General features: G+C 40.0%; 1 protein-coding gene and 1 long non-coding RNA gene across 4 annotated transcripts; one reads left to right on the top strand and one right to left on the bottom strand.

Annotated features, from left to right (window-relative positions):
* The first annotated feature begins 204 nt into the window (after positions 1 to 204).
* LOC126190888 (uncharacterized) lies at positions 205 to 58,083 on the top strand. Its single transcript, XR_007538291.1, has 3 exons — positions 205 to 290; positions 19,671 to 19,741; positions 57,978 to 58,083. It is a non-coding gene; the product is annotated as an uncharacterized LOC126190888 (long non-coding RNA).
* Positions 58,084 to 58,124: 41 nt separating this feature from the next.
* LOC126190890 (uncharacterized) lies at positions 58,125 to 194,420 on the bottom strand. Of its 3 annotated transcripts, none has more exons than XM_049931499.1 (12): positions 191,179 to 194,417; positions 143,295 to 143,479; positions 143,106 to 143,195; positions 134,969 to 135,150; positions 127,853 to 128,048; positions 117,288 to 117,468; positions 93,400 to 93,582; positions 93,179 to 93,286; positions 78,051 to 78,149; positions 71,261 to 71,322; positions 62,325 to 62,645; positions 58,125 to 58,600 (listed from the first exon to the last, which is right to left on the bottom strand). In XM_049931499.1, the coding sequence occupies exons 1-12, from the start codon at positions 192,689 to 192,691 to the stop codon at positions 58,448 to 58,450; spliced, it is 3,273 nt and encodes a 1,090-aa protein (XP_049787456.1). In that variant the 5' UTR covers positions 192,692 to 194,417; the 3' UTR covers positions 58,125 to 58,447. The 3 variants fall into 3 exon arrangements, with proteins under 3 accessions (XP_049787456.1, XP_049787455.1, XP_049787457.1); XM_049931498.1 differs by having other exon boundaries at positions 93,179 to 93,289; positions 191,179 to 194,411; XM_049931500.1 differs by lacking the exon at positions 62,325 to 62,645 and having other exon boundaries at positions 93,179 to 93,289; positions 191,179 to 194,420.
* Between the last annotated feature and the right edge of the window lie 25,120 nt (positions 194,421 to 219,540).

A 219,540-nucleotide genomic window follows, 5' to 3' on the forward strand; every position in this document is an offset into this window, starting at 1 on the left:
GTAAAGGGAAGAGTCCTGATTGACCTCATGTGTCTGATATAGCCTTTGAAGGAGTATGCAGTGATTTTCATTGAAGTCTTTGCAAGTTGCTCAGCAAAGCAAGCAGGGAATTGTTCATGCCAAAGATTACAGTGTGGGAGGTGTTGCGTAAGCGGCTATGCAGTGGGATCAATACAGGTCCTTACACCAGCAAAGTGAAAAGGTGTGACTTTTGTGAAGAGCTGCAGTTAAAAATGGAGGAAACTGGTGTTGTAGAAAGACTCGTCTTCCGCAGTTAAGCCCCTGTCCATGTAAGTGACAGGGGTGAACATGAGTTATGATGATTACATTTTGCAACAGGACTGTTCTCCTCCCCATTTTCACAGTAATGTATGAGGGCTTCTTAACCAACACGAGATTGCATGTGCTTCAACAGCAGACAACAACTTTCCCCCTGGCCATCCCGTTCACTTGATTAAATGCCCTATGATTTCTTTCTGTGGACGTTTTTAAAGACTAAGATCGTGTACTGCCAATGACTGGATAAAGCATGCATTGAGGACAATCAGGGATGACATCCTACACAAAGTATTGGAGGAATTTGAATAGAAGGAATGTGAATGCATCAAAAACTAATATAGTTTACACTGCTTATTGCTATAAGATTTGCCCATATAAAATAATAAATTGATTCATTGTTAATTTTTAAACCCATATCATTCATTCATAAACACCCTGTATTATGGACACCTATTCATAATTCTACTAGAAGCACGCCAGTTGCTGCAAAGATTGTCAATTAAACAACTTGAAATAAACTAATAAATGAGAGATTCCTTAAATATGGCTCCATTTAAGTAGTGGATATGTGATAGATTGGTATGGAATTGCAGTTAAAAATGGCTTCCTGTGAGCTCCATTTTGAGGTGTCCAGATCTGTGGTTACAGACCAGCAAGTACGCTAAACACCTGTGTACATAATAAGAATGCCCACACAATGATTAAAGGCACAGCTTTATTAAGGGGAGGGGGAAGATTGTGTATTTTTACAAAATAAGACTTTTGTCACAACAGTGGACTTTTTTAATACCTGATGTAAAGCTTTGTCTTGTTGTTTGAGCCATTTTCCTGCAGATTCTTTGTTCTCATTTTGCTGAACCTTTTTCCATGTACTGTGTCCTTGAGTGGACCAAACAGATGAAAATCCGAGGGAGCCAAATTTGGACTGTAGGTAGGATGAAGTAGTATCTCTCAACCCATTTTTTCAATGGTTTCTTGGTTCAGATGGGCAGTGTAAGGATGAACAATGTCATATAGAAGTATCACACCATTTCTGAGAGTTCCATGACTTTTTTCTCCCTATTCCTGCCTTTTCTTTATTCATCAGCATGTCTGGGTAGTAGGCACTCTTTATTGTATTCTGACCTTCCAAATAATCACAAAAGATGACACCTTGAACATCCAAAAAGACAGTCAAAATTACTTTTCCCATTAATGTTTTTGTTCTGGATTTCTTTCAGTCATGTGAGCTGGTGTGCTTCCTTTCCCTATTTTGTTGTTTTGCTCTGGTTCAAACTGGTGAACTGAAATTTCATCACATATTAAAATCTTGTTTAAAAAAGGGTCACCTTCCGTAATATGTAATGAAGCAGTTAAATGTAAAACCCAATTTTTTTTAAACGAATATGTAAGTTCACAGGTAGGCTAGTCAAATATCTATGTTAATTCTTAATCAGTTCACTTCTGCTACAAATCGCCACAGTACAGTGTGTCCCACTCAAAAGAGGCCCCACAAACATGTGTAGTAATTCTGCTGAAATTACATTGCGTAATTTGTGACATTTGACGTGGCAACACTGCATTCTGAGTTATATGTAAAAACCAATTTTTTAAAATTTTTTTTAGAATATGTAAGTGCACAGGTAGGCTAGTCAAATGATGTTGTGGTCTTCAGTCCTGAGACTGGTTTGATGCAACTCTCCATGCTACTCTATCCTGTGCAAGTTTCTTCATCTCCCAATACCTACTGCAGCCTACATCTTTCTGAATCTGCTTAGTGTATTCATCTCTTAGTCTCCCTCTACGATTTTTACCCTACACGCTGCCCTCCAGTACTAAATTGGTGATCCCTTGATGCCTCGGAACATGTCCTACCAACCGATCCCTTCTTCTAGTCAAGTTGTGCTACAAGCTCCTCTTCTCCCCAATTCTATTCAATACCTCCTCATTAGTTATGTGATCTACCCATCTAATCTTCAGCATTCTTCTATAGCACCACATTTCGAAAGCTTCTAGTCTCTTCTTGTCTAAACTATTTATCGTCTATGCTTCACTTCCATACATGGCTACACTCCATACAAATACTTTCAGAAACAACTTCCTGGCACTTAAATCAATACTCGATGTTAACAAATTTCTCTTCTTCAGAAACGCTTTCCTTGTTATTGCCAGTATACATTTTATATCCTCTCTACTTTGACCATCATCAGTTATTTTGCTCCCCAAATAGCAAAACTCCTTTACTACTTTAAGTGTCTCATTTCCTAATCTAATTCCTCAGCATCACCCGATTTAATTCGACTACATTCCATTATCCTCGTTTTGCTTTTGTTGATGTTCATCTTATACCCTCCTTTCAAGATACTGTCCATTCCGTTCAACTGCTCTTCCAAGTCCTTTGCTGTCTCTGACAGAATTACAATGTCATCGGCGAACCTCAAAGTTTTTATTTCTTCTCCATGGATTTTAATACCTACTCCGAACTTTTCTTTTGTTTCCTTTACTGCTTCCTCAATATACAGATTGAATAGCATCGGGGAGAGGCTACAACCCTGTCTCACTCCCTTCCCAACCACTGCTTCCCTTTCATACCCCTCAACTCTTATAACTGCCATCTGGTTTATGTACAAATTGTAAATAGCCTTTCGCTAGTCAAATGTCTAAGTTAATTCTTAATCAGTTCACTTCTGCTACAAATCACTGAAGTACAGTGTCCCACTTGAATGAGGCCCCACAAACGTGTAGTATTTCTGCTGAAATTGCACTGTGTAATTTGGGACATTTGACGTGGCAGCACTGAATTCTGCAACATCGTTTGACGCAACAGTGTGTTTTCGTGCATCTCTGTGTCTTGTGTTCAGTGTTTAGTGACAAAGTATCGCTATTCTGTGAAAGAGTGTGTGTTTTTGTGAAACAGTATTGGATTACTAGTTACACTAAGACATGTCAGCAAATGTTTGTTGAACGGTTTGGTGACCAACTTATACCTTCTAAATGCTGCATAAAAAAGTTAGTGGACAAGCTGGAGAGCAGTGCAGCGATATTGTATCTTTACGACAGAGGACGGCCACAATTATTGGAAGAAAAAGTGACTGGCGTGAAATGATTGTTGGCCTCTTCTGCAAAGACTGTTCCACATTTATCTCAGGAATATGGAATGTTATGGAGCACATTTCACAGAGCTGCGAAGAAAGGCGACATGTAACCATACATGTTTACAGTTGTTCGGGAAATGAATGTCAGTGACAAAGACAGCCACATTACATTTTGTCGTTGGTTTCAGGAATTTATTGCTCAGAGGCCAGGAATACTGCAGTACACATACACTCCTGGAAATTGAAATAAGAAAACTGTGAATTCATTGTCCCAGGAAGGGGAAACTTTATTGACACATTCCTGGGGTCAGATACATCACATGATCACACTGACAGAACCACAGGCACATAGACACAGGCAACAGAGCATGCACAATGTCGGCACTAGTACAGTGTATATCCACCTTTCGCAGCGATGCAGGCTGCTATTCTCCCATGGAGACGATCGTAGAGATGCTGGATGTAGTCCTGTGGAACGGCTTGCCATGCCATTTCCACCTGGCGCCTCAGTTGGACCAGCGTTCGTGCTGGACGTGCAGACCGCGTGAGACGACGCTTCATCCAGTCCCAAACATGCTCCGGAGATCTTGCTGGCCAGGGTAGTTGACTTACACCTTCTAGAGCACGTTGGGTGGCACGGGATACATGCGGACGTGCATTGTCCTGTTGGAACAGCAAGTTCCCTTGCCGGTCTAGGAATGGTAGAACGATGGGTTCGATGAAGGTTTGGATGTACCGTGCACTATTCAGTGTCCCCTCGACGATCACCAGTGGTGTACGGCCAGTGTAGGAGATCGCTCCCCACACCATGATGCCGGGTGTTGGCCCTGTGTGCCTCGGTCGTATGCAGTCCTGATTGTGGCGCTCACCTGCACGGCGCCAAACATGCATACGACCATCATTGGCACCAAGGCAGAAGCGACTCTCATCGCTGAAGACGACACGTCTCCATTCGTCCCTCCATTCACGCCTGTCGCGACACCACTGGAGGCGGGCTGCACGATGTTGGGGCGTGAGCGGAAGACGGCCTAACGGTGTGAGGGACCGTAGCCCAGCTTCATGGTGACGGTTGCGAATGGTCCTCGCCGATACCCCAGGAGCAACAGTGTCTCTAATTTGCTGGGAAGTGGCGGTGCGGTCCCCTACGGCACTGCGTAGGATCCTACGGTCTTGGCGTGCATCTGTGCGTCGCTGCGGTCCGGTCCCAGGTCGACGGGCACGTGCACCTTCCGCCGACCACTGGCGACAACATCGATGTACTGTGGAGACCTCACGCCCCACGTGTTGAGCAATTCGGCGGTACGTCCACCCGGCCTCCCGCATGCCCACTATACGCCCTCGCTCAAAGTCCGTCAACTGCACATACGGTTCACGTCCACGCTGTCGCGGCATGCTACCAGTGTTAAATACTGTGATGGAGCTCCGTATGCCACGGCAAACTGGCTGACACTGACGGCGGCGGTGCACAAATGCTGCGCAGCTAGCGCCATTTGACGGCCAACACCGCGGTTCCTGGTGTGTCCGCTGTGACGTGCGTGTGATCATTGCTTGTACAGCCCTCTCGCAGTGTCCGGAGCAAGTATGGTGGGTCTGACACACCGGTGTCAATGTGTTCTTTTTTCCATTTCCAGGAGTGTAGTTCAGTGATGAGGCATGGTTTCACCTCTCTGGCTATGTAAACTCTCAGAATACATGTTTGTGACGTAATGAAAATCCAAAACCACTGTTCAGACAACCCGTGTATTCACAAAAGATTGGTGTGTCTTCTGTGTGACAGAATGTTTTTATAAATAGAGGAGTATAGATCAACTTCGCAAGTAGTTAACGGTGCATATTTATACACAGGTATTGCACTAGGAATAATTCCCAGGTGTTCTACAATTTCACCATTAAATAAGCGAGACAGAATTAGATTTGAGTATCCAGGGATCTTTTTCAGCACAGATTTCAGTTTACTGGAAACTACATCGCCCACTTTACCTGGTGCAATAATGACCTTCCGAACTGCATCTTCCATGATTCCCACAACCTCTTTAAGAGACATACTTGAAGTCTTCAGTTTCTTGATGGTGTTGGGAAGCCAGCTGAAGTGACTCTAGTACCTCCCGCCGCGGAAGTCAAACACGCGCCAGAACAAATGAACGTGGCCAGCCCGTAGTGGACTCCACGTCCGCGGCGGCTCTTCCGCGCAGCGAGGGCGTCACCACTACACCAAGTGCAGACCGCAGGCAATAGCCACTCCCTCCGGTTTCGTCTATAGGGACCCGCTCTGCTCTAGTCCAGTCAGTCTGGTACTCGCTCTGGATTGCGTCTCTATCTTGGCGGTACTGCGTTCTGGTCGTTGCTCGTTGTTGACATTTGCCTGGCTCTGGTTCCGAGTGAATTTACTGTTGGTGTTTGGTGTTGTGGTTGCTACAAGCCTCCGTTGTTTATCTCTTCCTGGTTGTGTCGGTCATAGTCGGTCGTTGTCAGTTGTCGTTGGGCCTGTCGTCCGACTCGTCCTTGTGTTTACCCGGTGGTGCGTGGTCCACCGCTGGCGGCTTCCCCGCCTGGTGGCTCCAATCCCGCAGCCCAAGGCATTCCTGCGGTTGGTTTTGGTTATTACTGTGACTTTCTGTGTTTGAAACTGAACTGAGCACTTTAGAACTGTTGAATGCTGACAAGGATTTACTCATTGTCACTGCAGGATCAGAAGAAAAGTTCTCCCTCACACACTTCACTGCTTCAAAGTGCTTACTGTAGAAAATCACAGCTTCAGTCCATGTTGTCCACCTTGTTTTGGCTGACTCTGGTGGTAGAGGTACATCAGGTAGCTGTTGCTTGCAGCATTGTGCACACAGCATCTATCTCATCAGCAGAAATCTATATAGGTGATTTGTCAGTGTCAGCACTGATTTTTTTTTTAATTTGTCAACATAGCAAGAATTCACGTAATGCTTCCTGAGAGTGGACTCATCAAGAATGTTGTCCTGAAAGTGGACCTGTCGAAAATTTCGCGTTTTGAAATTCACTATTAGATGATGTAGGCTGTCCCTGCAGCTGCATAAGTGGAGCCTGTTTCTTTGAAGAAACATGTTGTTTATTACTAACATGTAGATTGCTTCACAATGTTGTTCAGTTTGAGATTTCACCATACATCCTATTTATTTACCACAGGTTGGGCAAAGGACTATTTTACCAACAGTGGTTAAAGCACTATTAGTAAAAACTCATGTTTTCAGCTTTGATGACAGCAAAAACGCAACACGTGCCATAATTAACTTACATGCAACTGACTGTTACACATTGTGAAACATTTGAAAACAAGAAAAGAAAGTGTTCAAAATGAGTCATTTTTGTCCTGAATGTATTGTGCAATTTAGCTTTTTAAGTGTAACAGGATTGATGACAGTATGAGAACCCCCCCCCCCATGAACCATGGACCTTGCCGTTGGTGGGGAGGCTTGCGAGCCTCAGCGATACAGATAGCCGTACCATAGGTACAACCACAGCGGAGGGGGTATCTGTTGAGAGGCCAGACAAACGTGTGGTTCCTGAAGAGGGGCAGCAGCCTTTTCAGTAGTTGCAAGGGCAAAAGTCTGGATGATTGACTGATCTGGCCTTGTAACAATTACCAAAACGGCCTTGCTGTGCTGGTACTGCGAACGGCTGAAAGCAAGGGGAAACTATGGCCATAATTTTTCCCGAGGGCATGCAGCTTTACTGTATGATTAAATGATGATGGCGTCCTCTTGGGTAAAATATTCCGGAGGTAAAATAGTCCCCCATTCGGATCTCCGGGCGGGGACTACTCAAGAGGATGTCATTATCAGGAGAAAGAAAACTGGCGTTCTACGGATCGGAGCGTGGAATGTCAGATCCCTTAATCAGGCAGGTAGGTTAGAAAATTTTAAACGGGAAATGGATAGGTTAAAGTTAGATATAGTGGGAATTAGTGAAGTTCGGTGGCAGGAGGAACAAGATTTTTGGTCAGGTGAATACAGGTTTATAAATACAAAATCAAATAGGAGTAATGCAGGAGTAGGTTTAATAATGAATAGGAAAATAGGAATGCGGGTAAGCTACTACAAACAGCATAGTGAACGCATTATTGTGGCCAAGATAGATACGAGGCCCACACCTACTACAGTAGTACAAGTTTATATGCCAACTAGCTCTGCAGATGACGAAGAAATTGAAGAAATGTATGATGAAATAAAAGAAATTATTCAGATAGTGAAGGGAGACGAAAATTTAATAGTGATGGGTGACTGGAATTCGAGTGTAGGAAAAGGGAGAGAAAGAAACGTAGCAGGTGAATATGGATTGGGGCTAAGAAATGAAAGAGGAAGCCGCCTGGTAGAATTTTGCACAGAGAACAACTTAATCATAGCTAACACTTAGTTTAAGAATCATGATAGAAGGTTGTATACATGGAAGAACCCTGGAGATACTAAAAGGTATCAGATAGATTATATAATGGTAAGACAGAGATTTAGGAACCAGGTTTTAAATTGTAAGACATTTCCAGGGGCAGATGTGGACTCTGACCACAATCTATTGGTTATGACCTGTAGATTAAAACTGAAGAAAGTGCAAAAAGGTGGGAATTTAAGGAGATGGGACCTGGATAAACTGAAAGAACCAGAGGTTGTACAGAGTTTCAGGGAGAGCATAAGGGAACAATTGACAGGAATGGGGGAAAGAAATACAGTAGAAGAAGAATGGGTAGCTTTGAGAGATGAAGTAGTGAAGGCAGCAGAGGATCAAGTAGGTAAAAAGACGAGGGCTAGTAGAAATCCTTGGGTAACAGAAGAAATATTGAATTTAATTGATGAAAGGAGAAAATATAAAAATGCAGTAAATGAAGCAGGCAAAAAGGAATACAAACGTCTCAAAAATGAGATCGACAGGAAGTGCAAAATGGCTAAGCAGGAATGGCTAGAGGACAAATGTAAGGATGTAGAGGCTTATCTCACTAGGGGTAAGATCGATACTGCTTACAGGAAAATTAAAGAGACCTTTGGAGATAAGAGAACCACTTGTATGAACATCAAGAGCTCAGATGGAAACCCAGTTCTAAGCAAAGAAGGGAAAGCAGAAAGGTGGAAGGAGTATATAGAGGGTCTATACAATGATGTACTTGAGGACAATATTATGGAAATGGAAGAGGATGTAGATGAAGATGAAATGGGAGATACAGTACTGCGTGAAGAGTTTGACAGAGCACTGAAAGACCTGAGTCGAAACAAGGCCCCCGGAGTAGACAACATTCCATTGGAACTACTGATGGCCTTGGGAGAGCCAGTCCTGACAAAACTCTACCATCTGGTGAGCAAGATGTATGAAACAGGCGAAATACCCTCAGACTTCAAGAAGAATATAATAATTCCAATCCCAAAGAAAGCAGGTGTTGACAGATGTGAAAATTTCCGAACAATCAGTTTAATAAGCCACAGCTGCAAAATACTAACACGAATTCTTTATAGACGAATGGAAAAACTAGTAGAAGCTGACCTAGGGAAAGATCAGTTTGGATTCCGTAGAAATACTGGAACACGTGAGGCAATACTGACCTTACGACTTATCTTAGAAGAAAGATTAAGGAAAGGCAAATCTACGTTTCTAGCATTTGTAGACTTAGAGAAAGCTTTTGACAATGTTGACTGGAATACTCTCTTTCAAATTCTAAAGGTGGCAGGGGTAAAATACAGGGAGCGAAAGGCTATTTACAATTTGTACAGAAACCAGACGGCAATTATAAGAGTCGAGGGACATGAAAGGGAAGCAGTGGTTGGGAAGGGAGTGAGACAGGGTTGTAGCCTCTCCCCGATGTTATTCAATCTGTATATTGAGCAAGCAGTAAAGGAAACAAAAGAAAAATTCGGAGAAGGTATTAAAATCCATGGAGAAGAAATAAAAACTTTGAGGTTCGCCGATGACATTGTAATTCTGTCAGAGACAGCAAAGGACTTGGAAGAGCAGTTGAACAGAATGGATGGTGTCTTGAAGGGAGGATATAAGATGAACATCAACAAAAGCAAAACGAGGGTAATGGAATGTAGTCGAATTAAGTCGGGTGATGTTGAGGGTATTAGATTAGGAAATGAGACACTTAAAGTAGTAAAGGAGTTTTGCTATTTGGGGAGCAAAATAACTGATGATGGTCGAAGTAGAGAGGATATAAAATGTAGACTGGCAATGGCAAGGAAAGCGTTTCTGAAGAAGAGAAATTTGTTAACATCGAGTATAGATTTACGTGTCAGGAAGTCATTTCTGAAAGTATTTGTATGGAGTGTAGCCTTGTATGGAAGTGAAACATGGACGGTAAATAGTTTGGACAAGAAGAGAATAGAAGCTTTCGAAATGTGGTGCTACAGGAGAATGCTGAAGATTAGATGGGTAGATCATATAACTAATGAGGAAGTATTGAATAGGATTGGGGAGAAGAGAAGTTTGTGGCACAACTTGACCAGAAGAAGGGATCGGTTGGTAGGACATGTTCTGAGGCATTAAGGGATCACCAATTTAGTATTGGAGGGCAGCGTGGAGGGTAAAAATCGTAGGGGGAGACCAAGAGATGAATACACTAAGCAGATTCAGAAGGATGTAGGTTGCAGTAGGTACTGGGAGATGAAGAAACTTGCACAGGATAGAGTAGCATGGAGAGCTGCATCAAACCAGTCTCAGGACTGAAGACCACAACAACAACATGAGAAACACAATAATGAAACTTAATTTTTTTCTTCATCCCCTAGAAGCTGATGACTCCTTCATTATCCTCTCTGCAAACAAAGGGTCTGCTACTGTGGTACTTAACAAAAGGAGTATGTTAGGGGAAGTCTACACCAGCTGTCTGACACCTCTGGACGCAGCATCTGCCATCAAGATCTCATCCCTGTGATTCAAACTGACCTACAGTCCCTCCTTAAAACCTCAGGCCTATCACAAGGACTAATACCTCAGTCCATAGAACTTCTTACTCCACCCAAAACACCCCCCCCCCTCCCCCCATCAACTAAGACAGATATACATTCGGAAGGGTGCTTTGAAGCCCACCACACACCCTACTTGCCACCATTGATGCCACCTCCCTCTGTATCAAATCCCCCATGTACATGGCCTTTCTGCTACTGAACATTTCCTCAGTCAGCACCCACCTGATTCCGGACCTTCGACATCCTTCCTGCTCACTTCGGTACCATGCTACTTTCCTTGATGTTGATCTCATCCTCACTGAACACCAGCTACACACTTCTGTTCACATTAAACCTGCTAACAAACAACAGCACTTACATGTTGACAGTTGCCATGCTTTCCATGTCAAATGTACCTTCCAGTATAGCCTTGGAATTCTACGTAAAAGGATTTGTTCAGATGCAGACTCATTAAAGCAGTACACCACTTTTTTAAGGCAATATACCACTGTTCTTCTGGTACCACCCACTGGGGAGTTTGAATCTGCGCCAGACGGCATGGACGTCGAAGACCCCTAGAGGTCTCTGCACCACCGTGCCATGAGCCATGGCGACGCGCGCCTCCTAGCCCACGTTTAATGTGAGGGTGCCACGGTGTAACATGTGGTCCCAGTGACCAATAGCAGCGTCCCCAATCATGTATTTAAGCACCTGCCTCTCGCTCAGGCAATCAGTCTAATCTTTGCGTGTGTCTATTGACATCTCATTTCAGACAGCGTATTTATGCTACTTTGTTCTGTGTACAAATGGACATGGTTGATTCATGAGGTTTCTTTGTGACTCTATTGTTTCTTGCTTGTTGTGGTTCGTAAGGTCTCGCTCAGTTGTCCTTCGTTGTTTGTGTCCATCCTCTCCTGTTTGTGTTGTTGTTCATGGGCTGCTCCGTGGGTCCCGCCGCACTTTCCTTCACGGCAACCCCACGACCGGGGGGTCATGGTTACAGCACTTTTGGCGACGAGGTAAACGGTGGTCATTATTAGCCTAGAGGCGAAATTGGTCTGTCTGCTGGAGCAACAGCAGCAGCTGATGCAACAGCAGCAGCTACAGTTAGACATCTTACAACAGTCGCTGTGGTTGCTAATGGACAAAGTTGATGCCCCGGACGCGTTACCACAATAGCTTCCGAGTCCTCGGGTGTCCTATGGTTTCCCACGTCCGCCGTCATTCCCACCATTTAATGTCCCTCCATTTAATGATGCTAAAGAAGACTGGGAAACATACTTACATAGGCTGAAACAACATTTCATGGCTTGTCAAGTCACAGATGACTCCTTGCAGTGGTTGTTGTTTTTGTCTTGGCCTCCCCAGACATGTTCTTTCTTCTCTGCAAGTTGGCACCGTTGTCCAATCCTGTGGCTCTCTCTTTCAAGGAGATATGACTTTTGGTGACGAACTGTTATTCCCAATGCTGCCATGTTGTCGCCTCTCGGCTGGAGTTCCACCAGTACCATAAACAGCCTGGTCAATCATATCGCTCCTGGGTCATGGACTTGCAGCGTCTCAGCCATCGGTGCAATTTTACGTGCATCAATCAGCAGTGTAAGGCTTCATATGCAGACTCCCTGATCTGGGATGTGGTGGTTCAGCTGGCTCCCGAGCCTGAGGTCTGCACTGCGGCGTTGAAACTCGATAACCCCTTCTTGGAAGAGATTCTCCGCATTGCACACTCCTTTGAAATTGCTCAAGTGGCTCTTAAGCATCTTATGGCGCAACTGCAAGTGGCGGCGATCAATGTGTCTCGGAGGGTTCCACCCTTGTGATGTCGATGTGGTCCTGCCGACAGCAGCCTGCGCCATTGGGACTCCTATTTGTCCGACGTCTCTATGGCATCGGCGCCTCCAGTTGCCCCCCATCGCTGGTTGTGCTGGCCCCATCCATCTTGCCCACAGTGCTTTACCGCACATTCTCAGAGCTGATTGTCCTCACCGCTGTGTAACAAAGAGGGCCCCATCCAATCGGTTCGTCGTAGTCGCTCAACTCGCTCCAGTCCTGCCCCTCCTGGGCCTCAAGATTCTATCCATGCTCGGCAATCGGTAGTCCCACAGGATGACCCATTAGCACGGAAGCTTTTCTTCATGCTCCGCCTTTTCACTGAGGATATCAGTTTTCAGGTCAACACTGGGGCCACCGTCTCCCTGATTGATATGGTGACGTATACCTGCTTGGGCCCTCCAGCTTTTGGTCGCCTATGGAGATAGTTCCATTCTCCTTCGTGGGCAGTTCGTCGTCCAGGCGACATACAAACGTGTTCCCCAGCTCCTTACCCTATTTGTCGCCGACTATCCGTCGGCTTCGAATATTTTTGGCCTAGATGCATTTCAACTGTTTGGCTTTTCAATTTCTGATGAAGTTAAGGTCGTTTTCACAGCTGTTCCTTTTCAGGACTTGTACAATCTGTGCTCTGCTTTTGTTTCGTTGTTTGCTACGGATCTCAGATGTGCTTCTGATTTTCAGGCGCACATCACACTTCGGCCGGGTGCGCACCCACGCTTTTTCCTGGCCCAGCCCCTTCTGGTGGCCTTACAGTTGGCAGTCAAGCAGGAACTTGATCGCCTCCAGGCCACTGGTGTTCTGGAGACTGTGACATACAGTGCATGGGCAACACCATTAGTGGTCATATGGAAACCCAATGGGTCCCTTCGGCTGTGTGGGGACTTCGGTGCTACTGTCAATGCTCAGTCCCTCATCGACACTTACCCCATTCCCCGATAGGAAGACCTTCTCACCAAGCTTGCTGGGGGCAAGTACTTTTCCCAGATCGACCTGGCTGAGGCATACCACCAGTTACCCTTGGATGCCGGCATTTGGGCCGTCCTCACGCATCGGGATGCTGATGCCTCCAAACAGCCCATCACTTATGCCTCTTAGATGTTGACCCCAGCACATTGGAACTTCTTGTAATACGAGAGTGACAAGGTAATTTGAGATTAATCCTACTTCTCACTTGTCCTTACTGTTTCAAACTGGTTCCTATTCCTTCCACATGATATGTTAATTGATTGTGTAATCCAAACCTTTTTTGATGTCTTAGTAGTGATGTACTTCAGTGTTTTCTTAGGAAAGCAGTTGTTAAAGATTATTAAAAACCTGTAAAGAGGTACATTAAATTTGATATTGACATGTGTCACATTATAAACACATTTCCAGACAGCTTCATGTAAGGTTGCCTTGAAACTGTCTGTTCATTAATTACACTATCTGTTTTCCATGCTACCACTTCATTGTTATCAGATAAGTTGTTTAGTTTTGCTAGTTGTGTATCGTGGTTGAAGGACCATTCACTCCTAAACAAACATTTAGATCATTCACAAATTGTTCACCTACAAAATTACTGTCTATGGACGTACTGCTTTCCTACGTAATTCTGGTGGGAAAATTAACTACAGAACACATGTTGTATGTGTTAAGTAATATTTCCAAATAATATCCTTTTATCTAAATCTTTCAGAAAATTAATTTTTAAGTCTCCACACACTATTATATTATTTGCTTCCTTTCGTCTGCTAGGTGATCTAATAATGACAAGAGCCTTGGTTTTTAGGCTACAACAGCATGCAAGATATGTGCATGTTTATATAATGAAAATAGGCACCGAAGTAACACACGCACACTTGATAGCCGCACACTTTATCAGTGTGCTGTCATCCATGATAGTGCACCGCGAAAGAGCAATACTGTGAACTTCTGAAAAAGCCCACCACAGGCGAGCACCTATTTAAACAATACTGCACTACGATCATGCTCAGTTATGTTATTACTGCTTACATACATTTGCCTTATCTTACTGTGTTCACTATGTGTTATGGTGATGGCATACATGCCACAATGTAATAAAGTTGTAATAACATTCTTGGTTTTGTTGTGTGTCCAAGCTGCAACCAAAATGGTGACAAGGGTGGGATTGTTTTCCATGCTGTTTTCAGTCTCTGATTGGTCCTCTGTTGTGTCTACGATGTCTGATGGTGCTACTGATGACTTTTTACACCAGCTGGTTAATCTGTGGCATTGTGGCATGTCTGTCAACAGCAGGAGGCATTCACCACAGCGCAACACAATCAAAATCAAACCCAGGTATTGCAAACGCTTGCCTCTGTTTTAGCCTGTTTGGGTCCATCTCAATTTACGTCGCCTGCCGCGTCACCCATTTGCGCTTCCTCTTTTGGTTTTGTCTGTCGCTACCCCGGTCATTTATCCCCCACAGTTTCTGGCTTACGATGAGTCTGTCAGAGATTGGGAAGCCTACGAAAAATGGCAGCAGCATTATTTTCACGCATTTGGATTGACTGATTTTACTGTGCTTTCTTTTTGTTGTGGTTATTGCCTTGCATGTATCAGTCCTTTGCCAACTGGCCACCCTGCAGGATCCGTCTTCACTCTCTTTTGATAACATTTGCGACCTTCTTTCGAAATACTGCTGTAAAAAGATGCACGTCATTGCTGCTTGAGTTGAGTTCTATTGGTGTTGCAAGAAACTCGAACATTCCTAAATGACTTGGGCAGCTGAGCTTCACAGTTTGAACCATCGTTTTCACTTTGTGACTGATGTATGTAAGGTGCCATATGCTGACCAAATGGTTTTGGCCCTCAGTCATGAGGTTCAGCCTTCAATGTGAAAACCAAACCCCTCCCTCTTCAATGTTCTGACTATTGCACAATTGTTTGAGGTTTCAAGGGCTGTGGGTACTCAAACTCAGTTGTGGTGTGAGGTTGCAGAAGTTCACTCTGCTTCCACCCACAGCTTGTCAGACAATTCACAGGGGGACGATATGGTGGCAGCAGTCTGCGCATGAGCAAAATACCACAGTGGCCGGCCACGGCCGCAGGAGCAGCACAGCAAATGCAGGACTCAATGACAACACAAGTACTCCATGCTTCCCTCTTCTCAATCAATTTTTGTCACTCATGATAGGCCAGATCATCATAAGCAATGGGCTGTTTGCTGTCAGTGCCACAAAATGGGCCTCATTGCTCCTGTGTGTGACGTGAAATTCCAACAGCCTATTGCAGACACTGACACGGATGCCAGTTGTTTTTCAGCAATATTCGTTGCACCCAGTAACCTTTTTTATTGATGTCAAGGTTTATTAGAAGGTTTTGTACGTGCAAGTCAGGACACTGGTGCTACCATATCATTACTCAACTTGCAAACATACATGGACTTGGGTTCTCCCCCTTTAGTGCCAGGGTCATGTACATTAGTCACCTACAATAAACAAAGCATTCCAATATTAGATAATTTCTTGGCCCCAGTCATATATAAATATGTGGTTCGCTGCTGACTTCTGGTGGTGATCAATGCACACACCGAAAATTTCTGTGGTGTGGATGTCTTTAACCTTCTCGGGTGTACTATTTCCGATGAAGCTAATCTTGCCTCTAATCAAGTGCCTTATACACAACTCAACTCTTTGTGCCTGAATTTTCCGCCCTGTTTTCTGCGGGATTGGATCGTATCAATTATTTCAGAGCCCACATCGCCATGAGACCTTTGGCCAGAACCCATTTCTTTCTGGCTCACGTGGTGCTGAAGGTGCTCTATGACCCAGTCAGGGTGGAGCTCAACAGTCTCACGGCTTCCGGCACCATCCAACTGATTGCATCCAGCAAATGGGCTACCCATTTAGCCATTGTCAAGAAGCTGCCAGGACGGTTACGTCTTTGCAGTGATCACTGACACATATTTCTTGCCATGCCGTGACAAACTTTTTTCTAAGCTTTCTGGCAGTCCATATTTTTCCAACATAGACCTCTACGATGCATAGTTGCAACTGCCCATTGATGCTGACTCTCAGTGGCTCGTGGTCATTAACACGCCTTTTGGCTTGTACCAATGCTTTCAGTTACCATTTGGTGTGGTCATTGTCCCAGTGATTTTTAAGCAGTTTCTCAAACAACTCTGTGCCTGGCTGTGGCAACTATCATGATGGTATTGTGGTCTCTTGCTCCCCCACTGCTGAGCATCTCAACAACTGTTCAGTGTTACAGGCTGTCAGTTATAATCAAATGGCTCTGAGCACTATGGGACTTAACATCTGAGGTCATAAGTCCCTTAGAACTTAGAACTACTTAAAACTAACTAACCTAAGGACATCACACACATCCATGCCCGAGGCAGTATTCGAACCTGCGACCGTAGCAGTCGTGCGGTTCCAGACTGAAGTGGCTAGAACTGCTCGGCCACCGAGGCCAGCCGTTTATAATCAGTTTTTACTGGTGGTGCTACATGCCTTGCTGCATAAGGGGTCATCTTTCCACTGGCCACAGGCACGCGAAATGGTGTTTTCCATTCTTGCCTCGTAATCTACTGACCAGGTCAAAATTTAGTGTCAGCATCCCAGCATGTGGTGGGGGCTGATTTAGCACATAAATATTCTGATGGCTCTGAGCAGCTTTTTGCATATGCATTGAAGATGCTTAATTTGGCTGAGACTAGATATTCATAAAAATGGAAAGAAGCCATCACCATTGTTTATGCTGTAAAGAAGTTTCATGTTTTCCTTTAAGGTGTAAAATTCCATCTCATCATCGATCACGAGCCATTAGTTTCACTGCTTAACTCCTCAGCGTTGGGCACTGTTCCTCTCTTGGTACTACTACGAGATTCAGTTTGGCCCAATGACTAAATGTGCAAATGCTGATGCTCTGTCCCATCTTCTGACTGGACGGGACCTAGTTTTTGATCAGGAGGAATTACTTTGCTTCCACGTTGATGAATGCACTCAACAAACTGTCGATAGTTTTCCAATCACTAGCACTTGGGTCGCACAAGCTTGTGCTGCTGATTCAATTTTATGGAAAGTGATACATTGTGTACAACGTGACTGGCCTGGGGCACCTTCATGAAAGGCATCTGGCCCCCTCTGTAACAACTGGGTGTTTCAGCATCATTTCTATCATTAATGGTGTTCTACTCCTTGGTACAGACTATTCAGTTCCTCGTGTAGTGGTTCCCTCAGCTCTGCTTTTGGAGATCCTGCAATTACAGCATGCTGATCGGGGAGGGAGAGGGGGTGTCACGCAGCAAAGTGTTAGCTCACCATAATGTTTTTTGGCCTGGTTTGGATGGCGACATCACTTGTTTGGTTATGGTATGTTCTCAGTGCACATCGCAACAATCTGCCCCGCAGGCAACATTGTGTCCATGGCCACAATCTTCACAGGCCTGGGACTCTCTCCATATTGATTTTAGCAGCCCTGTCCTTAATCCATACTGGCTAATAGTAATTGATGCATTGTCTTTGTTCTCATATGTCGTTTGTTGGCCATCAACTTCAGCCTGTGCCACCACGGCAACCCTGTCAAAAATTTTTCCTGTGAAGGACTTCTTCAACATCTCTGATAATGGCCCTTGATTTGTGTTTTGCCTCCTGCAATGCCACATTTTCGCCCTGCCCTTTCATCCACAGTCCCAGCTGGAAATCGAACCCGGGCCCTTCTATCGCGTTGACCACTCAGCTACCGGGGGCGGACCCTTCAAACATGACCATAATGTATCGTGCTGAGCTAGCGTAGGGACAAATGGCAGTGAGGAGAATTAATTGATACCATTAGTGATATTGAAGCATGTTATGTTGTCCAACTGTTTCACGCAAGCCTGCAGCTTCCAACTTGCAATACCCAAAACATGATAGCAGTATACACTCACTTACCAATACATGTGATCTATTAAATATGTCTCTATGTTTCGTGATGCAACCCAAAAGTCTAGCCACCATGGCCCCTTCAAAGTCCTCACACTTACGATATGCATAGTGTACCTTCTCATCTTGATCAATAGGTAAAAACCAACATTTAATGAAGAGGAAGCACAGAAATGAGATTAAGAAGAACAGATAAGACATTGTGACATACAACTTGTGCTTGATTCTGTGAAGAGACCAGTATCACACATTTCTTCATCAGCAGCATCAGAGAATTCCAAAAACTTTCCAGTAAAGACACATTTTGCACATCATACACTTACAGGGTGGGGTGGGGGTGAAACTTCATGGGTATTAATCTGTTATGTAATGAGTCTATTGAATTTCATAGGTGATAGTGAAACATAACAGTTAATGGTTTCACTTTTTTCCCCGCAGACCAAGTTCAAAGTAGGCAGAGCTGAATTTCTGGTTAACTTATCCAAATGCTGGAGTCACATCAATTTATTATCCATCACAGCTTTTCATGAGTTCTCCAATGCCCTGGATTTATTTCTGTAGTATCATTTGCTAATATGACCTTCTGTTTCCTATTGCTAAGGTGTGATTATCCGTGCAAGGGAAGTAAGTTTAATACCATACATTTTAGTTTCTGTCGAAGAGTTTTGTGTTCTATGCAATCAGAATCATAGGTAAATTCACAGAAAAGGGCAACAGGGAAACTTTTCTTGTCTGATTCTACCAGAGCTGAAATTATGAGGCCATTCTTCTGTAGGGCAGACTTTACAGAAGCCAAACTGTTCTGTTTTAAAAGGTTTCTGTCAGAGAGGTTGCCCAAGCTACATTCTCAAATTGTTTTGGAAGGAGGGAAGTGGGGCTTTAATTAGAGGCTATTGCTTACCTACATTTTTATAAAAAAAAATAACTATTTCATATTTAATTGTCCAGAAAATACGTCTTGACTTATCAAATGATTATAAAAGTAACTCAAAGGGGCTGTTACCAAGTCAGGGTAAGATTTTAGTCATCTGACTGAAATAACACCATAAACAAAAACTTGTCAGTGGCCTAATGATTTGTGTGACTTCATTAACAAGTGATATTTCTGGTGGTGGAGTATGAGAAGTCTGTTTTAAGTAAATCTAATGGATTTACTTTCAATAGTAAATTTTTTGTATATGTGTTTTCAGTTGCTGTTAGAAAGAATTCATTGAATTTAATGATGGTTGATTTGAGTTTAACACAATCTGCATTGCTGCTGCTGTCATCAGGATGTTGAATATCACTTGTATGGCAAGTTTGTTTTGTGGTACACATTCCCTTTGCTTTGTTATTGGAATTGTGAAAGGCTATGTGTAGTGTTCTTGCATCTTGATTAGAGCTAGACCTCTGCATTAAATAATTTTCTCTCAGTATCATATAATCTATTTAAAAACTAACGCTTAAATCAGATAGATCAGGGTAGAGTACAGAGCATTGTTTCTTACAAATCTTTTTAGGTTTCATCATTTTATTGTTATGCTTGCATCACTAGTGAACAAAAACCTTACAATGAACAGACTTGACTGTTTTATTATCTCCATCTTGTGTCAGTTAATGAAGACAAAAAAATGAAGCTTAAAATGTGACATCCTTTTCATGTAATACAACTGCTTAGACTGATGGCAGCTAAGACTTTCATTCATTATCGTAATAACAATTTCAATGTTTGTGTTTTGCAGGTACTAAATACACTGAAGGCAACAGGTTCACCAAAAGCTGGTCTCATTGCAAGAAATAACTTTATTAAAAAGTAAGCACCTAAATAATACAGACATGTAATGTACACTCATGGTAGCAATTCTAGAAAGTAGTCTAATTCAGTGAAAGGATGCTGTGGAGAGCACTTAATTAATTATTTTTATTCAAAGATTTAATTAAACGTGTCGATATGACATACACTTCCAGGATAATGGGTATCATGTTGTTCTTTTCTGTTATTATCAACAAAGAAAACTTTATTTTTATTTAACTTCACAGTCAGCTAATGTCCGATCACTAGCATATTATCTTGATCAGATAATGACATTCACTTTCTTGGTTTTCTGGGGTTTTGGCTAAGGTGTAAGGCAAATTTTTCTGCCAGACAGAATAGTCAAAACAATACTTGAAGACATTCCTCAAAGAAATTCGTATAGCTCAATTTCATGATTTTTCAGGATATTAAAAATAATTGATGTTTTCCCTCATACCGATGGCCTTGCCGCTATCAAACATTACCTCTTATAAAGACTTTCCGACTCTCAACACAATGTGCTATCTTCCTGCCCAGATATCACGTCCAGCTCTCTGATGATTCTGTCCATGCCTCTGTCCACATTAAACCCACAAACCATCAATAGCACTTACGTTTTGATGGCTGTCACCTCTTCCACACCAAAAAATCACACCCCTATAGTCAGGCTACCTATGGATGGCATAAGTGATCAAAAGTATCCAGACACCTGGCTGAAAATGACTTACAGGTTCGTGGTGCCCTCCATTGGTAATGCTGGAATTCAGTATGCTGTTGGCCCACCCTTAGCCTTGATGACAGCTTCCACTCTTGCAGGCATATGCTCAATCAGGTGCTGGGAGGTTTCTTTGGGAATGGCAGCCCATTCTTCATGGAGTGCTACACTAAGGAGAGGTATCGATGTTGGTCGGTGAGGCCTGGCATGAAGTCGACGTTCCAAAACATACCCAAGGTGTTTTAAAGGATTCTGTGCAGGCCAGTCCATTAAAGGGATGTTATTGTTGTGTAACCACTCCACCACAGGCCGTGCATTATGAACAAGTGCTCGATCATGTTGAAAGATGCAATCGCCATCCTCGAATTGCCCTTCAACAATGGGAATCTAGAAGATGCTTAAAACATCAATGTAGGCCTGTGCTGTGATAGTGCCACGCAAAATAACAAGGGCTGCAAGCCACCTCCATGAAAAACACGATCACACCATAACACCACTGAATCTAAATTTTACTGTTCTACACATGCTGGCCGATGACGTTCACCAGGCACTTGCCATACCCACATCCTGCCATCGGATTGCCACATTGTGTACCGTGATTCGTCACTCCACACAATGCTTTTTCCACTGTTCAATAGTCCAATGTTTAGGCTCCTTACACCAAGCGAGCCTTTGTTTGGCATTTAACAGTGTGATGTGTGGCTTACGAGCAGCCGCTTGACCGTGAAACCTCCCGCCTAACTGTCATAGTACTTGCAGTGGATCCTGATGCAGTTTGGAATTCCTGTGTGATGGTCTGGATAGAAGTCTGCCTATTACACATGGCGACCCTCTTCAACTGTTGGCGGTCTCTGTCAGTCAACAAATGGGGTTGGCATGTATGCTTTTGTGTTGTACGTGTCTCTTCATTTTTCCACTTTATTATCACATTGGAGACAGTGGACCTAGGGATGTTTAGGAGTGTGGAAATCTCGCATCCAGACATGTGACGCAAGTGACACCGAATCACATGACCATTTTCGTAGTCCATGAGTTCCACGGAGCACACCATTCTGTTCTCTCACAATGTCTAATGACTACTGAGGTTGCTGATATGGAGTACCGGGCAATAGTTGGCAGCTCAATGCACCTAATATGAAAAATGTATGTTTTTGGGGGTGTCCGGATACTTTTAATCACATAGTGTATCTGCATTGATGCAGATTCCCTTGCCCAATGTGCTGAAGGTGTCAAAATGGCCTTCACAGACAGGCACTATCCCCCAAACCTAGTCTGCAAACAATTTCCCATGCCATATCCTCACATACTCTTTATCTTCCCACATCACCCAAGAATCAGTTGAAAAGGAGAAGTTCCCTCATCTCCCAATATTGCATCAAACAGGAGCAATTGAACCACATTCTTTTGCCGGAGCTTTGATTATCTTTTATCATGCCTGGAAGTGAGGGACATCCTATTGACAATCCTTTCCACCCCCTCTAAAGTGGTATTTAATTGCCCACCCAACCTACACAACATCGTTGCCATCCCTATGCCACAGCCACTCCCTGCCCACAAATACCCTATCCCTTTGAAATACCCATGTGCAAGACCCAATTCACCCCTGACCTCCTCTTTCTCCCTCCCACACATCCTATTCCAGTCATGTCAGAGGATTATCCTATCCCTTCAAAGGCAGGGCCGTGTGCAGCCATGTAATATTCCAGCTCTGCTGCAAGTTCTCTACAGCTTTTATATGGAAATGACCACCAATGAGCTGTCCACAGAATGAATGGTGACTGCCAAACAAGAACAGAGTTGAACATCCAGTGGCACAAAATGCTGCTGAGCACAAAATGCCTGAGCTCAGTGGCTTTCTTCTGAAAGCTAGCCAAGTTTCCATTCTTTTTGTGCCCCTGTCAATGACTCGACACTTCTGATAGTCAGCAAATGGTCTCCTTTAGTCCTAAAAGTATTGACAGGGTGAGATAATTAAATTTTTATTCATTTGCAGGCACATGTCTGCAGTTCTGATACACATCAGATTTCCTGCATGACTATACCATAACACTACTCTTGAGGAGCTAAATTTAAATGGTGCAGCCCACTGATAAAGTGAAGATAGCTTCTCTAGTAGAAAGCAGAAAGTTGTATTATATTTATTAATCATTTACCTCTTTGATACAAAATATTGTGCATTTGCAGGGTGTATACGCCCTGGGACATCCAGGAAAAAACCAGAAATTTTTCCATCCAGGAGAAAACTGGGAAAAACTCAGGATTTTTTTAGAATTTGTGGAAGTTTTCATTGTTTAAGTTTTCAGTTATTTTGTACTTTTGACCAGTAAGAACTGATACAGAATTTTACTGTACCCTGCTACAGAGAATAATACTGCAGCAGTGAAAAATAAACAAGGGAAAGAAAACCAGAATAAAACTTCAGTAACAAAAGAAATGTGCTATTTACAACAACAGAATACAACACACACACACACAAAGCTTCTGCCAACAGTAAAATGTGTCAAAGGCTTAGGACAAAGACCGTGAATGCTTTATAGCAGCAAACTGCTTCTGATGAGCATGACGTCACAAAATTTTACATTAGGTTCGTTTGAGCAGTTGCCAGTGGGTTCGTGCGCATGTACAGTTGAGTCGCATATGAGCAGTACGTTCGCTCACTTCTTGCTACTAGAAGTACGGCTGTTAGCTGTATCAACAAGCAGCCAGATGCTACCCAGAAAAATTTTTCTGCCGTGCCCAAACTGCCAGATTCATGCGTGCCCAGAGCAGTCTGAGTTGTAGTGGGGGAATGGGGGTAGTCTCCATGCGACCCTTGTTTAAATTTAGTGTTTTGCTGTTTTCTCTTCGTTTACAGCTCTCACGTCTAATGAAAACAAAACAGACTTCTGTGGCTGGGAGCTATCAAGTGAATTAAAATGCATTCACATAATTATGTTATTAGTTTCAGTTTGCTGATTTTATTTTATTTCCAGGGTTTTGGCAGTCAGGCTTTAATTGCCATGCAGAACAGTGAAGTTATTTTTGTAAGTTTGCCAAAGAAATTGGCTTATATTAATCTTTTCCGCAGAGGCAGTCAATTTATTTGAAACACTATTGGCTAACGTCAGCTATTTGCTGAATTTCAAGTGCACAGTTTTATCTTCTGGCGTGCGTGGCATTACGCCATAATAAAGAACCAAACATGAGATAATATGGTAATGGTACTCCAAGAAAATTTGCATCCCGAAAACCACACTGAAAAGCTTAATATATCAGGTTGGGGCCTAATTCTGTGTGAATCTAGCCATATGAATGTCAACTGTAAGCCAACTTGTGTATTCTAGTATGGTTTTCTAAATTTTGATGCTTGTGCAGTATCCTGTGATATCGTTTCGTTTATGACATAATGTAAGATTTGTATTGTGAATGGTGGTTTCAAAAGCATTACTGCCAAAGTAAGTTCATTTTATTTAAGATGAATTATGTTACATGTGCGAACATGCTTTGAATTTCGTAAATCACAGAGAGTTTGATTCTCATTTAAAGCTTACACTTTGAGGGCCAGTCACATAGAAGAATTTTGAGCCCAGAAGACCAGACAATTAGTCATTTTTCAAAATTTTACTGGCCCATTTGTCTGACATATGTTAAAGTGGAACACACACAAAAATGATCAATATTATATGTGATAGCTTAGCTTTTCTTGTAAGGGTAGCTATATTATGTATATTAATGTAAACCATTAACTTTTCCAATTTGTGTGTTCATGCTACTTAACAATGATGTTGCTATTAGCTGCTACATCACGTGTCCTATACTCTGAGTATCTGCTATCATCGGCTGGCAAGATTTGTGTTTGTATATTTATTGATCCACTGAATCATTCAGTGTACAGAAGTGTACAACATGATATGGGTCAAGTCAAACAAATGGTATGAGACCGTATATAAACATAGCACTGTTTCCTACAGTGTACATCTCACTGAAGAGATATTACCTGTGTTTTTGTAATAATAGCAGAGTAAGAATAAGTTCAAATAATAATGCTGGTCATAATCAAACAGCTGAAGTTCATTAATGGACAATATGTTATGAAACAAGTTTGATTTTGAAACGTAATAAAAATATATAATTTAATTTATGATAGATCACATTCAAGAAAGTCTTGTATGCTGTAAAAGCAGTGCTTCGTTAGGAGTGCATTTAACCCTTTTTTTATTTTATTGATTCTTGAATACTTTTTACTTCTTTCAGGAGATGGTTGTAGAGTTTGATTCCAGTACATCTAATGTGAGTCAATGGAAGCATCTGATTCCATCCGTCTGCTTTGACCCGTGACATAACGGTGTTGGTGGTTGACACCACTACGGCATGGTATTTTTGAGTTGGTAGTGTTTGTAGAGATGTCGTGTTATTGTATTTGATGGTGCCCTCTGGTGGAGGATATGGACATGCTGAGTTTAATGTGTGTTATTGGGTTCATTTGAGTTGCTTTTTAGTTTGGTATGGAGGTGACAGTCAAGTTCATGAGTGTGCGTTTCAGGAGATTTTTTTGTTCTAAGTTCACGAGTGGGTGATTTTTGATGTCTGTCTCTGTGTGTGTGTGTGTGTGTGTGTGTGTGTGTGTGTGTGCCACGCGCATGCATGTGTGTGGTGACCAACCTTGGTGGTCTTGCCAGAGGCTTTTGTTGGGAAGCAATTTTTGTGTTGGTTTTATTCTACAGTAATTGTGATATTTTGTTTGTTGTATATTTATGGTAGGTCAGTTGTGTTTTAATTCATGTAGTGAATATGGAATATTTAGGTTTTTGAGTTCTTGAGGTTTTGGTTCTACATCTCGGAGTTGAAGGTGTTGGTTTTTTTGTATTGATAGCTGTGGTTGAACTTTATAGGTCAAGGGAAATGTCCGATTCCTGTGGTTTTGTTGGTGTAGTGGATTGTTGCAATTTAAATTTTTTTGGATATTATTTGTTCTAGGATGGTGCATATATAAACAAAGATGATGTAACTTACCAAACAAAAGCATTGGTATGTTGATAGAGACACTAACAAACACAAACACACACACAAAATTCAAGCTTTTGCAACCCACAGTTGCTTCATCAGGAAAGAGGAAAGCAGAGGGAAAGACGAAATGATGTGGGTTTTAAGGGAGAGGGTAAGGAGTCATCCCAATCCCGGGAGCGGAAAGACTTACCTTAGGGGGGGAAAAGGGACAGGTATACACACTCGCACACACACACACACACACACACACACACACACATACACATATCCATCCGTACATATACAGACACAAGCAGACATATATAAAGGCAAAGAGTTTGGGCAGAGATGTCAGTTGAGGCGGAAGTACAGAGGCAAAGATGTTGTTGAATGACAGGTGAGGTATGAGCAGCGGCAACTTGAAATTAGTGGAGGTTGAGGCCTGGTGGGTAACGGGAAGAGAGGATAGCTTCGCCTCACCATTAACCCCCAATTTTCCATGGTTATTCCATTAGTTTCATTTTATTTTTGGAGTGAGTTGTTATTGTGTAACTTTTATTTTTCTTCAAGTTTGTTGGTGTGTGTATGTAGTGACATCATTGTCGCCATATTGTATTTGCTGGAACTAGCTGTTTCTGCCATATTGATGATGTCATGGGTCAAAGTAGACAAGTGGAATCGGATGCTTCTGCATTGCTATACAGTTTAATAAAAAGGGGAGCTAGTCTTAACAATTTTTTACCTTGTGTCATGTTGGTGACTGTCTAGTTTCTTGTGCAATCTATTGAGGTTTTGTTAAATAAAACAAATAAGTCCACATATATATTGGCTAGGGAGAGGCAGTATGTTTGCACATTTTTCTTTGTTTTTAGTTCATGAATATTCTGATTGTTTTTTTGTAGTGTAAATAATTTTCTTTGTTCAGTACTATGATCCCAAAAAATAATTCCATAGTATAGTACTGAATGGAAAAGAGCGTAATATATACATGTCAATGTGCTTGTGCTGGCATGTAGCTCATACCTCACTGAGTGGAGCACAAAAAAAAACTTTGCTTAGCCTGGAACTAACCATTTCAATGTGGTTTTTCCATCTGAATGTAACAGTGATGTCAATCCCTAAGAATTTTGTTTCATGTACAAATCTACATTGGTACCACTTAGTGTTTCTGTTTGAACCTAGTTGGTTCTGTTCTGTTCTGAATGATGTGGAAGGTTAGTTATACTAACTTTTTTGCATTTAGGAGTAATTGTATGTTGCAAGCCATGAGTTTAGTTGGGCTGTATTTCTCTTAACTGCTGATTGAGGAGATTCATCTGTAATCGATGTAATCGATATAAAGATATTAGTATCACCAGCAAAGAGAAATGCCTTACTGATGGGTGGGATGGAAGGGAAGTCATTTATATGAAATAGAAATGACAAGGGACCTAGAACAGAGCCCTGTGGCATACCATGACTTGTGTAGGTGAGTGAGCCCCATTTAGCATTCCTAATTGATTGACTTTATTTATATGAATGTACTGTGCACAGTCTTTGACATAGCTGCTGATGCAGCCATGGGTAGTGCCCCTTGTCTCATAAGAATCCAATTTTTGCAACATTATGTTGTTATTTACCCTGTCAAAAGCCTTTGTGAGGTCAATAAAGACACCTATAGCTGGGTATTTCTTTTCAACAAGATGTAGAGTAGCATCAAGAAATGTGTGTATTGCATCAGTAGTGGTTTTATTTTCTTGGAAACCATAGTGAGCAGAAGAAAGAATTTTTTCCTAATAAATGATTTTAATCTGGCAACCATTGCATATTCAAATATTTTGCTGAATGCAGACACCACTGCAACTGGATGATAGTTGCTAGAATCTTCTTTGCATTTGTTTTTATGTATGGGTATGACATTTGCTGTTTTAAGTTTTCTTGGTAATACTGCATCTAAAAATGAAGCATTTATTACATGAAACAGTGGCTTATTAGTATGTTTGCAACAGTGGAGAAGGAAGCAAGGAATCATGTCTTCTCCTGCTGATGACTTTTTTCTTTATTTTACTATGAATTATCATTTCTGTCTATGAAATGAGCAATGATTGGCTTACGAAAGCACTTTGCAAACTAATGTGCTCTGTTTGGTGTAATTTGAAAATATGCAGCATATCGTTGTACAAAAATACGCAGTGCACGTGTTGCTGTACATCAAAGATCTTTCCAAAGCGCATTTGGTTCGTTTTCAAAAGTGCTGGGAAGTTGTACACCAGTGTATAAAACCTTAACTATTGAATGAACTGAGTTTTACAGTTCCAAGGGAACATATACTGACACTTAACATGGAAAATGTGTACTTTCACCTGGGAAAAAGTGGAATTTTAACCAGGAAATCTGGCAAAAATCCAGGTATTTTGTTTTTTACTTGTCCATAAATACACCCTGATTTGTCATCTTTGCTGATGACACTATGATACCTATTGATCATATTCGTTAAACAGACTTGAGGTGCCAGTTAACATGGTTAAGGGGCACTATGGACTGGTTTGACATCAGTGGTCTTTACAATAAAACAAACTTCAAGCAGTTTCGCACAACCTCTAAAGGTTGAGAAATTTGATGGAAAACTAAACTGGTCAATCCATACCCTGGATTTGTGCAACAGGCGGATATGGGAATGGCTGAAACAGTTTATTATGGTTATTTTCAAGCCACTATAGCCTTTGGAATCATATTTTGGGAAAATCAGCCACTTGTTAGAAAAATCCTGTATGACCAGGAAAGAGCCATAAGAATCGCGAGTGGAGTCCGTGCGTAGAGTCACATACAGAAATCTTTTTAAGGAACTTGAAATCCTCACATCCACTGCACAGTATATTTTTGGTTGTTTCAAAGAGAAAAAATTTCCTTCTTAATCCTAATAGTGTGTATCATAGTCATGGTACTAGAAGAAAAGACTATATACACCATAGGCATACAAATGCGAGTATGGTACAGGAGGAGGTCCATTTCAATGGCTGTAAGTTTTTTAATACCCTCTCTTCACAAATAAAGTGTTTAGTGGTTGATGAGGCACTTCCTACAGCAAGCATTAGTTTACATTACTGAAGAGCTCCTAAACCACAATTTATAGTATCCACGTACTTGTAACAATCAGATACATCCCCAGGTACTTATTTGTGTGAATGTCTTTTTATTATTGTAAATGTTTATTTTTATGTAGTAGATTAATTTCTCTAATATTGACTTTCTTGCATACAACTTAAGTTATTTAATATGAAATTGTTTAGTACCATTTACGTAACACCGTAGAACGTAATCACAACCAACTTGTTTCATGTAGTGCAGTATATTCACAGCATGGATCACAAGAACACAAAATAAATAAATAGTCAGTCAGGCAGCAGCCACCAGCAGAGCAACTGCAGCAACAGGGTAGTAATGGATTTTGTGACATTTTTCGAGTTCCTAACCAGGAGCGAATTATATAGTTTCATCTGTGTGCTTTGGTAGTTAAGTTTTTGAATTTCTTTGTGATAATTTAATATTTACTACACACAGTTCTTGCATTTTCATTTAAAGTAACCAATTTTGTGATGTTTTGCAAATTCCTAACTAGGAGCAAATTATTTAGTCTCACCTCTGTCTTTGATGGTTTAGTTTTTGAATCTCTGCTTGTTAATCTAATGTACTAGCGACATTTCTTGAAATTTCATTAGTGTCTACAGTATAGTTCCAGAGCATGCGTCGATAGTCATTTGGTTGTTTGTGTTGTGTAGTTTCCCACCATCTTTTTTTTGAGTTCATGACACTTCGCTCTCAGCTCCAGGCTGTGTCGGTTTTGGTTACACAGCTTGAGGCTGCAGTGGATGGCCATCACTAGTGGGGACCAGCTGTGGCACCAGACATCCAGCATGACCAACGAATCCACCAATTGGTCCGCATTGGTGGCCGGACCAGTTACTGCTCGCATCGAGTTTGACCCCTCACCTGTGGTCAAGTGGGAGATTACCTTGGGGCATGGCAGGCTGCAAAAGACTTCCTGTGGGGCTGAACATAAGGCTTTCCCAGTTAGTCTGACAAACAGGTTCCAGTTGCTATCTATTGCTGACAATGTCCCTCAGCCAGATATACACTACTGGCCATTAAAATTGCTACACCAAGAAGAAATGCAGATGATAAACAGGTATTCATTGGACAAAAAAAATTATACTATAACTGACATGTGATTACATTTTCACGCTATTTGGGTGCATAGATCCTGAGAAATCAGTACCCAGAACAACCACCTGTGGCCGTAATAACGGCCTTGATACGCCTGGGCATCGAGTCAAACAGACCTTGGATGGCGTGTACAGGTACAGCTGCCCATGCAGCTTCAACACGATACCACAGTTCATCAAGTGTAGTGACTGGCGTATTGTGACGAGCCAGTTGCTCGGCCACCATTGACCAGACATTTTCAATTGGTGAGAGATCTGGAGAATGTGCTGGCCAGGGCAGCAGTCGAACATTTTCCGTATCCAGAAAGCCCCGTACAGGACCTGCAACATGCGGTCGTGCATTATCCTGCTGAAATGTAGGGTTTCGCAGGGATCTAATGAAGGGTAGAGCCACGGGCCGTAACACATCTTAAATGTAACAGCCACTGTTCAAAGTGCCATAAATGTGAACAAGAGGTGATCGAGACGTGTAACCAATGGCATCCCATACCATCACGCCAGGTGATACGACAGTATGGCGATGATGAGTACACGCTTACAATGTGCATTCACTGCGATTTCGCCAAACACGAATGCGACCATCATGATGCCGTATGCAGAACCTGGATTCATCTGAAAAAATGACGTTTTGCTATTCGTGCACCCAGGTTCGTCATTGAGTACACCATCAGAGGCACTCCTGTGTGTGATGCAGCTTCAAGGGTAACCGCAGCCATGGTCTCAGAGCTGATAGTCCATGCTGGTGCAAACATCGTCGAACTGTTCGTGCAGATGGTTGTTGTCTTGCAAACATCCCCATCTGTTGACTCAGGGATCGAGATGTGGCTGCACGATCCATTACAGCCATGCAGATAAGATGCCTGTCATCTCGACTGCTAGTGATAAGAGGCCGTTGGGATCCAGCACGGCATTCCGTATTACCCTGCTGAACCCACCGATTCCATATTCTGCTAACTGTCATTGGATCTTGGCCAACGCAAGCAGCAATGTTGCAATACAATAAACCGCAATCGCGAGAGGCTACAATCCAACCCTTATCAAAGTCGGAAACGTGATGGTAAATATTTCTATTCCTTACACAAGGCATCACAACGTTTCACCAGGCAACGCTGGTTAACTACTGTTTGTGTATGAGAAATCAGTTGGAAACTTTCCTCATGTCAGCAAGTTGTAGGTGTCGCCACCGGCGCCAACCTTGTGCGAATGCTCTGAAAAGCTAATCATTTGCATATCACAGCATCTTCTTCCTGTTGGTCAAATTTCGTATCTGTAGCACGTCATCTTCATGGTGTAGCGATTTTAATGGCCAGTAGTGCAGTTGCTTACTCTTTTTTAGCTCAGTGTACAAGATCCAGGCAGTCAGAGATGGTGAGACTATTGATAGTTGGGAGCTTCAATATTAGGCATGTTATAGGGTCCCTTAGGGACATGGCTGCCAAGGAGGGGAAGGAAGACAGTGTGTACTCTGTGCATACTAAGTAGAGACAATCCAGACATGGAATGGGTCCTTCTGGATGCCATGAAGAGCACAGGGCGCAGTCAACCATAGGTGGTCGCTCACGTCAGTACCAATGAGTATGTCACTTTTAATCAGAAGAGATTCTCCCTACTTTTGAGTAGCTATTTGAAGGGGTAAAGTCTGGCAGTCATGCTTGCGAGATGAAAGCAGAGCTCACCATTTGCAGCATAGTCAACAGGACTGATAGCAGACCTCTGGCACAGAGCTCAGTGGAGGGTCTGAAACAGAGGCTCAGATGGCTCTGCAGCTGTTTAGGCAGTAGATCACTTGGCATGTGCCATAGGGTGGTGGGGTTTCGGGCTTCGCTAAATAGGTCAGGAGTTCATTACATGCAGGAAGGAGCTACGTGGGTAGCGAGGACTATGTGGCGTGGACTGGTCAGTATTTTATGTTAGAAAGTCTTGGGAAAAAAAAAGGGCTACGGTCTCAAAGGTGCAAGTCAAACATAGAAAGACTGTAGATTTAGGAATCATCTGTGAAACGGATGTAAATTGTTGTAGCTGTGTTGGGAAAGTATTAGAGCTCCAAACACTAATAGAAAGCACTGATGCTCAAATCAGTGTAGGCACTGAAGGCTGGCTAAAGCTGGAGATAAGTTCAGCAAAAATTTTTGGGAAGGACCTAACGGTGTTAAGGAAAGGTAGGCTAAATACAGTGAGCTGTGGCATGTTTGCTACTGTCAGAAATAGTTTACCTTGTAGCAAAATTGAAGTAGATAGTTCTTGTGAGTTTGTATGGGTAGAGGTCATTGTTGCCAACTGGAATAAAATAATAATTGGATCTTTTTATGAACCTCCCAACTCACATGAAAGAATTGCTGAAGGTTTCAAAGAAAACTTGAGTCTGATTTCAAATATGTACCCGACTTGTGCAGTTATAGTGGTGACTTAAATTTGCCCTCAGTATGTCAGCAAAAATACATCTACATCTACATCTACATCCATACTCCGCAAGCCACTTGACGGTGTGTGGCGGAGGGTACCTTGAGTACCTCTATCGGTTCTCCCTTCTATTCCAGTCTCGTATTGTTCGTGAAAAGAAGGATTGTCAGTATGCCTCTGTGTGGGCTCTAATCTCTCTGATTTTATCCTCATGGTCTCTTCGCAAGATATACGTAGGAGGGAGCAATATACTGCTTGACTCTTCGGTGAAGGTATGTTCTTGAAACTTTAACAAAAGCCCGTGCCGAGCTACTGAGCGTCTCTCCTGCAGAGTCTTCCACTGGGGTTTATCTGTCATCTCCATAACGCTTTCGCGATTACTAAATGATCCTGTAACGAAGCGCGCTGTTCTCCGTTGGATCTTCTCTATCTCTTCTATCATCCCTACATGTTTAAATCCAGAGGTACACATAAAACATGTTCCAAAATTGCGCTAAAACATTACCTGAAAATTATTTTGAGTAATTAGTTCATGAGCCCAGTAGAATAGTAAACAGTTGTGAAAACACACTTGACCACTTCGTAACAAATAATCCGGAGCTAGTAACGAGATACGGGGATTAGTGACCAAAGGGTGATCATAGCAAAACTGAATGCTAAATGAAAAATACATCTATTCAAAAAATCGTACAAAAATTCACTTGACATCTTCGTGAGAGACAATCTCCATGCCTGCCAAATTAACAATGTAAGTGTAAACCAGATGTGGCTTGAATTCAAAGGAATAGTATCAAGAGCATTTGACAGATTTATACCAAACAAATTAACAAAAGATGGAGCTGATCTTCCATGCTACTCTAAAAAGGTCACAACACTGTTGCAGAAACAACAAAAAAGCATGCCAAATTTAAATGAAATCCCCAAGATTGGCGCTCTTTTACAGAAGCTCAAAATTTAACATGGACTTCAGTGTGAGATGCTTATAACAGTTTCTAAAATGAAACTTTGTCTCAAAACCTGGAGGAAAATCCATGAAGATTCTGGTTGTATGTAGAGTATGCTAGGGTAGGACACAATCAGTGTCTTCTCTGAGTGATAGCAATGGAAATAAACATGTTACATTCATCTTACAATTATAAATAGTACACCAAATGAAAGAGAAACGCTTTTGAGTTGATAGGCGAGTTGTTCCAGTACCTTGATCAACGTGTCAGGAGTAACTGTTGCAATAATACTGTTTCTAGAGTTGGATAGATCAGCTGGTATCAGAGGCACATACATATGATTGTGTCAGATCGTGTGTGAATGTGGAGGTCATGCATAAAATGCCGTGTCAACCAGCCCCTTGGGCCCAATCCATCGGTCAGATACAACGTCATTTAACCAGTCGTGTTCTGAGTTATGCCATTGAGACGGCGTGCCATCTTGCTCCCAAATAAAGATGTGTTGTTCAACTTCTTCCTATTGAGGCATGGGCCATAGCTGTAGCACATCAAGATAAGAAACGTCAGTTACAGTTGATTCACCGAAAAAGAAAGGCCATAAATTTTTCATGGGGTTATTTCTTGGGGCTAAACAAGAAAGACTCACACTCATTCAACACACTTTTTAGTCATTCTTTGTGATTCCATACTCTTCCCATTGTGCACAGGTATACAAATGAAACTGTTTGAGTGCTCTTTCATTTGGTGTATTATTTACAATTGTAAGTTGAACTTATGCCACAACACTTTAAAACCGGTATTTTCATTTTGAAACACTGTACTATATCGGTGTCAATGCTGTTAAAGCGGAGTTACTAAGCACAGCCTTCCGAAATTTCTTCACCCAAGAAGACGAAGTGAATATTCCAGAATTTGAATCAGGGACAGCTGCCAACATGAGCAAGTTAGTAGATATCCTCGGAGTAGCAAAGCAACTTAAATCACTTAATAAGAGCAAGACTTCTTGTCCAGATTGTAGACCAGTTAGGTACTGCACCTCAAAAGCAGCTTCTAATCAAATTTTGTGCTTATGGAATATTGTCTCAATTATGTGACTGGATTCTTGATTTCCTGTCAAAGAGGCCACAGTTCATAGTAACTGACTGCAAGGCGTGGAATAAAACAGAAGTGATTTCTGGCATTCCCAAGATAGTATTTATAATACTATCTCTGCTGTTCCTTACCTATACAATCGAGTTACGAGACAATCTGAGTGGCCATCTTAGGATGTTTGCAGATGATGCTGTCATTTGTCATCTAGTAAAGTCGTCAGAAGATCAAAACCAATTTCAAAATGATTGAGATATGATATCTGTATGATGCAAAAATTGGCAGTTGACCCTAAATAATGAAAAGTTTGGGGTCATCCTCATGAGTGGTAAAAGAAATCTGTTAAAACTTTGATGACACAATATATCTGAAGGCCATAAATACGTATAAATAACTAGAGATTACAGTTATGGACAACTTAAATTGGAGATAATGTATAGGAAGTGTGTGAGAGGGGAACAGAAGATGTGTTTTATTGACAGAAGATGCAAAAGTTCTACTAATGAGACTGCCTGCACTACGCTTGTCTGTGTTCTTTTGAAGTATTGCTCCACAGTTTGGGATCCTTACTAAATAGGATTAATGAAGTATATCAAGAAACTTATATATATAGAGGGAAACATTCAGAAACATTCAACGTGGGAAAAATATATCTTAAAACAAAGATTCTGTAACTTACCAAACGAAAGTGTTGGTACATTGATAGAGACACTCTATCAACGTACCAACACTTTCTTTGGCAGACATGTCTGCCTGTGTCTGTATATGTGTGGATGGATATGTGTGTGTGTGTGTGTGTGTGTGTGTGTGTGTGTGTGCGAGTGTATACTTGCCCTTTTCTCCCTCTAAGGTAAGTCTTTCCGCTCCCGGGATTGGAATGACTCCTTACCCTCTCCCTTAAAACCCACATCCTTTCATCTTTCCCTCTCCTTCCATCTTTCCTGATGAAGCAACCGTGGGTTGCGAAAGTTTTTGCAAAAAGCACAAGTAATTCTGATGCTATTCACTGTAAACATGAGGAACCTAACCAGCTTGCTTACCAGTTCATTCCACATCTTAGAAATTGCTGATAATTCACTACCACTGCCAAATAAAACAGCAATGTCACTGAGTTTCAGTAATTATCTTTAATGCATCCTGCATGATAAATTCTATATCTACATCTTACAAAGACACAAACTTTATGCTGTGGCTACTACAAGTGTCAATACTACAACAGGTCATCTATATCTAAAGGCAAATCATCATTTAATGTTGTTACCAAAAATCTCAGAAAGTATGCAACCAATTTACTTCAGATTTTTACCCGAGGTATTTACAGATTTGTTTGGCGGGGAAGGGGGAGGCTATGCCATACATTTTACAATAGCTCAAATTGGAAATTAATTTTATTGATCCATACTAATTTAATGTCCAAAATTATAAAGTGTGTCATTGGTTTACATTTGTTTAATTCCAACCTTTATGACATTATGGAAACAATTTATTGAGGTTATGAATTACATCATGAAATCAGTTTTACAGAGTTATGAAGTCTGAATAATTTTATAAAACACAAATCAGTTGCTAAGAGGATTTTCACCACCAATTGTATTAATTGCTTATTTTTTTAGTGTAGGTCCATGTTAATGTATTCTGAAGTGAATAGAAACTACTTCTGTCTGATACTTTAAAACACACAAATAGAACAAATGAATAAACCATTTACTAGAATTTTAAAGTGCAAAGGAAGATGGCAGTCTTGTTTTGCCATATAACTTATCACAGTTTGGGCGTTAATCCTTTCTTCTCGATGAAATGTCGTCATTGTGAGCTCCTTCACACATTCCTTGCTAGGTGTATTCTGTAGATATTTCTTGACTCTCTTAAGGGTGGAGAAACTGTGCTCTTCCATGGCAGTTGTCACTGGTAGAGTTGCCAAGAGCAGTAGAAACTGAGCTACATAAGGACAGATCTGACGGTTGCAGACAGACAAAGCAACCATTGCATTTTGAGGCAACTGCTTCAGTCAACTCAGACATTGATGAAAGAGTTTCTACTCAGCCATTGTCATTATTAAATCAGTGCCTAATGTATCTGAAACATTAAATGAATGGAGTATCATTACTCCATTAATTACACCTATGTCTTCAGTTTTTTGCGATAGAAGAGAGTCAAAGCAGTTAAAGAATTTGCAGTGTGTCAAGAACCAATCCTGCAGTGAATCGATGAAGGCATCCAGGAAGGGTATGAACACAGATACTTTGTGGTGACCCTCAACATCATCAATATTCTCATTTGCGCAGCGTGCTTGCTTGGTAGGAATGTGTGGCGGCTTTATTTCAACACCATTGGCTGAAACTAATTCCTTGGCTTCCAAGGAAAGCTGGCTGAAAGTATCATCAACATTTTCTCTCATTGCCAGCAGTTTCCTAATGAGATCTGAGGCAGTTTTGATTAACACAGCAAATTCTATATCTAGGTACTGAAGTTGACGGCAGATGGACTCATTCAGCACAAACAGTTCAGTAAGTATAACTGAGCAAGCGACAAAATCTCCCATGGTGATGGCTGCTAACAGAACCTGCCACCGTGCAATGTGGTCTTGTTGTCAAATTCTTGAATCTTCCACAGAGCTGAAACAACACAGCCACATAGTCCCTTGAAATCTTGTGCGCTGCAAAGATGGTCAATCCATGTAATGAGTATGGTAGGTTTAAAACTCCTGACTCGAACACTGGTTCATGATCCAAGGGCATCATTTAAAATTTGCTTCACTTTGGTGACCCCAAGAAGTTATGTACAATTTCCAGTGTTACCTGTGAATTACTGATAAGTGGAAAATTGCATGTGTCGGTGACTACCAAATTGAAATTACGAGCTGCATAATTAGAACATAAAGCTAAAGGGTAGTCCTGTTGTATGAATGCATGAGCCCCAGAGGCTTTTCCCGACATCGATGTAGCACTGTCATAGCCTTGTCCTCATAAAAATGACAAATCAAGATAAAATTTTACCATGTTTTCTATTACAGATTCAGCTAATCCTTTGCCAATCATATCAAAAACTGGAACGAACTGCATGAAATCTTCACGAATCTTGAGATCTGGGGAAACATACTGGGCACAAAGAGAGAGTCGCTCTATTCAGCACTGTTAGCAGTTTCATCCGTAAGAACCAGGAAACCATTGGCATTATTAATGCGCTATACTATTCTTCCCAAGAGTTGGTTATTCATGCAACTGGTGGATTTTGAATTGGGGCACCAATGTACTTGTTGCATTTACCAGTTCCTTCCAAACTTGCTCGTAGGTTTTCATCAACTTTTGCACATTATTTTACAATAGTATGAAAATTTCCATGTCCTTGTCATCCCGTTTGTCAACTTAAATAAGCCCGAAGTCCCCATGTGTCCTTAATGCAATCTCCTGATGTCCACAGAGAATCACCACCTTGATGATAGGGACTATGCATTTTCTGTTTTTTTCTACATGCTCCATAAGCCTTGGTTCAGACAATGTTTTTTGCCTTTTGTCTTGTTCATCAGCATGTGAACAAAATTGTCACCATCAATTACAGCAGTCTTACGTTATGTGTTGCTTCCCTGGATGCTTAAATGTTCAGAAACATGCTTTCACTTTGGAAACTTCAAGGTTACCATGGCTCCTACATTTTCATAACTACCTATAACGCAACTTGCACTGTACTTACAGAAATCAAAAGGCTCTGTCCTCTTTGGGAGAATATACTAACAAAAAATATTTCTTGCTCTGACTTATGATTTCTACTAGCCCTCGTCTTTTTACCTACTTGATCCTCTGCTGCCTTCACTACTTCATCCCTCAAAGCTACCCATTCTTCTTCTACTGTATTTCTTTCCCCCTTTCCTGTCAACCATTCCCTAATGCTCTCCCTGAAGCTCTCTACAACCTCTGGTTCTTTCAGTTTATCCAGGTCCCATCTCCTTAAATTCCCACCTTTTTGCAGTTTCTTCAGTTTTAGTCTACAGTTCATAACCAATAGATTGTGGTCAGAGACCACATCTGCCCCTGGAAATGTCTTATAATTTAGAACCTGGTTCCTAAATCTCTGTCTTACCATTATATAATCTATCTGACACCTGTCAGTATCTCCAGGCTTCTTCCATGTATACAACCTTCTTTTATGATTCTTGAACTAAGTGTTAGCTATGATTAAGTTGTGCTCTGTGCAAAATTTACCAGGCGGCTTCTACTTTCATTTCTTACCCCCAATCCATATTCACCTACTATGTTTCCTTCTCTCTCTTTTTCTACTACCGAATTCCAGTGACCCATGACTATTAAATATTTGTCTCCCTTCACTATCTGGATAATTTCTTTTATTTCATCATACATTTCTTCAATTTCTTCATCATCTGCAGAGCTAGTTGGCATATAAACTTGTACTACTGTAGTAGGCGTGGGCTTCGTGTTTATTTTGGCCACAATAATGCATTCACTATGCTGTTTGTAGTAGCTTACCCCGACTCCTATTTTTTTATTCATATTAAAACTACTCCTGCATTACCCCTATTTGATTTTGTATTTATACCCTGATTCGCCTGACCAAAAGTCTTGTTCCTCCTGCCACCGAACTTCACTAATTCCGACTATATCTAACTTTAACCTATCCATTTCCCTTTTCAAATTTTCTAACCTACCTGCCCGATTAAGGGATCTGACATTCTACGCTCCGATCCGTAGAACGCCAGTTTTCTTTCTCCTGATAACGACGTCCTCTTGAGTAGTCCCCGCCCGGAGATCTGAATGGGTAACTATTTTACCTGCGGAATATTTTACCCAAGAGGACGTCATCATCATTTAATCATACAGTAAAGCTGCATGCCCTCGGGAAAAATTATGGCTGTAGTTTCCCCTTGATTTCAGCCGTTCGCAGTACCAGCACAGCAAGGCCGTTTTGGTTATTGTTACAAGGCCAGATCAGTCAATCATCCAGACTGTTGCCCTTGCAACTACTGAAAAGGCTGCTGCCCCTCTTCAGGAACCTCACGTTTGTCTGGCCTCTCAACAGATACCCCTCCGTTGTGGTTGCACCTACGGTACGGCTATTTGTATCGCTGAGGCACGCGAGCCTCCCCACCAATGGCAAGGTCCTTGGTTTATGGGGGGACTATAATGCACATTGTTTCAGTATTCATTAACACTCATTTATGGGCACTGTAGTATGCTGAGAAGGAGCCCATAAATTTTGTCTTTAATTCACCATTGATATGTGTTACTAGAAGAAAACTGAAAAAAATGCAATGCTACTATGTAATGGAGCATGTTGCTTAAGAAGATTAGCATAATGCTTTAAAAAACTCGTATTTGCTGTTAACGAATCACAACATACAGCCATCTCAGTTTTCAGCAACTCTCTTTTGTGCCACGATGTGTTCGGAAATAGTCTATTGTTTTCCTATCATAGCACTGTACAGCCTTCTTCTTGACATATTGAAGCAGTGATGTTGTTAACCCTTGTTTTCTACTCATAGTATTATGATATTGGGTGCAGGTTTGTAAGAAAAACATGTATATAATTTCGCATTTTGGGGGGAGGGGGGGGGGTCGCTTAAGCTCCACCCTCTTCCTTAAATATGCTACTGTAAATATACATGTAATGTATAAAAGAGAAACACTGTTACCAGAAATCTCAAAAAGATAACAACTGATTTACTTCAAATTTTTATGTGGTACTATAATTGAATATTTGGAGAAACAGGATATATATTTTCAATATAAGAAAGGAAGATGGTCTTAATAAAACCATCAAGAAGTTCTTTACCAATTTACCTCATATTTTTACACACTGCACTAATAAACACACAAATGGACATACACTATCTACATATTTTTAAACAATAATGTACAGGTTTTTTTGTTAAAACCAACTGCAAGATAGAAAATGTTACGTTGTGCCATGAAAACATGTGGTTTCATTTTCTTTCTTGCAATCAGTTTGAAATAGCAATGCATGTAAACCATTATATAAATTGTGTCTCAGATATATCATCTTCCCCATTATTTATAATTTCAAACAAAAATTGTATACACAAGAATGTACTGTTTTTTCTTCTTCCTTGCCTTTAGCTTTGTAATAATAATATAAAAAAAACAATAGAGATGTATATATGTCATATTGGTTTATTGTTAGAATACTACTGTAGAATCTAAATTGTCTGAAATTTTTGTTATCCTATCCATTTGGAGCTTAAAACTATGTAGGGTAGTGTCATTGAAGCTACTATGCTCACAAATCCTGCAGCTAGAGAGGTCTTTCTCATGCCCCATCTACATCTGATCCCAGATGATTTACCAATTCATTTTAAGTGACTTCAGTTCCCAATGAAGGTTTCATTTGTAATAATAATAAACAAGGTTAACGTGAGAGAGAAGAAAAAGGAGGAAGAAAATGGAGATAGAGAAAGGTGGAGGAGAAGATGTAGAGAGGAAGGAGGGAGGAGATGATGCACAGAAAGACGAAGGAGAGGGGCAAGGAGGGGGTGCGAGTTTGGGATGTATGTTAGGAGTTGTGCAGTTTTGGGTACTGAACAGTATGCTTATTTGATTTATTGTACTAAATGTCATGTTTTTGTTTTACATTGTCAGTGTTTAGGTAATTGTGAAAATAATACAAACACAGAATGTGTTTTATACGATGTTACACCATGTCAACCTACTGTTTATTAATAGATGTGTATAAACGCTAGCACCAGGTTGGTAGCCACAAAAGATATTTTTGGTGGACGCATTCACCCATTAATGGTACTCATGAAATAAATTACCAATTACTAAGCGATCCATGGTTCCATAATTTAATAATGTGCAACAGATTGTCTACTTTCACACCACTTCCAATGTTTGATAGTGTTCCAATTGGGTGATTAATTTCACATATTCATGAAACCCTGACAGATAGCTGTCTACTAGAACAATCATCATCTTTGAAAAACAGAACTCAGTTGGTAGTTCTTATTTTTTACCAACAGTTACAGAATACTGGTTTATTTCAATTTCTTGGGTGAATTTTTTCAGTTTGGTTTTCAAATTTGATGTTTCTGTCTGCAGGAAAAATTTATTTCTGTATATTGCTGCATTTAAAGTTGTGATGCAACACCCACTACTATTATCATCACTATCACTTTCTATGTTGTAATATTTTTCCTGAAACTGAAACTCCGCCTTATGCTCCATAAATACAATATTGTCATCACTGTGCAGGAAATTGTGCACTTTTCCCATTTTCACACTTACCACTGTCATTACCAGAATTGGGTGTGCAAATCCTCTTCCTTCTTCTGTTTGGAAGAATCCAGTTTTCCGGAAGCTGTATTATAAAAGCATTTTGATTTCAGTAAAATTATATTAAATTTTTTCTCAATTAATTAAGTGCAAAAATTATGATAAAGTGTAAATAGAAAATTTATTTGTGTGTTCCTTCTAAGTCTTAAGCTACTTTTGACCTGAAACAAAACTTCATATAAACACAGTACTGTTCTTATTGGCCCTAACATTGAATGACTGATGGTTCTGCATAATGGTGCAAAGTTCATTTGCTAAATCAGGTAAAGAAAAAATACCTACAGCACATGTGACCTCTCAGAACCCTGAATAACTCTTTTTAACACTAAGAAAAATAGTGGGAACTATTGGAAGGAGAACCGTATTTTCCTATACTCATTCAAGATATTAGGAATAGCAGCCAACATTTCACGTAAGAACTGAGAAACGAAGCTTTTAAGATTGTAGTAAGTGTAACAGGCTGAGTTTGAGGTCATTTGTTGAGAGGTGTGCACTTCCAACTCCCTGTTGTGGTCAGGCATCAACTTCAGGGTTACGTGAAGTGTACAACACTACAATGTGTGGGTTGGGCAAGAGCATAGTGTCTTGGGATAGATGGTTGCTGAGTTAGCTTGGCTGGCACTTGTAGGTTCCAGCTGCAGTACGTGGCAGCAGCAGGACAGCCCCTAACTCAAGAACTTTGCATACAAGTGACAGGTAGATGATAAAAGATGGCTGTCCAGCAGATGCTGCAGGGTCCAGCAGCATGGCAGCAGTCAGGTTAAAGCCCCTGTGGCTGAATGGGTGAGTGTAAGTAGTACCTCAGCAATAGTTTGTTTGGCTGTCACCAATGATAGCATCATATAGACACACTGATGCAGTGCTGATTTGACGTCACACTACATGTCATGGTGCCGCAAGGCTGCCATGGTACAGGCAACCAGCTGCTTCCGTGATATTGTGAGCTGTGAAGAAACACCTGTGGTAGGCACTGAAAGTGTGCCATATTTCAGTGTCTCAACACTCCTTCTCTGGTAGACTCCTTAACCTCCAACCGTGCTGTCACTGTATAATGCAGAGCATAAATAAATTGTACATCAAAGTACACTGGGTCCTTACATCTTCATCAATTGAATGCCTTCTGGACAATGCTTTTCTTGTCTATGTCTCAACAGCATGGATAATGCATAAATCAAAGGTACAACTTCATTGTGTATTTTGGTGACTGCAGATTTTGTAAATTTATATTTTATGGAATTGCAGAACAATGTACAGACAGGAGAATTTTCCTGTTATGGGCTCCCATTTTGACATTAGACAGTGATTTTTTTTTAATGTCATCCATTGTTTGTGATTAGTATTGTAGTTAGCAGAAAGTGTTTTAACATAAAAAAAAAAATATATGGTTCCTTTGATTTGTTAGTAACAAAGATTTTAATCTTTTCAAACCCAGTAGCATTTCTGAGTAAGAATACTTTGAGGTGAATTTAATGTGTTTCTCTTCTAGCAATTTTGTCCTTGGCAAGGGTCTTATTAGGGAGGACACTGAAAAAAAGACCAATTTCATTGATATTTAAGGTGTCTTTAGGCTCATATTGGTGCATAATTTCTTTTAATATGCATCTGTGCCATCCACAGTTTCTGTGTTTACTCTATTTTTTTTTCACCACAAACAGTTAAGTAAAACACACATTACCACTTTTCAAACCCATCAATTGTCCCACCAAATGGGAAGAAATATAGGCTATTTCATGCAATGCCACACACTTGGCCCAGTTCTTTGTAATTTCTTCCAGCTCTGTACATTCAAGTAAATAGCAGCTTTCTTCCTTTTGGCATTTGGACCACTTTTCCATTTGGTGAGCAAGATGTATCGGACAAGCAAAATAGCCTTAGATTTCAATGTAATAATTCCACCAAAGAAGGCAGGTGCTAACAGGAGTGAACATTTGTCCTCTGAAACTTCACAGTGACATGCTTCAATAAAATCTTCTTGATTTACTAACCGCATTACTTCAAATAAACTACTCAGGCTTTCGCTAGCTGTATCCGCATTGTTATCAGAAGTTACTCGCTCACTGCTCCACTTATATAAGTGTGATTGCAGCTGAATGATTTATGCATGGAAGGCAGGTGGGCAGCTCATAGCACCTCTGTCTCACTATGGGACCGAACAACATCAGGTGGTACGAGTGGCCAGCCCTGTGTTTGAAACTGTCGCTCCCACATCCCTACAAGTGTCAAGTATCGATGTTTGCTTTTGCCTGATATCCAAAGATGCCCTCATCCCCTTCTAAGTATGTAATCTAGCCTCTGTTAAAAGTTAAAATGGTTGCTGTTTATTCTAATTTTGGCTGCCTCCTTTAAGACAGAATCCCAATATGATAATGCATGAGCTAAGAGTCTCACCTTTTTAAATTCCATTTTTTGTCCATTTTCTAGTGTGGTGTGACATGTTGCCCATTCAAAACAACAAGTTACACTTTTTTCGCTCAAGCTGATGAAAGATGAGCTTGTAAAAATTTTGTTTATATAGTATTTAAGTAGAGAAATTTCCAGTGTGGACAATGTGGTTTGTTCTATGTGATGACATGGTGAGAGAAGCGTGTGCACAGAACATTGTCATGGCACAACGGCGGTGGAGCATCTCCACCTTTGGTTGTGGGATCACTTATACTTTGGCACCGTGGATTGACGGTGTCTTGGAAGGCACAGAGCAAAAGATGTTGCTGATAATGATGGTGGCTGGGAACAGTTGAAGAAAGCTTATCAAAGATGTTTCGAGATTGTTTGGAAATTATTGTATGTAACAATTTACACAAGTTCCAAATTGAAAATAGATCTGTCCATCCACAGTTTTAAATGATCTTATACACTGGATATAAAATACAGTAGAGTTATTGAAAGATATTTACATCATTTAGTAGCTTGTGTATTTTGGAGCTCTCTTACAGCCCTTGACCCTTTGTGAAAGGTGAAGAAGTAAAAAGGCAAGATTTTGTGGCACTGCACAACAGCACCACTACATAAAAAAAACTGTAAAAATACGTTACTTCAGCTACAGAACTTTGCTGTCACACTCCACTTTGTTGGCCTAAGTGCAGGACTTGAATGAGAGAATGAAGAGAGCTTTATCAAAAATAGAAGAATTTTTAAGAAATAACGGAAGAAAATATGAAGTTTCCCAGTAACCTAACAAACAGTGAAGAAGATATAGGCGAGTACACACTGTGCTGTTGCTCAGTGTAGTTAAAATGTGTGAGAAGAAGTGATTTTCATTAGTGGAAGCCAAAGAATTTTGAATTCCTACAAGGAATTCAATAGAGGAAAATAGCTGACAGCAGGAATGAGGTCAACAACAAGATGTATTTGCATGCAGGATTAAAAACTTCTGGCATGTGACTCAACAAGCATTAAGTTGACAATATAAATGAATTCCAAGTGCTGATTCCAAAGCTACAAGTGCAGCAACACCATTCAACAGAATCTTGGTCTCAGTCAACCAAGCAGCTGGTCAGCTGTCTGTGCAACAATTGCACAGTAACTCTTCGCTTTACCCATGCATGACACGTCAGCAGTCTGGAGCATTTAGCAGTGTGACCTATTAGATGAGTTGTAAATAGCCCAGAACTTAATTTTTTTAGTGGTATAGTACATAAAATGTTATTGAAAGAATTTCACTAGTTGGGGACAGTGGTGTTCAAACGAGCCATATTACTGAAATGTTATTAAGTGTAAATTATTTGTGCTATTTTTCATGCCAGTTACTACCCACAAATAGCAGTATGTCAGAAGTATTAACAGTAGTAAATCTTTTGTCAGAAGCATTAAAAGTAGTAAAGCTTAAGTGCAGAAATTAAGTTGAAATGTCTAGCAATATTCTTACACTTAAAATCCAAAGGAAGAAATTAAAAAGTAGTGTGTCAGATAGAGAGAGCAAGAAAATAAGGTTTCTACAAAATTGGATGCAATTTCTAACATAGAAGAAACCTTAGCAAACTTATCTAAGAAGTTACAAACAGAAATACTTCAGCATTGTGACTTGATCTGGAAAGAAGTTGAAGATACGTTTAGAGGTGTAAATGTTAAGATGAAACAAACAGAAGAATCTTCAACTAGTAATTGTGAAACTATTAATAATCAAATCTAGGACAGGTGAGGTCGAGTAGAAGCATTAGAACATAATAAAGATTTGGTTGATGTAAACTAGTGACCCAAATGCTTTGACTAATTTGGGGAGACATCTACAGGCATCAGCTAAACAAAAGGTACAAGAGACAGTCGAATTTACTGGCGCTATTGCTAATTCTTTGGACAATGAATTTCAAATTGGAAATAAAATGAATTTGTCAAAGAAGTTTCCTAAATTTGAATCAAATGGTGATGTATACATACGACTTTTTTTTTTAAAGTGTGCTCTCTCAGTATTTACCAAAGGGGAGGGAACATTCTACACTTACACTTAGTTAACTAGCAGCTGCTGCAGTGGAATGGGGAACTGCTTCTTTAGAAGAATTAAAATTTTGGGATAATTTCCAGGAAAAATTCAAAGGAAAATACTGATCACCTAGTACACATCAGAAATCAACTCTAGAAAGACTAAATCTGAAATACTGTAACAATACATGGGATAGTTTCAAGAAATACGTTGAGTGGCTCTCAACCAGATCGAAACATTTTCATAACCCGGTAAAGAAAACACATTTAATTAAGGTCATTGTTAGATCGCCTTACTATGTAAGAAAGGAAATATGGTAAAGGGGGTGGATTACTGTTGACAGTGTGCTAATCTCTATAGAATACCTGGATATGCTTAATAAAGAAAGAGAGGGCTGCACACAGGGAGAAAACCGCAACACAGAGAACATTGAATTCAATTGTGGACCTCAAAATTGCAGAAGAGAAAAGAAAATAACTTCTGTCGTGTGGGTAAAAGGCACAACAATAGTGGAAACAAAACCGGAAATGTTCAAAAGAATAATAACTCATTGGTATTTGTACCCATTAACATGAATGCTGTCAATGTTACAGGGTGATGTAGTATGTCTTTTACTAACCAAGTCAGGAGAAATAGTAACTATCCCATTATTACAGGAAATGGGAAACATGCTGGAACATGTATCAAGCATGTAACAATAAAAACATATGCCAAGAAATTGATTGATTTCACACAAGCTATTCCTACAAGGGAATGGTTATTGAAAGAATATGAGGTTGTAGAGGAAGAGCAAACAAAACCTTTAATAGTAGGGAAAGTGAGAAGAAAACGTGTAGATATTTACATTGACTAAGGTGGTGAGATGTCTTGTATTCCAGGATTTTTTGGAGACAATTGAAAGTAAGAGTGCTTGTCCTATGCTACCAGTGACTGTAAATTACACTGTTGGAGTAATAGGAAGTAAAGGAAAGTTAAAGAAGAAACAAGATTACCCATAGACATAAATAATTTTAAGTTCATGTGAACATTATTAGTGATATCAAATATAAATTTGCAAATACTACTAGGTATTGATTGGTTACTGGCATATAAAGTGAAATTAGACTTTGATGCTAAAGTATTGTTGTGGAACAGTGGAGATTTATGTTATGTAGAACCATTTAACGCAAATAATATAGCAAACAGATCAAGTATATTACTAGATAAAGTGCGTTTAGTTGCTACTGCTAAGACAAGAAATTAAATGAACAGATATGGACTAAAGCTCACAAATCTAACCATTTAACTGAAGAACAAAGGAATGATTTACATAATACCTTGCAAAAGTATAGTAGTGTATTCTCCAATAAACCTTGTGTGATTGGCAAGTATGTCTGTTGGTTTAAAATAAAAGATGATGTACCATTCTTTTGTAAACAGTATCCTTTTCCAATAAGTTTACAACCTGCAGTAAATGAAGAGGTAAATAAAATTGTTAGAAAGCATACTGCAAGTGTCTATATCATCCATTACTAGTAGCAAGGTAAGATACAAAGGGGGTGGGGAAGGTGCTTGGCATCAGATGCATGAATACTCAGTAAAAATATAAAAACAGAGAGAGAGAGACCGATATCTATTGACAAGTTGCTAGCGAAGTTTGAACAAGGGAGATATTTTAGTGCAATAGATTTGACTGCATGGTACTGGCAGGTGAAACTGCATGAGAATTTGCGAAAGTATACTGCATTTTTGTTCAGTGGAAAGTCATATCAGTTTAGTGTTTACCATTTTGATTGAATATCTCAGTGTTCATATGAGCACTGGTTGAAGCCATAGGTAAAGTTTTATTGCAAGAAATAATTACTTTTGTTGATGATCTTTTGCTAGTGTCATAGACATTGGAAGAACATTGCATATTGTAAACTAAAACATTACACAAGTTTTATGGAAAATTACCATGATGTTATGAAAACCACATTTTGGAAGAGAAAAACTGGTTTTTAGGCCTTCTAGTAGGAATACATGAAATAAGAGTAGATATGGAAAGAACAATGGGCAGTTAAAAACTGTCTGCAACTGAAAGAATATACGTGAGCTATACATTGTGAGAAGCATCGGAAAAGGAGCACAAAAGAAGGAGTCAGGAAACATACATTTAAAATAACTGGGTAAAGTTGATATACTAAAGAGAAAATATGTCATTGGAAGGTATAACGGTAAAATACAGATGCTGGGCACACAGTTAAATTTTGTATCAGAAAGAGGAAGGATGGGTGAAGCCAAGCAAGGGATAGTCTAATCCGTGGGTAGGTGACTCTATAGAAGGAATGACTAGAACTGTTTTTCTATAGAAGGATTTTAAAAAAAGGACACTCACACTGCAAAGGCAACAATGTATTTACACGGTCTTTGTCTGGAGGATAAGGTATAAGCATGGCTCTTACAGAGCCAGGAAGATAGAAATTGACTATGAGTCAAACTAATGAAGTATTCTCCAAAATAGTTAAAAGCAAGTAGACTTATCTGGCAATGATGCATCTTTGAATCTTCGCTTCTGTACCTCTTTGACTAAACACAGGTCAGAGATGTGGAACCATAGGAAGTATAGTAGATTAAAATGCCAACATGTAACTCCTAATGATAAATAAAGACAAAGTTTTTACATCTCAATAAATTTGATAATAACACTGTTGCAAGCTTTTCAAATGAGTTTACCTTTGAGTAAGAATACTGTAATCATCATACAGGCTGATCAAACAGGATAAATATCTCTGAAGGGTTTTTAAGGTACTGGTAGAAGAAACAACCTCAGCTTAAACCAGTATTTGGTAGCAATTTGAACAAGTAATGATGAGAAAGAAATGTGGATATTAAAAAAGAGTGATACTTTTTCTCAAGGAAGTGATAATACTTATCTAAAATGGAAATGCATACCGTTGTATTTACTATTGGTAAAGTAAATAATCATTAATTGAAAGAACTGAGATAAGAAGTATGTTTAGAAATGGTTTTTATTGTGTTAAGGGAAAGGCAAACCTACGTTTCTAGCATTTGTAGACTTAGAGAAAGCTTTTGACAATGTTGACTGGAATACTCTCTTTCAAATTCTAAAGGTGGCAGGGGTAAAATACAGGGAGCGAAAGGCTATTGACAGTTTGTACAGAAAACAGATGGCAGTTATAAGAGACAAGGGACATGAGAGGGAAGCAGCGGTTGGGAAGGGAGTGAGACAGGGTTGTAGCCTCTCACCGATGTTATTCAATCTGTATATTGAGCAAGCAGTAAAGGAAACAAAAGAAAAATTCAGAGTAGGTATTAAAATCCATGGAGAAGACATAAAAGCTTTGAGGTTCGCCGATGACATTGTAATTCTGTCAGAGATAGCAAAGGACTTGGAAGAACAGTTGAACGGAATTGACAGTGTCTTGAAAGGAGGATATAAGATGAACATCAACAAAAGCAAAACAAGGATAATGGAATGTAGTCAGATTAAGTCGGGTGATGCTGAGGGAATTAGATTAGGAAATGAGACACTTAAAGTAGTAAAGGAGTTTTGCTATTTGGGGAGCAAAATAACTGATGATGGTTGAAGTAGAGAAGATATAAAATGTCGACTGGCAATAGCAAGGAAAGCGTTTCTGAAGAAGAGACATTTGTTAACATCGATTATAGATTTAAGTGTCAGGAAGTCGTTCCTGAAAGTATTTGTATGGAGTGTAGCCATGTATGGAAGTGAAACATGGACGATAAATAGTTTGGACAAGAAGAGAATAGAAGCTTTCGAAATGTGGTGCTACGAAAGAATGCTGAAGATTAGATGGGTAGATCACATAACTAATGAGGAGGTATTGAATAGAATAGGAGAGAAGAGGAGTTTATGGCACAACTTGACAAGAAGAAGGGACCAGTTGATAGGACATGTTCTGAGGCATCAAGGGATCACAAATTTAGCATTGGAGGGCAGCGTGGAGGGTAAAAATCGTAGAGGGAGAACAAGAGACGAATACATTAAGCAGATTCAGAAGGATGTAGGTTGCAGTAAGTAGTGGGAGATGAAGAAGCTTGCACAGGATAGAGTAGCATGGAGATCTGCATCAAACCAGTCTCAGGACTGAAGACAACAACAACAACAACAACAACAACAACAACAACAAGGGAAAGGAGTTCAGACTTAGGAGACCTTAAGTATAACATTGATAACAATTTAACAAAAGTTAAAAGGTAACAAAATGATTGCAGTTAGTTAAGTAAGTTGTTTTGCGTAACATCTTTTAAAATGTTTGAAGAGACCAGTTCAACACTGGCCAAACACAAATCCAGGTGACCAAAGTGATCAAGAACAGGCAAATCCCTGGATATTGTAAATCGGTCTGTTTGTGACAATCATTCGTAACTGTACTTCTTTAAGTGCTCATAGATAATCATAGACAAGTTCTGCAAAAAGACATTAAACTGCAGTCTTACAAGACGTAGTTGGTGGAAGAAGTAATGTCTCAGGGTGCCAGACATAGGCTGCAGTTCATTATTGATGTGCCTGAATGATTTTTATTTAACATCTTGTTTTCTGACAAGGCTCATTATTTTCGCCTGAACGGTCACATCAATAAACAAATTTGCCGTAACTGGAGAGCAACAAATCCTAAACAGAACACCGTTCTTTCACGAAAAGTTTCTTTATGGGCTGCAATGCCGGCTTGAGGAGTAATTGGCCAGTTCTTTTTCGAGGATGACAGCGATCGTGCAGTTATAGTGAATTAAGAACATTATGTGATTATGTTCAATGACTTTTTGGTGCCTGGTTGTAAACAAAGAACATGATTTCAGCAAGACGTAACCATAGCACACACGTCCAATTCATTTACAAGGAGGTAAAAAAAAATCAAATAAAAAACGGAACTATTTTTGAAAGCTATATATTTTCAAATTGTTTATAAAATGACCTTATCCCCTTAAAAATACCCTCCATTACAACTAATACATTTGTCCCACTGGTGCTTCCACTGTGACTCATTTTTTGTAGTCATCTTTAGAAATGGCTGTCAGATCCTCTGTTATTTTCTTTCAGGACTTATTCAGTGTTGTTAAATCGGTGCCCTTTCATACCCCCTTGCATGCATAGAAATAAGAAAAAGTCGTACAGAGTCAGGTCAGGTGAGTAAGGAGTGTTGGACAGCAGAACCATGCCATTTTTAGCCAAAATCTGTCTAACAGAGATGGCTGTGTGTGTAGGTGCATTTTCATGGTGGAACAATCAGTCTCCTGTCTGTCACAAATCTTCTGTTAAAATTAACTCAACCGAGCTCCAAGAAAACCCACTAATCTCTGACAGTTGATAAATTGTCTGTTGACAGTCTATGAGCACAAACTCTCAGATTTTTTCAATATTTTCATCGATTCAAGCAGTTGATGGACGTCCAGAACAAGGTTTGTCATCAATTGACATGTCGCCGTCTTTAAATCAAGCAAACCACTCGTACACTTGAGTTTTTCCCATAGCATCATCTTAGTAAACTGTTTACAACCTAAAACAGTTTCAGCAGCATTTTTATGGAGTAGAAAACAAAATTCCACTGCAGCATGTTCTCGTTTCATTTTTGATGTTGACAAATTTAAATGAAGAACAAAACAACACTAGCATAAACAATCACTGCAGATGAACAGAAACCAGGTTGACATGCAGGCAGCATTGAACCGGCAATGAGTGGCACTATACACACCTAGTGTCAGAAATTTGCACTGCAAAAGCTCTACCAGTGGCAATGTTATTCCAGTTTTTTTGGGTACCCCCTTGTATACTGTGAGGCGTAAAATTCTCCCTGGCAAACTGATCTTGAGGAGAGGTGACATTTATTTCCCCACAAGCAGTACAGATTTTAGCCCCATGGATTTTATTCTTATGGGGATATGTCATATCGAAAGTATATGTCAATATCTGTAGCAAAGTGGCAGCCATCCCAGTGTCTATATACCGAGCCGTCATGCAAAATTTTGTTCATCATTTAAATAAGTGCTGTAGGCATGCTCCAATTACATTTAAATGACTTTATTGTTAATAAACAAATTCTTATACTGTATATTTCAATAATAAATAAAGATTTTGTCGCTGGAATTTAATCTCTATATTTTTGTGACACATCAGATACAAACTTTCTCTTGAGAGATTGCCTAATATGTTTTGGAACTGCATGTATGCCCTAATCTTCCCCTCCACCTCCCTCTCTCTACACCCATCAACTCTTCCCCCACCTTTTCTCTGCCCACCTCCTCCTTCCCCCTCTCTCTTTGTCCATCTCTTCTTTCACACTTGCCCTTTGTCCATTTCAGCCTTCCCTCACTCTATGTTCATTTCCTCCCTGCTGTCCGTCATTTCTTTCCCCCTCCCTCTGACCTTGAGCCTTATTTATTGTTAATGCAAACAAAATCTTGATTGTGAATTATACTCGATTAAAATGAAAGAGTAAATTGGTTGGGATCATTGGTATAGGGGTATGAGAAACACTTCTTTAGCTGCCTGGTTTGTGGGGATAGGAGAGTAAGTCACTGTATTATGCATAGATTTAACCTGTTAACAGGTAGGATACGAAGTGACGGACAGTTCAGATGCCATAGCAGTATTCCAATCGTAAGCTTATATGTATGTATGAGGGTTGACTGAAAAGTAAAGCCTCCACCTTCATTATTGGGTTATGTATGTATTAAACTGGGGACCTAAAAATGACAGAGAGGCTTGGTACCACCATAGCCCTCAGTGGTGCACAACCCCACAACAGGCCACAGCAGTCCATCCACCCCACCACTGCCCCACACTGAACCCAGGGTTATCGTGCAGTTCAGCACCCAGTGGACACCCCCCCCCCCCCCTCCTTGGGAATGTCTCATACCAGATGACTGCAACCCAAAATGTTTGCATGGTAGAGTATGTGGAGATGGTGTTTGCGCAGTGGAATAAGGGAACCAGTCTGCGTTCGCCGAGATGATGGGGAAACCACCTGAAAAACCATCCACAGGCTGGCCACCACACTGGACCTCGACACTAATCCACCAGGCGCATTCGTGCTGGGGACCGGCATGCTTCCCACTCAGGACGTAACGCATTAGACAATGTGGATAGCTGGGCGGACATAAGCTGATAAGCCACAAATACGTATGAAGAAGAAACCAAAACTGCATGCTATTAGGTATACAATTTTTGTTTGAAATTATATATAGTGAGAAAGAATATACATGGGAGAAACAATTTCTTTAATGGTTTAATTGTCCTGCTATCATAGATAAAACTGACTGTGATAAAAACAGGTAAACTGCAAATTTTCGCAACACAGCATTTTCTTTCTCACAGTCTGTTTTAACAGGAAAGTTGTACATTGTTTAGAAATTATATAGTCTCAATGGTTCTTAGAAGTCCAAATGTTTATTAGAGCATCATGTAACATTTGGAAGTAAATTGGTCAAAAACTAATGATTTTTAGTAACATTATACAATATAGTAATATATAAGGGCCATTCAAATGAAACCCCGTCATTAGTGTAAAGTAAGGGTAACTATTTTATTAACTCAAAACTATAGTTATACACAGTACACATACTAAAAAATAGTCGCCAAAACTGTTGGCACATTTATCACATTGCGACTCTAGCCAATTGGTTCCATTCTTTTAGAAGCTAGTAGGTGTTGTTGAATCCAGGTATGGACCCAGTCACACACTTCATCGTCGACTGAAAATCAATGTTTGTGAATAGCTAAGTTTTAGAGGTCCAAACACATGCAAGTCACATGGTGAGAGGTCGTAACTGTATGGTGGATGTTCCAGCATCTCTCACTGAAACTGCTGCAATGTCGTCTTCACCGCATTGGCCATTTATGGACGGGCATTATCATGCAGGAGGATAACGCCATTGGACAACACGCCTTGGCATTTTGACGTGATGGCTTGTCTAAGGTTCTGTAAAGTGGCTTGATAACACTAGGCATTGATGGTGGTTCCCCATTCCAGGAACTTGACAAGAAGTGGGCCCTTGTGGTCAAAAAGGACATCATGTTCTGATAACAGAACTGGTGTGCACGGCCTTTGATTTCTTTGGAGGTGGTGAAGTCACGTTTCCACTGCTTACTCTGACGCTTGCTTTCTGGTCAAAAATGGTGACGTGTATGTCACCTGTGACAATACGCGACAGAAAGCCATATTCGTCCTCATAATGTTGCAGGTGACTCAAGACAACGCCATTTGAGTATTGCACTGCTTGGCAGTCAGTTGGTGGGGAACCCACTGAGCGCAGATTTTTTGAAAGTTCAAGTGTTGATGCATTATGGTGTGGGCGGTTCCCATGCTAATACCCAGTAACTGATGGATCTCTTGTCCATGGTGATTCTGCGGATGCCCAAGACTAAAGCATTCACTTCCGCAACCATTTCCAGTGTGATGACACAATGAGCCTGTCCAGGATGACAACCATTTTCCAGTGACTCGTACCCCTCAAGGAACTGTTTGCGTCATTCCACAAACACTTCAACAACTCAGATTGTACTCACCATACATAGCCTTCTTCCGTTGATACATTTCACAGCCCCCAACTCCCTCCGCCGCCAAAAATCGAATCAGTCCTCGTTGTTCCTGCTTACTCGCCTGAATGTTCGGTAGTGGACGATAACTTGTGTGACTACCCAGGGTGTATATGATCCGGGAAAAACCCGGAAATTTTTTCATCCAGGAGAAAACCGGGAACTTTTTAGAATTCTGGGAATTTTTCATTGTTTTAGTTTTCAGTTAGATTTTTGTAATTTTGACAGGTAAGAATCAATACTCTAACGAAGGATATTACTGTATCCCACTACTGCAGCAATAAAATATAAACGAGTGAAAGAAACGAAAATAAAACTCAAGTTGCAAACAATATGCGCCATATAAACAACAAAATATAGTGCTCATACAATCGTCTGCCCAGTAAAATATGTCAAAGGCTTTAGGAAAGCTAGGCAATGCTTCATAACAACGAATTGCCTCCTTTGAGAGTGACGTCAGAACTGTTTACATTAGATTCGTTTGAGCAGTTGCGAGCGGGCTCGTGCGCTATTGCTACCCTCCCTGTTTACCTTTCCCTGTAGTTTCATAACCTGGGTTGTGAGTAACTGAATCCACTTTCCCTTCTTCCCCCTTTTTCCCCCCCTCTCTCCTCCCTGACGAAGAAACAAAGTAAAGTTCCGAAAGGTAGGAATGTAAATTTTCTGTTCTGTTTTGTGTATCTATCGGCTGTACTGAGCTGAGGTAAGTACTCGCCAGCCCCTCCATCGCTTTAATATGAGGCATACTTACTAAGTTTTTAAGCATTTATTTATTTGTAACTGCAGTGCTGAATAATTGTTGATGCTATGGATGAAAATCAAAGGAGGATATGTCACTTTTCATTGGAAAGTTCTACAAAGGTGTAATTAAAGTTATTGTGCAAGTAAAAGGCACTTTATATGTTGAAAATCAAGAATTAATACCATACGGGTAATTTATGTGAATGCATGGACACATATTTGCAAGACAAGCATTAGATAAATTCATTAGTGTTTACTGTGTAACCAAGAAACGATCATATGGAACGAAGATTTATGTAGAACTGTCTGAGTAATTACTTCTGTATTACATAGGTTTCCAAATCAATGTACTTATTTTAAAGTAATCAGAATTAGAATCTAAGATACTAATATGGTGTGGAGAATGATTATGTATAAATAATACTTTAGTTTAACAAATACTAACAAAGAGAGAGAGTGGCTGGCCAGTACTTACCTCAGCTCAGTACAGCCGATAGATACACATAAAACAGAACCGAAAATTACATTCCTCAACAAACCTCAACTCCTTTTCGAATCTGAATTTCACCTGGTCCTTCTCCAAAACCCAAGCCACCTTCCTGGATGTTGACCTTCGTCTTGTTGAAGCTCACATCCACACCTCTGTCCATATCAAACCCACAAACAAACAACAGTACCTTCACTTTGATAGTTGCCATCCATTCCACATCAAACGCTCCCTTCCCTACAGCCTAGCTATTCGTGGCAAACGCATCTGCTCCAGTGATGAATCCCTCAACAATTACACCAATAACCTGACCAGTGCTTTCCTCTCCCGCAACTATCCTACAGACCTTGTCAACAAACAGATCTCCCGAGCAATACATTCCTCCCCGTCCAACAACAATGTTCCTACCCCCAGACCACACAGAAGCATCCCCCTTGTCACCCAATATTATCCTGGCCTCGAAAACATCAACAAATTACTCCGCCAGGGATATGACTTTCTCAAGTCAACCCCTGAAATGAGATCATCCCTTGACAAAATTCTCCCCACACCACCCAGAGTCGCCTTTCGTCGCCCCCCTAACCTCCGTAACATCCTTGTTAAACCCTACAATATTCCCAGACCACCTTCTCTACCCAGCGGTTCCTACCCCTGTAACCAACCCCGCTGCAAAACCTGCCCCATGCATCCCCCCACAACCACCTACTCCAGCCCCGCTACTGGTAAAACATACACAATTCAAGGCAGGGCCACGTGTGAAACTACACACGTCATTTATCAACTGACATGTCTGCACTGCACAGCCTTTTACATCGGCATGACAACAACTAAACTGGCTGAGCGCATGAACGGACACAGACGAACTGTCCGCCTAGGAGATGCCCAATACCCAGTAGCGGAGCATGCCCTCCAGCATAATTCTAGGGACCTAGGAACCTGCTACACCGTATGTGCCATTTGGCTTCTCCCACCCAACACCAGTCCCTCTGAACTGCGGAGATGGGAACTTGCACTCCAACACATCCTTTCATCCCGCCATCCCCCTGGACTGAACCTACGTTAAACAACCTCACTCCCATTTACTCTTCAGTCTTCTCCTCTTTCCCTTTCCTCTTTAACCATTCACGCATCTTTTCATCCCACATAGTTGTGTTTATCTTTATACTATATACCTCTTTACTTCTGTATGCATCCTCTTTGGTTTGAAGCTGGCACAGTACTTACAGTAGAATATCTTTGGCTTCCCTCTGACAACCATGCTTCCATCCTTGCTACCCTCCCTATTTTCCTTTCCCTGTTGCTTCATAGCCTGGGTTGTGAGTAACTGAATCTCCTTTCCCTTCTTCCCTTTCTTTCCCCTCTCTCCTCCCTGATGAAGGAACATTTGTTCCGAAAACCAGGAATGTAATTTTCGGTTCTGTTTTATGTGTATCTATCGGCTGTACTGAGCTGAGGTAAGTACTGGCCAGCCACTCTATCTCTTTGTTAGTATTTGTTTCACATCTTTATATGAGATTTTCCATTAATCATTTAATACTTTAGTTTTCTTTTTTTGCATAAAATTAATTCCATAGCATAGTGGATACTCATAAATACAATGCAGTAAAGAAATATGGTCAAATGCTTTTTTTAAAGCTTGCCTGTTGTAAAGAGAAAAATATACAAAGGAAAGTCAATAAAGGACAATGGACTGATGTAAATTGTTAATACAAATTCAGTGTTTTTCAGGACATTTACTTTAGCTTCGTAGGAAGCTGTTTCATAATGCCACACTGCATAATTTATTAAGAGAGAGACTCTACAATATGAACAATTGCAGTACTAAACCTAAAGATAACAGGGGGCTCTCTCTTCTATTCCCATAAGAAAAAAATAATGACATGTGCTGTGATACTTGTTGTAAACAAGTGAAATGCCCTTGCATTTATCTCTTCAAAGCTTTAAACCAATTTCATTCCAGGTATCAAACGCTATTTGTTAAGGTGACTATCAAACATGAATGTAAAATCCATGGTGCTCTTGATCAGGATCTGTCTATATAGCAGTGTAATGACATTCAGAATTTGCTGAGTGCATTTGGGCAAACCGTTACACGATGCCAAGGTCATGGGACTTTGGAGGCAATGGGTGTTGGCAACAAATAATTTGTTCGACACATCTGAATGCTTCCTATATAGATATTGGTAACCCATGGTATGCTCAGAGTACAAATACTTTCATTCTTACTTCATTTACTGCTATTCATTATTTTTGAATCATGTCATTCTATGCAGGCTGTACTTCTTTCCTACAGGTAACACAATTCTAGTTTGTAAGAATATGACATCCATTTACAATGATGCCTCACTTTTCTTCCTATTTTTCTCTACCATGCCATAAAAGTTTATGATGCATGGGGTAACGTCATCATTTAAAAAAGGTAACTTGACTCTTTTTCTCTGTCATAATTTTCAGGTGTGAAAACTTGGCTTCATTATTCCTTGGATTGAAGTTCACTGATCGTGCTGATATGGAAGTGTTATCCAACTACATAAAGGACTTCATAGTGTCTAATAGACTTGTTGAAAACCTCTTCAATTGATATTTATTTTATAATTTTAATATTTTATAATTATATTTTAAGCCCATTTTGCAAACATTGTAGTTGTCAAAGTACATAGAACAGTTGCTTCACATGCATGTATACAAAGGTGGAAAAACAATCAATCATTTCAATATCACTAATACATAGAATAAACACATGAGTATTCAGTGGAAATTGTGTTTAATTAAAGAGAATGTCCATTATCATGTGAATATTTTAGGAAACTAGTAACACATTGTGTTTGTTTTGGTAAACACATTGGTCCCTTTTTGGTTGTATTCAGTACGAATTGATTTCTGCTTAAACTTCTTTGCAGCTGTAGTTTCTTAATTACTATTAATTATTGAAGATCTCTCAAATTAATTGTTGATTCTGAAAATTGTTTCACATTACTTTGTTGCTCAAGAATTAGTACTTGATATTCACTGTATGTATCACTTATTGTCATTAGATTATCTTCTTGAGTGTCAACTTGGATATTCAGTGTTTCATCCTGCATAAAATAGAAAACTGTAATTATATATTTGGAAATGTTTTTCTTACTGATGGACAGCAACACATAGGGCTGATTGTATAAACATCACTGACTGGAAGTCAGTTTTGACTGTAGTGCAGAAACTGAACTCTGTTTCAGGACTCTACTCTACTGTACAACTCTAAACTTGGATCCACTGAAGAAGGTTCAGTGATGTTTTGAGCTGCAGTATGGGAGTGGCGTAGTCATACATTTACATGTTAATAACGACTCTTTTATTCTTGCAATTTGTATCTGTACAAAACAAAAGTATTGTTCTGTTATGTCACTACATTTTAAACTGACAGTTACATTTGAACCCGAATTTGATCAGCGAATTTTCGCGTCAAAGTTTGTTGTACTTCACACTGATATAATCTAGGATAACATTTATACAATACAGACTTCTGAGTTAAGTTTGGTTTGAAGCCATTTTCTGTGTTAATGTACAGTCAAATGTTTATACAATCAACCCTTGTTGTTTTTATATACAGATTATTAACTGCATGAAAAATGGTAAAACAAACTTGTAAGTACAATTCAGAATGAAGAACATATCAGATATGGTAACAACATTATAATCCCTCAATTACAATACATTTAACACTAATCTCTCTATTACAAAATATGGAAAAGTTGTTTGGATCTGCATTTGCACACAATACAGTGCTTTGAAAATAGAAAATTTAAGAGGATAGAGGAAAGTTGATATGTGATGATTACACCAAACTGTAAAAGTAACTGGTACACCCGCAAAACGTGTAATCAATAACTCTACTGAGACACAACGTGTAATGGCACAGCAGAGAGTATTAGTCAGTGGTGGTTCCAATTTTATGTGCTTTATTTTTAAAACCACCCATGTAACCAAAAGTAGCAGTGAACCATAACAGATTTTCTCACAAATTATGTTGCTTGAGCCGTTACAGGTTATTTCCTTCCAGACATATTACAATGAGCACCAAGTCATATTCCTAACATTGTAGGCTTGTGATTACGTAAAGACACTAACACATCAAAGTAAGTATTTTATCCTCTTCATATGGTTTTCTAACATTGTCCATGTAGTGGTAAATATGTGTGGTGACACAACACTCTTCCACATAACAGGAACATTTGTGCCTTGAGCACTCCATGTCAGTTGCAAAGAGTCTTGTTTATAATGGAAGGAAAAAAGGTACCTTGTTTCAGCCCTCATGCAGATTATACAAGGTGTGGCAGGAAAATGGGCTGTTTTAATTAGTTACTGGCAACACTGAATATTTGCCATCTGTTTCAGGTAGGTACGCCATTTGCTGAGATGGAGCACTGGAGTGACGTAGTGATGTTGCTTTGGTTGTGTAAGCATTGTACTAAGGTTGTGTAAGCATTGTACAAAACCTTTTACAAAAATAGTGATTGTGTTGCTGTTGCTGAACAGGAATCCCATTACCATTTACCCTTAGACAAAATGGTTCTATACTATCAGCACAAGCATTCAGATTATGGGTGAAACAGCACGTGCACTTAAGCTGAAATCACCATGAAGGCCCACAATTGCTCACAGAAACAAAAAGAGGAGGTGCAGAATGTTATAACTAACCATCAGAAGCATTCTGTGAGACAAATTGCAGCTGTACTGGGACTGTCCTCTCGTAGTGTGCACAAAGTTTTATGGACTGATTTAAAGTCGCAACTGTACAAGACACAAATTGTGCAACAGTTAAATGAAGTATGTGATTATGAAAACCAAATGATTGTTGACTAAAATTAAGAACAGTGAAGGCTCTTAACATTGCTATGGATGAGTGACAAGGCACATTTTCATCACAGTGGTTATGTCAGCAAACAAAACTCCCATCAACAGGGTGAGGAAAATCCTCACGAAGTCCATCAATGTGTCTTATGCAGACAGAAAATCACAGTGTGATGCATTTTCTCTTCAGTGGGCATAATCGGTCCTTTCTTTCTTTGGGGATGAACATGGTCGAGAGACCACAGTCACATCTAAGCAATATACTGCCATGGTTGATACTTTCCTCACATCTGAATTTAACAGTTTCCTGCAAATGAGTATTGATTTATGCAAGATGGTGGTACAATCTCATTGTACTCAAATTTCAATGGCAACAGTGCACAGTGTGTTTGGAATCCACATCATTTCAAGGGATGGGGCATTTTATGGCCTCCCCAGATCTCCTGGCCTCCCCAGATCTCCAAATTTATTAGTCTGTGATTACTTCCCTTGGGGGTGTCTACAGAAATTGTGACACTGAAAGACACCATTGATTCATAAATCAGAAGCATTCCTGTACAGATGATTGAATGTGCTGTGAACGATGTAAACTGCATATTGTCTGAGTCTCAATGTAAGAATGATGGCCATCTACAGGATATTGTTTTCATAACATGAACAGTGCATGAAATGGCAATGTGTATGGGTTTTGTCATTGTAATTGAAAATATTATCCTCAGCTTGTTTTGCTGTATCAAAATTGGCCTAGTTTTCTGCCACACCCTGTAAAAGTAATGTACCCAAAGTGGTACTTGGAGCTATGTTTCTGCTGTGGGTAATTATTCAAAATGTGTCATTTGCTGTTTTAATTTTTGTGAGAATTCTCTACTTACACCCTGACTAATAAAGAAGATATTTTAGTTTTCCTTTTAGCTCTTTGGTTATAACCAAAACATCACAATGAGTTTGCTTTTGAGCCCACTAATTAAAAAACTAAAATGATATCTTTTCTGAATGATAAATGAGTGATATATGATTTTTTACAACTTAGCTGTGTGCTACAACATGAACAGCATATAGTTGGAGACGTTACCAGTTAGAGCTCTCAGGTGATGGAATTAAATACAAATAATGAAAAGAATACAAAGCCAGTTGAGAGTCACATTAACAAAACTGAAATCATTGCTCAGCTTTTAGACAATGTTCCCCTTTAAAGTTAATTAACAAAAACACATGTACATGTACACAGTTTTAGCTGACTACTTCGTCCTAGCACTGTAGCCCAACTGGAGTGATTGGGTGTGTAAGGTGTAATGAATGTGATGAAGAGGGAAGGAAGGGAGGGGTGTGTTGAGGGAAGGAAGACTGATAGTTGAGAGGGAGAGGGAGCAAAGGAATGGGATGTGACACCTAGGAACCCAGCCTGGTGAGAGCAAGGGAAGCTACATGAATCACACAATGAAGTGGTGGAGCGATTTGGGTGAGAAGGAGAAGGAGGGGAGGGGGGTGGAAGGCAGAGACTGTAGAGTGTGTACCGTAGTTGTCAATAGATTAAGTGAAGTAGGAGGCATGAGGACAGGGCTGGAGGTGGGGAGAGGTGTGCTAGCAGAGTTTCAGAGCTGATTGAGATGAGAAAGAGGAGAGCTAGCAAAGATTAAGGCCACAGAGATGCATGACCAAATGATGTACAGTAAGAAGAATTCCAGTCTATTTAATTCAAGTTACTGCTGCATGTCAGGATACAGATAGCAAAAGTGCAGCAGCCATTGGTGTCACGCACATTTTGTTCAGTTGCACGTGTTTCCACTGTATGCTCAATTGTGCTCTTGCTCACAATTTGGTGCTGGCTGTTATTCCTGGTGGACAATTCATGCAGATGGATTTTCCAGTATATTATCATTTACTCAATTTTGACTTGTAGTGAAACATATTTCTTAACCCATATTTAAATAAAATTAAGCTGACATAGATCCATTTGTTAGCAATTACCTGAAGAACAATTTGAGACAGTTCTGGATCAGAGGCACACACCTCTGGGTTTAGTGTCTGCTTCAGTGGATTGTCATTGGAGCTGGAAGCTGCATCTTCCTCTAGATTCATGCTCTGCTTCTTCCATGTACATATATCTTCATATGTAAAATCAGTTCGTGCAGATCCTTTGCAGGATTCTTCCTCATGGAATTCTGATGTTACTACTGTTTCCTCTGTCAGTGGCACAGGCATGCTGGCTGCTGTTACTATAAAGCAAGTATCTGATATGACCTCTGTTCCGGAATCATCTTGCACACCCTGAATATTGGTAGCTGTTATCTGTTGGAGCAAAAACACGTTAAAGATGATACTAAGGCTTCAGTGAGGTTTTTATATTGCACTGATTAATATAGATACATATTCTTTTCAGAGGGTGCTGCTGGCCATTAAAACTAAGCAAGGATAGCAAATAACAGAAGTGTAATTATTGTACATATGCAGCAAACTGGGAAGAATAGACGATTAAATTTTCAGGTGATTTGTGGATGTATAGGGTGTGAAATTTAGTACAGAGTGCTACCAGCTCTGGCAGCAATATTGGTTTTAACTTGGCTGGGTATCACGGTGACAGATATATTTAAATGATTCCGAGCTGCTTTCAATCTGTGGCAGCAAGTGAGGTGGCACAGCGGCCAGCACACTGGACTTGCATTCAGGAATACGACAGTTGAAATCTGCATCAAAATATCCTATATCCTGATTTATGTTTTCTGTGATCTCCCTAAATCACTCCAGGTAACTGCTGGGATGGTTCTTGTGAAAAGGCATTGCCGATTTCCTTCCCCATCCTTGAAACAATCTGAGCTTGTGCTCCATATCTATTGATCTGGTTGTTGATGTGACATTAAACAATAACCTACTTCCTTCCTTCTTTTCAAGTCTACATCACAGTTAATGAGTCTCAGTGCCAGCTAGTGGTGGTGTGCCAGTCCCTTGGCAACCCATGCCTAGATGTTATCAATGGGTGATAGATCTGAAGAATGTGCTGGCTAGGGCAAGTCAAACACCCTTTTTATCAAAGTAGGTCAGAACAGCAAAGGCAACATGTAGCCATGCATTATGTTGTTGTAAGAGAATGCCACAAGAATCTTGAATATATGGCACAGCTGCCAACCTCAACAACCAGTAAATGTAAAATCGGCTGTCCAAATTACTGGCTGTGCAAAACACAAGTGAATGTTTCTGAGTCTAGCAGACCCACACATTCCTAGATCTGCTAAGACAGGCAGCATTTTTTCTTTGCATATGACTTCTGCCACAAGCTATCGATTCTGCCACACGACTGGATACCAGGATACTGTAGTCGCTGGTTGTCGGTTCAAAGAAGGTAGCTCAGGCTACTAGCAATGCTTCCACCAACCCGGCTTTGCTCCCAGTCTGGCTCTTCTCCTTGTGGTGTCACCATATGTTCAGCTCCATGCTCGCAGCATGATCGACACACCATTTGGTGACAAGTTTGGTGTCGAAACCTCACTGTTGAATTTAAAGATATGCCTGCACCACACCAACTATGGAGACCAGTGAGTAATTAAAAGTTTGTGCCATAAACATTCCGACCAGCCGGTGTTCTGCACCCACATGCATACCATCTGAGTCTGCCCATCATGCCATGTAACCTTCACTCCTGATCTGCCCCATCAATATTTCCTGCAAGAGACAATTAATAGTCTGCCCATCATGCCGTGTAACGTTCGCTCTTGATCTGCCCCATCAATGTTTCCTGCAAGAGACAATTAATCCCCCAAGAAACTGTTGATCTTTGAGACTAACTCATGCCCCTTCTAACCATGTGTAGATACTGTTCTTTATACATCATCCATCAAGTCCCATTCCACTACCTTGTATTCTATATAGCAAATTAGGTATGGAAAACTTCCCACACTGGTGACCTGATGATAAAATTTGGAGACTTAATTTTCAAATTTGGCATGTTGTTGGCCGCCTCATCTCATTAGGCATGCCAGACCCACTCCCACCAATTTGTAAACCACACCAACAACTTCTGTTAGCATGTTCCCGCTCCATCGTCTCACAATACCATCATCAACCTGACCATGCGCCTAGCAGAGCTGGAATGCTGCAACACTAAGCTGCATGCAAATCTTGTGCCGACATGTCCACCAGCAGCCCAAATCCTGGTGCCAGCCTCAGCATCTGCTGGTGCCAGCCTCAGCATCTGCCGCCGCCACCACTGTTCCTATTGGCCCTGACATGTTGATGTCCAATCCCCTGCCTGCTGGTGCCACTCCATCTGCTAGTGCAGCAGCCTGCACACCACTCTTCAATCCTCAAGACCTGTGACTGTGGTTTTTCTCTATGGACACCATCTTTGCCGGCTGTGGAATCACCTAAGATGCCACCAACTTTGCTATGGTGATTGAGCCAACGTATGTAATGGAGATTGGCAACATCATCTTATCACACCCTGCCACCGACTGCTATGAGACACTCCAGCACCACCACCTATTACAACTCACATGGTTGTAGATGCAGCATGTCTGGGTCCTCCTTTCCACTGAGCGGTGTGGAAACTGGCAACTCTTGTAATTCCTGCATTACCTCGAAAGTCAGATGGAGCCACATGTGGTTTCTAATGGTCCCCTGTACAGCATCTTGCTGGCTCACCTCTCGGTCCCAATACAGACAGATGTGGCTTCACACCAACCTCGCCCTCACTGACGCTGCCAGCCTCACTGACAGGGTGCATGAGGTGCTGGTCTCCCTGGCTGCCACCACCATTGCCATGCTGGCTGCTGTGGACAAGCGTTCTAGGCGCTTCAGTCTGGAACTGCGCGACTGCTACGGTAACAGGTTCGAATCCTGTGGCATGGATGTGTGTGATGTCCTTAGGTTAGCTAGGTTTAAGTAGTTCTAAGTTCTTGGGGACTGATGACCTCAGATGTTAAGTCCCATAGTGCACAGAGCCATTTGAACCATCTGAACCATTGCCATGGGCTAACACCCCCTCCCCCCACCCCCCAGCATTCAGCTGACCATCACGCCACCCTCCCTGCCATGAACTCATTTGCCTCACTGCTCAGCTTGCTGCTAATGACATCACCAGCCACTACCCCATCCTCTGGCCTAGCCAACATGGCAATGCTGCAGGCAACCGTGGGCCGCCATGATTCCAATTGCCACCTTTCCCGCCGCAGCACTAACTGTCTGTGCAACGACAGCTACTGCCACCACAACTCCAGCCACCTGCCGACACCTCTTGCTCTGCTGGTACCACAACCATTTCAGCCTGGACACAGCGAACTTCAAGCAGCTACGCTCTTGTCACCCAAACACAAACAACTAGCAGGATTAGACACGCCCGGCTGCTCATCAGTCTCGCAGCACTTGTTCGTTTGACATGCTCACTCCGCCACACCTTTCCTGAGCAACATGGCTACGAGTTGTCTATCTATCCAAGGCATCTTGTAGGAGACCCTTGCATCACCTCAGCCATAATCCTGATGGCAGTGAATAAGTCTACCATCACTAGCTATGGCATACATTATCGTGTCCTTGACCTCAGCATGCAATGGACCTCTCTCGAACATTCACCATCGCTGATGTGACTGACCCCATTATCAGAGTAGACATCGTTGGCTATTACCACCTGTTTCCGGAAGTTGCCAACCAGCACCTCATTGATATCAATACTGGAAAATCAATGAAGTGCACAACTTGTTTCACTGTTTTCTTTGTTGTAAGGCAGGTGGCACATTTCAGCCCATATACCAACATTGTGGCAAAACATCTTGCTCTCACACATCCACTGAGTGCACTTCAGGTGGTCTGCTGGCCACAGCCCCTATGACTGCACAAACTCAAGATTGCCAAGGGCAAGTTTGATGAGCTGTTCGTTGTCAGCATGCTGCATCTTTCAAAGAGCCTGTTGGCATCCACCCTTCCAGTTGCCAAGAAGAAGGATGGCTTCTGGTGCCCAAGTGGCAATTACCAGAAGCTGAAAGCACATACCTTCCTTGAATGGTACTTGTTGTTGCTCACACACAGCTATTTGTTGGTTGAAGCTACAATTTTCAGCACAATAGACTGCATCAAAGCTTTCACCCAGACTCTGGTCACACCCAAGAATATCTAAAAGATTGATCATCAGCCCATATGGGCTCCGCAAGAGTTCCTTCACTGCATTTGGCCTCCGTAATGACGCCCAAATGTGGCAGTGATCCTTGGACGGCATCTTGCGGGACTTGCCCTGCTGTTTTGCCTACTTGGACAACATGCTCTTTCTTCCATGATGCCCAAGGAACACCGTGAGCACTTATGCAGTATTTTTTAATGCCTCCGTGAGCACCTATACAGTATTTTTTAATGCCTCGATGATGCCGGCATCATCGTCAATATGGCAAAGTGCATTCTTGGTGCCAGTGAGGTGGATCCTGGGTCACATCATCTCTGCTGCTCGTTCATGTATCCTGCCCAACAAGGTGGAGGCTGTCTTCGAATTCCTGTCCCCAGAGACATTCAAGGACCTCTGCAGCTCCCTCAGCATGTTAAACTTCTTCCATCACTATTTGAGGAACAACAGCTATACAGAAGCCACTCATAATGTACATTCATGGCCCTGAAAACAAAGGGCAACAAGCCGGTGCTGTGGATGCCAAAAATAAAAGACAGCTTCTCTGCCACAAAGCATGACTTGGCTGCTACCCTGCTTGCCAACCTTCATCCTACCACCCCAGCTTGCCATTGAGGTTGACACCAGTGAGACAGCCATTGGTGCTGCCCTGTAGCAGCATACCAGAGACACCTGGCAGCAACTTGCTTTCTTCACCAGCAAGCTCTCAGCACTCACTGGCACTAGAGCACATATGACAGAGAGCTCCATATCATCTACAAGGTAATCAAATACTTTCAGCCATTGGTGGAGGCCCAGCACATAATCAAATCACGGTCTTCACCAATCACATGCCTATAACATCTCTGCAAAATGAATTTGACCAGTGCTCCTCATCAATTCCGGCAGCTGTCTTTCATCACCGAATTTACTACTGACATACATCAAGTCACTGGAACTGACGTCATTGCTGATTGCCTCAGCCAAATCTGCACCGTTGCCTCTTCCATGGATTGACAGTCACTTAGGACCATGCAGAAGGATGACACAGTACTCTCCCAACTACACCTGGATGCTGCTTCCGGACTCTGCCTTCAACATACGTCAGATCTCGACTCAAAAAGCAGTATTTGATATGTGCTCATTCCTGCTTACTGCCTTCTGGAAGGCCACTCTTGGCTGGTTGCCCAACATGGCACACACCAGTATGTCTACTGCTCTGATGATGCAGCATTTCCTGTGGCTAGGTGTTCAGAGGGACTGCAGGATCTTGGTCTGCACATGTCTTGCCTGTCAGCGCACCAAGGTTGGTAAATGATCCTGTCGCTGCATTCCCAGACATCCGGCATTGCTTCAGTCACATTCACATGGACATTGTTAGCCCTCAGCCTTCCTCTGACAGCTGCTGCTACCTCCTAATCTCACTGCGCGTTCCTTTATTTAGCACTGTAAAAATTAGCAAGTGCCCCTCTACAAGAATCTTTTAGACTAATTCATGTTCCTTGTATCAGTTCAGCGTCTAGAAAAGTATTATTTTCTTCTAATCATGTTTAGACACTGTTCTTTATACATATACTATCATGGCTCGTTTCACTACTTTGTATTCAGTTTAGTAAACTACTAGAGAAATCTTCCCACAGTACCATCCCTTAACACCAAGTGAGGTGCTGGGCCACGATGATGATGAATGCAATCTGGCTATGTTCGTTCTCCTCAGAGGCTCAAGACACATGTAGTGGGTATAACAGTTCCACAAGACCAAGTGAACAGTCTGTCCTCTTCAGTGCTAGTCGTGTGAGGCCTCTGAGGTCCTGCATGGGTTTAAGTATGTTGTTCGTGAACCAATTGCTTCCATATTCAATAGGAACCCATCGATTCCACATTCACTAACAGTTGTGGAATCACAATCAATGAGCGCGGCAATATTGCATAATGATTGACCATTATCTTCATAGTCCACAATCCTGCTGCTACTGAATTCAGATATATGTTACTCAAAGCTTAACAATTTCTTCACAAACAACCAAAATACAAATGTGATTTCTGAATGTGAAACCTGCAACATAATATTTCCTTGCATACAGAATGAAGATTGCATTGCCCACAACTCATCACCAGTAATGATTTCTTTCAGAAAATCATGCTATTTTGAAGCGTAGTGCATTAAGTGATCCAAACTTGTCCTTAATCACTGATCCTTGTGGTTGTCTGTCAAGTTTTTGGGCTCCCAGCAGCGAGCATTAATTTTGTTCAATTTCAGCGTGTTATGAACAGTATCGTACACTGCATCCCAGGAAATGTTGCACTGCTGCGGTGTGTGTTACTTTCCAATCTTCCCTCATACTTTCAGTTTATCTAAAGGTACATTTATAAAAGCATGATCTATTATTATTTCTGATGATTTAGTGCTCCTTGTTGGGCTATTTACATGCAGCTTCATATTATATGCACTTACAACATCATGAAAACATTTTATACAGCTGCTCTGTTTCAATGTACTTATATTTAGGTCACCAGTTACTATTAAGTATGGGAATTCTTTAGTAGCATTGCCAAGTAGTACTTCAAGTTCTATTAGGAAATATTTTATCATAGAGCTTGGAGAACAAATTATATCTAATATTAGACATTTGTCGCCCTGAAAATTTATTCCAATTGCAGCTGCTTCAGAACACATTCCTACAGTTTGTAACTGGCCATGGAACACATTTACTTATACTGCTCTCCACATACAATGCTACTGCCAAAGGATGACACACTATTTATAACCCTGTAAATGGTACATTTTTATTTCATTTTCAGTCAGTCCATGCTCAACTGTTACGAAGATATTTGGTACCTCTGCAACAAGCAGAACTTGTACCTTCTCTGCTTTTTTTTTTTTTTTTTTTAATAGTACATTGAACATTTTGATGGAATATTCATAACGCATAATTAGTTCAAATTTCTTTTCTGTGTTCTATTTTGTTTTGTTTTACCTGTGGATATGAGAATTCCTGGTCTTTCAGTAGTGCAGCTCACTCCCTTTAAACTTAAATGCCCTTGGTGACTTTGTCGAAGAAGGGTCTGGAATAAAAAACACTTTATCACAATATTTCTGAGCCATATAGTGTTATCCATTACTTTCTCTCTGAGCTCAAAGTCAACATTAACTTTGAAACTGTTATTAAGCCCTTTTGTTTTAAAGCTTTTAAGAACAGTCTTTTGCAGGAAGCTAATGACATTTTCAGGAGTTGTGCTTCTTTTGACATGGCTCAGGTGTAGCCAATGCTCTTTTTCTCACCATACAGCATTTCTTGTTCATCTCGCGTGCCAACTGTTATCTTGATACTGGTTTAGATTCAGCATTTTTAGATGCAAAGGAATTCTGGGGTAGTAAGTCCACATTTTGTTTGGTGCTTAATAGTGCATTTTTGTATGAATGATTGTGTTCTTCAGTCACAGTCTCAACATACTTTTTCCCTTCAGTACCCACAAAGATTTTTGCTGCATTCATTGTCAAAATATACATTTCTTCTCCTTTTCCTGTGTACTTCCTGGAAATGTGCATCTTCATTTTTGCAGAATTTCTGTCTGTGGAATTTGTAAGATTGTTGGGACTATTTAGATCATAAAACTGATATGTTTCAGTTTCATTTGATTGTTTTCTGTTTACAATTGGAGTGTGTGAGACTTAACAGCGTGTTTTTGTTTATTAATTTTGTTGGATTGTTTTCTACTTACATGTGAACCACATCCTTCTGTAGTGTTGCATTGCTGGCTCTCAGCTAAATGTTTGGGGAAATCATATGCAATACATAACGAACTGCTTTCCGCAGTTTGTTGAAATCTTGAGAGCTCTGACCTGATGCACAACACTTTATATATTAAGTGTTTACACTTTGGTTGTACAAGAGTTCATGTCATTATCTTGCTCATGAATTTCTGTTCATCATTTCGTGGAATCATACCACACTAGAATCACTACCCACACACCGCATGCTGTTTTCAGGGGTTTCTTAACTTCATTTTTCAAAGTACTTAGATGACCACGATAAATATTTTCCTAATCTTGCATTTGAATTGAGAATTGTGATTAGCTTTGCATTTATTGAGTTATCATTTGATAGTACGAAATCTTGTCGAATTAACAAGTGAACGAACTCCGGTAAGTTGGCCCACTTGTTAACACCATTTCCTGATGTTTTACGTTCCTGTCTTCCTTTTTCTCCAAAACATTCAAGGACTAATCTCTTCTCACATGCTTTACAATGAAACTTAATTCTCTCTTTAATACATCACAACAAGGGCTTCACTGTTACGGACGCCTAAACAATCATCGTTAAAGGATTTTCTGTGCCACAATCCACACAGCACAACTTTCGCATTTGGCCAGTGCAAACATACTGCCAGGAGGTGAAAATCTCAGAACCACAGATAGAAATTCAAATACTGTCTATTTCTAGCTTTCAGAATTCTAGCTTCCTTTTTCAAGGTAAAATAGAGGAAATATTGGGGTGTAACAGGAAAGACAAGTCACACAGAAGCCACTCTTAACCCACATTGTCTGAGGAGGAAAAAAGTAGGTAGCAGTATAAAACAAGGAAGGGGGTCACAGATTGAACATCACTAGAATTGATTTTTATGCCCCTTCACCAGAAATGAAGGTGTTTGGGGCTTCCAACTTCATTAAAATTGTTATCAGAGTAACTTAAAGAATGATTTCAGTATTCAAATCATACGAAATGAATGGAAAGTGAATACTTCAGTTTAATATTTTATTGTAAAATTAGTTCTGCCATTGTAAAACATATTCAGCCTATTCTAAATGAAAAGTCATACTTGCCTCCGTTTCTGTTGGTGCCAGTAAAAATTGTGTCATGGTTTCCCCTGCTTTGGACCCAAAATCTAAATTGAAATAAGAAAAAAATGTCATCAGCATATTAAAGAACTGTCAATAAAAACTAAAATTAAGAAAGTAAGTTGGAAACCTGTTGTGTTGGCAGAAGAGCCAACACTGTGTTACTAGAGGAGGCCAAAATGCACGTGTTTTAGCTCATGCAGGCTGGCGTGAGGAGGGATGAGTTATACTGACGTGAGGTCTGGAATGATTATTCAGAAAGCGGACGTAATTAGTTTCATACGTAACTTTAATCCATTAATGATAAATGTTGCTCTTGACGGTACATGATTCAGAATATTATGTGTTCAGATTATAGTAACTGAATATGGCGCCTTGCTAGGTCATAGCAAATGACGTAGCTGAAGGCTATGCTAAACTGTCGTCTCGGCAAATGAGAGCGTATGTAGACAGTGAACCATCGCTAGCAAAGTCAGCTGTACAACTGGGGGCGAGTGCTAGGGAGCCTCTCTAGACTAGACCTGCCGTGTGGCGGCGCTCGGTCTGCAATCACTGATAGTGGTGACACGCGGGTCCAACGTATACTAACGGACCGCGGCCGATTTAAAGGCTACCACCAAGCAAGTGTGGTGTCTGGCGGTGACACCATAAAAAAAATTCAAATTTAACTTATTCAACATTGACCTACTGTGGGGAGGGGGGGGGGGGGGCTCTGAGTTTTAAGGGATTTTTCCCTCCTCTTTGTCTTCCTTTAAATTGAGTTTTGTTTTGTTTCCTAGAAAATAACTCCATAGTTTCACAGCTTGAGATTCAGTAACTTCCAGTTCTGATTTTGTATTACTCCTCTTCACAAATAATTGATGGTTACCATGTGTTCATAGTGTGTGTCTTCACAAGCATTGAGTCTACAGTTAATTCTTCATTCATTCTAAATTCTTGTTGAAAAATAAACTGTTAACTGGTTAAAATGTAAGTAGACTACGTACCTTATTTCTTTTGGTTTCACTTCTTATTCTCAGTAAGAAAAGGTCAGAAGGCATCAGAAAATTATCATATCTCAATCAGTAACTGTTTCTTGGGGCTAAACATATGGTACTGCCATTCCGGCTTGGACAACAATTGTCGATGTCAGATAATATGTATATCATATGAAGCATAAAAAATTGGGTACTGTTTCTGTCTTGGGCAGACATTACAGAAACGAGAATGAGCTTACTATCTCGCACTGCAGCCATTTCCTTGTGCTCTTTCAGCTTCCATTACCATTCCCCGCACTAACCCTAAAAATAGCAAAGGAGACGTGTTTGCATATATAAGGCTAGCTCTCATTTTCCCAATTGCTCTATTATGGTACTAAAATGAAATGCATTTTCAACTCAATACTTATTAATCTCTATGGCTTGGTACTATGATTTTTTGTACATACAAACGTTTCCCCTTTTCTTTTAACAGGTTCATAATATTACATTTGTTTTATATCCATCCCGCTATACTAGTTGTTTTGTCACTGATGGTCTGACAGACGTAACACACCTGCAAATATTTCAGTTGTGCTCCCACTTCTGTTTGTAAGTATTAGCGGAGGTCAGGCAATACTGGTCAGCAGTCATGTAATGTTTCCCAAAATGATGAGAGATTGCAGCACAAACATACTTTCTATCATTGTTTGCTCTCAACAATTAACCATTGAAGTAATGAAAGGTTATTTCCAGCATAACAATAAAATACATGTCACCATCTACTCTTTGGGAATAGTAATGACTACACTTGCCCAATTTATTATGAGTTTCTAAGCATACAATGAATTAGGGTTGGTAAACATTCACACCAGTGAATTAGGAGCAAGAAAGAATATACCTGGCAATTACATGTATGTATTAGGACATTTAAAGCATTGGTTTTTGGAAATAGTGTCAAAAGTTAAGTCACATCATAAACCAGAGAGTAGATTTGAAGATAATCTCTCTTGCAAATAATTTGTGTCAATTATATGAAAGCGTGATGTCTGTTCTTTCAGACATATCTGAAAGAATGGACACCACACAGAGAAAGAAAAGAAAAAGAAAGGAAAGGAAAGGGATTACTGATGTCAGCTGCATCAGGATGTTATGCGGAATCTGCGGCGATGAGTGAAAATGTGTGCTGGACTGGGATTTGAACCCAGGATCTGATGAACAGACACTGCACATTCATATAACGGATTCACATAGATTGGCAATGGAATCATTTGCTTCAGTGCAGGTGCTCAAATATATTCGCCCTTCTGCAGGAATCTCAGTGTAGCAACAGTGGAGGAAATGGACAGGGTGTGCGGATAGATGACGTTTGTTGGGAATGTAGATGGGCCATGAGGCATGCCAAGCTAGTTCACGTGGATGCGCGAATGCTGTGTCCTGGATGGCGCTGTGATTAATGCACCTGCCAGAGATTCCAGGTTCAAATCCCAACCTGGTACCCATTTTTACTTGTCGCCGCTGATTCCATGTAACCTTCCAGTGCAGCTGACATCAGTAGTCTCTTCCCTTCCTCGTCCTTCCACCTTCAATTTACATGTTATTTGTGTCAGTTTAAAAAAAGTTGTTAGAGCAGGAGCTATTTTGTAATTACTTTTATAAGCACAGTTGTGTTCCCTGTGCAGCTACACTATATTACATATTTTACTGTGTGATTCATTCATAAAAATCCTGAAGTTTTACAACATTCACATTTTAGTGGTTTGGTGGATGCCTGGCAGTTTTATGTACAAAGATTTATTCAATCTTACTTCGTTAACCTACAATTAAAATGTCAACTTTCAACATAACTTAGACCTCTGGCTATGCTAAGATTTTGTATTTACATTTGTTGGCTTTGCTGACTCTCATCCAAACTGTCGCCTTTGAGCCTAAACTATATCTCCAGATATGCTACAGATCAGTCTGTCAGCACAAAATACATTTCAGAATATAATATAGACACAACAAAATAATGTGTTCTGTTCTGTTCTGTGGTTTTTAATTCACAAATTTAAGGTAGGTACTATTTAATAATGTTGGGATTATTACTCCGAGATCACAATAAACTTATTAGTTTACTCATCGTGAGTTGTAAGGGAAGACCTGTAATAATTACTTGAGAGAAGGTGACCTCCTTAGCTAAGATTGCCTGTAAATAATCTTTATGGTCGATTATCGGTTTCAGTAAGCATGATTACCACCTTCAGATCTGTGAGTACATTCATACAACATGAAAATATGCAGTCATAAAATGCAGACATAAAAATAGGAGGTGCATTTTAATAGCAAAACCCTGCTACAATGCACCTTGTAAAAAGGTTATTGCATGTCTCCTATACCAGCTGTGGAAGTACTCTTTCTAAAACATTGCCAGGTGTGTAAGGGACAAGATGAACGATGCAGCAGCAAATCAAGGTCAAAAGCACAGTATATAGAATAATTCACCAAATGCTCATGTCTAATACCACACACTACTGTGTAATTCATTGCAGTCATGGCACCGGTAGACTGGCAGGAAAATTGACAGCTAGCACTGACAAAGTGTCACTAGTATATCATGTACTTCTTACTTAAAATTATTTATGCATTTTACTTAGAGCACCATTCCTGTTACATGTCAATAAAAGATTCCTAAATATCTTTTTAAAAGTTATTGTAAAGTACTTACCAAAAATTATTCTTATAATTTTCTGAAAGAATACAGTGGTATCTGACTGTATGTTTCTGTATGTTACCTGTGTACAAGAACATTGTACTCAATAATAGCATGTAATAATATGCCATCTTGCACAGTACAAAGCATAATACATTAATTAGCGAGTGAGGTGGCGCAGTGGTTAGCACGCTGGACTCGCATTCAGGAGGATGGCGGTTCAGTCCCATGTCTGGCCATCCTGATTTATGTTTTCCGTGATTTCCCTAAATCGCTCCAGGTAAATACCGCGATGGTGCCTTCCCCATCCTTCTCTAATCCAATGAGACCTATGACCTCGCTGTCTGGTCTTGTCCCCCAAAAACAACCCAACCCCCAACATTAATGGTCTAAGATCATTGTACTCGATAATACTGTGAAAGCTGAAATCTAAATTGCACACACGAAATATACAGAAATGCACAGTCAAATGGCAGTGTATTCCTGTTGCCTCACAAGCCAGATGGCGGGGTAGGGTCGGGAGTACACCGTCCTCCACAGCTACGTCCAACATCGTGTGCCTCCCTTCCCAATGTCCTTCGCAGCCTCACTACACAACAACAGTGAGGCATTTCAGGGTGGGAGGGGGGGGGGGGGGGGGGGGGTAGGGGAATATGCTGGTGTAAGCTGTCGCCAGCACAGCAGGTGGCAGAGACGTTGCGAGAAAATCGATAGCAGGCGCAAACAATGCACCTATCAGGACTGAGGACAAAATACAGAGTCACAGGCAACATACCACAAACATCCTCTCGACTGTCAGTCATCCAGTGAGTCACCGAGTCGAGGCATTGGTCGCAGAGTCAGTCAGTCACTAGTGACCAGAACAGTATACCGTATATACTCGAATAATCCGCGCATGTTTTTTCCCGAATTTTAGGCAGTAGCATGTTAGGAGTGAAGTATTAACTTCCTCAGACTTGTTAATTATGGCTACAAGTTCTTGTTATCGCTCGTACACTGCTAAAGAAAAAGTGAAAATTATTGAAGATGCCGAGAATATTGGAAACCGTACAGCAGGAAGAAAGTACGACGCGAGTGAGAGTTGTATTCGCAACTGGCGAAAAAATAAAACGCAGCTTCAAGAAACTAAGTAACTGCCAGGCATTTCGCGGCCAAAAAGTGAAGCACCTGGACCTCGAGAAAAGGCTCTGTGATTATGTAGATGAGAAGTGACAATACATATGCATGGTGACGAGTGAAATGTGCCAACTTAAAGCATTGTCTTCAGCCAAAGAACTAGGCATTACCAGTTTCAAAGCTAGCTGGGGCTGACTATCAAGATTTTTCAACTGAAATGGTTTAGGATTCCGGAGGACAACTACTATCGCTCAGCGGCTTCCAGGCGATTACAAGAAAAAAAATAGTGAATTTTCATTGTTATGTGATAAATCTGTGCCGTAAACAGTCCTATATATTATCGCAAATTGGTAATGTGGATCAAACGCCAGTCTATTTTGAGATGCCGCTCGACAACACAGTGAACAGGAAAGGAGAATCCAGCATCATGATAAGGACTGGTGGCAGTGAGAAACAAAGATGTACAGTGATGTTGTGTGTAGCTGGCAATGGACAAAAGCTACCACCTTACGTGATATTTAAAAGGAAAACTATTCCAAAAATATCATTACAAGGCATACCGGTATTAGTGAGAGCGAATTCAAAAGGGTGGATGGACTATGAACTTATAATTGACTGGGTAACACATGTTTGGAACGTCGTCCTGGTGCATTACTGAATTTACGCAACATGTTGGCCTTAGACAGCTTCTGCAGACATACAACTAAGGAAGTGAAAGACAAATTACAAAAAGGGAAAACTGACTTGGTCATTATCCCTGGAGGCCTAACATCCATCCTACAACCACTAGATGTGTGTATAAATCAGCCATTCAAAGCTGCACTTAAACAGCAATATATGCAATGGATGGCTGATGAAAACTATAAGTTCACACCTAGTGGAAAAATCAAACAGCCGGATATGTCCCAGATTTGTGAATGGGTGAAAAGTGCATGGGACTCCATTCCGCAACCACTGGTGGAGAAATCCTTCAAAAAAAGGGAATAACAAATTCACTGGATGGAACAGAGGATGACGCTCTATGGGAAGATGGTGAAGACGACAATGATTCTCCTGCTAGTGATGACGACGAAAGTGATGAATAGAGTGGTAAGAGAGGAAACGTACCAGTATTGACTAAAATATTTTATTGCACATACCGTATTAACAAATTCGTAAACAAGATAATTCACATTTCTTGTTTTGCTAGTGTAGGTATGCATAGAGTCCCAGCTGGCAGTGATAATGTTCCCCAGCCGCCCGCCCTTCTAATGGGCCAGCCGGCCAGCTGCATGCCGCTGGCCACCCGCCTGCAGGCTGGCCAGCTGCACGCCGCTGAATCAATTGTGTTTTAACGATGTATCAACCTGTACAGCAGCGATGCTTCAAACCAGTAGTTATTATACATACTTTTGAACACATTATAACATTGGAACAATTTTTTTGTAAATAAAACAAATTTTAAAAAATAATTTTTTTTCCTCTTCCTCAAAATTGGGGTGTGCGGATTATTTGAGTATATACAGTACTTAGCAGGACTTTTACTTCACCAGCAGTGAGGCTAACGTGGACTACTACAGATGAGCTTGTACCAGCACACTTGGACTATCTTAAGGTAAGTAACTTTTTGTTCTGGTTAATAAAGAACCCTGTTAATATAAGAATGCAGTTGTGTTATAGAAAGAGGATACTGGCGATCAACAACATCCTCTCCTTGCTTCTCATGGTGCAAGCTTACAGTGACAACGAGATGACACAAAACTTTTGCTAGAGAAAGAGCAAAAGCTCAAAAGTTAGGGGAAATAATGTATTCTGTTGAATGTTTCTAAGTGCCACATATAAGTCAGCTATAGGTGAATGACTGCCTTTCCTTTATTTTATGTTTTATTCCATCCTGGAATTTCCATTGTTGTTTAAAAAGTAAATAATTTTACGAACTTAGAAATTGTTATACTACAATCACTACAGTCCCAGACTGTTCCATCATTTTATTTACATGTAACCTAATTTTTATACAAAGTAAAATTTCTACCTTTGTTCATGAGATCATTTATGTCCGACCGTCCTTCAGCAGTTATAAGGGCTGATGGAGGTGGTAAAATGTTCATTCCTTTTGCTGATGTGTTTCCACCTGCAAGTGAAGTTCCATATGAATGCTAATTACAATAAAACCGAAATTCACTTGAAAAGAATGACAAACATGGAAACAGAAATGCTGAATAGTACTTACATTCAGGAGTTGAAATACCAAGTACTAACAGTACACACACATAGAAGTAGAAAGGTAAAAGTCTATCCTAGCATTTAAAATAGCCCCATCCTCAGGGTGGAGAGGAGAGTTTGGAAGGTTAGAAATGACTGGCACATCACTTACAACCTAGGTAATTTAGAACTGTTCATTAACTCTGTTTTTGCATAAGTTTATTTACAAATTAAACAAAGTAGGTCTATAGTTCAATTTCTGCATTCCTCAAACCAAATTCAAATAGCAAAATAATATATATATATATATATATATATATATATATATATATATATATATATATATATATATATATATATATATATATATATATATATATGGTTATAATAGAAGGAAACATTCCACGAAGGAAAAATATATCTAAAACAAAGATGATGTGACTTACCAAATGAAAGTGCTGGTAGGTCGACAGACACAAACGAACACAAACATACACACAAAATTCAAGCTTTCGCAACAAACTGTTGCCTCATCAGGAAAGAGGGAAGGAGAGGGAAAGACGAAAGGACGTGGGTTTTAAGGGAGAGGGTAAGGAGTCATTCCAGTCCCGGGAGCAGAAAGACTTACCTTAGGGGGAAAAAAGGACGGGTACACACTCGCACACACACACATATCCATCCACACATATACAGACACAAGCAGACATATTTAAAGACAAAGAGTTTGGGCAGAGATGTCAGTCAAGGCAGAAGTGCAGAGGCAAAGATGATGTTGAATGACAGGTGAGGTATGAGTGGCGGCAACTTGAAATTAGCGGAGATTGAGGCCTGGTAATCCTACTCCCAACATCACCACTGCTGAAGCCCAGGCTATCCGTGATCTGAAGGCCGACCGGTCCATCGTCATTCTTCCGGCGGACAAGGGTTCCACGACCGTGGTACTTGATAGTCGGGAGTATGTGGCTGAGGGACTGCGTCAGCTTTCAGACAACCCCACATACAAAGTTTGCCAAGGTAATCCCATTCCTGATGTCCAGGCAGAGCTTCAAGGAATCCTCAGAACCTTAGGCCCCCTACAAAACCTTTCACCTGACTCCATCAACCTCCTGACCCCACCGACACCCCGCACCCCTACCTTCTACCTTCTTCCTAAAATTCACAAACCTAATCATCCCGGCCGCCCCATTGTAGCTGGTTACCAAGCCCCCACAGAACGTATCTCTGCCTACGTGGATCAACACCTTCAACCCATTACATGCAGTCTCCCATCCTTCATCAAAGACACCAACCACTTTCTCGAACGCCTGGAATCCTTACCCAATCCGTTACCCCCAGAAACCATCCTTGTAACCATTGATGCCACTTCCTTATACACAAATATCCCGCACGTCCAGGGCCTCGCTGCGATGGAGCACTTCCTTTCACGCCGATCACCTGCCACCCTACCTAAAACCTCTTTCCTCATTACCTTAGCCAGCTTCATCCTGACCCACAACTTCTTCACTTTTGAAAACCAGACATACCAACAATTAAATGGAACAGCCATGGGTACCAGGATGGCCCCCTCGTACGCCAACCTATTCATGGCTCGCTTAGAGGAAGCCTTCTTGGTTACCCAGGCCTGCCAACCCAAAGTTTGGTACAGATTTATTCATGACATCTTCATGATCTGGACTCACAGTGAAGAAGAACTCCAGAATTTCCTCTCCAACCTCAACTCCTTTGGTTCCATCAGATTCACCTGGTCCTACTCCAAATCCCATGCCACTTTCCTTGATGTTGACCTTCACCTGTCCAATGGCCAGCTTCACACGTCCGTCCACATCAAACCCACCAACAAGCAACAGTACCTCCATTACGACAGCTGCCACCCATTCCACATCAAACGGTCCCTTCCCTACAGCCTAGGTCTTCGTGGCAAACGAATCTGCTCCAGTCCAGAATCCCTGAAGCATTACACCAACAACCTGACAACAGCTTTCGCATCCCGCAAACTACCCTCCCGACCTGGTACAGAAGCAAATAACCAGAGCCACTTCCTCATCCTCTCAAACCCAGAACCTCCCACAGAGGAACCACAAAAGTGCCCCACTTGTGACAGGATACTTTCCGGGACTGGATCAGATTCTGAATGTGGCTCTCCGGCAGGGATACGACTTCCTCAAATCCTGCCCTGAAATGAGATCCATCCTTCATGAAATCCTCCCCACTCCACCAAGAGTGTCTTTCCGCCGTCCACCTAACCTTCGTAACCTCTTAGTTCATCCCTATGAAATCCCCAAACCACCTTCCCTACCCTCTGGCTCCTATCCTTGTAACCGCCCCCGGTGTAAAACCTGTCCCATGCACCCTCCCACCACCACCTACTCCAGTCCTGTAACCCGGAAGGTGTACACAATCAAAGGCAGAGCCACGTGTGAAAGCACCCACGTGATCTACCAACTGACCTGCCTACACTGTGATGCATTCTATGTGGGAATGACCAGCAACAAACTGTCCATTCGCATGAATGGACACAGGCAGACAGTGTTTGTTGGTAATGAGGATCACCCTGTGGCTAAACATGCCTTGGTGCACGACCAGCACATCTTGGCGCAGTGTTACACCGTCCGGGTTATCTGGATACTTCCTACTAACACCAACCTATCCGAACTCCGGAGATGGGAACTTTCTCTTCAATATATCCTCTCTTCCCGTTATCCACCAGGCCTCAATCTCCGCTAATTTCAAGTTGCCGCCACTCATACCTCACCTGTCATTCAACATCATCTTTGCCTCTGCACTTCTGCCTCGACTGACATCTCTGCCCAAACTCTTTGTCTTTAAATATGTCTGCTTGTGTCTGTATATGTGTGGATGGATATGTGTGTGTGTGCGAGTGTGTACCCGTCCTTTTTCCCCCTAAGGTAAGTCTTTCTGCTCCCGGGACTGGAATGACTCCTTACCCTCTCCCTTAAAACCCACATCCTTTCGTCTTTCCCTCTCCTTCCCTCTTTCCTGATGAGGCAACAGTTTGTTGCGAAAGCTGAATTTTGTGTGTATGTTTGTGTTCGTTTGTGTCTGTCGACCTGCCAGCACTTTCATTTGGCAAGTCACATCATCTTATATATACCTAAAAACAAAGATGATGAGACTTACCAAACAAAGGCGCTGGCAGGTCGATAGACACACAAACATACACACAAAATTCTAGTTTTCGCAACCAACGGTTGCCTTGTCAGGAAAGAGGGAAGGAGAGGGAAAGACAAAAGGATTTGGGTTTTAAGGGAGAGGGTAAGGAGTCATTCCAATGCCGGGAGCGGAAAGACTTACCTTAGGGGGAAAAAAGGACAGGTATACACTCGCACACACACACACATATCCATCCGCATATACACAGACACAAGCAGACATTTGTAAAGGCATAGAGTTTCGCTGGTTTGGAAGTGGGTTACGTATTATTACATATTATTGAGTATATATCGGCAGGATAAAATTGAATACTGGATTACGGTAAAAAAGGAGAAGGTGAATAGAAAGTGAAACTGCTGACAAAAACAGAAGGACGAAATAAGACGACAGAAAAGACTACGAAATGTAACAGTGACAATAACAATAACAATAACAATAACAAACGTGATTGTTGGGTTCAAATTAATGATATGAATATAATAGAGGGAAACATTCCACGTGGGAAAAATATATCTAAAAAGAAAGATGATGAGACTTACCAAACAAAAGCACTGGCAGGTCAATAGACACACAAACATACACACAAAATTCAAAATTCAAGCTTTCGAAACCAACGGTTGCCTCATCAGGAAAGAGGGAAGGAGAGGGAATTACGAAAGGATTTGGGTTTTAAGGGAGAGGGTAAGGAGTCATTCCAATCCCGGGAGCGGAAAGACTTACCTTAGGGGGAAAAAAGGACAGGTATACACTCGCACACACACAATATGGATATATAGGGATATGTGTGTGTGTGTAAGTGTACACCTTTCTCCCCCCCCCCCCCCCAAGGCAAGTCCTACCTCTCCCAGGACTGGAACGACTGGGGGGGGGGGGGGGGGAGTCGTTCCAGTCCCGGGAGAGGAAGGACTTGCCTTGGGGGGGGGGGGGGGGGGACAGGTGTACACTTGCACACACACACATATCCCTATATATCCATATTGTGTGTGTGCGAGTGTATACCTGTCCTTTTTTCCCCCCTAAGGTAAGTCTTTCCGCTCCCGGGACTGGAATGACTCCTTACCCTCTCCCTTAAAACCCACATCCTTTCGTCTTTCCCTCTCCTTCCCTCTTTCCTGATGAGGCAACAGTTTGTTGCGAAAGCTTGAATTTTATGTGTATGTTTGTGTTCGTTTGTGTGTCTGTCGACCTGCCAGCACTTTCATTTGGTAAGTCACATCATCTTTGTTTTTAGGTATATATATATATATTTTATTTTTCTATTTGAATATATATATATTGGTGGATGGATATGTGTGTGTGTGCGAGTGTATACCCGTCCTTTTTTCCCCCCTAAGGTAAGTCTTTCTGCTCCCGGGACTGGAATGACTCCTTACCCTCTCCCTTAAAACCCACATCCTTTCGTCTTTCCCTCTCCTTCCCTCTTTCCTGATGAGGGAACAGTTTTTTGCGAAAGCTTGAATTTTGTGTGTATGTTTGTGTTCGTTTGTGTGTCTGGAAACCCACTCATACTGATTTGTACCTGCAAGCATCGAGTTGCCATCACCCATTGCAAACCTTGAGTTTGCTTAAAACGCTTGTTCATAGAGCTCTTACTGTCTCAGATCTAGATAGCTTATCTCAAGAACTCGCCCATCTAAAGACAGTATTCAGCGAAAATGGGTATTCCATCTGGCAGATTAACAGGGCACTAACAGTTAAAACTAAGAAGCAGGAAGTGAATAAAGAGGAGAACATGCCGGAACAATCTTTAGCGTTTCTTCTTTTCGTTGGGAACACTTCGTTTAAAATAGCAAGAATCCTCCGAAAATTTCAGGTAAAAGTGGTTTTCCGCCCACCATCGAAGATTGCGGACCTTGTGGGATCAGTTAAGGACAATCTGTTACTACGAAAGGCCGGAATTTACAAGATACCGTGCCAATGTGGTATGGCTTACATAGGTCAAACCACACACACCGTGAAAGAACGCTGCACTGAACATCAACGTTACACCCGCCTTTTGCAGCCAAGCAAGTCCGCTATTGCTGAACATTGTATTTCTACTCGACATTCATTAGAGTATGAGAAAACATTGATTTTGTCCACAGCAACGTCTTTCTCGGACTCCATTATTAAAGAATCCGTAGAAATACGACTGGCGGAAAATCTGTTAAACTGTGACAGCGGCTACCAGCTGGACAGTGCATGGAATCCCATCATCTCCACGATTTGCTCAAATCGAAGACGACAGAGTGTGTCGACGGCCGTGGCAAACAGCAACGCAGAGGGCGACTGAGTTCCGCTATTCTACCAGCGAGGGTGCTGCCGGTGGGCAGTGTTGGTTCAACTATCAAGTTTTCGACGCATGCGCAGAATAGTTACAGTATGCTATATACTGCAGAGCGGAGGACATTATCGCCAGTCTGCGATGGCTCACCTGAAGATGACTGGCAGGTGCCCAGTTGAAATATCGTGCGAAGTATTGAACGATGACCGGCTGCAAGCCCGAAATTTGTTTGAACAGATAGCTTGTTGTTTGTCATGCCCACATAGAATGTAGCACAGTGGTTGCAGCTTAGCTTGTAGATCACATGCCCAGTTTCACAGGCAGCCCTGGCTTTGATGGTGTAGGTGATGCTGGTGACTGGAGTGAAGAAGGTGGTGGTGGTGGGAGGACGTAATGGACAGGTCTCGCATCTAGGTCTATTACAGGTCATGAGCCTTGAAACAAGGGGTTTGCAGCGGAGGTCCTACAGGGATGGATGAGGATATTGTGAAAGTTTGGTGGGTGTCAGAATACCACTGTGTGAGGGGTGGGAAGGATAGTGGGTAGGACATTCCTCCCACTGCCCACCGAACTTACACAATATCCTCATCCATTCTTGCACAACCACTGCTCCCAACCCCTTGCCTCTTGGCTCGTATCCCTTTAATACGCCTAGACGCAAGACCCATCCCATACATCCTTCCACCATCACCTATTCCATTCTGGTTAAAAGCATCACCTATCTTGTCAAGGACAAGTCTACCTGTGAAACCAGTCAGGTGATGTACAAGCTAATCTGCAACCACTTTACTGCATTCTACATGGGCTTGATAACCAACAAGGTGGGAACTCTTCCTGCAATATATTCTACCTTTCCATAATCCTCCTGACCTCAACCCTCGTTAGTCATTGCCTACCCGTCTAGCCCCTTCCCTGTTCCCATTCCAGCACTACACAGCCCTCTGTTCCATCAATGCACCCACAGTCTTTCTACTTCTCTTTTCTTCCACTACCTCCCCTCCCCCTTTCTCTCCACCTAACCTCCCGACTGCACCTAGCTGCCCTACCCTCTCTCCACCTCATCCCTGTATGCTTCCACAAGCAGCACTTTACCATCCCCCACCCCCACCCTGCTATCCCTCCCCCTCCCCATCATACCCTCCTCCTCACCCCCCACAAGCGGAAAGCTCACTTTCTGAGAGTCTTTTTGTTGTGCCTATCTGTGACTGAGCATCTCCACTATAGGGTGCGTAGCAACTATGCTTTTCATAAAAATGTAATAGCCAAGGAAACTGAGAAATGTACATCACTAAGAAGAAAGAACACATCAAGATGATAAGGCAGCTCATATAAACTGCAGTAAAAATTGTAACAGGACATCCTCCTCTAGCATTACTTTACCTCAACAGTAGTTGATGATGTCAATATTATTTTTATTATTTTTTTTTTCAAATTTTGGACAGGTCAATATCATCTCAGTTGCTTTTTTGAAAACCTTCATATAATTTTATACACAGTATGTTATATTTCAACCAAAAATTTATGAAAAGGAATGACTTTATAAAATATTTTAGTTTTGATGTTATAATCGATAAATACTAGTTTTGAATGTACAGTTAATTTTTTTTTTACATTTGAAATTATGAATTATTTGCACGCTTAACACTCGAGCGCCACTTTTCATAACATGAGCGGGCGTGCGGCGCACTTTGTACACATTAAAAGAATAGGTTTTCTTATGTTACCAAGGTAAGTCAAGTATGATCAAAATCACAGTTTAATCTTAGTTTATTTAAACAAGGAGAAAATAAACTTCCATAATATGAGCTAAACTACTGTTTTATTAAACAATAACAAAATAAATTTTCACTATAACTCTATGTTGCCAAGGACATGTGTTAAAGAGACAGTACTGACGCATTCAAAGCATTAAATAGTGAAGTTGCATCAGATCTCTGTCATCTGCTTATTCAGTCACTAATTATCTCATAGACAACTGCCTCAATGTGAGATTACGTTACTAGTTCATAACTAGGGTAATTTTTTTTAACCGATGGTAAATTTTTTCTCGCCAAGCACGCTTTGTGTTTTATATTACTGCTGCTCACTTGGTGATATGACAACACAATTTATCACTGTGTTACCTGAAGAAATACTGAAGGAACAGGTATAGGCTTGCATTTGTGAAACAAAAATGGAACTACACAAAATCATTTTATTTTTGGTTGGCATACTTAGTACTCAGGCACGCTCGCTCAAGCGTTAAAATTTCGATTATTAATTACGCAATCCTGTACTCTTTACTATGTTTATTTCTGTATTCATTTATGAAATAATAATTGAAATTGATAATGTGCCAAAACTTGTAGGAATTCATTTGTTAAGAAAAATTGTAAACCCTTGGGAATACTGTTACTTCCACAGAATGAGGGAGTTGTAAGCTTGCCTCTGATTTGTTAATGTAAAAAATTGAAATACTGTGTGATGTACTGAAATGGGAGAAAATCAGTGGAAACTACGTTCACATAAAAAAACTTCTGCAACAACAATCTTCCAATTTATGTAATACAAACCACCCAAGAGGACCTGATGTTAGATTTTCAGCTTTAACACTCAGATCCTTAACCAAGAAGAACTGGAGACGTCTCAACATGACAAGCTAAGTAAACTAGAAAGTTTACTGTAATCTCCACTCCTCTCAAATCTTCATAAAATATTTTGCTTATTAATTACTTGGGCTGGGTGTTGTTTAATGTGGACAATAGATGGAAGAAGGGAGGAGGGGGGAGATTACAAGATACATCAGAATATGCTAGAAGCAATGACATCAACTCCAATGAACAGAAGATAAACAGAGACAGCATTGCAGAATAACAAGTCCATTGAGTAAACTAAGACCAAAAATCTAAGACGTAGCAAATTCAGAACCAAGCCATACAATAACACGGAGAAATCACAACTGACAGTGGAGCTATTTTGCTTCTGGCTTTAAAGGGCACAATCAGTGACCACACACACTTAGAAGCCTGCCCCTTACCACAGAAAGAGGTCCTTTTCATGAAGCTTTGTGGAAGTGACTGTCTTTCTTAAGATAGATCTTGCTGATGTATATTCGCTGATCTCACTAGATGAGGAATCGTAATGTATTATGGTCATCAGCTGTCGCTTTGGCTTATACAAATACAAGCACTTGCCCCATTGATCTCTTCCACGCCGGTAATCTTCCAGACATATCTGGAACAGTTAACCATGTCCATCTCTGCTTGTACTATCTCGGTGACTTAATTGTCAAGGCACTATGTGTCACAACCATGTGGGCAATCTTTGTACCCTCTTTACTACATTACATGATGCAGGCCTCAAGTGTCGCACGCACACACGGCAGTTTTTCCAGGAGCTAGTGGACATATGGTCAACAAAGAAGGGGGCCAGCACACTGACCACAACTTGCTGCCATTGACACTCTACCCTATCCCAAAAACTCCCAGGAGCTGCAAGCTTTTTTGGGAAAGGTGAATTATTTTTCTATGTTTGTTCCACATACAGCCCACATTATGCATCTGCTCAACTAGTTGTGAAGGAAGGACATTTAGCACAGGTGGACAGTTGCTTGTGAGATTGCTTTCACAACTTGTTTTACATTGTTATATATAAAAGAGCCACAGTAGATTTTTGTTTCTTACAAGTGCTCTATAGATGTTGAGCAATATTCTAGGGTGCCCTATGACACACAACATAATGCTCTAATTATTTTTACAGCTTTTTCACAGTGCTATGACTGTGTTTATGACTAGAATGTTAAGAATATTTTAATACACAATTGTGACAATTTGTACCACTTCTATGAAAAATGAAAGAGGAAGTTCTGTGTGTTAACATTATAAGAAACACATTTGTAAATTTTGTGATATAAAACCAATATTGATAATAAATCTTATGTCACACACTTTCTTTACAGCTTCCTAGTAGAAGTGAACTAAGTTCAGTACATAGTTAAATTTCATCCTCTGAAACACTAACTGTAATGAGTCAGAGGACATAATATTGCATAACAGTCGATTTAAGTGCTTACTCACTTAGTACACACAAAAGCATCATGGATATACTCAGCGACTCTAGTGGCAGATGCTGCAAGGGAGACTTCTGCATCAAGGTCTACTTTACTTTTAAAATTCTGAGAGCATTCGGTCTTAGAAGAGGCAAACAATTTATTGCTTTCTCCTAAGTACATCTTGTGAAACAACCATGAAGGCAAAATCAGAGATTAAAACCCACTTGAAGGCTTCCCATCAGTCGCTCTTCCCACTGACCATTTGTGACTGGAAGAAGGAAAATGATACATACTCTCTGCCAAACACCGTAAGTTGGCTTGCAGAGTATAGATGCAGATGTAGGTAGGTTCTACTGAGAAAAAGCCAGACGTGCTGCACTGCTGTTGAAACTGCTCGTCATATTGTATAAAGTTTTAGTCTTCAGTTTCTTGTTTTAAGGTTTATTTGTGTTAATATTTGCTGTAAAAGTAACTTATTAGTGAATTTTCATTCATCTCAGGCTTTGCTTTTGTGTTATTGACTCGAGTGGTCTGTTATTCATGGGTGTGCTTACATCATTCATCCAAGTGTCACACCTCAGTAGTGTGTTTAAATTTCGTGGCATGTGGTTGCATCTGTTGCGGTTATAAAGCTAAGTACTGTCAAAGTTGTTTGTTCACTGTATTAGAAAATTAAACTTAGTAGTTTTCAATTGTTCATCCAAATATTAGCAGTGTTTTTACATTTTGCAGAGTGCAGTTGCAGCTGTAGTGGTTCTTAAGATCTGACTAAGTTGTTTGTGCACTGTTACACAATTATTAAATTTCATAGTTTTCAACAGTGTCTATTGCTCTTTGTGGTGAAATAAAAGTTTAATAAACTTTTGGAAACACTCACTGTGTTTTTTAGAGTTTTCTGTGCGTCAAAGTCATTTAGTAAATTCCGTGCAGTAGTTTTCAGCTGACATTTCTTAATTGTTTCTAATGAAATATTTCGGTAAAATTTTCATTCACTGTTTTAAGTTAGTTGAGTGTTCCAGTGGCCACTTGAATTTTTGGTTTTAGCTAATAAATTTTGTGAAGTTTTGTTTGTTTGGTATTAGTAGTTGTTTATTAGTATTGATAAAATTTGTTGCTTTCTTATTAGACAGAAAATTTCAAGATCACTATTGTTAGTTCTGTAAATAGTTCTACTGGTGTAATTTAACTTAAGTAATGTAGATCTTTAGTTTTTTTTCAGTAACTGTAAAATTTTATCACAAGTGAGAAGTGTGGGCTTTGTCGTAGGTTTGTGAGTAGTGGGTTATGGTTTGGGATTTGTTCAAAGTATTTTCATTGGGGGAAATGCAGTGGGGAAGCCAGTTGGCATTCTAGTAAGATTCTCTCCTGGGAATGCAGAATCTGAAGTAGAATTAAACTGACAGAGGAGCAGGAGTTTAAGATATGTGCCTCTTCAGGTGCAGTTACAATACACAAAGGAGGAACTAGATAGGTTGAGGTAAGTGAAGGGTGCTGGGTAATGGGAACTGACAGTCGGCAAGAAGGCAGTTAGGAGGAGGAGGAGGAGGAGGAGGAGGAGGAGGAGGAGGAGGACGTGGTGGTGGTGGTGGTGGTGGTGGTATTCAGACAGTTGTATTTTGTGTTTATGCAATAGGTTTGGCCAACTGTCAGAGATGAGTGGAGAGGAACCTCTTGTAGCTGTAGGTGTAGATGTAGGTGTAGGAAACATGCAGCAGTCCTCAGCAGTTAGGAGGTCTAAGTCAGTTGCAAAGTCTAACAGAAAGAAGAAGGCTCTGCTGCTAGGTAGTTCGCACGGTAGAGCCAGCAGTTGCAGGAAGTGTTGGAGAGTGAGTACCAGGTCACCAGCATTGTGAAGCCTATTTCAGGTGACTGACAGAATAGGGGAGTTATGTAGGAATTTTACAAAAGAGGATCAGGTAGTGACAGTGGGTGGAGTGGGGAATAGTCTTGATAGGGACTGGGAATATGATGTTGGCAATGACGTGGTAAAGATAGCTACTCAAACTGGTGGGACTAAACTGTTTCAGCGTCGTGATCAGCCTCATCTTAATGCAGCTGTTAGGCTTGTTAACATGGGGCTGGAGAAGACACTGACGGCAGAGGCATGGGTCACATTGCAGTGGTGTCAGTTGAGACTATCAGTTGATTGGGTTTCACTAGGCATGGTCTGCACCTCAATAGGTATAGGAAGGGGAGGCTGGCAAAGGTTATAGGTGACAGTGTAGTGGGTGGTGGTGTGATCACTCATGGAAAAATTCCTGTACTAGTTGGTGTTAGAGCTGCACCTTTTTTTAGATTGAAGTCAGCTGATATGTATAACTAAGGAATCACGTTAAGTGGATGTCAGGTTCCCAAGTAGAGAAGGAATCAGCAGATTTCATCCAAATATAAGAAGTACTACAGATAAATTTAGTGAACTGCTTACAGATGTTGACTGAAATTATTGGTATATCGGAGCACCACTTAAATAATTTGACAATTCAGAGGTTTCCTTTACCAGGATACAGATTAGCAGGCTGTTTTTCAAGGAGTTCCTTGTGGGATGGGGGAGTGGCTATGTATGTAAACAACAATATTCCATTTGAGATGTATCACGGCACAGCACTGAACAGATATTTGAATGTTATGCAGGGGCAGTTGAATTTGTGGAGACTAAACTTCTAATTGTTGTTGTTTATAGATCCCCCAACTCTTTGACTTCAGAGCATTTCTGCTCAAGCTAGAGAGGGCTCTTGGTTCACATTATAGGAACTTTCAAAAATTAGTTACATGTGGTGACTTCAATATTAATTTTTTATATGATTGTGCACGAAAAAGGATGTTGGTAGATCTCCTAAACTCATGTGATCTGATGCAGACTGTTTTTTCCAACTATGGTGCAGGGGAACAGTAGCACAGCCATAAACAATATTTTTATTCATTCTTCATTACTAGATGGGCATTCTGTTAGTAAAAGGGTGAATGGCCTTTCAGACCATGATGCACAAATTTTAACACTAAAAGGCTTTTGTACTCAAACAAATGTCGCATATAATTACAAACTATGTAGGAAAGCTAATCCAACAGCAACAGAGAGATTTTTAAACTTCATTAAGGAACACGAGTGGCAGGACGTTTATAGTGCCGATAACATATATGACAAATATAATGCTTTCCTTGACATATTTCTCATGCTCTTTGAGGGCTGCTTTCCATTAGAACGTTCTAAATGGGGTACTAGCAGTAAAATGCAGCCTGGGTCGCTGAGTAGTGGGATAAGGATATCATGTAGAACAAAGCGGGAATTATATCAAACTATTAGAAGTAGTCACAACTGAGCTACAGTAGCCCATTACAAACATTACTGTAAGGTGCTTAAAAATTTTATTAGGAAAGCAAAGAGTATGTGGTATGCAAATAGAATAGCTAATTCACAGGATAAAATTAAAACCGTATGGCCAGTTGTGAAGGAAGTGTCTGGTCAGCAGCACAAGGTCGACGATATTAAGTCAGTTTTCAGTAAAAATATTTCTGTTACTGATAAGTCAGATATATGTACAGTGTTTAACAATCATTTTCTGAGCACTGCTGGTGAATTAAATAAAAAATTAGTTTCTACAAGGAATCAAATAACTCTCTTGGCAAATGCCATTCCGAGATTGATGTCTGAAATACTTGTCTGTGATTCTGACAAGGGGGACATTGAGTCAATAATTAAATCACTGAAGACTAAGGACGCTCATGGATATGATGGAGTGCCTAGCAGATTATTAAAGTACTGTGCTGCACATGTTAGCCCTGTATTTAGCTATATTTGTAATTTTTCCTTTAGAATGGTCAGTTTCCTGAATGATTAATGTACTCAGTTGTGAAGCTGCTTTTTTAAAAAAAAGGGAGAAAGGGATAATGTAGACAATTTTAGAACTATTTCTATGCCATCAGTGTTTGCTAAAGTTATTGAAAAGGCTGTGTGTGCAAGGATAACTGATCATTTTATATCACATAATTTGCTATTGAATGTACAGTTCAGCTATAGAAGTCATTTAACAACTGAAAATACTATATTCTCTTTTCTTTGTGAGGTACTGGATGGATTAAACAAAAGGTTTCAAATGCTAGGCATATATTTTTATTTAACTAATGGGTTTGATTGTGTTGATCATGAAAAAATGCTCCAGAAGTTGAAGAATTGCAAAATATGGGGAGCAGCCCAAATCACCTCCTACTTCAACAACAGACAGCAAAAGGTCATTATTCTCAGTGTTGAGAATGGCTGTGATGTGGGGTCTGAGAGGGGTACCGTCAATTGGGGGGTGCCCCAGGGATTGGTGGCGGGGCCTGGTGGGGCCACTCCTGTTTCTTATCTGTATAAATGATATGCCCTCTACTATTACATGTAATTGTAAACTATTTCTGTTTGCTGATGACACTAGCTTGGTAGTAAAGGACGTTGTGTGCAACATTGGCTCAGTTTCAAATAGTGCAGTTCATGACAAAAGTTCATGGGCTGTAGAAAATAAACTAATGCTAAATCTCAGTAAGATTCAGTTTTTACAGTTTCTAACACACAATTCAACATAACCCAATGTTAATTTCAGAGAACGATTAGTGAAACTGAACAGTTCAGTATGTCATACGGTATTATATTTTGGGGTAACTTTGCCCATTCTAAAAGGACATTTCTGGCTCAGAAATGGGCAGTTCGGGCAATAAGTTGTGTAAGTTCACGAACCTCTTGTCGACCCCTTTTCACTAGTCTGACTATTTTGACATTGGCCTCTCAATATATGTATTCTTTACTGTCGTTTCTTGATAACAAGATCAGCTTATTCCCAAGAATTAGCAGCTTTCACTCAGTTAATACACGGCAGAAATCCAATCTGCATTTGGATTGCACTTCTTTAACTTTTGTGCTGAGAGGTGTGCAGTATACTGCTGTGCAGTATACTGCTGCTTCCATTTTCAAGAAGCTACCAGAAGAATTCAAAAATCTTGGCAGTAATCCAAGCGCTTTCAAATCTAAACTGAAGAATTTGCCCATGGGTCACTCATTCTATTCTGTTGAGGAGTTCCTAGAAAAATCAACCTGATTCTTATGTTATATTGTTTATTGTGTTTAAGTAAACTTATGGTTTGACTTTTTTGGGTTCATAAATATTTTATTTTTTGTTGGTTATTACTTTTATGTTGCAATTTCATGCACTGACATGTTCTATGACCTTGGAGATTTGCTCCTCAATTTGATCCTAAGGAACCAGACATGTAAATAAAAAATAAATAAAAATAAACATAGACTTGGTTCATGTTAATGCTGAATCCTCCACATATTTCTCCATGGTTAAGGAACACAGTTTTTGAAAAAAAAAAAAAAAAAAAAAAACCCACGTTCTACCATGTATATTTTATGTATTAATCATTTCATTTATAAGATGATTTATCACTCCCACAGCTGTAACAAGTGTCCTGTGCAGTACCTTATAAATAACATAAGTATAAAGTAATTAAATTAAATTACCAGGTGACGTAAGCTGTCCATCTTCAGAGAGCATTTCGAGACCTTCTAATGAGCCACTGTCATCATTTGCTGTTAATAACGTTATGTACTCTAGCTGGGTGGTATCTTCTGCTGTCATATATATGAAAAAAAAATGATACTTTCAGTTATGTTCACTGACAAAATACCATAGATACTGAACATGCAGTTAAAATTACTTAATAATAGCCATATATACTTACCTAAAACTGGTGTATGAATTTTCAGCATATGTTGCCTTAAACTAGATTTCATTGAATAACTGCGATTACACTTTTCAATGGGACAACAAAAAGTTGCTTTTGCTTGCTGATCACCTTTTGAAGCATTATGTTTTTTAGCGTGAACATACAAACTACTCTTTGCTGAAAATTTCTGGCCACAATCTGGAAGTAGTAAATTCTGTACATGAATAAATGAACTGCATGAATCACAAAGTTTTTTTTTAAAAAATGTATATGCATCATTATGTTGTCTAATGTTGACATTAAATTGCAAAGGTCAGCGTTTACTAAAAAGCAAAGTATTAAAATGCATGATAAAAAATGCATTAAATTTGTAAATAAATTTACCAGTTAATCCACTAGGAACAAATTTCTGTTGTTTGTTAATGTTGAAATCCATCCTCATGTACCACCAAGGTTATAATTGCTCTGCTGTTTCAGTTACTGTTGAACAATGTGATCTCACTGGCTTGTATGACGACAGGACTGCATTCGGTTGGTGCATGGGACAAGATCTTTATTTCTGTCATACAATAACTTTCAATTGGTTCATTACAAGCAGTGTTAGTCTTAATTTTACGAAACTGTGTTTTAGCCTGTTCTAAACTAATAATGGAGAATCCAGAATGGAATAATGATAATATTATGAAAAGGATAGATTGCTACTCAACATATAGTGGAAACGTCAAGTCGCAAATAGGCACAACAACAGGCTATGGTCTCGGCGGCCAGAAGATGGTGGTTATATGTGTGTGAGTTGCATTTGCATGAATGTGTGTGTGTTTATGTTGCCTAATTTGGAAGAAGGATATCTGGCTAAAAGCTTAGTTGTTTGACAGTCTTACTGTTGTGCCTATCGGCAATTCGACATATCCGCTACATGGTGAGTAACAATCTATCCTTTTCATAATACTGTCAAACTAATATTAATACACAACTGGCCATTAAAATTGCTACACCAAGAAGAAATGCAGATGATAAACAGGTATTCATTGGACAAATATATTATACTAGAACTGACGTGTGATTACATTTTCACGCAATTTGGGTATCACGCAATTTGGGTACATAGATCCTGAGAGTTCAGTACCCAGAACAACCACCTCTGGCTGTAATAACGGCCTTGATACGCCAGGCTATTGAGTCAAACAGAGCTTGGATGGCGTGTACAGGTACAGCTGCCCATGGAGCTTCAACACAATATCACAGTTCATTAAGAGTAGTGACTGGCGTATTGTGACGAGCCAGTTGCTCGGCCACCATTGACCAGACGTTTTCAATTGGTGAGAGATCTGGAGAATGTGCTGGCCAGAGCAGCAGTCGAACATTTTCTGTATCCAGAAAGGCCCGTACAGGACCTGCAACATGCGGTCGTGCATTGTCCTGCTGAAATGTAGGGTTTCACAGGGATCGAATGACGGTTAGAGCCACGGGTATGGCGATGACAAATACACGCTTCCAATGTGTGTTCACCGCGATGTCACCAAACATGGATGCAACCATCATGATGCTGTAAACAAAACCTGGATTCATTCGAAAAAATGACATTTTGCCATTCATGCACCCAGGTTCGTCATTGAGTACACCATTGCAGGCACTCCTGTCTGTGACATAGCTTCAAGGGTAACTGCAGCCATGGTCTCCGAACTGATAGTCCATGCTGCTGCAAACGTCATCAGACTGTTCGTGCAGATGGTTGCTGTCTTGCAAACGTCCCCATCAGTTGACTCGGGATCGAGACGTGGCTGCACGATCTGTTACAGCCATGTGGATAAGAAGCCTGTCATCTCGACTGCTAGTGATACAAGGCATTTGGGATCCAGCACGGCGTTCCGTATTACCCTCCTGCCCCCACCAATTCCACATTCTGCTAACAGTCATTGGATCTTGACCAACGCGAGCAGCAATGTTGCGATACGATAAACCGAAATCGCGATAGGCTACAATCCGACCTTTATCAAAGTTGGAAACGTGATGGTACGCATTTCTCCTCCTTACATGAGGCATCACAACAACATTTCACCAGGCAACACCGGTCAACTGCTGTTTGTGTATGAGAAATCAGTTGGAAACTTTCCTCATGTCAGCACGTTGTAGGTGTCGCCACCAGCGCCAACCTTGTGTGAATGCTCTGAAAAGCTAATCATTTGCGTATCACAGCATCTTCTTCCTGTCAGTTAAATTTTGCGTCTGTAGCACGTCATCTTCGTGGTGTAGCAATTTTAATGGCCAGTAGTGTATTTATAATATGGATAGAGAAAATCTATCAAGGTAGAAGGAAAATTGTTTCGCATTCCTGCTTCTGACAAAAGGGAGGAAAAAACTGGAGTATAGGAGACTGCTAAGGCTTCCTGATACTGTTAATGCCCCCAAATTATAAGAGACATACCAGACGGGAAGATGGAGGTAAATGGACCATTTTATCCCATTAGTTCTTTTGACCCTTGGACAAAAGTGATAGCACATTTTCCGTACGTTGCTTCCCTTTTATGGATAATCTTCTGGTGAAATGGAAATATTGTAATGCTGTGTATGGTAAAAAAATAAACATCCACTATAAAATACATGTGATACAAATGGTTATAATAAAAGATATGCAAAAATATGGCTTGACTGCTGATGATAAATGTTTAGGAAGACAAGTTTCAGACAAGAAACAAACACAGGTGTTATTCATGGTAGTGTATTTGTTCCAATTCTGTTATCTAAGTATGCCAATGACTTTCCAGGCAGTATAAGATATGGAGAAAAAGTTTACTTTGCTGACAACAGAAACTTCAGTCACTGATAAGACAACGGAGCTCCTATTAGAGAAAGCAAATGATATCCTCAAGCGTCTTTATGAATGGACACTATACAGTAAATAATCAATGAAGAAAAAGTAACCAACTTTAGGATAAAGAGTGAAAACAATTCTGTTACATTAAGCATAGATAACACATCTTCAGACTGTGTAACAAACATGAAGTTTTAATGGGAGGTAATGATTGTCAATTAACATGGAATGATCGCACATAGACATTGGGGAAAAGCATGTTATGGGTAGTCTCGGATTTTATCATCAGTTTATAACAGTGAATGTCTTGTGTTGACATTCTATTCCTATGTACAATCAGTTCTTAGCTATGGGATTCATTTCTGGGGATCGAAGGCACAAAACATGGACAGTTTTTAAACTGGAGTAATGGGCTGTAAGAATAATAACTAGTAATAGTAATCAGGTTCACTGTGAAGAATTCTTTAAAAAACTGGCATCAGTGCTGCACCAAGTGAGTTCGTCTACCAATCTTTGGTTCCTTCATGGAAAACCTAATTAAGTTTTTTTTTGTTGTAAAAATAAGACTGCACCACTTGTGCTTTACTTTGTAGTTTAAAGACCATTATCTAGATGAAGACATACATATGTCAGGATGCCTGAAGTATGCCACTAGATAATGGTGTTGTGGGCCAAAATTGTGTCTGCGAATGGGGAACAACAAATAACAGCAGGCATTAGTTGACAACAAGTTTATTCCACAACAAGGGAAAAGCTGAAAGCTGAATAATACAGTACTACAAAGACTGAGCTAGAGCAACCCTTGGGATTGCAGTCGGCAGAGTCCGTGTATGACAAGTCGGCAGAATCCATGTATGAGACCAAGGCTGGAGTGCTGTAAAGCAGAATCCCTTAATAGTACGGTACCAGAGTGCCGAATGGTGTAGCATTGCTTTATTAGGAGTATTGCAGTCCAATGTGAGACTGCTGGAGTGAGATGCTGCATACACTTATAATGCCCCCGGTAACATAGGAGAATACGTGACGTCGAGGAGTTGACTGCAGCACAGTACAGCATGATAGGTGCAGTACAGTCTTACAGCTATTTCATGTAGGTACAATAGCCAGGAACTGCTATGTTACCGTGGAGACAGCTATGTGCATGGGCTGTGCTTGCCTGTCCAAGTGGCCAGTACTGCACCTGCACTAAGAACAGATAGACTTGGATTGTATGATGTGACCTGTGGCCGTGAGGCAGCTTGCACCATCGTGTAGGCATTGATGATACCACAGAAATCAGTCATGGCTTTAATTAAAAATGAAAGTGCAACTGATGCCAAAATTTTCTCCAAAACAGTTACCACAGTCGTGGAACTGTAACCAAGATGTTCCAAATGCCGGACAAGAAACTACTAAGTATTTCACTACTAGTTCTAAATGTAATCAAGGAACAAGAGCCAGTTTGGATTTACATTAGTTTGGATTTACATTTACCAAGGAAAAACAAAAAACAAAAATCTCAAAACTTTTTTCAATCAGGGAATATGACTGTAAAATAAATTGCCCAATGAGATAACAAAGATTACTAAAATATAGGCTGACCCTTTCAGACCTCCCACATTTTGGAGGCCCACAGGAAAAAAAAAGTAGTAGATATGATGAAATTGCACCATTTGCTAGAGCATTTCAAAGAATCTATACTTGAATGCCAGGCATGCCAACTGTTGCTCCCAAAATGCAGCACATGTGAAAATGGCAATTCCACAGCAGTGTGCACAAGCAGTGGTATGGTTGGTATAGTTAGCTGACACAAAATCGCCAACTGCTGTACAGACATTGCCATAGGTATTAAGGATGTGATTCGTCTGATGTGAAAATGATTAAGGAATGCTATTGTTAAGTTTCTGGCAAATGGAAGTGTTCTGGAACATTCTGACGGTGCATGTCTTGGTGTTTCGGAAGAGATAGTGGACGACACAAGACAAGTGTTTCTCAGAAGCCTGTGTAACTCAATTCTGCACGCATCTAGGCAACTTAATGTACCCTGAGCAACACTGCATCATGTAGTATACCAGCATCTTTATTTGTATGCTTACAAAGTGCAGTTTCTGCAACACCTGATGCTGAACAACAAACTATGCTGACAAAAATTTGCTATGGATATGCTGCAGCCAACTTCCTGGAAAGATGTTTATTTTCAGGTGAGGCAACCTTTTACGTATCAGAAATTGTTAATCAGCATAATGTTCAGATTTGGGCCTTGCAATATCCGCTAGCAATCAATGAACATGTTCATGATAAGTCTAACTGAATGTTTGGTGTGGATAATGCGTGACAGGATTCTTGGACCATTCTTTGCAGTAAACACAGTGAATGGGTCAGCGCATCTTGGACATGGAGGACATTCTGCCTGGTCACCACCTTACCCCAATATTACCTTGCTGGATTTCTGCTTGTGCGGGTTCATGAAGGATCACATGTATGCGACCAAAGTGGATGATATTCCTTTCTTAAGACATCATATCACTGATGTGATTGCAACAGTGACAGATGACATTTTACAAAGAACATGGCAAGAAACTGAATACAGACTCAATATTCTTCATGGTACAAATGGTTTACATTTAGAGGTTTGCTGACAATTGTTAAATAAATTCTTTGGGATGCTTTAGCATATGGAGCAATATCATTATCATATCTACTGTATGTTTCCTCCCCATTGCAGTCACACAAGAAACAATGAACAATTGGTTTCATATTTTACATGTCTCAACAATAGGACTGTTGATATTTTTAAAAATATCGGCAATCCGATACATTGATATTTAAAAAAAATATAATTATTGGCTCTCGATATATCAAAAAAATGTATCAATAAATTTTACTGCTGGTTTTAGAGCTGTATATTTAAATATTGATTTCTGCAAATCAACAAGCTAGCAGCCTGCCTGTCCACCTTAGAGCAAGAATTGAATGGAAAATGATGTGCGCATTCACACTTGGCAATAACCACTTTGCCAACAATGTTAACTGCAGGAAAGTAGCACAATAAAAGGCGTCTGATGGGTCCGTCATTCAGTTTCGTCACATTTTGGATTTGTCTGGAACACTACATATTGATTTCTCTGTGGTTTTATTTCTGCAAATGTCAGCGATCTAGCAGCTGTAGAGTCAAAATTGCATGGTGTAGCTAAGCGTTACAGTTTCTGTTGGTAGCACTGAGTGCCAATAACGTCAGAATTGTCCCTCACATGTCTCTGCCTACTGCAATGACCAATCTTGTTATTTACATTTTTCTTCATCACTTTCAACAAATGTTTTTGAAGAATGCCGATGTGAAGAAATGGTGCACTAGGTATGTTAATTTTTTTTCATGCAACTGGTGTGCTGTTTCTTCACATTGGAAATCTTGTTATTCCATTCGCACCGCCACCCTCAGTGCAACTGGAGTTGTTCTTTTATGCCACATATACTTGCTTCACACAGTCAAAGAGAAAGATTGGATGTGATGAAAGCTAAAAAAGTAGTAGAACTCCTCAACACAGTGAAAGTAAAATTAAATCCTATTGGCACTCAATATAGCTGTTTTGATATCAATATACCGGGATTGGGAAAAAAAAAAAAAAAAAAACCACGCTGATATTTATATATCGATATTTTATCAACAGCCCTACTCAACAACATACATCACAAACAAAACAAATTTTTTTTGGCATTTTTTTTTCCTGATACACACACATCAATTCAAATATCGTATCATATTTTCAATCTCGTTATGGAGAATTGGAAACTCTTCCTGAGAAAAACAACTTAGAACTTCTGGATGGTTTTAACATTAAAGAATTTGTCTCTTAAAGGAGAATTACACTGCAGATAGAACAGTTCCATCTGCACAGAGATGCTCTCAACTGCAATGGCAAACAGTCCCAAAAACAAATGTAAGATTGCCAGAGTTCTCAAGACATAAAGAAAACTAACCTTGACATTCTATGAAAACCACAATGAATTTCTCAAAATTTACATTTTCTCTAATTCCACTGAGCTTTGGGAAGGGGACGGCATTTTTTGGCAAAATTTGTCCTTTCCACAGTGCAATTTCCCTTTGAAATGCATCCCCATCAAATCGGAAATAAGTTCTTTCTCACCTTGCACTGTATTACTATAGGCAGTGTGCCATCTAGTCCACATAAAATTTAATGTCTGCAAGCCATTCTGGATGTTCTAATTTTCATTTCTGCTTTCCTTTTTTTTGTTCAGGAATTCAAAAATAGCAAGATTTACATTGAAAAATCATTCCTGGCATGACTCTTGGCTTAACCAATGTACTTTGCAGTAATATATAAATTCTCCACACTCTTTGCTCAATTCTATTGAAAACAATTGCAACTGACAATGTAATACTACATGTGACTTCAGCAAATTCACTATTTGTACCACCAAATTCATCACGTGCTCCAAGCCTGCGAATTTAGCACAAAATGCTTCTTGATGTATAAAACAATGAATCCCATACAAATCTTTTGTAGACAGTTGTAATTTTTTACTCTTTCATCATTAACTTAATCTTCAGATTCTTTCTCCATGGTGTTGTAATGTTGCTTCATACCAAATTTGTGGTACCCTTTGACTGTGCAAGTGTGTAATAGGTCGAGAATCAGGGTGGCTACTCAAAGTTGGAAAAAAATTCCCTGAGAATTCCAGGTGTGAGGAGGAAGATTGTGTCACAATGATGGTATAATATTGTCATGTAGAAGAAGGTGTAAGTAGATGAATGACGAACACTAACTTCACTTAACGAAGGTTTATTCAGCAATTGCACATACAAGAGCACAGAGCAAACTGCCTTCAGCCAGAACACATACAGTATATATACAGCTACAGAACATTCCAGTACAATGATTCTTGACATTTGTGGATACTTCTGGAATGTACTCAACCCGAATAAAGAAATTAAAATTGTAGAGTCCAGGTGAGTTTTGAACTCGTGATCCTCCATGCAACAGTTTAGGATCATAACCACTATACCAAGGTGCTACTCAGCTTCTTCTGCAACAATATTTATAATATAATTAACACCCTTTGAAATACTAAGTATTTTAAAATTTGTGATTTATAAAACTCAATAAAATTCAATTACAATGCTAGGTTAAAAGTGCAGACTTCACTGAGATTTTATGAAATTCCTGAAATTCCCTGACTTTTTCAGGTAAAGTTTAATTCTCTGAGAGTTCCAGGTTTTCCAGAAGAATCGCCACCCTGTAGACTTCTCACCCTTCTCGTATGTCATTCCCATTCATTTTTAAAGACTTGTGGCGATAGATTGTTAGCTGCCTCTTTTTGTGCAAATATCCACTGGATCTGCGACCTTTCTTTGTACCATTAACAAATAATGAAGGATAAACAGCACTAACACAATGATTCTGCAGAACTTAAGAAAATCGTGCCCACTGAAAAATGCTGCACTGCACTGCTAAATGAAACGTCGCGTTGCACCAAGTACTTCCAAGAAGGACCGAGCAAAGCCAAAATGTACCAAATAGTGCCAAGAAAGTCTTAGCATCAGATCACATGCTTGCAGCACATCATGCACATGTGCAGCTTTGCATGCTGTGGCCAAACCTGCTCCAAAAAATCTTTAACCAAATTAAAGGCTTACAGTCTGACTGTTGCTCCTATCAGTTACCTAAATATTTGGATTCTGGGTCTACAAATCCCTCCTATGAGAGAGCCATACATAAGCAATAATATTTTAACAGTACCATAACAGTGGAAGTGAAATGAAGAAGTAGTGTTTTGAGGGTTCTGTACCTCAATTGGTAAAATCAGAACACATATAGGATTACTCTGTTGTCCGACTGTCTGAAACCCTGTATCCCAGGAATGAGTTGATGTGTCCAGTTGAAATTTACGTCAAATATTAATGTGTACGGTTTCTTGTCAATGTAAAAAAGTGAAGCATCCAAGTCAATGCAATCAAAAGACACAGCTATTTATATCACATATTTTGATGCTTGCAAACTCATCAAAACCTACAGGGTACTTCTTGTTGACCTAGTCTCATAAAATTTGGCAATAAGTGAGGTTTCATACTGCAACCAAAGGAAAGAAACCATAAACGTGTTAATTTATAACACACAGAAAAAAAATTGTTAGCGGATATTATCTGTCAGTCCATTTGTTAATCTGTTAAGTCTCCTTTTTCTCAGGAACAGGTAGACACATCAAGTTGAAATTCATAACACATACTGAGGTCTATAGTACTTTGGTGGTGTAAAAATGTGAAGCTTCTAAGTAAGTGCAATCAAAACATACTATCATATATGTCACATATTTTGATACCTGCAAACTCACTCATTAAAACCTATGGGATATTTCCCCTTGACATATAATCACGAAATTTGGAAGAAGAAAGGTTTCGCAGCACAAGTAAAGGAAAAGTCAGAAAATAGTTAATTTATAATTTTATCACATGAAAAAAATATTTCTTTTTTCGTGTATTATTGCCCTTCAAACTTAAAATTAAAACATTCTTGAAAGTCTTGGAATCTGTGGGACTGATGACTTGACAGTATCAATGTTCATAACAGGTAAAAATCATCATGACTGATTCCCAGAATGAATGAACTATCTAAATACATAATTAAGTTTGTACGGAGCCTTCAGGGTGCAAGTCCTACTCGCACCTGGCCAATTTTCATAGTAATTCTTTCTCACTTTTTCTTTTGCATATACAAAGCCAATTATCTGGATAAAGAGAATATTACAGTGAGCTCCAATAAATATTAAGATAACATAGTGCAATCCAAAATAAAGTACTTAGTCGAAGGGAGTTTAATATGTATATAGGGGCAAAAACTATCATAAAAATAAACAAACAGAAAAAATGTGGAAAGGAGCGTGCTTACAAACTAAGTCAAACAAAATTAAATACCTGGGGTTCTGAGTGACTTTTCCAAACCCTAACACTTTTCTTAAACCTCACCAGTCCTTTTCCTTCACCCTTCTTCCTTCTTCCTTCCACTTCATCCCCTCTGCCAGAAGAAGGAGCAATTGACTCCAAAAGCTTGTAAACTGTAATACCTTTTTATATGTGTGTTCTCCTACCACCGCTTGGAGGTGGAGGTAGGAGGATCTCTCCAATTACTTGTGTGTGTGTGTGTGTGTGTGTGTGTGTGTGTGTGTGTGTGTGTGTGAGCGTGCACGCGCGTGCGTGCGTGCGCGCGTGTGTGCACGCGTGCATGCAGAATGTGAATGAGAGTGAGAGGGAGGGGGAGATCGTAGTGTCTATTTACAAGATTGCTAGAATTATTATTGAGTACCTGAGCAAGAACAGAAGCATTATCCCTCAATTCCAAGGCTGTAGGACAGAGATGCATAGACTGAGGCCCACCTCTGATCTGATGGCGGTAGTCCATCACAATTTGTTCTTTTCTTTTTTTATCTTTCATTCACTCTTGCAAAGGAGAGGCAGGTCCTTGTGGAAATCAGTTCTTCTGAGAATACATTACTGTAACTATACTCATAAAATAATGTGAATATTTGTTATACAAATATTTTAACTTTACCCTCCCCCCCTTTGGCCCCTAATTAGTTGGGGGGAGGGGGTGGGGGAGGTGGGGTATGCGACACTTGCAAGTTATATATCCACGCTGTAGGATGATAAACATTTAATGTGAAGGGATCATAACTAGACATGAAGATACAGCAAATTTTTGGTCAGTTTAGTGTGCACAGAATAGTGAAAGTGACAATTACATGCCACCATCAAGAATAGCTGGATCTGATTTAGAAAAATATCAAATTAATTTGGTGACAGAAAATTGTTCAGCTGTTCTAGAAAAATATGAAGTTCAGACTCACCATGAAACCATACAGCAAAGATGACATCACTGATTGAGAGTCGGATCAAAAGATACAGGTCATAGGACTTCAATAACATCCTCTAAGTGCTCCATGAAGAAGATCATATAGGACACAGCAAATATGGTTCCCATAACTTTTTATCCTTTATCTGTAAGTAAACTTTGCTATTAAATGTGAAATAACGGCCTGTGAAAATGAAGTTGATGACAGCTACAAGAAACAGTATCACAGGCCTGCAATTTAGGTTGACACTTGGACACGAGGTGTTCAGCAGCAATCATGTCATTTATATGTGGATTATTTGTTCACGAAGACAGAGAGTCAAAACTAAAAAATATAGTACCTGTCCCTGATGGAGGACTAAAGTTTACAAGCAATGGACCATGGGGTGTAGGTCTTGGTAAACGACAGCACAAATTAGTTCAATGGGGAATGTGGAGCCACAAATGATAGCATGAAATGAATGATTATTTTGTTTTAGGGCACAAAAACAATGAGGGTCATATGAGCCCATGTCAAAACCTTAGGAAAAAAAAAGTTAAAAGCTACTACACGTTTAGCCCAGTAAACGGCAGGAAAGACAGCTAAAAACAGGTAATTGGGGAAAGGTCCATAAGATACGCCATACAGAAACAGAGATTCTTAACTAAAGATTAAATGTCCTTCGCCATATTGCTACAATGGACAAAAAGTAAAAGTCGGTCAACAGTCCATGCATTGTTCACTGAAAAGGCCGATAACTCAGACAGTAAACATAAATTGGGATTTAAGTGGTTAAAAAAGGGTACTCCATCAGGAAATGGTCAACCATCAAAGGTTGTGGGCAATGAGTACAAAGTGGTGGGGAGCACCACTTAACAAATGGCGATGGCCAAAAAGACAGTGCCCGAAACACAACCTAGCTAAATGATCTCCTCATGGCGAGAGGGCTGAGAGGAGGTCGTTCAGGCTGCTGGGAGAGGTTTAGTTTCCTGGAGCTTGTTCCCATGAAGGGAGGACCAGTAGTGATGCCAAAGTGACATCACCTGCTGACAAACAGCAACACAAATATCATCAGAGGGAATGGTGGAACTAGTGGGCCGAGATACAGCGATTGCAGCCTTGGCAGCAGCAGCAGCAGCAGCTGCCTCATTTCCCGATCGACACAAGCAGGAACCCACATAAACATCACAGTGACTCCATTAAGAGTGAGCAAGTGACAGTTTTCCTGGACCCGTTGCACTAAAGTAGGGATGGTGTACAGTACACAGAAGCTCTGAAGGGCACTGAGAGAGTCAGAGCAGATGATGCAATGGAAAAGCATGTGTCTCTGGATGTACTGCGTGGCCTGATACAGGGCAAATACTGAGTAGTGTTCCGGAAGCCGATGATGAAGGCACACCCGATACCACGGCCAGCCCGAGAGCCATCAGTGTACACAAAGGTAGTATCACGAAGGTCATGAAACTTGCAGTGATAGAGCGAGGCTAGAGTAGCACCCTTAGGAAGCGAATGAAGACCAAAGTGAACATGGGTTGCTGCACAAATCCAACGTGGTAAAGGGTTCACACCCACCGGGAAAGTGGCAAGTAGCATGAAGTTAAGCTGCTGGAACTAGGGCTGGGGATGAAAGAAATGAGTAAGCAGAAAGTAGAGTATGACGCCTAGGTTAAATGAAGTCAGGAATGTCATCTAGTGATAACTGTAACTGGTTTAGAAGGGCTATGAATTTGATATGGATTGCTGGAATAGGATTGTGAGGGCCTGTTTTTTATTTGATACCTCAATATAGTTGTACAGGCTTTCTGTGCCATTCTCATTACAATTCAGCACTGGTGTGACTTCTGTCAGATGACAGGGTAATAATGGAGTGAACACTTTTCTGCGCACAAAAGGCCTGAGCCAACAAATTTTGTGCCCTTGCTGCTCTACAGTTTCTAAGTATTTGAAAAAGATAAACATGGCTATCAAAAAGCTGCAATATGAGGTTATTTATTTAACAACTACACCTGAGAACAAAAGTAACTTTTGTGTGATGTGTCACTGCCAAGTAGCTCACCTCCCTATACTTGGACTACACCTATGCAGATCTACTACAGTATAATACAGAAGGTAACAGAATAAAATACAGAAGGATGTACAGAAATGACACTTTTATTCAAAGACAATAATTACACTTAACTCACCATGATTCCTGATGGTTCCTTCGACATGACAAAAGGGAACATTGGTTTGTAATAGGATGTGTGATGACTTCACATTGCATGCTCTGCAATGTGCTCCCATACTGTACACAAGGTTGGCAAGGAGTTCTTGTGGCAGGACTTTTATCCAACATATCATCACATATTCACCAACGAAAATTTCTTGCCTTTGACTGTTCTAGGCCATAACAACAGTTTTAACAATGAATTCACCATTGAAGCTGTACGTCTCAAAAGCCCAATTTCACAGTCATCTAAAAACAAATGACATCTAGGAACAAGTACCCCTATTTCCACAAAACAATAAAGCCTTTGAAAAGAATAAAACAGCTCCAAAAAAACAGTAAAATTGAAGTAAAAAATAGTATCTGGGACCTCATTCAGGAAACAAATATAATCACATTTACAAGAATAATAAACAAAGGAAACAACAAAGAAACTAATTCTGGTCATTAAGAAAGCAAAGCAAAACTCAAATATGTTGACAGGAAATATAGCAATGGAAAATGTGTGCTGGACAGTATGAAATTGGTCCATTCCTCCTTATCTCATAGAGGCAGTGAAGATTGGAAGCCAGGTGTGTTGGAGAACAACTGATAGGTATTATCATCTTTCAGACTAGGTCATTCTAATGTAACTGGATAGATAAAAAGATATGCTCACTGAGTGGCGTCAGGAGAAAAAAAAAAAAAACACACACACACACACACACACACACACACACACACACACACACACACACACACACACACACAAAAGTTTTACTTTGCAAGGTTTTGGGGCTAGTGGCTCCTCCTTCCGGCAGAAGGGTTGATTGTGAAGGAGGAACCCTTCTGCCAGAAGAACGAGCCACTGACTCTGAAGGCTTGCAAAGTAAAACCTTCTTTCACGTGTATGTTCTCCTGCTGCTGCTGCTGCTTGGTCAGTAGATTTTTTTTATCTATCCAATTACATCATATTGTCAAACATTGATAATTTTTGTTGTTATAGACTAAGTCTTTCATCAGGCATAGACAAAATGCACACTCATTCTCACATGTACAGCTCCGCACCCATGGCCACTGTCACCTCTGGGTGCTAAAGCCCAACTGCGGATTCATCAGTGATGAGGGAGCAGGAAAGGGAATTGAGCTGGTACGGCTCGCTATTTAAATTATTTTTGTCTTTCAAAACCACCCGCCTTCTCAGTACTCGCCACGATGTCAATATCAAGATCGGACTGGAGTCTCTGGTCACCGCATATCTTTGGCGAGTTGGCTTTCCGTGCACCGTGAGGCAGACAGAATGAGGTAGAAGGGGCTTGTTGGGAATTAGTGCTGCACTGGGCGTGGGGAGCAATGTCGGTGTCAGAGGTCAAGCCCACTTGGTCGGTGGGCCCTGCAGAAGCAGTCGATTGGGATGGAACACCGTGGGCTCAAAGATCCTAGTGTGTAGGGCAGGTGTTGTCCCAAGGACGATCATCGTGTGGTCATTTAAGAGCTGAGAAGTGACTTCTTGGTTCTGTCCTTGGATTCCGACGAAGAATTACGGCAAGTTTGGTGCATGAGGTGAACACAAGAATTCTAAAAAGGTGCACATTGGTGATGCGTATACCAGACTTGCAAATAGTGTAAGCTTTACTTTGGTACTGCAATCTCCAGTTAGAGCACTGTTTGGGAGGAGAGCGTTGATATCAGCATTGTCATCTATCTGTTCAAGTCACACTGATCCGTTACCTTAAGTTTATGGCAACAAAGAGAGTCGCAGGAACATATTACCGGTACATGGTGTTGTGCCACAACATCAATATTGGTCCTGAACACACAAACAGAAATGGTTCAAAAGTTAATCATTTCTGCAGAACATACTAATGAATAAGAACATCCTATCTCTAGTCACAGACAGGCACAACAAAAAGATTCTCACAATTAAAGCTTTTGACCATTAAGGCCCTCGTCAACAATGGACACACACACACACACACACACACACACACACACACAAACACACACACACACACACACACACACACACACACACACACGACTGTGCAGTCTCAGGCAACTGAAACCACACTGCAAGCAGAAGCACCACTGCATGATGGGAGTGGCGACTGGTTTGGGGTAAGGAGGAGGCTGGGGCAGGGAGGACGAGGGATAGTATGGTGGGGATGGCAGACAGTGAAGTGCTGCATGTTATATGGAGGGCAAGGGGAGAGGTGGGGAGAGGGGGGGGGGGTAGAAGTAGTGGAAAAGGAGAGAAATAAAAAGACTGGGTGTGGTGGTGGATGATAGCTGTGTATTGCTAGAATGGGAACAGAGAAGGGGCTGGATGGGTGAGGACAGTGACTAATGAAGGTTGAGGACAGGAGGGTTATGGGAAGAGTAGGATGTATTGCAGTGAAAGTTCCCACCTGTGCAAATCAGAAAATCTGGTGCTGGTAGGAAGGATCTATATGGCACAGGTTGTGAAGCAGTCACTGAAATGAAGGATATCATGTTTGGCAGGGTGTTCAGCAACAGGGTGGTCCACTTGTTTCTTGGCCACAGTTTGTCGGTGGCCATGCAAGTGAATAGACAGCTTGTTGGTTATCATGTCTACGTAGAATGCAGCACAGTGGATGCAGCTTAGCTTGTAGATCACATGACTTGTTTCACAGACAGTCCTGCCTTTGATGGGATAGGTGATGTTAGTAACTGGAATGGAGTAGCTGGTGGTGGGAGGATGTATGGGGCAGGTCTTGCATCTTGGTCTATTACAGAGGTATAAGCCATCAGGCAAAGGATTGGGAGCAGGGGTTTTGTAAGGATGGACAAGTATATTGTGTGGGTTCAGTGGATGGCGGATTACCACTGTGGGAGGAGTGGTAAGAATAGTGGGCAGGACATTTTTCATTTCAGAGCGCTACGAGAGGTAATCGACACCCTGGCTGAGAATGTAATTCAGTTGCTCCAGTCCTGGGTGGTACCGGGTTATGAGGGTAATACTCATCCGTTGCCAGACGGTGGTACTTTGGAAGGTGGTGGGAGACTAGAAAGATAAGGCATGGGATATTTGTTTCTGTACAAGGTTGGGATGATAATTACAGTCAGTGAAGGCTTCAGTGAGACCCTTGGTATATTTCGAGAGGGACTGCTCATCACTGTAGATATGATGACTACGGGTGGCTAGGCTGTACAGAAGGGACTTCTTGGTATGCAACGGATGGCAGCTGTAGAAGTGGAGGTATTGCTGGTGGTTAGTAGGTTTGATATGGACAGAGGTACTGATGTAGCCATCTTTGAAGTGGAGGTTAGCACCTAGGTAGGTAGCTTGTTGGGGTGAGTAGGACCAGGTGGAGAAAATGAGAGAGAAATTGAGGGTCTGGAGGAATGTGGATAGGATGTCCTCACCTTCGTTCCAGATAGCAAAGATGTCACCAATGAATCTGAACCAGGTGAGTGGTTTAGGATTCTGGGTTTTTAGGAAGGATTCCTCTAGATGGCCCATGAATAGGTTGGCAAATAATGGTGCCATGTGGGTGCCCATGGCCATAACACAAATTTGTTTGTAGGTAATGCCTTCAAATGAGAAGTAATTGTGGGTGAGGATATAGTTGGTCATGGCGATTAGGAAGGAGGTTGTTGGTTTGGAATCCTTCGGGTGTTGGGAAATAGCAGTAAGGCCATGGGCATTAGGAATGTTAAGTGTACAGGGAGGTGGCATCAACAGTGATGAAGAGGGCATTGTGTGGTACCCTTGCAGTTCAAAACTGTGGTGGTGCCTTTGTCCAGAGGTAGGATTATAAGGTCAGGATAAGTTTATGGACGGTGGACTGCGGTTCTTTCTGCAGATGTAAAATTAGTTTACATGTTGAGGGATGTGGGAAATTATGGGGTGGCAAGGTTCAAGGTTAAGAAATTCTGGATAGTTAACAGTTGGTGTGTAGCGGTTCCTCCTGTTTTATTTATCTCTTTGTTTGTTGTCCTTGGTGTCGACGTATGCTACACTGGCTGAAAAATGGGGTTTGTAATTTGGACACTGACTTCAGCAAATAATGTAGCCGACAGATGTACAGTTGCGTTTCACAGTACTTTCATTTCATTTTTTCACAACACCCCATTAATACACAGTGATATGTGTATGGCCAGTGCACTATTGTTTAAACTTTCCATAAGCCTCATTAATAGTTTGCAGGTGAACCTTCACATACTGCTACAATAGTTTACTGTTGGACATCTATGAGCAGAAAAAGCCTAACCACAAAGTTCACAATTCTTGAAGAATAAAAAGGTACATATGGAGCAGACACTGTCAGTGTTTTAACACATGGCAGCCTATTGGTGTTACACTTATTCCACAGTTAATTTGAAGCATTGTTGTTGTTCTAACCAGCACAGGTTACTCGTCAAACTCGTGACCAAAAATTGGGCCATTATGTACCATCACAAAATAGGTGCTGAAACTAAACATTTTTCAAAGTTAAATTTACAGAAATTACAGTTAAAACTTAACTCATTAAATTCACTGAATACATCAAAAAATTGCATCTTTTTAACAGTTTCTTCTACTACGAGGGTTAAGCCGTATTATTTGTTTAAATCATGAAATTAACAAATATAAGTATGCAAACAATACTGTAGACAAAACTGTTAATTACTTTGGAATTAATTAAGGGCTGGCTTTGCTAACATGTTTTCTAATAGAGCCAAATACATCCTTTAAGATAACTATTAGTTGTTCCTCCAAATGTTTATAATTAGTACAGAATTTATATTTGTTTACATGTCAACAATAGAATTTAATTACTGATTTCACCCTATACCAAAAGATACTAACTAGTAATAGTCAAAATAAATTAGAAATTTCCTTGGACCTGTAAAACTTATCAGTCCTTTGAATTTTGAAGGTTTTACACAATAGCATAGAACTTCCTATCACTTCACTTCAGGAAACAAAACTTGGCCAAAAAAAAAGAAGGTGTTTTTAGAACAGTCTTTCATGCAATGCAACATGTAAACATGTACACTGCATATTTTATGAAAGTATAAATACAAATTCCACCATATACAGCATAGTAGCTTCCAAATTACTCAAATTGAAATTGCGATGTGCTTTTGTCAGCCAGTCATAGCTCATCTTATGTGGTCTCACCAGCCAATGACAGTAGGTATTCGGAGCACAAGATATTCATAACACAGAACATGTGATATAGTCAGCTAACAGTAACATGGGTCAAGTAGTGCAAACACATGAACAGGAAAAGTTAATGGTTTAAATTGATATACATACAGTGTAGCTACAAGAAAAGCTAAGCTTTCATGTATAATATTGGTCTATTTTAGTTTGTGTTACCGTTTAACATGTATCAAACACAAATATGAAAGTAAAATGTTAAATAATGGTAAGTATGATAGTTCTTCTGGACTCAAAGTGGGTGGTCCTAAAAGTGTTAATTTTGAATGAGAGTCAAATGCTATGTGATTTAAGAAATTTATCACACATTCTCACACTTAACATAGTTCATTTGGCATAAAAGGAAATGTTCTTTGAAAGTAACACTTCTCAAACCACCGTTCACAATATTTCCCTTTGACCTCTTAGAAATGTAGACAGTTGTAATGTCATCAAAAGCAGTTTGTTGTATTGCATAGTCTTCATCCTAACGCTATCAGTAGACACTTGTGTGTGCTATGTTTTGTTGTTGTAAAAGGCACATTTTCTTTGCAAATAAAGTTTTATTTTGGTGTTATTCTCTGTTATCTTTTTTTCTGCAATAGCGGGCTAAAGTAATATTCTTTGTTAGAGTATCAGTTCTTACCAGCCAAATTGCAAAAATTTAACTGAAAATTAAAACAATGAAAAATTCAAGGTGTTCTAAAAAAATTCCTGTTTTTTTCCAGATGAAAAAATTCCCACATTTTCTCATACCTCCCAGTTGTCCCAGGGCATATAAATCCTGTAGGAAGGATAATTTTGGTCTGTGATAGATTCAATGTGACCCTTGGTATATTTGGAGATGGGTCTGCTCTGCTCGCCGTTATCAACGTGATGACCACAGATCACTATGCTATAATGAAGGGATGTCTGGGTGTAGAATGGATGCCAGCTGTTGAAGTTAAGGTATTAACAGTGGGTGGTAGGTTTGATGGTATGAATGTATTGGCGTACCCAACCTTGAGGGGAAATCAAACAATGGAAAATCCAGGATGGAATGTAGCAGTATTATGAAAATGACAATAGTGTATCACCACATAGCGGAGATGCTGAGTAGCAGACAGGAACAACAAAAAGACTGGATTCAGCTGCCAGAGACAGTTGTCATGTGTATGTGAGCTGCATTTGTGTGTGTGTGTGTGTGTGTGTGTGTGTGTGTGTGTGTGTGTGTGTGTGTGTGTGTGTGTCAAAGGTCGTGTTCTTGTTGGCTGAAAGCTCACTTTCCGAGAGTCTTTTTGTTGTGCCTACGACTCAGCATCTCTGCTATATGGTGAGTAGCAACTATCCTCTTTTGTAATATTGTTATATTCAAACCTTGAGGAGACACTGACATCAAGGAAAGTGGCCTGCTGAGTTGAGGAGGAGGAGTAGGTGAAATTAATGTTACTGTAATAAAATGAGTCTATGAATGGATCATTTAGCTAACAGAAACTAATACAATAAGGATTGAGAAGAGGGGACGAGGAGGAGGAAAAACTGAATTACATGAGTAACAAGTAGTATACAATATATTATGTACATGTTTGATCAAGAGCTGCACTGAAACAGAAAGAATAATTCTGCAAACATTCTTCTTAGATATATATAGTACTGGAAATATATATGTATGGTAATAATATAATGTCCTGTGCCGAGGACCTCCCATGGGGTAGACCGTTCGCCGGGTGCAAGTCTTTCGATCTGACGCCACTTCGGCGACTTGCGCGTCAATGGGGATGAAATAATGATGATTAGGACAACACAACACCCAGTCCCTGAGCAGAGAAAATCTCCAACCCAGCCGGGAATCAAACCGGGGCCCTTAGAATTGACAGTGTCGCGCTGACCAGTCAGCTACCGGAGGCGGACTACATGTATGGTAAACCTGTGCTAAAACAACAATTATCTCTGAGTGCACTTCCCATCCATATAAAAAACAATATGGATATTATTAACAAAGTTATACTATTGGATGACATGTACCCAGTTAAGTATATCATCATCACTAACATACAGTCTAGCTTCCATTTCTTATATTTTTCATGATAAATTCTCCTTTTTTGAGAATAGTTTACTATGTATCTATTACAATATACTGTGCCTTCACTCTTAAAATATTTATGTAAACATAGTTTATTAAGTCACTAATGCTAGACACTGATCCGGATGGCCATGCATGTTAAAACACTGCTTCCGAGACATGGAAGTGCGCTGGCCCCAGATTGAATCCGTCCAGTGGATTGAGGTGAGAGTCGACACGCTGGCCAGCCTGAATGTGTTTTTTAGGCAGTTTCCACATCCAACTAGGTGAATACTGGGGTGGTACCAAAGTACTGCCTCAGTTACAATATTGGCAAATATTTAGAAAACCTTCACTCACTTTCACATGAATAACACGACGTGCAGACAGTTGGAGTACACACATTCTGTCTGGGTGATAACAGAGTGGCAACAGGAAGGGCATCCAGCCACCCCTTAAATTAACCATGCTGACCCTGCACCATTGTGGGATAAAGACCCAAGAAAAGAGTCACTGATGATACAACTGATATCTGGTTTTCTTGGTCACAAGTGTAGAGGACAATACATTTAACAACTGGGTAGATGTCTTTGTGTTTTTACCTCCTCTCTCCTTTCTCCAAAATCTTCATTGCTTCTTCCACATGTCCTCCAATTACTTATTGCAACAAGTCTTGTGCCCCCATTCAACACTCATTGCCATTCCTTCCTGACCCCACATCAAACTCCCCTTCTCCCTCCTCCTCCTATTTTGTTTCTCAACATGTGCCTCATTATGCACTGAGAGTATATATACAAATGCAGCATTGGATTATATCTTCATTTGCCCTTAGATTACATTTAAATCTTTTGCTGTATATGACCAATGTCGAGTGACAGTGTAGAAATATTACTACTCGGGGTAATTTATTCAGCAAATATTCCCTTTTACCTTTTGGCATTTTGTTCAGTGATAATAGAAACGATATATATACAACTTTTCGGAAATCTCACACACACACACACACACACACACACACACACACACACACAAAGCACCGTCACTGCTCCCCCCTCCCCCCTCTGTGAATGACAAAGACAGTGAGGCATACATTACAGAAGTGGAGGAGGAAACGAAATTAAATTTTTAGGGTAGGTCGAGAGGGTACATAATTTATTTCAGTTATTATAAAATTCTGTTAAATTTGCAAAAGAACTGGCATTATAAGCCCACTTACCAGTATGATTTTGCACCCCCCCCCCCCCTCCCCACACACACACCCTCTGGCATGGATGCGTGCACTGATTGGTTGGGAAGGTTGTCATAAGGTCCTTGTATCCTATTCTGAGGCAAGTTTTCCCATGTATGTTGTAACTGGTCCTTGATATACTGGATGTGAAATGGAGCTGACATCCAAGCTGATCCCACATGTTCTATCAAGGAGAGGTGTGAGGTTCTTGCTCCTCTTGGGAGTACTTCAAAGCCACATGTTCATACACACACAAGCTATGTGTGTGGATGAGCACTGTCCTGTTGAAAAATGCATGACATGATAGGTAACTCATGAGAATGCATGATAGCTGTGACATATTGTTGTGCGATTAGAGTTCTCTCAATCCCTACCAGCCGTGATCTGAAGTCATACTCATTGGTTTCCCACACCATGATGCCAGAAAAACATTGGAAAATGGTATATCTCCTCAGGTCACAGCCATACTCACCCACAATGGTCATCCAGGGTAGTGCATAACCACAATTCACAGCTGAACACACAATTATATTTTGACTAAAGTTCAGTCTTGATCACACCATTTATGTTTTAATGATATAGGTAACCGGTTTCGGTTCTTTCAGTTGACTGCGTAGCAGCGAGGAGAGCTCCGCCTACCATCCTAAGGGAGCCATGGGTCTGATGATGGTTTTGTAAAAAGAACCGAAACCGGTTACCTGTATCATTAAAACATAAATGGTGTGATCAAGACTGAACTTTAGTCAAAATATAATAATTAATTGATCACTGTTTTCCAAAAATGTTTACCAAAATTGAACACACAATGCCAGTCATCAGCACTCCATGTTTCCCAGTCTTGGCACCACTCCAAACACAGCAGTTTGTGTTGCGGTGTTAACAGCAGCCTACATGTAGTATGATAATTCCCTAGTCTAGCTGGTGCTAGTCAATGAGCAATGGTGTGGGATGATGCCGAACGCTGCAGTCTTTTACATTCTCAGACGGAAGGTGCAGACTGAAAGGGTTACGGTGTGCTTGATGCACAATATGGTGAGCCTGCCTTGTAGTGGTCAGTGTTAAATGGAAGCTTGACCATGAGTACACTTGCCCTTCCCATGCAGTCCATTGTCAGTGCAGTGCCACATAAATGCACCACAGATCTGAACACTGCACAATTTGACCATCCAGCCAAATGGATAGGCCCCTTTCAAACTGTCAGATGCTGATAATGCCACTTCAAACACATACGTAGCAGCATCACTGCGTCCTTCAAAGTGATCACTCAACATTTGATGCTATTCATGCTCCTTATATACCCTACCAGGCCTGGTAACAACACTAAACATGATCAACACTAACAAACTATGGTGGCAATTTTACTGCTTTCAGGGAATTGGAAGGCTTAATCATTTACACATCCACTGATGGTTTTTACCATGTTCTTCGGCCTCTGCCATGTTGGCAGGTTGAACAACATTCACTTTGCACCATATGGCAGTTGTATGTGTGTTTATAAAAATCTATCTTCATCTTTTAATGAAGAACTTTCTTATTGTAGATTTCATAAACTTCGTGTTATCAGTGGTCTATGTAAATTACAAAAGAAAATGTGGGGTGGTATTATTTATACATTTCATGTACTAATATAAAGATGTCTTTCATATGCTACATTATTAAGCTGCATTGTTTATGTATGTAGGAACATTTATAAACACTTCTTCAATGCTTAAAGCTTCAGGGCATTTGACAACAGCAGCTTGTCCTAGCCAGCTAATATGACTGACTGTAAATTCTACTATCTAATTTCTATATGCCTTTAAATAATGTCAAATGCATGATTTTGGTACACTTTTTTGATCAAGTAGCTGAGTTAGTGGGCTTGTCCAAAGGATGAAAATACTGTCAAATCTAGTCATTGAATACATTAAGTCACAATGCAGCTTTTTGGTGGAACTATCTTTCATTTTTGTAGGCCAGCTTTCAGCAAAACTTGAATTGAAATTAGGATCGAAGCTGAGAAAGGAAGGACTGGCACATGTGGAGCTACTGAAGTTTGTCACAGTATAGTTCCGAGGTTCACACTTCGATGGTGGATAAAATTGTTCATAACATAATTATGCACCCTATTTTGGCTCATTTTGTGTATGTGTATGAAAAAATTTATATTAAAATATAATTTCAAAACCAAATATTATTAACAAAGTCAAAACAATTGAACAGAAGAGTATTTTAGCAGGTAAAGCCTTTGGACAAGACTGGAAGCTCACTGGGGGACAGTGTCCTCAAGTAAACTTTGGCAACTGTTTTCATGTTTTACTGACTAGTACAGATTACTACAGTACTGTACAGCACGAGTATTTGTACACTTTTACTTTTAAGAATTTTGCTGCTTGTCTCCTAAATTCAGAGTTTGGAATGCCTCATCATTTTGAAAACATCTGCAGCACTCTTTCTATTTTTGCTAGGTACTTCTATGCTATGGAGGAATCTTAAAAAATTCTGAAAGGATGAGAGTACTGTATTTTAGAAATATATGTCAGCTCTACTCTAGTTATTTCTCATTTGGTGACTAGTAATTTGCTACTTCTCTGCCACTATAAATATCGTGAGTAGTTTTTTTAAAGCTATGCCCCGTGAGATGTCTCATATAATAGCACTTATTTGTCTTTGTGAAATACTTACTTTCAACAGGGCATTTGAAAGTTCTTTCTGGCATGTGTGTTAGAGTGTGTTCCTTTAAGTGTTCTGATCGTAAGAAAGACTTGCCACATCCATCCATCATACAGTGGTATTTCCTTTCATTAGTATGCTTATACTGATGGCGCTTCAGTTTGCTTGCACTTTCAAATGCCCAGGTGCAGTCCTGGTGGGAAGAGAGAACATTGGGTAAAAACAAATCTAATGTAGTTTAGTTTAGTTAATTTAATTGTGTTTTTGACTGGTTACTGCAAGAACATAGCCTATGAGTGGGTCCCGACCCCCTCTGTCACATAAATGAAGTTATGTGTGACCTAGCTGCCATATAGTGAAACTGAAAGATATTTTGATTTTCAATAATATGGCAAAAAGAGATACATACTACCGACAGCCAACAAGGCCATAGATAGATTCAAACTATTGCTACATCGACAGCATTATCAGCTGCTACACATCCTTATTTTAGCCAAGATGAAGTACTGTACATTGAGAGCCTTATTTGAGCTGAGTAGTCTTAATTTCAATACAGCAGTCTCTTACTTTTACAGCTTGTGATGTCTTAAATGTCATGGCAAGAGAAAGGAAACAAAGATTTTTACTATAGTTGTCAAGTCCAGTTCTGTGGTACTTCTAAGAGCATATAAACAAATTCAATGTAACTTAACAAAATTTGTAATAAAGTTCAATTACATTAAACATATTTTTAAATAATTAATTGTCTAAGAAGTATATCATTAATGTAAAAGAAATTTTTATTTTTTATTTGACAGACCTATCTAACCTTCAATCACGATTCTGACTTTATATAACATGGATAGTGTAAGGAAACAACACTTTCATTTTGTTGTACTACATTAAAATATTTTTAGTCAAATTCGTTAACTCAGTTTATAACTTGGCTGTTGCTATCATCTAAAAATAGTTCATACACAAAAAATTCACGTAATGATTTTTGTGACTGAACTATGGATTAAATATTGCTTTAATCTATTTATTAAAATTAATTGTTTTTACTCACATTCTTTTGTTTTGTAGTTTTTATTTTTTCAGATGTTCTGTCATTACCTTCGGAGTGTAATGTTTACAAGTCGTAGAGAAAATGATACAAAAAATAATTTTTTCATTATTTTTGTAACAATACTTATCTTGATTTGGAGAATACTAACTTATTTCTCTGGCGGACAGTATTTAATTTTAATGGTGGTTTATGTAACACTTCAACAATATGCATATTTCAGCAATATTTACATTGGGAGGCAGCTATTGATCGTCTTTTTGTACTATGTGCCTGTGCATAAAGATGGTTCACTTCTTGAATGGCGATATGGCATGTCTTCAAGTTTTACTAGAAGCATGATATTCTACTGCAAAATATCTTATTCGTAATATCCTTAGAACACAGAGTCCAACCATCACAACTCTAATGTATTTGTAAATCAACATCATACTAACAACAAAGTATGTTGTACATCACAGTAGAGCTTATTAGCATCAAAGACTTTATAACCATATTATTATGGATAAATACAAACTCATTTATGAGGTCACATATACTAAAAGTCTAGTTGAAATCAATGCGTGAATCAGTGTTAAGATCACAAAATTATTGTATTTTTGTGTTCCGTTTTGTTTTACAAATAAATCTGGCTGCTATAGTTTCAAGCTGACTGTTGAAATAGTAATTTTGAGAACGTTCTTCATCACTTCAGGAAATTGAAGCATTTTGAGTACATTAAAGTTATGAAACTAGAAGATTAAAACTGTGTGCCAGACCAAATGGCAAAGATCCCGAGTTCTAGTCTTGGTCTGGCACACAGTTATAATCTGCCAGGAAGCTTCATATCAGCACACAGTCCGCTGCAGAGTGAAAATTTCATTCTGTAAATTAAAGATTTAAAAAAAATCTGAAACTGAATTTAGGTACTTGGGATGCTCTGATATGCTGAAGGAGTCCGAACCTGGCTTCAGATAAGTTTTGTTTCAGATCTAACTACAATATTCTAGTAGGAGAAAATAGCTATTGTCAAAATAGATTTGAGTCCATTTAACTCTATAAGTTATTCAACCCAACATTAAGATTCTTTTGCTCTGCAGGAGTGAGCCTTAAATTAGAAGACAGATCTGTGTTTTGTTAGCAAACGGCCAATACATTGTATTACAATTCATTTGGCAGGAGAGTGAATTTATTGTATTGCCAAATATAGACATATTTAAATGTGCTTTTGGGTTGTTTCATAATAAACGAAAAACATGAGCCGTTTTAAGGTCCTCTTTAAGGAATCCCCCCCCTTCTGATGACAAAATCCTGGCTAAAGCCTTGGTCACTATAATGATACAGAACAAGTTTTTACATACTGTTTAATGGGTGATTTCATTTCAAATCGTACAGGTCAAGACTGAATGTGTCGCATCACTATTTCAAAGTTTTCTGAAAGAAATAAAGGTCGAAGTTCGACAAGACACCTGTCAAAAAATAAAATATTTTGATTTTCTGATGATTTGGTTAAACATTATAGACCTCTTTAAATGAGAGTATCTGTGAAAATGTCGTAACAAAAGAAAAAAGAAAAAAATTGCAAATAAAAACTACAAGTGATAGATATCTGAAATTATTTTTAATACAAATCTTGTTCACAATACTATCAGACATGATTAACACATACATACTTCTGAGCTTTTTTCAGTTTTAATTTGGAAAAATAAACTATGAAAATTTGTAACTAGTAGCAAACTTCAAAGTTATGTTTTGAAAATACTAACAGACACAAGATGTTAACTGCCTTGAGAAATGATAAAGTGGAAAGACTGCTAACTATCAGCTATGACATTAATGCCTGAAATTCTTAAACTATGAAAATATTTCAACATAAAGACAAGAGAATCTGAAATTTTTTGAATCTCTATAAATTCTTCTCTCTAAAATACCCACTCTGAATATTCTAAAAATTGCATGTATGTTAGTTGTTCATTGTACTTATGAAATGTACAATCAGGGCAGGCAATATTCTACAGTGCAAAATTTTTATTTTAGAGTTAGCTACTCTCAAGATAAAAAAAATTCTAGACACTTAAAAATTTAAATTGAGTGCTGAACTTGAGTAAATGTAATGCAAAACTAGCATACCTCACTCAAAATTATTTAAGTGAGTGGGGAAATAACCGTTCATTTTATTCAAATATTTTATAAAAAGTTACATATAAAAAATAATAACAATATTATGAAAAGGATAGCTGCTACTAACCATGTAGCGTAGATGCTGAGTCACAGATAGGCACTACGAAAAGACTGTCAGCAAGTTAGCAGAGAGAGAGAGAGAGAGAGAGAGAGAGAGAGAGAGAGAGAGAGAGAGGGAGGGGAAGCTGGGGGCAAGGATAGGGAGGGATGGCAGGGTAGAGGTGGGAGACGGTGAAGTATTGCTGTGGGAGTATACAGGGATGAGTTGGGGAAAGCATAGGGCAGCTGGGTGCAGTTGGGAGGTTAGGTCAGGGCAGAGGGGGGGGGGGGGGGGGGGGGGGGAAGGCAGGAGAAAAGGAGAGAAGAAGAAAGACTATGGGTGTGTTGATGTAATAGAGAGCTGTCTAGTCTGAAATGGGTAAGGACAAAAACTAATGAAGGTTGAGGCCATTAAGGTTATGGAAATGTAGGATATACTGCAGGGAGAGTTCCCACCTGTGCAATTGAGAAAAGCCAGTGTTAGTGGAAAGGATCCAGATGGCACAGGCTGTGAAGCACTCATTGAAATGAATAATGCGTTGTTGGGCAGCATGCTCAGCAACTAGTTGATCAGCTGTTGCTTGGCCGCAATTTGACGGTGGTCATTCATAAGGACAGACAGCTTGTTGGTTGCCACCACAAAGAATGCAGCAGAGTGGTTGCAGCTTAGTAGCTTGTAGATTACATGGTTGGTTTCACAGGTAGCCTTCCTTTGATTGGATAGGTTACGCTTGTGACTGGACTGAAGTAGGTGGTGGTGGGAGGATGTAAGGGACAGGTCTTGCATCAGGATCTACTACAGGTATATGAGTCATGAGAAAAGGGGTTGGGAGCAGGGTTGTGTAGGGATGGATGAAGAAATTGTGTTGATTTGGTGGGTGGCGGAGTACCAATGTGGAGGGGTTGATGGGTTAGTAGGTAGGACATTCTTCATTTCAGCGCATGATGGAGATTGTGATTCACTTGCTCCAGTCCTGGGAGCTACTGAGTCATGAGGGGAATGCTCCTCTGTGGCCAGACAGTGGGTCTTTGAGAAGTTGTGGGTGACTGGAGACATAAGCCACAGGAGATCTGTTTTTGTACAAGGTTGGGAGGGTAATTACAGTATGTGAAGGGTTCAGTGAGACCCTTGGTATTTTTCAAGAGGGACTGCTTGTCACTACAGATGTGACGGTGACAGGTGTGATGTTGTATGGAACGGACTTCTTGGTATTGAATGGGTAGCAGCTGTCAAAGTGGAGGTATTACTGGTGGTTAGTAGGTACTGATGTAGCCATCTGTAAGGTGGAGGTCAACACTGAGGAAGTTGGCTTGTTGGGTTGAGGAGGACCAGTGAAGCATATTGGGGAAAAGGTGCTGAGATTCTGGAGGAATGCTGATAGGGTGTATTTACCATCAATCCAAATCACAAAGATGTCATAAATGAATCTGAATTTGGGATTCTGGGTGTTTGGAAGGATTCCTCTGGATAGCCCATGAATATGTTGGCATAAGTTGGTGCCAAACATATGCCTACAGCCATATGAATCTTTAGACCCTTAGGCCCATCCCAGAACCTCTCCCCAGAGTCCATCTCTTTCCTCACCCCTACCATTCCCCACACTCCTACCCTTCACATGCTCCCTGAAGTCCATAAATCCACCCTCCTGGTACACCTCATTGTGGCTGGTTACTGTGCCCCCACTGAAATACACTCTGCTCTCATACACCAACACCTTCAGTCTATTACCCACAACCTTATCTCCTGTATAAAAGATACTAACCATTTCCTCCGCCAACTTTCCACAGTTCCTTTTCCTTTACCACATGGTGCCCTGCCACCACTATTGATGCTACCTCCCTTTCCTTACACAGACATTCCTAATTCCCATGGATTTACTGCTACTGAACACTATCTTTACAAATGCTCGATGACCTCCAAACCCACAACCTTCTTCTTGGTCACCATGACAAACTATATCCTCACTGAAAATTACTTCTCCTTTGAAGGCATCACCTACAAACCAATCCCAGTTACGGCAATGGACACCAGCATGGCACCAACCTGTGCCGACCTATTCATGGGTTATGTACAAGAATCCTTCCAAATACCCTGAAATTCCAAATTCCTCACCTGGTTCAAATTCATTGATGATATCTTCATGATCTGGATCATGGCGAGGAAACGCTGTCCACACTCCTCCATAACCACAACACCTTCTCCCCCATTTGCTTCATCTGATCCTTCTCAGCTCAACAAGGCACTTTCCTCGGTGGTGACCTCTACCTCAAAGATGGTTACATCAGTACCACCATCCATACCAAACCAACCAACCTCCAGTAATACCTCCACTTCAACAGCTGCCACCTATTGCATACAAAGAAATCCCTTCCATACAGCCTAGCCACCGATGGCCATTGCATCTGTAGTGACAAGCAGTCCCTCTTGAAATAAACCAAGGGTCTCACTGAGGCCTTCACAGACTGTAATTACCCTCCCAAGCTGGTACAAAAACAGATATCCTGTGCCTTATATCTCCAGTCACCCACCACCTCCCAAAGTCTCACCATCTGGCCACAGAGGAGCATTCCCCTTGTGATTCACTAGCACTGACTGGAGCAACTGAATCATATTCTGTGTCAGTGTTTCGACTACCTCTCATAGTCCCACCCCTCCCAAGTGGTATTCTGCTGCCCACTGAACCCACATAATATCCTTGTCCATGCCTACACAACCCCTGCTCCCATTCCTTGCCTCATGACTCCTATCCCTGTAATAGTCCTAGATGCAGGACCTGTCCCATACATTCTCCCATCACCACCTACTCCAGTCCAGTCACAAGCATCACCTAACCAATCAAAGGCAGGACAACCTGTGAAACCAGTCATGTGTTCTACAAGCTAAGCTGCAACAACTCTGCTGCATTCTTTGTGGTATCAACCAACAAGCTGTCTGTCTACATGAATGGCCACTGACAAACTGTGGTCAAGAAACAGCTGACCACTCAGTTGCTGAGCATGCTGCCCAACATGGCATTCTTCATTCCAATAACTGCTTCACTACCTATGCCACCTGGATCCTTCCCATGAACACCAGCTTTTCTCAACTGCACAGGTGGGAACTCTCCCTGCAATAAATCCTACATTCCCATAACCCTACTGGCCTCAGTCTTCATTAGTCGTTGTCCTTACCCACCTACCCCCTTTCCTGTTCCGATTTCAGACTAGACATCCCTCTATTCGACCAGTTCACCCACAGTCTTTTTACCTCTATCCTTTTCCACTACCCCCTCCCCCCTCTACCCAATGTCTAACCTCCTGACTTCACATTTCTTAAACCTCACCATCTCGTGTTGTTTCCATAGTCTTTACACACCTCACCCTTTCACAACTGTATTTCCTCACAAACATTGTATCTAACAAAAAGTTGAGATCAAACACAAAACTCTATGTAGGATGATTCATGTGCAAGTTCTCACTTGTTTCTTAAAAACAGAAGAGCTGGAAACAGAGTTGCCAACAGGAAACAGAGTTGCCAACATGCACATTTTACACTAGAAATTCAATGATGCAAAATATGCAGAATGTTGGACAATTTCTCATACTTTACACAGAAAAATATTGCACAATTTGATTGCAGTAACTATTAATACATTGATCAAACAATATATTGTCCATTTTCATAAATTTTGTGAGGGGATTTTTGAGTAAATAATTCATAAAAACTCATAAAAATGTGTTTTTTTGATTTTTCAACTTTTTAAAATATGCATTGTTCCAGTTATAAAAATGAAGATGAAATTAAAATATTTTATTTCCTAACACACATGATGTAGAGGTAAAATGTGTATTTTTTTCAGAGATCATGAATTGACATGTTCTGTACAATTTGAGATGAGACTGCCCTAATGGGATTTGTATTTAAATATGGTCACAATCTAATTGTTTACACACAAGTTTATACAACAGTACAAAAATAACTTTTCAGGAAGTGAAATTAGAGTACTGACAATGGGCAGATTAAAGGTAGAGAAAACTATTCCTTGCTTTCAGAACTGAGTTACTTCTTCAAGGATGAAAGATACCGTATATAGGTTTTAGAAGGCTGGAAATGAGGGATAGGCAGTCAAACCTGAGGCTGACAGAAGCCTACCTGATGTGAGAAAGAAAGGAGAAGAAGGCTAAGAATAGCTATTTCTACTTTTAAATGTGGGTACTGGCTGTACCATCTCAAGGTAAATATTGGCCAGGCATTTTGACTCGTATAATTTTAGAGTTTTCTCCAGTGCATTCTCCTTTTGATAAAAAAATTGTTGTATGTAAGTTGTGCTTCTTACAGTATAGAATATTCAAATAACTTGTGGGAATGTGGCCAGGCAACAACTGCATCTATTTTTGGCAATTGAACAGCCCATCATTCTCATGGCATAAATGAAATGAGGGAATCCTGAACATGGCATTTTAAACCTTTGGTCAGCAAGGGCACACTAACCAGTAAACTAAAAGGAGACCATAAACAAGTAGTGTCACCACACAAACAAAGGTGACCAATGCCAAATATTAGCGACAGTGAAATATTAATCAACAATTGATGAGTAAGTATCACAAACGCTGACCCATTATTGCTCGGCTGTTACAAGTCTGCGTGATGCTTATTCTTTATACTCTGGTCTCCATGGTTCTGATGATGAGTTTATATATCCTGTCAAACAGGATGTTTTTAAACTACCTTTTACTTTTACTTTTTGATTTTACTTTTACTATCTGATCCTGTTTATAGCAGATTTAGTACTGACCCAACAAAAAGGTTTGTGAGGAAGACTAACACATTTGCGAAGTTAATTTCCTTGATGCAAGATACCTTCAAATGACTTCATTCTAACAGTGCTGTCACCCCTACACTACACAGTCTTACAAAGAAGGAAGGGATTCATCTACGGCCTATTCTCAATAATACAGGTCCTCCAATGTAATGTATAGCTAAACACTTAGCTATTCTGTTGAGTATGTCATGTTAGGAATTTGGCACATTTCACACATCAATTAGACAGTTTGTATCTGAATGACTCTGGTATTTTAGTAAGTTTAATATTGTCTCTCTCCTAAGTTGTGTTGTTCTGTTTAATTCATTAAGGCTAGATTTCATGTTAGATAACTAACCTGTTTTGACACATGTTTGACTTCCCCTGCTACACCTACATCTATATGACCGCTCCGTAATTCACAGTTAAGTGCATGGCAGAGGGTTCACTGAACCATTTTCACACTATTGCTCTAACGTTCCACTCTCAGACAGAGCATAGGAAAAATTAACATTTAAGTCTTTCCTGGTGGGCTCTGATTTCTCTTATTTTATTACAATAATCTTTCTCTCTATGTATGTGGGCGTCAACAAAATATTTTTGCATTTGAAGAAGAAAGTTAAAGTTTTGTGAAAAGAAATGAAGAATGCCTCCAACCCGTGTCATCTGTGACAATCTCTCCCCTATTTTGCGATAATACAAAAAGAACTGTCCTCTTTTTGAACTTTTTCGATGTCCTCCATCAATCCTATTTGGTAAGGATTTCATACCATACAGCAATACTCTAGCAGAGGACAGACAAGCGTAGGCTAGACAATCTCTTTAGCAGATTTACTGCATCTTCTAACTGTGAATAGAACACCATCTCTATTTGGCTTCCCCACAGTATTATCTATGTGACTGTTACATTTAAGTTGTTCATAATTGTTATCCCAAGGTATTTAGTTGAATTGACACCCATTAGATTTGCGTGATTTACTGTGTAACCGAAATTTAACTGATTCCTTTTAGTACTCATGTGGATGACCTCACACTTTCCATTATTTAGGGTCGATTGCCATTTTTCACACCATACAGACATTTTGTTTAAATCATTTTACAGTTGATTTTGACGATAGTATCACCTGCAAACAATCTAAGAGGGCTGCTCAGATTGTTACCTAAATAATGTATATAGATTAGGAACAGCAGAGGGCATGCAACACTTCTTTGGGGAATGCCAGATATCACTTATGTTTCTTTCTGTTTTCTACTGAGTGATCAGTTCTATGGGCAGATGGATGGGATTGTCAGGGGGTACTTTATTAACTATTTTGCCAATTTTTTGATATAAGATTTCATGTATGTGCCCTGGAGTCATCAGCACTGAAACTTCCATTCTTTTTTACATACATAGATGGCACTATTGTTATTTGGCTTCATGGAAGAGATAATTTGCACAGTTTTTTTAGAAAATATAAATTCAGTCAACCTAAATATTTGTTTCACTATGGAGGTGAAAAAGGATGGCTGCCTCCCCCTTCCTTGATGTATTGGTCAGGAGGAAGTATTGTGGTTTGTTTGGATGTGCTATTTATAGGAAGAAACTTGTACTGATCTGTATCAGGCTGACAGTTGTCACCAACCAGCTCAGTGTAAAGGGGTACTTTGACCTTAGTTCACATGGCCCATGTCACTCCATATTCTGAAAGTTTGTCAGAAGATTTAGCTGCAATCTCTTGCATCATTCGTGCCGGTCAAAATATCTGTGGTTGTCTTGAGTTTTGAACAGCCGCATTCCCATGAATTACTTGGAAGAAAAAAATGTTAGGTTAATACGAGAATTGTGCAACTCTTTTGCATTACTTAAGCTATGTATATGAAAAAGATTCTACGTATGCAAGCTCTCTGAACCAGTGGCTCTGAAAGTGTGCACACATAAAAGCTTCTCTATAAGTGTGTTCTCCTGCCACCATTTGGTAAGTAGATTTTTTATCTACATTAAATAGTGTGAAAGGTGTGACAATATGACCTGTATAGCAAGAAAAGTTGTCACTGAAGAACATATTCCGTTGGACCTTGTGCAAACTTAGGCAGAGGAAACTGCTAAGAGCATGATAAAATCTATTTGGATAACATATAACATCATTATTGTTTCTTGTGGTGTGGGAGTACAATTTATTTTTGAGACACTCTGGCACGGCATGCCACAAGGGGTCACCTTGCATCAGCTAGGAAACTTTTTTTGACAGTTTACCTGAAGAGGAGTGTGACTAATCCACATTGTCCAGAAACATTATATTTGCAACTCTTACAAACCAAGATCACTACAACTATCACCCTACATACTGAAATAAATGTGATAAAACATACAGGTGACTGATGCCCCAGAATCACAGAAGGTTTTTGCTTTGCACAGACTTTTCTCTCAGTATCACTCACACTGAACTATACAGTTCATAGAAGAAATCAAAATTTAATTCACACAAGTAGGAAATTGTGACATACCAGTGATAACATTGCAGGACCAGTGGGGAGGTATGGTAAGATACAAAATATTCTGTGGAACTGGTTACCTTAAATGTGCATTTATATGGCTTGACACCAGTGTGTATCCTCATATGAGCTTTTAGTCTACAAGGTTGATCAAATAACTTTCCACAACCTTCCCAAGGGCAGCGCAGTTCTTCTTCTTTATGCAGATGAACACGAGAATGAGAGTGAAGGCAATTTGATGAATAATATAGCTTGCCACAACCTTCAAATGGGCACCTAAAATGTGAAAGTCAATCTCAGTTGAATATCAGAAATTGTAAATGGAGACACTAAGCACATAATAAGATAAACAGAACTGCATTAAAAATGTGTATCACTTTTCACAGTATACAACAAGTCATAAATACGACTAATAGAGCTCACAGTAACTTACGTTTCTGACACACAGCTTTTTGTGGGAAGCACACACATTCATTTACTACTGCACACTTATTATATAGATCTTCTCTCTTACATGAAAGCACTGTTAAATGAAACAGTAACATAATTATCAAAGTGTTAATTATTACTACATTTCACAATGAAAGGAATTGTCCAAGAAAGGATTTAAAACAAAAGAACCAATAAGATGAGAATTGCAAAAAACTAAATGCCAAGAGTGAAAAAACAAAGAAGACATGCTTAATTTAGTAGGCTACTCAGGGATTTAACAAAAGTGCGAGTAGGACTTACGTTGTTGTGATACGCACATAGCAGCTCCTCCTCCTCCTCCTCCTCCTCCTCCTCCTCCTCCTCCTCATCATCATCATCATTTTTTTCATGTGGTTCAATGGCTTGGAGCACCATCTTCACTTTGACAACTTGTATGTCCCTAACATATCCCAGTTATCCACCTGGTGAAAGGGGACTTACTGTTTAACACTGAATCTGAACCACACATTGTTTCTGGTGACTCCTTACACTGCTGAGAGGTGAAAGCCGGCAGGCAGTCTGACGCTGAGTCTGATTCCAAGTAAAACAATAAGTCTCTAATACAGCACTATAGGACCAGACAACACCAGTGCAACCACCAATTATTACCATGACCGATTCCAACTATGCAGAATAACCCAGGTGACAGATTGTGTGATTTTTTTTGCACCTTTGTAAAACTATATTCAATGAGTGACATTTCTTTAATTGATCAGGAAAATCTCTTACACTCATTTCACTGAGAATCTGTTTTTCATTTTTTTTTTTCTTTTTATAGAAATAAATTTCAACGGCTCAGTGCTACCTGAGCAGTTCGTTTTCTGTGTGCACCATCTCACAACTGGGTACTTTATCCCCCTTATAAATAAATGATCTGATGGACAGAATGAGCAGCAATTTGCGCATGTTTGCTGATGACACTGTGGTGTATGGGAAGCTGTCATCCTTGACTGACTGTACGAGGATACAGGATGACAGAGAGAATTTATTTGGTGCAATGAGTGGCAGCTTCAGCTTTCTCTAAATGTAGAAAAATGTAAGTTAATATGGATGAGTGGGAAAAACAATCCTATAATGTTTGAATACACCATTAGTAGCATGCTGCTTCACACAGTCATATGAACTAAATATCTAGGCATAACGTTATAAAGTTGACACTGAATACGAAATGGAATGAGCACATCTGGTTGGTAGAAGGGAAGGTGAGTGGTCGACTCTGTATTATTGGAATGATTCTGGAAAAGTGTAGCTCATTTATGAATGAGATGCTGCATAGAACAGTAGCGTGACCCATTCTTGAGCACTGTTCTAGTGTCTGGCATCCCCCGTAGGCCTTATTAAAGGAAGACATCAAAGAAATTTAGAGGCAGGTTGCTAGATTTATTACCGGTAGGTTCGAGTAGCACGAAGGTGTTATGGAGGCGCTTTGTGAAGTCAAATAGGAATCCCTGGAGTCAAGACAATATTCTTTTCTTGAGACACTATGGAGGAAATTTAGAGAATCGGCATTTCAGGCTACTGCAGAATGATACTACTGCCACCAAAATATATTTTATGTAAAGACGAGAAAGATAAGATGAGAGGAATCAGGGCTCTTACTGAGGCTTATAGACAATCTTTTTTCCCCTGCTCTATTTATGAGTGGAACAGGAAAGGAAATGCCTAGTCGTGGTACATGGTATCCACCGCCATATGCCATACAATGGCTTGTGGAGTATGTATGTAGATGTAAGCAAATGGATTTTCTTAGGCTACAGCTTACCAATGACATACTACAGTTTGCAGTTGATGAAATGAATGACAATGCAGGGGTACATATCTGAGTGAAAATGTGATGGACACATCTATAATTTGTGACTGGAAAATTTGTCTTCTTACGAATTTCATTACATGTGAGCAATATAAGATCTTCTAACAACGAGACAACCTTAAGAAAGACCTGTTGTTTGGAAATAAAGATACATGACCAGATACAAATATGTGATCATCTTACACTTGTTAAATTTTGCTAATAAACCACACCCAGATATGTGAAATCAGATGATCAGTTATACAAGAAATGACCTATGATAAATTATTTCAACAGCAGAATAGATTATATCCACTGTGTTATGTGCGAAGAGATGTATCATTATATGTATCAATTATCTGGGAGGGAGGAGGGGGATGGTGTTTAGACAATATACACAAAATAAAAGACATCCATTTGGCATCAAATTGTACATGCTGAGTATGTCCACAAGGTTTTATAAGGGGTAGTTGCATGAAAACGAGACGGATGGAAAAAAGTAAATAAACTACTTATTATTTTGAAAGTAATAACAGTAACTGTTAACACAGTTCTCCCACTGTGAGACAAGAAAGTCAAGTCAATGCCTTGATGGAAAAAAAGTTTGCAGTTGTCTACAGAATCATAATTGTACCCAGGCATGCACCTCTTTTATCTGAAACAAATCGTTGGCCATGAATGTCTTTCATCACAACTTCACAAATGTGGAAATTGCATAGGGAGAGACTGGGACTGTAGGGAGTACGTGTAAGGGCTTCCCAGCGAAATTTCTGCAGCATAGTGAAAACATTCTTGGTAACATGTGGGCTGGCATTATCCTCCAACAGAATGATGAAATCTGTCAACATTCCTGGGTGTTTGGATTTGATGACACACTCAAACTTTTGCAAAGTGTCCATTTTCTGCTGTACGTTAATTGTGGCACCATGTTCCAGAAAATCAATGAGCAGCGGGGAAGTGCAGTGTAAAAAAGGGGGGGGGGGGGGGGTGAGGAGGAGGAGGAGGAGGAGGAGGAGGAGGTCGTCATGACTTTCCCAGAGCTGGCACATCGTTGGCTTTGGACTTCTTTGGTTGGAGGTGAGGCCCACCGCCGACTGCAATACTTGCTCTTCAGCTCAAAATGATGACTCCTAGTTTCATCTCCCCTCTATGGGACAGGAAACAATATTCTTCATTGCAATACCGTTCCAGGTGCTGCAGTAATGTTGGCATTATGTTCAACTTCTGCTGCTCCATCAGGCTTTGGGAATCAAATGTACATAGATTTTCAAGAGCTTCAGCTGCTCTGTCATGATGGTGTGACACCCAACATGAGGTGAATGTTTCCAGCATCTATTGTCGGTAATTTCTGATGGCAGCATTCACTGCAGCAATGACAGAAGGGGTAATGACATGATGAATCTGTCCTGGCCAACTTCTGTCTTTCAATGACATCTGACATTCTAGAAATCATTTCTCGCACACAAACATACATGCCCATGACATAATGTGTTCACCATACACAGCAGACACTCCTACATGAATTTCACTTCCTGACACTCCTTCCAGAGTCAAAAAACGCATTACATCTTGCTGTTCCTCTTTTCTAGTTTCCATAGTAAAAAGTAACACACAAATACAACTCACTGTCCTTGCATCGAGCATGCCTAACAAATAGCACAGCAGGTTGTTTAGATATGCTGAAGAAGTTTCGCTGGGAAGCCCTTATACGTCCTCCACAGTCCTGATTTCTTCTCAAGCTATTTCCAAAGTTTTGGAGCCCTGAACAAAGACATTTGTGGCCGTCGATTTGCTTCAGATGAAGCAAAGATGGGTATAATCATGGTTGCACAAGCAACTGCAAACATCTTTACATGATGGCAGTGATTATCTGTTTTTTCTCTCGATGGGATAAATGTATTAATAGTTATCAATGTATTAATAGTAATGAACAGTTTACTTACTTTTCTTTTTTTTTTCCCACCTGTCTCATTTTCATTTGACTTCCCAGTATGTAACAGCACTATTAACATGAGGCATTAGGATTCTTGCAGACAGAATGGAGCCAGAAGAATGGGGGTTGTTGTTGTTGTTGGTGGTGGTGGTGGTGTTGGTGTTGGTGTTGGTGTTGGGAGTCCTGACGACATGGTCTTTTTGCTTGTTTTGGAAGAGCTGCTGGAATTAAGCTGGCCGAACCTGTCAGTCCACTGTCTCCACTCACCAATGGCCAACTCCCACAGCTGGCCCGGCCACCCCAGCCTCCAACCTAGCAACCTCCCGCCCCCGTCCTGGCCACTTCCCAAGTCACTGCCCCACTTTCCTGACTCTTGTCTTTTTCATACTTTTCTCAGCATTCCTCTGCTTTGTCCTTTATTACTGCTGAAATTCTCAACCTCTATGTCAGTCCTTTGGCCTCGCGAACACACTCATAGCACACTGTGTTTACCATTCAGTTCAAGGCTTATGCTGGCCACTCCTGTGGCTCAATTCTCAGAGCTTCCATTGGCAGATTTGTTCCAGCTGCCTAATTTGCTGGACTGGCTCCCATCAATTGCTTACACCCATCACCCCACAGGCATCATCAACCTTGTAGTTACACCATCATTCTTTGGCTTGCTAGGCACCTCACGTTGACCCACCAGCAGCCGACATTGGTTGAGCCCTGTTCTCATCAGCTGCTGATGCCCAACACCCTGCAGGCACTGTTGTGTGTAGGTCATGTTGGGCTCTCACCAAACCCTGACTGGGCCATTTCCTGGGGTCCCAGCTTTCCATCCTCACACCTCTGTCTCCTGTAGGGAGTGCAGTGTTGGCCGAGCATTTACATCTCATGTCTCATTTACAGGAAGTGTTTTCAGGGAGAGGACTTCGTATGATGCAGACCACCATCCACTTATCTCCATCCAGCAACACTTCTACATAGTTGCCCTCTCAGGGGGACCCTGCAGCTATTATTTACATGGCCCATCACACTGCAATGGGCTATCGGAAACATCGTGTCTGGACAGCCACCACTGGTTGAGCGGCATCTCTCATCAGGCACCGATGCCACTTACGGCTCATCGTCTTATCTGCATCAGAGTCATGTCGTAGATCTCGCCTTTGGGGTGCGCCCCTCCACCTCCAATGTTCAAAATCTTTAGACGGCTCCACCATCTCTTCCTAAAGAGGGGAGACGTACTGTATCTATATGCAGTATGTTCCTGGAAACTTGGCTGTATCATTATACAATTAGATTGACGGCAACATTCTTGTCACAAAGCAACTGCCACTAATAAACAATGGAGCAGTGGAAGACTCCACATAGCATCCACTGCTGATAAACACATTTAGCATCAGACAAAAATTGAACAATGGAAAATCCAGGATGGAATGTAACAATACCAGAAAAGGAAAGTTGCTACTCACCATACAGCGGAGATGCCAAGTCGTGATAGGCACAACATAAAGATTCACACAATTATAGCTTTCGGTCATTAAGGCCTTTGTCAGCAGTAGACACACACACACACACACACACACACACACACACACACACACACACACACACGTCTGCAGTCTTAGAGAGCTAAAACCACACTGCGAGCAGCAGCACCAGTGCATGATGGGAGTGGCGACTTAATGGGGGTAAGGAGGAGGCTGGGGCGGGGAGGGGGAGGAATAGTATGGTGGGAGTGGTGGACAGTGAAGTGTTGCAGTTTAGACGGAGGGCAGCAGAGAAGGTGCGGAGGGGGGAGAGAAATAAAAAGAAATTAAAAGACTGGGTGTGGCGGTGGAATGACGGCTGTGTAGTTCTGGAATGGGAACAGGGAGGGGGCTGGACGGGTGGGGACAGTGACTAACGAAGGTTGAGGCCAGGAGGGTTACGGGAATGTAGGATGTATTGCAGGGAAAGTTCCCACCTGCGCAATTCAGAAAAGCTGGTGTTGGTGGGAAGGACCCATATGGCACAGGCTGTGGAGCAGTCATTGAGATGAGGGATATCATCTCTGGCAGCGTGTTCAGCAACAGGGTATTCCACTTGTTTTTTGGCCACAGTTTGTCGGTGGCCATTCATGCAGACAGACAGCTTGTTGGTTGTCATGCCTACATAGAATGCAGCACAGTAGTTGCAGCTTAGCTTGTAAATCAAATGACTGGTTTCACAGGTAGCCCTGCCTTGGATGGGATAGGTGATGTTAGTGACTGGACTAGAGTAAGTGGTGGTAGGAGGATGTATGGGACAGGTCTTGCATCTAGGGCTATTACAGGGGTATGAGCCATGAGGTAAGGGATTGGGAGCAGAGGTTGTGTAAGGATGGATGAGTATATTGTGTAGGTTCTTTTTATTTTTATTTCTCTCCTTTCCGTTACTTACCCCCTCCCCCCTCCGCACCTTCTCTCCTGCCCTCCATCTAAACTGCAACACATTACTATCTGCCACTCCCATTATACTATCCCTCCCCCTCCCCACCCCAGCTTCCTCCTTACCCCCACCCAGTCACCACTCCCATCATGCATTGGTGCTGCAGCTCGCAGTGTGGTTTCAGCTCTCTGAGACTGCAGACATGTGTGCAAGTTGTGTTTGCATATATGTGTGTGTGTGTGTGTGTGTGTGTGTGTGTGTGTGTGTGTGTGTGTGTGTGTGTGTGTGTGTATGTCTACTGCTGACATTTAGCGTCAGGTTTACAGGAATCTCTGCAAAGCACTGAGGCACCAAATTCACCTCAGGTGGCACCACTATTTTCCTGCTCTCACTCACATGGCGACCTGTCATCAAGCAGTAGCTCTGATTTTCTTTTGTGGACATGTGTCCATTTTACCTTTTTTTCTTGCCCAATGACTTTAATAAAGGCATTCTTCATTGCTAACAGTGAAGTGTCAAAGTGCATTGTGCCCTTGAATTCACAGACATGAAGGTAATCTGTCTACATAACTCTCATCATGCAATTTCAGTGTTACTGCTATGGGAACTTACTTGTATGGAGCATGAAGACTATCATGAGTTCTCATATGAACTTCCATGCTTCTTTTTGTTTGAAATCTTGCACCACAGGATTCAACAGGACAAACCATTACTGCGGGACGCTCATGTAATTTTACATGTGTATTCAAGTTGTAAATAGTAGTAAAACATCGTCCACAACCATCCACTGGACACTGAAAAGAATTTAACACAAATCATGTTCCAATACATATTTTGCATCAGATCTTCAGTACATCAAATATATAAGTAGTTATATTGTATCAAAAACTAATGTGACATGGACAGAATGTAATTTTGCAATAGAATGTGGAATGCCATGTTTTCAGAGTGAAGTGGTGGAAATTACTAATAAATAGTATCCTCTTTAATAAATATACATGGATAGTATTTTGATGTTTAAGATATAGTTACATTGACTTTATGGTTATAACTTCGTGTTTGCTGTTTTTTTCCCTAAAAGCTATATTTATCATACAAAAGCAATTTTTTTTAATCTGTAAAATATATTCCAATAAATTTCAAGAGAAGCTTTAAACATAATAAAGGACAAAGAAACCTCCATGAACCATACATTTTTTTTCAAAGAGTGACATATTATGTAGGAGTCTACAGACTACACAAAATTATAACCAAAACATTTATCATCTTAAGCCATTTAACATTCACTTCTGGATAAAGACCTCATCTACACTTTACCTTTCATTCAGCCTTCAGACATATGCACACGTGATACTTTTCCACATTTTATAATATCATCTGTCTATTACAATACCATCAGCAAATGAGTAAGGCTACATGTCCTGCCCACTTTGTGGAAACAGTACAAAAATTTGCATATTAAAATTTTGTCACAAATGCACTAACAACTTCTGCAAGTGAGCATAATTGAGTGGAGACTCTTCCTACATGAAGGCAAATGTGTCGTTATAGGTGTGTATACAGGGCATTTGGAAATTCCAGTTACAAACTTCTAGGACTTGTCAAGGAGAGTGAGTAGATAAATGAATTGGAACTCATGTTCGGAAATGTACCATTTCTGTGCTACAACCATTTAAAACATGTTATAAACGCATAACTGATTAGGCATGACCCAGTACATAACATCTCTTACAATTTCACTCATTACTCTTGTACTCGTTAACAGGTTCTCTTCAATGTGATGCAGTAATGCCTCTTTCAATTCAGGTGTGCAGCATCTCCTTGGAGCACCACAGTCATGCCTGCTGATGGTGAAGGTACCCTTTCTCGAAGCAGTTGCGTAATTGTGGCAAAAACGTTATGCAATGGAGTCGTATGTTGTGCAGAACAATCTTGATAAAGGCAATGAGCAGCTCTTCCATTACTGTGAGCTTCACCATCCACAAGGGTCATGTTGGTGTACCCTGCAAATGTGTACTCAATCTTGGTGCTCACACACACACACACACACACACACACACACACACACACACACACACACACACACACAGAGAGAGACGAGACTCCAACCATGTCAGAGAGATGCGATAGGTGTCAAACGACATCAGCCGATCCAATGTGGCAACCCACACCACGACTACCCTGTTGCATACCTACCTAGCAAACATGTTTTCAAACAGCTGTAGCACAAAAACAGCATGTTCCCTGACATGGATTCCTATTCAAAATGTTATGTACTCACTTCCTCTACAAGTCCTAGAAGTTTGTAATGGGAATTTCCGAACAACCTGTATGTTGTTTGTGACAGTTGGTACCCAATACTACTAAGTTTTTTTCAGAGGTTTCTTGATAGTGGATGGCACTGATATGTAATTTGGAGAAGGCGCTGGTTGCAGGGTAAAAAACAATGACAAGCTATAGTTTGGTTATCACTGAACTGCATCCATAAGATTTGCTGTCAACCATCATGGAAACCTGTCAGGCCAATTAGTTCTTTGAACACTGTCTCTATATAAGTTAAGTATAAAATTTCCAATTTCCAATTGTTTGTTTGTACTGTAATAATAACAAGAAAAAAGTGAATGTAACATGCAAGTGGAAAGTTTACGAATATCAACAGAAGACAGGTTAAGAAAATTGTGAGAGAAAGTTGATTTTAGTAGCGAGAGAAGTGATTGTTTACAGAAGAAATTGCAGTAAATAGTAAATTCATGGGCACAATTATCTGATCTACAATGAAAACCTAATGTTGTTCTATAACATGAGTGCACTATGACTGACTTAACTTTTTGAAACCATCTATATACAGATGTAGGTCAAGATTCCAAATACTCACTCTGGTGAGCCCTCATTTGCAAGTAATTGATGAGTAAAAACTTGGGGTTTTATGTACACTTAATATTTATGTAGACTGTGGTGTAATGGTTACACTAAGACCTTCACATGCTGAAGGTCATGGGCTCGAATTTCATCAAATGTTTTAATTTTTTTTATATTTAAATCTTTACCAAAATGATTTTGATCATCAATTTTATCCAATTAATTGGTTTAAATGTAATTTTTTATTTGTATTCCTTTGTCACATACAAATTACACTATGAATTTTTTCACTTGTTCTCATTTTTTCCTTACATCATTCTTTTTCCACTTGGAATTTTTGTGAATGTGAATTTAATTATATTTATCTGTTATACTATTTAAATATTTGCGAATACCAATATATCAGTTAAAAAACAAAATACAAAATAATCTAGTTATTTTGACTGTGAAATAGTGTCAAAAATGTATTTTTCATTACAAGATTACTTTTTTGGATGGTAATCATTGTACAAACATTTAAAACACATAGCCTAAATTCCTATGGCATTATGAAGAAAATAATGGAGATGAAGATTTAAATGAAAATTGAGGAACAGATACAATGACTGCAATGACATGAATGAAAAATAGGATGATGAAAGAAATTAAATCAAAATTAATACATAAAATTAATTAAAATTATGTGAACAAAGATTCAAGTGGAAAAAGAATGATAGGAAAAAAATGAGAGAAATGATGCTGAAATGATTATGAAAATGATGTGATAAAGGAACAGAAACAAAGGTACCGCACATTTAAACCAATTAATTGAATAAAAATAATGATCAAAGTAATATTGGTAAAAATTTAAAAATAAAAAATTAAAGCATCTGACAAGATTTGAACCCATGATTTTGACCATGTCAGGGCTTTATCCTATCCATTACTCCAAGCAACCAGCCAATATGAAGGTACTAAATTAATGATACTGACTGTCACACAAAATTCCCAATTTTTTTTTTCATCAGTAACTCACCAATGATGACTTACCAGGATGAATGGCTGCATATTAATCTACATCACAGTATAGAAAATTTCAAAATGTCAGCCCCACCACGGGGGACCTCTCCCTGTTCACTGCTACCAATATGAAGTACTGTAAGAACAACTGAGTAAAAATGGACAAAATTAAAAGAAATAATCTCAAATTGGACTAACTACTACATTTTCCTCAATAAAAAGACAGAATACTGAACTAACTTGAAGACAGAAGTAGCATATTTCTCAAGTGAAAAATGTAGAAGAAAATTTTTAAACTTTGAGAACAATGTTACAGAAGTGCCCTTTCATGATAAAGTAGCTCATCAGAGAAACAATGCCATCTCGTGAAACTACAGGAAAGTATCACAAAAAGCATGTGAGAGAAAAATGCTTCTGAAGAGGTGGTGATGTTGATAAACAATGTACTGCAGCAGGATATTACTTGGTTACAATCAATGGCTTGAAACTATTGTAGAAGCCTCTGTTTCTTGATTGCAACTGTTCGTTTAAAAGAAGGCCATCTTTCCTTATTGTGCGTCTGAGAAATTCTAATTCTTTCAACAGATCCTACCTCCATCCTTTCTTTCGTTTATGCACAATCTCAATTTCTTCTACTCTTTTTCAGATTGTGGCCCAATGTTAAGAAGTGTTCTGTGAACATAGCACTATGGACTTGGAATCTTTTTTACCTAAATATTATTCTTTGTATCTAACATTAAAAACACGCCCAGTTTGTCCAATAGAAAATACTGGAGATGAATCACATGTAATCTTGTAGACATTTGAACTGCATAAGGGTTCATTAGCAGTTTTAATATAATGGATTAAAATTTTTCTGTAGGTTGTTATCAGTGGAGAAAGCTACTTTGCAACCTTATTTTTTAAGTCAACAAACAGATAACACTGTACGACATATTGCCTATGAAAGAAACTGAAATATACCTTTCATTTTCACTTTTCTCATTTTTACAGTCACCTAAGGTAATAATTCTATTTCTTGCTTCTTTCTCAAAAATTGTGTGTGCTATAGATGGATCATATCTACACTCCTGGAAATTGAAATAAGAACACCGTGAATTCATTGTCCCAGGAAGGGGAAACTTTATTGACACATTCCTGGGGTCAGATACATCACATGATCACACTGACAGAACCACAGGCACATAGACACAGGCAACAGAGCATGCACAATGTCGGCACTAGTACAGTGTATATCCACCTTTCGCAGCAATGCAGGCTGCTATTCTCCCATGGAGACGATCGTAGAGATGCTGGATGTAGTCCTGTGGAACGGCTTGCCATGCCATTTCCACCTGGCGCCTCAGTTGGACCACCGTTCGTGCTGGACGTGCAGACCGCGTGAGACGACGCTTCATCCAGTCCCAAACATGCTCAATGGGGGACAGATCCGGAGATCTTGCTGGCCAGGGTAGTTGACTTACACCTTCTAGAGCACGTTGGGTGGCACGGGATACATGCGGACGTGCATTGTCCTGTTGGAACAGCAAGTTCCCTTGCCGGTCTAGGAATGGTAGAACGATGGGTTCGATGACGGTTTGGATGTACCATGCACTATTCAGTGTCTCCTCGACGATCACCAGTGGTGTACGGCCAGTGTAGGAGATCGCTCCCCACACCATGATGCCGGCTGTTGGCCCTGTGTGCCTCGGTCGTATGCAGTCCTGATTGTGGCGCTCACCTGCACGGCGCCAAACACGCATACGACCATCATTGGCACCAAGGCAGAAGCGACTCTCATCGCTGAAGACGACACATCTCCATTCGTCCCTCCATTCACGCCTGTCGCGACACCACTGGAGGCGGGCTGCACGATGTTGGGGCGTGAGCGGAAGACGGCCTAACGGTGTGCGGGTCCGTAGCCCAGCTTCATGGAGACGGTTGCGAATGGTCCTCGCCGATACCCCAGGAGCAACAGTGTCCCTAATTTGCTGGGAAGTGGCGGTGCGGTCCCCTACGGCACTGCGTAGGATCCTACGGTCTTGGCGTGCATCCGTGCGTCGCTGCGGTCCGGTCCCAGGTCGACGGGCACGTGTACCTTCCGCCGACCACTGGCGACAACATCAATGTACTGTGGAGACCTCACGCCCCACATGTTGAGCAATTCGGCGGTACGTCCACCCGGCCTCCCGCATGCCCACTATACGCCCTCGCTCAAAGTCCGTCAACTGCACATACGGTTCACGTCCACGCTGTCGCGGCATGCTACCAGTGTTAAAGACTGCGATGGAGCTCCGTATGCCACGGCAAACTGGCTGACACTGACGGCGGCGGTGCACAAATGCTGCGCAGCTAGCGCCATTCGACGGCCAACACCGCAGTTCCTGGTGTGTCCGCTGTGCCGTGCGTGTGATCATTGCTTGTACAGCCCTCTCGCAGTGTCCGGAGCAAGTATGGTGGGTCTGACACACCGGTGTCAATGTGTTCTTTTTTCCATTTCCAGGAGTGTATTATTATAAGCTACAGTTTTAATTAAATTCAGCTCTCTATTTCTTCTCTGTTTACTACTGCATGGCTTATGTCTGAGTGAAAAAGGCCACCTTATGTGATTGAGGGTGTGTTGAGTCAGAAGGTATAATGTATTCTGTACTAATTGGTTTGCAGCAACTCGATGTGGCATGGACTCCATAAATTGTTGGAAATTCTCTGCAGAAACCTGCCCCCTATAGTCATCCATAATTGTGAAAGTGTTGCCAGTGTAGAGTTCTTTTGCATGAACTGACATCTCGATTACATCCCATAAATGTTCGATGGGATTCATGTCAGGCAATCTGGGCGGCAAAATCATTTACTCAAATTCTCCAGAATGTTTTTCAAACCAATTGCAAACAACTTTGGCTGGTGACATGGTACATTGTCATTCATAAAAATTCCATCATATTTTGGGAACATGAAGTCCATGACTGACTGCAAATGGTCTTCAAGTAGCCGAACAAAACCATTTCCAGTCAATGATCAGTTCAGTTGGACCAGAGGATCCACTCTATTCTGTGTAAACAAAGCCCATACTATTACGGAGCCACTACCAGCTGGCACAGTGCCTTATCGATAACTTGGGTCCATTCGTCCAAGGAGTCTGCAACACACTCAAACCCTACTGTCAGCTCTTACCAACTGGAATCAGGACTCATATGACCATGCCATGGTTTTCCAGCTATCTAGGGCCTAACCAATATGGTCACAAGGCCAGGAGAGGTGCAGGCGATGTCATACTGTTAGCAAAAGTGCTCACATTGGCTGTCTGCTGCCATAGCCCATTAACGCCAAATTTCACTGCACTATTCTGATGGATTCATCCGTCACACATCCCCCACTGATTTCTGTGGTCATTTTAAACAGTGTTGCTTGTCTGTTAGCACTGAAACTCTAAGCAAACACAGCTGTTCTCAGTCATTAAGTGAAGCCAGTCAGCTACAGCATTACCCACAGTGACAGTCTTCTTTAATGGTTTCAAGTCATTGCTATGGTATCTTGTTTATCAACATCACCTCCTCTTCACAAGCATTTTTTCCCCCACACATACATCTCATCTCATGATGCTTTCCTTTAGTTTCACGAAATGGCATTGTTTCTCTGATGAGCTAGTTTATTATAAGGGGGCACTTCCTGCAACATTGTTCTCAAAGCTTAAAAATTCTCTTCTGCATTTTTCACTATAGAAACGTGCTACTTATGTCTCCATGTTAACACAGTTTTTTTCTGCGTTTATACTGTGGAAAAATGTAGTAGTTAGCCCAATCTGAGATTATGTAGTACTTTTTTATTCCTTGTAATTTTATCTGTTTTTACTCAGTTGCTATTATACTATTTCGTATTGGTAGCAACTTAGATTACTAATTTGTATGTTACAATGGCATGTCACTGCAGGAAAAGTTAAATATTATATAACTGAGTATGTGTTTTTGGAATCAGCCCGCAATGTGTGGCGTGCCCTATGCTAGTCTACATAAGCCCTGCAGCTAGTCTGACATTTGTCTGTTCAGTAGCTATACACATTTTAATTTTACATTTTTATGGGCATTTCATTCACATTGTCTGCCTGTGACCTCAGCACCTCAGCTCTTAGGGGGTGTAATATGTATTATGCAATGTTTTACGTAATGTAACCCAAGTAAGTAACAGATTTATTTACAGATTAGGATTTTTACTTGCTTTATATTCATAAATGGTAGCCAGATACCAGTTCCTGTTGTCAAACATATTTTAGGTAAATCATTGTTCTTTAGAAGGTACTCTCAGCAGTATCAAAATCTGAGGGAAGTATAAAAATAAACAAATTCTGGCAACTAATTGGCTGAGTACTTTATTAACTGGATCTGTACAGTAACCATAGAAATAATGTTGTCTTCAGGAAATTTCAAAAGACTGTGGAACAAGTCCTGAAAACTTGCATGTAAAATAAATTATCCACAGCACTTCAGTAAACTGAACCTTTTTGCTGTTATAATGTATTCACTTTTATGATCAGACCTTCGTCCCCATAACCTAGGGGTCACATTAACACAATTATTTCTATACCACTTTGATCTTATTGTATGAAGATTAAAGCTGGCTTATTAACAAAACAACAGATTCATATCATTGTTTCCAGTTCTGTTGGAAGGAACAACTTCCAGCTCCAAAATTCAGGGTCTGACATCTTTTTAATGCTCAAACTATGAATTCTGCTACCTTAAGGTAGAATATTTTACCAGTGAGTTAAATTTTCACAAGAGTTTCTTCAGTACTCAGACAAGTAGCTAAATTTAAGAACTCCAGTAAGCAATTTATGTTATATATTACATCTAATAAATGTCAAACAGGAAAACTGGATTTTCTTTTAAATATGCAGGTTTTATTCATTGTAACTTACCATGTAGTCCTTTTTCTTTAAGTGAGTTTCTTTATGTCTCTTTAATTTGAAATAAGTGTAAAATGACCATTCACACCCCTGATAGTCACACTGGAAAATAATGTTTCATAAATAGTAGTGGCAATAACAGTGGACAAAATAATTTGATTGAATCAGCAGTGCTATCTGCCTTATTCAGATGGATTTTACCTTGTATGGCCTTATTCCATAATGGCAGAGTATGTGGATGCGGAGCATACACAGTCTGGGAAATATCTTGTTGCATGATTTGACAGGACATACCCATAACTTTTGATCGTTCTCCGTAGTGATAGGAGACAAATCCTCTGCTGAAATCCCAATTTCTGCCAAAGCTTGCTCAACTACATGGTCACCTGAAAGAGCACAAAAACTCAATGTTCTCTTACTTTTAAGTACATATTAACTGTCAATACTGTGTTACATGAATCACCAATAAAAGCATAACTAATTCAAGCAAAATTCAGAAATTTCTTTTAGATAAGTAATGTAAAGATAAATTATTTCAGTAACATGTATCAGACATACATGATCTGGGAAAAATATGGAAACAGTAAAAGCATAACGCACTACCATGGCTAATATGGTGTACAAAACATGCTGACATTCAAAGCAGCTTCCAGTCATACCGGTAAGGATAAATAAAGATCTGAAGACTAATATTGAGATCTGGTGACTGTGGTGACCAAGAAAGAGGCGACAACTCATCCTTGCGCTCACAAAACCCATTATGGATGATGTGAGCTATGTGAATAGCCCTGTCATCTTGGAACACAAAATGACCATCAGGGAGCAAACACTGTACCATGGGATGGATCTCATCAGACAATATGGTCACATAATCCTTGGCAATAATGTGACCTTGCAGACTACCATAGCGGCCTCTGGAATATCATGATATGACTGCCCATATCATCACCGAACCCACACCATGTTTCATTCTCAGGATGCAACACGGCCAGAACTTGGAAACAGTGTAACGCAATACTCATCTGACCAAATGACTTTCTTCCACTGCTCCACAGTCCAGGTTTATGCCTTCAGATGCATCTTTTCCTGTTACGGACATTTGTATCACTGATGAATGGTTTCAAAATTCCAGTTCACTCTGTAGTTCCCTGCTTATGGAGCTCCCTGTGTGTTGTATTGGTGTTCACAGGGTTTGCATGTGCAGCATTCAGATCTGCAGGTACTTTTGAAGCTACTGTCGTCTTATTTTCTGTCACAATACTATTCAATGACAGTCTGTGACAATCACTCACCCCACACTTTTGTCCCTGTTGTGACTTAGTGACAATGTTTTTCCACTTTCCGTGTATGTGCTATAAATCTTTGATATAGTGCTTCTTGAAACACCATATAGTTTGGATCCCTTGGTTATGGAAGCATCCACCGTATAAACACCAACAACTTACCCATGTTTGAATTCACTTAGCTCTGACATAATGCACTCTCAATTACAAAGAACTCTGTTCTCACCAAGACTGACACCTGCAATGTATTAAGTTCACTGCGTGGGTGGCCTTTGTGGTTAAATACAATAGCGCAACCTGCATGTTTGTTTAGCATCTGCATTTATGTTCAAACATGTGTTTCCCCACAGTGTTTCAATAGTTTTTCCAACCCCTGTAATTTAGAATTTAAAGCACTCTTTATGTCAGTTCTGTAGCCCCATCAGATATGCAAATGGAAGATACAGTCGTACCACGCAAATCCAGTGAGGCTGCCTCCAGTAGGGAAGTCACCTTTATCACAAGCTGGTTGCTGAAATTCCATAGTGGCCCAATACAAGGCCATCCAGCAGTTGGGTTGCTCCCAGTTTTCCTTCGCTAGCTGCCGTTATCCAACTCTGCCTCTAAGAAGCAAACTGCAGCCACTGTTGTTGTTAACCAGGACTAGACTTGTATTTGGATAGTGGCTGCCGTGCTTTTTGACTGATTGACTGACTAGAGAAACAGGTCTATCATGTGTATTACAAGGGCTGATGTAAAATTGCATACAGTGCTTCTATTTGATGAGTGTGTGATTTCCAATATCATAAGACTAATTTTAAACTGTGTGCAGTTGTGCTTGGACTTACATTAATTTAAATCAGGAACTATTATTGGTTTTTGTTGACTAATGGACAATTTAATGTTTCTTGACCCTAAATAAGGGTTACAATAGTCAGATAAAGCTTCTTGAAGAATATGAACAATTCTACAGGTAATTCAACATTAATTACTTAATTAATTAATTAATTCTATTTTGTCTAAAACTGACATGGTGAGACTTTGGCTATGTACAATTAATGTAGGTTAATTCTTTGTAAGAATTAACCTACATTAATTAATTAATTAATTCTCTGTGTTCTATGAATGCCATCAAGAAGGAGAACCATCAGAGATGTGAAATGAGCCAAAGTATACATTAACAAAGAACAAATATGCTGCATAATCTTAATCTATATTCTGTGTTAACAGTAACTATCATAAATGTGGCACTTGGTCAATCTAAACTGTTTTGTTCATGAAATAATGGAGTATTGCTGTACCGCTTAGGGTTGTTATGCTTGTTGTTGTCTTCAGTCCAAAAAATCGTTTCATTCAGCTCTCCATGACTATCCTGTGCAAGCCACTTCATCCACGAATAACTACTGCAACCTACATCCTTCTGAATCTGCTAACTGTATTTATCTCTTGGTCTCCCTCTATGATTTTTATCCCCCACACTTCCCTCCAATATTAAATTGGTGATCCCTTGATGTCTCAGAATATGTCCTACCAACAGAGTCCTTCTTTTGGTGAAGTTGTGCCACAAATTTCTTGTCTACCCAATTGTTTTCAGTACCTCCTCATTAGTCACATGACTGACCCTTCTAATCTTCTGTAGCACCAGATTAGATTAGATTAGATTAGATTAGATTAGATTAATACTAGTTCCATGGATCATGAATACGATATTTTGTAATGATGTGGAACGAGTCAAATTTTCCAATACATGACATAATTAAGTTAATTTAACAACATACTTAAGTTAATATAACAACTTTTTCATTTTTTGTGTTTTTTATTTTTATTTTTTTAAATATTTGTTTTATTTATATCTAAAAATTCCTCTATGGAGTAGAAGGAGTTGTCATTCAGAAATTCTTTTAATTTCTTCTTAAATACTTGTTGGTTATCTGTCAGACTTTTGATACTATTTGGTAAGTGACCAAAGACTTTAGTGCCAGTATAATTCACCCCTTTCTGTACCAAAGTTAGATTTAATCTTGAATAGTGAAGATCATCCTTTCTCCTAGTATTGTAGTTATGCACACTGCTATTACTTTTGAATTGGGTTTGGTTGTTAATAACAAATTTCATAAGAGAGTATATATACTGAGAAGCTACTGTGAATATCCCTAGATCCTTAAATAAATGTCTGCAGGATGATCTTGGGTGGACTCCAGCTATTATTCTGATTACACGCTTTTGTGCAATAAATACTTTATTCCTCTGTGATGAATTACCCCAAAATATGATGCCATATGAAAGCAACGAGTGAAAATAGGCGTAGTAAGCTAATTTACTAAGATGTTTATCACCAAAACTTGCAATGACCCTTATTGCATAAGTAGCTGAACTCAAACGTTTCAGCAGATCATCAATGTGTTTCTTCCAATTTAATCTATCATCAATGGACACACCTAAAAATTTGGAATATTCTACCTTAGCTATATGCTTCTGATTAAGGTCTATATTTATTAATGGCGTCATACCATTTACTGTACGGAACTGTATGTACTGTGTCTTATCAAAATTCAGTGAGAGTCCGTTTACAAGGAACCACTTAGTAATTTTCTGAAAGACAGTATTGACAATTTCATCAGTTAATTCTTGTTTGTCAGGTGTGATTACTATACTTGTATCATCAGCAAAGAGAACTAACTTTGCCTCTTCATGAATATAGAATGGCAAGTCATTAATATATATTAAGAACAACAAAGGACCCAAGACTGACCCTTGTGGAACCCCATTCTTGATAGTTCCCCAGTTTGAGGAATGTGTTGATCTTTGCATATTATGAGAACTACTTATTTCAACTTTCTGCACTCTTCCAGTTAGGTATGAAGTAAACCATTTGTGCACCGTCCCACTCATGCCACAATACTTGAGCTTGTCTAGCAGAATTTCATGATTTACACAATCAAAAGCCTTTGAGAGATCACAAAAAATCCCAATGGGTGGTGTTTGGTTATTCAGATCATTCAAAATTTGATTGGTGAAAGCATATATGGCATTTTCTGTTGAAAAACCTTTCTGGAAACCAAACTGACATTTTGTTAGTACTTCATTGTTACAGATATATGAAGCTACTCTTGAATACATTACTTTCTCAAAAATTTTGGCTAAAGCTGTTAGAAGGGAGACTGGATGGTAATTGTTGACATCAGATCTATCCCCCTTTTTATGCAAAGGTATAACAATAGCATATTTCAGTCTATCAGTGAAAATGCCCTGTTCCAGAGAGCTATTACACAGGTGGCTCAGAATCTTACTTATCTGTTGAGAACAAGCTTTTAGTATTTTTCTGGAAATGCCATCAATTCCATGTGAGTTTTTGCTTTTAAGCAAGTTTATTATTTTCCTAATTTCAGAGGGAGAAGTGGGTGAGATTTTAATTGTATCAAATTGCATAGGTATGGCCTCTTCCATTAACAGCCTAGCATCTTCTAATGAACACCTGGATCCTACTATATCCACAACATTTAGAAAATGATTATTAAAAATATTTTCAACTTCTGACTTTTTGTTCGTAAAGTTTTCATTCAATTTGATGGTAATACTGTCTTCCTGTGCTCTTGGTTGACCTGTTTCTCTTTTAATAATATTCCAAATTGTTTTAATTTTATTATCAGAGTTGCTGATTTCAGACATGATACACATACTTCTGGATTTTTTAATAACTTTTCTTAATATAACACAGTAGTTTTTATAATGTTTGATAGTTTCTGGGTCACTACTCTTTCTTGCTGTCAGATACATAGATACATTTCCCTTTTCCGGTTACAAGATATTTTTATACCCTTAGTAAGCCATGGTTTGTTACGAGGTTTCTTACGAGTATATTTAACTATTTTCTTGGGGAAGCAGTTTTCAAATGCATTTACAAAAATGTCATGAAATAAATTATATTTTAAATTGGCATCAGGTTCACGGTACACCTCATCCCAGTCTAACTGCTGTAGGCTTTCCCTGAAATTTGCAATTGTTAAATCGTTGACTGAACGTACTACTTTGGAGGACTGTTTAGTATTGCTGAATGGAGCTATGTCATATATTGTCATATATTTCATTTCAGAAGCTTGTATTCTCTTTTTGTGTAAACTGTTTACCATCCACATTTTATTTCCATACACTACACTACATTTCATTTCCATGCATAGTTACACTACAGACAAATACCTTCACAAAAGACTTCATAACATTTAAATCTATATTCGATATTAATAAATTTCTCCTCTTCAGAGATACTTTTTTTGCCATTACCAGTACATTTTATATCATCTCTACTTCAATCATACTCAGTCATTTTACAACCCAAATAGCAAAACTCATCTATTACTTTAAGTGTCTCGTTCCCTGGTCTAATTCCCTTAACATTATGTGATTTAATTAGACTACATTTCATTATCCTTGTTTTGCTCTTCTTGATGTTCATCTTATGTCCTCCATTCAACTGATCTTCCAAGTCCTTTGTTGTGTGACAGAGTTACAATGTGACTGGCAAACCTCAAGGTTTTTATTTCTTTTCCCTTAACTTTAATTCCTACTCCAAATTTTTCTTTGGCTTCCTTTACTGCTTGTTCAGGTACAAATTGAAAAGCCTCAGGGATAGGCTACAACCTGGTCTCACTCCATTTTCAACCACTGCCTCCCTTTATGACCCTTGACCCCTTGTCTGGTTTCTGCACAAGTTGTAAATAGCCTTTTGCTCCCTGTATTTTACCTCTGCTGCCCTCACAATTTCAAAGAGAATATTCCAGTCACCATTGACAAAATCTTTCTTTAAGTCTACAAATGCTTTAAACACAGGATTGCCTTTCTTTGACCTATCCTCTAGAGTAAGTCATAGGGTCAGTATTGCTTCACATGTTCCTACATTTCTCATAAATCCAAGCTGGTCTTCCCCGAGGTCAGCTTCTACCAGCTTTTTCCATTCTTCTGTAAAGAATTCTTGTTAGTATATTACAGCCATGACTTATTAAACTGACAGTTCAGTAATTTTCACATCTATCAACAACTACTTTCTTTGGAATTGGAATTACTACATTCAACTTGAATCTGAGGGTATTTTGCCTGACTCGTACATCTTGCACACCAGATGGAAGAGTTTTGTCATGGCTGGCTCTCCCAAGACTATTAGTAGTTCTGACAGAATGTCGTCTACTCCTGGGGCCTTGTTGTGGCTTAGATCTTTCAGGGCTCTGTCAAATTCTTTTTGCAGTATCATTCCTCCCATCTCATCTTTACCTACGTCCTCTTCCTTTTCTATAATCCTGTCTTCAAGTTTATCTCCCTTGTATACCGTATTTACTCGAATCTAAGCCGCACTCGAATCTAAGCCGCACCTGAAAAATGAGACTCGAAATAAAGGGAAAAAAAAATTCCCGAATCTAAGCCGCACCTGAAATTTGAGACTCGAAATTCAAGGGGAGAGAAAAGTTTTAGGCCGCACCTCTAAATCGAAACAAAGTTGGTCCATTGTAATATGAGACACAATTTAGGTCGAATGAATGACGATACAGCTACAGTAGTTTGGTTCGAGTCGTAAGCTTAGCAGTTAAGCTTTACCAGGTAGCCATTGCTATGCGTCAGGCGCTCCGTCAGTATTTATACGGGTACCCTTCCTTTTTCACGTGCTTCGTCTGGTTTGAATCGATTGCTTATTTTGCTTTGATCTGATAAGTGCCATTTTCTTTGTTATAGGTGTTTACGCCACTGTAAGCTAAAAATGCATTACTGTACTGTGTCATGTACTGTTTGTCGCATTCTGATAGTGCGTGTTTACGGCCTGTCGCCGCTCGCGGCATGGCTTGCTTTTGTGTGCGCTACCGCCGCTTACAATTAAAAAAAAAAAAAAAAAAAAAAGAGAGGAATCGTCTCATTAGCGAAAAAATGGCAAGAGACTGCTATTTGTTGTTACTTACACTGCTGCTTTCTTTGATAATGATCAACAAGAACCAAATAATAGACTGCGTATGATAGAACATGTTCTGAACGAGAGTTAGGCGAAAATAGTTTCTCCGTTTGAAAATCTTTGCGGCCGCTTCTTTAGTACATCAAATTCTGCACAGAAATTAGTCATCTTAGATTTAAAAATCTAGTCAGTTGCCGTGCTTCATTTCTGACTGTATCACTATTAGGCATACAAATAATATGAATATAAACATGACACGATACGTATATTCTTCCGCGTTTGCTGTTGTCTCGCTCTAGTTTCGTAGTTTATTAGGCAGACACGATTTAAATGAGATAGCAGCAAACACGAAAGAATACATGGCAAAATGTTTATATTCGTATTATTCTTATGGTGAAGAGAATAGTGCATGTGATTCACATTTCATCAGGTTCCTATTAGCAACCATCTCTTCTCACAGGTAGGAAAAAATTCAGAACGTAGAGTTGGCCGTATTGACAAACATCCCAAACAGTCTTGCCAGTCATATTTTTGTAGTACATTGAAATTCTGCTACATTCGAAGATGAACAATACGGAATTTGTATTTACTTTGTTGGATAATGTATGAAAATGGTCGAAACTCGGGACGGAGAAAAAAAGCTCGTCTTCCACCTTTTTTTAAAATTTATTTATTGACGCAGAGGTTTTGGCGCCAGTATTTATCTTTGTGTCTACAAAGCATGCTACATATATTCGATGGCAGAAGTTAGTTGTGGCGGCACCTACTAACATTTTTCAGAACTTCCGCTTGCTTTGCACTCGATTCTAAGCCGCAGGCGGTTTTTTCGATTACAAAAACAGGAAAAAAAGTGCGGCTTAGATTCGAGTAAATACGGTAGCCTCTTCACACACTCCTTCCACCTTTCAGCTTTCCCTTCTTTGCATAGGACTGCTTTCCATTTGAGCTCTTGATATATTCATACAACTTGCTTCTCTTTTCCCGAGAGGCCTCTTTAATCTTCCTGTAGGTGGTGTATCTTTCTCCAACAGAAATATGCTTCTAAATCCTTACATTTGTCCTCTAGCTATTCCTCCTTAGCCATTTTGCACTTCCTGTCAATCTCATTTTTTGACATTTGTATTCCCTTTCACCTGCTTCATTTACTGTGGTTTTAAATTTTCTGCTTTCACCAGTTAAATACAATATCTCTTGTCTTATCCAAGGATTTCTACTAGGTCTTGTCTTTTTACCTATTTGATCCTCTGCTGCATTCACTATTTCATCTCTTTAAGCTACCCAATCGTCATCTATTGTACTCATTTCCCCTGGTTTAGTCAGTCGTTGCCTTATGCTCCCTCTAAAACTCTCAACAACCTTTAGCTCTTTCAACTTATCCAGATCCCCTATCCCTAATTCCCTAGCTTTTTGCAGTTTCTTCAGTTTTAATCTACAGTTCATACCCAATAACTTGTGTTCAGAATCCACATCTACCCCTGAAGTTTAGAATCCACATCTACCCCTGAAAATGTCTTCAAAATTAAAATCTGGTTCCTAAATCTCTGTCTAACCATTATTTAATCAATCTGAAACCTTCCGGTATCTAAAGGTCTCCTCCACATATGTAGCCTTCTTTTACGATTCTTAAATCAAGTGTTAGCAAGGATTAAATTGTGCTTTGTGCAAAATTGTACCAGGTGGCTTCCTCTTTCATCCGTTTGCCCCAGTTCACATTCACTTATTATTTTCCCTTCTCTTCCTTTTCCTACTGTTGAATTCCAGTTCCCTATCACAATTAAATTTCCATCTCCTTTAACTATCTGAATGATTTCCTTCATCTCAGGCATTTCATCAATCTCTTCTCATCTGTGGAGCTAGTTGGCATATAAACTTGTACTACTGTGGTAGGCACGGGCTTTGTGTATCTTGGCTATGATAACACATTCACTAAGCATTCCTATTTTCTTATTCATTTTTAAACCCACCCCTACATTATCCCTATTCTCCTTTGCATTGATAACCCTGTAATCACGCAACCAGAAGTCCTGCTCCTCCTGCCACCAAACTTCACTAATTCCCATTATATCTAACTTCAGCCTATTCATTTTGCTTTTTAAATTTTATAACATAACTGTCTAATTAATGGATCTAGCATTCTACACTCTGATCTGGTGAAAGTCAGTTTTGTTTCTCCTGATGACAACCCCCTGAGTAGTCCTCACCCAGAGATCTGAATGGAAGGGCTATTTTACATCCGGAATATTTTACCCAATGGCACACCAACGTCATTTGGCCATACAGTAGAGCACATGCCCTCAGCGAAAAATTATGCTTGCAGTTTCCACCTAATTTCTGCTGTTCGCAGTACCAGCACAGCAAGGCCATTCTGGTTGATGTTACAAGGCCAGATCAGTCATGACTACTGCCCCTGCAACTAATAAAAAGGCTGCTGCTCCTCTTCAGGAACCACAAGTTTGTCTGGCCTCTCGACAGATAACCCTCCACGGTGGTTGCACCTACAATACGGCTACCTGTATCACTGAGGCATGCAAGCCCCCCCTCCCCCCCCCCCCCCCATGGTAAGGTCCATGGTTAATGGTAGATGGTCCAGTTATGCTTATGTTAGCTCAATTTAATAAGACAATGGGAAATCCAGGATGGAATAATGACTATGAAAAGGACAGATTGCTATTCACAACACAGTGAAGATGTTGAGCTGCAGACAGGCACAACAAAAGACTACTAAACAAGTATGCATTCGGACAAAAGGTGGTCTTCTGAATTAGACCTGCCGCCCCCGCCCCCCTTCACACCAACCACACAAAAACAAACAAACAAAAACACACTCATGCAAACACAACTCGTACACACATGACTACTGTCGCTGCCTGCCAAGACCATACTGCGAGCAGCAGCATATGATGGGAAAAGCAATTTGGGTGGTTGGGGTAAGGAGGAAGCTGGGGCAGGAACGGGAAGTGATAGCAGGATAGGAGTGGGGGATGGTAAAGTGCTGCTTTCCGGAGCATACAGGGACGATGTGAAAAGAGAGTAGGGCAGCTAGCTGCATTCGTGAGGTTAGATGATGGGGGGAGGGGCAGCAAAGGAGAGGAGTAAAAAGACCGTAGGTGTGTTGGTGAAACAGAAGGCTATGTAGTGATGGAGTAGGAACAGGGAAGGGGGCAGGTGAACGGAGGACAGTGACTAATGAAGGTTGAGGCCAAGAGGGTTACAAGAATGTAGGATATACTGCGGAGAGAGTTCTCACCCATGCAGTAAAGAAAACTGGTGTTTCAGGGAAGATCCAGATGGCACATGCTGTGAAGAACTCATTGAAGTGAAGAACGTTTTGGGCAGTGGGCTCAGCAACTAGGTGGTCCAGCTGTTTCTTGGATGCAGTTTGTCAGTGATCATTCATGTGGAGAGAGTGTTTGTTGGTTTCATGCCCATGTAGAACGCAGAACAGTCTAACTTCACAACTGCACCTAGTTGTCCAACCCTCTCCCCAGCTCATCCCTGTATGCTTCCACAAGCAGCACTTTATCATCCCTCACCCCTACCAAGCTATCCCTCCCCCTCCCTGCCACAGCCCCCACACCATCCAAACTGCTTCTCTTATAATGCCAGTCTGGCCTCAGCAGCCAGAGACTGTGTGTGTGTGTGTGTGTGTGTGTGTGTGTGTGTGTGTGTGTGTGTGTGTGTGTGTGTGTGTGTAATTCAGAAGAAAGCCTTTTGAAGCTTACTTGTTCAGCGCGGTCCTTTTGTTGTGTCCGTCTGTGACTCAACAACTCCACTACAGAGTAAGGTAAGTAGCAATCTATCCTTTTCACTATATACTTTTGTCTATATCTAATAAGGTAATTTAGAAAGAAAGCTGCTACTTTGAGAAAAGCTGTTGTCTGTTTAGTAATACTAAATAGCTGCTGTTTATCTGCTATTGAAAGTTGAATATTTACTTGATAACACTGGTAGTTTTTAAAGAAAAAATTGTTAATCATGAATCCTGTTTACAGTATATTACTACTAGTCATGCAACTTCCCAATGAATACTAGCCATGTAGCTGACAGCAGTTTTCTATTCTTAAATCTACACGATTCTTTTTGGATGGGCACCACAGCAATGAGAATTTTTAACATCATCATCATTTTAAATTACAATTTTATTTAGCATTGGTAGTTATGTGCATGCCATGTGATACCGGCTTTATACTACTTAGGGGGCTTGTGTATTCACTTCTATTGCACACTTTAGGATGAGCACACACTCGTGGCTAGCTAGTAGTGCTAATTTCAAGTAACAGCTTAATGGAAACAAAGTCATTCTAGATATTTATTTAATTTGCAGAAAGAATGAGTTTTCAATATGTATGGAGTTCCAATTTCTTGCTTTATATTAGTAAGGAGCTTGCTGAATGTCTGTTGGTGTAAATAAATCTACTCAGAACCCTAGAGGTGGAGCAAAAACTACATGAAAATTATTTTTGTATCCTGTATTGTGACTATAAATAACTGTTTGTCTGAAACTGAATTTTATTGTCAAAAATAGAAATCATTAAGGTGCTCCTGTATTGGGAAGTGATCTTTAAAAAGGCTTCTGCAAGATACATGGTTCTCTACTTTATACAGTGTGCTTATTGCATATTTTTGTTCAATAAACAGTTTATCTATTTTGGGTGCACTTCCCTGGAAGATAATAATGTAAGACAACAAGGAGCAAAACATATCCTAAAGAAGCTGACACGCTTGTCTTTAGGTCAGCACTTTATTATCCACCTGAACCCACTTGGAATTTTACAAAGGGTGTTTCATTTAGTGTAGGATCATTTAAATGTCCACTTGTCATGCTAAAAAGTCATTAATGTTTGTTTGAAATCTGAGGTGGCAAAAGTCATGGGACAGCAATATGTACATATCCGGATGGCAATAGTATGGCTTTCACAAGGTATAAAAGAACAGTGCAGTGCTGGAACTGTCATTTGCACTCAGATGGTTCATGTGAAACAGTTTCCAATGAGATTATGGCTGCTCAATGGAAATTAACAGACTCTGGATGCGGAATAGTAGTTGCTACTAGACACATGGGACACCCCATTTTGGAAATCATTAGGGAATTCAATATTCAGAGGCCTATAGTGTCAAGAGCGTGTCAAGAATACCAGATTTCAAGCATTACCTCTCACCTGGACAATGCAGTAACTGACGGCCTTCATTCAACGACCGAGAGTAGTGGCATTAGCATAGAGTTGTCAGTGCTGACAGACATGCAACACTGCATGCCGTAACTGCAGAAATGAATGTGGGAAGTATGACAAACATATACATTAAGACAGTGCAGCGAAATCTGGTGTTACTGGGATGTGGCAGCAGATAGCCAATGCAAGTGACTTTGTTAACAGCATATCACCTGCAGCACCTGTCCTGGACTCGTGGCTGTATCACTTAGACCCCTGATGACTGAAAAACGATATCCTGGTCACATGAGTCCTGATTTCAGTTGGCAAGAGTTGATGGCAGGGTTTGAATGTGGCATTTGAATGTGGCACAGATTACATGAAGCCAGGGACCCAAGTTGTGAACAAGACACTGTGCAAGTAGGTGGTGGCTCCATAATGGCGTGGGCTGTGTTTACACGGAATGGGCTGGGTTCTCTGGGCTAACTGAACCAATCACTAATTGGAAATGGTCATGTTTGGCTACTTGAAAAGACCATCTACAGCCATTCATGGACTTCATGTTCCCATACAAACAATGATGGAATTGTCACCAGGCCACAATTGTTCACAACTGGTTTGAAGAACATTCTGGATAGTTGAAGCGAATGATCTGGCCATCCAGATCGCCTGACATGAATCTCATTAAACATTTATATTCAAGCGAATGATCTGGCCATCCAGATCACCCGACATGAATCTCATCAAACATTTTTATGGGACATCATCAAGAAATCATTTCATACACAAAATCCTGCACCACTTTCACAATTATAGACGGTTATACAGTCAACATGGTTCAAAATTTTTGCGCGGGTCTTCCAGCAACTTACTGAGTACATGTTACTTCAATTGCTGCAGTACGCAGAGCAAAAGGAGGTCCGACACACTATTATGAAGTATCCCATGACTTTTGTCACCTCAGTGTAATATGGGTCTTTGTGATTCAAAACACTACTAGCTCCGAACAATGCTAGGCCTGGTTAAGAACAACAGTTGAACCCATACCAGATGTTATGGTAAACTACACCTTATGTTTCCCCACTCTGAGATTAATTTCATGCTTGTGACACACACTGTTATTTCTTTATGAAGGTAAGATTCCATCCATGCAAGAGGGATGACACTAATGCTGCAGCACATTAGTTTCCTGATTGGAATTTTATAATCCACACAAATCATAGGATTTGGCAACATCAAAAAATATACCAAAATGATACTTTTTCTTGTTGAGCCTCCCACAACTTTATATGTGAGTTCTTGTATTACTTTCTCTCAATAATCCTTTACAAAAGCCAAACTGAGAGGCAGTTAACAAATACTGTTAAGTAAGTCAGCATTCCATAACAGGCCAATTTCTCAGTATCTTTTGGAAAGACTGGATGGAAGCCTGTGCACCAAAGAAGGCTAAGTAAATACTCCAGAATTTGAATCAAGAACAGCTGCCAACATGAGTAACTTAGAAGAAGATATCTTTGTAGTAGTTAAACAGCTTAAATCACTTAATAAAGGCAAGTGTTCCAGTCCAGAGACTGTATACCAAATGGTTCCATTCAGAGTATGCTGGTGGAATAGCTCCATACTTAATAACCATATACAACCACTGGCTCAACAAGAGATCCATACCCAAAGACTGGAAGATTGCACAGGTTACACCAACATTCAAGAAAGGCAATAGGAGTAATTCAATAAATGAAAGGCCCATATCATGAATGTTGATATGCAGCAGTATTTTGGAACATGAATTTCCTCAAAGAGAATGGTCTATAGACACACAGTCAACACGGATTTGGAAAACATCATTCTTGTGAAATACAAGTAGCTCTTTACTCACACACAGAGTTGAGTGCTATCAACAAGGGATTTCAAATTGATTACGTATTTCTAGATTTACAGAAGGCTTTTGACACCATATCTCACAAGCAGCTTGAACAAATTTCATGCTTATGGAATATTCTCTACGTTATGTGACTGGATTTGTTATTTCCTGTCAGAGAGATTGCAGTTTGTAGTAACTGACAAAGTTGTGGAATAAAACAGAAGTGATTTCTGGTGTTCACAAAGGTAGAGTTATAGGCCCTCTGCTGATCCCGATCTATATTAATGGTTTAGGAGACAGTTGGAGCATTGGTCTTAGGTTGTTTGCAGATGATACTGTCATTTACTGTCCAGTAAAGTCATCAGAAGATCAAAACAAATTGCAAAAATATTTAGAAAAGCTATCCAAATGGTGTGAAAACTGGCAATTGACCCTAAATAATGAAAAGTATGAGGTCATTCACATGCGTGCTAAAGGGAAGCCATTAAACTTCGGTTACATGATAAATCAGTCAAATCTAAATGCCATAAATTCAACTAAATACCTGTGAATTACAATCAAAAACAACTTAAACTGGAAACATTGTGGGGAAGGTGAAACAACAACTGTGTTTTATTGACAGAATACTTAGAAGCTGTAACAGATCTACTAAAGAGACTGCCTACACCATGCTTGTCTGTCATATTTTGATTTACTGCAGTATGGTGTGGGATCCTTACCAGATAGGATTAACGGAGTACTTCAAGACAGTTCAAAGAAATGCAGCACATTTTGCATTATCGAGAAACAGTGGAGAGTGTGTCATGGATATGATACATGATTTGGGGTGGACATCATTAAAACAAAGGCATTTCTCATTGCAGTGGGATCTTCTCATGAAATTTCAGTCCCTTGACTTTCAATCACCAACTTTCTCCTACAAATGCAAAAATTTTTTGTTGATACTGACCTACACAGGGAGAAACGATGATCACAATAAAATAAGGGAATCAGAGCTTGCACAGAAAGACATAGGTGTTTGTTTTTTCCACACGCTGTTCGAGAATGGAATACCAGAATTATTTTGAAGGTGGTTCAATGAACACTCTGCCAGTCACTTAAGCCTGATTTGCAAAGTACCCATGTATATGTAGCTGTAGAAATGTAACCAACAAGATATAGGTCAAAATTATAAGACAGTAACTGATTCAATGAGTATGATTTGATCTCAAGAATTAAATTTGACATAAATTTCACTTCTTGTATCTCAGATGATTAATATGCATATAATAAATATTTCCTTACAGGAGAATTACTTTGGTACCTAAATGGCAAGCATGTTTATTATATACTAAGTACATATTTCTATATGATTAATATTTATAGGAATGCCATCTTTTTTAGCTGATGAACTGAGAATACATTCTGATGATAAAATCCAAGGTATTCCAACTAGTTATTTACAAAAATTATTTTTATTCTGAAACCAATAACATTGGGATTTACACTTAAAATTAAAAGCTAATACAGAAACAAACTGGAATGTAAGAAAATCCTGCAACACAGCAACAAATGTAACCAGGAAAAAAAAGTCGTACATTTATCCTCCTCAAATTGTAAAAACAGGATACAAACGTTATTCACTGATGAAATCTTCTTGGGTTATCAGTCGAGTTGAGGTGATGGTGATACAATGTTTTAACATGTTTTCTAATCATCTTCAGGTGAAGTGTCAGATTCATGTCCTGCTCATTCCTTTATAGCTGCTGGATGATGATGATGATGATGATTGGTTTGTGGGGCACTCAACTGCGTGGTCATCAGCGCCCGTACAAAGTCTAATTTTTACACAGCCCAATTTTTTTTCACATTCAAATCTAGCCACTATCACAAATGATGATGGTGATGATGATGACGATGATGATGACGACGATGAGAACATGAGGACAACACAAACACCCAGTCCTCGGGCTAAGAAAATCCCCAACTCAGATGGGAATCGAACCCGGGACCCCGTGATCCAGAGGTAGCAATGATAGCCACTAGACCACGAGCTGCGGACATAGCTGCTGGATCACAGTCTCCTCTGCTGAGGGCCCAATGGATGGTCCAATCAAAAGCCTCCACAAGAGATGATGTGCCTTGTGATGGTGCAGACCCTCCTAGGATGGAGAGGGGTCTGAGCGCCAAGTCCTGGCACTGCCTGCTGTAGTGTTTTGAGAATTCCCACGTAAATTCTAGAACCACTCAGCCTTCTACCATCTCAAACACATGATATTTTAAATATAAGAGAGCCTATTTACTGCACATCACCTGTCTGTGCAACCAACAACCGATGACGTCGGCACCAGTTGCTGTTCACTGGTGCTGATTACACGTCCGCTCATCGACACAACCAAAATTCTACGCCGGGTGAGCGTAAAACAGAACTTTATTGTATTAATACAATGTGGTATCAGCCCTTGAATGTAGTTATTATAATCAAGAGTTGAATTTTTTTAATGATTACTAGGTCTAAAGTTAATAAGAATATGGATAACTTAGGACAAATGGAAAAAACTCAATAACTAGCTAAGGCATGAGAGTCAGTAGAGAAATGCCAGACTGGTCCGAGTTAGTACACCTAATCAAAGCTCAAAATGTTAAATTAGATGCACAGAGTGCAGAGTCAACGGCTTTAAGAAAGGAACTAAATGAAGCTTCTAATGCTCAGAATGAAACTCTAAAGAAAGAACTAGGCTCAGTAAATTCTCAATTAAATCTGCTAAATGCCAAAGTAGAATCACAAAGGAGAGAATTTAGTAGTTTATGCGAAAGCATGGGGGCTTTAAAGACTGAATTTGATGATTTAAATACTAAAGTAGAGGATCTGAAATTAGAATTAAAGAATAAAGTAACTAACTATTTAAACCTCCAAGTAAATCAACTGTTCACTGACTTTAATTAGAAACAGAATGATCAAATCGAGGGTTTGACAAAAATTAGAATTTGATATTAAGGAAAAATGTAATATGGTCGAATCTGAAATTAATGTAAAGTTAGGATCATTTGAAAATGTACATAATGTTAAGTTTGATGCTGTAAAGCAGGGGTTGCATACTTTAAAAGAGTGTGTCGACAATAATCCAATCGCAAATTACAGGCACTAGTACATGAGTTGTCACTCCATGAGTAGATAATGTAGGACAGAATTTCAAAGAGAATATATCCAGCTTTGATACTATAAACGTGTGTAGTTTGGCGGAACCATGTGAACAAATTATAGATCGAAAATTACCGAGAGTATAACCTCCGGAAACGTTTCAACTATGGCTTCTTCCAAAATTAGTGCTACTAGCAATGTTACAGCAACTTGTGGAAAGGATTCAAACTTACCCAGGATAGAGGAGAACATAGAATAATTTTACCTAATGTGGTGTTACCTAGTGAAGTGGTGATTGTTTTGCAATGGGAAAAAATGTCCAAAAAAATGTAAAGAGAAGTACTGGTCTGCACTTGCTCAAGTGAAGTTAATATCAGATCCATGGGATCCGGGAGGAGTCATATATCCCCCAGGGACGTTAACATTCTTAGTTAACGGGCAGAGTGATGACCATCGGGTCCCGAATTGTTTTCGGTGTTTCTTCTGTAATAATTTTCCTGCAACGAATTCCCCCAAACGCTTACTGTAAACTATTCTATCATCCCACACTTAGAGGTACTGGAAAAAACTATACCAGTGAGAATTTGTGATTACGTCATCCAAAATTGCTCCTGGTAAGAGATTTTCTTGTTCTAGTCAGTTGAATGTCCCGACTTTGCTCGGCTGCAGAATGAGGCGGAAATTTGTACACATGTTGTCTCCGATCTCAGCCATTTGGCACAGCCTTGGGACAGGGAATTTTAGGTGCCTGGTCAGTTCTTATCTCCCTCGGTCTCGGGAATACTATTCTCAGACTGAGTGTAGTACAGTCAAGCCAGCTTTTGCCTTTTTTGCTCTTCACAAGGTTTACTTCCTCGCTGAGCTGGCCTTAGGACATCTGTGTTATTCTTTGACAGATGTACCACCATAGTCGGGCCAGAGTTCAAATTTATATTTCCTAAAGCATATTTGTCTTAATGAATGGAAGTGAATATTAAGTTAGCAGAACACATAATATTGGATGACTAATTAAATGATGATGATACTATAGCAAATAATTTTCTACTTTGTATCTTTTATGAGATGTGATGTAGATGGGAGGGTTTGTATCAGTTTTGAAAGGGGTGGGTATTTTAGATAAAAGCATGATTTACACCAACAGATAATCATGAGTAACACAAAATGGACACAACATCATACCTTTCAAACAACCCACGCGAACAAGTGTGACTGATTCTTCATCACTTGCTATTTCCATAGGGTTGCTAAGATTTCCATCAGGGACCTCAAGGGTGAAGCTGGGAATGTCCATTCTGTAGGAGATGATTTAACACCAAACCTCCTTCGGTTTCTCGCACAAGTACCTGCGAGGTAGGGATCCTGGGGAAGGGGGGTGGGAAGGGTTTCCTGTCTTTGGGGCTATCTTCTTTCTCTTCTTTGATATTAGCAACCATTTCTATTTATTTCCTTTCTCACTTCTCATTTGAGGACCTATCTACTTTTTCCCTCTTTCCATATTCATCTACTTCTATCACAGAAGTCCTTCCTAGTTCCTTAGTTTCCAATAACCTACATCTTATCTTCAGATAAGAAGGCCGAAGACTCAGACTACACGAACACACATCTGCATATACACATAGAAAGACGGATACACAAACAATGAGGCAACAGATTAGAAAGATGTGACAACCACCAAGTGTTGTAGGGGGAAAGATATGTGTACATCGTGAAATATGCACACATCGTTTTTTTTATTATGATAGTTCTACTTCACCTATTTATATAAAGACTATCACATACATATACCTAAAAACAAAGATGATGTGACTTACCAAATGAAAGTGCTGGCAGGTCGACAGACACACAAACGAACACAAACATACACACAAAATTCAAGCTTTCGCAACAAACTGTTGCCTCATCAGGAAAGAGGGAAGGAGAGGGAAAGACGAAAGGATGTGGGTTTTAAGGGAGAGGGTAAGGAGTCATTCCAGTCCCGGGAGCGGAAAGACTTACCTTATGGGGAAAAAAGGACGGGTATACACTCGCGCACACACACACATATCCATCCATATGTGTGGATGGATATGTGTGTGTGTGCGCGAGTGTATACCCGTCCTTTTTTCCCCATAAGGTAAGTCTTTCCGCTCCCGGGACTGGAATGACTCCTTACCCTCTCCCTTAAAACCCACATCCTTTCGTCTTTCCCTCTCCTTCCCTCTTTCCTGATGAGGCAACAGTTTGTTGCGAAAGCTTGAATTTTGTGTGTATGTTTGTGTTCGTTTGTGTGTCTGTCGACCTGCCAGCACTTTCATTTGGTAAGTCACATCATCTTTGTTTTTAGGTATATTTTTCCTTCATGGAATGTTTCCTTCTATTATAACCCTATCACATACATATATACATATAAGAACTATGATGATTCTACATAGAGCGTACATAAGAAAGAGGCATGAGTAATGAAAGAGAACATAAGCCAGAGAATTGTAGGATAGTGGGACTTGTGTAGCCTAAGTAAACATGTTATCTACTGAATAGTATATAGACATGGAATCTATTAAGAATACAGAAGCTGAAAAGTAGAGGAGGACTCCAGGGATTAGATGAAGTATTAAGAAATAAATACGAAGTGCAGAATAGATTTTCTATTTTTACCAGAAAATATTTAATTATAGTATACACAGGAATGTATACGGGGTGGGGGGGTAAAGAACTATGAGGCCTACTGAGAAAGAATAAGGGGGTGTACCCAGCATTTGCTAAATACATAGGGCAGGCGTATCTACATGGAGATAGGACGACCTGTGGTCTGAAAAATAGGGATGTTTTATAAAGGGGCGTACTTACCAGAATGGAAAGAGGAAGTGCACTCATATGGTCAACCCACAAGTAAGGTATAGGTACTGATCCTAGCAGGAGGGGACAATATTGTGACAGAAATCACATGTTTTATAGAATTATTCTGGTAAGTTTGAATTCTATGTAACACTAACATTTTCATGTTTTAGGTAAGTTTACAAGTGTCAAAAGGAACACTTTTATTTTGCCTAGAGTTCCTCCAAACCACAGTCTATAAATTATGAGACTATTACACACTAAAGAAGTAGTATAAAGATTTAGAATACAGAATAAAGTACTCAAGTGTCATGGACATCTGAAGTTTGCCAATGGATTTAAAGAAAGAGTCCTTGCAATTCCTAAGTAATATTAATGCGGAATTAAATCACAAATAAATGTTTATGTTATGAAAAACAAGGTAGAGTAAGGAATCAGTAGAATGACAACAAGTGGAAGCTTGCTCTATAGAGTACAAAGATTTATGGGTGAAAAAAAAGTATATAAACCTATGTAATAAATGAGTACTTTTAAAATGTGAATTGTTATTGTGTATGATATTAATGTACATAATGATTATACATAAAATATTGCATGTTCAATCTGAGGAGGGGGATATATAGTGTTTCAATAATTTCCGCATAAATTCTAGAACCACTCAGCCTTCTACCGTATTGAACACATGATACTTTAAATATAAGTGTGAGAGAGCCTTATTACTGTGCATCACCTATCTGTGTGTGCAGGTTTGAAGTTTATTGTGAGAAAACTGTAGATGTGGTGGTCGAATGGCACCGACAAGTGTTTGTCGATCGTGTCATGGAAGCCATAGTGGAAGAACAAGGAATGTTTATGTGTTCAGTGTTGTTCTGTAACTTTGACAATTGTAGTGACAAAAGAACAATGGAGTTGGAAAAAGCCTTTTAATTAATGTTTGCTTTGGACTTGGAGAGGATAAGACGTGTATTCAGATTCAGAATGGGAATGGACTTGTGTTTTAAGCCAACCTTTTCTTATGTGTAAATGAACTCCATTTCTAACCTTTGGACATGTGAAGAGACTTACTTGATAGTATTTGTTTATGTGAAAAATGATATTTTTAAAAGTTTGATGTTCAAATATACATCGTGACGTGAAGAAAAAGAAATTGCGTATGTCTGCTTAATTTTATAAGCAGAAAGAACCTTGAGAAATTCATGTTCCTAGCAAATATACTTCGGAGAAGAAGAGAAAAGGAGGTTGCAGCAGCAAGCTGACCAGCAAGAAAAGTCAGCTAACAATCTCGAGTAAGTCGTATTGTTGAAGAAGTGGGAGTTTACACACATACTTCATCACTTTAAGTTGTCCAGAGCATTAGACTGCCTATTCTGCCCTCTGCCTCCACTGAACTTCCTGACATAGTTTTGATAACGCCACATCCCACGCAGAGCTGAGCTGGAAACCACTTTCCCAGTTGACAGTATCATCATGTACCCTGTTTCCACTGCCTCTTAGATGACCTGGTACCAGAAACCATTGGCACGAGACATCATCTTCATCTCCATCTATTCAAAAAACAAATGAGTCCTTCAATGATGCTGTGGTCAGCCACTGCAGACTTGTCATTTTGACCAAGGGCAATGCTCCTCACATGTTCAGGACAGAGCTGCTAGATACATCATTGTGTCTGGCCAATGTACTGTCTGACACACTTGCAACTGATGCTGTAGGTGTCAGATGCCAGTACTTTAGTTGGTCTTTGACTGACCCAAGCATATTCTTAATTTTAACCACTGAACCAAAAATGCTTCTCCATTATGAATCTTGGTTGTTAGTGGCCGTGCATAAGGAAGGAATGCCAGACTCTTGGGTTCTTCTTATAGATTATTTTCCTCCTCCTTTTTTCACTGCAGAGCCATTTTATTTCTCTCTCTGAGTAGCAGTTCTTGCAAAAGGTTTTGCACAGATGATGTAACTCAGTAGCAGACTTTCCTTGTTGCATGTGGCTTGCTGTCTGTGTACCAGGACGGCAACCACAGATTTGCATTGCATTAAATAGTGGCAGGTATTGGTATTTAGATACATTTGTGCGTCTTTTTTCTGTACACAGAATGTTCCAGCATCACATTAGGGTTCTTCTCTACCAGAATGTCTACAAATAGTAGGCATCTGTTTTCTTTCACCTCCATGATGAACCTGCCATTGTTGGGTATGCTGTTCAGGGTTTCTTGACCATGTGGCCAAACCAAAAATATGTTGTCCACATGTCTGTACAATGTCGTTGGTTTGTGCACACAGTTTTGAGATCTCCTCCTCGAAGTGTTCCTTATACAGGTTAGTAATGCCTGGCATTAGACTGGAACCCGTGGCAATGCACTATCTGTTCACAGGACTTCCCACAAAAGTGGAAGTAGGTGGTGGGGAGCACACATCTAAACAGTTTCACCAGGTTGCTGTCGAAGTGGCTCTCTAGTAATACCTGTGTGAAGAGAGATGTGACGTTGAAGTTGACTATGAGACTACCCTCACCCAGATGTATGTCTTGACACACTTTCCCAAACTCTGTCGACTTCTTGGTATGGTGTGGACAGTGACCCACAATTTATAGTGTACACTATCAGACATAACAGAATTTCCTCTCATGTATTTTCAGGAATACATGACAGTCCTGTCAACTGGGACAGCAGTTTCCAACCGACTTCTGCATAGAATATGGAATTAGTACAGATACGCCAGGAACATTTTGATGTGAAAGTGGGACAGATAGCAGGTGGAGCGACAAGCAGCACCAGGACTCAATGTCCAGACCCCCCCTCCATGCCACTGCCCTCAACAGTGACTGTGACATTCACAAACATATGTCTGATTCACCCATTGGGCCCCACAGAGGAGTCTGTGGTCCAGGAATTATAAAGGAATGAACTGGACATGAACCTAGCACTTTGCCTGAAGATGACATGTAGGAAACTCATCAAAGAAAGAAGAAAGGAAGGAAGGAAGATTAGAATTTGACGTCCCATCAACAGTGAAACTTGTTGAAAAATTATGACAATGTGACGCCATGACTTAGTTGATAACCTGAGGGAATTTCATCAATGAAATTTGTTGAGAAAGGCTGCATTCCCATATAAACTTCATTCAACTGTGGCACCATCTATAGCAATTTTCTGACAAAACTTCATATTTGACCAAGTTAATGGACTTTTTGCATTATTTCAGTGACCTCATGTTATTAGGTTGGTGCACAAGTTTGTGGCGTTCTTGTTTTGTATGTTCATGTTGGTATTCTGATTGCTGTGGGTATATTTATCAACTGTCATTTTTTATTTGTAGCTCGCTGCTGCTATTTGAGTTTACATAATGTCACTTTGTCATTTGGAGGCAGTGAGTGGAGCTGTGGACGCTAGAAAATGGAGTGCCAAGTGGAGAAATTGGAACATTTCTGACATATTCTTCTGTTTGAATTCGACAGAGGAGTTGCAGAAGTGGAGACAGCCAGAAACATTTGTACCCTATATGGGGATAGTGCCATTGGGCAGAGCACAGCAAGAAAATGATTTTCTCATTTTAATGAGACATTAATGACTCTCCACATTCAGAACAACCTTGGGGGTTGGTGTAGATTGTTTAAATGCTTTAAGCCACAATGATCCATATCAGTGTACTGGCAGGTGTCATGAACTGTGATCATTCCATCTTCGTGCAACATCTGCATGCAATGGGTAAGGTTCATAAATCAGGTGTATGGGTACTGAGTGTTCTAAGTCAAAATCACAAAATTCAGTGGGTGGCCATATGAGCATCTCTGCTTGCTTGTCATCAATTGGCTCGTGAACAACATCAACCATTTCTATCGTGAATCATTACTGGTGATGCAAAATGGTGTCTTTATGCTAATATAAGAAAAAGAACGGAATGGTTGAGCCCAAACAAAGTAGCAACTTCCCATACAAAGACCTGCAAGCATCCACAAGAGATAATGTTATCTACCTGTTGGGACAGCAACAGTGCGGTGTACTATGAATTGGTTCCCCAAGGTGTAATTATCACTGTTGACATTTATTGTCAACGATTAAGATGTCTTGGAGACACCGTCCAAGAACAGCAAACCAGGAAGACTGCGTGAAGTAATGCTACTCCACGATAACACCCACTCACATTCTGCTAGAGTGACAAAAAATACTACATAGTAGTTTGTTTGGGAAGTCATCCTCCACCCACCTTCTTCTACTGAACTTGCACCCTCATATTTCCACCTTTGCCACCCTCTATCAAACAATCTTCAAGGAACTTCTTTCCATATGAATCTGAACATGGCTCAGTGAATTCTTTGCTTCAAAACCACTTGATTTCTACAGTCATAGAATCAAAAGGTTACCTCAGTGTTGGCAAACTGTTGTAAATAGCGAAGGAGAATATGTTATTGACGGCTAAAGTCTCTGTTACATGTAACTCTTTTGTTTATTAAACTTGTGGAAAAACATTATGAACTTGTGCACTAACCCAATATGTATTGATGACTAGTGTAATTAGATTAATAAAATCTGTCTGCAAATCTACACATTTTGAGTTGTTTAGGTAAACTGTAACCCAGGACTAGCATTCAACAGTACAAGCAAGTCAAATTTCCAAAAACTACCTGGAAACTGGCTGGTGGAATAGACTCTAAACAGTTTATTATTGAACCGAGGCAATCCTGGTCTATCAGATCGACACAGTATAGGGCAACCATGCCAACTGGACTGCTGCATTCATAACTCTGTGACTTTATGTTGCACACAATAGAGTCTTGGAAACTCTCGAATTCATGGAGAGGACATTTTTTTTATCTTGAAATTTCACATTTTTACTTTTTCCTTCTCTTCTTGACAGATGCATATGGTTCCACAGATGTACTGAAGAGCACATATATAGCACTTTAAGACTGTGTTCAACAGTCCATTAAAGTTGTGACTAAGTTGTGCATCAAGAGGAAGATGTCACCTTGTGGGAACTGGAGACAGATATAGGATAGGTACACTGCAGCCATGTTTATACCATGTTGCAATATTATGAGAAGGAAAGTTGCTACTCACCATATAGCAGAGATGCTGAGTCACAGATAGGCACAAAAGGAGAAACATAGAAATAGAGAAAAATAATAAATAAAAAATAAAAAAAGGGGCTGGGTGTGGTGGTGGAATGATGCCTGTGCAGTGCTGGAATGGGAGCAGGGAAGGGGCTGGATAGGTGAGGGCAGCAACTAATGAAGGTTGAGGCCTTCTCATAATATTGTTGCATTCCATCCTGGATGTTCCATTGTCTGATTTATACTATGTTTGGAATTTTCACCATGACCTGCATGCCAGGATGTTGGGCTGGTCCTTTTCTATACCTTGATAAGGGCTGTATGAGGACTGACTGACTACTTCGGTTCTATTTTATAAAGGTTCAGATTCATCTCAATTGCAGGAAAGCAGTGAAACTATTGGCACATCACTGAAACGGTATAATGTCTGTTCAACAGCATGACATCATCATCATCATCATCATCATCATCATTTAAGACTGATTATGCCTTTCAGCGTTCAGTCTGGGGCATAGCCCCCCTTATACAGTTCCTCCATGATCCCCTATTCAGTGCTAACATTGGTGCCTCTTCTGATGTTTATTACTTCAAAATCATTCTTAACCGAATCCAGGTACCTTCTCCTCGGTCTGCCCCGACTCCTCCTACCCTCTACTGCTGAATCCATGAGTCTCTTGGGTAACCTTGCTTCTCCCATGCGTGTAACATGACCCCACCATCTAAGCCTGTTCGCCCTGACTGCTACATCTATAGAGTTCATTCCCAGTTTTTCTTTGATTTCCTCATTGTGGACACCCTCCTGCCATTGTTCCCATCTACTAGTACCTGCAATCATCCTAGCTACTTTCATATCCGTAACCTCAACCTTGTTGATAAGGTAACCTGAATCCACCCAGCTTTCGCTCCCATACAACAAAGTTGGTCGAAAGATTGAACGGTGCACAGATAACTTAGTCTTGGTACTGACTTCCTTCTTGCAGAAGAGAGTAGATCGTAGCTGAGCGCTCACTGCATTAGCTTTGCTACACCTCGCTTCCAGTTCTTTCACTATGTTGCCATCCTGTGAGAATATGCATCCTAAGTACTTGAAACCGTCCACCTGTTCTAACTTTGTTCCTCCTATTTGGCACTCAATCCGTTTATATTTCTTTCCCACTAACATTACTTTCGTTTTGGAGATGCTAATCTTCATACCATAGTCCTTACATTTCTGATCTAGCTCTGAAATATTACTTTGCAAACTTTCAATCGAATCTGCCATCACAACTAAGTCATGCGCATATGCAAGACTACTTATTTTGTGTTCACATATCTTAATCTCACCCAGCCAGTCTATTGTTTTCAGCATATGATCCATAAATAATATGAACAACAGTGGAGACAGGTTGCAGCCTTGTCTTACCCCTGAAACTACTCTGAACCATGAACTCAATTTACCGTCAACTCTAACTGCTGCCTGACTATCCATGTAAAGACCTTTAATTGCTTGCAAAAGTTTGCCTCCTATTCCATGGTGGTTCATGGTGTGGGTTCCTGTAGTCATGTCCTAGTTCATGAACCACGGGCAACGTATGAGTGGCCAAGTAAGTGGTCCCGACAGTCGGGATACCAGTTACTTTGGAATAAGGCTGGGCATCTCGGACATATTCTGAGTCTTGGTCACCTTTGTGCTCATACGGCAAAGACTACCAAATCCACCGGTTAGTCCCTCAGCCGTTAGGGGTAAAACCCAATGGGACTCGGGGCAAGTAAGGCTAGCAACCTGCTTCCCTGGTACTTTAAATATGATGCTGGCAACAATCAGAGCAAAAGGCCTCGGACCTTTGGAGGTGACGGAGTCCCACCTCTAACTGACAAACTGACAACAGCATGACAACCAAGCAAATTCAAGTTAGGTAGTAACTGCTAAAGCCACAATATTTTCTGTTGTACTTGGCAATTGTAGATCTGCAGTTTCAAAGAATCACAAATAATCACTGGTAAAAATGCTTGAGAAGTTATTAATGAATAAACAGTATATAGTCCCCCTCTCCACCCCTAGCAAATAATTATGAGAAGGAGTGAATGGGTCTGTAATTAGAAGTGGTTTGCTTATCTTCAGTTCCATAAATGGGTGTTATCGCAGCATATTTGCAGCTACCTGGATATATATGAGTTATTGATTTATCACAAAGATAGCATAGGGGTAATGCTATAAAGTCAGTATAAGATTTTAATATTCTGCTAGAAACTATCATAACCAGCAGACTTATTACTTTTTAGTGACCTCAGGAATTTTGCAAGTTCTTTAGGAGTTGTATTTTAAAAACTAATGTCTGCTGGTGATGCATGCAATGTTTTCTGTCACTGTGCATAAATAATCATTGACTTTGGTGGCCAATAACTTGAAAATGTCCCTATTTATGTCAGACATTTTCTGGGAGCACAGTTTCATTTAAGTCAATATTTTTATTTCTTTCTTGTTTAATTAGTTAGGTTCATGTTCATAGGTCATTTTGCATGATAAATCATAATGATATGGAACAAGTCATTTTACATTCATATTGCAAATTAATTTGATGATGATTTGAGGTGAGGGGTGCTCAACTTCATGGTCATCAGCATCCTGACAAAAAGTCAGCATGCCAATCTCATGGGTGGGAACAAAGGTTGTCCCTACACGCGAAGCAGTTTATAACGTATTCAAGTCTGCCTCCCTTTGGCACCTATTAAGGGATAAGGCCTAATAGTTCACAAAGTTTCACCACTCTTAACACTGGAATCAGTATCGGCAACGATGGTGGGCTGATCTCCATCGAGACTGAGGGCTTCCCTAATATCAGTATATAGGACACACATTGCCAAAATATGCTGAACACTACAAACTTCACAGACTGGTGGATTCTACCACTGGAGGAGGAAGCCATGTGTTTAAGGGCTATGTCCAATACACAGTCTGGTAAGCACAACCTCCTTCCAGCACTGAGGCTGACATGAAGTCCACTGCACCTCTGTGGTCGATTTCAGCAACTGCAGTTTGTTTTCTGTAACCTGCAACCTTTCAGTCTCCCACTGACGCGTGATGCATCTATCAGAAAATGAAATGATGGCATGCAACAGATGGGACATTGACAGACAGCACCATCCTGACATGTTCCCTTGGCATCTTTCACAGTCGTGTTGTTTCCCTATATTCCGGTGTGGCCAGGTACCCAGCAAAAGATCACCTCCTCGCCATGGTGTTTGAGCTGCTGAAAGGAGTTATGGATGAATTACTTTTGAATACATTGTGGGAGTGAACAGTGATCAATGTGTTACAAATATTTGCTATCAAAAACAGTCTTGATCACAATTTATTTATTACGGTGACCGGTTTCGACCACTACTGTGGTCATCTTCAGACCTACAAGTTGTATACAAAGCTTTAGTTAGAGGGCTACATACATTAAAGAAAATACATAAAGTTATAAAGCTATAAAACAATGAATTACCAACAAGTAAGAACCACCTCCTGCTGGAGAAACCAGTGCACATCTTACTATATATAATGGAGGCTCCACCTACTTCTGACGGAATGATGTCATTACTAACCAATAGGTTATAGGTCGAATAAAAATGTAAAGTTTCTTAGTTAAAAGAACATTGTCAAGAAAGGAAAATAAACACACACTAAACTTAGCTTATTTAACAGCTATTGTCAATTAACAAGTGTTAAAAATATTTAAACATGTAGGATAAATTAACTTCGTTTTAGCAGTACATGGGTTGCCCTCGCAAGGCCTGTTAGTGAACCATTTGGAGCCACTGGTTGCCATGGTGAAGTTGGATGCTGTTCCAAAGATACAGCAGGCTTCTTACCACTGAAGTTGTTGTAAAGTCGAAAGGCAAAGTAGTGGTTGCCATGGTGAGGATAAACGCCAGTGCAAAGATGTGGCAGCAAGCTTCTTTCTAACGAAGTTGTTGCAAAAGTGGAATGGCAAATAGTCTCCGTCAGACAATGTACTATTGAGCAGCAACATGTGTTTATTGAAACAATTTTCAATGAGTAGGCTGCAATAATCGTTAACTGACATGTATAATACATGCTGCACAGATACGATTTACTGGTGTAATAAGAGACTTACATTTACATGGATTACATAATTCTTATAGATCAATACTAAGAGAAAAAAAGACTCAAGAGGGCACAGTAGTTGTGCATATTTATGAAATATTGTCTATGAAGTTCATATGTAGATTCCATTTTTTTTCTTATATTTTTTCATATGTGACAAATTCAAAAGGCATTGCTATGTCTTATGTTGCATGCCAGTCTTATAAACAAATAAAAATAATGAAAATGGAAGGAATTTAAAATTATAAAACTATGAGCCATAGAGTCAAAAATAAAGGGATGTGAATTAGCAATATGCAGTCTTAAAGCATATAAGCAAACATTCTAAAAACAGATAGTCAGTCATAAAAAATGTTTGGCAAAATAAAATTACAAAGTAAAGATAAAATATTTCCTAAAGGTCTTAATAATTTTAAAAACGAAGGACAGAAGAGTGAACATTCTAAAGCAGATCGTCGAAAAGCTTAAAGAAACGTTTGTCTTTGAATTCAAGTTGTTCGTTTAAAGCAGATAATGGATTACTTTTGTGAAGTGAATAAATTTGAATTTCTTCTAAAGTATTTAGCAGTAGTCCTTTTGGAGCAGTATGTAATATTTTCAAATTGTTAGAAATGCAACCCTCAGAATGATTGTATCCATCAAGATGGTGACCAAATATTGATTTTGTACGTGCAGTACCAGTAGTATGTTCCTTAAAACGTGTTAGAAAGTTACAGCCAGTTTAGCCAATATACTGTTTCTCACAGTCATTACGCAGTGTTTTGTAAACGCCTGACTTTTGGTGTATATTTGATTCCCCAACTGTGGGTTTCAGTTTCATCTGTAGTGGGTTATAGGTTTTGAATGCTATTTTCACGCTTGTATTCTTAAAAAAATTATTTACTTTATCAGAAATAGGTCCCATGTATGCCATTTTTGTAAATCTCTTCTTGGAATTTATAACAGCATAATTTGTTTCTTGTAATTTTTGATATAACAGATCAACCTGATGGGAATTATAATTGTTAGCAACTGCTATCTGTTTTAAGGTATCAATTCCTTCTGGATTGCATCAGGTTGAAGAGGTAATTTCAATATCCTATGTATCATTGTTTTAAGAAATGCCATTTTGTATCTTAATGGATGGCATGATGTAGCATTTATTATTACGTCAGTTGATGTGGGTTTTCTATAAATAGAAATAGTATGTTTTCCATTCCTGTATCTGTGCAGCATGTACTATACATGTCAGTTAATGATTATTGCAGCCTACTCATTGAAAATCGTTTCAATAAACACATGTTGCTGCTCAACATTATACTGTTTGACGTGACAGTCTTTGCCATTCCACTTTTGCAACAACTTCGTTAGAAAGAAGCCTGCTGTCACATCTTTGCACTGGTGTTTATCCTCACCATGGCAACCACTAGTTCGCCTATCAACTTTACAACAACTTCAGTGGAAAGAAGCCTGCTGCATCTTTGGAACGGCGTCCAACTTCACCATGGCAATCAGTGGTTCCAAATGGTTCACTAACAGGCCTTGAGAGGGCAATCCATGTACTGTTAAAACGAAGTTAATTTATCCTACATGTTTAAATATTTTTAACACTTGTTAATTGACAATAGCTGTTAAATATGCTAAGTTTAGTGTGTGTTTATTTTCCTTTCTTGACAATCTTCTTTTAACTAAGAAATTTTACATTGTTATTTGACCTATAACCTATTGGTCAGTAATGACATCATTCTGTCAGAAGTAGGTGGAGCCGCCATTACTATATAGTAAGATGTGCACTGGTTTTTCCAGTAGTGATTCTCCAGCAGGAGGTGGTTCTTACTCATTGGTAATTCATCATTTTATAGCTTTATAACTTTATGTATTTTCTTTAATATATGTAGCCCTCTAATAAAAGCTTAGTATACGACTTGTAGGTCTGAAGATGACCACAGTAGTGGTCGAAACTGGTCACCGTAATAAATAAATTGTGATCAAGAGTGTTTTTGATAGTAAATACCAGTAGTTATGGATGAGCTGAGTCAACTGGTCTACTGGATGCATTTGGTCAAGTGCTTGTAGTGCACTAAGTGAGTCAGAACAGACAAGAAACCTTGTACGATGATGTCTGTGAATCCTCTCCAGTGCCATCAGAATGCAGTATAACTATGCGTCATAATTTGTGAACTGTTCCAGAAGACGCACTTTGAAAACCCTATCAGGGAAAACAGCAAAACAACCAAGGGAATTCTCCTGCTGGGGTCCATCTGTATAAACAACTATAAAACTGTGGAACATACTTAAAACGAACAAAAACAAAGTTGTAAAAACATAATTGGGAGTACATATTTTCTTGTACTGTGTCAAGCTTAAAATCACTTTGGGTCTCTGAAGACACCAATGCAGCAATGCGTTCAGCCCCTGGCTGTGTATTTGGAGATCCAATACATCCAGATCTTTGAGACAGTCAGTAGCATGTACCCCAAATGGCTTGGTCACATGGGGCCTATTCTTGAACATCCATTCAAAGGTGGGGCATACCACTGCACTAAATGCCAATGACTGAAGTGACACTGAGATATTCAGTGCCTGGAGTCAAAAGGATACAACACCAAATCCAGAGTTGTGGTTCACCAGTCTCTGAACTGGGCTGATGCTAAAAGCTCCAGTCGATATCCGAATGTCCTCATGGTGGACAGCTTCTAACATCTTGAGGTAGGAAGTACAGGCTGATCCATAGACCATGCTGCCATAATCTAAACTGATTGAACAGGTGCCCTATAAAACTGCAGAAGGTGGAACCTGTAGCTCCCCATGTTTTTCTACTAAGAAATTTCAAAATATTGAATGACTGGGAAGTCCTTTGTTTGTAGGTCTTTCAGGTGTGGGAGCCAAGTCAATTTTGAGTCAAACAATAATCTCACAAAATACACAGTTTCTTGGAAACTTAAAATATTTTCCCCCTTGTGAGCACTGGTTGGTTAAAACTTCAACGAGCAAGGTTAAAACTTACACATGTAGTCTTCTCCAGTGAGAACTGAAAACAGTTGTCCTGGCCCAGGTTTCCAGCCTCCTAATGGCCAGCTGTACTTGCATTGTCAGAGAAAGAGTAGAAGATTGCAAAGTCATCCACAAACACAGAGCATTCGATAGGACTCCTGACTACTGAGGAAAGCCATTGATAGCGATGGCAAACAATGTGACACTCAGTACGCTATCTTGGGGACCCCATTCTCTTGAACATAGCAGTCAGACAAGGCATCACCAATGTGATATTGAAAATGCCAGTCCTCAAGAAAGGTTGGATAAGAAGTGGCAGCTGTCCACATAGTCCCCCCTTCATGAAGCTCGCAAAGGGTGTTGTACCTCCAAGTAGTGTCTCCGAGGTCAAAAAACACAAAAACCAAATGGTTTTGGCATAAGAAGGGCTCCTGGAGCATCATCTCCAGTAGAATTAAGTTGTCAAGGGTGGAATAGTAGCACCTGAAATCGCACTGGGAGCAGCTCAGCTGACCTCGGGATTCAAGCAGCCAGACGAGGTGATGGATGACAATGCATTCAAGAGTCTTACCCACACAACTGGTAAGAGCTACACTCAGAGAACTGCTGGAGCATTACGGTCCTTACCTGGTTTTCAGAATGGAATTAATATTGGCTCCTTCCAAGTTGTGGAGTACTGTCCATCAAACCAGATCTGATTGAAATAAGAGAGGAGCTGTATTTTTGCTTCAGGGTACAGGTAATGAAGCATGGCATAATGGATCTCATCAGGTCCTGGAGCAGTGTCTCTGGCCACAGACAGAGCTGATTCCAGTTCCCACATGGAGAACGGAAAGTTGTAGGCTTCCTTATCATGTGAGAAGAAATGGAGCTTCCTCATCTCCACAATCGTATGGAAAAAGTGAAATGCAGGAGCTTGTCTGGATGATGTAGTGACAATAAAAAAATTGTTCAGCTAAAACCTGAGCCATGTTCACCAAGACCCCATTACTTGACAAGGCCATAAGGGGATGTGTGCTGCCCTTGCCTAATATCTGCCTTATTGAGTCCCAAACTTGCACAGTGGAAATGGACCAATTATTGGAAGTCTTGAATTCCTTCCTGGAAGCCCTATTCCATTCTTTTCTCACAAATCTCACACGTGTTCTCGCAGACCTGAAGGCATGGAGGTTTTCTGTAGTCGAATGGTGTTTCAGGTTGTGCAAGCTGTTCGTCTGGGCCTGAGTACCAGTCAACAGTCATCATTCCACCAAGGTACATGCCGTCATCTGAGGTGGTTACTAGACCAGGGGATGGACTCTGTGGCAGCCCATTGGATCTCACAAGTAATATGGACCACTGTCTCCTGTGCACAATTCTTCTGTTCAAAAACAGCCTGTCAACTGCACTGCAGCAACCAATTTGCCCTTTGTATCACCCATCTTCATGGTCTCCTGTCAGCCACCATCCAAGTCGGCAGATGGTTACATACTGGGAGGTGGTCACTAGAATGCAAATCTGTAGCCACTTCCCTCTGTACTGAGCCTGCAACAGCTGCAGAACAAAAACAAAGGTGAGCGACCAATAAAAGACCCTATAGCTGTGGATAAGTGTGTCATCTGACCTGAGTTTAAAATGCAGATATTCTCAGAATGGACGAGTCGCTTGATCATCCAAATCCTGGAGCAAGTGGCAGCCAAGCCCCACAGCACAATGTGTGCACTGAAGTCCCCCACACAGAGGAATTGGTGTGGGAGTGCCCATAACGGTTCTGTCATGCATCTGCATCCAAGCACCATTAGGCAGAAAAAAAAATTCACACTGTGATGTTAAAGGGTGCTAGAACTTTCACATCAATTGCTCGTCTGGTCATGGTAAGAGGGACAGTAGAAGAATGGCATCTGTCATCAATGAAAATAGCTGCTTCACCTTTAGCACTGTCTCTGGTAATATTGTCCTTCCCGTAGAGGTGGTAACCCCATAATGCAGCTGTGTTGATGACTTTAAGATTAGTTTCTTGTAAGCAGATGCAGAATGGTATTTCTTGGACCAGGAGCTGTAATTCTTTCAAATGTGAGCGGTATCCATTTACACTCCACTGGAACACAGAAGTCCCTGTGGGAGCCATTGTTTAGCTATGGTTGGTCTTTTCTTTCTCCCTCGGAGGCAGTGATTTACCAGGGGGGGTCAGAGGAAACATTAGGCAATTCCTGGCTCTGTGGTTCCTCCGAATGGAAGTCCATATCCTGAAGAGCATAGTCCCCATCTGAGAGGGAGACAGCTTGTTGATCCAAAGGTTTAACTGTCACTTTCTTTGACTTGGAACTACTTTTTGAAGGATGTTTTTCCTTACTTACGTGAGGATTTGGTTGCTTGGGTTGAGGGAATGGCTTTAGATGGTGGGCAGTGGTATGTGGCTTAGGTGGGAAGCCCAGCACCAACAGCTTCCGAATGATTCTGTTTCTAGTGTAGCATTTTCCCCACAGGTAAACTTACAAGTGCATGTGCTCATACTTGAACCTGTGGTCTGGGTTTGTGCAGAGGCATCACACTTGGCGATTGGCTGATGCAAAAGAAGTAGCAAAAACAGGAGGTTGCATAGCTTTGAAATCTTTTTTAGCTTCACCGTAGGGTATGCATCTCTTGACTTCCAATTCCTGAATTTTCCTTTCCTTGTTGTAAACCTCATGCTTTCTGCTCCACACTGAGTGATCCCCGGAGCAGTTTACACATTTCAGAGGAAGTGTACAAGAACCTCCTGATTTGTGAGCTTAACCTACACAATTGCCACATGTAGCCCTCCCATTACAGCGCACAGTGTTAGGGCCAAATCTTTGACATTTGAAGCTTTGCATTGGGTTATGAACAAACAAGCAAAACTTAAGATGGATATAGTCTGCAAGGATATGTTCAGGTAATTCCGGAGTACTAAATGTTAGAAGAAATGTTGCAGATTTTTCCAATTTGCCATTGACTCTCCTCATATAGTTCTGCACTTACGTGACATCCATATTTTTCCACTCTTCATGTAAATCCATGGGATCCACCTCCATTACATCGTGGCAGGTAATCAAGCCCTTACTAAAGTTAATGGTGTTAGGCAACTCAGTCTCGACTGGGTAGTCACCTAGTGCCTTACATCACAGAAGCTTAGATATTTGGTTTGAATTACCAGTTTCAACTAGAAGTGTTCCATTACAAAATCATTTGATCCTTTTTAGGAACCCAGCAGTACCTTCCTATGCCTCGTGAATACAGAAAGGGGGACCTTATCAAAAGTCCCTCATGTTTTGATTACAATGAAAGTATTATGGCACACTAATGCCCTGTTCCTATGATCCTGAGACTTCTTTTTGGGAGGATTAAACCAACCAAGATCCCTTTGATGATTGGGTGTAGGTACTACCTGACCATTCCATAGGGATCCCACAAGACGCTAGGGAAACAACTATCAATGCAGGCAGAGCTCTGCATACTTGAGCAAGTCTCATACGATTTGGGGTGGCAGGTGCCCCACAGGTTGCCCACTAGAAACTGTTTTACCTCAACTGCCATTCATCTCATCAGCACATGGCACACCTTGATGTTGAGGTTTTTATGGAGGTGTGTACCTTTCTCACAGTTCAGGTGGTGAAACCAAGGCTCCCATTCTCTGAAACATACGACATTCCACTGCTGCGCCACACAGTGACACACAGCATTAACATATGCTGTGCATCTCAATGGGGGCATACTGAACACCTATGAAAATGTATCAAAAAAACTTCTTGAGTTTCTCATTCATCAAAAAACAAAATTAATTTTATACATTTATTAGTTTTAGATACAAATGTGCCAAACCAGACAATTCTTTTTGATACACCCTGTATTTGTCACAAATGTCATGAGAGATATTCCATACATTATAGTGATACGTGACATTAGCGGTTTAAACGAAAATTCTTATACAAGGCAATGTGTGATCTAATTCAGCAGTCTCAACTTAATACAAAATGGTAAACAGCTCAACAAGATTCAGTAACATTTCCAAGTCATTGGTTGATAATATTATTACAAACATTTACAAACATAATACACAATGTAGTGAATCTACAAGTTATATACATTGCAGTATCAGACCATTATTTATTTATTTGGGATGGGGGAGGGTGGCGTGTGTGCAAAAATGGCTAAGGTCACACTTGACCATGTCATAACCCTGCAACATTAATAAATAGAAGAAGTTAAAGCCAAGTAAACGTTAAGCCCAATCGACAGAAGGAAAGAGACATAACAACAAGGACTTCCCCTTGGAGCAACGGCCACAAAATACATCATGGAGACAGCAGAGGCCCCAAACCAATGATTAAATGCCCTTTGCCATATTTCTACAATGGACAAAAAGTAAAATGTGGTTGACAGCCTATGTGTCATTCACTAAAACAGTTGATAATTCAGATGGCAAACACATTGGAATGTAAGTGGTTAAAAAAGGGCATCTGGTCAGGAAAAGGTGAACTATCAAAGGCTGATGACAATGAGCATTAAGAGCATCTGGTCAGGAAAAGGTGAACTATCAAAGACTGATGACAATGAGCATAAAGTGGTGGGGGATGACCACTTAAAAAATGGCAATGGTTAGAAAGACAGTGTCCAATACGTAACCAAGCTGAATGATCTCCTCATTATGAGAGGGCTGAGAGGAGGTCGAATAGGCTACTGGGAAAGGTTTAATTCCCCACAGTTTGTTCCCATGAAGAAAAGACCAGTGGTGATGCCAAGGTGACACCAGAGGCTGACAGGGGGCAACATGGAGATCATCTGAAAGAATGGAAGAGCTAGCAGGCTTAGGTAGGATGGCTGCAGCCTTGGCAACAGTGTCAGTAGCCTCATTTCCCATCAGACCGATTTGATAAGGAACCCACAGAAACATCAAGGTCGCTCCCTCAACAGCGAGCAAGTGGACCTGTTGCACTAAGGGATGGACTGTGCACAGCACACAGAGGTTCTGAAGGGGCAATGATAGAATCGGTGCATATGACACAATTACAAAGCCTGTGCCATCAGATGTACTGGATGGCCTGACAGAGGGCAGACAGCTCTGCTGTAAAAACCGATCATTGTTCTGGAAACCAATACCAAAAATAGTCAGTGCCAATGACAAAAGCACATCCAACATCACGGTCAGTCTTAGAGCCATCAGTGTACACAAAAATGCTATCACTATGTTGTGTGCTGAGTACGAGAAACTTACTGTGATAGATCAAATCCGGAGTAGTGCCCCATGGAAGCAATTGAAGTCCAAGATGAAAACGGGCCACCACACAAAGCCAAGGTGGTGAAGGATTTACACACATTGGGAAAGTGGCAGGTAGCATGAACTTCATCCAGTGGAGCAGTAGCCGAATGCAAGCTATGGGAGGTAGCAAAGAAGAAAGTCTTGCTCCATACCAGAGGTCAAAGGAATCATCGAAAAAGAGGGCATAGCATGAGTGGCCAGGCATGGCAGACAAATGACATGTGTATCCGCTGAGGACGACATCATCCTGGTATGCAGCAGCAGTTCGGCAGCTTCTGCATAGAGACTCTCAATGGGGATAGTGTAAAAGGCACTAGCAGCCAAACATATTCCACAAGGGTAGATTGCGTAAGGTGGACAGACGTTCAGAGGAATATACGAAACACACAAAGTCCAATTTTGAAGGGACAAGAGAGTGGCACATACTAAGGAGGGTGGTCGAATCCACTCCCCCGGTCGTACCACTTAGGACACGTAGAACATTAACGGACCGCGAACAGCGTGCAGCTAAATAAGACACATGGGAGGACCAAGAAAGTTTCCTAACAAGCACGATCCCCAGGAATTTCATAGTTTCAGTGAACAGGAGAGCAAAAGACCCAAGATGTAAAGACAGTGGAAGAAACCCATTGTGCTGCCAAAAATTCATACAAAGTTTTGTCAATGGAAAAGTGAAAGCCATTATCAATGTTCCACGAGTTAAGGCAATCAAGACATTGTTTAGGACACCACTCAAAGACACAAGTCCTCCAGGAACTGCAACAGATTTCAAAGCCATCTATGGAAAGGGAGCCAGAGACACCTGGCGGGAAACAGTCCATAATAGTGTTAATGGCTATAGGAAAGAGAATGATGACCAGGACAGAGGCTTGAAATGCTGTTCTTCAAGATAAAGGTGTCCAACAAGGCTTGAAAACTCTTGTTTTTTAAAAATTCCTGAAGGAAATGGGGCAGCCGGCCTCAGAAGTCCCATATGTATAGAGTACGGAGGATACCAGTCCTCCATTAGGTGTCCTGGCTTTCTCCAAATATTGGTATTTCTACTGAAAATCATTCATAAAATGGTTTGACAAAGTGACGAAATGGTCAACTGCTGAATGGTGTGCTCCAAATTCACATTGCGCAGTGGTTTGTAGTCTGCAAGACTCAAGCCAGCATACCAGCCGGCCATGAATCAAAAGTTTCATCATCTTGCAAACACAGTAAGTTCCATCACATTGCAAACACAGTGATGAGAGAAATGGGGCAGTAGCTAGAAGGAAGATGTTTGTCCTTACCGGGCTTAGGTATGGATGTGACTGGGGCTTCACACCAACATATGGGAAATATGTCGTTTGCCCAAATGCAACTCTGCGTACGAAGGAGAAAGTGCTTGCCCACAAGAGAAAGGTGCTGCAACATCTGAATGTGATCATCATCTGACCATGGGACAGAAATCAGGATGAAGAGAGAGCATGATCGGGTAAGCCTGCTCTGGTGACCGCGAATGATGGAGGGGTGTAGACATTAGAAACAAAAAGGTGAAATGAGGAAGGTGACGTTATATTCACGATTCTGAAAGAATGGGGGGATATCCCCTGGCCTGCCTCCACTCCTTTCCGAAGGAGGGAGACAGGGTGATAGAGGGTGGAGCTCAAAATCTCTGCATAATAGTAGCACAAGTGTTGGAGATAGCAATAGGGTCCACAATGACATCATCTGTTACAGTCAGGTTGGAAATTGGGGAATGGATCTTGGTCCCAGAGAGCAAATGGAGGCTGCCTCACACAACAGAAGAGGGAGTGAAATTGTTAAAAGAACTAATAAATGAAATCCAGATAGCTTTTCTGCTATCCTGAAAAATGTGACGACACTGTGCATGCAACTGTTTATAACAAATATAGTCCCCCATCATAAGATGACGGTTAAAAATGCAGATAGCATCTCCACGTCTCAGTCGCATTGTGGCATGCCTCAGTCCACCAGTGGACAAGGACACGAAGTGGTAAAGATGAAGTGCAAGGTATGGAACATTTCATGGTGGCAAGGATAACGTTTGTAAGGTACTCCATCTGGTCATCACAACTGGGTAAATGTTGTTTGTCTAAAGTTACCAGGGAGGAGTAAAGCCTCCAGTTGGCCTTAGAAAGCTGTCAATTGGGTTTACACTCAGGTGGGGTAGGAGCTACATTGACACCTATGGTGGAAAAAACAATGACAATGGATCTCGGACTTACTCACGAAATGTCATGGACATTTAATACTGCCAAAGTTGCCAACCCTACACTCGGTGCAGACTTGGTGAATCGCTGCCTGATCAAGGTGCTGGTAGGTGGATAGGCAAATGAAACTGGATGGTGGGACAAGAACATCTTCCAGTCAACAGAAACAGTCACAGCAGTTTGGTATAGCATCCCTTCGATTGGCTGCTATGAGAGTTTCCTTCACTTACCCATCAGGCCACCATTGACAAGAAGAGGTATCACATGACAGTGCACCACATTCACACTACACTGAGACAACCCATGGTTGCTCAGCCAATGAGGCTCTTGCCATATGAGCTCCAGGCAACACAAGCAGCTTTCGATGAGATGCTGAACGCAGGTATTGTAAACAGATCTAATAGTTCATGGGCAGCTCCAGTCCACATGGTGTGCAAAAAATAAGGATCTTGGCAATTTTGCAGAGATTACAGGACACTTAATGCCCTTACAATTGCTGATTACTACCCCATACTTCTCTTGACAGATTTTAACTACATCATTGCTCAAGCTCAGGTATTTAGTGCTGTTGTCTGTAAAAAGCCTTATTTACTATTTCCAGTAGCGCCAGGAGGTGCACAGGAAACCACGGTAATAACAACTTTTGGCCTTTTTGAATACAACATGTGGTCTGCCTGGTCTTATTGTAGCTGTGGTTGTTCCCGCTTTACGGTCACATAACAAACAGTACATGTGGTGCACAGTTTCACATTTCTGTTTTCTTATGTAGATAATCACACTCATATTTCCTTTATTGTGGAAGAACATGTCGCACACTGAAGGCAACCTTTTCAGCACCTATAAGAGTATGGTATAGCTATTATTGCAGTTACTACTGGTGATACATTCCTAGACTACTGCTTAAGGTACTGCTTCCAGGCAAGGAAAGTGACTTGTACCCTGACTAGTGCAGAGGTGTTTCACAAAGTCAAACAAGGTTTAGCCCAAGCGGCATGGTTGGCTCATCCACAAATTAATGCACCACTATCTTTCAATGGTGAGAGCAGACCAATCCACAATTGGAGCAGCACTGAGACAGAAGGCGGATGGCCATTGGCAACAATCTTGTTTTATTCACAAAATCTTATGCCACTAAAAAGAAACTAGAGTGCTACTGATCGAGAGTTGCTGGTGATTTAAGAAACAATCGAGCATTTTTGGTCATCAGTGGAAGGCAGACATTTTACAGTCAATACCTATCACAAATCTTTTACTAGTTTCTTCCAATGTAAAACAGATCATGGATCACTGCATCAGTGAAGACAAGCACAATTTACAAGGCAGTCATAATGTTGTCACAGAGGGCTTGTTGTGAAATTGTGCCAGTCCACAGGCAGTGAGTGCCATGCAATGACTAGCAGCAAAACAACAGGAGAACACAACACTACAAGACCAGCTCAGGCGTGAACACACAGCTTTGCAAATGAATCAGCTTCCAGTGTCATACTGTATGATGGTTGTTTGACATGCAACAGCACATAACAAGCAATACCCACACATACTCTGATAATATCAACATTTAGTATTTCAAGTGTTACATAATCCTGGCTCATGCAAGTTTCAGGGCAATGGCCAAATTAGTAGCAAACAAGCTGGTGTGGCCATGAACACAGGAGGACTGTAAACAGTGGCATGCTCTTGTCTGGAATGTCAGCACAGCACAGTCAGCTGACATGCTTTCCCTCGAATGGCAAAATTCCCAGCACCCACAACAAGATTTACACATGTACATGTTGACATTATCGGGTCATTACCCTACTCGGACAGTCACCTCTCTTTACTCATAGCAGTTGATCGTTTCGTGAGGTGGCCTGCAGTTATTTCCATACCAGGCATCTCCACAGAGACTGTGGCAAAGGCATTGTTACTCACACACTTTTCAAGGTTTGGCATCCTTCGACCATAACAACTGATCATGGACAACAGTTCAAGACGCAGCTACTTTGGGAACTACTTCAGCTACGCAGTTACCACCACCTATGCACCATCAGCTACCTCCCAGCAAGTAATGGGATGCAGGAGAGGCTACACCACACACTACAGGTGGCCTGATGTGCTTCTTGTCAACATAGATAGACACTATCACTTGTATCCCGGGCCTGTGAACAGCTGTAAAGCAAAGCTTTTAGTGTTCACCAACCCAACTGGTCTTTTGAGAGCAGATAGGGTTACCAGGAGAACTTATTCTACTTGCAATATTTCAACCAATTCATCAGAAGTGAGTTCACCTGGCAGTTGAGCTCACGCACATCATGACTGCATACGGCACTTTCATTAGGCATAATGCAAGAAAGTCTTGATTCACAAAGATCTGGACATTGATGCATATATGACTCAAAGACAAAACCGTACGACTGCAATCACTGTTGCCTTTGACAGTTTCACTGATGAACTTGGTAAATGGTCAATGAAAGCAGTAACACACCAGCATCTGAAGAAATTGCAACACATTGTAGAAGTGAAAGGGTGTGTACAGGCTGAAGAACTATGTTTAGTACTTCAGTCGGATTTTGCTGAGAACTGGTCCATAATTCTTCCACAAGAAATACAAGGGTATCATTGGATTAATGACCAGGTTTCAATTTTTACAGGAGTGACATATTTTCAAAACAAGACCACAAGTGTTGCAGTTATAAGTGATGACACAGGACTTGACTCAGCACATGCTTTGCTAGCAATGCGCAAAATTCTTCAACTGCAAACAGGGGCAGAGAAGATCATGATTATTTCTGATAATGCTCCTAGTCATTTTAAAAATCGTTACCAGCTGTTTGGATTGAGTAAGTTGCTTGTGCCGACTGATTGGGTATACAGTGCTACTGGTCATGGGGAGGGGCCTTGTGATGGTGTAGGAGGCCTGCTGAAGCACCACACTACAAAACAATCTTTCCAGACCAAATACATCTGTGATTCAAAAAGCTTAGAATTTTATGAAAGTCATGAAATCTTACACATCCACAGCCCTCATTCTTTTATCCAAGAGGAAATCATAGAATTCTGTAAGCAGAAAAAAATAAGAATGGTCCAAACAAACTACTCCTCTGAAAGGAATTCAGAAGACATATTTTTGGACTCAAAGTGATGGGCAAACTCATATTGCACACACTTTAAAGAAGAAGAAAGAAGAAATTTCGTTCATTCGACCAACACCTCAGAAACAGCAGGATAATATTCAGATTCACAACCTGAGAAGGGGGATGTTTGTGGGGTTGTGTGTATGACTGTGTGACTGGTAGATTGCAGAGTCTTACTCATCTTTCAAAACTAAAATTATGTTAAACAAGGTTAGGTTTTCATTTTTATGGGCCTTTTATGTGATCATGTGGTAATAAAACAGGTTTTATCTATGGCAAAAATTTCAATTATTTATAAAATACATTCAGCCTAAAAGTGGAAGCTCTCCTTTTCAGTGAATGTAGAAGTATATGGTACTATTCAACAGAAAAAATCAAAACTTTGAGGATTGGCATTTTTGGGAAAAAAAAAGAAAAAAAGACCTTTTCCATAAATTATAAAAAAAGTTCAAAACGCTATAAAAGAACTTTGACAGATAAGACCAAATGGAGGACTTCTTGGTAATCATAAAGCAATTATCTTTCAAATAATAAAACAACAACAAAATATCTAGATCTGTTCTTGTGATACGCCAGTTATCTTTGGAGGGCTGTATCTCTGAGCACAATTTTTTTTGGAGAAAACAAAAAATACATGTTCCTTACTTAGTTCTTCATTTTAACACATGCAAAATTCAATAACTTCCAAGACTATGAAGGTAATATTTTTTCCTAGCCTGCCTGAATTGATATGGACTATGCCAGTAGCATGTAGAGCTGCATCAAACCAGTCTTTGGACTGAAGACTACAACAACATACAACTCAGTATTTAATGTATCATTAATTCATATATTTTGCCTTACAGTTGTCCAAGAATATGAGGTTATTACAGTCACATTTGCATATTCTAGTAAACATCTGTACCTAGGGCCATAAGTTTAGGTCGTAGACCACAGTAGAACTTATTGAGAAAGTGCATAATCTTCACAGCAATTAAGAAGCAAGGAAATGAACTTTCAGTTGATATGAAATTTTAGCTTAAAAATCTGGTTAGGTCTCAAATGCTTAAAAAAATTAATGGTATTTACAGTTCTCATGGTAGGCATGTTGGCACACCAGTCTCTATTTATGGTATTGAAGAGAACTTTGGCAGCGTTTATTTGAAGGCCTTTATACCAACTGTAATTTCAAAAGACAAGACGAACTATTCCACTAATCTCGAAAATAACTCCGACAATATAAACAATCAGGCATACAGCAATGAGGAAACAGAAATCAGGATGTATTAACTGATACTACGAATCATGTTGAGTTACAAAGTATACCCAAAAATTAAGGACTCGCAGAAATGGGTTTAATGAAGATTCACAGCTATCTGCTGCAAATTATGAAAGCCTTAACAAAGCACAGCCCCAGTGTGACAAAAGATGAAAATGTAACAAAGTTTATTGTCTTTGCTGACAGTCATGGCCGTGGGATTGCTACACGGATCAGCAAAGCAACAGCATTTTTTAAGCCTGGTGCTCCCATGTCTGAAATATGAAATCTCGTCCATCAGTCTGAAGTCGGCAAATTAACTCATAATGATTTTATTGTGTTGTTTGGAGGAGCAAATGACGTATTTAAAAATTAAATTCCAACAGCTACTGATGAATTAAAGACATGTTTAGGACACTTGACTCATACAAATGTCCTGTTAATGACTATTCTATACTGATACAACCTACCACCATGGTCGTGTGCAAACAGAGAGATAAGTGTTGCAAGCTTATTACTCTCGAAAATATGCACACGATATGAAAACAGAGAAGCCATTGATCTGAGTGGTATAGGGTGTAGATTCTATACTAGACATGGACTACACCTAAATGAGCTAGGGAAGCAGCTTGTTGTGGGAAAAATAAACCTATGTGTTGTCAAGGAATCAGAGATAAGACATACAGTATCAAAGAAAACGGATACATCATCACATCTTCTCCGTGTGCCAAAACAGCAATCATTTCTCTGTTATGCTGAAGTGGAGCACAGCACATTCGAAGAAAAGAAGCAGACTCCATCAATGTAGAAGAAGACTCCAGGCTCCCACACAGATAATTTTTTATGGACAGATTCTTACCAAGTAAAAATGAGGTCAGTGATATAATAAAAATGCCCTTACAAATCTCAATTACATTAATGCAAATCCCAGTACTGGTAATCAAATAAATTACAGCAACAAACATCTTTCTGTTTGCCATCAAAATATTCAGTCAATAATAAAGTTTGGGTCGACAGAAGCGTCCGATCCCACGCGTCTGCTTTGACCCGTGACGTAAGGGTGTTGTTGTGTGTGACGTCATGACGGCGCGGAGTTAGGTTTGTGAGTGTTTGTAGATTTCGTCGTGTTGTGGTTTGTTGTGCTCTCTGGTGGTATGTTCAGGGTTTTCGTTTGTGTGGTGTAATGGCCTCAGTTTGCTTTTGCTCATTATCCAGAATTGTTCGAGTGTCGGCTGTGTTTGTAGTGTAATTCATTTCAGTGAGTTAACAATTTTGTGTGAGGGTTAATTTGGTGTTGTTCGCTGTACATCGTGTGGTAATTTTAGTAAAATTAAGCTGTTGTTGTTTGTTCCCGAATGGATATGACGGATAAAATTAACAGTGCGCAGGTCAAGGGAAGTGTTCTATCCCAGTGTGTGGCTGTGTATGTTGATATTGGTATCGAGAGATGTTTTTGAGCTATATAGGCCAAGGGAAGTGTTTGATCCTAACTTGTGGGATCGGGAGCTGCTGTTGAGCTATATAGGTCAAGGGAAGTGTCCGATTCCATATGATATTGTGTTTAGTGGTATTTGTGGAGTTTTGTGATGATGGTTTTTTTCGTCGTTTTGTGTGGTTTGTATGGGGGTGGGTGTCTAAATTTGTTTATATTTAGTTTGCCCCCACCCAAAAACACCCCATTCCCCGCGCTTGTCCCATTAGTGTCATTAGGCTTTTTGTGGAAAGTGTGTGTGTTTGTTTTTCGATGTATTTTCGTTCTCATAATGTGTACGTACCGACTTTATATGTGCCATATTGGAATAGTGGTTTATGGTCGTTTCCGCCATATTTGTGACGATATGGGTCAAAGCAGACGGGCGGGATCGGACGCTTCCGTATTTCCCAAAGTTTTAGATATAGAGAGCTTACTAAATACAGAACTTAACTGTATTAATGCTCTGTGCATTACAGAATATTGGCTAAATAATGAACAAATTGACTCTTTTGCTATACCAGGATACACACTAGAAAATTATTTCTGTAGAAACAGCAATAAAAATGGAGGTACCACAATTTTCATCAAACATGAGTTAAAATATAAATAAATCAATCAATAAGTTTTAACATCTCAGTGCAGAAAGAGACTTTGCGCTTGCACTCATTGAAGTCAGTGAGGCAAATACAGTTGTAGCATGTATTTATGGCTCCTCAAATGGAAATTTTGACTCATTTCTAAATAAGCTTGAATATGTACTAAACAGGTTTCATCTAGATAAAAAATCAATAGTGCTTTGTGGGGACTTCAACATTTATTTTCTTGGAACCAGCAAAAGGAAAGAACTATTGCTCAACCTCACAGATACTTCCAACTTAAAACAGACTAGGCCTGTAACAATCCCAACAAGAATCAAAAAAACTACTGCTACTGCCCTGGATCACATATTTGTGAATAAAAATTGTACTGCAAAATGTATAAGTATTACTCATGCAAACAAAGTTGACACTCGGCGCAGTGGCCGATGGCTGAGACTGTAAATGGGAAATGCCTTTACAATCGCTCCCAGCAGCCACAGTGCTAAGTGTCAACTTTGATTTCACATGTAATACAAGCCTTAGTGATTACGAAGCTCAAGTTATCACCATCCAAAGCCACTTACTTCCCAACCAGAATTATAAAAGAACTATAACAGCAAGACAGTTTTGTACAAACAATAAGAAACATTCAACTCCCTGTTATCAGAAGAAAGGTGGGAAGAAGTTTTGCAAATAGATGACACCAACAAAATGTTTGAGAAATTCTATACCATCTTCATTGATTACATTGAAATTACATTCCCTCTCAAAACACAAGAAATAAGAGGCACAACTAAAAAAGCAAAGCTATGGATAACAACAGGGATCAAAATATCAAGCGTGAGGAAAAGGGAATTACTCAAATACAGGAAAAACACTAACATACCCCTCTTCTAAACAGTTACATACAGGAGTACATCCAAATCTACAGAAGAATGATACAACAGGCAAGAAATGGCCAATGATAAGTTCATAACAGAATCAGCAAATAAAAGCCAAGCAGTATGGACAGTCATAAAGACAGAAGCAAATAAAGTGTCTCATAAAATGGCAAATATCACTCTCAACCATGAGAACAAGAGTATAACTAATTCCCAACACATGACAAATCTTTTTAAATGCTGCTTTGCAGATATCACAAATAAGTTAATAGTCATTGATAAAAGATACTAGAAAGAAACAGAAAAACAAAGTGCACTCATGTTCCTCTTCAATCTACATTGATGGAACAATCCCAGATGAAATCATCAGTGTGGCATCAGCTCATACGAAAATGTCATCAGGGATTGATGGTATTCCTGATTACATCATAAAGCAATGTATTAAAAACATTTCACTTTCTCTTGCAGATATAGTAAATTCATCTTTTCTGACAGCCACATTTCCAGATAGTTTAAAAATTGCTAAAGTGGTCCCCATCCGTAAGAAATGAGACGAAACAAATATAGAAAACTATAGACGGTTGTGGCCTTAGGTACAAATATGTAAGGCCCTTCGTACAATCCACCTTGAACCTAGGGCTACATGCAAGGAAATGGGCGACTTTTTTTAAAAGAGACATTTTTAGTTAAGTAAAAATTTTTAACTCTGTACAGAAAAACTACTGTGAAGTAATACACTGTTTATTTTTTGTAACCGATCATAAAAAGTTGGCCCTAGGTACACTGGTCTCCCATACTTGATTCTTTTTAAATTAATTATAAATTAACTAACATAATAATATCTACCTAGAGAAAGTTTATCAGTGGTCTTCTAACCATTTGTTTAAAATGGTTCCTCTGTTGACACAACCCTGCAAGACACTGTAGTGACAATCAGCCCCCTCGCCTCCCAAACCCCACCTATTCCTCTTAATTCAGCTGTCCCATTGGAACTTCAAAGGTAGTATACCTTTGTAATAATATTTCCGTACAACGTGTTTCTGTAGTGTCAGCTGCTGTCCCATAACAATGAAAAATAAGTTTTTAAGACTCACCAGGTTTTGAATCTTCACTATGTGCAGATTTGCTGTAGGTCTTCAACACACCACTACTACTGCTACTACTTTCTACTTCTGTGGAAAGCTGTACAGGATATTCATCATTTGGAGCGTGTCCTGTATTACTTCCTTTGAGCGGTACAGAACTATTTGCTTTTTCGGTATTCCACAGTGAGACAACGTCTAATAACTTCGCTGATTTTCCTGTAAAAACTTGTCCCTCACAAGAAGTGTCAATAACTACCGGAATGTCTGCAGTATTTTTGGTGTTATCTGTAGAAATTGCAACTACTGTCTTCTTCCTGGGAAAACGTACATTTTCTGATAGCATTCTCTGTGATGAAATAGTGGCTTGCTTATGCGATTTTCGCTCCCGAGACGCTTGAGCTGTCGTACTAAAGGCAACAAAGTTCTCTCCACCTTCGACGGTGTCCAAATTCTTCGCGTGCTTTACCCGCGTATTGGAAATTTCATTACTTGACAATGAGGATGTGAGTATTGTAATCGGTTGTGCCTCACACGTTTCAGTTACTTCTGTTTCGACTTTCTGTAATGTTATGTTTTCATCTTCCTCGTGATCAGATGAAACGTGCAAATTGTTAACGTCATCATTAGCATCAATCTGAAATACTGAATCGACAGGAAACGTAAACAAATTAAATTCCGACAAATCTTCTATATCTTTAGAAGTATCAAATTCTGTTCCGTATTTCCTGCAAACAGGGCCATTTTGGCATTCGAGTTTGTCCTTCAACACGTCCTGGAAGGCAATTTTACAATTCAAGTCTTTAACTATGCTTTTCTCTTTCGCATAAGATTCCTCTGAACATTCGCTTCCTGTGTCGGATAATGAAAGGGCAACAATCTGCACAGATGAATTATCTAAGTCGCTTCTACGCTTTTTTCTGTCCGGTATTGTCAGTCTTCCCTGCTCCAAGTCATCGCCTCTTTCCAATAATGTCGTAACCGAGCCTGCATCATCTTCACGTAAAGTCAAAATTCTATCACTGTTGTTTTGGCTATTGCTAGGAGTTTCTGTATTTTCTGGTAAATCTGCAAGCAGATCGAATGACAAAAGTCCATCTGTTGAGGTCGTGACAACATACTTTTTACGAGTAAGGTCTGCATGAACAGTATTATTACTCTCTGCGCTTAATCTACAGCCGGTTTCTGTAGATTCACTCCTCAGAAGACAGTCAATATCATTCGCCACGTTCGATTTCAACCATACATCGCCAGAACAACTACCGGTATCCTGAACCAGTAATTCGGCGGTTTTACAATCAGAATTTTCCTGATCAGGCGAATTTGTCGGAATTAAACGCACATTCTGTATATTGATGAGTGGAGACGAGACATCTTGGTTATTAAAATCAACGTCCTGGCAAATATCTGCACACTTGTAATTCAAGTTTATTTGAAAGTATGCTTCACTGTCTTCTGTCTTTGCATTGGCGTCTTCAATTTGCCCGCTGTCTTTCTGAGACTGAATAATTCCTTCACACGACATTTGTTAGCCCCGTGTTGAAGGGGTCTACACAAGCACAACCACGAGAAGCAGACTTGCAGCAGACGTTGCAACTACTACGTCAAAGGTCTAGTGGAGGGAGAAATACCAATCGAGCGCTCGAGAGTGTCTTGTTTACGCTTTGAGATAACAACAAAAATTAAAAAAAAGAGTTGGTTTCTAATTAACAGGTGGTTTTTTGGTATCTACTAAGCAAAGAAAAAACGATTTTATGTGCATGCTTATTGTGTCTCGTGCGTGAGCCCCACACTCGACCAGCCGATTAGTTTGCAATTTGCATAAAATGTCATTGATAGCTGACGTAAATCGGCATGGATTCATATACAGTAAAACGGACGCATTTGCTTCTAGAAAACACTACTTCCGCGTAAAATCGTGATCATAATGATTATTACTGTATTTCAATTAGGGATGTTATTAATTATTACAACGGTGTAAAGTTAGTAATTTTTAGGTTAAGATAAGGAATAATGACACCGAAGTCGTAACATAGGATGGAAGTTGCATAGTTTACCCCTCTGATTTTTTTCGAACCGCTGTTTTGTGTACGATATATGTAAATAATATTCATCAAAGTACTTTCCAAGATGTGTGTTTAGAATTTATGTTGCAGTTTTACTTTTTATGAAGAAAACGTAAACACAGGCTGCGCTACTGGTCAATCTTTTACCACAACATTTATTTGTCATTCACATTTGTTTGTTTTTTCAACTCACACCAAGACTATCACCATATACATCCACATCCACATTCTACACTCAGCAGACCATTGTGAAGCACGTGGCGTAGGTGTATTAAGCCAGACCTCGTGCCACAGCACAGATCAGTCTGCCACTGTAACTCAGATTTCAAAGAGGCGGCCACTACCATACTCTAGCTAGTAACAAACCGCTTCCTGTAACGAAGTTAATTTTATGTCAAACCACATCTGACGAATCAAAACTCCCATCTCAAAGATAACAAAGTGAAACTGATGTACCTCTAAAACTTGAATATAGTATTGGAGAATTGACTTTTAACCACAATACTTGTAGAAACAGTAAATAAATATTGGATAAAGATAGTTTGTAATGATTAAATACTGTAGTTATTAAATATTATGTGAAGCTCACTGTGTTAGTGAGTTTAGTTGATATGGATAATTTAATTTTAAACATTTTGCTTCATGTTCCAATAGCACTTTACCATCGGGTGTTCTTCTCATCAATTTTGCATGAGTTTTTGAATTATAGAAGCAGGAAAAAAGCTCATCAACAAATACTTTTTTTTCTGGAAACTATTAAGCTTAAGTATAGAGACTAATGTGGATTAATATTTAAAAATCTCAGCATATTTCCCCCGCTTTGTTTTATATCATACTGGCCCCATGAATTGTAACAACACATCATATTTGAAAGAGATGCCAAAGTTACACATGTTTAATGTGAAATTGAAACAGTACTTGCTTGACCTCTGCTGTTCTGTTACTGTAGAAGTTGACTGTATAATGCAGCATTCCTCTCATTCACACAATTGCATAGCTGTAGTATGCAGATCTGTGTTCAAATTATTGGACAAATACTTTTCAAATGGTGTATTTCTCTGAAATGCATTTCATTTTAAGACATGCTAAAGCAATGTACAAATTATATTACAACATCTTATGTATTACAGTGTATAGTTTATTATTATTATTATATTAATTTTTTTAATATTTTTGACTTATTATTTTTTTAATGTTTCATCACAGATGTGACACATTAAAATTAGAAGATGCCTAGCTATATTTCTAGTAGGAGGGGAGGGGGGGGGGGGGAAGCAAGGGAGTGCAGAGACAGTGAGATAGTAACAAACCCTAGATCCATGCTTGCATGTACGTTAGTGGAGAAGTACTTCAGCAAAGAGAGAAGATAATGTATCTCAGTACGCTCATAGCCAGGTGTTAGAGGGAGGAGGATGCAAGTGGTGTAGTGGATGAAAAAGTCGCTATTGAGGAAAGAAGTAAAGCAGATGAGGAGTTGGTCAGCTGTAAGTGAAGACACAGTTAGGTGGGTAAAGTGGTGATGTAAGACCAAGCTCTTAGCGGTCGTACACCCGTGCCCATCTCCCCAGTCCCTTATCCTCCTTGTGAAGCCAATTTTTCGTGTATCCATGCCACAGAGAAACACACCACCTGATTGTGGTGTGTCACAATTCACAATGATGGGCCACACAGAACATTTGCAAGATGTGTTGACTTATATAACTGATCTTTCATCCAGAACTACCAAGAGATTAGTTAGGAGAGCATCCCACAGAAGAGGAAAAACAGCAGAATTTCAGCCCCTGCCCCATCTCCAGTCTCAGTGTTGAAGCACTAAGGAACACCTACTGAGTAGAAGAGAAGGCAGATAGATAACAATGATGCACATGCACCTACCTATATACACATTGGCCTTATAAGTTTGTTAATGCTCATTCCTGCAGAGTCGCCAAAATCAGCCATCAAGTTTGATGTTTGCTGTTTAAAATCAATATTTGGAACTGAAACTGCTGGCAAAGCATGGTCCTACTAATTCGACTGGGAGACTAATTAGAAATCTTAGGATTTGGTCTTTCTCACTGTTGCACCTTCATCAGAGGTGAAGAGAAGAATTAATGGTCCAAAGAAAGATGTTTTTCCTCTTAATTACAAGTGAGTAATTGCACATGAAGAAGGAAGTGTGGTTATCACAAATTGGTACAGGCTTCCATAAAATTCTTCGAAAAACTAAAGGAAATTGATTGAAGTTAGATGTGTATGGGATCTTATTTCATCAGGATAATGGTTGCAGCCACAGAACAGTCAAACTACTAGTGTCCTTGTCTTGAAGCAAAATATGTCTACCTCCCAGCTGAGATGTGATTTGTGAAACAAATTATCCACATGCATTGTTTTGATTTTCTGACAGTAATTTTATCTGCCTGCAAACTGTTCTTGCAGAATGTTCACAAAGCAATGTATCCTGGAGTCTTCATTTGCAGGTTTGAGAGGACGCATTTTGAATATCAAAGATTGTGGTTCAGTAAAGAGCTGCCCAAAGTTTCTCATTACAGACAATACTGTAAGACTGTACAAAATATTCTTAGACGAAGAAAGATAATTATGTATGCCAATAGGGAACATAATTCTCAAAACAAATTCAAAGTAATATTGGGCATAGTGTATCCCTTTTCAAGCAGACATGGAAGAGAGAGATATTGTCTCACTGAAATGGGAGAACAAGGATGTCAGTTAAATTTCAGGAATATCTAAAGTCATAATTTTTTACCAAATCAAATTTTTTTCTCACATTTTATATAGTAGGCATTTATTGCTACACTCTGCAAGTTGATTTAGGTGTGTGCTGGAGAGTACGTGTGTACCACAATCACTTCTCCCTTTTGTGTTCCAGTCATGAATAGTTCGACGAATAACAATTGTTGGTAAGTCTTTGAGTGTATTTGACTCTCTCCAATCTTGCCTGCATGGTCTTTTTCCAAAATTATATAGGAGGAAGAAGGATGTTAGTTGACTCTTCTCAGAACATACATTCTTGGAATTTTAACCATAAACTATGCAGTGATGCACACAGTGTCTGGCTGCTTGCTATAAAATGATTAAGTCACAACTGTTTATATAATGAATACAATACAATATTAGTCAGCTGGATACCTATTCACATTTATTGCCACTAATAATATTATTATGATCAGATTGTATTCATGGATTTATGTAGTTTATAGGTCACAAGTCAGCATATCCTTTATACTGTGATTTGACAGAGTGGCAACATATTTGCATTACATTTCGCTATTGAGTTTTATCTGACAACACAATGTTGATTTTGTTTACATAGTCACTGTGTATAATAATTTTTTAATTTGTGTTATGGACTGATTATATAATGTAAATGAAATAAATGACACAGAGGTGTTCACTTTTTGGATGACCTGCTGACTGACTGATAACAACAAGCAAATATTAATTTTATTAATGGCTACTGCAAACTTATAACATGTACTTTTTGACAACTGACCAAGGACTGCTTTTGGGATTGTGCATCACACCTTTGTAAACATGTATGAATAAAAAATAAAATTTGTTAAGCTTGCCCATTATGGATGTTTATTAACCTGTGACTCTTTATTCAAGATAAATACATAAAACTACAAGAAGTTACTTTTTTGAAATAGTTATTTACTTCATGAACCAGTTGTTGAACCTTTTCAGGATCATCTTCAATGGTGTACAGGATGTAGCGTAGCTATTTCAGAGTGTAATGCTGGGTGCTGACTCTGTGACAAGAAGATGGAACATGTTCCATCTTCTTGTTTCATCTTCTTGCCACAAAGCCAGCTCCCAGCATCACGATTTGAAACAGCTATGTAACCTCCTATACACTATCTGAAGATGAGCCTGAAAACGTCTGAAAACTGGTTCGTGGAATAAATAACTATTTAAAAAAAAAAAATGACTGGTTGCAGTTTTATGTATTTACAAAACATTTGTCATTATAATTTAATTATTAACACAAAGGATACCATAATTAAGAGTACAAAAATTATAATGGACAAAAGAGAAAGCTATGTTATAAGTATGAGCTGGATAACAAGAAAATTTACAAAACTATGGGAAGTATCTTGAGAAACCAATTTCTACTTCACTGGGGATTCACAGAGTCCACTAAAACTTGTTACAAATTGAAATTTTTCAAATTGAATAATCAGGAAACTAACAGATTCTTCTTTTAGAAGTGGGTATTTTTGGTACCAAAAAAAAATCAGGATTAGAAAACTAATGGATTGAATTTTGGGAACAATAACAAGTTAAGACCAGAACATTCTCGAATATAAGAACTTCGATTACAAATAATTTTTTAACAGGAAGTTATTGGAAAAAGATAAGATTCTTATGGAGAAAAGGAGAATGAGGACTTTTAAACAAACAGTTTTGATTTATGAGGGTGGTTTGAAAAGTTCTCGGAATGGAATAGAAAAAAAAGTACTTACATCACTTACTTACGGCACTTGGTCCAACGATGTTCCAGTGCCTTGATCCCACCTCAAAAATTAGTTTCTTCCAGCCCTGCAAAATAGTTGTCAACTCTGGCTATCAATTCCTCATTTGAAGTGAATCTTCATCCACCAAGGAAAATTTTCAGTTTTGGGAAGAGATGGAAGTCTGACGGAGCCATATCAGGTGACTAAGGTGGGTGTGGCAACAATTCATACCTTAGTTCATGTAATTTTGCCATGGTGATGGCACTTGTATGCAGGAACACATTGTCTTGATGGAAAATGACTTTCTTCCTTGCTAAACCTGGTCTTTTTTCGTGCATTGCACCCGAGTTTCATCTGTGGTCACAAACCAGCACAATAAATCTTGTTCATTTTTCCTAAAATGGGCCAAACATTGTCCTGATATGTCCGTTCTCATGCGTTATTGACCCAGTGTCAAGAGTCGTGGCACCCATCTTGCAGATAATTTTTTTTCATTTCTAGTTCTTCAATTAAAATGTGATATACCCTTTCATATGACATCTGGCAAGCATGAGAAATTTCATGCACTTTCAGTTGGTGATCCTCCATGACCATTTTGTGCACTTTTTCAATGATAAGCTCTCCTGACCAAATTTAAATTCATTTGTCCACTGGGCAACAGTTGAATGTGAAGGAGCAGAGTCCCCCAGTGTATTCTGGAAATTGGCATGAATGGCCTTTGATTTCATACCTTTCTTTACGAAGTAGTTAATCACTGCTCGAATCTCGATTTATTTTTTTTTTTTTTTTCCATCTTTGCAAATCACTGCACGGGAACAACAACAGAGACATGTCACCACTAGAGCTCTCTTTCAAGAGCTCTGATGTAGCACATGTTTACAGGCAACAGTCCAATGAATATCATATGATCAACTTATTGCACTAGCGCTGATCTCTCGTGGTGATTCCGAGAACTTTTCAAACCATCCTCATAGACACAAATACCTAATAGCTCTGTACATATTTCACTTCCATGTGTTCTTGATGAATCTTAAAGTATGAATTCTTTTTATGAAAATTGTTTTCAACCAATCTACACTGTTGTCATAAATCAGGAAATTACCCTGTGAATAATAATAATTTTATGAATACTTGCTTGAATAAGAAACTAGTCATTTTACATGACTCTTAGTATACAGTATGTATTACATACATAATAGAAATAAAGGGGAAAATTATCTTTAAGGAGTAGAATTGTAGCAAATGGAGCCATCCCACCTTGGTACATCTCATCACCCTCCTTTGGACTACACAGATAACTACCGTATTTACTCGAATCTAAGCCGCACTCAAATCTAAGCCGCACCTGAAAAATGAGACTTGAAATAAAGGAAAAAAAAAAAAAAAATCCCAAATCTAAGCCGCACCTGAAATTTGAGACTCGAAATTCAAGGGGAGAGAAAAGTTTTAGGCCGCACCTCCAAATCGAAACAAAGTTGATCCATTGTAATATGAGACACAATTTAGGTCGAACGAATGACGATACAGCTACTGTAGTTTGGTTCGAGTCGTAAGCTTAGCAGTTAAGTTTACCATGTAGCCATTGCTATGCGTCAGGCGCTCCGTCCGTATTTATACGGATACCCTTCCTTTTTCACGTACTTCGTCTGGTTTGAATCGATTGCTTATTTTGCTTTGATCTGATAAGTGCCGTTTTCTATGTTATAGGTGTTTACGTCAGTCAATTGAAGCTGAAAATGCATTACTATACTGTGTCATGCATTGTTTGTCGCATTCTGATAGTGCATGTTTACGGTCTGTCGCTGCTCGCGGCATGGCTTGCTTTTGTGCGCGCTACCGCCGCCTACAATTAAAAAAAGAGAGGAATCGTCTCATTAGCGAAACAATGGCAAGAGACTGCTATTTGTTGTTACTTACACTGCTGCTTTCTTTGATAATGATTAACAAGAACCAAATAATAGACTGCGTATGATAGAAGATGTTCTGAACGAGAGTTTGGCGAAAATTTTTCTCCGTTTGAAAATCTTTGCGGCCGCTTCTTTAGTACATCAAATTCTGCACAGAAATTAGTCATCTTAGATTTAAAAATCTAGTCAGTTGCCGTGCTTCATTTCTGACTGTATCACTATTAGACATAAGAGTAATACGAATATAAAAATGACACGATACGTATATTCTTCCGCGTTTGCTGTTGTCTCACTCTAGTTTCGTAGTTTATTAGGCAGACAGGATTTAAATGAGATAGAAGCAAACACGAAAGAATACATGGCAAAATGTTTATATTCGTATTATTCTTATGGTGAAGAGAATACTGCATGTGATTCACATTTCATCAGGTTCCTATTAGCAACCGTCTCTTCTCACAGGTAGGAAAAAATTCAGAACATAGAGTTGGCCATATAGACAAAAATCACAGTCTTGCCAGTCGGATTTTCGTAGTACATTGAAATTCTGCTACATTCGAAGAAGAACAATACGGAATTTGTATTTACTTCGTTGGATAATGTATGAAAATGCAGTGTTTGAAACTCGGGCGGAGAAAAAAAGCTCGTCTTCCCAATTTTTTTTTTTTAAATTTTATTTACTGACGCAGAGGTTTTGGCGCCAGTATTTATCTTTGTGCCTACAAAGGATGCCCGTGTAGCGCTACATATATTCGATGGCAGAAGTTAGTTGTGGCGGCACCTACCAACATTTTTCAGAACTTCCGCTTGCTTTGCACTCGATTCTAAGCCGCAGGCGGTTTTTTGGATAGCAAAAACCGGAAAAAAAGTGCGGCTTAGATTCGAGTAAATACGGTATTACCAGTAGGTAGCTGGATATACTAGTGGGAAAAAAAAGGACAGTGCATGGTCTGGGGACATGTAAGATAACAAGTCACACATGGCAGCATTAACAGTGGAGGGTATATAAAGCATTCAGGAGGGAAGTAGTTGTTGTAATGCAGAAATGGAGTGATTTATCTGATGTCTGAAAGATCTTCACTGGCTTCTGGGTTAAGGATGGAAGCATTTCTGAAATGGCTAAGTTTGTAAACTGTTTGTGTGTGACCATGGTTAAAGTATACAGTGCATGGCAAAATCACGATATCCAAAACCGGCGTCAAGGCAAGTGTGGTGCACCATGGGCCACAGATGACAGGGATGAGTGACAGCTGTGTACAGGTGAATAGACATGCCACTGTTGAGCAACTGACTGCCCAGATGAACCAAGGGGCTACCAATACTGTCTCCTCAGTGACGTTCATGAATATTGCTGCATATGGGCCTCTGCAGCAAGCATCTGGTTCATGCACCCATGCTAACTGCAGTTCATCAGCAATAAGGCTGGAATTTGCAAGCCAATATTGCTATCCAAAACCAGCACCAACGCAATTGTGGTGCATCATGGGCCATAGATGACAGGGGTGAATGACAGCTATGGAGCAGTTTACAGGTGATTAGATATGCAACTGTTGAGAAACTGACCACACAAATGAACCAAGGGGCTACCAACATTATCTCCTCAGTGATTGTTGGGTGGACGTTGCTGCATATGCACCTCCACAACAGGCACCTGGTTCATGCACCCATGTTGACTGTTGTTCATCAGCGATGAAGGCTGTTATTTGCATGCCAATGCCACTACTGTACAAGCACCAAGTGGCAAAAGGTAGCCTTTTGAGATGACTCACATTTTATGCTCCCTCAGACTGACTGCTGCTGGCCTTCACACCCCCTATCAACTGTTGGAAGGGTCCACGCCAGAGGAGGGAGCATTATGGTCTGGGGAATATTTTTGTGGCATTTCCTGGGTGTTGTCATCATTCTGGAAGGCACAGTGGATCAACACAAGGATGCATTTGTCCTTGGCAACCATGTTCACCCTTGCATGTAGTTTATTTTAATTGGATAGATGAAAAATCTACTCACCAAGCAACGACAGAACACACACATAAAAGATGTTTCTGATTAGGCAAGCTTTCGGAGCCAGTGGCTCCTTCTTCAGGCAGAAGGGTTGAAGGGGAAGGAAGAGGGGTGAAGGAAAAGTACTGAAGAGGTTTAGGAAAAGGGGCTGATTTTGGGAAAGTCACCCAGAACTGCGGGTCGGGGGTCTTACCACATGGAATGAGAAGGCAAGACTGATTGTTGGGTACTGTATTGAATGAGCTTTGAAAAGCTGAGAGCTTGAAGGTGGAAGACAGGGTAACAGAGATTACTGTTTAAACATCATGCATGTGTTAATAAGAGTGAAAAGCTAAGTGCATTATACATAACAGAGGTGGGGGGGGGGGGGGCAGTGAAAAATAGCTTGGTAAGACTATGAAAGATATAGAAAACTAAAACACAGTGAAGAAAAGAGTAGTTACTGTGAAGAAATGCTGAGACAGAAGAAATTAACATAAAGTAAGGTCAGGTGGGTGGCGAGAACCAAGGACATGCTGTAACGGTAGTTCCCACCTGCAGAGTGCTGAGAAACTGGTGTCTGTAGGAAGAATCCAGATGGCACGTGTGGTGAAACAGGTGCTGAAGTCACAACTGTAGAGCATGCTCTGCAACAGGATATTGCATGTTGCCAGTATACGCCCTCTGTGTATACCAATTCATTTTCATTGTTATGTTAGCCTATATGAATTTTGTTTTTCCTTGGCACAGTGGCATCTTCCTGCAGTACCATACAATATGTGACAAAGTTCACAATGCATGTGCATGGTGTGAAGAGTTTGCTGCACTGCTTTGGCCTCCACACTCCCTCAATTTAAACCCAATTGAGAATCTGTGGGGCCACCTCGATCATGCTGTTCATGCCTTGGATCTCAGCCAAGAAACCTAGCACAGCAGGCCACGGCACTGGAGTCAGCATGGCCCCACATTCCTGTTGGTGCTTTCCATAACCTCACTGACTCTCTTCCTGCCTCTCCACACTGCGAAAGATCATTATTCAGGCTTTTGACAGCAGGCCACTTTAATGTGAGTAGGCTGTGTATCTAACATCAGTTAGTAGGGAAGTTGCTGTTTTGAAAATTGTAGCTGTGAGAATTACATAACATACAATCTTTACATGGTCTGTAAGTTTCTTGGAAAAGATATTCAATTTTGAACCATATAGTGTAGCAATTTAGAATTCTAGCCAGTAGTCGTTTCGCATATTACACTTTAACACATAATACAGGGCCAAGCTGATCTTCATCATACAAGACAGAACTTAAAAAGTAATTAAAAATACATGTTATTTAGTTGTAGAAAGAAATTTAAATTTTTAAACCATTTTAATAATATGAGAGATTTACTTTTGATCATGAAACGCCTTTCATTGAGAAATTTAAACAAATATTATACAGTCTCTATCTGTCACAAGAAAAGACAATGCATCCTTTATTTATTTTTCACTCACTATACCTGTCTTCAGAAGTTCCAACTACCATTGTCCACAAGCTCTGGGTATAGCTCCTACTGCCCAGAATCCACTGTTCCATAGAACACCTTACATTTGTAGGTGTACACATATTTCAACTATCATCCCAATCATTTTCTCTTGCGTGTTAGTTGTTCATGTTACATTACAATTGAGCAAATATTTTACATAAAGTATATTAAAGCAAAAATGCATTCTTAATGTAAATTGCTTTTTATTAAAAAAGAAAATTAAACATACTTTGCATGTAATTAAATGTTTGTTATAAAATTTCATTAGTGTTTCTTGTCTAATCAGTCCATGTTCTTTCAGTGCAGTTTACAAGGGACTGTTTAAGAGAAAAAAATCTCAAACATTTCATAAAACATACATATAGAATACCCTAATACTCAAATTGCAAAGTTAATCATGTTTGTGACATGCCGTTATTCTGATAGAAACACGTATTATTAATGTCAATGAAAGAAAGTTAGTCATATCAAATAAAACCATAATACAAAACCTCCTAAAAGAAATCCTTGCATTACAAAGTGCTACAAACAGACCATGTTCTCCTAATCAAGTTGGTTCAAATGGCTCTGAGCACTATGGGACTTAACTGCTGAGGTCATCAGTCCCCTAGAACTTAGAACTACTTAAACCTAACTAACCTAAGGACATCACACACATCCATGCTCGAGGCAGGATTCGAACCTGCGACTGTAGCAGTTCCAAATCAGGTCTCAAAAATTCCTTCTCATCACAATATTATGAAAAGGATAGTTGCTACTCACCATTAGTGGAGATGCTGAGTCGCAGAAAGGCACAACTGGTGGGAAAGATCCATATGACACAGGCTGTGAAGCAGTCATTGAAATGAAGAATGTCGTGTTGGGCGGGATTCTCACCAACAGCGTGCTCCAGTTGTTTCTTGGCCACAGTTTGTTGGTGGCCATTCATGCAGACAGACAGCTTGTTGGTTGTCATACCCACATAGAATGCACCACAGTGGCTGCAGCTTAGCCTTTAGATCATATGACTGGTTTCACAGGTAGCCCTGCCTTTGATGGGATAGATGGTGCTTGTGACCAGACTGGGGACAGGTCTTGCATCTAGATCTATTACAGGGATATGAGCCATTAGGTAAGTTGTTGGGAGCAGGGGTTGTAGATGGATGGACGAGTATATTGTGTAGGTTCGGTGGATGGTGGAATACCTTTGTGGGAGGGGTTGGAAGAATAGTGGGCAGGACATTTTTCACTTCAGCGCACGACGAGAGGTAGTCGAAACCCTGGCAGAGAATGTAATTCAGTTACTCCAGTCCTGGGTGGTTCTGAGTTACGAGGTAATGCTCCTCTGTGGCTGGACCACAGACTTTGGGTGGTGGTGGGTGACTGGAAAGATAACGCATGGGAGATTTGTTTTTGTACAAGGTTGGCTACACTGTACGGAAGGGACTTCTTGGTATGGAATGGTTGGCAGCTGTCGAAGTAGAGATACTGTTGGTGGTTAGTAGGTTTGATATGAGTAGAGGTATTGATGTAGCCATCAGTGAGGTGAAGATCAACATCTAGGAAGGTGGCTTGTTGGGTTGAGTAGGACCAGGTGAAGTGAATGGAGGAGAAACTGTTGATGTTCTGTAGGAATGTGGGTAGGTTGTCCTCAGCCTCGATCCAGATCAGAAAGATGTCATCATTGAATCTGAACCAGGTAAGGGGTTTAGCATTCTGGGTATTTAGGAAGGATTTGTCTAGATTGTCCATGAATAGGTTGGCGTAGTATGATGCCATGCAGGTGCACATAGCCGTAACCCAGATTTGTTTGTAGGTAGTGCCTTCAAAGGAGTAATTGTGGGTGAAGATATAATTGGTCACAGCGACTGGGAAGGAGATTGTTGGTTTGGAATCCATTGGGCTTGGGAAAGGTAGAGGTCACTAGCATTAAGGCCTTGGGCATTAGAGATGTTAGTGTAAAGGGAAGTGGCACCAATAGCGACGAGCAGGGCACCATCTGGTAAAGGGACAGGAACTGTGAAGAGTCAATGGAGGAAATTGTTGGTATCTTTTATGAAGAAGGGTAGGTTCCACATAATAGGCTGAAGGTGTTGGTCTGCGAAAGCAGAGTTTCTCTCTGTGGGGTTACAATAACTGTTCACAATGGTATGTCCTGAGTGGTTGGATTTATGGACCTTAGGAAGCATGTAGAAGGTAGGAGTGTGGGGAGTGGTAGGGGTGAGGAGAGAGATGGACTCTAGGGAGAGGTTCTGGAATGTACTTGTGGATATGAGGAGAGTCTGGAGATCCTAATGGATTTCTGGAATGGGGTCATTGTGGCAAGGTTTCTAGGTGGATGTATATGGCAGCTGGCGGAGTCCTTCTGCCAGGTAATCCTTGCAGTTCAAAACAACAGTGGTGGAGCCTTTTGTCTGCATGTACGATTATAAATTTGGGATCAGTTTTTAGATGGAAGACTGTGGTTCTTTCTGTAAGGTTAGTTTGCATGTTGAGGTATTTAGGGATCGATGGTGAGGCAAGGTTCGAGATTAAGAAACTCTGGAAAGTTAACAGGGGCTGACTTGTGGACAGTGGGAGTGGATCACAATTGGATGGTGGAGTGAACTGAGTCAGGCATGGAAGAAGAGAAAGGCTGAGGGACATTGAGTATAGTAATGCATTAGAAAATAGTTATTTTGTGACAGTTGTTTTGTTGTCCCTATCTGCAACTCAGCATCTCTGCTGTATTATGACAGCAACTATCCTCTTCATAATATTGTTACATTCCGTCTTTGATATTCCATTGTTTGATTCTGCCTGATGGCATTTCTTCCATCCAAACCCAGTGCTGCTTTCCTTTGTTATTATTTTCTAGCACATTACTATTCTCAATGTCCATCCTTCTTTATCTTCTCTCGTGTGTTTTTCTTGTTGCCTTACAAACTGCATTGCATGCTCTATTTACGTGCCACACTATATCAGATGGCTACAAGACCACACTAATTGTTGGTGCAGCATCTTATATACCACATTCATCACGCCAATATCATTAATCCTAGATCTTCAAATTGATCACTCTCCCGTATTTTTGCATGTTATTTCCTGCACCATTCCGGTGCTACACAATCTAGTATCTCCCTCTACCAACCCCTCCCCATTGCCCACTCTTTCTCCATTCTGTCCGAGTTCTCACCTACTAATTTCATCTCATCCTGTCACATCTGCTGCCTCCCTTCTTCACACTTATCCACCATCAGACCTGCAACCCACAGTAAAATAATTTTTTTTATTTATATCTTTTCTTTTATCTCATTGTAACTTCCTCAGATTCGTCTTGTTTCCCCTTTTTCCTCCGTTTCATCCTTTTTGTAATGTTTCCCATGTATTTGCATGTATTTTTCCGGATGTAATTCTACGTTACTTACGTATTTTTTTGCTTTTATCCACCATGATGAATACTTGCTCCTCCCATCTGTGTTGATATAGAAAAGTTTCCTTATTCCTAGCCAGAACCCAGTCCCACATACTGTTCCTGAGTTGTTGCTTGGCTCATAGAATCCCCCCAAATGACCTTTCCATCAAATTACCCATCTCCGACTGCCACATTTCCTTCCAAATGACCCCCATCTGTTCAGATTCTGCCAATCTTTAGCCCTCACCAACATAGTCCTGGAAAACCATATCAACCAAGCCCAAAGCTCCTTGCAATACCTTCCCTCCATCCGTAAAATTCTCCTGCTGTGCAATCCCAAATTCCTGGAACCCATAACACACATTGAAACTCTTGTGCTCTAGGAACTAGACCAACATGCACAATCCCACCTCAAAAACTCTCCACCTTGCTACCCCCACCTTGGAGTACCAATGTCCACCACCTCAACAACAACCCCCAAACCTCTGCCATGTCCCCTTATAGCTGACAAACACTGTCTTGCAGACCTACTACATTAACCCAACCCTCCAAAACTCCCTCCCACCACCACACAGAATCCAGAACCTAAACAGATCTGAAACATAGTCATGAACCTTCCCTCCAAAAGCCTTAGCCCTGCAAAAAATCAGTGCTTTCCAAAGGCCTCACCTTTTGCCCCACTCCTAAATTCAATCATGCATGACTTGTTAAGGACCTTCTCTTCTTCTCCCAGTCCCTACAGTACAAAAAAGAAACACTTTTTTGCCAGCAGCCCTAGCAATCAGACTCAACCAAATACCAATGTTGAACCATGCCTGACTCATTTCACTTCTCCATCCAATTGTGACCCAGTCACACTGTCCACAAATCATCCCTCGTTAACATTCTAGAATTTCTTAACTTCAAACCTTGCCTCACCATCATTCCCCAAATCCCTCAACATACAAACTAACCTGACAGAAAGAAACGCAGTCTGCCATCTAAAAACTTATCCCAAACTTACAATCACACCTACAGACAAAGGCTTCACCACTGTTGTTTTGAACTGCAAGGATTACCTGGCAGAAGGACTTTGCCAGCTGTCATACACATCCATCTACAAACCTTGCCACAATGACGCCATTCCAGAAATCCATTAGGATCTCCAGTCTCTCCTCATATCCACAAGTCCATTCCAGAACCTCTCCCTAGAGCCCATCTCCCTCCTCACCCCTACCACTCCCTGCACTCCTACCTTCTACATGCTTCCTAAGGTCCATAAATCCAACCACTCAGGACACACCATTGTGGGCAGTTATTGTAACCTCACAGAGAGAATCTCTGCTTTCGTAGACCAACACCTTCAGCCTATTATGTGGAACCTACCTTTCTTTATAAAAGATACCCACAATTTCCTCCACTGACTCTCCACAGTTCCTGCCCCTTTACCACACGCTGCCCCACTCGTCGCTGTTGGTGCCACTTCCCTTTACACTAACATCTCTAATGCCCAAGGCCATAATGCTAGTGACCACTACCTTTCCCAAGCCCAATGGATTCCAAACCAACAATCTCCTTCCTAGTTACTGTGACCAACTGTATCTTCTCCCACATTTACTTCTCCTTTGAAGGGATTACCTGCAAACAAATCTGGGTTATGCTATGGGCACCTGCATGGCACCATACAATGCCAACCTATTCATGGACACCTAGAGGAACGATTCCTAAACACCCAGAATGTTAAACCCCTCACCTGGTTCAGACTCATTGATGACATCTTTAAGATCTGGGCCTAGACTGAGGACACTCTATCCACATTCCTCCAGAACTTCAACAGCTTCTCCTCCATACGCTTCACCTGGTCCTACTCAACCCAACAAGCCACCTTCCTAGATGTTGATCTCCACTGCAAAGATGGCTAAATCACTACCTCTGTCCATATCGAACCTACAAACCATCAGCAGTACCTCGACAGCTGCCACCCGTGTCATACCAAGAAGTCCCTTCCATACAGCATAGCCACCCATGGTCATAGCTTCTGTGGTGATGAATGATCCCTCTCAAAATATACCAATGGTCTCACTGAGGCCTTTACAGACTGTAATTATCCTCAAAATCTTGTACAAAAAATATCTCCCATGCCTTATCTTTCCAGTCACCACCACCTCCCAAAGTCTCACAGTCCAGCACAGAGATGCATTCTCACATAACTCAGTACCACCCAGGACTGCAGCAACAGAATGACATTCTCTGCCAGGGTTTCAACTACCTCTCGTCGTGCCCTGAAATGAGAAATGTCCTGCCTACTATTATTCCTACCCCTCCCACAGTGGTATTCGACCGTCTACTGAACCTACACAATATACTTGTCCATCCATACACAACCCCTGATCCCAACCACTTACCACATGGCTCATATCCCTGTAATAGTTCTAGATGCAAGACCTGTCCCATATATTCTATCACCACCACCTACTCCAGTCTGCTCACAAGCATCATCTATACCATCAAAGGCAGGGCTACCCATGAAACTAGTCATGTGATCTACAAGCTAAGCTGCAGCCACTGTGCTGCATTCTGTGTGGGCATGACAACCAACCAAAACAGTCTGTCCACATGAATGGCCACCAACAAACTGTGGCCAAGAAACAACTGGAGCACGCTGTTGCTGAGCATGTCGCCCAACACGACATTATTCATTTCAATGACTGCTTCACAGCCTGTGCCATATGGATCTTTCCCACCAACACCAGCTTTTCTGAATTGGGCAGGTGGGAACTGTCCCTGCAACATATACTACATAGCCGTAGCCCTTCTGGCGTCAACCATTGTTAGTTATTGTCCTCACCCATCTAGCCTCTTCCCTGTTCCCATTCCAGCACTACACAGCCCTATTCCACCAACACATCCAGTGTTTTAAATTCTCTCCTTTTCTGCCCTCCCCCAAAATCCCCCAACACTTCCCCGTCCCTCCATCTAACCTGCTGACTACACCTAGCTGCCCTACCATCTCTCCCTGCATGCTGCCCAGCAGCACATCACTGTCCCCTACCACTACCATGCTATCCTTCCCCTTCCCCCTACCATGCTATCCTTCCCCGTCCCCCCACCAGCTGCCTCTTTACCCCCACCCAGTTGCGCCTCCCATCATGCACTGCTGCTGCTGCTCCTCATTGTGTGGTTTCAGCTGCCAGAGACTGTGGTCAAGTGTGTGTGTGTGTGTGTGTGTGTGTGTGTGTGTGTGTGTGGCCAAAGCTTATTTCGTGATGGTCTATTTGTTGTTCCTATCTGCAACTCCGCATCTCTGCTATAATGTGAGTAGTAACTATCCTTTTCATAATATTGTTACATTCTATCCTGGATTTTCCATTCTTTGTTTACTTCTCATCACAATCATTTTATTTCCATGGTCTACCTACTGCACACTTCTGACAAATGATTACTTACATTCAATGTTATTTAGTGTATGCATCCAATTCACTTTACTGGAATCCTTCATTTTTACCTTATTATTTGTTATTTATTTATTTAACAGATCAACAAAGATATATAGCTCATGCATTTATATTACACCCTTACTGTCCAAGTGCGAAATGTGAATGGGGAAAAATTTGGACTTAAATATCACATTTATATCTTACATGTACAGATCTGAGTATTCAAGGTATTTACATTTTAAATGAACAGTGAAGAATGGATGTGTAGAATTTGTTTTGTGAATCAATCTGTGTGTGTCAATGACTATATGAGTTATGTGTAAAAGTCTGTTAGCTTTGTAGCGTACTGTCGGGTTTTCACTGCACATGTAAAGTTATATTTGGTATCAAAGGAATGGCATACGATTTGAACTGTTGTGAATTTATGAACTAAGTCTTATGTATTGATGGACCTTTGTTCTCCTTTTTCAATTATTTGTTTCTTGGAAGTCTCTCTCTCTCTGTAGTTGAAGTACAGGATCTTAGAAACAGATGGTCAGTAGTTTGGTCTCTTCCATTACGTGTGCATTGTGCATCTTCGATTATTCTGAACTGTTGATAATAGGATTTCAGTTTTCCATGGCCTGTTAACGTAGCTGCAAAATTTGGTGATAGTGGTAGCTTTATCATTAAAAGTTGTCAGATCACAGCAAAACAAAGTGTCGTGTCTCCCCCATTTGTAGTTCATTGCCACATAAGCTCCTATTTGTTTGTAAACTCTACTCTTGGTTGTTTTCTTTACTGTACTTACAGGCATTTTGCTGTAGCTTACTGTACTGTGTGATCAGGCTGCTCTCTTAGCTACACTACTGGCCATTAAAATTGCTACACCAAGAAGAAATGCAGATGATAAACAGGTATTCATTGGACATATATATTATACTAGAACTGACATGTGATTACATTTGTCATGCAATTTGGGTGCATAGATCCTGAGAAATCAGTACCCAGAACAACCACCTTTGGCCATAATAACGGACTTGATAATAACGGAGGTGACTGAGATGTGTAACCAATGGCACCCCATACCATTACGCCAGGTGATACGCCAGTACGATAGGCTACAATCCGACCTTTACCAAAGTTGGAAATGTGATGGTACGCATTTCTCCTCCTTACATGAGACATCACAACAACGTTTCACCAGGCAACGCCGGTCAACTGCTGTTTGTGTATGAGAAATCGGTTGGAAACTTTTCTCATGTCAGCACATTGTAGGTGTCGCCACTGGTGCCAACCTTGTGTGAATGCTCTGAAAAGCTAAACATTTGCGTATCACAGCATCTTCTTCCTGTCTGTTAAATTTCACATCTGTAGCGCATCATCTATGTGGTGTAGCAATTTCAATGGCCAGTAGTGTTGACTATCAGCTAGTTCACTGCCCCATACCTAGTAAGAGCTTTCACCCAACCAAAATCTACATGCCACTTTTGCATCTTCAATCTTCTGATTTTGGGTCATATTTCTTCAATCTAGAAGTTATGATTCTTTGTATTACATAATGATTCCAGTGTCATCCTGCTGTTGGTGTGGGTTACTGCAACTCTGTCAGTATTCATTACATTGATCATTGACTCAAGTACAGGGTGTTTCAAAAATGACTGGTATATTTGAAACAGCAATAAAAACTAAACGAGCAGCGATAGAAATACACCGTTTGTTGCAATATGCTTGGGACAACAGTACATTTTCAGGCAGACAAACTTTCGAAATTACAGTAGTTACAATTTTCAACAACAGATGGCGCTGCAAGTGATGTGAAAGATATAGAAGACAACGCAGTCTGTGGGTGCGCCATTCTGTACGTCGTCTTTCTGCTGTAAGCATGTGCTGTTCACAACATGCAAGTGTGCTGTAGACAACATTGTTTATTCCTTAGAACAGAGGATTTTTCTGGTGTTGGAATTCCACCGCCTAGAACACAGTGTTGTTGCAACAAGACGAAGTTTTCAACGGAGGTTTAATGTAACCAAAGGACCGAAAAGCGATACAATAAAGGATCTGTTTGAAAAATTTCAACGGACTGGGAACATGACGGATGAACGTGCTGGAAAGGTAGGGCGACCGCGTATGGCAACCACAGAGGGCAACGCGCAGCTAGTGCAGCTGATGACAGCGATATGCATGTGGGCAGCATTTGGTTTACTGACGAAGTTTATTATTACCTGGACAGCTTCGTCAATAAACAGAACTGGCGCATATGGGGAACCGAAAAGCCCAATGTTGCAGTCCCATCGTCCCTGCATCCTCAAAAAGTACTGGTCTGGACCGCCATTTCTTCCAAAGGAATCATTGGCCCATTTTTCAGATCCGAAACGGTTACTGCATCACGCTATCTGGACATTCTTCATGAATTTGTGGAGGTACAAACTGCCTTAGACGACACTGCGAACTCCTCGTGGTTTATGCAAGATGGTGCCCGGCCACATCGCACGGCCGACGTCTTTAATTTCCTGAATGAATATTTTGATGATCATGTGATTGCTTTGGGCTATCCGAAACATACAAGAGGCAGTGTGGATTGGCCTCCCTATTCACCAGACATGAACCCCTGTGACTTCTTTCTGTGGGGACACTTGAAAGGCCAGGTGTACCGCCAGAATCCAGAAACAATTGAACAGCTGAAGCAGTATATCTCATCTGCATGTGAAGCCATTCCGCCAGACACGTTGTCAAAGGTTTCGGGTAATTTCATTCAGAGACTACGCCATATTATTGCTACGCATGGTGGATATGTGGAAAATATCGTACTATAGAGTTTCCCAGACCGCAGCACCATCTGTTGTTGAAAATTGTAACTACTGTAATTTCGAAAGTTTGTCTGCCTGAAAATGTACTGTTGTCCCAAGCATATTGCAACAAACGGTGTATTTCTATCGCTGCTCGTTTAGTTTGTATTGCCGTTTCAAATATACCGGTCATTTTTGAAACACCCTGTACATTTAGGATGGTATATTGTTCTGCTTGGTTATTTGAGGATTCAAGTTTATCACGGCAACCACAAGTCACAATCAATTAAACATACTGATTATGTCTTGTATCTGTCCTGATAAATTTAATTTCAACAGATGTTGTTACCCCTGTAACAATACCTTCTATAGCTAAATTTGAAGATTCATTATCCAATTTGGACTATGCCTTCCTTTTCAATTTGTCTGAAAAAGCCTGCTGGATGTGGTCAGCTTCTGCACTCAAGGACAAAATGCATTGCCTGTATGGTGTATTTAGATTTGTGTGTATCATAAAATGGCTATTTCTCATGTTTAAAAATTGTGGAAATGATGCCCACTAAAACACAAAGTGATTCACTGGATGTCATCCTGTATGCTTTCACTATTTTTAAGTTGATTAATCATTGTACTCTGTTAATTCTGATGCAGTTGTATTGTTGCCATAGTGCTTCTACCCACACTGGCAAGCAAGGTGTATTACAATGTTGATAAAATCACTCATTTATAAATAACCCATTTTGCCTCAGTTCACCCATACAAGTTTAGATAATCTTGAGGGAGCATTCATTAAAGCCATACATTTATTTTTACAGTTTAGATAATCTTGAGGGAGCATTAATTAAAGCCATACATTTATTTTTACAGTTTAGATAATATTGAGGGAGCATTAATTAAAGCCATACATTTATCTGTAGTGTATTGAATGTGTTTGTTGAATGTAAACTTACTGTCAGTTATGACTCCCAGATACCCACCTGCTGAAGTTGTGTGTTCTTAAAGTAATGCTAATAGTAGAGGGATATTAACCAGCAAGGTTGCCTTTCATGTCATTTTGTTCATTATCTACACATTTACATTTTCAGTTACATCCATGGTCTGCAAACCACTGTGAAGTGCACGGCAGAGGGTACTTCCCTTTGCAAAAAATGGTTCAAATGGCTCTGAGCACCATGGGACTTTTCTGAGGTCATCGGTCTCCTAAAACCTAGAACTACTTAAACCTAACTAACCTAAGGACATCACACACATCCATGCCCAAGGCAGGATTCGAACCTGCGACCACAGCGGTCGCGCGGTTGCAGACTGTAGTGCCTAGAACCGCTCGGCCACCCCGGCCGGCTTTCCCATTGCACCACTTACCATTTAGTGATGGTATTGTAATGGTATGGTATGGTATTGTATGGTATAGTATGGTATTGGTATGGATACTGATATTGTAGCCAGAGGATACTATGTTTTTTTCGTTTTGAGAAGTGCACAATTTTATCATTGTACCAATTATTACAGACAGAGGCTGGGAAGAATTATTGTTTAAAGGCTTCTGCCCATAATGTAATTAGTCTAATTTTGTACGTGTGATCCCTATATACTGAAATTTATGCAGTTGTAGATTCATCACTTGTTGATTCTAGAAACTTTCTAAGTAGGCTTCGTCAAGTTAGTTTGCATCTAACTTCAAAGAGTCTTTGTGATACTCTACGATGGATCAACAAACCTGTGACCAGTCATGATTCCCTTCTTTGTGTATGTTCAGTTCACCTATTAGTCCTATTTGGTGCAGGTGTCAAACACTTGAGCAATATTTTAGCATGGATCAAACAAGTAATTTGAAAGCAATCTCCTCTGTAGACTGATTACATTTTCCTAGTATTCTGCCAATCAACAAAATCTACTGCTTGCTTCACCCATTCTGAACCTGTGTGATCTTTGAATTGGACTGAATGAAATTTTATTGTCGTTTAGCTATTACAGCAATTGACAAAGTCAAGTTACATACATACAAGTTATACAGCATATATACATCAAGATCAGTATGTCTCTATTGGTTTTCCATAAAATACAATATTTAAAATCAAATAATAAGTAAACATTACATCATAAATTAATCAGTTAAAGAAATTATGCTGTACTCTCTAAACCGGTATCACTATGATATTTTACAGTCATAAAATTCCTGAAGTGAGTAGCAAGGATTTGCAGCTAACAAACTAAATAATTTGTCTTTAAATAAATCAAATGGAGCTTCTACCCATTCTAGTGACAGTTTGTTAAACATCTTCATACCCACCACTTCGTAGCTGTTCAGTGACTTGGATAATCTGTAGTAAGGTATGTCAAGATGGCTACTATTTTTGGTTCCATGAGAGTGTACATCTCTTCTATGTTGGTATTCTGGTAAGTTGCTCTTTATGTGAAGTATGGCAGTGTAAATATACAAGTTTATAACAGTTAATATTTTAAGTTGATAAACAGTGGTTTGCAGTGGGCCAGTTTATCACTGCTTGTGGTAATTTGAATTACTTTCTTCTGAAGTACCAAAATGTCCTGAAGGTGTGAGCTGTTGCCCCATATTAAAAGCCCATAAGATATAATGCTTTGAAAAAAAAAAGCAAAGTAGGTTGATCTTACATAGGCCGCAGGTACATGGTTTTTTAAGTTCCTTAACAAATACACCACTCTAGACAGCCTTGCACTAATGTATTTAATATGTGGCTCCCAAGTCAATTTACTATCTATAACAATACCTAAGAACTTAACACTATCCATGAAGTCTGCTACTGGCAGATCTCTTAAACTAAATACAATCTTTTGAGTTTTACTCTCATTACGCAGGAACCCATTAGTTCGAAACCAGACTGATGCTTGTAATATTGTGTCATTTGCCATGGTTTGGAGCATATCCATGTCTGAGCTGATATTGAAAAAAGTGGCATCATCTGCATAGAGCATGGAGTGAGTATTTATGTAAGATGGTAGATCTTTGTCATTAGGATAAATAGCAGGGGTCCTAATACTGAGCCCTGTAGCACACCACACTTAACTTCAGCTAGCTGTGATCTCTGTTTACCAATACAAACAATTTGTTTACAGTTGCTGAGGAAAGATTCAAAGATGTTGTCAACTTCACTGTTTGTGATTCCATAATAAACTAGTTTGTTGAGGAGTGAAATATGTTCCACACAATCAAAGGCTTTGCTAAGATCACAAAAGTTAGCCTTAGCAATTTTTTTTCCTTCATAAGCATTAAGCACTCTTTTAATCAGGGAGTCAATGGCACGGACTGTGGATCTGCCCTTCCTAAAGCCAAATTGTGCCGCAGTAATAATGTTATTACATGTCAGATAATCACACAACTGGGAGTTGATGATGGATTCCAAAACTTTAGATACAAAAGGTGTCAGAGATATTGGGTGATAGCTAGATGGGCAATTTTTGTCTCCTTTCTTGTAAATGGGCACTACCCTGGATAATTTTAATACATCTGGGAATACTCCTTCAATTAGACATCTGTTTATACATTTAGTAAGAGGATATACTATGTGCCCAATTATCTTTTTTAGCATATTACAAGAAATACCATATATATCTTCACTATCAGAGGGCCTAAAATTATTTACAATAGTTAAAACAACATCTGGTATGGCCTCTGTTAAAAAGAATCTGTCTTTCAGGGTGTAGTCTACATTATGATTTTTAATGAGAACAGCTACAGTTTCTTGCGGCCTCCCAATACTTTCCCTAATTTGGTGAACACATTTTGTACAGTAGTTATTAAATTCATCTGCTGATATTTCTACCTCAGCTTTCTGCTTGCTTTTGGTCACTGAATTTATTATAGTCCATGCTTTTTTGCATTTATTTTGTGATGACTCAATGCTGACTAGGTTATGTTGTTTTTTGGCCTCATTTAAAGCATACTTACATTCTTTTTGTGCTCTTGAGTACCTTTGTTTAGCCATATCAGTTTTCTGAAGCCTGTAAGAATCTCTATACAACAACAACCTCCGTTTCATATGGGCTAGTTGAGCAGTATACCATGGATTCTTATCCCTGTGTCTATTACTGTTACTTTTAGGGCTAACTTTACGTTTGTATTGAGGGCAGTTGGTTTCAAATATATTTAAGAAAGAATGAAAAAATCTATTGAACAATGTATTGGCAGAGCCCTGGGCATTACTGTTAAACATATGTGACCAGTCATAATTACTGAGTGAGACCATGAAATTAGACAATTTTTCTTGCATTATTGATCTTGTGATGACTATTTTAGGCTCTTTAAACTCCTTATAGTCCATATTAGGCCTGTCTGTACCTATTTTTACCCAAACTGAGTCATGGTCCAAGAAATCAAAGATAGCTACATCTGAAGACAGTAACTCTCTATTGACATTTGTAAGTATGTTGTCGAGACAAGCGGACTGTCTTGTGGGTTCGCAGTTCGTAAAAACAATTCCATTTCACATCTTTACAAAGTGTTACACCTAGGTATTTGTACGAGTTGGCTGATTTCAACTATCACTAACTGAGATTGTAGCCAGAGCATACTAAGTTTTTTCATTTTGAGAATGCACAGTTTTATATTTCTGAACATTTAAAGTTTCTGGTCTTTGCACCACTTTGAAATCTTATCAAGAACTGACTGAATATTTGTGCTGATTGTTTTCAGACAGTAATGCATTATAGATAACTGCATCATCTGCAAAAATTGTGAGGTTACTATTAATATTGTCTGCAAGGTCATTAATATACATTATGAACAGCAGGAGTCCCAACACACCTCCATGTTACTTCTACGTCTGTTGTGGCTTTCCATCCACCATAACATGCTGCATCCTCCATAACACAAGACTCCCAACTGAGTCCCAAATTTTGCTTCATGCCCCAGATGATCATACTTTCATAGAAAGCATAGGTTTGATGGTGAGGAAATGCTTTTCACATATCAAGAAATACTGCATTTACCTGACTGACCTAATCCATGGCTTTTAGGATGCCATTTGAGGCACACGTGAGTTGGGTTTCACATGATCAATGTTTTCAGAATCCATGTTAGTTGGCATGGAGGATGTCATTCTGTATGAGACACCTCACTACACTTGAGCTCAGAATGCACTCTAAGATTCTACAACAAATGGACATCAAGGATGTGAAATTTTTTTGTTCAGAAGATCTACAGTAGATTATGGTTTAAAGAGGTGCTAACTAGGCCACAAATTTGGTATAGCATCTGACAGAGACTCCACTAGGCCTTGAGCTTTTTCCAGTTTTACTTATTTCAGCTGTTTCTCAGCAGCACTGAGACAAATATTTATATCACCCATATTTGTAATGGCATGAGAATTAAATTTGGACAATATTCTGGAATTTTGCTTTTTAAAGAAACATTTGAAAATGAAATAAACATTTCTGCTTTTGCTTTGCTACCATCAATTTCAGCTTCTGTCTGATCTAAGAGAGTCCAGACTAATTTTTCATGCCACCAACGGCCTTTACATCCTTACAAATGAACAGATGCAGTTGTTTACAAAATTGTGGTACTGTCGAGTTTCATAAAGAATCACTATATTTTAAACTTGAAATCCAGTACAGTTTAGTTTTTTTGTGGAAATAAAGTATAAAGCCAATATTCCAAAACTTCAGGCATACAAAGCACTGTATCAGGACATGTGATTAGTTTAGAAAGAAGAAAATATCATGTTATCCAAGACAAATATCTGTGACATTTTGCTGTCCCTAAAGAGGGTTTGAAGACACAGGAACATTTTGTTAAAAATCATGACTGTCCTGGAAAAATCAGGACAAATGACAACTCCAATATGTGAATGCCTCTTTATCTAGATTAATGACTGTGCAAATCTTTCTGCTTGCTTTAGTTTCCTGTTGTTCTTGTTAATGCTACCTCTTAGTCACTGATACTAGTTTCAAAATGGACATCTCCAAAGAGGTCTGAACTGTTTGTTGCCATTGGATGTATCATATTTCATCATGAACTAGCCTACATGCTATTTATTCCATGTGGTTTTCAGAGAAGGAGTTTAATATATTTTCTCATGAAGTTTTATTTCACACTACACTTACAAAACTGTAACCACCTCAAGCAATTGTTGGATGATTTAATGTCTCATCCAATGATGACAGTATGATTGGAGGAAAATATATGTTAGCGAGCTGAGGTTTCCTCTAATGTTTTTTGACTGCATCTTGAGATGAATCTTGTGGTTGATAAAAGGATAAAATTATAAGTTTATGACCAGCCTTAATACTGTTTCTTGTCCAGATAATCTTACACACAGCCTAAATTTAAATCCCTGTTCCCTTTGACAAATGTGGCCATCTTCTTATTACCCTATACTTCTGGTATACACTTTGGCCTAGCCCAAACATCTCACTGCTGTTAATTTTGGGTTTTAGTTAGCTTTCTGTACATAGTATTGTAGGATATAGCTTACTTTACACATTAGTACACAGTTGTAAATACATGTTACATAAAAGTTACACTGATCAATAACACAAATAAGTTTAAGCACATAATACAGTACAGTAAATCATTGAAACATGGTACATTAAAAATAGTTTAAATTCATCTACAGTGTGATAACACATGGCTTGCAAATATATTTTTAGAGCCACTTTGAATTTTTGTATTTCTTTTATTATCTTGATTGGATGGGGAAATTTATTGTAAGGTGTTTTGTCAGTTTACTGTGGTCCATTTTGTCTGAGAGTTGTGCATGCATACTCAGTGTGAAGGTCCAATTCTTGCCTGGTGTGCTGCGCGGGGTAGCTGCGCAGTCTGAGGAACCTTGTCAAGGCCCGTGCGGCTCCCTCCCATCGGAGGTTCAAGTCCTCCCTCAGGCATGAGTGTGTGTTAGTTTAAGCTAGATTA

The sequence above is a fragment of the Schistocerca cancellata genome, chromosome 6 (genome assembly GCF_023864275.1).
Source record: "Schistocerca cancellata isolate TAMUIC-IGC-003103 chromosome 6, iqSchCanc2.1, whole genome shotgun sequence".
Taxonomy (NCBI): domain Eukaryota; kingdom Metazoa; phylum Arthropoda; class Insecta; order Orthoptera; family Acrididae; genus Schistocerca; species Schistocerca cancellata.

Bases quoted from the DNA above. Each gene is read 5' to 3' on its own strand.
- LOC126190890 (XM_049931498.1), bottom strand. From the start codon at position 192,691: ATGTCGTGTGAAGGAATTATTCAGTCTCAGAAAGACAGCGGGCAAATT. The intron at 71,323-78,050 runs GTAGAAATTTTA...ATTTCAATTTAG, and splicing joins AAATGATCTCATGAACAAAG to ATTTTGGGTCCAAAGCAGGG. The intron at 62,646-71,260 runs GCAAGTATGACT...TTGCTCCAACAG, and splicing joins TGGCACCAACAGAAACGGAG to ATAACAGCTACCAATATTCA.